This window comes from Akebia trifoliata, chromosome 5 (genome assembly GCF_017979445.1).
Source record: "Akebia trifoliata isolate Shusen 1 chromosome 5, ASM1797944v1, whole genome shotgun sequence".
In the NCBI taxonomy this organism is placed as follows: Eukaryota; Viridiplantae; Streptophyta; class Magnoliopsida; order Ranunculales; family Lardizabalaceae; genus Akebia; species Akebia trifoliata.
In genome coordinates this window covers 33145975-33431268 of record NC_141379.1, presented here as the reverse complement: position 1 = coordinate 33431268, position 285294 = coordinate 33145975, and the positions used below count along the sequence as shown (strand labels likewise).

Genomic DNA, 285294 nt, shown 5'->3' with positions numbered 1-285294 from the left:
TAGGAAGTGTGCCGTAGGATGCTTGGCAATAGTTAATCATCCTGTTCAAGATCATGGTCTGTTTGTGACTTGGAATTTTGTTGGCTTGTTCATATGCAATTCTAGTTCACCACTGACAAACATGGATAAGTGTAGAAGGTGATACCTGCGACTGGCATTGTCTAGGATCAAGCTAGGACATCAGAGTGTCCCAAATATCCATCGTCTCCTTTCCTTATCTAATAAAGGGGATAGTATTATTTTCAAGACAGTTCTGTGGAAATATTAGAGCCAATATACATTATCTGTCTCCACCAATTGTCTTCCCCATCCCCTCCTCAAGTTCATTTATCAAGCCCATGACAGTGAATCCAGTAATCTATATGTTGTCAATTTAACAGTACCCGTATTGTTCATGCTTTTGAAAAAGAGAACCAGTAGACTGATACTGATGAAAATAAAGTTTGGCACTCATGACCTTGCTCCACTAGCCGAAATTTAGTTGCCATAAAACATAGAGGTGCTGGGACGGTGACAGAAACAGATACTGGGGCATTTTAGGTCTGGTGAACATAATTTTAAGAAATGAGAATCGGATAACTTTAGGGTCTGATCTTCATTAACCTTTTAGAAAAGTAAATTACTTGCAGTTTGGAATGCTGATCATAAGTAGTTAACATGAGTAAGATTATAACAACTTCACTGAACAAATATTCTTAAGGAACTACTTCTCAAGCACAAAATGAAACCATTTGGTTGTAATGCTCTTTCAGTAGTCTTTGTTTTTAACATATTGAATTTAGTATGGTAAACTTTTAGAAGCATGCTATTGAAACTCTCATTTCTGTTTATGTTTTAAGGTTGCTGATGAATTCATGAATTCTATACGTGGAAAGAAGCCTGAAAACTTCAAGGTCATTGTTTCTTCTCACAACTATCATAGTACTCCATCTGTTGAGGATATTGGCGATCTAGTGGCTAGAATACAAGGTACTGGAGCTGACATAGTGAAGATAGCAACAACTGCCTTGGAAACTACAGATGTGGCGCGTATGTTTCAAATAACTGTGCATTCGCAAGTAAGCAATGTACTCTTCTTCTTCTTCTAGTGACCTTAGAAGTTTCTTTGTTCTGTAATATTCTGTCCATTGTCATATATATGTAATTATCTTATGAAAATATGATCATGCAGAAACCACTATTTAGGAGATAATGTTTTGTAAAGTAATATTTAGGAATGTGCCAAAGCTAGCCTGACAATTAAAACAATCCTTGTTTTTCTATTGTTCTGCCAAGCAAGTGAGATTAATAGTCAGTAAGTAATAGGTGAAGGCAAGTTTTGAACCCATTCTTGGTATCAGCACTCCCAGACTTTAAACCAACTTAGCAAGCTGGCACCTTCATTAAGTGCAATATTTGTGTTTGCCGTGACCTCCTCAAAATCAAATGGAAAATTAAGTAGCAAGGGATTGATTTCATACGTTAATGTTAACTTCTAAGGCTAGTTGAACAATTAGAGTTAGTGTCCCAAGTCTTCTCATGTTTAATATATTGCATTTGCCTTGAAAAGAGTTTTGAGTGTTAAGAACTTAATCAGTTGGTTTATGGATTTCACCTTAAGTCATTTCTTATGGAAAACCATGAAATTAAGGGGTGATATACCTTACATACTAGGATGTGTATTGAGGTGTGTGAAGGCTGCAATACGTATCCGACATGGAAAATATCGTAAAACTTGTGTCATTGTTACACAGAAATGGTTGATATGGCATACTGGAGAAAGTTGCTTTTAGCTTATGATATTTGTATAAATTCCACAACAACAAGAACAACAAAGCCTTATCCCAATGATTTGGGGTCAGCTAAATTCCGTTACACTAGCTTTTTCTTCCCAAATTCATTTTTTGCATTTTTTAGAATGGGGTTAGTACAATGTTTTAGCAACCGAACATTTTTGTATTTTTTTAATGGTTTCTTCAGTCCCTCATTTATTAAACATTTTAAGTAGAAAGTAAAAAAATCATTGTGATTCCTGGCCTTGCTTGGTACTCTACAAGCCACCACAAACTGTAAAATTTTGCGGTTGTAATGGTTGTTTTGTGGTGCAAACCTTTACAAGTGCTTGGTGGAAACCCTGGAAAATCATGCAAATATTTATTAGTGATTCCCAATGGAAAAAAAAAAAAAATGCATTTTTTAACAAAAGACCTTATAGGAGAGGGGGAGAGAAATGGAAGGAGGGAGGGACAGGGCGAGAGGCAGAGAGGGAGAGCAAGATATGAGGGGGGAGTTCTTAAGAGTTTTTCTGGGGCACATAAATATTTGCTGATAATTGGGGGGGTTGTGTGTGTGTGTGTTGGGGGGGGGGGGGGGGGGGGGGGCAACCAAGCACCGCAAAAGCCCAATCTGCTGTAACCATTTGCTTTACAGCCATTTGCGGCAAATTTTTGGTGTACCAAGCTGAGCCGTATTGTTTTCAAGATTATTTGTATAACCAGGACCTTTTGACATAACTCATATATCATTGCATCCACTTAAAGCTCTTTTGCAGTCTGCAGATGACGCATTGTTTGAAATTTCAGGTTCCAGTAATAGGATTGGTTATGACCGAGAGGGGTCTGATTTCTCGGGTACTTTGCCCTAAATTTGGTGGATATCTCACTTTTGGCACACTTGAAGCAGGAATAGTGTCAGCACCTGGGCAACCAACAATCGAAGATTTGTTTAATTTATACAATATCAGACAGATAGGGCCTGATACAAAAGTATTAGGACTTATTGGGAAGCCTGTGGGTCACAGCAAAGGACCCCTTTTGTACAACAGAGCATTTAAGTTGGTTGGTTTTAATGGAATTTATGTGCCTCTTTTGGTGGATGATGTTGCAAAGTTTTTGAACACCTACGCTTCCCCAGATTTTGCTGGATTCAGGTTCAATCTTCACTTGAAAGGCTTAAATTTATTGTAAATTATATTGAAGAATTTCTCTTGCAAATTTTTTATGTAGTTTTTATAATGAGTCTAAACATGGACTTGCTTTGGTTCTATGCTAGCTAGGTGTCTTTTTGGTGCGATGTTGATTAAAGTGATGAAGTATTCTTTGTGATAACCTTAGTTCTATTCATTCTTGGCTGTGGTTTATCAAAGCTGTCTGTTTGTTTTATATGTATTCCCATAAGATATATCTTGTGATATTTATTCTAGGCTACAATGATTTCTGATCATTTGTAACTATATATATTTTGTAAAAGCTAGAATTCCTTCCCATGAGCAATGAAATGACGTGCTTCAATTTGACATGCAGTTGCACTATTCCTCACAAGGAAGCTGCACTTAAATGCTGTGATGAGGTTGATCCGATTGCCAAGGTTCTCGATTATCCCTTCACTTTGTTCACTTGAAGTATTTCCATTCAAGTAGTTGAGCTATGATTTGAAAGCTACGAGTAGATTTTTTCTTGAAGAGTTTGTGCTCCTTTTCTTTTCTCATTTCTGATTTATTTTTCTTGATCAAATCCTTGCAGTCCATAGGGGCTGTTAATCTCATTATTAGAAGACCAAGTGATGGAAAGCTAATTGGTTACAATACCGACTATGTTGGCGCAATTACAGCTATTGAAGATGGACTAAGAGGTTTTTCACTTGTCTTGGGAGCTGTGCATAATTTGTTCAGAGTTTGTTGCTTAAAGGTGTTTGGGGTCCAATCTTTTCTTTTACAGGTTCTCATAATACATATGATTCAACTGGTTCGCCTATAGCGGGTAAACTGTTTGTAGTCATTGGAGCAGGTGGTGCTGGTAAAGCACTTGCTTATGGTGCAAAGGCAAAGGGAGCAAGAGTCGTAATAGCCAATCGCACTTACGGTGAGATTCAATTTTGTGTTGCATCTTCTCACATTCTATTTCACAACAGGATTCGTTTAGGCAACCTCAACTCTTTGGGATAAGGCCTCGATGATGTTGATGATTGACTTTCTGGTCTGATGACATTGAGTTGATGATGGACTATGGAGTTTGTCATTGATCTTCTCAAACATTGAAACACCATTAGTTCCAGCTTAGCTTTAAAAGTTTGGTATCCACCTCAATTTACGTGTAAAGGCTTCGACTTGTAAACAACTTTTGATGGTGTTAGAAGTTTCAGAATGGTTTTTTTTTTGTTTTGTTTGAGAGGATGATCTCCTTACCATAGAGATCATTCTCACAAAAAGTAAGCCTACTCCAAAACTTCTAACCCATATAAGACAAATGATTGTCAACTGGATTGTGAAATAAGGATTGTCTCCTGATCCCAACCCATATATGGGTTTCTTTCCGTGAGTCTACTGATAAGAAATATTTTAGAAATAATACACTCCTTGTGCCCCTCCCACCCTACAAAAAATAGAAAATCTTCTAGTACAATCCTTTTTTACAAAGATCATTTTCCTCTCTAACTCCATTTCACATCCCAAATTAAAAAAACATGGACATTTGCCATCTTTATTGTTTCCATCTTTCCAAACCCAAGGCACATAAAATTGAATAAAAATGTGTATTGCAAACACAACCCTGACTGATGAAATGTGAAATCCAACGGCCAGGATTTATCTTGGGGATACATGATGTATCCTTAAGATACATGATGTATCCTTAAGATACATGTTTTTATCATAACCTTTAGATTTCATGTTTTAAAAGGTAAGGATTGCATGTTCGTTTATGAGTAAATTTTTCACGAGTCTACGGATCCAGAACATATATTCCTTCAATCGGCATGGTAGCATGTCGGATTTTCTGACATCCATGTTTTAAGTTACAGGACATTTTAGATTGTTAGAAGAGAGGCTCTAAGTACAAATATTGTCAGTTTTGTTTTGTTTGTTAGAAAATTTTAGATTTGGATGATGATTTCTGCCTGTTCTTATTCAAAGATCGAGCTAGAGAACTCGCTGATTTAATTGGAGGAGATGCAATATCTCTTGCTGAACTAGAGGGTTTCCACCCAGAAGATGGGATGATCCTTGCAAATACAACATCTATCGGGATGCAACCAAAGGTTGAGGAGACACCAGTGCCTAAGGTTCGCCTCCCCATTCTACATGTGTCTTACTCCTTGGATTCTGAATTATTGTATGTGTAGAAACTAGTGTGGTGGTTTAGCTTTGTTTGCAATTTTCACTCTGTATAGCTTATAAAATTTTTACCATTAATTATAGAAAACGAAATGGGTCTGTTTGTGCAGCATGCTTTGCAAGCTTATGCCCTGGTTTTTGATGCTGTATATACACCAAAAATAACCAGACTCTTGCATGAAGCAAAAGAGTGTGGAGCGACTATTGTTACTGGTCTAGAGATGTTCATTGGACAGGCATATGAACAGTTTGAAAAGTTCACAGGATTGCCAGGTAAGAAACACAATTACCATTTTAAGTTTAACAAATTCTTTGAATTATCTCTATTTCACCCGAGTCTTATTCTTTCTTTTGGTTTTGTACTGTTATCTGAGTGCAGCACCCAAGGAACTTTTCATGGAAATCATGTCAAAATACTAAGGGTTTTGTTCAGGGTAGTCACTTCTCGCTGATTCCCTATCTGCAAGCAATTGTAGTTGATTTAAACTGATTTGAAACATCTCGAAACTACAGATCCCTGATGTTGTATTCTTCAGTATATTTTTTTAATATTTTTAAATTGAACAATTTTTTTCTTTGAACAAATGTATCAGGAAATCAATTTCTTACTAGAATGATTAAGATGGGAGAAAGATTTGATATCACACTTCACATGTTCATTGTCTTTTCAAATTCAAAATTATTGACTTATGTGTCAATTCATTTGGTGTCGAGAAGCCAAGTATGGCTGCTCACATACTTAGGCCATCGGATGTTTGCCCAACCACATGATTTCCACTGCACACTAAATTCAACCCTGGGGGAGATCTGGGCCATTCTCTCCATCCCAAATGTTGTTGGCACGAGAGAAGGTGATGCTTGACAGTTCTTAATGAGTCCGACTTTGAAGCGGGCAAGCCGCTTCAAAATTTTGAAGGAACCCTCCTCATTACAAGACATGTGGTGTTCTGAATTTATTTGATGCTCCTACATTTCCTCCAAAATTTGGAATACCTCCTTGGTATCGTAATGCAATGGGGAGGGTTTCTTCAAAGTTTTTTTCCGTTCATGATTAGTGCCTCTAAATTGCGTATTTGATACATTTCCATTAGGCTAAGGTGGTATCCAATGGTTTGAGTTGAGATGGTAATATACAGGTTAGATATAAATGTGTCCCAGAAATATAGTAATGTTGTGCAGAAGTGTAACAAGAGAAAACAAATAATGGACACACAAAGAACAAAGATTTATGTAGTTCGGCAAATTGCCTATGTCTATGGAGGAGAGGGAGAAAAATCCACTATCAACTATAAATATTACACATGTTCTGTCACTGCCACAGAACAAAAACACACAGAACCCATACCTGAGCCCACTCCACTCCGCTTAAGAAAAGGTCCCTTTTGATGCTGGTTTGCCTCTCGAAATCCAAGCCCAATAAGAATACTAGACCACTCACAAATTGGTGATAAACCAGGAGAGAGTGACAGTCACTTACAGCCTAAGATTGAGGTAGTTTGTACAGTTAACAATTTTTTTAATATTTCGTTATACACGAATTTCCCGAATAATACAATAATCGATTGCAATTCAACTCCCTGAAAAGATGTGATTTTTTTTTTATTTTTTTAACATTTTAAATTTGTTCAATTAAACAAAAACAAAGTTGTGTAAAGATGGCTAAAACCTCTAGTTCTATCTTCTTTTTAATTTTCTTAAATTACCAATGCCAATACATATGGATATTGCTCTTAAATTAAATGTCTGACCATTTTCAACATTTCTTAAGAAGCTACAACTTGGATTTTCCTTGTCAAATTGAACTCAATTGAGATGAGTTATGATCCTAATTATTGAAGATAAGAAGTATCATTGTCTCGGATGAGTCAATTCGTTTTGGATGGGATAAATCATTTAACTCAATTCACAATTATTTATTCATATATATATGACAATAAGTATAATTTTTTTTATTAAAAATAAGATAGGTTTTAAATAATTTATTCACATAAAAATAATTATCTAAGTGAAAAAAAAAAATCGGCCAAGTTTTATTGGCTTGACCAAGACTTTTAAAATATCGTCCTTTGTCTCGTGAGATGGTGTGAAGCCTGAGATGCGGGGTAAATCCCTCCCATTAGCGAACGAGAACAAGATTTGAATATGCTTGCAATAACAAAAGACATGACTTTAAACAGTATTAAATACAAGAACATGAACAAGATTTGAACCTGCTTGCAGTAACAAAAGACATGACTTTAAACAGGATTAAAATTGAAGAACATGATTCATTTAACCGACACCAAAACTAAGTGACGGGGCTTCGAAGATCAGATAAAACCCATCAGATATCACAGCGAGGTAAAGTTGGTTTTCCAACCTGTTTTAACCAATATACCAAAAATTAAAATAAAAAAAAACAATTCAAAAGCTCAGTCTCTGTTCCCTTATAAATAGTTGATGAAAGAAAGATCCAACTTATCAAACATAAATAACTGAAAAACTAATGGGTTTTCAGATAAAAAATGTTCTTGCCAACAAATCTGACTAAAACATAAATTCTTGAACTATGAAGAAACCCACACAAGAGCTTCTATATTTTCATCCCTCTCACCAACAAGAACAAACACTAGATGTCATAATAAATAATAAAAAGGAAAAAAAAAAAAAAAAAACAGAAGAAGAAGAAGAAGAAACAAAGGTGAATATTTTCTTCCTTCAAGAACACACCTACAAAGAGACCAGCTCTGATTTTCAGGAATTTCGAAGAACTGAGGCTGGACCCATACTCCCTTCGACGAAGATTCTTCTTGTCCTCGGCCTTGTGTTCTTCATTGTGAATGCATGTATTGTAGACACCTTCTCGAAAATTTGTTCCACAAGTAGATAGAGAATCAAACTCTTTCAACTCCAATTTTCGCTTAATTTCATTACTATAATATACTCTATCTGATGAAAATGGTAGCCTCGGACCTGGTTGATTTGACCAAGGTACCACTTGATATAATTTCCATTTCTCATCTCCAAGAACAAGTCAATGCAGCATCAGCAGAGTCCAAAAAATAGAAATGTTGAGTGTGTGACTCGAATTCTAATTGACTAAGTATGAAAGGTTCACGGTGCGACATTTTGTGGTGAAATAAAATAATGGGAAATTTTTGGGCCCGATCTCGTAACCCACCACTGAGCCCATTGGGGGTGCAGGGGCTTTGCCCCCGCGGTATGGACCTATTATGTTTTAGGGTTTCCCTTTTTTATGTATTGTTCGGCCGAATCCTGTATGTGCATTATTCAGTTTTGACATAGTGGATTTTCTTTTCTCTGCCCGTGGTTTTTCCGAAAGGTTTTCCACGTAAATCTGAGTGTTCTTACTTTTCCTTCTTCCATTGTCGATTTGTTTGTCTCTATTCTTTTACAAAATCCCATTGTTAAATGTTGCACAAGTTACGGTCTTTATCTGGTTTTGGGCATATGGTATTTTGTGTTTAGTCCATTCGTTAGCTCCTCGTCGAATCACATTCAATTCCAATGTGGTGTTATTGCCATGGTTAACGACACAAACAATGCAGTCTTGACACATAGTAGAAGATGAGAATACTGCAGCATAGTTCGATAGTGTCGAATGGGGGAACTCTGGGAGATCTATTTTTGCATGGGAGAAGGGACAGAAGAAGAACGTAATTGATCAGTCTCGGTACATAAGAAGCCATCCATCAAGTGAAGCAATGCATGTTGCGTTATCCAATTCCAGGATATGGATTGTGTTGAATTGTCCGAGGATAGATCATATAAGTGACAGTTTGGTTTGCTATCATAGAGTAGAAACCATGGAACTTGTTTAGTTTTGGGTTGAGCTGAAGATGTAAAAGACGATAAACGCCAATCTTTGCAAGTGCTAGGAAAAGCAAGAAACTCTATTATAGATAAACGCTTGGCAATCAAATCCAGAAGCTTGGGCTGAAGTTCTGACCAAGGTCTCGTCGCAATGTTGGTGCTTGAACCATGTATAAAAAAAAAATTTAGAAGTATTGGTGCTTGAACTATTTCCCCTTCTTTATTCTAGCCTTTTGCTGCCAAGAAAAGAAAAAAGCATGGATTAAGTTTGTGAGAACGGATACAAAGTCATTTAAATTTAGAGAGGACATTCCTTTAGACATAATTGAATGGAGGAACAAGTTCATTCGGATAACCCCAAATTTTCTTGACAAGGTTTTAATGATGATGAGCATGGAAAGATAGCACTATAAGGTTTCCAACATTTAGGGGAAGCCTTTGGCAGCCCTCCCATAAAAAGCATTTTCCAAGAGTCAAAAATATGTTTGTTGGGTACATGGCTTTTTGAATCTCAGAAAAACAAGAAATCAAAAATAGGCTAGAAGCTGAAGCTGTCCAAATACACTTTCGTGGGAAGCAAGACGAAAGTATGGATTTCACGATTGTCAGGAGAGCTAGTGATGGGAAGCTGATTGGCTATAATACAGATTGTGAGGTTTCTATTACCGCCATTGAGGATGCATTAAGATGTTTGATGATTTACTCAACAATTTCTCCAATTCTCTTCGCTTTTGAAAAAAAGAAGTAGAAGAGAAAATACCCTTTAATTTTCTCTAGTTGACCTTGCGAGTACTGAATTTCTTGAAAATGATGAAAAACATCACTAATTCTGCTAATTCTCTAGTGTTTTTTAATCATAATCTAATACTTTTATAATGAATTAATGACGATTCTTTGAAATCAACTTCAGTAATTAATGATCCCAAAATGTGGACCAAGTTGTTCAATCTTTTAACATTTGTTAGAACTGTGAATTTACAGCAAACGAATGCATCGATTTTTTTATTGATTTTATTTGATGATACAGAATTCCAAAATTGGAATTATAAAATTATTCAATGATAATAAATTCCAAAATTGGAAAAAAATTATAATTTGTAGAGTTCATTTGGATCAAGTTGATGTAAATGAAATTATAACTCCCAAGTGTATTTTTGTCGACACCACACAACATGAGTAAAGGAATGGGATCGGTGTCGAATATGGCTCAGCCTTACCCAAATATTGTACACTTTCCGAATCCAAATCTGTTGACACCAAATGGATTGGCTACGATGTGTGTGTGTTTTATTTTTATTATGAGACACTGCCGTTTGATTGTACCACCCCATCAAAAAAATAAAACAAAATTGTAGCTTGGAGTCTAATGGAGTTCTTAATGGGTGAGACAAAAAAGGTACGAAAAGTCTAGTCTAGTTATCGATGTAGCGACAATGAGTGTTAGGAGCTGTTGAATTTTAACAATGCCTTTGAATCATCATCCTCATCATCGTCATCAAAGATAATTGGTTGGGACATTCTGATATTTCTAATCTTATAAAAACAGTTTACAAGTTTGAACAATCATGGACAATCCATTTTCATAATTGATTCGAACACCACATTTGATATTATTTGAAGATTCAAATAATCCCGTTTCTCATCTTCATGTGTCCCCTTCAGTACTTCACCTAGTCCCCGTGTGGCCGAAATCTCTAGTATGTTGGCAGGGGTGGAGCTAGTGAGGAGGTTGTTGTGGGGGCAGCTGCCCCTGCATAATTTTTTTGGGATGTTTTAAATATCCTTTAATTTGAGATATTCGTTGTATTTTCAACTAAGTACATGCCCCATTTGCCCCCACTCCTTCACCTCCCTCCAATTTTTGCCCTTCCCCTTTTCAATTTTTCGAAGATGACATTGCCTCCTGACTTGGTCTTTCTCATAAGACTAATTGTAAATATGACTTAAATATTATTTTCTTCAACTTCTAATAAAAAACCTCTGAATTTCTTCCCAAAATCATTCATCTTCAAGTTCTTCAATTGTACCATTAATTACAGTTTGCCCCCATTACAAGAAAATCCTGGCTCCACCCTTGTATGTTGGTATATTCGACAATTAAATTTTTTTTTTTTAAGGAGTTGTTCTAAACTGAATTCTTTACACTGCATTCAAAGCATTTTTATTATTATTGATGACTCGATTTCTTTTTTATATTTATAAACAAATTTAAATCCCAAACGCTATAATATGAAATCCAATTATTAAGATAAAATACACATATGAAATATGCATCATGTATTCATGTGTTCCAAACATAAATTTCTAGGAAAATGCTGGAATGACACAAATGGAGACACAAATATGACAAAAATGATGGGATGGAGTGCAGATAACCATAGATGTTTTTTACATATATGTGAAAAAGCATCTACGATAACATTCACGACACCACATCATTTTATCACCTTTGTGTCTCCATTTGTGTCAACCCAGCATGACTCAAATTTCTACCATAGATTAGGTAATTGGAATCCTTCACGAGTCAACCGATCCCAATCCAACTATATATTTAACTCCGTTAATTACCCAGCATGACTCAAATTTCTACCATTGCTTTCGTAATTGGAATTCTTCACGAGTCAACCGATCCCGATCCAAATACATATTTAACTCCCTTAATTAATCATTATAACTTTAAGTTGGAATCTTGTGGTCCCCATCTTATCGTATCTACGTTTCCTATTTAGATTAGATAAATTCTGCTGATCTTCATTGGGTCTCATTGTTCCTGTCTGACCCACTTCTTATCCACTAGTGACGTCACCCAGCTTTTCTCTCAAACATTAATTGGGAGAAATGAGGAGAAATTCGAGACTTGTTCGAATCTTGTTCCAACGAAATTCTACCTTTTAGTTGGCTTCTTCGGATCTTGTTCCAATGAGTAGGAATTCGACTCTGATTTGTGCTCCATTAATGGGGAAATCTGTGGATCAGATGTTGATTGGGATGAATAAGGCTAATGCAAGTGGTGCTGATCTTGTTGAAATCAGAGTGGATTATTTAGAGAATTTCAATCCTCGTCAGGATCTTGAAATACTTATCAAAGAGTGTTTGTTGCCGACTCTCATTACTTACAGGTATAACCAACGTTCAGTGTTTGTAACTTGATTGAACTCTGTTTTTGGGAGATACAAGTGGTTGTTGTAAGTAGACTTCCATTGCAAGTTTTGTTTTTTTGTTTTTTTTGTTTTTTTTTGTTTTTTTTTTAATGTCACAGAATGGGCAATCTAGGCCAAATTTTATCAATCTTATAGGCATATAGATTGGGTGGTTCCTAAATCAGTCAAATTTCTCCTTCAAAGCAGGATTATGGGTCTATAGTGTGTCTGGTGCAAACTGTCTGGAGAATTTAGATGGGTTATGAAGTTTCCATTTTTAGTTGGGTGTAAGAAATCAATATTCTCTCTTGTATTGTTCATTGAAAAGAGAGGAATATATATATATATATATAGCACAGAGATCAATTTTGAATCCTAAATTAAAGCCTATACACTGTCATTGCCTAATTTACATTGCTATGTAAATGGAAATCCAAACAATAAAAGTTAAATCTGCATAATTCAAGGAGATCATAGATTTTATGCATTGACTGTCTTTACAATCCATTAACACTCCCCCTCAAGTTTGGAATGTATGTTGATAATTCCTAACTTGCCAAGTAAAGTTGAGAATTGTGAAGAACTCACTGGCTTTGTAAAAATGTCGGCTGGCTGATGTGATGTGGATATGTGAGCTGTTTTGATCGTTCATTCTTGAATCTTTTCTCGTATGAGATGACAATCAATTTCTATGTGTTTTGTTCGCTCATGGAAAACTGGATTTGAAGCAATGTGGAGTGCTGCTTGATTGTCACAATATTGGTTGGCAAGATGTGAATGCTTGATGCCCAAATCTTGTAGAATGTACTTCAACCAAGTAATCTCACAACAAGTTGCAGTCATGAATTGATATTCAGCCTCTGCACTGGATTGCGATACCGTAGTTTGCTTCTTGGTTTTCTAGGAAATTAATGATTTGCCAAGAAATATGCAGTATCCATTAATAGATCATCGAGTATCACGACACCTAGCCCAATTTGCATCGCAAATAGCATTTAGTTTGATTGAACTGCTGTAGGAAGAAAAATTCCTTGGCTTGGCGTGTGTTTAACATAACACAAGACACGATGAGTTGCTTCTAAATGTGGAACTCATGGCTTGTCCATAAATTGGCTTAGAATGTGGACTGCATACACTGAGTCAGGCCGTGTGATGGTCAAGTAAATTAGCCGCCCAACAAGTCTTCGATATGAAGAAGGATTACTAATATAGTCACCATCAAACTTATTGAAAGACAAGTTTTGTTCCATGTGAAAGGAGGCTGGTTTTGCACCAAGGTATCCAGCATCCTCAAGAATTTCAAGAGCATACTTCCGTTGTGAAAGAGCAATGCCCTTGTTGGATCGAGCAACCTTTATGCCTAAGAAGTATTTTAATTGTCCAAGATCCTTCAATTTAAATTGATCCTTTAAAAATTACTTAGTGTCTTCAATATCTTGTAGGTTATTTCCTGCCAAAATGACATCATCTACATAAACAAGAAGATCAGTGAATTTACCGCCTTGGGATCAGACGAATAATGAATAATCAACTTTGGATTGTTGATAGCCGATTTGAGAGCTGTTGAAAGTTTGATAAACCATTGACACGAAGGTTGTTTGAGATCGTATAATGATTTGTGAAGTTTGCAAACTCGTGTCTCCCCCTTTCGTCTAAAACCAGGGGGTAAAAACATGTAGACATCTTCATCAAGGTCTCCATGTAAGAAAACATTGTTGACATCGAGTTGGTGAAGGTGCCAATGCTGAGTTGATGTCACAACAAGACGGAAACGAACAGTCACAAGCTTGGCAACTGGAGCAAAAGTCTCATGGTAATCTAATCCTTCTATTTGACTGTATCCTTTTGCTACCAATCGGGCTTTATAACGTTCAACAGTACCATCGGGTTTGAATTTGATCTTGTATACCCATCTGCATCCAACCGGTTTCTTCCCAGGAGGTAATGGTTGAAGAGACCATGTTCCATTAGCCTTGAGAGCAGCAAGCTCTTGTTGCATGGCAAGGTGCTATTTAAGGTCACAGATTGCCTATTCAAAAGATCATGGTTTTGTTTCGATTGAAATAAAAATGGTAAAGGCATGGTGTTTGGTTGATAATTTATCATAAGAAAGCACATCAGATAATGGGTGAGTGATACCTGTATGTCCAGTCAACGCCGAGTTAGATGTTGAAACATTCCTTGAAGGGCAATGAGGGTGACAAAGGGGATGATATTGGGGAATTTGGGGCAACAAAGGGAGTTGGAGAGTTAGGTTCCGGTGAAAATGGTTCGGTGTTGGAGTTGGAAGGAGAAGGTGAATTTGAGATGTCATCATCATAGGCCCTCAAGCCTACGGGTCCCCGCTATTCGGCAATTCCAACGACCAATCATTGGTAGGTTGTTCGATTGGCAGGCATTAGTACCTTGATTGGGAAAGGAAGAGGGTTGAACAGTTGCTTCTGCTAGCAGTAACTAGAGGGAAAAGGAAAAATGCTCTCATGAAAGGAAACATCACGTGAAACAAAGATTTTACCGGTTGAGAGATCATAAACTCGATATCTCTTTTAACCGTATGGGTACCCAAAGAAGAGACAGTGTGTGGCTCTGGCATCAAATTTTGTGGGGCAATGGTATGTGGATGCGAAACATAAGCACCCAAAGACTCGTAAATGATCATAGGTGGGTTTGTGAAAAAGCAGCTCAAAAGGTGTTTTGCCCTTAAGTACTAGTGTAGGAATTCGGTTGATGAGATAGGTGGCACCTAAGATGGCATCCCCCAAAATTGCTTAGGAAGATTAGCTTGAAATAATAAGGCCCATGCCACATTGAGAAAGTGATGGTGTTTTCATTTGACCACTCCATTTTGTTGTGGGTGGAGACACAACTGGTTTGATGAATGATTCCCTTATCTGAATAAAATTTTGTCATTGCGAATTCAGAACCATTATCACTACAAAGAATTGTAACTTTTAAAGAAATTTGTGTTTCATCCAAATTGATGAATGTGGTGATGTATTTTTGGGTGTTTGATTTATGATGCATCCATGTACATCAAATATGACCATCGACAATAGTGAGAAAGTATCGTGCCCCATTGATTGGAGGAATATGGTACCCTCCCCAGATATCAACATGAATTAATTCAAATGGTGCATGAGTATTAATAGAACTTAATGGAAATTGAAAACGAATTTGTTTAGCCAATGGGCAAATTAAACAATCGTCAATATCACAAAAAATCATGTCTTTGACAAAATGAGAAATCGAACGAAGATTCTTATTTGAAGGATGACCAAGGTGTTGATGACAAAGTCTCGAGGAATGACAGACTGCTGCAGTTTTCTTCGAAGTATCAAGGTAGTAAAGTCCACCTCGTTCAGTTCCCATCTCAATCATCTTCCCCAATCGTTGGTCCTGAAGCCTACAAACATCATTAGTAAATATAGCAAGACGGTGGGAACTTCGAACAAGTTTGCTAATAGAAATCAGGTTTAATCTAAAGGTTGGAACACATAGCACATCATGCAATGCAAAATCATCAAAATGGATGTTGCCTATATGTGTGATGGCAGCCACTGCTCCATTGGGAAGGTGCACGGTTCGGTTGGTAACTTGAGAGTTTGTAGTCAACAAGTCAGGGTAGCAAATCATGTGATATGTGACTCCTGTGTCAAGTATCTAACACATTCCTTCACCAAAAATAGAGGCACAAAAGGTTATACCCGAGAGATCACTCATAGCGGATGCACTACCAACATGATTAGCCATGGAATTAGGCTTATTGTTGTTGAGAAGTGTCATTAGATTCTGGTATTGTTCTGTTGTGAGGGTGAAGGAAGTGGGAGGTGCTGTTGTATTTGCATCAGCATGATTGACCTTAGGGGCAAAGTTCTTGTACTCTTGTTGATGAGGTTTACCACCAGTGGAGTTCATATTTTGCAACTTACGGCACACGTCAATGGTGTGACCTTTCCAGCCGCAATAATCACACTTAAGATGTACTCGGCAAGTCTTTGAGGTGTGCCCAAATTTGTCACAAATTTCACATTTCAAATGAGGATTTTTTGGTGTGAAATTTTTCCTAGAATTCCGTGAGTTGTTCCTTACGGCAAAAGCTGTAATGTCAAACATGGGTGCACTTCCCTTTGATACTGCTCGTTTCATACTGGAGAATAAGAGAATGAACTTTGTTAACTGTGGGAAATAAATCCATGAGTAGAATTTGTCCCCGAACCACAACATAGGCTTCATTAAGGCCCATGAGAAACTTCATAGTCTTTTGACTTTGTTGGAATTGCAGAACCTCTTTCACAGTGCCACAAGTGCAAGTTGGAATAGAACATAGTATGTCTCATTCACCTCAAAGGCCCTTCAGCTTGGTGTAATAAGCACCAATGGTCATGTTGTCATGTTTACAATCATGGATTGTTTCTTCAACATGAAAGAGATGGACACTATTGATGCGTGAAAAACGCTGCTTCAGGTCAGTCCAAATTTCATGAGCAGCCTCATTGTATATTACACTTGCTCCGATATCATGTGAGATTGAATTGAGAAGCCATGATTTCACGAGATTGTTGCAACGCGTCCATTGTTGGAGTTTAGTGGTGGATGTAGTTGGTGGTTTTTAAATGGTGCCATTGATGAAGCCTTCTTTGTTTTTGATGCTGAGGGCCATGAGCATGGCATGGCTCCAGGTGCTGTAGTTTTCTTCATTCAATAGTTGAGTGACAAGCACAACTCCAGGTTGATCGAAGTGGTGAAGGTAAAAAGGATCGTTCGGATTGTCATATTTGTCAGCCTCAGGCTTGGTTTGCTTTTCTGCCATAGATATTGGCTACAAGAAGAAAGGGAAAACTAAGGTTGTCAAGAGCATTACTGCTCTGATACCATGTAAGAAATCAATATTCTCTCTTGTATTGTTCATTGAAAAGAGAGGAATATAAATATAGTACAAAGATCAATTTTGAATCCTAAATTAAAGCCTATACACCATCATTGCTTAATTTACATTGCTATGTAAATGGAAATCCAAACAATAAAAGTTAAATGTGCATAATTCAAGGAGATCACTGATTTTATGCATTGACTATCTTTACATTCCTTAGTAGTCTTTACATTCCTTAATAGAGTCTGTGATTTTGGACGAAACTTAGAGGGTTAGATCTTTTGACCTCCTCTTAATTGCACTATGTTCTTCCTTTATTATTGAAATTTAAACTTACCCAAGAAAAAGAGAGAGAGAGAGAGAGAGAGAGAGAATGGGCAAGTTGGAGATGGGTGACAATTATTCAGTGGGGTTTAATTTGGGAAAGTTTTGAAGTTTTTGGATTTCTTCCCAAAAACTGATCCACTTCAGCTTCCTAAAAACCCTATCTTTTTCTTGAGATATCAAGGTTGAAGAAGATATAATTTTGAAGTTGAAGGAGTGGGGGTGATTAATCAGCAAATCACCAATTAATTTGTTGGTTCTCCGATTTAATTGGTTGGTTCTTTATTAGAAGAACCTTTTCGAATTTTTGGAAAATTCACCAATTTTTGTGATTGTGGGGGATAATAAGACCGCAATCACATGTCAGAATGTTTTGTAGATATTCGATGGCAAATTTTTTTGGAAATGCCTCAAACTCAGTTAAAGTTAGACTCTGGATCTTGAGCCATGAAAAAGTTTCTTGAAGATAGAGGGAGCTTTCCACTAGTCCAAATTTTGAGGTGTGTAAAGCTTTTTACTATCGAGCATGACTTTAGTTGTCTTCTTCCAATGTTGGTCGAATAGTTGGTTGCTCGAACTATTTAAATCTAATTAGACAAGCGCAATCATCCTCATCCCACTCGGCTTCATTACTGAGGAAAAGTGATGGAAGGGTTATTGATGAAATAGAGTAAGAATATAGGCTCCACGGCTAGTTGGTTTCTCCAATTTCCATAAAAGGTGATTTCATTAACGTGATAAGGGAATTTGCAAGAGGAAAATGGTCTTGATTGCAAACAAATGTGTTGGAAAGATGGCAAGGTCTAGAGAAGTTGAGGGTTAAGTAAGGTGGACTTGGAGAAAGCTTGTGATTATGTTAATTGTTAACTCTTAGCAGTACATGGTAATTGGAATTGTCTTGATTATGGATTGGCTAATAGGATGAAGGAGGTCATACAATTATCTTTCTATTATAAACTGCTTTTGCTAGGGGTGGCAAATATTAGACAGAGTTTTGATTGCTAATTGACATGTTGGAAAGATGTCAATGCTAGAGAAACTGAGGTGTTATGTAAAGTGGACTTGGTATAGTGATGTTAATTGAAACTTTTTTTTGCAGTACATGATGAAGAGAATTGGCTTTGATCAAAAGTGTTGCTCTAAGGGTCGTTGAAGCTTGGGGTTTAGACAATTTAGAGACATGAATGTAGTTTTTTTTGGTTAATTATGGAGGTTTGGGGTTGAATCCAATGCCATTTGGAGAGAGGTCATTTTCTCCAAGTATTGGTTTTAGAATGTAGGGTTAGAAAGGAATATCCCATTTATTACATATAGTATGGGTGTTTGGAGGGTTGGATGAATGTGTCAAATGTCTCTAACCAATTTTGAAAGGGTATTTCCTACTAGGTTGGCAAAGGGGAGAACTTGTGGTGTGAAGAAGAGCTGTTGCTTAGGACCTTACCTTTCATGTTGACTAATTCTTGGGAGAAAAACACTTGAGTGAAGAACTAGTGCAAATTGGAAATGGCCATTACTCATGGGATCTTCACTTCTTAGAAGTTTCAAGTTTCAACAGTTTGGAATTGGAGGACCTATGCATACTTTTGGGAATGATTCAAGATAGGGGTTGACCTTGGACGAAGGAAGATAAGAGAATATGGAATGTAGCTTTTGTGGCACCTCCTTGGTTAGTTTTTCCTACCAAGTTGTATAAGGAATTTTTAAGTCCTTCCAAGGTGTGTGGAAGGTTACGCTTCCCTCCAATGTTTCCGTTTCATTTGTATAGTGGTCTTGGGGAAAAACTCTCTCGATTGACATTCTCATTGGCAAAAGAAGATAATTACAAATGTTTGCAATGGAGTTCTTAGTTTTGCTTTCTGTAACATGACAAAATAACTCTATTTCGGTCAGTTCGTGCATGCTATTTTAATATTTCTATATATAGTTTCCCACTGCAGATTTCACAAATCATATCCTAAAAATATATTTATTATTTACATTTGAGATATCCCATGTCTTTCTTGCTATGCTATTCATGAATTAGGTATATAGGGGAATCCATAGTTCTTCTGCTCACAATGAGTCACTTTATGCAATTTCCTCTTGCTTCTGTAAACACTTAGCTTTCCAAATCCTTTTATCGGATCTTCTAACTTTTATGTATTTTCTCAGACCGAAATGGGAAGGTGGTCAGTATGAAGGGGATGAAAACAGGAGACTAGATGCACTTCGATTAGCCATGGAATTGGGAGCTGACTATATTGATGTCGAGCTTCAGGTAGCTTTCTCATGAACATACTGGTGTTAAGTTGTTCAGGTTGCTTTCTCATGAACATACTTATGATCACGTGAGTTGGGATGTTTTGGAGTATATATCGAAAATGATGGGTTTTGGCTCTAAGTGAATTGGGTGGATTTTAAAGTGCGTAACATCGATTTCTTTTTCTATCTCAGTAAATGGTAGTCTGGTGGGGTATTTCAGGAGCTATAGGGGTTTGAGATAGGGTGAGCCGTTATCCCCATTTTTATTTCTTATAGTGACAAAAGCCCTAGGGAATCTGTTTAGGAGGGGAGTTGAGATAGGGAGGTTATCTGGTTTTAGAGTAAACTATAATGACCCTTTGATTTCGCACCTGCAATTCGTGGATGACACTTTAGTATTCTTGGATCATTTTAGAGAACAAGTGAGAGCTCTTCGGGTCTTATTATGCTGCTTTGAAGTAATTTCAGGCTTACATGTTTATTTACAGAAAAGCAAGTTGTTTAGGGTAGGCGAAGTGTCGAACCTTCCAGCCTTAGCAGTTATTTTGAGGTGTTGTAGTGATATTCTCCCTTCATCCTATTTGGGTTTACCCTTTGGGGCTTCTTATTGCAGTAAAAACATCTAGGAGGGAGTTATCGAGAAGTTAGAAAAGAAGTTGAACACTTGGAAAGCGAAATATGTCTCCAAAGGAGGTAAGGTCACGTTGATTAAAAGTACTTTAACAAGTATACCGATCTACTTCCTTTCCCTGTTCTCGTTACCAAAATCGGTAGAGGTCAAGAACGAAAAACTCATAAATTTTTTTTTGTGTGGAATGACAATAATGGTGGTAGAAAATATCATTTGGTGAATTGGAAGATGGTTTGCACTCCAAAGAAGAATGGAGGCTTGGGGATTAGAGGGCTTAGATTAACTAATAAGGCTCTCCTAGGCAAGTGGCTTTGGAGATTCGAGGAAGAAAGAAACAACCTGTGGAGGAGGGTGATTTGTGCTAAATATGGAGAAAAGAGGTTTGATTGGTAAAGTGGTGAGATTAAAGGATTTTACAGGTGTAGTGTGTGGAAAGGTATTCTGAAGGGTGTTGATAGGTATGATAGGGAGATTAGATTCAAAGTTGGGTTGGAGGACAAGGTTAGATTTTGGGAGGATATTTGGTGCGGTACTTCGTCTCTGGCTACTCAATTTCCATCCTTGTATGCTTGTTCATTGAAAAAGTACAACTCTGTGGGACAGTGTTGATTCGGGACAGTAATACGGATTCTTGGGATCTGGGTTTCACAAGAAACTTCAATGACTGAGAGTTAACTGACATCGCATCTCTCCTAGATCTTCTTAATTCACTTCAATTCAGAGAGAATGATTCAAAGCCAAGGACAAGAGGATTTTGTTAAATCCTTTTATAATTGTTTGCTTCTGTAGTGTGAGGTATCTTTCTCACCGTCCATTATTTGGTCCGCTCTTATATCACCCAAGGTTTCCTTTTTCTTGTGGCTTGCCTCTTTGGATAGAATCCTAACCTTGGACAATATGATCTCTTGGGGGTGGATCACCCCAAACTTTTTTACTTGTGCTCGAAGAATGGGGAATTTGCCAACCACATTCTTATTCATTGTCCCTCCTCACGTGGTATTTGGATGTTCTTTTTATCTCGTTTCTAGGAGGTTTAGGTTTTCCCTCTTTCTCTTTTCGCACTTTTGGAGGGTTAGAGATTCAATATCTTCTCTTCTAGAAAGAGGTATCTTTGGACTATCCTTCCTTCAACTATTGCATGGGATCTCTGGAAAGAACGCAACAACAGAGTGTTCCAGAGTAGGAGAGCTCATCTCATACGGTGATTTTGGAGATTTTGGGGTTACGCTTCTTTTAGTCAAATATGAGTAAGGACTTCGAGGGCATGTGCTTCCAAGATTTTGTTTTCAATTGGGATACCATTTGTGACTCGTAGCCCCTCTTCAGGCGTGTAACTTTATTTTTCTTTGTTCTTTCTTTTGTTTTTGGTTTTTTGCTTTCTTTGTTTTTGGCATATTCGTGTTTTTTTGTCTTGCTGTTTGGGGGCTATCTCCGCCCCTTTTCTCCTTTCTTTTCAAAGGAGAATTTTATATTTATCCCCAAAAAAAAGTAGTTCAAGTCTTGATAGTATAGGTAATTTGCTTCAATGCCATTAGGCCTCTGCTATTGAAGAATTATCTTAAGAAGTGTGCCGTAGGATGCTTGGCAATAGTTAATCATCCTGTTCAAGATCATGGTCTGTTAGTGACTTGGAATTTTGTTGGCTTGTTCATATGCAATTCTAGTTCACCACTGACAAACATGGATAAGTGTAGCAGGTGATACCTGCGACTGGCATTGTCTAGGATCAAGCTAGGACATCAGAGTATCCCAAATATCCATCGTTTCCATTCCTTATCTAATAAAGGGGATAGTATTATTTTCAAGACAGTTCTGTGGAAATGTTAGAGCCAATATACATTATCTGTCTCCACCAATTGTCTTCCCCTTCCCCTCCTCAAGTTCATTTATCAAGCCCATGACAGTGAATCCAGTAATCTATATGTTGTCAATTTAACAGTACCCGTATTGTTCATGCTTTTGAAAAAGAGAACCAGTAGACTGATACTAATGAAAATAAAGTTTGGCACTCATGACCTTGCTTCACTAGCCGAAATTTAGTTGCCATAAAACATAAAGGTGCTGGGACGGTGACAGAAACAGATACTGGGGCATTTTAGGTCTGGTGAGCATAATTTTAAGAAATGAGAATTGGATAACTTTAGGGTCTGATCTTCATTAACCTTCTAGAAAAGTAAATTACTTGCAGTTTGGAATGCTGATCATAAGTAGTAAGAGTATAACAACTTCACTGAAGAAATATTCTTAAGGAACTACTTCTCAAGCACAAAATGAAACCATTTGTTGTAATGCTCTTTCAGTAGTCTTTGTTTTTAACATATTGAATTTAGTATGGTAAACTCTTAGAAGCATGCTATTGAAACTCTCATTTCTGTTTATGTTTTAAGGTTGCTAATGAATTCATGAATTCTATAAGTGGAAAGAAGCCTGAAAACTTCAAGGTCATTGTTTCTTCTCACAACTATCATAGTACTCCATCTGTTGAGGATATTCGCGATCTAGCGGCTAGAATACAAGGTACTGGAGCCGACATAGTGAAGATAGAGACAACTGCCTTGGATACTACAGATGTGGCGCGAATGTTTCAAATAACTGTGCATTCACAAGTAAGCAATGTGTTCTTCTTCTTCTTCTTTTTCTAGTGACCTTAGAAGTTTCTTTCTTCTGTAATATTCTGTCCATTGTCATATATATGTAATTGTCTTATGAAAATATGATCACACAGAAACCACTATTTATGAGATAATGTTTTGTAAAGTAATATTTAGGAATGTGCCAAAGCTAGCCTGACAATTAAAACAATCCTTGTTTTTCTTTTGCTCCGCCAAGCAAGTGAGATTAATGGTCAGTAAGTAATACGTGAAGGCAAGTTTTGAACCCATTCTTGGTATCAGCACTCACAGATTTTAATCAACTTAGCAAGCTGGCACCTTCATTAAGTACAATATGTGTGTTTGTCGTGACCTCCTCAAAATCAAATGGAAAATTAAGTAGCAAGGGATTGGTTTCATACATTAATGTTAACTTCTAAGGTTAGTTGAACAATTAGAGTTAGTGTCCCAAATCTTCTCATGTATAATATATTGTATTTGCTTTGAAAAGAGTTTTGAGTGTTAAGAACTTGATCAGTTGGTTTATGGATTACACCTTAAGTCATTTCTTATGGAAAACCATGAAATTAAGGAGTGATATACCTTACATACTAGGATGTGTATTGAGGTGTGTGAAGGCTGCAATACGTGTCCGACATGGAAAATATCATAAAACTTGTGTCCTTGTTACACAGAAATGGTTTATATGGCATACTGGAGAAAGTTGCTTGTAGCTTATGATATTTGTATAAATTCTACAACAACAACAAAGCCTTATCCCAACAAACATTTTTTGCATTTTTTTAATGGGTTTAGTACAATGTTTTAGCAACAGAACATTTTTGTATTTTTTTAATGGTTTCTTCAGTCTCTCATTTATTAAACACTTTAAGTAGAAAGTTAAAAATCATTGTGATTCCTGGCCTTGCTTGGTACTCTACGAGCCACCACAAACTGTAAAATTTTGCCTTCATAATGGTTGTTTTGTGGTGCAAACCTTTACAAGTGCTTGGTGGAAACCCTGGAAAATCATGCAAATGTTTATTAGTGATTCCGAATGGAAAAGAAAATTGCATTTTTTAACAAAAGACCTTATAGGAGAGGGGGAGAGAAATGGAAGGAGGGAGGGACAAGGCGAGAGGCAGAGAGGGAGAGCAAGATATGAGGGGGGAGACCTTAAGAGTTTTTCTGGGGCACATAAATATTTGCAGATAATTGGGGGGGTGCAACCAAGCACCGCAAAAGCCCAATCTGCTGTAACCATTTGCTTTACAGCCATTTGCAGCAAATTTTTGGTGTACCAAGCTGAGCCGTATTGTTTTCAAGATTATTTGTATAACCAGGACCTTTTGACATAACTCATATATCATTGCATCCCCTTAAAGCTCTTTTGCAGTCTGCAGATAACACATTATTTGAAATTTCAGGTTCCAGTAATAGGATTGGTTATGACCGAGAGGGGTCTGATTTCTCGGGTACTTTGCCCTAAATTTGGTGGATATCTCACTTTTGGCACACTTGAAGCAGGAATAGTGTCAGCACCTGGGCAACCAACAATCGAAGATTTGTTTAATTATACAATATCAGACAGATAGGGCCTGATACAAAAGTATTAGGACTTATTGGGAAGCCTGTGGGTCACAGCAAAGGACCCCTTTTGTACAACAGAGCATTTAAGTTGGTTGGTTTTAATGGAATTTATGTGCCTCTTTTGGTGGATGATGTTGCAAAGTTTTTGAACACCTATGCCTCCCCAGATTTTGCTGGATTCAGGTTCAATCTTCACTTGAATGGCTTAAATTTATTGTAAATTATATTGAAGAATTTCTCTTGCAAATTTTTTATGTAGTTTTTATAATGAGTCTAAACATGGACTTGCTTTGGTTCTCTGCTAGCTAGGTGTCTTTTTGGTGCGATGTTGATTAAAGTGATGAAGTATTCTTTGTGATAACCTTAGTTCTATTCATTCTTGGCTGTGGTTTATCAAAGCTGTCTGTTTGTTTTATATGTATTCCCATAAGATTTATCTTGTGATATTTATTCTAGGCTACAATGATTTCTGATCATTTGTAACTATATATATTTTGTAAAAGCTAGAATTCCTTCCCATGAGCAATGAAATGACGTGCTTCAATTTGACATGCAGTTGCACTATTCCTCACAAGGAAGCTGCACTTAAATGCTGTGATGAGGTTGATCCGATTGCAAAGGTTCTCGATTATCCCTTCACTTTGTTCACTTGAAGTATTTCCATTCAAGTAGTTGAGCTATGATTTGAAAGCTACAAGTAGATTTTTTCTTGAAGAGTTTATGCTGCTTTTCTATTCTCATTTCTGATTTATTTTTCTTGATCAAATCCTTGCAGTCCATAGGGGCTGTTAATCTCATTATTAGAAGACCAAGTGATGGAAAGCTAATTGGTTACAATACCGACTATGTTGGCGCAATTACAGCTATTGAAGATGGACTAAGAGGTTTTTCACTTGTCTTGGGAGCTGTGCATAATTTGTTCAGAGTTTGTTGCTTAAAGGTGTTTGGGATCCAATCTTTTCTTTTACAGGTTCTCATAATACATATGATTCAACTGGTTCGCCTATAGCGGGTAAACTGTTTGTAGTCATTGGAGCAGGTGGTGCTGGTAAAGCACTTGCTTATGGTGCAAAGGCAAAGGGAGCAAGAGTCGTAATAGCCAATCGCACTTACGGTGAGATTCAATTTTGTGTTGCATCTTCTCACATTCTATTTCACCACAGGATTCGTTTAGGTAACCTCAACTCTTTGGGATAAGGCCTTGATGATGTTGATGATTGACTTTCTGGTCTGATGACATTGAGTTGATGATGGACTATGGAGTTTGTCATTGATCTTCTCAAACATTGAAACACCATTAGTTCCAGCTTAGCTTTAAAAGTTTGGTATCCACCTCAATTTACATATAAAGACTTCGACTTGTAAACAACTTTTGATGGGGTTAGAAGTTTCAGAATGGTTTTTTTTGTTTTGTTTGAGAGGATGATCTCCTTACCATAGAGATCATTCTCACAAAAAGTAAGCCTACTCCAAGACTTCTAACCCATATAAGACAAATGATTGTCAACTGGATTGTGAAATAAGGATTGTCTCCTGATCCCAACCCATATATGGGTTTCTTTCCATGAGTCTACTGATAAGAAATATTTTAGAAATAATACACTCCTTGTGCCCATCCCACCCCACAAAAAATAGAAAATCTTCTGGTACAATCCTTTTTTACAAAGATCATTTTCCTCTCTAACTCCATTTCACATCCCAAATTAAAAAAACATGGACATTTGCCATCTTTCCAAACCCAAGGCACATAAAATTGAATAAAAATGTGTATTGTAAACACAATCCTGACTGATGATCCCAACGGCCAGGATTTATCTTGGGGATACATGATGTATCCTTAAGATACGTATTTTTATCAAAACCTTTAGATTTCATGTTTTAAAAGGTAAGGATTGCATGTTCGTTTATGAGTTAATTTTTCATGAGTCTACGGATCCAAAACATATATTTCTTCAATCAGCATGGTAGCATGTCGGATTTTCAGTGACATCCGTGTTTTAAGTTACGAATATTGTCAGTTTTGTTTTGTTTGTTAGAAAATTTTAGATTTGGATGATGATTTCTGCCTGTTCTGATTCAAAGATCGAGCTAGAGAACTCGCTGATTTAATTGGAGGAGATGCAATATCTCTTGCTGAACTAGAGGGTTTCCACCCAGAAGATGGGATGATCCTTGCAAATACAACATCTATCGGGATGCAACCAAAGGTTGAGGAGACACCAGTGCCTAAGGTTCGCCCTCCCCATTCTACATGTGTCCTACTCCTTGGATTCTGAATTATTGTATGTGTAGAAACTAGTGTGGTGGTTTAGCTTTGTTTGTAATTTTCACTCTGTATAGCTTATAAAATTTTTACCATTAAGTATAGAAAACGAAATGGGTCTGTTTGTGCAGCATGCTTTGCAAGCTTATGCCCTGGTTTTTGATGCTGTATATACACCAAAAATAACCAGACTCTTGCATGAAGCAAAAGAGTGTGGAGCGACTATTGTTACTGGTCTAGAGATGTTCATTGGACAGGCATATGAACAGTTTGAAAAGTTCACAGGATTGCCAGGTAAGAAACACAATTACCATTTTAAGTTTAACAAACTCTTTGAATTATCACTATTTCACCCCATTCTTATTCTTTCTTTTGGTTTTGTACCGTTATCTGAGTGCAGCACCCAAGGAACTTTTCATGGAAATCATGTCAAAATACTAAGTTTTTTGTTCAGGGTAATCACTTCTCGCTGATTCCATATGTGCAAGGAATTGTAGTTTATTTAAACTGATTTGAAATGTCTCGAAACTACAGATTCCTGATGTTGTATTCTTCAGTATATTATTATTATTATTATTTTGAACAAATTTTTTTCTTTGAACAAATGTATCAGGAAATCAATTTCTTACTAGAATGATTAAGATGGGAGAAAGATTTTATATCACACTTCACATGTTCATTGTCTTTTCAAATTCAAAATTATTGACTTATGTGTCAATTCATTTGGTGTCGAGAAGCCAAGTATGGCTGCTCACATACTTAGGCCATGGGATGTTTGCACAACCACATGATTTCCACTGCACACTAAATTCAACCCTGGGGGAGATCTGGGCCATTCTCTCCATCCCAAATGTTGTTGGCACGAGAGAAGGTGATGCTTGACAGTTCTTAATGAGTCCGACTTCGAAGCGGGCAAGCCGCTTCAAAATTTTGAAGGAACCCTCCTCATTACAAGACATGTGGTGTTCTGAATTTATTTGATGCTCCTACATTTCCTCCAAAATTTGGAATACCTCCTTGGTATTGTAATGCAATGGGGAGGGTGTCTTCAATGTTTTTTTTCCATTCATGATTAGTGCATCTAAATTGCGTATTTGATACATTTCCATTAGGCTAACGTGGTATCCAATGGTTTGAGTTGAGATGGTAATATGCAGGTTAGATATGAATGTGTCCCAGAAATATAGTAATGTTGTGCAGAAGTGTAACAAGAGAAAACAAATAATGGACACACAAGGAACAAAGATTTATGTAGTTCGGCAAATTTGCCTATGTCTATGGAGGAGAGGGGGAAAAATCCACTATCAACTATAAAAATATTACACACGTTCTGTCCCCTCAGTGCCACAGACCAAAAACATACAGAACCCATACCTGAGCCCACTCCACTCCGCTTAAGAAAAGGTCCCTTTTGATGCTGGTTTGCCTCTTGAAATCCAAGCCCAATAAGAATACTAGACCACTCACAACAAGTAATGGTCTTAATTGGTGATAAACCAGGAGAGAGTGACAGTCACTTACAGCCTAAGATTGAGGTAGTTTGCACAGTTGACAAATTTTTCAATAATTCATCATACACGAATTTCCCGAATAATACAATAATCGATTGCAATTCAACTCCCTGAAAAGAAGTGATTTTTTTTATTTTTTTTTGACATTTTAAATTTGTTCAATTAAACAAAAACAAAGTTGTGTAAAGATGGCTAAAATCTCGAGTTCTATCCTCTTTTTAATTTTCTTAAATTACCAATGCCAATACATATGGATATTGCTCTTAAATTAAATGTCTGATCATTTTCAACATTTCTTAAGAAGCTACAACTTGGATTTCCCTCGTCAAATTGAACTCAATTGAGGTGACTTATGATCCTAATTATTGAAGATAAGAAGTCTCATTGTCTTGGATGAGTCAATTCGTTTTGGATGAGATAAATCATTTAACTCGATTCACAATTATTTATTCATATATATATGACAATAATTATAATTTTTTTAATTATAAAATAAGACAGGTTATAAATAATTTATTCATAGAAAAATAATTATTTAAATGAAAAAAATAAAATCGGCCAAGTTTTATTGGCTCGACCTAGACCTTTAAAATATCGTCCTTTGTCTCGTGAGATGGTGTGAAGCCTGAGACGTGGGTAAATCCCTCTCATTAGTGAACGAGAACAAGATTTGAACACGCTTGCAATAACACAAGACATGACTTTAAACAGTATTAAATAGAAGAACATGAACAAGATTTGAACCTGCTTGCAATAACAAAAGACATGACTTTAAACAGGATTAAAATTGAAGAACATGATTCATTTAACTGACACCAAAACTAAGTGATGGGGCTTCGTAGATCAGATAAAACCCATCAGATATCACAGCAAGGAAAAGTTGGTTTTCCAACCTGTTTTAACCAATTACCAAAAAAAAAAAAAAACAATTCAAAAGACTGTTCCCTTATAAATAGTTGATGAAAGAAAGATCCAACTTACCAAAGATAAATAACTGAAAAACTAATGAATTTTCAAATAAAAAATGTTCTTGCCAACAAATCTGACTAAAACATAAATTCTTGAACTATGAAGAAAACCACATAAGAGCCTCTATATATTCATCCTTTTCACCTACAAGAACAAAACACTAGATGTTATAAAAAATAATAAAAATGAAAAACAAACAAAACAAAAAAGGAAGAAGAAACAAAGGTGAATATTTTCTTCCTTCAAGAACACACCTTCAAAGAGACCAGCTCTGATTTTCAGGAATCTCGAAGAACCGAGGCTGGACCCATACTCCCTTCCTTCGACGAAGTTTCTTCTTGTCCTCGGCCTTGTGTTCTTCATTGTGAATGCATATATTGTAGGCACCTTCTCGAAAACTTGTTCCACAAGTAGATAGAGAATCAAACTCTTTCAACTCCAATTTTCGCTTAATTTTATTACTATAATAAACGCTATCTGATGAAAATGGTAGCCTCTGACCTGATTGATTTGTCCAAGGTACCACTTGATATAATTTCCATCTAGCATCTCCAAGAACAAAAGTCAAAGCAGCATCAGCAGAGTCCAAAAAATAGAAAATCCCATTGTTAAATGTTGCACAAGTTATGGTCTTTATCCGGTTTTGGGCATATGGCATTTTGTGTTTAGTCCATTCGTTAGCTCCACGACGAATCACATTTAATTCCAATGTGGTGTTATTGCCATGGTTAACAACACAAACAATGCAGTCTTGACACATAGGAGAAGATGAGAATACTGCAGCATGGTTCGATAGTGTCGAATGGGGGAACTCCGGGAGGTCTATTTTTGCACGGGAGAAGGGACAGAAGAAGAACATTGATCGGTCTCGGTACATAAGAAGCCACCCATCAAGTGAAGCAATGCATGTTGCGTTATCCAATTCCGGGATATGGATTGTGTATGAATTGTCCGAGGATAGATCATGTAAGTGACAGTTTGGTTTGCTATCATAGAGTAGAAACCATGGAACTTGTTTAGTTTTGGGCTGAGCTGAAGATGTAGAAGATGATAAACGCCAGTCCTTGCAAGTGCTACGAAAAGCAAGAAGCTCTATTATAGATAAACGCTTGGCGATCAAATCCAGAAGCTCAGGGGGAAGTTCCGACCAAGGTCTCAGCACAATGTTGGTGCTTGAACTATTTTTTAATTTTTTTTTAGAAGTATTGGTGCTTGAACTATTTCCCCTTTTTTGTGCTAGTCTTTTGCTGCCAAGAAAAGAAAAAAACATGGATTAAGTTCGTGAGAACGGATACAAAGTCATTTAAATTTATAGAGGACATTCCTTTAGACATAATTGAATGGAGGAACAAGTTCATTCGGACAACCCCGAATTTTTTTGACAAGATTTTAATGATGATGAGCATGGAAAGATAGCACCATAAGGTTTCCAAAATTTAGGGTAAGCCTTAGGCAGCCCTCCCATAAAAAGCATTTTCCAAGAGTCAAAAATATGTTTGTTGGGTACATGGCTTTCTGAATCCCACAAAAACAAGAAATCAAAAATAATCTAGAAGCTGAAGCTGTCCAAATACACTTTTGTGGGAAGCAAGACGAACAAAAATGTCGGGCTGTTTTGGTATGCTCTTTAGTTAATGAAAATATAACTGCTTTTGGACACCAAAAAGCACTTCATGGAACATCATCGATTAAGCGAGACTGCGTAGTAAAAGACATAAGAATAAAAGTGTAAGCTTGACGTAGCTCTTGGATAGAGGGGATCTCATGGCCATAGAACCACGCCTCCCCATACTCCCAAAAGGGAGGGGAGGAAGAAGGGGCTCAAACAATCGAGAGTCTGACCGACCAAGTGTTGACCAGCATAAGGGTAAGCAAGTATCGAAGCGTGAAATCCAGCCATTTGCTTTAGTAAGCGAGCTAAGGAACGAAGCTGTTATATACAAATTTAGTAGCACGTGTAAAGCAAATAACAAGTTACAAACATTTGACTGTATTCTGTAAGGTGTTCCTCAACAAAGAAACATTAGTTGATACCTCAATGTAGGCAGGGCCTTGGCCCATCAAAGGTATCAACTATTGGGTGCGGCCATGTAGTAGTAAGAGATAAGAGGAAGAAGTCTCTTGAGTTTTATTGGAACTAGGGTGGGTGGTCGGCAGGCCCGAGGCTCTAAGGACCCTCAACCTAACCGGAAAACTAGATTCTAAAATCTCTTTCCTTTCGTGGAGCATTATCACCAAACAATTGATATCACAATTGTACTTTTTTATAGAAGTGATTCCATATGAGCAATTTACTTCGAAGCAGAGCTTCCCCAAATAGGATCCTACTAAACTAATGAAACTTTGGTCATTGTAGAATCTTAATCAAATTAGTCTCTATGAGAGAGATAAGCCAACAATTATGCATCACAAGCAACAAGTGAAATATTTTGGAAAATCTTCAATCATTTTAATTTGTTTGAAATGGGCCTAATCATAATTGAAATTCCAAAGACTCTCAATAATCAAGAATTGACAACCATGAGAATGAGCTAATACCAAGAAACTCACAAAAACACACGTTTCTTGAATTATTCAGCATCATCAATGCCCTATCCTAAAATTTTGGGTTCGATTGATCGAATCTTTATTTTATGTTAATTAAAGTATCTTCATATCTACTCTCAATACCTCACAATCGATAATACTTTTTTTATTTTTTTTGCTAAAATAGCCAAGTGGACACTCTAAAGGAAATTGTAGACAAATCAATTAAATATCTATGATCGTGATGTCCCCTTGACTATGAACCCACCAGAAGACGAAAAATACAAAGTGATCCAAAAAAATATATTAAAAAAAAAAAAAAACGTTACTTCAACTAGTATCGATAGATGTTTCTGCAATAGTTGGTAATCATGGTTTCATTGATCTTGATCTATATATATGTAAGAGAAAGAGATAGAGAGACAAACATCAACACAAAAGCAACAAAACGAAACAAAAAAACAATCCAACAATGCAGAAAAATAATAATAATAATAATAAAATTGGAAGAACTTACCTGCGTCGAAGCGGTGGAGACATATTCATTATTATTTATTTTTATAGAATATTGAAAATAATAAAGAAAGTATTTGAGGTTCAGTAGGTGAGAAGGAGAAGGAGAAGGAGAAGAAGGAAGAAGAGATTCAGAGCGATGGTTTCGTCTATTAAGGTTTCCAATAAGAGGGTTTTTGAGTCAGATTTTGTTTTCTTTTTTCTTTTATATTCTTTTTTATTTCGTAAAGATTTTTAATTAGGAAAACGGCTAATGAGATGTGGGACCCACCATCCGTACGTTCTAGAACTTAAAAAGATTCCCTGTAAGTCGTCAGATTATGATCTGGGACGTCATAGGTTGATCATCATACTAGAGTCCTGATGATAATATGACTCAACCAATGGCATACTCAATCATGACACCTTGATGTGGGCAGACCGTAGATGTGTACCCCTCGAGATACACTTTTTTTATGGGGGAGTGCACTCGTGTATCCAATACGCACACATCTAAGGTTCCCAAACTTGTCATGCTAGGGAGTCGATTGAATATGCCACCTAGCAAGTCATATTACCATGACTCATCAAAGTAACGTGTCAATGGATTTTCAAGTTCTATGATGCCCCCCACCCCACGTGGCATACTCAATCGACACTCGTGATGTGAAATGTGCAAGAACAATAGATCTATACTCCTCGAGATACACAATTATACATTCCCATAAAAGTGCAGTTGTGACATGTCGTGTTAGGGGGGTGTCGATTGAATATGTAACTGTTGCAGAAACATCCCTTGAGGAATTACAATTTTTTTTTTCATACCTATGATATAATGAGTAATTGTTAGGTTAATTTTGATTCTAACATTCGAAGGTTTTACATAAGAGTCGTGCCAGAGTGATTGGACATGACATTGCGTTAGACACAAAATTAACATGGAGGTGCATACAAAATCATATATGCTTTTCACTCATATCTCAAGAAAAAGCATCTATGGTTCTATGTACGACTTTGAATATCTAAACTAATGTCGTACACAATCATTTCAACATTTTTCTTAATATAATTTTAAGTATATTGACATTTGTTCTATACTAACATCCTACAACACTGTGTTGATGTGACGGTGTGTATAGAATCATATAAGCCTCTCACTCATATCTTGAGAAAAATATCTATGGTTCTATACACACTACCATATCAGCACAATGTTGACTGTAACATCATATAAAGTTAGTTTAGCATTTTTTTTAATATATATTTATGTACAATTATTGGTACAAGTGGATTCGAGTTGAAAATGACTAGTTGACACCTAACATAATTTAGAAGAGGTGTCTTATTTCCAAAATCAAAGTTTGAAGAAAAGCTTTACAAAATAATTTTTTTATTTTAGACAAAGATATTTAGGTCATTTTATCCAAAATAATCTTAGGGGGAAAGATGATGGATTTTGGAATAAATAAATAAATAAATATTCCAAAAGAATGAAAGTTTTTTATGAGGGCAATTAACTCATTTTCCATTAGTATATTAGAGGAGAGCGTGGTCAAGGGACGTATCTTCAATTTGAAAACATAAGGGTAACTCAACTAATACCAAAAGGTGGAGGGTATGACTATTATATTCCCGCCTCAAGGCACGATACTTCACACGTGTCAGCGCACGCATTTGCAAATTGCAACCGAATCCTCTGTTTCTTACTTATTTTCCCTCCAAAATCTCAAATTCAACCACACCCCTTTCGACCTCTAAGCCCTAATTTTCTCTCTCTGAAAAAACATTCTTTCTTTCTTTTATAAAATTTCCTCTTTTTCACCACAAATTTGAGTTTTTTCTTTGTTTGGATTGGGATTTCATTCGAAGAAGAAGAGATATGAGATGGGTCGTGTTGAAGATGACGAAACCAACACCAGAAAAGGTAGTAATTCTGATTCAATCATCAAAAGTGGTAGTAGCGACAGCGACACTCAGAACTTCAACCCTAATTCTCCTTCGGAACTCGAAGATATGAACCTCGAAGAGTTCCAAAGCACAATCCCATTTACAGATACATTTCCAATTGAAAACGAAACTCAAGAATTAAAAGATATGGAATGCGACGAGAATGCAGGAACCCAGGTTTTATTGTTTGATGAGTATGAGAATCAAGTTTTTAGGGACAGTGATGGCGAAGGGACGGATCGAACGGAAGTGTTGAGTGATGCCGATGGGGTGGAATCTGTCAATAAGTCTGAAAGAGGGCTTGGAGATGAACCCATTGGCGAAACCTGCGGTTCAGGTTAGTTGTGAGTATCTACTTTGTGAATTTTATTAAAAATTGTGTTTGAATGGTGAAATGTGATTCATTTTGTTGACTTCAAGTAGTTAGAATAGGGATGATGAGGTATATTATATTATACCCTTTTATGCTTATCTTAAAGGGTTGTTTGGTTGCAAAGATTTACTCATTTTTTAATGGACTTATGCATTGTGATTTTTCTTAAAAGCATGTTTAAATGACGAAATATGAATCATTTTGTTGACACCAAGTTTTTGGGATAAGGATGATGAGGTATTGCAACACAGATCATGAGTGTTTGTGCTTCGTTTTGGTTAGTTTAAAGATATTATAAGTATTTGCACACTTTTAAGCCTAAATTAAGGGCTGTCACGAAGATCGGTAACTTTTGAATGGACTTATTGGAAGTTTAATTATAAACCATTTTTATGAAATATAATTACTCCCTTGTTACAATCCAATTATACGCTTGGAATGAGACTTGACCCGTTTAAGTTTTGTTATGGAAAAAATTTAAAATTAAAAAGAGATTCCAAACCGGATGAAACGTTGGCTTTTCCTCCTTTTCCACACATCTATTTTCAACTTTCAAGTGTACTACTATTATCATGGTTCTGTTCAATGTTTTGAAAGACGTTTGAGGCTTAGGCCTCATGGTGCACCACAAGGTGTGGCTCATTAAAAACGTCCTAAGGAACAAGGAATATAGACTGAAGTGAATATGTCATACAAAGAGGCACACAAAAGGTGTATGCCTAATTCAGCAACCTGTCACCGATCGGGTCTTAATGGGTTTGGTAAGAAACTACTAAATGGAACCAATAGCTTTTATTTTTCAAGGGTGCATTTTGAGACACATATTGGGGGCAACGCGTGTGACTTACTTGAAAAATATATGTGGTGGCTACCCTAGTTTTTCTATTTTTGTTATAAATCATTTATACGTTTAAAACTTTCATGCATGCTAAGCTTATGCCTCGTGCCTCGAGAGACTTATGTCTTGAGGCATTGGCCAACCAAGCGCCTCACTTCACGCCTTGGCTTATGGAAATATTGGTTTGTTTTTCTTGGAATGCTCTGTCAAGACATCTTGATTTTGTTTTTCTTGGAACCTCTCTGCATGCAACACTTGTCCCTGAACTAACCGAACAAATGTATCAACCTTTCGATGTGGCCCTCTCAAATTAAAGTCAGGCTCCATGGGTGTGATGTGTTGATTTTACTGACTGACGTGTACTTTGAGAGCGAGACTTTGAACTTATGATTATTATAGTTTTTTTTTATATATATAAATAATAAAGTGTTGTTATTTCCTCCTATTTTCTTTTAAGGATTCATGTTTCTACTGCGTTGCCACTAAGGCAAGGTGTCGCAGAGCCAAATCCGGGTACATATTCGTATCTGTTCACATGGTTTAGAATACACACTTCTTTCTGCCAATCCCAGCATAGTTAGTGTCTTTGGAAGTATTTGCACCAATGCATTGTTTGGTCCTGTGGGCATTAATAGACGTTGTCTTGTTGACTCAGGATCTATACGCCGGGGCTTTACGTCAGTTCGCAGAATTACTGCTAAGGGCACTAAGACTGACTTCAGTTATGTTCCAAGTAATAGTCAATCCGGCAAAGATCAAGTTCATGAGGATAACAAAAGGGTTGGGGTAAGAGATCCAGTTTCAACTGGGACGAAAGTATGGGAAGATGATCAGGAGCATAATACCATGAACTACAATGGGTGGATGCATGATTTTAGGGATGAAACTAGATGCAGGAGTGGTACTTCAACTGCTAGAAAGCTTTTTACTGACGATATACCTGGTAATAAAAATGGATCGAAAAATGGCAATGACGGTATTAATGGGGTGAAAGATTTTCCAGAGTCGCCGACTTGCAATCATGAATTTAGAGGGTTAAGATATTTGGGGTCGCAGGAACCTGGAGAGTTCTCACAAGCCGATGCATTGAACGTTGTGGATAGGTTTATTTCAGTTAATGATATGGAACTATCTCAAGAAGCCGGCCCTGTGAAAACCGTTAAAGGGAAGTCAACTCATGTCTCAACTGCAAAGAGGCCTCAAAGTTTGGTTCAGATGGCTAAACTAAGAAGCATAGGTGGAAAGTCAGAGATCTTTGATTGGGTTGACAGCCAGGAGGACGAGGGAGGGGGCGATTTCTTCAGTAAGAGGAAAGAGGTGTTATTTGGAAGCAATGGCCATGGGAGGGTATCTTTTACTCAACCCCCAAAGCCAAGGCAGCGTAACTTCAGAAAGGGCAAATGTTTGGTTGATAAGTTTGGAAAGGAGAAAGAAGGCATAAATGTCCATCAGAAAATAATGAGTTTAACTCATTCAGATTCAAAATTAATGTCATACAATGTGAAAGATGATGGGAAGATACAAAAAATATCTGAATCAAAAACTAGAAAGAATTTATTTGAGGAGTTGGATGAACAAATGAATCCAGAAGTAATCTGTACTAGCAAGGAATCACTGGAAATATACGATGTTGGAATTGATACTCAAATGGCCGCTGAAGCCATGGAAGCCTTACTCAGTTGTTCTCCTGACAACCACATTGCGCCCGAAGGGTGTACCAAACGTGTCACAAAGAAGAAAGCTCAATCAAAACACATTTCTACTCCAAAGAGGGTTTCTTCCGGTTCAGGCAGCATTTCGAGATTATCCAAGAGAAGTAAGGTAATTGATACCAAATTAATTAGAGAAACTCGAGCTAGATCTCTAAAACACTCTAAGAACCCAAAATTGAAGGAGTCAGGGCCAAATTCAGCAATAAAAACAAGAGTAAAGAAGGGAACCTCAAAGACTGAAAACTCAGGCAGAAGATCCTCTAAATCTTTCAAGGAGAAGGCATTGAGTGCAATTGACAAGGCCCACATCAAAGAGGTGGATTATAAGTCTTTCACACCTGTTGCCCTTCGTACTAGGCGGTCATTAGCAGTAAACCCATTGCAAAGGTCTGTGGAGATCCTTGGGGAAAAGAGAAGACGGAGCAGTGGCTTAGGTGTTGATGCACCCGAACAATTGACTGTTAGAAGTAAAAACTTTAAAGTAGTTTCCGACCAAATTGATGATGTTAAACTTAATAAGCCAAGTCAACAAGAGCCAACAGATCTTGGTGGAACACATGATGAGATAGCTACAACCAGTAATGATAAAAGACGGGTGCGGTGCTATCCCAGGGAGAGAACATGTAGAACTCGGTCAGATTACTTAAATGATGCTTCTAGCTTTGATGCTCCATCCATAGTAGTTGATGGGGAAGAAGTGAATGTGTCATCCATTACTAGGCCGAAGAGGACAAAAGTAGATGCTAGAAGTACTGCTGTTAACTTGGATTTTAAGAGGAAAACACGATCGTCTATGAACCCTCGTCCTTCATCTTCTTTAGAAAACAAATCTAAGAGAAGCTTTACAATGCATGTTGTGGTTGAACCTGGTTCAACTAAGACCTCGACTCCCTCTGGCAAGGAATGTGATGCAAATTCTTCATCATCTGCTGAAAGTTCAGAGGGAAATGCCAAGTTAGAAGAATCACCAAGAGTGAACGCTAAACCATCTGGTTCAGCTTGTGTTACACCCATTAATTGTTCCACACCTATAAGTGTAGCATCACCTGTTTGTGTCGGTAATGACTACCACAAACAACTTTTCGATAAAAGGCCATCAGGATCATCCCTCAGGAGAGAGCTTATTAGACTAGACGCCACTCCAACAGTTCCTACTTCTCCATTGAAGGAATTGAGGAAAAAGAGAGATATGGCTAATGCTCGAGTCTTGTTCAGCCGTCACTTGGATGATGATATAATTAAGCAGCAGAAAAAGGTAGGGTTTTCCATGTATCTTTTTTTTGAGAGATTCTATTGCAACACCAACTTCTGCTAATGCCCCAATTCATATGGAAACCACCAAAGACTTAGCACATATCTTGGTGTGTCATTAGTAAAAATTGGTGTGACAATTTATTTTTTTATTTTTCTGTTTTGTTGTTGATATGAGCAGAGATATATTGGCATGTGCCTGTTGGTTTCTACTTTACAGATTTTAGCACGGCTAGGAGCTTCTGTTGCATGCTCTTCTTCAGAAGCAACACACTTTGTAACAGATAAGTTTGTACGCACTAGGAATATGTTAGAAGCAATTGCTTTTGGTAAACCTGTGGTGACGCATTTGTGGCTTAAGAGTTGTGGACAAGCGAGTTGTTTTATCGATGAGAAAAATTACATATTGAGAGATTCGAAGAAGGAAAAGGAGATTGGCTTCAGCATGCCCATTTCTTTGGCACGTTCATGCCAAAGTCCACTTTTACAGGTGGTTGAAAATCTTGCATGTTTAGAAGAATGCATTTATCAGTTTTTCCAAGTTGGCAGTGATTCATGCTGCATCATTAATTGTTATAGTATCTTGATGTCTTTTTAAACCCATTTGCAGGGTAAAAGAGTCTTCATCACCCCAAATGTAAAACCTGGTAAAGAAGTAATTGTAAGCTTGGTGAAGGCAGTTCAAGGCCAGGTATATATTTTCACAATTTTTTCATGATGTAGCTATAAGAATTTCCTTGTAGCGATGTAGCATAATTTTGAAAACTTGTCTGATTTCATCTTTGCATGGAAAGAAGTTGTATCTTCATGACAGTTGCATACATCTTAACGTAACCAAGAAGTCCAGAACCATTGTAATTGGGCTTAACATGGTTTCTTTAGAGAAAATTGTTTAATTTGGAGTAGGTCTCGTCAGAGATTGGACTTGTAATGAAATTTGTGTAAGGAGTTAAAGCTGTTAGAATAGTAGAGTTCAGCTAGGGTCAACGTAGTGTTGGACACATCTGACACATGTACTTCACCCTTTTGGAAGATATAACTGGGTCTACCATGTGTTCTTAAAGTAAAAATTCGACACCCCTTTGGAATTTAAAATGTTCAACGATTGTATCAAATGCCACGTGGCATTCTCTTTTTGGGATTAATGACCATGTGAATGTTCAGCGTTTTTAATCATTATATTCGTACCAAAAATCAGCATTATTTGTAGTCATTATATTTGATCAATTTTTTAATCATTTTCATATAGCAGAATTTGTTTTTTCATCGTTTTTCCCCTAGTGTTTCTAATGTTCCAAGACAAATAGGAGCATTATGAGACAAATAATCCAAATGGGATTTTCAACTTGTTTTGTTTCTTCCATGCCTAACTCCAAGATGTCTCGGCTGAGATGAATCGAAACAAATTTAAAATTTGAACCACACCAACTACTATTATATCTAAAATTGTTACATATATTTCATACCACGCTTACTAATGCTTTTCAGATGGATTGATATCCCATTAATTTCCTGTATCCATGGTTACAAAAATGCTTCTCAGGCGGTGGAGAGAATAGGGAGATCTGTAACAAAGGACGATAAAGTTCCAGATGATCTGTTGGTTCTTTCTTGTGAAGAAGATTATGCAATCTGTGTGCCTCTCCTTGAGAAAGGTGAAGCTTTCCCTTCTATTCTACTTTCTTTAAACCATTCACTCAAGTGCTCAGAAAGTTGAAGGCTTTGTGGTGCAACTTAAATTTGCAGGGGCAATAGTTTACAGTTCAGAGCTTATACTTAATGGGATAGTTATTCAGAAGCTGGAGTATGACAGGTCAGTACTACTACATTGACAAGTATGGTTTAATGTTTTGTTCTGTCTCGGAAAATTTCGTCCAAGACAGGAAAAAGAAAATGGACCTGAAACATTGAATGTGTCGAACTTGCATGCTTTCTCAAACACAATTTTTTTTTTAATTTCCTCAACAGACACTCTCTCTTCACTGATCATGTCAAGAGGACTCGCTCCACGATATGGCTGAGAAAAGATGGAGATCAGTTTCATCCTGTAATCAAGAGTAAATAATCAATCTTTTTTTCCCCTTTTAGTTCTTTTTCTTTTGATGATCAGGTGTCAGGTTAGTCATCATGGTTTCTCAGTAATTTACCTTATGTTAATTTTATTGGGTTTCTGCTTGATCCATGTATAGAATGCATCTTGTAGTGTTTAATTATATTCTCTCTCTCTATCTCTCTTTTCTTTTTTTTTCCTTTAATGTTCTTTGTAGCTTTGGAGTTACATGCCCTGTTATCTCTACTTTTATTTCATTAGAGACACTGGGAACTCTAGGGTACATTGATGTTGGACATTGAGTGTTCAACAAACAAACTGATGGAATGTGAAGAAAGACTATCGATACAAATTTCCTGATGATCAATCTGTGGTGATAATCCCTAGGGAAGATGTTCCTTCTCAGGCGTGCATTTGATAAATGGTCTCCAATAACATTTGGCTCTTGAATTTTTCATCCTTGCAACGTAAATAATGGGTACAACAACAAATTGTAATGGAATTCTACAGGGATTCGCATAGATTTCTTTGGATGGATTTTTGTGGCCACCAAGTAGAAAGCCTATACTAGAGTTCATGGATATAATTGGGCCCAACCGGCTAATATATTTTACATGTAAAGTTAGATGTTAAAAAATAAAGATATTTAAAAAAAAAAAAAATTATTATCTTCATCTGTGGCCATTTTTTTTTTTTTTTTTCCAATAAAGATGAAAAGCAATATCAAATAATTTTGAAAAGAGCATGAATTTAATTTTTAATAAAATCAAAAAATCAACTCAGCTTGACCCAAACCTGTTTGTCAGTTTGAGTAACATTGATGTATTGCTGACGTGATCATAGATGCTTTTCACTCGTATCTTGATGAAAAGAATCGATGATTTTGAACATACATCCATGTCAGCAATGTGAGGATCAATGTACATTTTAATGTTACTGCAGTATTTTCCTTTATAGATGGCTGGATTAGAACCCAACCAGCTAACCAAGCCTCGCTAGAACCACCCACCAATGGCCTATTCATGGAGATGAATAGATGGAGTGAAAGGCCTAGAGAGACAAGATAAACAAAAATGATGTTGAAGTGACCTCAAGTCGCAATTCATGATGTGAAAGTGGATATGAACCAGATGCTTTCTCACTTCCTATCCACTTTTACATTGCGATATGAGGTTTTAGCTTGAGGTCACTGAGCGTGACTTAGCAAGTAAGGGTGTGTTAGTTTTAACATTCAACTTCAGATGTGTTGTTTGCAAGTCACAACTCTCTTCAATGATGAACTAAGCTCTCTCTCTCTCTCTCTCTCTCTTCTCTACATCTCTCCAAGTAGGGTGTCAATCGAAATTCGAATTTGGATTTTTTTTTAAAATTCGAATTTAGTTTGGATACAGATTCGTATGTTGGTACATCTGATCCGATAAAAATCGATTCGAAAGAAAATAACTATTATAATAAATTAATAATGTGACATCATATGTTCACACACAATCCTGACCGTATATATGTGAGATGGACGATTGAAATGAAAGACATATCCAGAGTATGTATTACTGTCGTTATTTCTCCCATATACCCGATCAGATTGAATGTGACCATATCTATATGAGTGAACTACATTTACTAACGCCACACCAACAATGTCCAATTCTTTGTAATTTATATGGAATTGGTGTGGCATTAGTGGTGTGGCAAAAGCATCTCTCTTAAACACAGTCGGGTTCTTCAACCTTGTCTCCTCTCTTCACCCTGATCTCTCCCCTTAGGGTTTACAAACCAGTGGAGGCCTCGCAACGACGACCTCAGGCAGCGGCGCTCTTCGATGGCGATAATCTCCCCGAATTAGTTCGGGTAAGTGTCATCTCTCTCTCAAGCCAAAAACCCTTGATATTTTTACTGAGAACACAGGTTGAAGATGAATGGGTTTAAGGAAAAAAACAAAGGTTTCTTGACATGGGTTGAAGATGAATGAGTTTGATAAAATATAAAAAAAAGGCGGTTTTCTAAGATTGAAGATGAGTTTTTTTTTTGGGTTTGAGGAAAAGAAAAAAGAAACAGGGTTCGAAATCCGATTATTAAAAGGGCTTTCTGGGGTTGAAGAGGAGGGATTTTTGGGTTTGAGAAAAAAAAAAAAAAAAAAAGAGGCTTCGAATACCAATTCGAAATTTGATATTGAATATCCCTTGGATTCTCTAAGTCAAGATCATTAGATGGGTGGTTTACTAGTTATTATAGATAATAATCCTTGTAATTTTAGAACAAATATTAAGAGTATAACGTGGCGTGCGTGGCACATCAATAGGCCTGAATATAGAAAATTAAAATTCTGATTGTGGTGTGTGGAGTTGGGCATAAGACCTTTGTATGTGAACCTATAAAGAAGCAAATGTATTAAACATCCAGATGTAGAGAGAGCATTCGACAGCTAATGGAGAGAATTTGATCTCATTGAACAAATGTTTATCTGATTATGATTGTGATATTGAGTTTAGTTGAGTCTTGTTGGTTTCGATGTGTTCTTTCACCAATATGTTTCCAACACAATAACATAGTGTGACCTTTGTCTGCTGGATAGATTTTTTTTATTTATTTAAAATCTATGAAGTAGAGCATTGATGTTCGAGATGACCATTAAGAGTACAAAGAGAACACTAAGGCCCCGTTTGATTCAGCTGCCTGAATCTGCTGTCAGCTTCTGCTGTCAGAATCTGCTGTCAGAATCTGCTGTCAGAAGCTGAAACACTGAAAAACTTGTTTGTTACAGCTTCGTAATAGTGCTGTGCTGTTAACCAGAATCTGATAATTATTGTTTGATACAGCTTCTAGAATCTGCTGTTTAGGGTAAAATGACCAGAATACCCTTAAGGTTGATAGAACACTCAAAATGCATAAAAAATTATCAGAATACCTTTATAAATATATAATTACATTATATATATATATATATAATAAATTTATATTAAAAATTTTATAAAAATATTTATTTTAATTTTAAAAAGTTTATAATTCTATAGAAATTTCGACAGCATCTCCTCTTAAAAATGGACATATAAAATTTTTCTGATAAACAAAATACCTGCATAATACGCAATCCAACCAATAACAAAAATGGAAATAGGAAATGACAACTTAGTAGAAAGAAACACAAATTTTAAGTGCTCTGGAAGACCTCCGACTAATAACAAAACGCATGACTACCCCTCCATCCTTAAGTATCCTTATTGCATCACTTGCAAACCACGGGGATGTGTAATAAACCGTAAAAATGCAATGTGCAGATTTTTTTTATATATTTATTTATTAATTTAAATGAAATCTAGAACTCAAAAGCTTGTCCCCAAGTAAATCTCATAAACAGCCAATAGACAAAGCTTGTTTAATGTGGTAATGTGTACAAATTTTCTAACTCACATTAACACAAGATAAGAACACAAGCACTTATGCATTGTCAATCATTCTTAATTAGGGAAAGCATACCATTCATGCATAAAAGCACCTTCCGAACCAGATACTTCAATTTGAAGCATTGGCCAAGGAGATAAATATGTCAACTCACCCGCCTCATATGAAAATCTTATATATAAAGTCAAATAAGTCTTAACACAGGCCAACTTTTAGTCACATGTCATCCACCCAGTCAAAGTTCCCATGGGAGAGTCAGGGTAACACTCAGGTTAAATAATCTTTTGAGATCTCAAAATTGGAAGAAAAAAATTTATAGGACTACAATTTTGATAACAGGTCAACATTATAATGCATCACTTATATGGACACATTGCAATTTTCAAACACAAATCGAAGCACCCTGAAGTAACAGAGGCAAAAATGAACAAAACACAATAGAATATTCAATATTTTTCTAAAATATCAGATCAAAAGTTAACTATGTCATCTAAATTTGCTGAAAAAGATAAAACAGAGAGATCCAGAGTCCAAGAGTCGAATTCAAGATCAAAAATTTGAAAGAAATCGATAAACTACTAGTTCATGGATCAAAATAACTCAAATGAAATTAATATGAAACTAACCAAGAGATTTAATCGAATTTCAACTGAAAAAAACTACTAAAGTTGATGTAAAACAAGATTAAAGTCTTAAACATATCAAAATAAAAAACTCTACCAAGATCCAGAAACTAAAATGGAAAATTGGAGAAGTAGAAATGATTAGAGTACCTTTGGAATACAATCCTCGAAGAGAAAACATGTGTTTTTTGTCCTTGATTTTAACGATTTCGTTGGTCACCAATTCTCTCCATCTTCTTTAATAGCAATCGTAGTTGACACTCGACGCATTTGATTTTAACGATTTCGTTGGGAACGACATAAAAAGTTAAAGAACACAACTAATAAAAATAATATGCTATGTGATCACCCTTTACTATGCCTTGACACTAAGCAAAAGAGAGACAAAATCTTCCTTGAATAAAAGCAACACAAGCAGCCCCCCTTACAAGCATACCTCGTATCTTACTTGCCCGTGTATCCACAAAGTTGTGTTAAAAAAAATTTGTTTCTTTTATTCAAAACAACAGCGCTACCTAGAATTTGGATTGAACCCAAACCCAAATTTTACTCTATCAAAGAAAATCTAAAATGATCTTCACTATGAACATAATTATTCCCAAACAAAGAACACGATTGATTAAAAAAAAATTGTTTATTTTATTTAAAACACCAGAACCACCTAGAATTTGAATTGAACCAACCCAAATTTTACTCCATCAAATAAAATTCAACACAAATTTAACAAAACCTTCACTACGAACAGAATTATTGTCAAACAAAGAACATGATTGATATATTTATTTTTATTTTTAAAAAACCAACTACAGCTACAACAATATTGTATTAGAACAATTGTGACTTCAAACATCAACACCACCAAGAATCTAGAATGAACCCAAAAACCCAAATTCTACTCTATCACAGAAAATTCAGCAAGACCCTCACCATGAATCGAAATTATAAAATTGAAACCCAATTCTTTCCAACCCAATTTAGCATCATCTGCCGAATCTTGATAAAATTCTGAAATCGTGATAAAAAACAACCAAATCCATGAATCTGACAAAGAAAACAAATCAAAATCTGAAGAAAAACTTACTAAAACTATTTTCAACAAGATCATTGAAACTGTGACCATCGCAGTTGTAGGTGAACCCGAAATCATGGAAGAATGGAGGTATGAAAATTATCAAAGCTTGAAATCTTACCTATTCGCAAAGAAGTTGAAGCTCATCTTCCATCAAATACTGACCTTCTTAAACCTTTGAAATCCACAGATCCAGATCCATGGCACGCGAGAGAGAGAGATAAGAAAGGATTGAGGTGAGAAAGATTTAGTTCATGAGATGGAAAGATATATATATAGAGAGAGAGATGGATGAACTCAAGTGGAGATGAGAGAGAGATAATGGGATATGGTGCAGAACATAGAAAGATGGAGAGAAGAAGAGAGGGAGACGAGAGATGAATTTCCAAGCACAATAGAGACGAACAGCTGTGCGCAGCTGTGTGCGATTTGTGTTGATAGAGAAGAGAAGAGAGAGCGGAGAGAGAGAGAGAGAGAGAGAGAGAGAGAGATCTGTGAGGGAGAGAGAGAGAGGGGTGCGAGAGAGAGTTCTGTTCTGTCGATGGAGAGAATAGAGACGAAGAGGCAGGGGTAAAACGGACATTTCAATCGAACCGTTTTTCGGTGTTTAGCTTCACCCGCAAACGCGAAAAAAAAAGCGGGTTTTAAAGGCTTCTCGTATTTGCGTTTAAAAACGCAGTTTTTAGACGCAGCTTCTTGTAACAAACGGGGATTTTAGACCGAACCGCAGATTTTCAGCGCAAACGCACTGAAATCTGCGTTTGGAATCGGAAACAAACACCACCTAAGCGTCTGTTAGTTTCAAATTCCAACTTCTGCTTTAGGATTCTGTGTCTAGGAGAAGCAGAAGCTCAAAGTCTAGGAAGATGCGTCTAGGAGAATCTTGTTGTTATTAAAGTTAGGAAAAAAGTAGTACTAGAGAGAGGTCGAATTGATTTTGTTGTTTAATCGATGAGTTAAGAAGAATGAGGGGTGAAATTGTCATTTTACCCCCCGGTGTTGGTTTCTTACAGTGGCTCTCATGCAGAAGCAGCCTAAGCAAGGCTTCTCAAAAATGCAGTTTTGGGCTTTCTGCAAAAGCTGTTGAAGTAGAAGCTGTTACCAACAAACGTGATTTTCCAGCTTTTTCAGCTCAAAGCCCAAAAAGCCGCCGGAAAAAATCATAACAAACAGACCCTAAATTAACCATTTGGCTTACATATTGAATACCATTTAAATAACAAGTTTTCAAGAAATACACCCTTAAAGTCTTTGAATAGCTTGCTTCGAAAGAAAAAAATTCTGAGAGGAGATTATTATTCACCTTTACTGCACGCAATACTTCAAATGATTCCTTTCGCACTCTTCTAATTCTTTTTTTTTTTTTCTCACTTCTATAGTATTTTCAAGTGAGTAGTTATACGATTGACCAGAGTACCGTATCATTTTGGAAAGTGTTGGAGTGTGGAAATGTTCAAGCGTGTATTTGGCGATGTATGGAACATAGGGGCTACTGTGAACAGAAGAGACAAGAGTAAGCCAGTTTTATATGCATTGGCACGCGAGTTCCACAACGGACAGGTATTCTATATCAGCTCCTACAAGCTTATGACTTCTTTCTCAATATAGTTTGACCACTGACCACTGTGTAGTTTACTTCTTACGAGTAGGTAGCGACCGTTCCTATGTGTCCATGTTCACAGAATAGGAGATGTAGAAAACCCTCTGCATTTGAATTGCATTAGCTATTCCTCTGTGTAAGGATTTCCAAGGCCTACATATTATGTTATATCACATATAATTTAGGATTAAAAGAGGAAATCGCTTGAAATATCAGTAAAAGCTTGATCTGTTGAATTATATATGCTTCTGGTTGGATGGATAAACTGGACTTGAACCCACGACCTCAACGTTGCTTTGCAATGTGTCAAACCAACTGAGCTATGGGTCTAAGCCTGTTGAGTAACGACATACTTGAGCTTGTATTGCCCAATACTCCTTGGGCAAAGAATGTGACCATGTATAAGATCGTGGTATGTTATTGTATTCCTCTTTAGTTGATTTGGTGGACCATTTTCCCCAGAATAAAACGGTTCATGACTAAAATGCAATCTTTTGCATTCTTTTGACGAGGGGTGTTAAACAATACAAGCTCTGGTATGGTATTGTAGTTCTCTTAAATTGAATGAGGGGACCCATGACTAAAGTGCATTCTTTTGGGTGGCCAAAAATATGTCAAGCGTCCTTGAGAAATATGCTTTTGTTGAAGGGATCGATGACCCATGTCCCAGTGATGGCCAGCTTACTACTTGATAATGTATTCTTATGCATTTTACCGAAAAAAAGGGTTAGGTATTTTTGCTTAATTTGAAGGAGACTTTGACAGGTTCATTTTGCGCCAAGAAGCTTCTTCGGCGTGGAGGATTTTCTTGATGATGACAATAGCCGTCCGTACACTTACAAGAAGGAGAAGAAGTCAAAGAACCCACACAAACACATATCATTCAAGCAACGCACCATAGCATACATGGAACCATTTACGCTCGACGTGTTCTTCTCCAAGCGATTTGTTTCAGCATCACTTACACATAGGGTGACATTTAAGCAGGTAGCAGTCGCAGGCACCAACTCTAAAGACATTAAGGCTGCTCTCAAGTCTCGATCAGATATACCCGCTTGCTTGGCTATTGGTCGGATCTTAGCTGACAGAGCAAGAGAAGCTGACGTGTACACCGCTTCTTATACCCCAAGGGACCGTGACAAGTTTGAAGGGAAGATTAGAGCAGTAGTTCAGTCCCTTATAGATAATGGGATCGATATTAAACTTTATCTTAATTGAATTTTAGAAGAGAAAAAGGTGATCTGTTGTGAGCCTTTCTGTACCTTATTCTTGTTTAATTTTGTGATGATCAATGACATTTCGCTGACTAATTTGCGTTCTTTGTTGTCAAAGATTTAATTTTGGAATTTATGAATTTCCTGTCCTTATGTAAGGAACGCTGTGGTGGCAGCGGCATTGATGTTCCCCTTCATTTAATGTTTTAATCGAAAATCATCTCAATCATGTAATCTTAGTTGTGCACTTTGATCAGTGGGATCGACTTGGCAAATCCATTAAAGGAATTATTTTTTTTCCAGATTCAATTATCAATAGGATCAACTTGGCTAGTGCTGATTAAGGTTTGAACCTGTTGAACCCTATAAAAATAAGATGAAAGATTAACATCTTTGGAGTTATTTTTTGTTTTGTTTATGCTTCAGTTGCATTTTCTATTTTCTTCATCACTAGTTCTTTTCTTTCTTTTTTTTCTTATTTTAGCAACATAACTAAAATACTTGAAAATAAATTTAACTTTGAAAAGGCAATTTTCTAATACATGTAAAAAAAAGTATTGAATTAATTTTAGTTTTAGATAACTTTTATAACATTTAGTATTAAGAAAAAACTATAAAAAGAATATTTTATTTTAATTTTATAATAATCCAGTTGTCCAAAATTTGAATATAAAGTATTTTTTTTTCTTGTTAAAATAAAAAAATTACGGTATCTTATATTATTAACGTTAAGGATTAAAACTGGAAATTTGTTTATATGGATTTAAAACTTGAAAATCAGTCATGAAGTGACAACCATATTTTTTTTTTCTTCCTTTTTTTTTAAATATTAATCATACATATTATTCATTTAAAATTTTAGTACATAAGAGCCTTAAAACACCTTAAGCCCCGCCTTAGCATCCAAAAACAGTGTTGCCACAAAAATCAAAATTCAATATTTCTCAAACAGATCAAAGTATATATAATTCATAAAAAGCAGGTGATTATGCATCATTAGAAAAGGATGATATCAATAAAGGCCAAAAAAGTAGAATGGTAAATATTCCCCAAAAACCTACATGGATGGCACAATCATGGATCGATCGGATAGATTTAGCCAAAATATCCGACATGGCAACAAGTGAATGGTGCACCCAACATAGAACAACACAGAATTTTTGTTTTGAGTTTTCCTAGTAAAATAAAAGGCTAAGAAGATGAAAAACAAGAGAATTACATACTACTTTGATCATACTAATGATTGGGCTCGGAACCTTGACTATAATTAAATCCATCCTGTGTTGTACCGGTAGAAGATGGAGTAGAAGTTCCACCTGGAGTTGACCTCTGCAAACCTGAAGCGGCATTAGCGTTGTAATTATCAAAGACCCCACTTGGTGGTGCTGATGGATTGCCTTGATACATATTTGGTGTCACCATGGATGGAGCACCGTTAGAAGTAGGGGTTGATGAGCCTCCAGGGGGTGTTGTGAAGGGATTATTCATAGTAGGCGGCCTCGGCAAACCGTTAACTTGCATAGGTAAGGAAGGTGCTCCAGGTGGACCGACCATTGATTGCATCATTGGAGCAGACCCATAACCTGCCAAAGCCAACACAAACACATCGTAAATCATAAACCATCCAAGAATCTAAGCTGGATATCAAACCAACCGAGTTATCATAAGATATCAATTTATTGTGAATGGTCCAAACGTATGTTGCAATCGCAATCCGTATAAGTTGGTTCTTGACCTAGAGGACCTATTTTATGGGACCCATTGAATGTGTGTGCCAAGCTTGCACCAGTTCCCCCATCCACACAAAGTTCCTCAAAACATATAACCCCCTATTTTTAGTACAAGCAATACATCATGGAGGAAGCTGACACAAAATTAGAGCTCTGGAAAGTTGCTTTAGTGTCAAGGAACTTTAAAGTAGAACCAAAACCGAATACGTGGAGTGCAACTTTGATCATGAAAACCATGGAGAGAAACATCTACCGAAAATTGATAATCATAAAATTCCCTGGAGTGACCATTTTCACTACGTCATTTCTGTAATACATAAGGGTGGAGAGATTGAAGAGGATGTTATCCATCGAATTAGAGTTGGGTTGATAAAGTGGAGGTGTGCTTCTGGAGTGGTGTGTGACGTATTCCGATCAAATTTAAAGGAACACTCCATATAACGACAATAGACCAACTAATGCTTTACAGATTCGAAATTGAACGATTAAAAAGCAACATATTAATAGATTGGGTGTTGTACACAAGCATGTTGAATTATAAGTGAATGCATACATGAAAAAGTAACAATTTTGAATGCCATAGTCTAATTCTTGTACCAAAACTAGCTTCCAACGTTGAGAATGCCCATATTATAATTGTTATAGAGTTTTCCAAGTGAAGTCACACTCGCACTAGTTTCAATGTGAAGTAATGAGAGAGGTAGGATCCAATGTCAAAATGGTTTTCAAACTCGGCATCTTGTCTCTTTCCCCAATGTTGAGAGTGCCCATATTATAATTGTTATAGAGTTTTCCAAGACAAGTCACACTCGCACAAGTTTCAATGTGAAGTAATGAGAGATGTCGGATCCACTGTCGACATGGTTTTCAAACTTGGCATCTTGTCTCTTACCCCCCACCACCACCAAGACCGAGTTGACTTATCCACGCCCGTGTTTTGAACGAGTCAAACAATTAAAAGAATTGTAAATCTTCCCAGTTACCTGGGACACCAACAATAGGCCGAGGCAGTACTGGGGGCCTGATCCCCGGGTGTGAGGTTCCTGGCATTGGCATACCAGGTGTCGGTAGAACAGGAAGACGGGGCCTTGGGGCATTCGGAAAAGAAGCAAGATGTTGGTTGTAAGCTCCACCAACTTGTTGGAATGCTGCAGTCTGCCCAAGATGCTCCTTGATTCTCTGATCAATCAAACTTTGGGTTTGTTGCTCCTCAAATTGCTGATAATAGGTACGTACATTTGCCTGAAGTGACATTCCAAACATCCAAACAATACAGTAAAAAAGGGGTCTAAGTAAACCTAATAAACCTTACAGCTACATGATACATGTAGTTTAAACGTAATACCTTGTGTTTGTAACCAGCATTGTGCTGCTTTCTAACAGAAGGCTGAAAATAAAGAAAGAGAGAGTTAGAACTAAGAAAAATTCATAGTTTGGATCAAATAGATATCCAAACGTGATTGTACTTAACCAATCTTTAAAGGACAAGTTGGTTATGAATATTATATTTGCATTATGACATCAATATAACAAATTAGGGTCCCGTTCAGCAACAAACATTTTGGCAAAACATTTTCCAAAACATGGGTTAGAGGTTTTGGAATGGGCTGATTTTTGGTGAGGATGATCTCTACGGTGAGGAGATCATCCTCACCAAAAATCAGCCCATTCCAAAACTTCTAGCCCCAGTTTACAAGTTGAAAAATCGTGGACCGCCCATTTTTTGTAAACCATTTTTGATGGGGTTAGAAGTTTTGGAATGAGCTGATTTTTGGTGATGATGATCTTCTCACCGTAGAGATCATCCTTACCAAAAATCAGCCCATTCCAAAACCTCTAACCCATGTTTTGAAAAATGTTTTGCCAAAATGTTCGTTGCTGAACATTTCCCAACAAATTATGCATATCAAATCAATAAAAATTCAATGAACAAGCTGTTGTTTGAAAGAAATTACAAGCAACAGTTTTGTTCTTATTCTACCCCAAAGTTAGAAGCTAAATTGGACTAAGATGCCATAATGCCTAGAAGACACCATTTCACATCTTCCATGACCCAATGGTGGAGATAACTATAGGACATGTATCAACAACAGCAGCAAAAAGGATGATAATGATAACCACAACATTACATATCGATAATTGGTTGACCCATTGTAACATATATGATCCTTTTGTACGGATCATGCCTAAAGAATTATAATATAGGATGGCAATAATGCCAGCTGTGATTTATGGAGGGTCTTAGAATTTATATCTCTTATTTCACCCTTCTTTATGACATTTTCATCAGAACACCCCCCCCCCTCCTGGTAGGTCACCTTAACCTCCTAGGTTTTTCTTGTTTGCAATTGCTTGCTTTTGTGAATAAAATTCCTCATATCTATCAAAAAAAGTCACCAAATGTGCACCTCTTCTTAAAAATAATATTTGTAAGATACAAAATCATATGGCATGGCAAACTGAAGTATGGTGACCCCTATCTCATTTCTTCTCACAACCCTCATCTTTGATGCATTTTGGAATAATTAGTTATATTTCTTAATGTAAGGGGGGGTAATAAATAGTAAGGAAGTGTGGGGATTTAAATGTAATTAATGAATATTTTTTTGATAAGAAAGTGAGAACGGTTCATACTAAACCCTAATCACATTTTCTCCCATAACTTCTTTCTAGTCTTCTACTTCTTCTCTTGTCAATCAATTTCTAGGGTTTCTTACTATTAGAATTATGCATCTCTTATATCCTTTATTTTGTTCTCCTACGTGCCCATTAAACCCCATATCCTATCTTCATCTAAAACATCAAATTATAATCCATCCTCAACAAAATTGCCTCTCAATGCTCTCATCTAATCCTACTCGGAACTAATCTCTCCGTACTTATAAAAAAAGTTGTTACATCTTTATCTACAACTAGATCATTTATATTATTTTTTTGTCTCCTATGACAGGATTTATCTCATATATATTTTATCCATTGTAGCTCTCCTTCTCATAGTACTCGCCAACTCTCTCTACTTCTCTTTCAAAATCTCTGCATCAATTTCACTCAATTCCATAGCATGAATAAGAACTTTTTCAGAACTCTGTTACCATCCTGTGATAATTATACTTTCGGACCCTCTAAACATCAAAAACAAACTTTCCACTCTCATCTGTAATTCCTTCATGTATCAACGATAATTGAACAATTCAGGTTTACTGCTACTAACATGCACATAACAAATTGATTCTATCCATCATCATCAACAACAACAAAACTATAAACAAGTAATTCTAAAATTACCGAACAAATCATCTGATAAAATTAAAAAAATAAACAACAAATATACATTAAATTCGGTGACTTACAGAATCGTGAGTCAAGTAAGTGTCACAGTAGTCACAATAGTACCTGAAAATGGGGGAAAACAACAACAAATAAATAAAAATATCAAATCTTTAAACTGATTCTCAGCATCGATAAAGAAATAAATGATCGATAGAAACAAAATGGCGTACCGAGGCATGATGTAAATCCAGAACCAACGGCTTAGATCTCAAAACCCTAAAACGATTCAAAACCCTAAGAAATGTTAAAGAGGGTGAACAAGATTGCTTTAATGGGGGAAAAAAACTAAAAGACAGAAACAATGAATGAATGAAGGAAACAAATATGATCTAAATTTTGAAACGAAAAGATTAATCACCCCGAATAAGCCTCTAAATATGCGCACTTACAGAGATTTTCCTGAAGATCGATGAGATGGAAGTTGGATTTGATTCGAACAGATAAAAAAAACCCTAGATTGAAGTTTAACTGTAAAAGAGACTTCTCTGAGAAAAAACCCTAACATACACGAGAGAGAGAGAGAGAGAGAGAGAGTGAGGCAAGGAGCAGAGTCTCCAATTATTTCTTAGGTAATTTAGACATACCCCTCCGAGGTTTTATGTATATTTAGATAACCCCATATTTTCTAACTTATGACTTACCCCTTTACCGTTGTCTTCTTTAAGAGACAAAATACTAAAATGACTTAAATATCCTCATCTTCAACCTCTTATCAAAAACCCTCTAAGACTCTATCTACCTCAGCTCACAACCTTCGAGATTCCATCTCCTTCGACTTTCAAATCTAAAAAACGACACATTATTTCAAATACCATGGATTAAAGGAGAGAAAAAATAAGGAATTTTGGCTAAAGGCATAGTATCAAAAAAATTGGTTAAAAACATATTTTGTAACTCTAATAATTATAATAATAATAATAATAAGAGTCATGATAATATGATGCTCCCTTCTACAAACACCCCCATCACATAACTATAGATCATTTACCTCGGGATACACAGAACCATAGATTTTTTTCTTGTGTATCCCAAGGCATTTGACCTATGCTTCTGTGATTGGAGTGTTTGTTTAGAGGAGGGTCATATTATCACGGTTATAATAATAAAAAATCATTTTTTTTAAAACATGTTTTTACATTTAAAACACTTTTTTTTATCTTTTAATCATGTTTTAAACACGTTTTTTCATATATACTAATAACAATACTACTCCATTTGTTTATAAGCATAAAGTTGATTTTATAATCCTATGATTATTTGTAATTTAGTCTTAAGTGTTGTTTAATGTGAGTTTTGATGATAATGTTTAATGTTATGGTTTTTAAATTTTTTAACATCATAAAATATATAATTGTAAATATTATTAAGCATAGATATTCAATATTATTATTTTTACTCATAAATATGTTGGAAATTTACAATATATATACCATATTTGTTATAATTTTAATATATATTTTTATATTTATATTTATAATTTTTCCCATTTTTTTGTGTTTTTTTTTTTTCAGAGCTTTTCTTTGTTGTTTTAAACTTGTATTCTTACTTAGCAACCATGATTAGAGATAGGTTTTGATGGATCAAGGAATAATTGAGTAGGTAAAACAAAATATGTTATCACATGTATTTAGTAATTCAGATCATTTTTGTAGTTATTGAAATCTATATTTAAAATTATAAAATTTCTTTTTTATTATTTTATAATAAAAAAAAACATTTTAATTGTTAAAATTACTAGAAGGGAAGAATTATAACATATTAAACGACAACTGGTAGGTGGCGTATGCAAGCACACCTCGATCAAAAGGGCTTATTTGTAATTTAAAATATTGCTTAAAGGGTTTTCGAAGATTACATAGTAAAAATTGATACTTTTATAAATTTGAAAACTAAGCAACATGATTGTATAATCTTAAGTTGCAATTTTCTTGATTTTTAACAAAAATGACTCTGATTACATTAAATTTAAATATAAAAATGGGGACATGGCCGCTCAAATTTTGACGTCAAACCACTACTACACCAACTACTCTCAGTATAGGGTTTTGTTAACGTGTGCGCTAAGGGTACATTTTAAGAAGACCCCTCAATATTAGAGGTGACAATGGGTCAGGTTGGGTCGTGTTTGCGTCATGTTGAGGTAAGGGTATTATGAAAATTTATTTTTTAAAAAACGACTCATTTAATAATCCTGTTAAAAAATTAAACTCAACCCATTTATAAATAGGTATACTTGACCCAACTCATATATAACATTATAGCAATTCTAATCTTTATCGGATGTCATAAGATGATGTGATTAGAAAACTTCCCTACTAACTTCGGAAAGTATTTTTTTTCTTTTTTCATTATTATTATTTACTAAACTTAATGTATTTCATTATCACATAGACATGCTAGCCTTATTTAGTAAAATATTAAATCTTACTAATGGTCATTTTGCCTATATGGACCACCATATTAGGAATCAAACACTACGTACCTCTAGATTTCAGTGGAAAAATAGATAAAGAAAAATATAAATAACTTAGTAAGAATCATATTTTTTTTTTTCAAACTAAAAGCTCAACCATTAATTATTTGAAAATATCTAAAAAACACCCTTTCTATTATATTGAATTTGAAGAAAAAAAAAATATTATGAAAAGTTCTAAGAAATTCTAACAAAAAATGAGTAATTTAAAAAATTATTAAATAATTGTTGATAAATTTAAAACTACACCTTAAAGAAAGAATAACTAAACATGTCAAAATAGGTTGACACCCTAACTTGAACCCGACCTATTTATAATATTATTAGACGGGTTGACACCATTCCGATCCAAACCCACTAATTTTGTGTCGTGTTCACGAGTTGTGTTAAGATTGCCACCCCTACTCATTATAGCAATGACAATATAAAATTGAGTTGTGCTAATCTAACTCCCCTACATGACATACTAAAATACCCTCTTGACATGGCATGTGCTAAAATCATAGATTTTATGCATCGGGATACACATCTACACATCTCCATAAATATATGATGTTGTGTATCTCGAAAAGTAAAAATATATTGTTCTAGCACATGCATTGTCAAGAGAGTATTTTGAGTATGCCATGTGGGGGAGTCAGAAAATCGTCACTTTATAAAATTAGATTATCTACGCACAATTTTTTTATTATATAAATTAAAGTATATGTAAATCCTATTTTTTTTTATACGTGTGCATTTGCACACACCACCTAGTACGTAGTCTTCACATCTTTTAATTTTATAATATAATGCTACCTCCATTCATTAACGTCTCCATTTACAATCACTAAGGTCACTTTGGCATCACTCGCTACATACACTTTAACGTGCACAAAAGCACCCACACATTGTCAATTTTATTTAATAGTATATGAGAGTCTAAGAAATTATCCAAGGAATATATTCGTAATTATATTTTATCCAAAATATCCTTGGATCAACTCTAAGGCAAATACTTATAATAATTATGCATTTTATTTATCATAGAGAGTCATTTTACCTATTCAAGGGGATTTGTACTCCAATCGTACTAGTCAAAATGACTCTTCACAAGTTTAACTATAGTAAAATATTTCATAATTATCATCGTTTTTTTATCGTAGATAGAGAGAGAAGTATTAATTTAATTTGAATTTGGTGCATGTGCACGTATTACTCCTTTGACACACTTAGACTTTAGTCATAAAATAATAATTCTATAACAAATCAATGATACGACTAGTCAGGTGGCGTACTCAATCGACTCCTTGAGGAAATGTAGACGAGTTAGGATATACAATTCCCTCGGGACACATTTTTTTTAAAAATTCTCCATTAATTTCTCTGACGAAGATGCACGCTGACTTACGAAATTTCCATATTGAAAGTAAAACTTTCCCATCACGGTAGAATGTTTCCGTATCCAGATGGATGAGCTGGCAGTGTTATCTTCGTGTGCTACACATTTATAGAATGGAAAATGCTGTAATGACATAAGGCATTGACTGCGATTCTCACAATTCTGACGTGTGATGTGTACATAATCATAGATGTATTTCCTCGCGATACTAATAAAAATCATCTACGGTTATGTATACATCTCCACTTCAGATTTTTTAGATCACAGTAGATCCTGTTCGCCCAACACGACTCAGTTCTATGCGCACACGTCATCGCAATGATGTAAGAAGTCTGCTTAGCATTTTCTTTGTTGATGGTTTTCTAACGTGGCGTGAACGCAAATGGAATGGAAAATAAAGGATAATCAATCCATAGGAAAATGTTGGAAGGTGACACATCTACGATATGTGGCGTGCACATAATCGTACATGCTTTTACTCGTATCTAGGGGAAAAACATCTACAGTTAGGTGTGCGCCACCACATCATTATGTCACCTTTGTGTCTAATCAATATTCAAGACCGTTGGATTGACATTGTTATTCAGATTTGGAAGTCGATCTCGAATACAGAGGTCGAAGCCCGAAAGGAACGATATACCATCCATGAAAACCAGTGCCAACAAACTATGTAACTACCACCTACAGCTTTCCACAAACCTTTCCACGTGTCCATATATATATATATCCTCCTCTGCTCTGCATGCCAAAGAGAGACTGTTACAAGTTACAACAGACTGATCAGCAGAAACCGCTGCGTTTATCGATCCAACTCAATAAAACGTTTCCGTTCGTTTCGTTGTCTCTCGCACACACACACACACAACAGAAGAGAGAGAGGACAGACAGAGAGAAATGGGAGGATGTTTATCGGATACGAGAGGGGGACAACAGGCTATAGGTGAGGCCGAGCCGAGGGCGCACACCATGGGCGAAGGTGTTGATGGAGGAGGACATAACGATGCAGTCGACTTCTTCTTCAGATCTCGAGGATTTCATTCCCTTTTCACCCAACTGGAGGTATTAGTATATATATATATGTGTGTGTGTGTGTGTGTGAGCGCAATCGCAATCGCATCTTATTTTAAAAAAAACTCACAAAACCCTAATAAAAGCCATTTTCCATTCCCATATTCTCCGTACTGTAAATTTTTTAATTCGAATCTGTGTCTTTTGTTGTCGTTTGAGTTTTTGTGGCTCTGATTAAATGTGTATTTGTAATTGTATTCCGAAGGGTACTGTTTGGGGAAAAGTGGATTTTTGTTTGGAAATAAACTGTTAGGGTTTACGTTGGATGGTCCTCGGGATTCGACCACAAGTAGCATGGAACTTCCCAAACGCAGTTTACAAAGCCCTCCTTTTGAATAAACATTTTTTAACTAATGTGAGGGTTTGGAGTAAATTTTGGATGGGTGGATGGATGGGTTTGACTGGAGAAATTGTGCATACACGCATATCTACGTCCAAGGCTGCTATAAGAAAAAATATTGGCTAGTTTTAATGACAATTCTTCCTTGATTAGTAAAAAAAAAAAAGATGAACACGTATCATGATATGGTAGATGGTACATTGCCTTCTCTGATTGGTTCATGTGGTGTTGAATACAACTTAATGGGAGGACCCATATGTGGAGGGTCTCCATAGTGCAAATATTGTATTGATTGATTGATTGATTGATTTATTGATCGCTTAGTCTAAATTAAGTTTAATGTGGTTTTTTTAGAAGTATAAATTTATTAATTAAAAAAAAAAAAAGCAAAGATAATGGGAGACTGAGATAGCCCCTCTACAAGAAGACTAACAAAAGAATGGGTAAAAAACACGAAAAGGACAACACACTCCCCACCCATGGAAAACCAGCCCCCACCTTGACCATTCATTATAAAGAGAATCCCACTTGAACACAAAGTCCTAAAAAAATAAAATTCTCTCAATGTCCTTACATATCTTATTCCACAAGAATAACAAGTCCAAAATGTCTAGAATCACTTCTTTCAAAGGGTTATCAAAACCTTGAAATACCCTTATGTTTCTCTCTTTCCATAACCCTCAACACACAACAAAAGAAATGATTGCCCACAAGTATTTTTTCTTGTTGGAGAAATTGTTAAGAGACCATACAAGGAAAAGGGCTAAAACTGCTTTAGAAAATAGACTCAATATCGGGAAGAGAAATAAGAAATGACTCCAGACTCTGAAAGAAAATGGACAATGAATTATAATGTGGTTCCCCTATTCACAATCTTTTTTTACAAAGAAAACAAATGTTTGGATGAGGAATTTCACGCTTAATAAGGTTATCGAAGGTTAAAAGTCTCTCAAGAGAAGTAGATCAACTGAAGAATGCTACCTTGGATGGAATCAAAAAGACCAAATTGCACTCTCGGAGAAGACAAAGCCGTAGGAAGACAATAACAAATTGTGAAAATATCCAATAATGATATCTATCAAAAAAAGGAAAAATATCCAACTATGATCCTTTTATCCTTACTCGTGCTTCACTCTGTTTATTCATCCTCGGTATCCACCAGATTAAGAGAATTGAGAAGACCTAAAAGAGATCACACCTTATTGATTTCTCAGTTGTTGAAATTTCTCATAAAGCCCAAGTCCCAGGATATCTCATGCCCAATAAGAATCAAACAATCTTGCAATGTTGTATTCTTCTTCAAAGAAGTTGTGTAAAGAGAAGGATATTACAATAAAAAAAGTTGAATTTTTACACCAATTGCCCTCCCAAAACCTCACTTTTTATCGCTTTTCCCCACCTTGAACTTGATTCCCCTACTGAGTTACTCTAAAAATCCCTTTCCACACACTGCAACCGTAGGTGGATCTAGCTTCTCCACTTTCCCACCCCAACTTCTTCTCATCATACTTAGTTTTGATTACCCTTCTCCACAAACTCCCACGTTCCTCCCCAAATCGCCATAACCACTTTTCCAAGAGTGTCTTGTTTATTCTCTTCAAACGTCTAATCCTCATGCCCCCATTCTGCTTTGGAGAGCAGATAATTTCCCACTTTACCAAATGGAACTTCATTTTCCCATCCTTATCATTCCACAAGAAATCCCTAAAAATTTTTGTTCTTTGCAACTTTAGGATGGAAAATAAATAGAGTAAGGAGATTGAGATACTAGCTAGACTGCTCTTGATCCAAATTAACTTCTCCCATTTAGAAAGTTATCTTCCTACCTTTGGACGGGTACTGATCCAAAACTTTATTGCAACCCTCATAAATCAAATCTCGAGAATTGTTTTCCTAAATAAAGTGATGATAGACACTAATTTCCTCGATCTAATCACAATGAAAGGTTATTTTCATCGGAATTTCTTTGACAGGAATGCTATTCATCATGGGTATTTTGTGGTTATTGCTCACTACAAGTATTGTTCATTGGTGGGGGTTTTCATCACACATACTATTCATATATTGTACATGGTAATATTTTCATTCAAATATAAGGATTAATCTGGTGATCAAGGTTTGGAAACAAGTGTAAAGGGGTTTGGTTCGATCAACTCAGAAGGTGTCATTCTTCTCCTTTATATATATATATTTGTTCAGATCTACAATAGTAGATCATTTAGGTATCCTTGAGTTGAGGCTAACCAGAAGGTAGTTGCATTGATGGGAAGCAGACCAAATGAAGCAAAATTACATATATATATATATATATATATTTGTTCAGATCTACAATAGTAGATCATTTAGGTATCCTTGAGTTGAGGCTAACCAGAAGGTAGTTGCATTGATGGGAAGCAGACCAAATGAAGCGAAATTACATAAAACAAGATTAACGTATTTTTATAATATGGTGGTATCAACTTGGTATCGACACTTTTACATTTGTTCCTTTGTTGTCGGGAATTGAGATTGTATTTGTAGTTTTGTACCTCATGGTTGCACCATTGTTGGTGACTCTCCTTACCTGATTTCTCTTCTTTTTGATTTTATGGGCTATTTGGAAACATTAACGACATTTTTTTAACAACAAGGATGATAATGTGGATAGAGTCGAGTTGGAAGTTAGGCCCTTCTATATAAGAGGTTTCACATTCTTCAAGACTAAATAGGTATTTGTTTTGATGTTTTTTTTATATTGGAGATTGTTTCTCTAACTCATTTTCAAGGCGGTGATGGGGGAGAGGGGGTGCGCCTAAGGTGGTTAAGACTAAGAGTGCAACTTGGTTCGGGTTGGTTCGGTTTAGAGCAAAATCAGAATCGAACTGACCAAGATCGGTTCCATTATATGAGAACCAGAACCGAATCGAATTAGTCTAGAACCGAACCAACCCAAACCAACCTTAATTCGGTTTGGTTTGGTTCATTTCCATGGGTTGCCAAGAGATTCCCTCATTTCTGATCGAAGAGCAGAAATGACCTCATCTCTCCCATCGTTAGTTTGTTTTGCAGCTTAAGAGAGAGAGATGAACCGGTCGCAGCGTAAATCACAGTCGTAGGTCGCAAGACGCAGTCGCAAGTTGTAGGACGCAGCCGTAGGTTGCAGAGACAAGAGAGAGGAAGAGAGTTAGGTTTTGTAAAAAATTAAAAATATTTTATTTTAAAACTAAAAATCAAATATAAATTTAATATTTTATTTTAAATTAATGTTGGTTCAGTTTTCGGTTTGGTTTGATTTTTTATATTGCTTGAACCGAGAACCGAACCGAATTCATTGGTTCTTTATTTTTTAAACTTGAAACCGAACCAATACCAGTCTAAACTGAACCAAACCAATCAAAATTTCACAGTTTGGTTCGGTTATCGGTTTGTACCGAATTAAGTTGCACCCCTAGTTAAGACCTTAAATTTAACGCATTCCAACATCTAGGCCTTTAGGCAGATTGGTTTAAGTACCTAACATTTGGTATTAGAGCCGATCCCACATCTCAAGTTCGAGTCACCAAAAAGGCTACTTGGGAGGGCTATAGTAAAAAAAAACCGTGAAAAGCCCCTAGAGTTGTCCTAGCTAGAGTGATAGTTGTTGTTCACGTCAACTGCAACTGGTAGTGATTTATTATGTGTCTAAAGTAGTTAAGGGATTAAATTTCGCATTTCAACAGGTCTAGGCCTTTTGGCATTTAGGTTTAGGTACCTTAGGGGGTCCTATTGTTGTGTGGTTTTTTGTGGGCTGCTTTCAACGAGCTCTTGTGAGATCCTCTTTCAAGTTTCTCTCTCTTGTATTGCTTGGTTATGCTAACCTTTGCAATAAAATTATGTCAGCTTCTTTCACATTAGCCTAATAACACTAGAGAAAATTAAACAGCTAGAACATGTAGTAATGCATGTAAATTATTGGGGGGAGGGGGGGGGGGGATGATGATTCCATGCCACAACCATTATACTAGAATCGTGATTGTAGTAAATATTGATGATTTCAAAATCATAGTAAATCGACAATATAAGTATGCTTGGAAATTTCCGAGGAGTTGTTGATTGTTCCTCCTTCATTAGGTTTATTTCTCCTTCAATTTTTTTCACCATCCCCTTGCCATCTTTTGATTCATTGGGAGTCCATTATGGTTGAGTTTTGTACCACATTTTGACCATGAATATCTCTGCTTGTTTCAAATTTTTGCCACCATCAACAAGTCTTCGCAAGGGGATTTGGTGTTTGTCTGATTTACGTTATGTAGTTTGTGGGTCCACCCCTTAGGTAGATACATAAGTTCACTTTAAATATTTTGAAGGAACATATCAGTGGCTTAAGATCAACACTAGAATGGATCGTTTCGTATGTATTTGTATTTCTATCTTAAGCATAATTTTGGGAATCACATTTAGTTTTTGTGGTAGGGAGTGTGTCTTCTCCTCTCACCCTCTTTGATGCTAGTAGATCTACCTTTGGTGTTGTCCCTTAATCTTGTTCGTTTGCAACAATAATGTATTCACTTGCAAACATGTATTGCAGTTATCGCTATCTGCTTTCAAGTTGCGTGACATGGATATCCTTTCAAAGGTACGCTTTTCCATCTGCATGATTTTTTCCTGTTAGTTGATATAAGTTCCATTATTTTCAATTAATGTTTTATTTGCGTTTGTGTGTTCCTTTTTTTTCATTGCATCAATATTTTTGTTGCTTAATTTGCTTTTTCTTTATTTGGAAGCCTGGAAGGACATATTAGCAAAAGTTTATAGACTCATCAACTCAATCTACATACATAAATATATATCTATATATATATATATATTGGTTTTCTTCTTGCTCTTTTAGAATTCAAATTGCAAGTTCCTTTTAACTGGGGTCCTAATTTGCCTTTGTTGAACAAGAACCAATTATTGATTTGACTTTCCCTAGGTTTATCACCTATTGAGGCTACTTGCACATTTTCTCGATTGCGTTCATTTGTTTATTTTTGTCCAAGTCTTTCCACTCATTCATCTCACCATCCTTAACTCTGCTGTGCTCAATCAATGTGGATGTTGTTTCTTGATTGCCCGACATTCATCTCCATAAAGCATAGAGGGTCCTAATAGATTCTTTGCTTACAAAGAAAAAGCTCGTTTATACCCTTGAACATTACAAATGTAATCCCTCACAATGTCATTAGAGAAAGCATGATCAACTGAGAGACTTTTGTAAAAAAGCTCATTTATACCCTTGAACTTTACAAATATAATCCCTCACAATGTCATTAGAGGAAGCATGATCAATTAAAAGACTTTGTAAAAAACTATAAACTAGAAGAACTTGGAAAGATATGAATTGCTAAAAAATAAGCAAAAAATGTGATGATTAGGCCCAAGGCACACAATGATCTATGCAATAAATTGTCAACTGGAGAGGGTTGACAAGATACTTACAAGCTTCCATGAGAGACAATACTAAATATTTGTATAATGTAAGATGCAAGGCATACCAAAAAATTATAGTGAAAAATGAAGGAAGTAGTGAAAGTTCAAGGAGTTGTTTTCAAAAATTATTAAATGAAGACTACACAAAGAATCATAGGACTATAGGTACTTGGTAGACCAAAGAACACATTCTTTCATAGAATTATGGTATCAAAGGTGAAGATAACTTTAGTAAAGACAGATAACCTTTGGTATCATATGATAGTCCAATTAGATGTGTAGAAATGCATGGGAAATGTTGGATTGTTTTGGCTTACTAGGCATTCAATAATATTTTAAAGACTAATAAAATGTTGGATGAGTGGAAAATTGTATTGTTAAATGTATATACAGAACAAACAAAACATACAAAGTCATTCCAACTATTGGGCATAAAATTTTGCACTACACAATGGGAAAGAGATGGGGCCAACTATGCGCTATCCTTGGATAGATCTTTTAATGCATTTGAAATAATCATTCTATAATAATATCAAGTAAAACAATATTTTGAGGTAAAATTTCTCTTGACAAGTAACAAAATGCGCAATAGGAAGAACCCATGGTTTTGAGGAGTCTTTGCCCTAGCAACATGTGCATGGTGCGCGTCTCTTCCCCAGTATATACATATGAGCATATACATATATGGAATTGAACTGGGCAATTTTTACCCCGTTAACCTTTTTTTTTTAAAAATTAAAAAAATTTGGGCAATTTTTTTTACTTTGATGAGTATCGTCGGGTAGTTTTATCTATCAGTTGGTCCTTTTGGAGTTTCACATTATTGGTACTCCTATTATGTCAATAATCAGATGATTTGTAGCTTGGATTTCACATCTTATTGATGCTCTTCACTTTGTTGTAGAGCGATCCTATGGCAGTAGTGTATGCAAAGAAAAGAGATGGAACACTTGAGGAAATTGGTCGCACAGAAGTAATAATGAATTCATTGGATCCTGTTTGGATTAGGAAAGTTTCTATTACTTATCAGTTCGAGATTGTTCAACCCTTGGTGTAAGTTCATTTATATGTCAATATTGTTCTGACCATGTTTTCTTTTCAACTTCATCCTTTTTTGGTAATTTATTTGTTCATCTTGTGTTTCAGGTTTCGTGTGTTTGATGTTGACACTAAATATCATAATCTGCCTGTGAAGGTATCTTATATTTTGTGTCTGCTTTTTTTTTAAAATAGCATTTTGCTTTTAGACTATTAAAATTTAAAATTTTCTTAAACTTTAGAGATATTGCAAACACATTTAAGATCTCTAAGCAATGGTGTCTAATAGTGTGAATACGTGATTTACTTAGATGTTAATTTTGTCATTTTGAGCAAAAAATAAAAATAACACATTACTAGAGACAACACTTTGATCTTTTATTTTCTTGGAACACACTTGTATGACGTGCACAGTGGCGGGACTGGACTGTAGTGTTATCTGCTCAACATCTATGCTTCTCTTGATTTTGAATTTTATCTCTGAAGACTGTGATGTGCATTTTTTATTGCCATCACGATTCATTACTAATGTTGAAATTTTCCAGATGGGAGACGTATCACATATACCATGTGATTTTTACAAAAACAGTCATCAAAGCCTTATCCCAAAATTTGGCGTTGAGTGAACAAATCATTACTAAAATGATTACTTGAATTAGTCAAAAGACTGGATTTTGTTTTACTTGGATTGGTTTATAATTTATAGTCAGTTTTATTTATTTATTTATTTTTTATTATTATTATTTTGAAAGGGGGGGGGGGGGGGGGTGGAAGGGGCTCTTGTTTAAATTTCTATCTACATATGACCCCATGGGTTTGGTGAATATGGAAATTTTTGCAGTCCGAGCAGTGTGCAGACATTGTCACCAATCTAGATTTAGCAAAATTATTTCCTTCAAGATCAATCACAGATATTGCATATGGATAAATCTAAACTCATTTGATTCTTATTCTTTCAGACGCTGAAGTTAAATGAGCAAGATTTCCTTGGAGAGGCTAGTTGTGTTCTGTCAGAGGTAATTGCTTTGGTATTACTGGGATATAAGTGATGACATTGCATGTAATTGATGCTACAAAACTGCTGTTTTTGTGATGAAATCTATGCCCACAAAAATTATCTTGTGATTTGTGACTACATCCAAACAATTATATATGCATTTGTATCTTTGTACACGGGCATGCAAATTATGTAATTTACCTATAGTCATCTCATTTTGAATTGTTTGGAGATTATCATGCTCACAATATTGTATTTCTTTCTTCATTGCAGATAGTGACTAAACATGGTCAGAGTATGACACTAAGTATTCAAGGAAGAAATAGGCATGGTGGCCTGAAAAATTTAGGGAAATTGACCATCCATGCCGAGGAAACAAATGCTTCAAGGCAAGCTTTTGTGATGACATTCCGCTGTTCTCACTTGGAAAACAAGGATCTCTTTTCTAAAAGTGTATGCATTTTTAACGCGATGTCCTATATGAGATTTATATATATATTACTCATGTATATATAGGTCTCAAAATCAATTTTTGTTTTCTTTTTGTAGGACCCTTTCTTAAGAATATCTAGAATTGTTGAGAATGGAGGTTCTGTCCCAATTTGTAAGACTGAAGTGGTGAATAACAACATCAATCCGACTTGGAAACCAGTATGCCTGACTACACAGCAAATTGGTAGCAAGGCAAGTTTGTTACTTTTTTTATTTTGCGATTCTTTACGTGTCTGGATAGCATGTTAAATAGCGAACAGAATATGCGACACGTCTCTGTACTTTGTAATGTTAAGTAACTTCCAATGTAACTTGATATGGATGCTTGAAGGTTTCAACACCATGAATCCTACTATCCTGTTGTTTCGACTATAATGTAGATAATAAAATAGTGCCTTGTGTTCTATGCTTATATTATTTGCTTCCTGACAAATTTTTGTTTGATGCAGGACAATCCCTTAGTTATAGAGTGTTTTGATTTCAATAGCAACGGCAAGCATGAACTTATAGGGTAACCAATTAATGCTTGGGCTACATTACTTAGCTTTCTGATGTTATCAGTTGTTTTATTCCTGGTTATATAACCTTTCATCCATTTAATCCAACAGAAAACTTCAGATCTCAGTGGCAGAATTGGAAAGACTTCACAAGGAAAAAATTGGAGAAAAGTTACACATGCCATCTTCTGCTCAGAAGGACCATATGAAGGTATTTTTTTTTTAACAACTTATTGAGTGAAGTTGTTGTGTCACACTGCTTATGTTACAACATTTTCTCTACAGACGCTTAAGGGTCAACTTTTCGTGGATGGGTTTGTTGAGAAAACACTATATAGTTTTTTGGACTATATCTCTAGTGGATTTGAACTCAATTTTATGGTTGCTGTTGATTTCACAGGTATATAGCTTCCATGCTCTACAAATACAGATTTTCTTTCTATTACTTCTCCTATCGTAGTTAAACTTGTATTGTTTACTCTCTTTATCCAGCCTCAAATGGAAATCCTCGACTCCCAGATTCTTTGCATTATATTGATCCTTCAGGCCGATTGAATGCATACCAACAGGTGTGGACATTTAAGTCAATTAGACCATAATTAGAGTGTACAGAAAGCACATTTATTTTGGTAAAACACAGGGTTCTGGATCCTACCATTTGTTGTAGAGAGCTCTCCTTATGGAAAATTGACTAAGTAATCAGATAATTCAACTTTCCTAGATATATTGATGTATTTACTTGTTAATAGATTTTGTCTTCATTATATGAGACGTGAGTTGATTATCATTAAAACTACTTATATGTGTATAATGTTGGGCATTTTATGAAAATCATGACTGATGCAATTATATTTCATAATTCTTAATTATCTTACTTCCCTACAGGCTATATTGGAGGTTGGAGAGGTCTTACAATTTTATGATTCTGACAAACGCTTTCCTGCATGGGGTTTTGGAGGAAAAACAATGGATGGTGTGCTATCTCATTGTTTTAACTTGAATGGAAGTCCTGGCGAGTCCGAGGCAAGAAGAGTTGAATCTTGTCATTCTAGATTTTCTCTAGAGTAATAAATGTTCATTCAAGTTCTATTTTTGGGCCACGCCCATACAAGAGATTTATATTAATTTTTGTTATATATTGGACTAGTGTTCTATTAATCATTTGTTTTCCTTTACAGGTTGATGGTGTAAATGGCATCATGACTGCCTATTCAAGCGCTCTGCATAATGTTGCTCTTGCAGGGCCCACCTTATTTGGACAAGTGATCAACAAAGCTGCACAAATTGCTAGCCAATCACTCTCAAATATCCAGAGAAAGTACTTTGTATTGCTGATCATCACGGTAAGAGGGGGGGGGGGGGGGGGGGGGGCTGTTATCTGTCTTTGTTGGCCCTTATTTCTTTCTTAAAGTAATAAAAAAAAATATCCATCTCCTTTTCTAGGACGGAGTACTTACAGATCTTCAAGAAACTATAAATGCTTTGGTGAGGGCGTCTGATCTACCCTTATCGATTCTTATAGTTGGAGTAGGAGGGGCTGATTTCAAACAGATGGAGGTAATTGCATTACCCTTATTGAACCTTGTCGCAACACTCGATATTTGAGATCACGGAGCAACAAAACTTTGATGGTTTTATCGTTTAGATTTATTGGTCTAGTTATATGGTTTGGGCAGATCCTAGATGCTGATAATGGAAAGCGGTTAGAGAGCTCCACAGGACGGGTAGCTACCCGTGACATTGTACAGTTTGTTCCAATGCGGGAAGTGCATGGTAAGTTTAGTGGTTCCAAGCTTCCAATGTCATGGTTTCCTCTTTATCATCACTTCTTCGTTCATGAATGCACTTTAGCTGGTTTTGTTTGTTACATTGGATCAAGTTTTTCTAAAAAAATAATTTCTGGGAAAATGCTCAGATGGTATTTCCTCGAAAATTGTTTGCCAGTGTTTGATTGCACCTAGGAAAATGTCTAAAAGAGGAGGGTTTTTGGACCTTGGGAGTGGGTGTACTGTGAAAAAATAACATTAGTGTTTCCCTTTCTTGACAAAGAAAGCATTTCTGTAGGGTCAGGTTGGAAAGAGTAATGATTTTTGAAAATTTCCACTTGGTATGGACGCAGCTGACATGGCAAGGGCACAGAACCATAGATCTTTTTCTTCGGGATACACAAGGAAAACGATCAACGGTTCTATGCCCTTGCTATGTCAGCCAAGTACAGACCAAGTGAAAATTTTCAAGTCAGAAAATCATTAGTGGGTTAGAAACTATTTTCCCACCAAGACGGGAATTTTTTTTTCTTTAGTGAAAACAATTTTCCTGTGAAATGCGCAATCATACACCTGCAAAACTAATTAGCCTGGGAAAACCATTTTCCAAAATCGCATTCATGCAAAGCTCCTTGGTATTTATTGGATTATTTTCAAATGACTGAAACCATTTTATCATGAACAGGTGGTCAGATATCTGTCGTTCAAGCTCTCTTGGAAGAGCTGCCCACGCAATTTTTGACGTACGTGCGGAGTAGGGATATCAAGCCACAGTTTGTTAACGAAGCACAAACTTCTGCAGGAGATTTCCCACCCAAAAGCTTCGAAGCTCATTAAAGAATTGCAATTTCATAATTTGCAAGGCGTTTTTTCTCTAAATTTTGAGGAATGGCTCTAACAATTTGGATTCGGTTCAATCAACATGTCTTTTGGCAATTTGGCTAATACCCAGAAACATAAAACATTTTGGATATTTCATTGCTGAAATTTCATACTGACAATTTTTTTTTGTATAGTCTAATGGAGACTTGTACAGCTGACTACATTCTAAAATGTTATTATGACCCTGAAAATTTTGTCACCTTTGGTGTTTCTTGTCAGTTCAAAGCTGTTAGAGATGGTGCTCAAGGTTTTATACAACGGCGGTTTTACGATTTGGGGTTAGCTAAATGAATTCTATTCAACCTTTTTATAATATATGTCAATTGATGAAATTCAATGTATCCGACCAAATAAAACCAAACCAAGGTGATTGGGAAACAAAGTGAAATAAAATACAAGGTAATGATTTGCAATGTTATTATACGTCCTCATCTTTTTAAAAATCCAAATGTGTATAAGCTCTTTTTCTTGGAATAAACGAAAAAGAGGGTGTGGTTAATAAAAAACAGAATGGTTATTTACACCTCAGACATATTATTTTATGAGATATTTACGAAAATATGCACACGGTACACTGTTCGGTTTTACACGTCTACAAACTCGTAAGTTAAAAGTGATGAACTTACGCATTCGGAGATATTAAACGTAATACGAACTTAATAGTTTGTAGGCGTGTAAAAAGGGAATAGTGTACCGTGTGCATATGTTTTCATAAATAAAATGAACAGTATACCAAGACTGTAATTATTCAGTGCACAATTTGGAGATTCACCCTTATTTTATTATATCGTTTTGTGTGTTATAAGAAAGTGTGTGTGGCAATAGAAACTAAATTTAGTAGTTTTCAAAGACTGTTTAGCCACCTCAGCCTCCATGTGGCAAGTTCTAGTCAAGACAACCAGTAGGAATTTGCCATGTGTCAGGAAGGTAGTTGGATTTTATTATTTTTCTTTTTTTGTAGTGGAAGATTTTAATAGAGTCGTCGTGTTGGAGTAACATTGAAATGTATTTGACGAAAGCATCTATGTTTCGTACGGACACACATCCATGTCAAAAATGTCCCCCACGACATATATTTTAAGGAAAATGTTGGAATAACACAAATGGAGACACAAAGATGACAAAAATGATGTGGTGGCACGCACATAATCGTAGAGGGTTTTTACTCATATCTCACAGGAAAGCATTTACAATAATGTACACGACACCACGCGTTTTTATCACTCTTGTGTCTCTCTTTCTGTGACCCAAGCACAACTCATATTTTAATGTTACTTCAGCATTATCCATATTAATATTCACAAGAGTTGTGCTATACATTGTACATGCATTATCCATATTGGTGATAATTATATCCCCACTAATACCTACAAGATTAGTTAGCAGTAGCTTAAGGTGGATTTAAAAACTTTTTATTATTATTATTATTATCATCACCATCATCACCCCGAGTTCTACTCGGCCCACATGAGAAGTAGAGATCATCCTCACAAAAAACGATTGAAGGGTTTTGTTTATCGAGAATATGCAACCAATAGTCCCTTAGTAATTAATATGGATCATTTAAGTTTTAATTAATAAAATATTTTTAAAAAAATCTGGAGATTTTGATTTTCTTGAAAATAAAAAATAAAAAAAAGTCAACAAATAAGGACAACTAAAATGATTAATAATGATCTAGCTTTTTTTTAAAAGGTTGCTATCTCCTCTGAGCTGTTCCTCAAGATTCCAAAATTGATTGATTTTGTTTGAAAAGTCATTTTTTTGATTGACTTGGATTGGTAGGAATTAGGGAAGGAAACTTGGTGGGAAAACAACTTGAAATTCAAATAGCTGTAGGTAGGTGAGAGTGATCCCTTGATTTAAAAGTTTAGGTACAACCAACTCCCAACTTGACTTTTTAAGTAGATCTTCTCAAACAAGATGACTTAGTTTTGAGGGGATGTTGATCTCTTTTAATTAATTAATTAATTAATTTATATATATATTTTTAATTTATATTTCTTTGACTTGGTATTGTTTTTGACCAAAGAATCATGATGGTCCACAATAATCAATTAAATAGTAGACATTTTCTTTCTAAATATGGCCTCACCAATTTTCTATTTAAGCTTCAAGTGTTTCTAATTAATTGATTTTAGGTTGATTTTAGACATATTAAGTGAAGATTTGAGATACACCACCATGTCCCCATCTTTCCAAATGGATGACATGCCCCCTTGACTTCGTTCTTCTCTAATGGAGTAATGTATGCTAAATGACCTAAATGCCCACGTCTTCGTCCTATAGTGAGAGAAAAAATCCTTGAATTTTTTCTTAAAACAGTCATTTTATCGTCTTGTCGGTGGTAAATTGCTTTTAATTTATTCAATCTTATTTTAATCTCGATCAACCTAAATTATGGATATAAAATTTTTAACATTTTACACCCAAAATTTCGTTATTTTCTACTTTCTCAATAGTCCTATGCCTTGAGGTTTGAAGGTTGAATTAGATAGAATTGTAAGATTGAAGATGACTAATTTTGAAGAAAAATGTTTTTTTTTTTTTTTTTAAGTTGAAGATAAGGGGATTTAGGTCATTCTTTATTAGTCAAACGCAGAAGTCTAAATTCAAGGGAGCATGTCATCAATTAGGAAACTTAAGGGTATCTCAAATATTTTTCAATAATAGACCAAATATGAATACTTGCACACCAAGTCTTCTCTCCCCATTAGAAGTGAAAACTTTCTTTTACACGCAATGACTTTCTTTTAAGAGCCTGTCTACATTAAACTTCTATTATTTATCTAATTATATTTAAATAATCTCTTAACTTAATCACAACCACAACTGCTACAAAATGTTGTAAATTTGCAGAAATTTCAAGGCAAAAACTTTAGAAAGGTTTGAAATCTGTTGCGACCGTATCAAATAAGTCTAAAGTTGACAAAAATTTTTAATAATACTAAATTAACTAAAAAAAAGATATTCAAATATATTCAACTAATGTGGAATGTACATGGAAAAAAATCTATGGTTCTACACACATTCCACATTAATTGAGTGGGTTTGAGTTTTTTTTTTTTTTTTGAGTCAATTTAGTCCGTCTCGAATTTTTTTAATCAAAATAAGGAACAAATGTGCATCAAACTTAGTTTCTTGATGGGTAAGCAAGACTTGAGTCTAAGCCCAAATGTACATCAAACTTGATGAAATGCTAAGGCATTGAACATTTTCATCCCTTTAAGAGACTTAAAAAAAAGAGAATTTAATACTTGAATCCATTAAGAGATGCTTCAATTGATTTTATTTTACGTTATTATAATCAATTTTTAGAGTTACTATTGCCTCACCAAATTTTGATAACACCACACCAACTCTGTGCAAGGTGAGGCATTAGGAAAAGTTGGTGTGGCAATAGCAGCTCTCTTATTTTTAAATCTTGACATCAAGTCTCCCGACAAGCAAATATTGTTTTATAACATTTGTTCTCTTGTTTCATTAGGGCTGATTTTTTTCAACGCCTGAACTGTCAAATAACAACAATTAACAAAGGATTTTGTAAACTTGTGCCCTAACGGCACACGTTAAAGTACATTAATTACACCTAAGAAATTGAATTTTGTATCAAAATTGCCCCAAAAAAATATTTTTTTACCAAAATACACCCCCCCATGCTTATTCCCAAAATGTATTTATTGCATTAATTTTACAAAAGCCATTGTTGTGTCAATCAGGACACACATCATGCATCAATTAGCGGTTGTTGCTAGGGGTGTCAATGGTTACCCATTTAATCGAAATGGAATCAGAACCGAAAATCTCGATTCTAATTTTCCTTTTATTGGAACTAATTAGAATCGGGTCTAAAATAGAATCAAACCAATAGAAATCGGAATCGTTAGGTTCTATCCAATGGGTACCCATGGGCATCCAGAATCCATTTATTTTATCATTTCTTTCCATACTATAGATGAGTTAAGATATTTTTTATTTCAGAACAAATGCATGTTATATAAAATGATCCAATTTTTCATATAAATTATCGATTAGAGCTTAAAATGAGTTACTCTTCTAAAATTTAAGTACTTTTAACTAAGATAAATTTTTAATTTTGAAAAAAGTCATTAATTTGTATCTTTAGTACAACAAATTATAATTAAGTTAATAATTTTGTTGACAATATGTTAATTTTTTGAAAGGGTTTTTTTTTTTTTTTTTAAAAATTTATTATTATTTTTTTTATATATATAATGATTTGAAATACTTTTTTTCCCATTCAATTCTTGAGAATCAGAACCGATGGGTACCTGTGATTTTTGGCAAACCTGGATCCGATAAGAATCAGAATCGAACTAAATATAATGGTTATAGTTCTAAGTTCCTTAGGAACCGAACCAGTATCAACCCATTAATACCCCTTGTTGTTGTGGCACATAACGAGAAATGTCCGTCTTTCTATAGGCATGGCTTGCATGGAGGGATCACTACATGGGCACACTTAAGACACCTAACTCAAAATACAACACAAAATGGAATGATCTTAATAGTCAATTTATTCCCAAATTAATGTTGGAATTGGAATCAAGTTTCCCTTCCATGTATGGTGAAGTTCCACTAAAATACATTATGATAATCCAGTCAGTTTATAATCTGACAAAATAACGAGGTTATTAGAGAGAATCACAATTGTTGTTCCATCTATTTATTGACTTCTCAGCGTCCTATGTCATTTGCCCGCCCAATTGCAGTACCGACGTCCTTGATTGGTTAAGATTGCATATGTTTATGTCGCATGTTTCGTCAATTATGTTGATTATGATAGATATGCTCTTGGTTGTTGCATATGGGTCTTTTTGACATTATGCTCTTTATTTACTTGTCCTAAAATGTGTCTCCTTGCCATGTTTTTTTTGGTAATCGACACGCTAACTCCATTTCAATCTTAATTATGTGATGGAGATAGTGCTCTCTCAATGAGTCAAAAGCGGGATCCTTCCAACACATTTTTCCTTGGCAAGGACTGCCTCATCCTTTGGATTCACGAGCAATCCTACTTCAGACATATGTGTGGGCACATGTACCTAGTCTTACTATTACTTTCAATAGCTCATTCGATTTGGATTTAAACTTTAAGCTGTAAACTCCTGACCTTGTTGTCGGTGACCTACGAAAATATTTTGATGATCAAATGGATTAAAAATTTAATTCAGTTTAAACATGGAATATAAAAAAAAATTGTATAACTTTACCTTCAAATGATTCTCCATTCATAAGTTTTAAGTACCTTAATATATCTTGAATTGTTGAGTCGATAACATACTAACAAGAGTTGATAGTTGGTCAAATGAAACATGTTCATCTCTTACCGAGTCTACCAATCCATACTTACGTGATGTGGAAAAGTTTTATCGTGGAAGTATGCATACCTTGTTTAAGTTACCCACTTCGACAAACTAACCATTTCATCAATCAACCTTGTTTGTCAGATTGACATGGTTGTTAGGCCAAGTTAATCATCTTGTCAATGCGTATTGTCGAAAATACTAATAGGACACCATCTGTCATCACATTTTTTGTTTCAACCTTGTTTTGATCTTGGAATTCGAGTAATTCTAAATTGCTTATGTTGATGGGGGCAATGTGTCATGGACATAGCTAGGTTGAACCTTGCAATCCCCTCTCATGATAAGCTACGACAGTTTGTACTCATGATTTAGATGTCGATTGTTGTGTTGACAAAATAATACTACAAACTCTCTAGAGTTCATGACCTAGATCATATTTAAAGCAAAAAAAATAATTTATTTTTTTTACATGTTTCAATGCTTTAAATATTAATAATATCAAACTCTCAAATTTCAAATTCAAATTTAATGGTGTAAATAGTGTAAGAGAATAAATCCTTTTTTCCCTCTTCTTCATTACTTTTTTTTGTTTCTTTAAATAAAAATCCTACATTTCTTTGTGTTTCTACAAACCTCCCTGATTGAAAAACTCATGTTTCACGATTTCAATTATCATTTTATTTAAAATCTCTTCAATGATACATTTTCGATTTAAGCCACACAATCCTTGTATGTTTTTGGTAGAGATCACAACAGATCTAATCTAATGTGTCATTAGCTCCAACAAACTCAAAATGAGCGGGATGCGACACTGATGGACATCACAGACAAACGATGGCAACCATCAAACTCGATCGGTTGTTTGCGGCATTCCATCTTCAATATTTTTTTGGTGAGATCAAGAATAATTATTCAATTAAACCAATTAGATACCCTTTCTTCATAAGACCATGCAATAGCGAGAGGATAGCATGATACATGAGATAAATTGTATCATATCAATGTATCTCATCTCAAAAAGAAGATAGTGTCGAAGCATAATATATGTAGTAATATCAATTAGGATATTCTACATTAAGAAGTTTTAATAAATTACAATATAGGTCACGATCCGTGTACACATATATCTACAACATATTTTGTCCTATGTGAGCTAAAAGTTTCGGATTGAGTTGATTTTTGGTGAGGATAATCTTTATATATATCATTCTCACAAAAAATCAGTTAATTCTAAAACTTATAACCTCATATTTATGAGTTAAAGAATTGTGAATCGTCTATTTTTTATAAATCACTTTGACGAAGTTAAAAATTTCAGATTGAACTGATTTTTGGTGAGGATGATCTCCTTGTCATAGAGATCATCCTCATAAAAAATCAGCTCAATCATAAACTTTTAATCCACATAAGACAAAATAAGTTGTAGATGTATGAGTAGATATATGTGTACACGGATCCTGATCCTTAAAATATTTGTGATGGTTCATGTAATATTCATCCAAGAATTCTCAATAAATTTTAAAATTCTACAAAAAATTATTTTTTTTAAATTATTCAAGAAAATCATCCTCACCAAAAATCAACTTTATCACAAATTTTTAGCCCACATAAGATAAAATAAGTTGTGGATATATAAATAGATACATGTGTACACAGATTCTGATCCTTAAAATATTTGTGATGGTTCATGTAATATTCATCCAAGAATTCTCAATAGATTTTAAAATTCTAAAAAAAAATTATTTTTTAAATTACATTTTTCAAAATTTTGTGAGTTAATCCCTACGCCATCCAATGGGGGTGCGGTGGTCGTGTATAATGTTAATTGTTACATCGAGGCTTTCGTCCCTCATTTAAATTACTTGGCAGTAACTAAAAATCATCCAATAATGAGGTACATTTCTATCGTACGAGTGCAATGTACAGCTGGATCATAGAGGATTGGCGGGACAGTCTGGCGTACTTACTTTTATACCTTGTTTTGCCCATAAAACCACAAAATTACCATTTTAGCTGAACAATTACAGTCTTACCCTATTCAGAAACCATTTTCTGATTAAATATTTTCTAATATATCTTATTTCATTAAAAAATTATATATATATAGGGGGGCGTTCAATGGCAAACTTTTTGGCAAAACATTTTTCAAAACATGAGTTAGAGGTTTTGGAATGGGCTGATTTTTGGTGAGGATGATCTCTACGGTGGGGAGATCATCCTCACAAAAAATCAGCCCATTCCAAAACTTCTAACCCATGTTTACAAGCTGAAAAAGCATGGACTGTTCATTTTTTGTAAACTGTTTTTGATGGGATTAGAAGTTTTTGAATGGGTTGATTTTTGGTGAGGATGATCTCCTCACCGTAGAGATCATCCTCACCAAAAATCAGCCCATTCCAAAACCTATAACCTATGTTTTGAAAAATGTTTTGCCAAAAAGTTTGCTAAAAAGTTTGCCCTTGAACACTACCCATATATATATATGGGAAATGTTCAGCACCCTAAGTTTTACCACACACTTTAACAAACGTTTTTTGTCCTACATGGGTTAGAAGTTTTGGAATGGGCTGATTTTTGGTGAGGATGATCTCTATGATTAGAAGATCATCCTCCCCAAAAATCAGCCTATTCTGAAATGTTTAGCCCCATGTTTACACGTTGAAAAATCGTGGACCATCCATTTTTTGTAAATCATTTTTTATGGGGTTAGAAGTTTTGGAATGAGCTGATTTTTGGTAAGGATGATCTCCTCACCATAGAGATCATCCTCACCAAAAATCAGCCCATTCCGAAACTTCTAAACCATGTAGGACAAAACGCATTTGTTAAAGTGTGTGGTAAAACTTAGGGTGCCGAACGGGACCCATATATATATATATATATAATATATATATATATATAGGATAACGTTCAATGGCCAACAGTTTGGCAAACACATTTTTCAAAACATGGGTTAGAGGTCTTGGAATAGGCTGATTTTTGGTGAGGATGATCTCTACGGTGAGGAGATCATCATTACCAAAAATCAGCCCATTCCAAAACTTCTAACCCCATCAAAAATGATTTATAAAAAATGAACGGTTCACGATTTTTCAACTTGTAAACTGGGGCTAGAAGTTTTGAAATAAGCTGATTTTTGGTGAGGATGATCTCCTCACCGTAGAGATCATCCTCACCAAAAATCAGCCCATTCCAAGACCTCTAACCCATGTTTTGAAAAAGTGTTTGCCAAAATATTTGCCAAACTGTTGGCCATTGAACGGGACCCATATATATATATATAGGGAAATGTTCAGCACCCTAAGTTTTACCACACACTTTAACAAACGTTTTTTGTCCTACATGGGTTAGAAGTTTTGGAATGCGCTGATTTTTGGTGAGAATGATCTCTATGATTAGAAGATCATCCTCCCCAAAAATCAGCCCATTCCGAAATGTTTAGCCCCATGTTTACAAGTTGAAAAATCGTGGACCGTCCATTTTTTGTAAATCATTTTTGATGGGGTTAGAAGTTTTGGAATGAGCTGATTTTTGGTGAGGATGATCTCCTCACCATAGAGATCATCCTCACCAAAAATCAGCCCATTCTGAAACTTCTAACCCATGTAGGACAAAATGCGTTTGTTAAAATGTGTGGTAAAATTTAGGGTGCCAAACGGGACCCATATATATATGTATATTTTAAATTTAAATATATGTAATCAATTATTATAAATCGAGTTGAATGGGTTGTATAGTCCGAAATGAGTTGTCTTGTCTTAGATAACTCGATCTCGTCCATGGACGAGATGAGATGTCAAACCGAGTTTTGAAACCATAAGTAAAAGTGATTCGACACGTTTGGGTGGTCATAAATGCCTCTATTTTTATATTTAAATTTAGTATAGTCAGGGTTATTTCAATAAAAAGTTAAGAAAATTTCAATTCAATCACGTTGCTTAATTTATAAAATTATAAATGTATATTTTGTTATATAATCTTAAAAACCTTTAATCAATCTTTTAAATTATAAATAAGTCCTTTTGATAAATGTGATCACCTTTTTATAATTAGGAAAAAAAAGAATTTTTCCTATCGTATTAAACACTAATTCTAAAATTAAAAGATTTTGAATGAGTGTAATTACATTTTTTTTTCGTCATCCCACCTTACCCTCAACAAGCAGCCAAGGAGAAAGAGAGAAAAGAAGAACAAAGAGGTGAGTAGAGATGACAAAATAGGGTTGGCAATAGGGTTAAGATATAACAGGTGTCAGTTAGCTTAGTTGGTAAAGTATTTAGATTTGAAATCTCGCCAATGCCAAGTTACTAAACTCATTAAAGGATGCTTATCGATAACAAAAAAATATAGAGTCAAGATATCAGCATCCAATTAATTTTATATTCAAATATTCGTATCCAATTTTTATTTTTTTTAAGGATATCCTAGTCTAACTCGTACATAAAATTCAAAAATATCCAAGTTGGATACATAGAGGTTCATTGTGACAATGAAGAACCCTTATGTCATTGTGAATTTATCGTTCTAAATCTAGATAAATATATATTCGAGTTGGATAAGATGGGTTTGCGCATCCTACCTTAAAAAAATTTCAAAAAATTAATTACGAGTAATTTTATCCAACTTATTTGGGTAAACAAGAAATACATGAACCCAGATAATTCAAATGAGATGGGTTGAGTAAGCTCATATCATCCAATTCGGCCCAAAAATTTAAAAAAAAGGCAGAAAAAATTGTGACGATTTGATGTGTTATATAATGGCTATTTCATTAGTTAGGTCTTGTCAAAGAATCAAATAAGTATTATTTTTTATTTAATTTGAAGAAAAAATTTTATTAACTAAATGCAACGGTTTTGATTGGCTGAAATAAATAGTACTAATGTCTAGTCTATTTTAAAATAAATCTTCCATTAAATAAACAATGGTGACATTACGTTATCATTCATAGAAATAAATAACATTATTTTAAAATGCACTTAAAAGCTGAAGATGTTCAGTAAATAAGTGCCTTATTTTTTAGGTTTTGTTGACGTGTGACGTAAAGATGCATTAAATGTACGTTGGAAATAAGCATTTGAGGGTATTTTAGGTAGAAAAAAATTGTTCCAGGACATTTTCGGTGGTAGAAGACTTTTTGAAGTGTATCTAACGAAACTCTTAATGTATGTATGCCTAGCGGCACATGTTAACAAGACCCTAATTTTGTTTGGGGGTGTTGTTAGCGCTTGCCCTAAAGTGCAATAAATACACTTTAGAAATTGGAATCCGAAGGTATTTTGATAAAAAATAATTTTTTAAAAGTATTTTTTTTATTAAAAAATCAATTTCGATGTGTATTTATTGCACTTTAAAGCATGCCCTAACAAAATCATTTTATTTGAGTTTTATAGATTTTTTTTTAATTATAAAAAATATTGAAAATAATTATTTTACTTTTATGTATATCATAAAATATTAAAGATATGATGTTTTAAGAGTGATAAAAATTTTAATATAATAATTTAACATTTAAATGAAACATTTTATTATTGGTGGATTTTTTTTGACATTGTTGTAGATCGAACTTGTAGATTTAGAATATACAATAATGAATTTCCAAAAAGAACAAAAACTAATTTTGAAACAGAGTCAAGAGAGATGTAATTAAATATAGATATATTTGAGTTGATTTATGCTAGAATGACCTAAAGATTGTACCTCATATCGCACATCCTATCATGAAATTGTGTAAGAACCACAAATATTTTTGACTCGTATCTCGATAAAAATATTTATGGTTCCTACATACTCTCAAGTCAAGATGTGCACTATGAGGTACAATCATGAGGTCACTTCAACATTATTCATTAGTCTTTTGTTACTATGTACAATAATAAAGTGAATTACGATACATAATATCATATTTTAAGAATATTAGGTTAGATTTATTTAAAATTAAGATTATATTAGATGAGATACTTTTCTCAAGCTTTCTTGTTACAATTTCCTATATAAACCCTATTAAGGTTAAATATAATTTACTTCAAGAATCTATAAATTCATCATTTCAACAAGACGACAAGGCGTGATTTACAAGATTTTTAATTATTTATCCCAAATGAAATACAACCAATAACATAAATGACACGATTTCTTATAATATAAAGACACTCTTTGGGGAAAGAAAAAAAAAAGTGGCCTATTCATGATTGTAATGTTATAAAAATTTCCTTTTTTTCCTTATTTGTTTTTAAAAAAAGTACTTGTGTTATAGATAATTACTATGGCATGATATAATGTTTAGTAAAGTAAAATAAGTGAATAATGATGAATGCGCTCGAAATACCACATAACCGCACATCTTTTTCTTGTGTATCCTAATGAAAAAGATCTATGGTTCTGTGCCTTTGTCACGTTAGCGGCGTACTCAATCGTGTGCATTCATCACGACTCAAAAAAATTTCCTAAAGGCTTCTCAGACATAGAAACCTAATTTTAATAAATAAATCACAATTTTAAACAAATACTTCAAATTAAATGCATTTTTTTTCCCGCTTAAGATGGCGTTTTCATAAATTTCAATAGTTTTGTCCCAAAAAGTGTTAGTAGATAATTTCAGTAATCTATTGCAATGTTTAGTGGGACAAATGATAATCTCAAAAGTCAAAATATTACGACAATTAGAGACTTGTTTAGAAAGATATTGGTTTGTTTTCCTCGATATAGATATCAATAGACTTGACCAACTTTTAATTGGACATATAATCTAGTTATGCCTTACTCGTTTAATAATCAGTTTATACATTCGCTCCATATCTATTTGGTTGGAAAAGGGAGAGAGAAGTAAATACGTTAGGCTAGACTCCTAGACAAACTTGCAACCCAACCCCAAACTTGACCCTTCCTAATAAACAAGTTTAGTTGGCCCATGCCAACAAGACTAGACTTTTTTTTTTTTTTTTTCCGATCCAAGCCTTGTCCATTGTTGGTTAGGCTTGACCAATTTCAATGAATCTTTACCCTCTCAATCACTAAGCGAGCGATTAGATGTTTGATAAGAATAATTTTCAAGAAAAATTGAGTGAATGGAAATTCATTTGTTACTTCATGTTCAAAGTTCAAAATAATAATACATAACTAATGAGTGTTTGGCATAGTGGCCAAGGCCTTTGTCAAAAAAAGGAGCAGTTTTGAGTTCAATTCCCTTCATTGGCCACTCATAGGGATTTATCCCATCTTGCCTATTATGTGTGGTTGGTGGGGCATTGCATGTATTCATGGGATTTGTGTGAGATATGGTATTATAGGAGGCCAGTTTCCTTGTCTTTGTTAGTTGAGCCTATGAGTCAGGATCCTTGTTAGTAATTTGGAATAAGGCAAAAATTTGATTCGTGAAAAATTTGAGTCTTATTCGATTTTAGATTGCAAAAATTTGGTTTAAAATTTGACAAAAAATTCGATAAATGAAAAAATTTGCGACATATGCTTCATACGTGTATTATCCATTTCATTTCAAAAATTAGAAAATAAAAAATTTGGCCATATGATAGTGATGGTGATGATGAAATTGGTGATGTTAATGTTGATGCGGAAGGTGACGGTGGTTATAATGAGGACATTGAGGTTATGATTCCATTGATTTTTAAAAGAAGACCATAGTCAAAGGACAAATCATCAATTTGAAAAATTAAGATGTAATCTCAAATAAATGTAGAGGGACATGTCATTATTTTTCAAAAGATAAAAGGGACATTTGTCACGTAAAAATGTGGATTACTCCAAAATTTTGAAGCGTGATTGCTTTAAAGTCGACTTGTGTTACATGTCACAACTTACAAGTTCACACTTTGCAACATACAACAAGTTATAGTAGTATTTATTTTCTATCGAGTTTTATAAAAATTTGTAAAAAAAAAAAGGTGTTTTATTCTTTTCAAACTTAAAATCCGTAAATTATTCAGAATAGTTCAATATTCAGGAGTATAATACTTCATTGAAAAAAACAAAAAAATTGTGAATTTTACAAGAATTAAATGGGAGATCGCTAACAAGGGTCCGGATATCATTGTCATAAAAAAAAAAAAAAAGAACATATTTCATTTGTCAAATTTAGTATATAGTACGAAAAAAATATATCAATTATCATTTTGATCACATTTTCTAAATTATCAATGTGTGTTAACTCATAATTTACATTGAACAGGTGCCAACAAGCTTAGTTAGTAAAATCTTTGGGTGATGATACTAGAGACTTAGGTTCAAGTTCCGTTAACATCGAATTAGTGAACTCATTACAAATAACATTAATATTTTAAACACAATAAAATTTAAAAAGTAAATATGTAGGTAAAATAACTTCATTTATTATTTTTAATACTTTAATGTTATCCCCCCATTTTTAATTTTTTAAAAGAATATTTTATAATGTTATATGTAAAAAAGTATTTATAATAGTCATTTTGAACGATTTTAAGGGAATTTAAATTATTTGTTTTATCTCAAACAAATCTACAAGTTGAAAGTTTCAATAATTCATGGATCTGGTAAATAATAAATACACCTGGGGATTAAGCATCTAGGGGTATTTTGGTAAAATCTTTAAGAGTATTTTCGGTACAAAATTCAACTTGCCATGTGTAATTAATGCACTTAACGTTTGCCCTTAGGGCACACGTTAACAAGACCCGTAAATTATTAACCTGTTTCGCATAATCGCATCCACACGCGAAACACAGGCTCGTCAATCCACGTCATTCAATTAGTGACAAAAAGTAGCATAAACGACAAATTTCTCTACCTGTTCATCTGCAACCCTTGTTAATAAATCCAAGTTTCGGCTCTCGATTGATGGCCCAGATTCTCCTCTACGTGTTGCTCGCTATGGCCCACATAGCGATTAATTAAGACAGACCCCTGTGAACTCTAACGAATATTTGAGAAACCCTCCAACATTTCAAAATGATGAAATGCTCTACTTTAGGTAGATGTGACAGGTCCGAGAATTTCATATTTTTTTCTTTGGGATATACAATTACATATATATTATGAGACGTACAATTGTGAATCTCAAAGAAAAAATCTACTATTCTTGTAAGGTACACGTCAATTATATTTTTGAGTTACCTGATCAAGTTGAGATACACAATCATTAAATCTTTGATTATTTAATGAATAATGATTCTTTGACGTTGTTAATGTGACATATACTAGAATCATAGATTCTTTTCATCGAGATTCACAAGTGCATATATTTATGGGGATATACAATTATGAATTCTAAGAAAAAAAATCTATTATTCTAACCCATACCACATCAGAGGGTGTGTCAGAAAATCACGACTCTTATTTTATAGAATAATGATTTTTTGACTCTCCTTTTGACATATGACGTGGTATGAGCTAAAATTGTATATCTTTTCCTTGGGATGTGCAATTGTGGATCTTGAGGAAAATCTATGATTTTAATCCATGCCACGTCATGGAGCATAGGTCAGAGGGATGGGTAAAAAATCAAGACTTTTTCTTATATTAGTGTTTTACATAAATAAGTCTACAGTCAAAGGATATGTCGTTGGTATGAAAATATAAAAGGCTCTCAAATATAAATCGGAACTTGGAGGGGTATCGCCCAGAAAATATTATGGCGCGCGATCTGTCTGGATTCTGGAAAGGAGCATCTCCACACGTAGGAAGTGGAGCCCATGTGAGAAGGCTGGCATCCACTTAGATATTTTCTTTAAATCTTACACTATCTAGTAATTTACTTCAAACTTTAAATGCCACGTCAACAATTCTGGCGGCACAATAATAGGGGTATTTAAGTCATTTCACATTATTAATTTCTATAATCTGAAGCGCCCTTTATTAGATTGTCTTTCTTGTTCGGGTACTTGGTAGGTACTATAGGTAGAGAACCATTCAACGTTTAGTCTACTAAGGTCATTTTTGTAAATATAATTAGAATCAGGGAAGATTTATAAAGATTAAATTAATATAATATCTAGAAAGACTCAACCTTGCCCCTCTTCGAACAGCTTGCATTTTCCCCCAAAACAAACAAAGTTTTTAACGAGCGAAGAAGAAGACTCAAAGATCAAACAAAGTTGCAGAGCTCGAATCGAAGAGAGATTCGGATTTAATGGAGGAAACCCTAAAATCCAGTGGAGAAGGCGTAAAGCTCTTTGTTGGTCAGGTTCCGAAGCACATGACCGAAACAGAGCTTCTCTCCATGTTCAAAGAGGTAGCTTTGGTCGAAGAAGTCAACATCATCAAAGATAAAACCACTCGAACTTCAAGAGGTTTTGAAAATTCAATTGAGAAGTCAGACTCTTCTATTTCTTTCTGCATTTCTTTTTTTATTTTATTTTTTGTTTCTGCTGAATCGTGTGTTTGTGATCTGAAAGGTTTTCTGGATCTATTTGCAGATTTTATGGTCGAGAAGGTTTAATTAGCTGTTTAAAACCCTAAATTTCTTGTTTGTAGGATGTTGCTTTCTGATCTGTCCGTCCAGGCAAGAAGCAGATAAAGCAGTCAATGCTTGTCACAATAAGCGAACACTTCCCGGGGTGAGTTTGAGCTTGATCTCTCTTAATGGATTGTGTGATTTTAAGTTCTTGTGTGCGTTTGATTGAATCTTGAAGTTTGATGTCATCACTTGGGAGTTCTGAGCCTGGAATGTGATTTCTTCGGTGCAAAAACATGTTTTTTTTATTAATGTTCAGATGAGAAATTTGAGTTCCAGTTGCGCAATCCAATTGAATTATGCTTGAATATCACTTCCAACAATTCCACCTTGTTAATACGACGTTAATTGCATGATTTGATTATTTTAAGATGAGCAAGACCTGAGATTTGTTTGAGGGAGTAAGTTGGTGAATCATCGGCCGGTGATTTAGTCACATTGGTGCTATATATAATGATTATTGGTAAAGGTGTGTAGCTGTGGTGGTCTTCCAAGTTTTGACATTGTAGGAGTAAAGATTTGCACTAATTCTAGTGACCAATTTAGCAAACTAGAGGCAAATCAATGAAACTGACAAGTTAAGAGGGGACCGGCTAAGCTTGCGTTAGTATACTAGGCAAAATGTGAAAAATAGAGAGCTTGAAACTTATTTCTTAGTTCAAAATGAATGTGCGCCACTTTACGTCAGCTCCTTTCCACAAAACCTGTGAATTGAAAGTGACTTCATTAAAGGAAGCTTGACATTAAACAAAGTAGTCCAAAAGTCTGTCAGTTATAGTAAATTATTGATCTTTAACTCTGATTCTGGATTTCTATGCTCAATCTCTAACTCTCCCTTCTTTGATATTGTATCTAAAATTCTAGCAAGCAATGGCTTGATGCCATCGAACAGTTTTGTCCACAAATAAGTTGAAAAGAAAATAGATTTTGATACAATAACTATCTTGGAAATTGCACCTTGTATTCTATATTTGTGTACATTCACATATTTTTTGGGATATGGCTTTAATGTTCATGATGACGTATGCTTATTTTTTTTATATTAGGAGTGGAATATGTTCGGTGCCTTTATGGCATGATTGCTGGCATTGCTCACCATATACTTCTTGTTTTTCTTGCTGTGTTTTTGTGGAATTTCATGAAGAGTTTAATAGGATTTCTGTGCCAGTCATTAAATGGTGTCATGAGGATATTGAGATGGATGAGTGTCTAGACTAGAAAAGGAAGAAGAAGAGATGAGCGCATTTGAGGGAAACTAGGAATAATTAAATAACCAAATTGGAGAGAAAATAAATACAAGTAGATTGACATGGTTTGGGCATGTGTAACAAAGGTCAGTTATTCTGTTATTGCACCAATGACAAAGAGTATTTTGGTGCAATTTGAAGGCTCACAAAAAGGTGTGTGGGAGGGAAAAATCGATGTGAATGGAAGTAGTAAGAAAAGATCTGATGATATATTTCTTGGCTAAGGACATTACTTAATGTAGAGTCAAATGGAAAAAAGAGGGTTCATGGAGCCAATCACAATATCTATAATAAGGCATATACGATGATGGTGATGATATGTTTTTGGTTGGCATATTTGCAGTTAGTATTTAATTTTGGGATAAGGTTTTGATGATGATGATGATATCTTTGTAGTTACATTTGGCATTCTTGTACTTTTGATTGGTAATACACAACAAAGGAAAAAAAAAAAAAAGTCTTTCGGTTCTTCAGATCATGAGATATTGAAATGCTTCCATTTGTGCTTCATGCTTTTGATTGGTGCAACTTTAGTCATTCTGCTCTCTGATTAAGGTGCTATCTGCTCTTTCTGTTTAATTCAGGCATCCAGTCCATTGCAAGTGAAGTATGCAGATGGCGAGTTGGAAAGGCTAGGTATGAGATTGTTCACTGTTTAATTCATGTAATTCAGCCTTACAATAATTCCTGTAGGGGTGTCAGGCCCCATTCTGTGTATTGTATGCTGGTGTTTTCAGTGGCTCCCAAAACTGTTAGGAATAGCTATATCTGTTATTATTCATTTTTTTCTCTTTACGTTGATAAAGAGGTTTGACTATCTGTAATGGACTTGTCTCCAGAGCACAAACTTTTTGTTGGTATGCTTCCAAAGAATGTTTCTGATGCTGAAGTTTCTGCTCTATTTTCTCAATATGGAACCATCAAAGATTTGCAGATACTGAGAGGTTCTCAGCAGACAAGCAAAGGTATTACTGTGAAAAGCATAAACAGGATTTCACATTTAGAAATTTATGATTGTCCTTTTGATGCTATTTACCATGCAGGCTGTGCCTTTTTGAAGTATGAGACGAAAGAACAAGCTCTTGCAGCCTTAGAGGCCATCAATGGGAAGTATAAAATGGAGGTTCGTGTTTATTTATGAGTTCTGTGGCCAGATGATTTCTTGGTTTAGAAACCTGTTGGGGGCTTTTAAATGTCTCTCTCAGCATTCCTTCTTGATTTCTCTTCAAGTGTTTTTCACATTATTGATGTAATACAAGGTGCAGTATAAATTGCATGCATTATCTTGAAAGATCTATCAGAATTTCTTCAATAACTATTTTAGAGGAAGTGGGATACTATAAATACAACAACAATAAAATATTTATTTTTTAATTATCAGTAAGAATCATCATCAACCAATAAAATATTCTGTGGGCTTACATTGAATGGTTGTTTGGCCTGTTTTGTGTCTTTGGCAATTCAAATACTGTCTTATTGGACCGTCAGTATTCTTGATGTGTTTCGAGGTTGATGTACAGTAAATGTGCGATTAACGTCTCTTGGATGGTCACCCAACAGGAAGAAGATTAAATGGTTTGAATTTGTTTAAGGAGAATTTGGAAATTTATTCATAAATACGCCTTTAATTTCAAAAAATTAATTGGTGTGTCTAGGCCGCATGGTTCATGGTTTGCATATTTATGTCTATATAGCAAAAATATGTAATTGATTAACCAATATTGTAACTAAGGATGCTAATGGACGTATATATGAAAGGATGTGGATCTTTTGGCCTTTACGTTATTCCCATTACTGTTAAGTTTTCTCATCTCTATTTATTTGAATTTCTATTCTGCATGTTTTTTGGGAAGTATTTTTGTCTAGAATGGAATTTTGTGTTGGTCTCCAGTCACATACAACTCTTGAATTCTTGGTGAAGTACATTAAAGCAGCTGCATCATGAGAGAAGGTCAAACCATGCAAGTGTTCATATTAGCAGCGCATAAATTCCAGTATCCCAGCACCTTCGCCCTTTTCTATGAAATCTTATTTTGTATAATAAACTGATTTGTGGATTATTGAAGACTATGAAGCACATATTATCAGTTACTCTAATATGTTTGACTACTTTCAATGATACTATGGGTGAGTTAATACTGGGATTTACAATTCTGTGGCCACAAATTTATTCTCTTGTAGGGTTCAAGTGTCCCTTTAGTTGTCAAGTGGGCAGATACAGAAAAGGAAAGGCAAGCTCGGAGAGCTCAGAAAGCTCAGTCCCAGGCTTCTAGTGTGCCAAATGCTGATTCAGGACAGCAGCCTTCGTTATTTGGGGCCTTGCCGATGGGTTACATTCCGCCATATAATGGATTTGGCTATCAGGTTTGATTTCTTATTTTTTTTCTCCTTCGATTATTATTTTTAAGTAATGCATAGTAAATTCCATCTGTCAACTTATTCTTTTACTGTCACCATGGTTATGATGCAAAAGGTTTTATTTTTGTCTATTGTGGCCATATATAGCTTACGGAGATATAAGGGGTTCAATCAAGAAGGGTGTCCAAAAGAATATATGCCAACATAAACGGGAATGATTTCCTCAGCTGAGGTTGAGGAAAAATTTTCATAGCTTCTTGGAATAGAGCTTGGTCATCCTGTCAATTCATTTAGAAAACTTAAAATGACAAGTTTCTTACTTTCTTGATCCTCCTGTTCTTCCCAAAAAGGAGTCTCTCGCTCTCTCTCTACATATATATAAACCTTATTCTAAAGCTGAGAAGGACAAAGCAACTCTGAAAGAGTAGAATTTAACTGAAAAGTGATAATTGAAAATTGAAGATCAACTGTTGTAAAGATCCCTTGCCCCATATATCCCCATTAACGTGAGCAATGATGGTACTGTTGCAACCAAATGTTAATTCTATAACTGCAACCTAGTGTTAATCGGATAATCAAATCAAGAGGCAAGGGGATCGAAAAAATTTCTATGTTTTCCTTCTATGTATGTACAAGTGTGAGGAGCTAAAACATATTGGAGGACCCCTCGAGAATAATTGATAAAATAATTAGAAAAGATGACCAGACTCAAACTTCCGTGATTCTAGAAGTTCATATGATACCATTTTGAAGCAAAGCGCATGGTTGTTTTAGAGATTATTGGGATGAGATGCTTTGTGTTTCACAGTGTCTATGCCTCCATTTAAGGAGAGCAAGTGCAATCTGTTTAAGGTCCTATATTATGTTTATACTTGTTAAATAGTTCTACTCTTGTATGGTTAGTACTTGACTAACATGAGACTCATGAGCAGAAATGTTAAAACCAGAGGGGGGGGGGGGGGGGGAGCTGTAAAGGGGGAGGATTTGGGGCTGTGTCTCAGTCCTATGTAACTATATTGTTAGAATTTCTTTGTAATTTATTAAACATACACCAATTTGGTTTTGGTCAAATGACTGAAATCTGGCTGAGAAGACATTTTTAGTTGAGTGCATTGAATACAATCAATCTGGTTATCACATTGGTCTATGTAGCTTAACGAAGTTGGAGCTCTGGGTATCATTCTTGTCTTGCTAGGCTCCCGGAACTTACGGACTCATGCAGTACCCACTGCCACCAATGCAGAATCAACCTGGCTACCATAACATGATTCCACAAGTCAACCGAGGAAATGCATTGCGTGGAATAACTCCCGATCTTGCACCTGGTATGGGACCTAGAAATTTTGCTACAATGCATTCTGCCAGTTACATGGGCTCTACATATCCTGCTGTACCAGGTCTTCAGTATCCTATGGCCTATCCTGGTGGAATGATGAGTCATGGAGCAATGAATAGTTCCCATGGTTCAGTTCCACCTACAATTGTGAATAGTAACTCAACAACATCTTCAAGCATCACTACAAGTTCTGGGGCTCAGGCTGAAGGTTAGTGAAAAAATTCCATCTCTCATTCTTTTGGGTACTTTAAGGGACCATCTTCGTGCTTGTTGCACTAATACCTGTTTTATATCTGCTGTTGATGTTAGGTCCTCCGGGCGCTAACTTATTTATTTATCACATACCTCAAGAATTCGGTGATGAAGAGCTTGCAAATGCTTTTCAACAATTTGGCAGGGTCTTGAGTGCTAAGGTCTTTGTTGATAAGGCAACTGGTGTAAGCAAATGTTTTGGTAAGCGCATTATCCATTCTCTCCTTTGTATCTGATATAACAATATAACAACTTGTGTTCTCTATCTCAAAGTCTCCTATTTACAGGTTTTGTCAGTTATGACTCACCAGCAGCAGCCCAATCTGCAATTAATATGATGAATGGGTGCCCGTTAGGTGGTAAGAAGTTGAAGGTACAGCTTAAGAGAGACAACAAACAGAACAAACCTTATTGAAATTCAAGGTAAGTTATGAAATGAAGCAGAATTCTCTACCATACGTGGTCGCAATCAACCTTGGTTTGGGAGTTACTGCAGTATCAGCCAGATTGTGGTGTGGATGGAAGAATAACTAATGGTTATATATGCTACACCATCGATCCTGTGTTAAGGGGGGACACTGGTAGTTGTCTTGTGGGTTTGAAATCCCTGAAACTTGTTACCATTGGTGCATTATGCACTAGTATAATTTGTAATTTATGTACCATGGAAGTTCATTTAAACATTAATTATTAATTTATTGATTTTTCCTTGAGAGCATCTCTTGGTGTAGACCACTGGGGCGATAGGATGCATTGGCTTGTTTGTTTAATGTTGTTTGAAAATTGTGATTTTTGTTTGGAAAGTATGACTACCTTGAGCGCTACGTATTTGAAAGTCTGTTTTTCTTCTGCGTGTTGTGTGAACTCAAAGTTATCTCTTATCATTGTTCTTCCCTCTTCTTCCTTGACGTAAGCATTTGTTCCTCAAGTCTATGTGATGTTTCTGTGAAGTTGTTGGAGGTGTTGAGTGGCCGCTACAGGCTGTCCTGTTCAAGAAATGTCCATGTATGGGTGTTTATAAGTCCCAAGTTATTTGAAGTGCTTTGTTCATCGTGTAGTTTCTGTTGAAGACACGTTTTGGTGTGCAGTGACACTTCAGGTATTGTGCATGTTTGATGTCTAGTCATATATATATGTTTTTTTTTGGGAGTGGGGAGGTTTTGTATTTTGTTTCTTGTTTTGGTAGCTTAATCATGCCCCAAGATTCAGCATGACCACTCAGGTTGTGCATGAATACAGGAGAATGTTCTGCAAATGAAAATTTTGCCAATCTCATTCTTGTCTGATGTTTCGTAGTTCATGGACCTTACTTCTTTTGGATTCCACTTAACCAGATTTTGACATATTGGTTTATTTTTAAAATCTATACCCTGAATTCTGACCACCTCTTTCTGTTATCCATTGCAGAAAGGGATCCCTCCATTTTAAACCCCTGGATTCTAACATAGAGATCCCTCAACGTACCATGAATGCTGGCGTGTTGCGAAGAATGTGTTGATCGAATTGAGTCCAAATTGATAATGAAAATGACAGCCTGGACTTAGGAATACTGTGGATTGTGAAGTTTTGGGACCAGAAAAGCATGTGCAAGTTAGAATCAGGTAACATTCATTTCATTTAAAATTGTTATCTAATATTGGTTAATATCGCATTTTCTATAACGTTGATGGAGATATAAAGACACGCCTGTCTGATTATATGGTTCAAGATTAGAGTTGACAGGATCCATGTTGCTTATCCAATATTGGCTTAAGGTACAAATGATTATCATATTTTTTATGTTTTAATTCTTCTACACTTATTTTTATAGGCTTTAGTAAAAAATCAAGGCTGAGCATCTAAAAAACGGAGCATGTGCCAAGGGCTTTATTCTTTTTTTTTTCTTTCCTTTCTTGGATGTCCCTTGTACTGGAACAGGTTTGCAGATTCCCACTCGAGAAAGAGAAATTGGCTTGCAGCGCTTGAGTTGGAGAACCTTTTATATAGATAACTCTGAAGTATGGTTTACAATAGCATATCGATTGAATGTTTCGGTTAATGAAAAAACCGATACGGTGTTGGCCGATACATTCGATACAAACTGATACATACCTGATATATTCCCGAAACATTCAATGTTTCGTATCGATCTTGGACGATACCGATATATTGACCGATACATTCCGATATTTTAAACCATGCTCGTAGTGGATAAAGTTCAATGAAGATTTGATGGAAAAGAAACTATAGTTGCTAGGCGGCAAATAAAGCCTTGATGTAGACCTACCAGACTGGCAGATGAATCAGAGAAGTGTCTTGTATTGGCAAGTCTTAGAGAATAATTAGTATAACTCTTGAGCATGAGGACCTGATGGTAGGGAAGGCAAAATTATTTTTTCCTTGTTTTAATTTTAATTTTTGCTCTTTTTGGTGGATGTTTAATGCAATATGTTGATGACGGTGGCAACTGGCTTGGTGATTTGACACGTGTCATGAGGCTGCTTCCAAATGGCAATATGGGTTACTATGTCGCGAAGATGTCAGATGTGTTCAAATGTGGAACTCAAGTGAGAAAACTACAATACTTGTGCTTATATTTTTAATCTTACCTAAGAATCAAATCTCTCTCCTTTTGTAGGCTTTGCATTTACAGGTCTTGGATTCTGCGCAGAGAACAAATAAGGCAAAGCTAGACAAATAAGGTAAAGCTAGAAAACGGGCTCGGAAAGAAAAAAGTGGATAGGGTATTTAAGGTGTCAGAGGGTGATTGAAGATGTTGAAGTTCACTCATAACTGATCCAATCTTTTTCGAGTCTGAGTTTAATGCGAGTACCTCCCATAAGAAGCTGAGTGGAGATCAAAATGTCAATAAAGGTGTCAGGTCTTGTGGAATATATAGAAGGATCTTTTGTTGGACCTATACTCGACTTGATTGGTAACTTCTAGTCGTTAGATTTGATAATTTGCCATTGATGATTTCTAATCACTGATTTGATCATTTTTTTTGTCACTCAAATCTAACATTTACATGTCTGTTATCTTTCTTTTAGATTTATATGCCTGACAAGCAATGGATTGAATATTGTGGAGGCAAGTTGGGCAATTAAGTGTCAAGAAGTCATTTTCAGCGTGAGAATGTCAACATTTGTGTTTAAGAACACTGTAACTTTGCCTTTAATGACGCTGTCTCTGCTCGCTTGGCATAACTTTCTGCATGCGAGCTTGCACAAACTAATTCTCAGATCTTTTTCTGATCTGGCTGTAATTATTTGTATGTTTTTGGGTTTTGTAATTCTCAATCATTTTCTAATCTAGCTGTAATTATTTCATTTGTACGCTTTTTTGGTTTTGTAATCAAGAATATAACTTGCCACGTACAGGTTGCTACATCGAATGCTCTCTGGTTAAGCCATGGGTTCCTTGAGAAATTCTTCTCTCTTCCAGGAAGACTTTACTGAGAGAACGAAAAATTACCTAAATACCCTCGTCTTCAACATCTAATCAAAAGCCTTCTGACTTTTTCTCCTAAAATTATAATCTTCAAAAATCTTCAATCTCAATCCAACTCAAGACTTCATCTTCATTACATACTGGGAAGCTATTGCCAAAAGAACCTTGATTTCTTATCCCAGAATCCATCTTCTCTTACTCACTAGAATCCATCATCTCTATCATTTGGTAGACCAAGGACAATGTGGGTATGTCAAAATTACTTGAAATTAAATGGCTATTTTTGGTATGTGGCTCCACAAAGGGTCAGTTTTTAGAATGGACGTCTTCAGTGAAGATTCGATCTTCATTGCATTAGTGGGACCCACAACCTTCACTAAAGAGAACCGAGCCGACATAGGTTGATTCCATTGCATTAGTAGGACCTGCAACCTTCACGAAAGAGAACCGAATGATTCCAAACCGACATAGGTTGAGTCCACTAAATAAGAATCAAAATCGAATCAAATTCCATTGAAACCAAATCAATTCAAACTGAATCAAATCGGTTTGCCAATATTTTATAAATTGTCAGCAACATTTTTTAATGAAAAAACAAATATATTATAAACATAAAATTTCATATAATAAATTTTTTGATAAGCCCATACAATAAATCACTAATCTATACATAAAAAGTCATTAGTTTATCGATAAAAAAATTATTAATCTATGTCTTAATTCTTAAAATAATTCATAATATATATAGCATGAGGGTCCGGTTTTCGGCTTTATTCAATTATTTATAAGTTTGATCTGAGAATTAAGTTAAATTGATTGGTTCTCCATTTTCATAATTCAGAATTGAAGTGCAATTTATTCCAAACCGAACTAAATCATCTCAAAATTACCGGTTTGATTTGATTCTTGGTTTGAACCGGATCAAGTTGCACTCCTACTGTGAGATGCTGAGTTTTGTGGGCCCCATTTGACCAAATTTATCTTGTTGCTTTGAACAACTGGCAGAAAGGATATGGGCTACTAATGACAAATGCCTAACTTGTAGATGTTCGGTGGGTCCCACGTAGCAAATGTTTACTACTTCAGTTACGTCACCATTGCCCACAATTGTAAAAGGAATGAGGTGTCATGGGTCATGGAAAATTTTCTAAGGTCTCAATAAGAGTTCTCTATCTTCTTTGTATTGGACAAAAGTTTTATATTAGTCTTCATTGGTATATTTTCGTGTAAAAAGACAAGATCCATTATCTTTACTATTATAATGAGGGAAGGCCGAGTATAAGTGGGACACCAAAATTTGATTGGCCATAAATATCCTCACTTTTATATATAAATTTAATATAATCAAGATTATTTTGATAAAAAAATTAAGAAAATTACAATCAAAGATTATCTAATTCTAACCACGTTACTTAGTTTTCAAAATTATAAAAATATCATTTTTAACTTTGTAATCTTTAAAAAAGATTCAATCAATATTTTAAATTATAAATAAATCTTTTTTGTTATGCTAAGTAAGCAAGGGATTAGTGGTTAATGAAGGGTGAAAGTGGCGTCAACAAAGTTTGAACCTAGGTTATGGGATCAAATCTCCTCAAACCTTTACTACTTAGTTAAGTGGCACTTTCATGTGCGTTTGCACATGTGACCTTCTAGTGTTATTTTAAGCGTAATATCAAACCATAAATTATTATTTTTAGAACAATTTATTTTACATGTATAGTTTTGCTTATCATGGGTATCCCCACCCTTCGAGTGAGATTGATCCCACGGTCACATGCATCACCCCCTTGGAAAGTCTTACATGCAATTGGTTGAGTCGAGGGTTAACTAAACCCTAGAGGGTGGCTCCAAGGAATTCATTACTTTGTGGGATTTCAATCACTTGACTTACCCTTCTTGAGGAGCTTATCAAGGCTTGTCTTGCTACTAGGCCAACCTCTTGGGGTTAATTTATTATATTATTTAGAGTTGTGATTTTAACGCATCGGCTTGCTATGGTTTTGTTCACTTGCAATTGCCACATCAGTCGTGTACAGATTGCGTACATTTTAGCGTGTCGTTTTTATCATTAGTCTATTATTTAAGAAGATGAAATAGTTATAGAAAAAAAAAAATACTAAAGTGACTTGAAGTAACACTTGAAGTAACAATTGAATGTGTGAAAAATCATAGATTTTCTTTAAAACATGATAAAACAATGTGCTAAACAGTAAGCGGTCTGTATGTAGCTGACGTGGCAAGGGTATAAAATCATAGATCTTTTTTGTTGGGATACACAAGGAAAAGATCTACGATTCCCTGTACTTACCATGTCAATATAGACCGCATACTATTTAATGCGTCACTTTATCATTAGTTTTTTTTCTCAACTTACGAGTATTAAACATTCAAGGAATATAAATAGTTCTCTATACACTTGAGTGCTACTTCAAGTCACTTCAGCAACTCTCAATAGTTATATATATGTAAAAATTCTTTGCAAATGGTGATTTTTTCTTTTAAAAAAAACTCACAATATGTAAAAAACAACGAAGTAGTAAAGAGAACAAAACATATATGTAAATTTTTTTTGAGTTTATGTGGTTCGATAGTGTGTCTATGTCCATGGATCAAAATCAATCTTCTTCACTAAAAAGGAGAATGATACAAGAAAAAATCCAAGATTTTTATACAAAACTCATGCCTTGAAACCCTTGTTCATCCGTCTCCTTTTCTCTTTCAAATCATAGAATAAGAAAACCTTTAAGTTTTTCTAGTACTAAAGATCTCTATTTATAAAATTGACAGTTACTAAAACATGTACATTTTCCCCAAAAAAGAAACCGCCAAAATAGATAAAACCCCTTAAGGAAATATTCCATAATTCCCTTTTAGATACCCATAAAATAGAATACAAGACATTTACTTAACAATCTTGACCTCGGCTTGAATTCTATCACCTTGGAGAAAAATCGCATGTTTCCCAAACAACGAACTTTGCATCATCTAGCCTGTAATGTAACTCCACCTCAAATTTGAATCAATCCGACTCAGTCACATGTCTGTTAATAATCAATGACCTTTTTGAATCACTAGCTACACATACTATTTAATCATCTTTGTCTACCCTGACTCAAGCACACACAAATGCATATGTATAGTTGCTCTGAGCCATCTGCCTAGTTAGCTTCAAAGAGGGACCTTGACCCATCCTCTCAAATCGTAGGAAACACCTCCCGATCATCTGTCATATTCTTTGGTTTATCGGACTTTCCTTTCAACCCCTCAGCCAGACCTTGTTGAATAAGGACATCATTTACCATTCTTTGCCACATATTAAACTACCATTCCCAATAGAATCTCTTGACCTTAAACTTCGTGTTCAAACTTTTCATAGTCATCTGTACAAATTTGCCGGCTTTGGTACCAATTTGTAAAATATAATGAAGCACTAAAGAGAATAAAACACACATGAAAAAAAATAGAGTTTGCATAATTCGGCAATGTGCCTACGTCCATGATCAAAACAAATATTTTCTCTATGAAATCAAAGGAGAACAATACAAGAAAAACACCCAAGGTTTTAGATCAAAACCCAAGCCCTAGAATCCTTATACACTACTCTCTCTTTCTCTCTCAAATCGTAGAAGACGAAAATTCTTAAATTTTTACAATCCTAAAGATCTTTATTTATAAAATTAGGAGTTATTAAAACGTGATGATTTCTCAAAAAAATAGAAAAAAGTCTTTAAAAAAATATTTCTTAATTTTATTTTAGTGTTCTTAAAAAAAAAAAAAAAAAAAATCCAAAAAATAGAATACAAGACACTTACTCTAACACAATTAAAAATTTAAAATTGACTAGCTTTTGACAGTCACGGAAGATTTAAGGAATTGACCGAGTCAAATGCGATTTGGCATGATCTTTGAAAACCATGTTTTAAAACTTCTTTAAAAAAATCAATATTTCTTCTAGAAGAGGGACAAGTGTCAATACAATCCCCTCACACAGAGCTGATATATTGGACAAGACAATCCCATTAATCATTCATTCTTCTATACAAAAGAAATATTTTTTATTTAAAAAAATAAAAACTCTTCAAATCCATAGGGTTTTAAGATGAAAGTGTAGTCTCAAAGAAAGAAGCACAACAAATAGAAGGATTCTCAACTTTGAAAAAGTGATGGTGGATCGAATGGCTGTTGTTGATGTATCTTCTTACTTCCTCGTCGAGTCAACTGGCGATTCAGAGACCGATTTAAGTCCCGATGATTCGGTTGGTAGTACTAACATTGCTCTAGCTGATGACGACGCCGAGTCATGTAATTGTGACTCGAGTCATGATGTTGTTGATCAAGAGTGGGCCTGCAAGGAGATGGTGGGCCCACCAGATGTTGCTGTGGAATCCATGCAAACGGAGGAAAAAGAGGATGTAACGGCCGTTAAAGTTGATGATGCAGAGGTGATGAGTGAGGAAGAGAAGAACAGAATCTTTTGGGAGAATTGCTTGACATTAGAGGTTAGTGAGTCAAATTAGGAAAAATAAAAATAAAAATATAGAAATTTTAATTTTTTAGAGATTTATATTGTAATATAAAAGCAAGTTATTTCTTTGTGGATTTCTGTTGCTCTTGATTTTCTGGGTAGATGGGTTTACAATGAGTTAGAGTGAAGAAAGTGAGTTGGAAAGCTAGTTGAAAAGTTAAAACGGTTACTACTCAGCTCAGGTGACTAACTAGATGGAAGGGTAACACCAGTTTCAAACGACATTTGAGGCTTTCTATTAAATAAACGGTTGTGATGGGACAGTACTCCTAAAGATTCCCAATAAAAAATGTATAATTAATTTATATTTTGTACTAATTGGTCGATAGATTTCAACAAATCTCAAGATTTTTTACATAGAGCAACTCCAACGGGTGTCTCTATTTTGGTATATTCTCTCATTTTAGAGATGATTCTCTCCTCTTAACCTAAACGGACTCTGGTTCTCAACCTCTAAATCACTATTCACGTCTCTAATTCACTAAGTTACATAATAAAAATCAATAAACTAATATTTGAATTTAAATATTTAAATAAAAAATTAAAAAATAATATTTAAAAATAAATAAAGGACACAAATTATATTTAAAACATATTTTTATTGAAAAAGAATAGCATTTATGTAAAATGATGGGAACACAATTGATATTTGTACAAGATGAATAGTGAAATAGAGATCATCTCTATTTTTTTGTTTCGTCTCAAATTCTAGAGATGTGAATGGTGATTTAGAGGGTGTGTCAGAAATTAAGAGACTGTTCGGAGATCTTTATCTCTAAATATAGAGATATAGGGACCGGTTGGAGTTGCTCTTAATGACCCCTCAACTTGATGAACATTAAACTCAAATCTTCGAGATTGACGATTTAAATCATTTAGATTAACCACTAAAATTGTCAATCTTGACAATTTGAATCATTGAGCTCATTGATCCACGTTAAAATGTCAAGATCATGATCTTGATGGTTGTAAAAGTTTGATCTTGATCAAAGTTAAGCTCTTGATGATTTGAATTTTCAATCTTGATAATTTAAATAATCGATCAAAATGGTTGGGGGCATTGAAACGCTGCGGTGCATTTAGAAAGAAATACCTCCATCAGGTTCATTAAGTAATTTTCCCAAATCTATTGCTATTGCGTATCATATATTTCTTGCCTTCCAATATGAAACTAATATTTAAGGGCAAATTCTTTTTCAATATAGACTCCACCATCATTGTAGCATGAAGTATGCTCTCGTTAAGCATGAGTGCAGATTTATATATACATCATCGGGAGAATCATCCCAAGGTATGTTTTATCGAGATACGCATAAATCGTAACCTTCAGATTTTGTATTTAAATGGTGGAAATAATATATTTTTAGAAGATCCATTTTCCATGAGTCATCAATTTTGTGACACGTTTTCCTACCATATATATATATATAAAGTTATTAAAGAGAAAGTTTCGATAAGGTGTAAAAGTTGTCAAAAATCTTTTGACTTTAAGTATTGTATTTTTATTGCATCTAAATTCTAAATATAATTAATTGTTAATGATATTTATATAAACCCTATCATTGTGGTAAGGTGCTTGTATGGTCAAGAGTTAGATTCCCCTATTTTGGTAGAGAGAGTTAGAGATGTCCAGGGTGGAGCTAGTAAGGAGCTGGTGGGGCAATTGCCCCCACAGTACTTTGAGATATCCCTATTTTTTCAACTAATTACATACCCCATTTGTCCTCACTCCCTCACCTCTCTCACCATTTGCTCCCACAGCCTGATCTCCCTCCAATTTTTGCCCCCACACTCTCGTCTCCTTCCATTCAAGTTCTTCAACTATACAACTAATCATAGTTTGCCCCCACTACAAGAAAATCTTGGCTCTGCCCCCTGGAGATGTCAATCTTATTTCGAATTATTTATTCATGGCATGTCAGATCGGAGATAAACGAGAATTGAGGCCGGTTTTCAATGCTTTTCCCTTACATATCTCCTTCTTGGCTCGGCCCCAGTAAGTTTTTCGTAGATTTTTAATTGGCCTTCTTTTAGTTTTCAATTTCTTTTTTAAATGATATCTCCTTGGAATATTGCAGGTCTTGGATTATACGCAGAGAACAAATGAGGCAAAGCTAGAAAACAGGTACGAAAAAAAAAATCTATGGCTATCTACACACTACTATGTCGGTGCAATGTTGCATGTAGTATCTTAGGATGTCACTTTAAAATAGTTCTTTTAAAATTTTATCATTTTGAATGAGTTTGTCGATTTTCAATTAAATACGTTGATAGTAACAAGAGGAGTCAAATTATATGATCTGAAAATCTATTTCAACGTGAAAGATTTAGTATTTGTTAGAAACATTATCTATAAAATTTTAATTTCCTTTAAAGAATTCCTTCCCACTATTATTTATTTTGTGGTAGAAAGATAATGACGGTGACAACAATATCAAAGATAGATGTGAACACCCCCAAAATTGCATAACCAAAGAGATGGAGAAAGAGCCAAAATTATAAAAAGAGACAAATTCCAAAACCAAATACCGAACTCAATGTTGAATTTCAAACACCCCCATGTGGCGCAACTACGGCCTTTCCTCGTTGATCTTATGCTGACTTTATGGCCCCGCCTCGCAGGACCGGCAGAAAGGATAAGGCCTCCATAAACCTAGTTTGGTGGGTCCCACGCAGCTAATAATGTTTACAACGTTAGTTACAAAAAGGAATGTGGTATCATGGAAAACTTTCTACGTATTGGACAAATGTTTTTTGTTAAGTTACATTGGTATGTTTTTGTGGAGTTGGGATAATCTGACTCTCCCACGTGGAATATTCAAAATACTCTCTTGATGTGGCATGTGCTAGAACCATAAATTTTATGCCTTGGGATACATAATTGGACATCCTCATAAATCTGTGCAATTGTGTATCTCGATGAAAGAAAATCTATTGTTTTGGTACTTCCCATGTTAGGAGAGTATTTTGAATATGTCACGTGAGGGGGTGAGATTATCATTATTCGTTTTTGTGTAAGAAGATAACACACGTTATTTTTATTATTATAAAGAGAGAGGAGTAGAAGTGATTCTACACCAAAATTTGAGTGACCATAAATTTAATATAACTAGGGTCATTTTGATAAAAAAAAATTAAAAAAATTACAACCAAGGACCATCTAACCACATTGTTACAAATAAGCTCTTTAGATACATATGCGGTTGCACCTTTTTTTGTTAAACAAGTAAGGGATTAGTAATTAATGGAGGGTGAAAGTAGATTCAATGGAGGTTTGCAACTAGTTCATGGGATCAACCCTCCTCAAGCCTTTATCAGTTAGTTAAGTGGTACCTTTATATGCGCTTCCTCATGCAACCTTCTAGTATTATCATAAGCGTAATATCAAACATAAAATTATTTTTTAGAACAAGTTATTATATATATATATATATTTATACTAATCATGGGTATCCCCATACTTCAGGTGAGACTAATTCCACAGTCACACGTACCACCCTCTCGAAAAGTCCTAAGTGCAATTGGTTGTGTCATGGGTCAATCAGATCCTTCATGTGCGCTTCCTCATGCAGCCTTCTAGTATTACCTTAGGCATAATATCAAACATAAAATTATTTTTTAGAACAAGTTATTATATATATATATGCAGCCTTCTAGTATTACCTTAGGCATGATATCAAACATAAAATTATTTTTTAGAACAAGTTATTATATATATATAATAACTTGTTCTAAAAAATAATTTTATATATACTTATTGTGTGCGTATCCCCATACTTCGGGTGAGACTAATTCCACAGTCATACGCACCACCCTCTCGAAAAGTCCTAAGTGCGATTGGTTGTGTCATCGGTCAATCAGACCTTGTAAGGTAACCCTTTGGAATTAATTTCTTTGTGGGATTTCGAATACTTGACCTACCCTTTTTGAGGAGCTTAACAAGCCTCTGCTCGCCAATAGGCCAATCCCTCGAGATTAATTTATTATATTATTTAAGAAGATGAAATATTATAAAAAATGCTAAAGTGACTTTAAATTACTCTTGAAGTAACTGTTGAGTGTGTAAAATATCATCGATTTTTTTTCTCAAGTTACAAGTATTAATCATTCAAGGACAATAGATAGTTCTTTGCACACTCAGGGTGCTACTTCAAGTCAGGTTAACAAGGCTCAATAGTTATATATGTAAAAATTCTGTGCAAATATTGATTTTGTTTTGGGCAAATGAAAATTTTTATTCCACTTTGTGACTAACGATTTCTCTTCTGCTTTGAAAACGTATCCCTAGAAAATCTACGTGGTCTCTAGGAAACTCGTATTTTTCCCTTTAATCTCAGTCCTTCAAATAAAACCTTGACACAAACCTTTGTTGGAGAGTTAGTTGTTCTTATTTCTAAGGTCTAATTCATCAAAATCACTATTAGTTCGGCTCCTAACCTAACTAATGCTTCTACGTGGTGCATTTAGAAGCATTAGTCAAGTTAACCCCTCTAAATTATGATATTCCATTTGTTTCGAGATTAGAACTTTTGTACTGGCTGCTATTAATATGAATATTAGGGTCTATAATTTCTCTTATTTTCTTCCTACTTATATCTTTTATTAATTATTCTACAGACTCTATTAGTCCTTGGATTAAAATATGGAGATAATAGTCTCCACTCTCAACCTATAATCGAGGGTCCCATCAAACAGACAGTCGAGATGTTTCGGATATCTAAGTATAATGTATTTAAGGGAAAAAAAAATTGTACTAATTTTTCAAATGTAAAAATCTCCCTAAGAATTGATTTTTAAAAGTTTGATATGGCTTAATACTGTCCTTGGGATTATCAATTAGAGTTGTGATAATGGCACTCCCCCATGTGGCAACTGGCAACTCAATTGAATCTGTATTCCTCGGGATACACAATTATCTTTTTTCATTGGAAAATGTTGAAATGACAAAAAGAATTTACTGCGATTCTCACAAGTTTGACGTGGGATGTGCACATAATCGTAGATGTGTTTCCTCGCGATATGAGTAAAAATCATCTATGGTTATATATGCATGTCCACGTCAGAATTGTGAGAATCACAGTAAATCCTGTGTCACCCCAGCACGACTCTTTCTCATTAAAAGTGCAGTTCTATATCCCAACAGTCACTCGAGGGGAGTCGATTGAGTGTGGCCCGTGGGTAGTCATTTTATCATGATTCTATCAATTAAAATGTGGGTTCCAACTAATGTCATGGAATTTCACGTGTTGTAAGCATGTTGGTGGGTCGTTTATTCACATCCGCCCAACTTGACCCATAGGAACACCATCAAATCCATGTGAAAATCGGAAACACTAATGCTGAGTTGACAAAGGGTATTTACTGCGATTCTAGCAATTCTGATGTGGGATGTGCACATAACCGTAGATGTGTTTTCTTGCGATAATATAAAAATCATTTACGATTATGTACACATCTCTACGTCAGAATTGTGAGAATCGCAGTACATCCTATTTCAAGTGATTAGTCATGTGGTGCTTTAGATTGGACTCGAATTAGACGTCCATTGGGTTGACTCAACTCACCATAATCTTTTTTTTGGAAAAAATTATTATAAAAAAAGGTTAAATATTTTAATATTTACAACAAAAAATTATCTAAAAGTAATTAAGTCACTGGATGGTCCAGCCTTTTAGTAACTCCGCTGAACTGTCTAGCATTTTAAATAGAGGATAAATTGATGTAGTGTTAAAAAAGCTATTAAAATGCTGAACGATCCAACGCTTTAATCATTCAAAAGGCATTTTGGAAAACCAATGTATTTTTAACACATTAAAACATTGGACAATCGTGCGAGTTATTAAAACGCTGGACTATCCAACGACTTAATTTGTTTTTGAAAAATTTTGAAAAAAAATATATTCTTTTTTATGTTGTTATAAATATTAAAAGATTTAACCTTCTTTTAATAATTTTCCATTTATTTTTAATGGGTAACTCAATATAGCTTGATTTGGCTTAATTAAGTAAATGGTGATTAGGCGTGCACCCAACCTTTTTGGTATAACAAAATATGGCTTGGACCCAGATCAGATCTGAATGCGTTTATGTTCAAATTCAGTATTTAGTTTTTTTTTTTATATTGAATCAATTTGGGATCGCTATCCAATTCGGATCTTACTATTAAAATTAGTATTCCAATCATTTTTTGTTTATTCAAACGGATCTGACCCTATTTGATATTTACTTAACAATCTCTATCTTTGACATGACTTCTATCATCTTGGAGAAAAATTGCACGTGTCTCACACCACAAATTTTGCATTACCCTTATACACCCCTCTCCCTTTCTCTCTCAAATCATAGAAGAAGAAAATTTTTAAATTTTTATAGTCCTATCATATTTTATTTATAAAATTGAGAGTTACTAAAACGTGTTGATCGCCCAAAAAATAAAATACAGAACATTAGGACATTAATTTTACATAATTTATTTTTTCCAAAAAATTTGTTTGGCAGGCTTTTTAACAGTCAAAGAAGATTTCTTGAATTGACCAAGTCAAATCGGCCTTGGCATGATCTTTAAAAACCATGTTTTTAAACTTTAGAAAAACAACTCAAAATTTCTCTAGAAGAAGGATACGTGCCAAATGAAAACGACCATCAACATCATCCTGTTCGTCACATGAACTGAAGTGTCGGACAAGACAGTCCCATCACTTCTTTATCAGTCTTCTTTAAAAAAATATTTTTGATCATTTAAAATATAAACAATAAAAATCTCTTCATGAGTTCACTTATAAAGGGTTTTAAGATAAACGTGCAGTCTCAAAGAAAGTGACGATGGATCCGATGGATGTCGTTGATGTATCTTCTTTCTTCCTCGTTGAGTCAACTGGCGATTCAGAGACCGATTTAATTGACGATGATTCGGTTGGTCGTACTTAACATTGCTCTAGCTGATGACGATGCCCGAGTCATGTAATTATAACTCGAGTCATGATGTTAATTATGTTGATGATCAAGATGATCATAACAATGTTGTTGATCAAGAGTGGACCTGCAAGAAGATAGTGGGCCCACCAGATGTTGCAATGGAATCCATGCAAAAAGAGGAAAAAGAAGATGTAACGGACGTTAAGGTTGGTGATGAAAATCAGATCATTGATAAAATTTGTGAAGGTGGATTCAATTGACCTACACTTTTTTTATCATATTTTAAATATTTTGATTTAATAGTTTATTTTAGATAATTCCATCTAGAAAATTATTTTTAAACTGTTTGTTAAAATTTGATTAGAATTAAAGTAAAAGATTTCTGGATTAACGTTGTCTTTGTGGTTCGACCTTTACTTGATAAGATTCTTTCTTTTATTATTATTTTATCATCATCTACAACTCGAACAAGAGTTGACTCAATGATTACTATAGTGGGCCAAGTTATTGACTTGCTGGAGGTGATTCGTGACTCTTTGGATTGACTCAACGATGGTTATAGGTACATGGTGTTCGATTCCTATAAAATAGGAATAGTGTCTATGTGACATGTTTTTTTTATTGGAGAATAAATACATTGGGCTGCCTTCAATATAATATAAAAAACTGAACTAGAGATCGAGTCGGCTTGACTTGACTAAGCCCTATTTAGTGGAGGAAGGGGGGGCTACTTCATCGCTAGTGTAGCTGCAATAGATCTCGACTCAATAAACAAAGGCAACCAAAACCAATTATAGGCATGGCAGCACTCCAACCATATCCAACTAGAATCTTTTGCTCTAAAATAAGTGAGATTAGATGTCCAAACAACATAACTAACCAAATATGTATTAATATATCATCTTGTTGTAGATCTAAATGTATTTATCTTAATAAGCAAACTCCACCATCTATAAGAGAATTAAACACCATGTATTTCTATATCTATAAATATCGTTATAGTTACTAAGGGAAGCGACCCACCACATAAGTTGGCAGGTGAAAACCAGCTAGGTCCAAGGGGTTACATTGTTCAATGACATATTATAACCATCATGGTCATCATCATTTAAATGGAATCTTTATCACAAAAATTTAGTGGATGAACAAATACTATACTTTCATTCAATTTTTTGTTTGAATAAAATATTAGATTCGATGAATTATACACTATGTGAAAATTGAAAAATTTTACAAAAAAATTCGACAGGCTAAAGATAGAGATCCAGGAATGTATATATTGACAATGTTATTTACAAGTTACAAGAGACAAACGAGTCTAAATATTATAAGTTGAGCGTAGAATAATATTTTAGGTTAGGCTACATATTAATGAAACTAGTTGATCAACTTAAAGATTAGGAACTGGGAATTGATTTAGATTTGTATTGAAATGAACTTGAAATTGAAATAAGATTAGAATTTTATAAATATATCACTCTATTTTAATTTGGATATAAAAGAAAATGTGATTGCGCGGATTCATTGTAAAGTCAGCAGTAACAAGTACTCATCATGCCATTGCAGGAGACTTGCAACCAAACACCACTTAAACCAGATTTCTTCGTCTAGTTGGTTTAGTGGCATCAAAGCTTCCAGCCAATAACATAGTTGTCAATTAGAAAACTATGGGACATGGGTCTGTCTATATGCTTAAAAAATGTGTTTAAAGGAATTGACCATAAGGTAAAATTTAGATAACATAAGCGAAGTTCAAAGATGTCAGGATGTATTTAATAATCTACATATAAAAATTAATTTTGAATATGAAACCATTAGAAAGACAGATATCTATGAAAAACATAAAATAATGTTTCCAAACAATGTTAAAATAACATTTCCAAACAATGTTTTAATAAGCAATCAATGAATGGATCGAAAACTAGTCAAATTAGACTGGTTAATTAATTAATTTAAAAAAAAAAACTATAATGTGATTTAAATAGTAGGATTTGATTATTAATTAAGAATACCCAAAAATCATGTCTTGAAATGAAAATATTTCAAAATATAGTGTTTTAAAATTATTCAATAAAATTGATAGTTCAATCGATAGAGTATATTGAATCAAACTAGAAGCATTAGCCGTTTTGATAATCCTGTACAAACCAATGGTTCTTATAAGATTTCAATTCTATTTGAAACAAAAAGCTTTATTATAAAATTTGGTCGCACCCAATTTTGAACAACACAAAATAGAAAATTCCATTATCAATGAATACAAAAAAATAGAATATTATAAATGGTGAAATGAGAATTTCATTGTATAATAAACAAAGTTATGGGGTTTGGGCGTTAGATTTTCATGAAAATTTTAATGGAGCTTTCCATCATTATCCAGGTTGCTTCTTCAAATTCTATATTAGCCTTTAATTTTAGTTGTGGTCGGCAAGTTTGGTTAGGGCGAACCCAACCAACCTGTTTTATTAACTTTTTTTATAAGAAAAGAATACACGCAAAAGTGTAAAACTATTTGCGTGTCAAACATTGTTAAAGCCAACTTTGGATTTATAGTTTTCTCAAGATTACTAAATATTGATTTTTTATTTTTTTTCCCTCAAAATAACTAACAATATTATAAGAGCTCCATTCCTGTACTTCGGGAGTTGTATTGCAACCTACTTAACTTGCATTCCCCTTCTTTGGCTGACACATGGCACACCCATAACACTTAAACAGCCGTGTTCCCAATGCGATTCAACGTTTTTTCAAGTCAACTCAATCAAGTTTCTGAGTAAAAGGGGTTTGCTTATCGAGTTTCAACACTGAGTCAACTCAAAATTCAATAAATCAAGTCGAGTTGGTTCACTCGAGCTTCTGAGTCTAACATACTTAAAATATACATTAAAGTACTAAACTCTTACGAAAACTGCTCTCAATAACTAAAAATCACCAGTCAAGATGATCTTTTAATTAGAAGATGGACCGAAACACGAATGGGTCAATGGGTTAAAACACTTGGCGTGCGAAGGATAATCAGAACTGCCGACCCTACTCCCATTATTATAAGCTAAGTCAACATCTCTCTCTCTCTCTCTTGAATGTGTGAGATTTCAAGGTGGGGTGTCTTATATATAAAAATGTTACTTACCTGAATTTCAGCAATAATCAAATCAAGTTTACGCGGGAACAAACGTCATTAGAGTTGTATAAAAGGGAGAACAAGCATTGGAACCATGCAGTCTTGGAGAGAGTGAAGTAGTAAGTTGTTGAAGATGGGAACTATCTTCCATCTGATCTTGTTGGTTTGTTTAGTAGTGTTTGGAGTTATGGGTGCTTGTCATGGAGGTGAGTTGAGGAAGAATTTCTACGAGGAAAGCTGTCCTCTTGCGGAGGATATTGTGAGGAGCATCACCTGGAAGCATGTCGTTAGTAATTCTGCATTGCCTGCAAAGTTACTAAGAATGCATTTTCATGATTGCTTCGTTCGGGTAATCAAATGCTTCATCTAAGTCAAAACCTTAACCATGTTTACGTTCATGCTAGCTAGTTCCATTCATGTATATTTATAAATTATTATTTCATTAAGTTTTCTCCCTAGTTTATATGCTATATTTTCATTGCCTCCTTAAAGTTATAAATGTTAGTATTTCACATAATCCCTGGTGACTAATCGCACCAAGCCTAACGTGGGTAGTTTTACAAATGGGTGAATTACCATTTCATGAGCCAAAAATGAGTTATTTATGATTCCGGCTAACTATTCATTTTAGTTTCCAAAACATGAATAATCACGTTTTCGTTAAAAAAAATTCAGAACATAACAAATTCGAAGGTTTTTAAAGTGACTATTCTAATCACTTCAAATTTGTAAAATTGTCACTTTAAACTTGTTAAATAGTCACTTTAAAAATCTCTAAATTCGTTATTGTTCACATTTTGATAATTAAAATGAAGAGTGGGTCATAATCGTAAATTTGTCAAAAGTTGATCATTTTTTTCATAAATATTCCTTTATAAATTGATGATGCCCTCAATACATACGGATTCTTGTGATTGGTCGAACTGAAATTTGTGAAATCCCAGATTAACTTTTTCATGAGTAATTTTTTTTATAAAAATTATAAATAAGGTAGACTCTCCTCTTTATTCATATGCCATGTCGAGAAGTGACTGATTTGACAGTTACCCATGTACGGGTTTCTCCCATGAATAAGAATATACTTCCTCAAAAAAATAAAAATAAAAAATTAATAATAATAATAATAGCACTTTAATACCCTCATTAACTTCATACTGTGCATGGAACCATTTTTTTTTCCTTGTGTATATATAAAAAAAAAAAAAAAAAGCTATAATTTCATGCACACTACCACGTCAATGTGTATATTTGAGTGTCTTTTTTAATCAGTTTAGTAGTACTCTTTTCTGAATGATAGAGTGCACTTGTTAAAGAATCTCCGATGCTTAAGTTAGAATTTTATAAATTAAATATTAAAAAAATAAAAATAAAAATTTTATTCTCTTTTTTTTTTCTCTTTTTTATAATTTCTCATTAAATTTATCCAATTATCATTTTCCTGTGATTTTCATATTGATTAGGATAACTTAGGAAAGGCCTATGTATTGCCCCTATGGGAATCATGCATGTAAATCCCAATATGTTGCCCCAAAATCAAGTTTACTTCGACATAGTCCAAGTACTCATGCTGGAGATCTCGATGTTACACGTGTTACTATTTTGATTAATTAATGCAAATTTACCCCTTCACATGTCTTTAACACATGGATGGCTCAATAAGGGGCTCCACCAATGGTTACAAATTCTGATTCTAAGAGCTAATTTGGTTGAATATTGATTTATTTCAGGGTTGTGATGCATCATTGTTATTGAACTCAACTTCAAATAATACAGCTGAAAAGGATGCACCTCCAAACCTAACAATAGCAGGTTTTGATGTTATAGAAGAGATAAAGACACAGCTGGAGCAGACCTGCCCTGGAGTAGTTTCTTGCGCAGATATCATTACTTTGGCTGCAAGAGACTCCGTTTCTTTCCATGTAAGTTTAATTGTGAATGACAAAGAGGGTGTTTGGTTGCATAATTGACAAAAAAGAAAAAAAAGAGTTATCAAGGCTCAACTCTTCGCTTACTATCACAACCACACTTAAAATTATCGGGTCGACTCAGAGACTGTCAAAGTCAGTTTAGAATCTTGGTTGAGTTATATATGTGTTATATGTTTTTTTGTTTTGTTTTTTTTGTTTTGGAAAAGACAATAAATAAAATATAATATTAAAATGTCAAAATATTTATTTGTTCTGTCCAAATTGATCCGGCAGAGACAATCATGAGGCTCTTTCCTTTGCACACTATGTTACTTTTTGATAGTTTTAATAGACAAATATGATTATAAGTAAATTGTTTGAAATTCATTAATATATCTACCAAATGTTGTGCTCTTTTGCACATTTTGAAAATTGGATTTTGCGCGAAAAATGACCTTAGAAAAAATTATTTTTTTATCAAAATACCCTCAAATGTTTATTTTCAAAGCATATTTAATAGACTTTAACGTGTGCCCTTGGGGCGCATGTTAACAAAACCCAAGGTAAATTATGATACAATATATTATTATAAATATTAAAAGATATGTGTATTTTTAGTTTGAATATATTAATTTGATCACCCTCTATGGTTACAATAGCAAGAGTATTTATTTTAATAACAAATATTTAAACTGCATGAAGAAGTCAAATTTCTACAGCACTTGATGCATTTCCAAGTCTACTTGGCGAGAATCCAAGTTGATTCAACGAGTTGGTTTTAGAACAAAGTCAACTCAAAATCTAATCTAGTTGATTCGACTGAGTTTTAAAACATACTTGATGGTCTTCGTATACTTGCAGTTCAATAAATCTATGTGGGAAGTGGTAACGGGTAGAAGAGACGGCAACATCTCACGCTCCTCAGAGGCCCTCGCCAACATACTTTCACCTTTCTCTAACTTCACCACTCTTAAGCAAAATTTCTCTAACAAAGGCCTCACTGTTCACGATCTAGTTGTTTTATCAAGTACATTTCTCTTAAAATCAATAACTTTGGTCTTGCAGCTTCTACTATAGCGCATGGTTTTAAAATTCAATTTCGTGTCTCGTCTCATCCATGCTAAATATTGAGTCGTCTCGGATGAGTTTTCGGATACGCTTGAGACGTCTCGTTTAAAAATGAAAAAAATAAATAAAAAAATGAACATGGGGTGTTAAATCTCATCTGAAAAACTGACTTGTTTGTCCGTCTCATCCATGCCTGATACTAAGACAACTCGGACGATACATCTCGATCTCAGACGAGTTTTGAAACCATGCTAACACTATAGTGCCACATGTTTCACACAAAATACTCTCACATGTACAAAATTACAAAGAATCGTGATTTTCTGGCACCCCTTCTCACATACACTCCCTGACATGGCATGCGCTAGAACCATTGATTTTTCCTCAGGATACACAATTGTACAGCCCTATAAATATGTGCAGTTGTGTATGCCGAGGAAATTGAGGATGCCCTCAATATATGCCATCATGCGATTAGATCATTCAAATTCTATGAAATCCGAAATTGATTTTTTGCACAAAATTTTTCTCAAAAAACAGTTATGATTTTTAAATTATTGTTCAACATATTTTTAAAATATTTATCAAAAAGGGTAGACGTCCATTTTAGTATTTATTTATTTTTACCAAACCAGGTACCCTTATTACTGAATTTATCTTAGAGTCGTGATAATATGACTCCACCACGTGGCATACTCAATCGACTCCCTGACGTGACAAATTTGGGAACCGTAGATTTGTACGTCTCAGGATACACAATTACACTTCCCCATAAAACATTGTATCACGAGGGAACTGTGTCTCCCAAGGCATACAGATTTACAGTTCCCGAGCTTGTTATGTTAGGGAGTCGATTGAGTATGCCATGTGGAGGAGTCATATTATCACAACTCTTTATCTTAATACACTAATTCTGAAGAATGCACACGGTGTTGGTACGCGGTTGGGTACGTAGCTGGCTTGGCAAGGGCACAAAACCGCACATCTTTTTCTTGTGCATGCCGATGAAAAAGAGCTATGGTTCTGTGCCTTGCCACATCAACCGCGTACCCAACTGTCTAGGGCCAGTTCACTAAATAAACCTAGTAATGCCATGTATGATAGTCCAGCCCAAAACGTGGCCCATTAAGACTCTGTACCCTTTTTACAGGTGCACATACAATAGGAGTGGGGCATTGCAATCTCTTCAGCAACAGACTCTACAACTTCACTGGCAAAGGAGATTCCGATCCTTCCCTCAACTCAACCTATGCAGCTTTCTTAAGAACCAAATGCCAAAGCCTTTCAGACAACACCACCACAGTAGAGATGGACCCTCAAAGCTCTCTATGTTTCGACAATAATTATTTTGTAAACTTGAAGCAACAAAAGGGTCTCTTCCAATCTGATGCTGCCCTTCTAACCACTAAGAGCTCGAACAACATCGTTGATGAGATGCTTGTATTAGAGAATTTTTTCACTGAGTTCGGACAATCCATAAAAAGAATGGGTGCAATCGGGGTCCTCACGGGAAATTCTGGAGAGATTAGGAGGAAATGCAGTGTTGTGAACTCTTTTTAGATACCTATGATCTATCCAGTTTTAGCTATGGAAGTGTTGATGAATTTCTTTCTTTTAGTGTGAGAGTTGTTTGATTTATATGAAATAGTGATTTTCGTTGTTTTGTTTGTATGGATTGATTAATGCTTGAATTTGTTAGAAGATGGAATAGTTCAAGTACAATTCAGATTTCTATAGAAAACATTGGTTCAAAATTGTGGGTACCTTTTAAATCCACCTATCAAAACAAAAAACAGGGAAAAATATATATTTCTAAATTGGTATTAATATGCATGCAGATATTCAAACTAGTAAGATGAGATTTCCATATTTACCTGGTTCATTCGCTTAGAATTCAGGTTCATGACTCATTGCTCTAGAACAAACTCAATTTGTAAGGGTAGAAGGAAGATGTAATTCATTTCTCAAATCACTTTGATTTCCTTTTGTGCTTGCTTGATTTAAGTCTTGGTTTGGGATTGTCGGAACCTGATAACCCCTCAGAGCTGCAGTTTATTTGGAATATTAACTTGAAGATGATGACATTAGAATCCACTTTGATTCAAAGAGCATTGATGAATGTGTAGAGAGATGAATGGGTGGTGGTTATCGGGATTGAGAGAAATGGAGAGAAGAGAAAGGAAAGAAAGATGAGTTTTTTTTTTCTCTTCAAAAGTCGAGAGAAAGCCTTTTAAGATATTTTATAATTTCAACTCTGCCGCTAAATTTTTTTAAAAATATTTTAAAATTCTAAAATCATCCCAATTTTTCTCCTGTCAAATCAAATATGGTGGAGAGAAACTGTTTTCGTCTCTCCACTTCGCTCAATCCAAACTTTGTGTTGAAAAATGAAGCTGTCTACAAGTTGGTTTCGAAACTACAAGCTGCTTTCTCGATGTCTGACTTCCAGCAAAAATAAAAAGTAGAAATGATTTTCATTTAACTTCTATTTTAATTAAACCTAATCATAAGTTAATTTTATAAAATAATCCATTTCTTAAAAGCTCGAATTAAACGCTCTTAACTTTTTCTACATTTTAAGTAACTTAAAACTGATTGCCTTTGGTCAATTTCTATTTAATCCAGAGAAGTCTGTATCAATTTATAAAATATTGATATTAATAATATTTGTTTGTTCAAATATTGATATCAAAAAAAAAAAAAAATGCGTGTAATATTTGTGTGCTATTAATAATATTAACCAACGTAATTTTCATCAATAATAAATTAAAGATAATTTTCTAGCATAGATATAGAATTTGACCAGAAAAAAATAACTTATTTTTAGATTAATTCAAAATTATAAAAACTATTCGTTATTATTAAATATAATAAAATTATATAAGCCTTCAAATTTCACCATTAGCCTGGTGTAATTAGAATTTTAACCAGCAACCCCCTAGAAATATATTCTTCAAAATTTTGAATAAACAACCTAAAGAAAAGAAAAAAGATAAGATACCTAGCCAGCAAAATTAAAGGTAGAAGAGAAATATTGGAGAAGAAGAAGAATATAAGAGGAAGAAGTGTAAAACTAGAGAGATAAATCATATTAGTAGGCTAGTTAGGGTGAGTGTAAAAGAGAATGATTAGAAAGAGAGAAATAACATGAATTACCTGTTAAAGTATTGGAAAATGTAAGGAAAAAAATAAAGGAAATGCTTGGTTCAATGTTTAAATAAAGAAATCTAAAGGTCGTTAAAAAGAAAGATTTGACAAATTATAAGATTTTATAGACATTGTTTAATTGGAATTAGGGGTCATATCTTCTATGCCCTAAAATACAAAATTTAATGACAACTTTTCGACTCTACCATTATAGCATGAAGTGTACCCACCATATGTAGGAAAATGTAAAGAAAAAAATAATTATTAATGATGATTGCTTGGTTCTAATTATGCTAAAAAATTGTTATTAAGGAGAAAGATTTGTTAACTAGTATAAACTAATTAAAAACTTTTCTGGCATCTAAATATAACAAGTCTTTCATGATATGTTTTTCTAGATAAAACTCTACCATTGTAGCATGGTCCATGTATGGTAGATATAGAGATCGATTTCATTCATTCATGAATTGTTTTTCGTCTTTTTATTTTTTGTACTGATTGTTTGTTGAGTTTGGTGATATAAAATCACTATTATTTTGTTTTTTAAGGTTGATGGACTTTTCCACTTATATGGGGTATTTTGGTGTTTTACTTTCATTAGCATATAAGAAACAAAAGGGGGCCCTGGATGATTGTTATTATCTAAAAAAGGGGGTTTCTCTTTTTTAAATGATTGTTAATGTTCATAAAAATGGATTTTCTCTTTGGTAGTGAGTATGAGAAAGCATTGAGTCTTTACATGTGTATTCTTCTTTTCTTGAAAAACTTAGAAGTTCACTATTTTTAAGGGTGGTCATTATGTTGTTGTTGTTGGTTTGTGACAATAGGACTGAGATCTAGATTTTTTGTTAGGTTCTTACTAAAGTTGGGTGTAAAGATTAAGTGGATTTCACTAGAGTGTTGGAGGTAAGTATAGACTTTCATCATTGTAATTTGTTCCTTAATTAATGGATTTCTACTTGTCAACTTGCCCGTGGATGTAGTCCTATTATAGGTGAATCAGTTGAATCTTACGTGGTGGTTGTATTTATTTTCTTTACTCTCTTTATTGTTACTTTCATTTGCTTTGCAACACATTCTTGGGATTTGGTTATTAGAATTAATTCATTTGTTGTTAAAAAGGATTAATTTCAATAATTGAATTTTCTTATATGTCTTGGGATCTAGCTACAACATTGTTGTTCAAGGTGTTTTATCTATGTCTTATAATAACACAAAGCTAAATTTGTTATCCAATAGATACCCGAAAATGGTATAAAATAAAGATTGATTGAGGCTTGTGTTGAACACAATATTCTTAAAACAATTTTGTTCCCGCAATTTAGTGCGTGCCCACGGATCAATGAACAATTGTCTTCCAGGATACAACAATTACACATGCAGAGGCATCACTTCAATCTACACGTCTAGTGAGCTGAACATTAAGTTTGTACTCTCAAAAAATACATATAAGAAATTAGAATACAAACAAGTTAAAACAATAATGTATATATTAACAATGTTATTTACAAGTTACAAAAGACGAACGACCAGTAATACACATAAAGATGGATGTATTTTTTGTTTCTAATGTAATTGTGGATCTTAACGATTTTCACTTTGAAAACAAACTACATTCTCAAAATGAGTGGGACGATAAAGTATCTAAATATTATAAGTTGAGCATAGAATAATATTTTAGGTTAGGCTACATAATAATGAAGCTAGCTAGTTGATCAACTTAAAGATTAGGAACTGGGAATTGATTTAGATTTGTATTGAAATGAACTTGAAATTGAAATAAGATTAGAATTTTATAAATATCACTCTATTTTAATTTGGATATAAAAGAAGATGTGATTGTGCGGATTCATTGCAAAGTCAGCTGTAACAAGTACTTATCATGCCATTGCACGAGACTTGCAACCAAACACCACTTGAACCAGATTTCTTCATCTAGTTGGTTTAGTGGCATCAAGGCTTCCAGCCAATAACATAGTTGTCAATTAGAAAACTATGGGACATGGGTCAGTCTATATGCTTAAAAAATGTGTTTAAAGGAACTGACCATAAGGTAAAATTTAGATAACATAAGCAAAGTTCACAGATGTCAGGATGTATTTAATAATCTACATATAAAATGAAATTTGAATATAAAACCATTAGAAAGATAGATATCTATGAAAAACGTAAAATAATACCTTTTTTTATTATTATTTAACCCATCACTTTGAAAATTTTAGGTTAAAATAACATTTCCAAACAATGTTTTAATAAGCAATCAATGAATTGGTAAAAAAATAGTCAAATTAGTTGGACACTAGTTCAATCTGGTTAATTAATTTAAATAATAATATAAAAAATTAATGTGATTTAAATATTAGGATTTGATTATTAATTAAGAATACCCAAAAATCATGCCTTGAAATGAAAATATTTCAAAATATAGTGTTTTAAGACTATTCAATAAAATCGATAGTTCAATTGATAGAATATATTGAATCAAACTAGAAGCATTAGCCGATTTGATAATCTTGTACAAACTAATGGTTCTTATAAGATTTCAATTCTATTTGAAACGAAAAGCTTTATTATAAAATTTGGTCGCACCCAATTTTGAGCAAAAAAAATAGAAAATTCGATTATCAATAAAATAAAATAAAATAATTAGAATTATAAATGATTTTTTAGACCAATGGTTTAAATCCTTCTTGAGCTCATGGGCCCCTGTGCACATGCGTGGGTTTATTTAAGTCTCTATCTCATATTCATTAAGTGATATGAGAAGTTCTATACTAGATAAATTTCTTATTCCTATCCGATGTAGGACTAAAGAGTTTCACTAGTAAATTTAATAATTCTATAAACCACATACAACAAATCATGACTAATAGGAGTTGTTTAAAGTCGATTTTTCATTCATCCAAAAGGAATTTTTGACAACTAAATAAATAAAATTATTTTCTTCAATAAGGTGAATAAGTTTTCAAGTGGTCCTGCCTCAAATAAAATATGAGACCTACTTAAATCGTAGCTCAAATAGACCCACTCAATCACAAACTTTGGAAAATTTACAGATTTTTTCCAACAAAATTTAGAGAGAAGAAAAGTCAAAGAAAGTCTTCTCTTGAAACGAAAACTCCTTCCAACTAATCAAATTCATGTTGGGAGAAAAGAAACACTGCACATAGTCTTTTAAAAGTCACAAAATTTCTGGATTAGATCAAGAATACAAATCTAAGTATAGTTGAATTCGTTATGTGGAATGGTTAAAGTAACCAAACACCTCCGATAGGTTTATTCTTCTGGGATGTGAAGAGGGAGACTATCTTCCTTTAGTAACATTTTCAATCGCATAAATGACACCAAAGTGAAACTTCAACCCATGTGGAGTTTGGTTTATGGGAAGAGAGAGACTATCTTCCTTTAGTAACATTTTCAATCGCATAAATAACACCAAAGTTAAAACTTCAACCCATGTGGTGTTTGGTTTATTCTTCTGGGACGAGAAGAGGGAGACTATCTTCCTTTAGTAACATTTTCAATCGCATAAATGACACCTAAGTCAAACTTCAACCCATGTGGTGTGCAGCTCTATATTATTCCTCTAAATCTTTAATAATTCTCCAAAAACGCAATTTGCTCGCACTTGCATGCATCTGTGTATGAATCAAGTTCAATTCGATTAATTTTTAAATATTTTGACAAGTAATTGTTCTAATTTTTTTCATGTGATCATGAACTTTAGACAACATCATTGTGACATCAATGTTGATGGAGATACCATGACTGATATCTGACGAATTAACCTAGTGCAGAGTTGACTCAGCTTGACCGTGTATTAAAGGATCAATGATTAGTACAGTGGGCGAAGTTATTGACTGGCCGGAGGTGATTGGTGACTCTTTGGATTGACTCGACATAGTCATTGATAGGTTATAGGTACATGGTGTTCGATTCCTATAAAATAGGAACCCTGTCTACGTGACATGTTTTTTATTGGAGAATAAATACATTGGGCTGCCTGCAATATAATATAAAAAGCTAAACTAGAGATCGAGTCGGCGTTACTTGACTATGCCCTGTTTAATGGAGGAAGGGGGGGCTACTTCATCGATAGTGTAGCCGCACTGGATCTTGACTCAATAAACAAAGGCAACCAAAACCAATTATAGGCATGGAAGCATTCCAACCATATCCAACTAGAATTTTTTGCTCTAAAATAAGTGAGATTAGATATCCAAACAACATAACTAACCAAATATGTATTAATATATCATCTTGTTGTACATCTAAATGTTTTTATCTTAATAAGCAGACTCCACCATCAATAAGAGAATTAAACACTATGTATCTACATATCTATAAATATAGTTACTAAGGGAAGCGACCCACCATATAAGTTGGCAGGTGAAAACCAGCTAGGTCCAAGGAGGTACAGTGTTCAATGACATATCATAACCATCATGGTCATTATCATTTAAATGGAATCTTTATCACAAAAATTTAGTGGATGAACAAATACTATAATTTCATTCAGTTTTTTGTTTTAATAAAATATTAGATTCGATGAATTATAACACAATGTGAAAACTGAAAAATTGTACAGGAAAATTCGATGGACTAAAGATAGAGATCCAGGAATGTATATATTGACAGTGTAATTTTTCAAGTTACAAGAGATGAACGACTAGTAATACATGTAAAGATGGATGTTTTTTTCGTTTCTAATGTAATTGTGGATCTTAATGATTTCGACTTTGAAGGCAAACTACATTCTCAAAATGAGTCTAAATATTATAAGTTGAGCATAAAATAATATTTTAGGTTAGGCTACATAATAGTGAAGCTAGCTAGTTGATTAACTGAAAGATTAGGAACTGGGAATTGATTTAGATTTGTATTGAAATGATGTTGAAATTGAAATAAGATTAGAATTTTATAAATATCACTCAATTTTAATTTGGATATAAAAGAAAATGTGATTGTGCGGATTCATTGCAAAGTCAACTGTAACAAGTACTTACCATGCCATTGCAGGAGACTTGCAACCAAACACCACTTAAACCAGATTTCTTCGTCTAGTTGGTTTAGTGGCATCAAAGCGTCCAGCCAATAACATAGTTGTCAATTAGAAAACTATGGGACATGGGTCAGTCTATATGCTTAAAAAATGTGTTTAAAGGAACTGACCATAAGGTAAAATTTAGATAACATAGGCAAAGTTCAAAGATGTCAATGCATTTAATAATCTACATATAAAAATGAAATTTGAATATAAAACCATTAGAAAGACAGGTATCTATGAACAACATAAAATAATACTTTTAAAAAAAAAATTTACCCATCACTTTGAAAATTTTATGTTAAAATAACATTTCCAAACAATGTTTTAATAAGCAATCAATGAATGGACCGAAAATTAGTTAAATTAGTTGGACACTAGTTCAATCTGGTTAATTTTAAAAAATCTAATGTGATTTAAATATTAGGATTTGATTATTAATTAAGAATACCCAAAAATCATGTCTTCAAAATATAGTGTTTTAAAATTATTCAATAAAATCAATAGATTTTTTTTGAAAGGTGGGCAGGGTTAAGACAAACCCAGACCAGCATAAGAAGGGGTTCAAGGGGTTTGAACCTAAGACCTTAGGAATAACTTCGACAAGGTCTTATCATTGAGTTAAGTGGTCCTTCTTAATAAAATTGATATTGAACCAATTGAGAGAATATATTGAATCAAACTAGGAGCATTAGCTGATTTGATAATCCTGTACAAACCAATGGTTCTTATAAGATTTCAATTCTATTTGAAATGAAAAGCTTCATTATAAAATTAGGTGGCACCCAATTTTGAGCAACACAAAATAGAAAAATCGATTATCAATAAATAAAAAATAATTAGAATTATAAATGGTGAACTGAGAATTTCATTGTATAATAAATAAAGTTATGGGGTTTGGACGTTAGATTTTCATGAAAATTTTAGTGGAGCTTTCCATCATTATCCAGGTTGATTCTTCAAATTCTGTTTTGGTTAGCGCGAACCCAAACAACCTGTTTTATTAACATTTTTTTATAAGAAAAGAGTAGACGCAAAAGTGCAAAACTATTTGCGTGCCAAACATTGTTAAACCAAACTTTTGATTTATAGTTTTCTCAAAATTACTAAATATTGATTTTTTATTTTTTATTCCTCAAAATAACTAACAATATTATAAGAGCTCCATTCCTGTACTTCCGGGAGTTGAATTGCAAGCTACTTAACTTACATTCACCTTCTTTGGCTGACACATGGCACACCCATAACACTTAAACAGCTGTGTTTCCATTGCGATTCAACGTTTTTTCAAGTCAACTCAATGAAGTTTCTGAGTAGTATCAACACTGAGTCAACTCAAAATTAAATAAATCAAGTCGAAGATGAGAACTATCTTCCATCTGATCTTGTTGGTTTACGCGGGAACAAATGTCACTAGAGTTGTATAAAAGGGAGAACTAGCATTGGAACCATGCAGTCTTGGAGAGAGAGAGTGAAGTAGTAGGTTGTCGAAGATTAGAACTATCTTCCATTTGATCTTGTTGGATTGTTTAGTAGTGTTTGGAGTTATGGGTGTTTGTCATGGAGGTGAGTTGAGGAAGAATTTCTACGAGGAAAGCTGTCCTCTTGCGGAGGATATTGTGAGGAGCATCACCTGGAAGCATGTCGTTAGTAATTCTGCATTGCCTGCAAAGTTACTAAGAATGCATTTTCATGATTGCTTCGTTCGGGTAATCAAATGCTTCATCTAAAGCAAAACCTTAACCATGTTTACGTTCATGCTACCTGGTTTCATTTATGTATATTTATAAATTATTATTTCTTTAAGTTTTCTCCCTAGTTTATATGGTATATTTTCATTGCCTCCTTAAAGTTATAAATGTTAGTATTTCACATGACCCCTGGTGACTAATCGCACCAAGCCTAACGTGGGTAGTATATAAATGGGTGAATTGTCATTTCGTGAGCTGAAAATCAGTTATTTAGGATTCCAACTGATTGTTCATTTTAGTTTCCAAAACATGAATCATCATGCTTTCGTTAGAAAAAATTCAGAATGTAACGAATTCGAAGGTTTTTAAAGTGACTATTCTAATCACTTCAAACATGTGAAATTGTCACTTTAAACATGTTAAATAATCACTTTAAAAATCTCTGAATTCGTTATCGTTTCACATTTTAATAATTAAAATGAACAGTGGGTCATAATCATAAATTCTTCAAAAGTTGATCACTTTTTTCATAAATAAATTCTTTTTAAATTGATGATGCCTTCAATACACACGGGTTCTTATGACTGGTTGAATTGAAATTTTGTGAAATCTAAGATTAACTTTTTCATGAGTAATTTTTTTTTATTAAAAAAAATAAGTAAGGTAGACTCTCCTCCTTCATATGCCACATGGAGAAGTGACTGAATTGACAATTTTACCCATGTATAGGTTTCTCCCATGAATAAGACTATACTTACTCAAAAAAAAAAAAAAATAATAATAATAATAACAGTTAAATACACTCATTAACCTCATAGTGTGCACGGAACCATTTTTTTTTTCCTTGTGTATATAGAAAAAAGTTATAATTCCATGCACACTACCACGTCAGTGAGTATATTTGAGTGTCTTTTTTAATTAGTTTAGCATTACTCTTTTCTGAAATGATAGAGTGCACTTCTTAAAGAATCTCTGATGTTCAAGTAAAATTTTTATCAATGAAGTATTAAAAAAATAAAAATAAAAATTTTGGTCTCCTTTTTGTTTTCTCTTTTTAATAATTTATAATTATATTTATCCAATTATCATTTTCCTGTGATTTTCATATTGATTAGGATAAGTTAGGAAAGGCCCATGTATTGCCCCTATGGGAATCATGCATGTCAATCTCAATATGTTGACCCAAAATCGAGTTTACTTCGACCTAGTCCTAATCCTCATGCTGAAGATCTCGATGTTGCACGTGTCACTATTTTGATTAATTAATGCAAATTTTCCCGTTCACATGTCTTAAACACATGGGTGGTTCACGAAGGGACTCCACCTATGGTTACAAATTCTGATTCTAAGAGCAAATTTGGTTGAATATTGATTTATTTCAGGGTTGTGATGCATCATTGTTATTGAACTCAACTAAAAATAATACAGCTGAAAAGGATGCAACTCCAAACCTAACAGAAGCAGGTTTTGATGTTATAGAAGAGATAAAGACACAGCTGGAGCAGACCTGCCCTGGAGTAGTGTCTTGTGCAGATATCATTACTTTGGCTGCAAGAGACTCTGTTTCTTTCCAAGTAAGTTTAAGTGTGAATGACAAAGAGGGTGTTTGGTTGCAATAATTCACACACACACACACACACACACAAAAAGAGTTATCAAGGCTCAACTCTTAGCTTACTATCACAACCACACTTAAACGTATTGGGTCGACTCAGAGACTGTCAAAATCAGATTAGAAACGTGGTTGAGTTATGTGTTACATGTTTTTTTTTTCCCCGAAAAGACAATAAATGAAATATAATATTAAAATGTCAAAATATTTATTTGTTCAGTCCAAATTGATCGAGCAGAGACAATCATGAGGCTCTTTCCTTTGCACACTATGTTACTTTTCGAGAGTCGAGAGTTTTAATAGATAAAAATGATTATAAATAAATTGTTTGAAATTCATTAATATATCAATCGTTGCGTTCCTGCACATTTTGAAAATTGGATTTTGTATTGAAAATGACCTTGAAAAAATTATTTTTTAACAAAATACTTTCAGATTCCAATTTTCAAAGTGTATTTAATAGACTTTAACATGTGCCCTTAGGGCACATGTTAACAAAACCCAAGTTAAACTATGGTACACTAAATTATTATAAATATTAAAAGATATGAGTATGTTTAGTTTGAATATATTAATTTGATCACCCTCCATGGTTACAATGGCAAGAGTATTTGTTTTAAGGAAAATGTTGGAATGACACAAACAGAGACACAAAGGTGACAAAAATGATGTGGTGACGCGCATATAACCATAGATGCTTTTAACTTGTATCTCGCGAAAAAGCAGCTATGATAATGCATGTGCGTGACACCACATCATTTTGTCACCTTTGTGTCTCCGTTTGTGTCACCCCAACACGACTCTTATTTTAATAACAAATATTTAAACTCCATGAATAAACCAAATTTTTGACAGCACTTGATGCATTTCCATGTCTAGTTGGCGAGAATCCAAGTTGATTCGCGAGTTGGTTTTAGAACAAAGTGATCAACTCAAAATCTAATCTAGTTGACTCGACTGAGTTTTAAAACATACTTGATGATCTTCCCATATTTGCAGTTCAAGAAACCTATGTGGGAAGTAGAAACTGGTTGAAGAGACGGCAAAATCTCACGCCGCTCAGAGGTCCACACCAACATACCTTCACCTGACTCTAACTTCACCAATCTTACGAAAAATTTCTCTAACAAAGACCTCACTGTTCACGATCTTGTTGTTTTATCAAGTAAATTTATCTTAAAATCGATAACTTTGGTCTTGCAGCCTCTACTATAGCGCATGGTATTAAAACTCGGGCTCGCGTCTTGTCTCGTCTAGTTCATGGCAGAAACCAAGTTGTCTCGACAAGCTTTCCGATACATTTGAGACATCTCATTTAAAAATGAAAAAAAAAAAAAAATGAATGTTGGGTTTTAAATCTCGTCTAAAAAATTGACTTGTTTGTCCGTCTCATCCATGCTTGACACTGAGACAACTCGGGCGATACGTCTCGATCTCGTACAAATTTTGAAACCACGCGAATGTTATAGCGCCACATGTTCCACACAAAATACTCTCACATGTACAAAATTACAAAGAATCGTGATTTTCTGACTCCCCTTCTCACATATGTTCCCTGACATGGCATGTGCAGAACCATAGATTTTTTCTAGGGATACACAATTGTACATCCCTATAAATAAGTGAAGTTGTGTATCCCGAGGAAATTGAGGATGCCCTCAATACATTCTCCATCATGCACTAAGATCATTCAAATTCTATGAAATCTGAAATTGATTTTTTGCACAAAAGATTTCTCAAAAAACAGGTATGATTTTAAAATTCTTTTTCAACATATTTTTAAAATATTTATCCAAAAGGGTAGACGTCCATTTTAGTATTTATTTATTTTTACCAAACCAGGTACCCTTATTACTGAATTTATCTTAAGAGTAGTGATAATATGACTCCTCCATGTGGCATACTCAATCGACTCTCTGACGTGACAAGTTCAGGAATCGTAGATCTGTACGTCTCGGTATATACAATTACACTTCCCCATAATAATAAAAAGTGTTTCGCAAGGGAACTATGTATCCCGAGGCATACAGATCTACAGTTCCCGAACTTGTTACGTCAGGGAGTCAATTGAGTATGCCATGTGGAGGAGTCATATTATCATGACTCTTTATCTTAATACACTAATTTTGAAGAATGATGATGAATTCATACGGTGTTGGTACACGGTTGGGTACGCACCTGATGTGGCAAGGGTACAAAACCGCACATCTTTTTCTTGTGCATCCCAATGAAAAAAGATCTATGGTTTTGTGCCTTGCCACATCAGCCATGTTCCCAACCGCCTAGGGACACTTCACTAAATAAAACTAGTAATACCATGTACGATAGTCCAGCCCAAAACCTGGCCCATTAAGATCCTCTACTCTTTTTACAGGTGCACATACAATAGGAGTGGGGCATTGCAATCTCTTCAGCAAAAAACTAGGAGGTTCCGATCCTTCTCTCAACCGAACCTATGCAGCTTTCTTAAGAACCAAATGCCAAAGCCTGTCAGACAACACCACCACAGTAGAGATGGACCCTCAAAGCTCTCTATGTTTCGACAATAATTATTTTGTAAACTTGAAGCAACATAAGGGTCTCTTCCAATCTGATGCTACCCTTCTAACCACTAAGGGCTCAAGCAACATCGTCGATGAGATGCTTGTATTAGAGAATTTTTTCACTGAGTTCGGACAATCCATAAAAAGAATGGGTGCAATCGGAGTCCTCACAGGAAATTCTGGAGAGATTAGGAGGAAATGCAGTGTTGTGAACTCTTTCTAGATACCTATGAAAAAAAATCGTACTAGTTTCAACTATAGATCATACTTGATATGACATAAAATATGAAGTTTACAATAAAAGTGTTTTGAATGACTTTACTAAACATTTTGCAAGTGTTTTAAGTGACAAAGAAAATGAAAGGCATAAATAACTTTTTTACTAAAACATTACTATTTTTCGAAGAGTTGTGCCAGCGTGACTACGCAGAACACTGCATAAAATACTGCACTGACCTGAAGATGTACATAAAACCATAGATTGGGGTGTCCACAGTTCCATGCACACCTCCACGTTAACACTGTTTTGTGTAGTCTCTTCAGCATTTTCTGTTTTTGAGTTAGGGTCCATAGCGGTGTTATATATATTCCTATAGAATGGGAATAGTGTCTACATGACAAGGCTGGATTGGTATTTAAAAACATCAAGCTCTTAAACAAGTCGTTCATATATGGCACGCAGCTCTATGTGTTTTACATTTCAACCAAAATGTGTCACGTAGACATCGTATGTTGTTATACGAACAAAACACCATTTTAGATCACAATTCTTATTTAATTTTTACTAAATTAAAATCATAATGCTTTCAAAGACTTACATTGTAATAATAGTTCACTTTATACCTATGAGGGACATCAATAACTTCAAAGTAACCATATTTATTAGGGGTGCACATGGTTCAGATTGATTCGGATTTTGGTAAAATTGGAATCGAACCAAACATGATAGGTTCTACAAATTTGGGACCGAACCAATCCAATTACCCTATAGAACCAAACCAATCCAAACCAAACTTGGTTCGGATTGATTCGGATCGGTTCTCGATTCTCATACTTTCAAAATAGAAAAAACAAGTATTTTTTCTTTCAAAAAAAGAATCATTTGGATCAGATCATAAATAATGCCTATTTTTAAAATGAAAATGATTTTATGATTAAATTCTGACTGAAATTTGTATAAATTGAAAATTAGAGAAAATTCAATGAGACTAAAAAAAATTACAATTTTAAAATTGGTATTTTGGATGGATTAGTGAGAAAACTAATCCATAAATAGTAGATTGACGAATCCAAACCTAGATTCGTATAGTACATTTCATCTAACAAACACGGCATAAAGATTCTTGTAAAAAAATAAGAAATCAAACTCTTTGAAAAAAAAATTTCATAAATGGGTTGATTCATTTGAGAGTTGAGAGAGAGCTTTGTGTACATTTTTTATGAGTTTTTGTTAGAAAAAAATAAAGGAGATAAAGTTGAAAACTTTGATGAGTTACCTCTTCGTAACATATATATATATATATATATATTATAATAGATACTTCGGATTAGTTTGGTTTTCGGATTGGTTCGGTTTTATTATACTTTTAATTCGGAACCGAACCAAATCAATCGGATTTTTTTATATACAATCCGTACCCGAACCAAACCATGCTCAATCCAAACCAATCCAATCCAAAAGGCTTCGGATTGGTTCAGTTATCGGATTTACCCAATCCAATGTGCACCCCTAATATTTATATGAAAAAACACAATGGTGAATCTCACTTCTTTTATCTCATACATAAAAAGAGGTTGAGATTTAATCTCTCTACGAATCTTAATGAAAACTTTTAATTTTATTGTCTTTTGTTTTCTCTTCCTTTTGAAGAATACATTTTTAACTTTATTGCATTTCATTTTCTATCTCTTTTTAAGAATGTCCTTCTAACTTTATATAGTATATTTATAAGAATAACTTTTCAACTTTATTGTTTTTTTTCATCTACCCCTTCCTTAAAACACCTATCAAACTTTATTATATTTTCTCTTCTTCTCACTTTTTTTATAATACCCCTACAATTATATATATTTTTTCCTTTTACCCCCAACCCCAAAGAGGATGCCTTTGTAGTAGGCACGGTCAAACTCTAGTTCTTTAATGAAAGAGAACTAAAACAATATCGATAATTAAAATAAAATAAGAGTCAAATTGGTTTGATTGACTTGGTAAGATTTCAAATTTTAAAAAAAGTCGTTGGGCCTAAATAGATTACAAAGGAAATATTTTTATAAAAAAAATTGTTTTGATGAATTAAGATTTCCAAAACTCTTAGAGCACCTAACAAATCTTCAAGGCGAGTGCAATCCCTCCCTCCACACGCACATGATAAATTTTGGGATAAATCCTTGAGAATGGCCCCTAAGGTGGGATTCGAACTCAAAACCTCCCATTTTACACCATCATCATATCTTCCACTATAGAAAATATGAGTTACTCTTAAAAGCAATGTTTTGGGGTCCGATTGGAATTCTTAATGAAAACGATTTGACTTATAAATTATGTGAGAATTTCTTTATTGATAATAAATGATGGTAATTTAAGAGAAAATTATATGAGAATTTCACCAAAACGTTGAGGTGTATATCTAATTCTAAATCACCCAAAAATATATTTAGATCATTATTACTTATTAAAAGCTAATGTCATGTATCCGGATGCGATTTAGTTAGGTAGAACCACTGATGCAAAGCGTCTCTAATCATTATTAGATGAGTCGTGCTGGGGTGACACTAACGGAGAGATTCGCGGAAAAAAAATCTACGGTTATGGGCGCGCCACCACATCATTTTTTTCACCTTTGTGTCTCTGTTTTTGTCATTCCAGTATTTTCCTTATTAGATTTGGGAATTTTGATGACGTGACCGCGTTACAAGGGGACGTCTCCGAAACGAAAACCCACTACGAGTGATCCTAGAAGTCGTCAAAGTCTGCTAATAAATCCTCCTTCAGTTCTCATCAAATCTAAAGTTCTTATTTCTTATTCTCCTCTGAATTTAGCGAAACTTCTGACAAATTTAGAGACGAATTTCGCAAAGATGATGATCAGAATTCGTAGCAGAGATGGCCTAGAGCGAGTATCCGTCGATAACCCCCATATCACAGTTTCTGACCTTAAAAACCTAATAGAGAACCAGCTGAGAGTCCCCATATCTAACCAAACCCTATCGACGAACCAGAATTTGCTTCTCGCCAAAACCCTAGAAGACTTGAATCAGTTCACAGACATGTCGAACCCCAAAACCCTAATTTCATCTCTTGGAATTTTACATGGTTCGATTATATATCTGACTTACGAGGGTGAGCGATCAATTGCTGGACCGATGGTTAGCCCAGCTGGATCGTTTGGTCGGAAGATGACCATGGATGATCTAATTGCGAAACAGATGAGGGTTTCAAGGCAGGAGAATCCACATTGTGAATCGGTTTCGTTCGATCGAGATGCTGCGAATGCGTTCCAGCATTACGTGAATGAATCGCTTGCTTTTGCAATTAAGCGTGGTGGGATTATGTACGGAACGGTATCGGAGGATGGAAAGGTTGAGGTGGATTTCATCTATGAGCCTCCACAACAAGGGACAGAAGAGAATTTGATTCTGCTAAGGGATCCTGAAGAGGAAAATCTCGTCAATGCGATTGCATTAGGGTTAGGGATGAGGAAAGTAGGGTTTATATTCACACAGACGATTGGTCAAAATAAGAAGGATTATACAATGTCGAATTCGGAGATTCTTCAAGCAGCCGAGCTTCATGGGGAGAGTGAGCTTGAGGAGTGGGTTACAGCCGTGGTTAAGTTGGAAGTTAATGAAGATGGGGGCGCTGATGTGCACTTCGAGGCTTTTCAGATGAGTGATACGTGTGTTAAATTGTTAAAGGAAGATTGGTTTGAGAGGGAGTGTGGGGCAGAAGTTGATCCAAAGCTGTCTCGGATGAAGAAGGATGTTGTTGTTGGGGTGAAGGATACTAAGGAAGTCGACAATGATTTCTTCTTGGTTGTAGTTAAGATCTTGGATCACCAGGTGAGTTTAATGTTGTTGATTCTAACTGAGATCATATCTGAAATGTGACATCATGACCTTTAAAATGGGTTTTCAATGTAAACACCAAGTGATCTTGTAGGCGCGCCTAGGCGCTGAAGGAAAAAAAGAAAAAAAAAACAAATTTATACTTCTAAAAGTAGAAAAAATATGGAAATTTTTATTACATAATCTTGCATATTTCTGTTGCAATTAGAAGCTAAGAAACGATGCAATAATGACAAGTTGGACTCAATTACCTTGTATGATATAGATGTCTGACAAAAAATATAAAAATGGAAATAGTTCATAAGGATTATGATTTGACTGGCCTCTACTGGTGGAGCTAATGAGCAACAATCACAAAATACTAGATCATGTCACACAAAGAGTAGACGATTATACAATTTGGTAGCTGAAGATGAACCAATTTGAATCATTGTTTGATTTAACTACTGGTAGACAGGTGGGCCTAAGGTTGGCAATGCATAGGAGGAAGTTGATCGATTTATTAACTATGATGATTAATTTGGTGGATGCTATGAAGTCTGATTTTTGTTGATTTGGTAGTTTAATTTTGTATAAACAGTTGTGGGCTTCTATTGAACTATCATGCGTGGAACTATGCCATTAAAATATTTTGAATTTTGTGTATGTTTTGGCATTATGGCCGATATTTTCTTTTTCCACACAGTTCGGTAGATATTTCTTTCTTTTTATTTGACTTATTTTTTACAAAATAGTATAATTGAATATAAAAATTCCTGCGTAGGCATTGCTTATCTAAAGGACCACTCCTTACAAGGCTTTTGACTACACGGGTTTTGATTCTAAATTATGTTGCAGTTCATGCAACTAGGAAACATGTTATTGTAATTTATAAATATATATGCTTCATAATTGGATCATTTCTTAATATTAGCTTGGTCATACTTGCTGCTTGACAATATAAGGAAGACCATTGCTTACCCCCAAAAGGAGGAGGGGGGAGGAAAACTTAGAGAAGACTATTTACTAACAAGCATACTAGAGATATTGAGCTTGAGACTGAACCAAAGAGGCACATGGATGAGCTGAAGAGTTTTAGGGGTTAGTCGATAGAAATGGATCTTTAGATTGTGCTTGTATAAAGTCAATGTAACAAGGGCACAAGCACATTTTTTGATGCTTGACATGGGTACAAGGTGTCTGACATGATGCCTTTGAGAAGCACAAAATGGGAATGCGCACATATAAATGTATTACGAAGAGATTTGATGCAAGTACCCCCATCTGACCTAAATACATTTTTTCTCACTTATATTTGTGCTTCTTCTCCAAATTTGACTGATGATGAGGAATTTTTTATTATATTTGTTATTTCTTATATGAACTTTTCTTTTGATCGGTATTCTTACGTAAACTTTGCTGATGACAAAGAGATCTGATGCAAGTACCCCCATCTGACCTGAATACATTTTTTCTCACTTATATTTATGCTTCTTCTCCAAATTTGACTGATGATGAGGAATTTTTTATTATATTTGCTATTTCTTATATGAACTTTTCTTTTGATCGGTATTCTGATGTAAACTTTGCTGATGATGCAGGGGCCACTTTCATCAACCTTTCCCATTGAGAACAGGATTACACCAGTGACAATGAGGGCACTGAAGAGTCACTTTGACAGGTCGAAGAGCCTTCCATTCGTAAAGCGGATTTCAGATTTTCACTTGATGCTCTTACTGGCCAGGTATTTAGATCCCAATGCCGATGTTCCTGCATTAGCGGAGTGTGTGAGGCTGCAGACTACAGTCCCAGAAGGTTATCAACTCCTAATCGAGTCCTTGGCCAGTGCTTCTTGATACTGCATGCCTTCTTGCCTAACATCGTGCCGTTGAAGTTGGATGTATGTTTTTGGAGATTTGTTATTTAAGTTAAACCTAAGGGTAGCACTTTGGTGGGATATTTAATGCCAGTATATTATGAAAATATGTGCAGTATGATTATACTCTCAATTGATATGTTGGATTAAAACAACTAGAATCGGATTCTTCAAGGTTGTGCCTCTCTGCCTCAGCCTTGGATTGACCATGATCGAAAGTTTTTTATTATTATATATGAATCATGGATTGTTGTTCTTTTGCATTTGTTTTAACATTTTGAATTCACTTTGTTCTTTGTTATAACTATTCATTTGACTCCATGAAATTGGAATTGGTTAAGCTATTATGCGTCATTGAGTGGGGAGATTGGTCCTCACTAGCAATTTCTGCAAATCATGCATGATTTGCAATTTAAACGGACATCTCCATCTCACCTGATTTTGTTTTGCACTTTGGATCATGATGCAGCAGAGGTAGTCGGCTCGGTTTAGTGCAACCAAAGGAGGAGCCCGACTTTGAAATTTTAGTAGAACCCTCTTCTCAACATGACACGTGGCTTTTTGTATTTATTTCACACCCTTCTTATTAATTAATATTTGGGATACCTCGTTGGATCCACCACACCGGGCTGGCCACTTCACCCAACCCCAGCCCCCAAGGAGAATGCATCTAGGGCGAAAAATAAATTGATTTGATGTCGTCCTTCAATTCTGAATATCAAAACCAATATATCCTCCATAATGCAGTATTTAGTACATACATTCACCCATACCATCATAAGGAAAGAAGGGTGTGTATTGTTGATTCAAATTTCCTATTAAATGTTATTTTAAATTATAAAATTACATTTTGAATGGATGCATTTAGTGCTTTTAAATCAATTAATTTTATAATAACAAAATATTATTTTTATTATTCAACATTATCTTGGAAAGTAATGATATATAGATTGGCGAAGTAAAAAAAATGTGAAGGTTACATAGTGCTACAAAAAAGGGAGGGTAGGGGAAGAGACCAACCTAAAAAACTACGACCCAAGCTAAACTTGACTTCACATTGAAATCTGAAAAATCCCAACCTAGGGTAGAAAATATGCAGCCAAGCCAGAACCATGGTCGTGCTGGGTCCATCTAAGTTGCAAACCTGATTGGTGATCTTAAAGAACAGAAGATCTCTTATGCCAAAACATAAGAGATCTCTTATGCACCATCCATGTTTATTACTATACAGCAATTTGAAGTATGAACTGTTTAACAACTACATAAATACTGAAGTAGCCAACAAAATCTTAAACAAGTAAACTAGCTGAGAAATCTATCACATGGGAACAAAGAGTTTTCTCTCAAAGATCAATGAGGGTTCTCACTTCATCTTTGCCTCTGTAAAAAGAACATGACGATTCACACGAGGGTCATACTTTCGAAACTCAAGCTTCTCTGTCATCTTACGTGGGTTCTTCCGTTTCACATAAAAGAATCCAGTCCCCGCAGCAGAGACAAGCCTGATGAATATTGAACCACCCTTTGCCTTACCCATCCCTTTTCAGAAACCACAAAAAAATCCAATCAAATCTGCAAAAAAAAAACCAAATGCTTCATAAGAAGAAAAAATATATTCGCTCTGGTTTAGACGAACTCAACATTTAGAAAATGGAAAGTTCATAACCATGGTTTAGAAGGGGCAGGCATTGACAGCTTAAATGTAGGAGAGTGCAACCATTGTTTTACCATGCTCAAAATGTTTCAAAGACCAGCCCCACAAAGTAAAAGTACATTGGAAAAATATGCTTCACGAATAAGGAACGCTTGCATCGTGACAGGATGATGGAAAGCACCTTAGCAACAAAAAAAAAATGGATGATCGTAACAAAGACACGGATATGTGTGTCATTGTCTGACACAGCTACAACGTGTTTGATAGACTGACCCCAAAAACCCAATATGCCACATTTCATATAGCATATTCCATATATGAAAGTGATTTTTTGGAATGCTTTGGTTCATGAATAATGATGAATGCACAGAGTTTTTTGTACGCGGCTGATGTGTCAAGGGGACAGAACTGCAGGTCTTTTTCCTGTGCATCCCGAAGAAAAAGATCTATGGTTTTGTGCCCTTGCCACATCAGCAGCATACTAAAAACCGCGTGCATTCATCACAACTCTTAGTTCATATAGGTATGCCTGACACATGGATACGACCTGGTGACTGATACTTCAAATTCTTAGAGTCGTCAAGTCTGCGAGTTTTAATACCACAGACCTGGGATCAAGAACCTCACCTGACTTGTATAGAGAAAAAAAAAACGAATGTTAAGAAGTCTTTCTCCAAACCTGTATCCTGATTGCACTGTTTGGCGTGTCTACTGAACCTTGAATCAAATACTGATTTGGGCAAGTAGATTTGTATCTACCATTTGCTGTCACATTTTTTGACACTAAATACGACTTGGATAATTTACTCACAAAGGTGAATCATATCAGAAATCCACAAAGCAGAACCAACAGTGACGAGTAGCACCTCACTCCATCCAAAATTTTAAACCTTGGAGAGTTCAGATGGACCGTCCCTCAGGTTCTGTTGAGGAGGTCTTCCAGGCCAAAAATGAAACTAATCAAGACTCACTAGAAGGATCCAATTTAGAAATTTCTTTGATTGTTCCCTTATTCTGTAAGTCCAAAAAGTAAGTGATTGAGGCTCGTCAAAACCTAATCATTCAGAAATTCTGAGTTGACCTCTGACCTAGAGAAAGGAAGAGAGGAGCTGCTTTTCATCTTCCCACATTGACGCGAGTATCTCTGATGAAATGGAATTAAAACCTTAATAAAAATGGACAAAAACGATATAGACCTCTCTTGGTCCAATAAGATTCATATCTAAGGTAGAATCATCAAAATGTTTTGCCTTCTCGACAAAAAATTCCCCATAACCTATTTTATCATAATCTGTTGTGTTAAGCCAAAAAAAGAAAATAGCTTTTTTAAAAAATTACTCGTACAACCATAACACGATAAAATGGTATAAGCAATCTTTACCTATTATCACAAAACAGAATAATAGAGAGAGATGGTGTGGTACTTGCTATTTTTTCTCCTCTTTTAAACATTGATTAGCAATCATTTAGATTTATTTAGTTTTATTTTTATATTGCTATAGCAGTCGCAAATACTTTATTTATTACTACTAGCACTAGTGGAACCGACTAATATAGTTGTTTTATGTAACCCAATTAGTACCTATTTCTTATTTTAATCAATATCCATTTAACATTCCTCTCTATTACTTGCAGAATACCTCAAGCAATGACACCACTCGGGCATTACATGCTTCACAAATACCACCCATAGTAATCTAATATATAAAGGAATCACATAAAACACAATTGTTTTTCTAACTAAAATACAAGAAAATTCACAATACCTCTCACACAGATCAGTGTAAATTACTATATGCATATTGTTTTAAAGTTATTCACTAAAAGTCCAGTAACCCAAGATTCTTCAATCAACTCCTTTAAATCCTAAATTCTTGTTCAAATTCTACTTCAATTGAACCTTGGTTGTCCAACGCCAATTCTTGGTATCAGAGCAAGTGTTCGAACCTCGGGAGAACTTGTGGATTCAAAGTAGTTATTCTTATGGAGTCAAACCCACTCAATCACAACGAAAGGAATTCACGTTCAAATACAATAAAGGGTTGGAATTTTATGGAGCAAAGGTTCGGGAAAAAAACCTCGTGAATGCCATGATGGTGACAATATGTTCGATGATTTCCAAAAAGAGTACCTCTATGGCTAAGGTTAGAATATTGTGATAGCAAGAACCTCACAGTTCTCACACATAAAACACATGGAGCGTATCAGTTGAACCTCACCATTCAAAGTGGTGTAATAGAGATGGAACACCAGGCTCCTGCTCAATATAAGGGTAGACCTAAGAACAAAATTCACCAAAACTGTTGATTTGCACAATCAAAGTTTTAAGGTCTTTGTGGGGTACCCCCATGATGTTCTAGTGCAGATTACAACATGTAAAGCAATCAAAAAACCAATAACGTTGCTAATATGCGTTTTAATGCAGACAAGAAAGCAAAGCTACAACACCAAATACCACGAAGCGATGAGTAAAACTCTTCGTAGGTTTCATATGAAGAATTATTGGCAAATGGGTCCTTTTTCAACATTAAAAAAATCTAAGAAAATATTAAATTGTAAACTTATTGGAACCCAGATAGCACTAAAAGTCACAAATTCAAAGAGATATGAATGCTCATGCAATTAGCAAAATACAGGTGAAAATTGTGGTACAATTGTTCATAGACGTGGAACTTCCTTCTCATTTTGGCTTACTTTTTTGGAGAATTTTTGCTCACATTTAATCAGTATAAATTTAGATTTATAAGTTGAGAACATATGTTGGCTGCACATAGGTTAGCCAAAAAAAAAAACCTCATCTGAAATAGAATGATGGAACAAAAGAACACTGAAAAAAAAAAAAAAGATCGAATCTCACTTACCTCTTGTTCTCGTGGCGGCCGTTAGAGATGGAACTAAACCCAAAATCCCTTCGAGTGGGAGAGAGGGGGAGGGAAAAGGAAATGGGTAATTATAAAAGCACCCCACGAATTAATAGGGGCAGCCCACACATAGCCAGATTTTTTGTCTTATAAGAGTTAAAAGTTCTGAAGGACCTGAATTTTGGTGAGGACATGGTTTAAAATCTCTTTTTTTTTTTTTTTTTTTTTTTTGTATCGTTTCGATTTTTCCAAAATTTTTGAAACGGTACTGAAACTTTATCGAAAAATTTCAAGACAAACAAGACATTTCAAAATATTAATATTAATATATAAAGAAGTCTTTTAGAAAAAACCTTAAGCCAATGCGGCATTTCATTCTTTAAAAAGATAGGAGCATCTCAAATATTTTAAAAATATGAAGGAGAAAGTGGATAAATCATCCAAACTTTAAGACAAGCCCAATGGTTCTCAAAATAAGAAGTCAGAGTTGATTTCCTTAAAATACAAAATCAAATAACTTATTCCATTTTGTTAACTTCAATTTTCAGAGAGAGAAAGGGGAGAAGAAGAAAGATTTGACTAACCTAAACTCCGATGGCATATGTTTGTGTCATGCCGACTATCTAGGTGCTTTTTGCTCTCTCTCTCTCTTTCTTTGTAAAGATGATCAAGATATCACTCTTTTAAGAAAAATCAAATGAAACTTGTAATGTTTCAATTCTATACTCATGTCATCTCGGAATGTTGAAATTCTGAAATGAAACAAAATTTTAAACAATGGGTGAGGATGACCTTTGTGACGAGGAGATTATCCTCCCCAAAAATCATTTCATTCCAAAACTTTTAACCCATAAAATAAAATAAAAATGAATGATTCACAATTCTTGAACTTATTTCAATGTGGTTAGAAGTGTCAGAATGGGCTATTTTTGTTAGGGAGGATCTCCTCATCATAAAGATCATGACACCAAAAATCAACTCATTCTGGAACTTTTAACCCATACAAGATAAAATAATTCGATTACGATGTGGGTTGCCCTTATTAATTCATGGGGTGATTTTATAATTACCCTAGCAAAAATGTATAACATAGTTTTTAGAACCAAGTATCTTGTCTCGATATCGGACAAGTCAAATTGTTTACATGGTTTTATTTAGAGTCGTGCTAAAGTAACATTGAAATGTACATCGATTTTGACATTTCGATGTGGTGGTGCACACAAAACCATAGATGATTTTCATCGAGATTCTGACATTTTGATGTGGCGGTGCACACATAACCATAGATGTTATTCCCTCGTATCTCGATGAAAATCATCTATGGTTATGTGTGCACCACCACATCAGAATGTACAATCGATGTACATTATAATGTTATTTCAGCATTATCCTCAATAATCTCACATTGGACATCTCCAAAATCTCAAGGAGGTCAGACCCAAATTCTAACATTCTTTTCCCACTCAATTTCTCCATAATAAATTCCTCTCTAACCTCTATTTGTTGAATTTTCCTTTAAATCCCCCCTTTCATCTAACAAAGTTGTGGGGTATCTTTTTAGAAAATCTCCCACCTTGTCTAGAGTAGTTTCTTGAGGGTGATCCATCGATTTCCCAAGGTACATCCTAACACCCAAGTCAGTCAATAATTTGACAAAGTAATACTATATATATTTTTTAAAAGTATGTACCTCAATTCTTTGTGGAGCTCTTATAATTGAATATTAGACTAATTTGATTATTGTGTGCGAACTACTATGATAGAATAGTGAATTACCATGTTGGGTTCGAATGGATTAATTTAGATTTGGGGATGAGTGCATAGTTTTAAAAATTGCTTAAGATCGAGATAATCAATCACCTAAGTCATCTCCATATCATTCATGAACAAAACGAGATAGTATAATCAGATTGTATTTTTTCTTCTTATTTATGATTCAAAGATCTCCAAAAACTTCAAAATCATCTAAAGATATTGAATCATCTTGGTATTGTTTGTGAATGAGACATGATGCAAAAGTAGGATTTAAAATTATGGACGGGAATGAAATTTAGGTTTATCATTTTAGTCCGGATAGAGGAATGAGGTGTTTTGATGATAGTTGTGGACTGTTAATTGCATCCCAACTTGTACTAATTACACCTGATTTCTTAAATTATTTATCAGACCATAATTAAAAATTCAAACACATCATTCAAACATTACAAAAGCTTGGTTTAACTTATTATCTCAACGTTACAAAGCAGTGTAATACATTCAAACAACTCTACCAGTTGCTTACAATTAAGATTAGACACATATAAAATCCTAAATCTAATAAATAGAAATCTAAATAAAAATGGGAAAATTACCGTTTTGTGTATTGAACACGATGAAGTTTCGAGTCCGGTACATTATTCATTTTTATTCTCAAAACATGTTTTCGAGCGAGTTCATTATCATTATTAGGTATTATAATTTAAAGTGACAATCTCACTAATAAAAAGTGACAAATTCGTTGATAATTACCAACAATCTCATCGTTAAAAACACAAGGATATTTGTCTGTAAATTTATTAGTGAGATCATAATTTTTTGATCAGTGAGATCATCACTTTAAAATAAAAAATATCTATTCTTTAAATTTACCAACGAGTTCGTCACTTTCTTAGTAGCAAGGTCGTCATTTTAAATTAAAATACTTAACTAGCAAACTCATTCGAAAACATATTTTGGGAATTAAATAAACAATGTCTCGGAATTAAAATTTTTGCAAAAGTTGCACACGTTTAAGGAAAAATCACTTAAAAAAGAAAAAAAGAAAAAGAGAGAGTTTCTATTGGCATTGAGGGTTTTACTTATTCTTAGTCATTGACTTATATATGTGAGCAAATTACTGCTTCGTTTGTTGAATATGACAAAATTTTGAGTTTGATACACTGTTCATTTTTAATTCCCAAAATGTGATTTTACTAGCGAGTTTGTTACTTTCTTACCAAAAAATTTCCTAGCGAACTTGCTCAAAAAACATGTTTTCAGAATTAAAATGAACAGTGCACTCGAATTGGAATTTTTGCAAAAGTTGTTTTGGGAAATATCTATGGGAAATGTTCAACACCCTACACTTTACCTTATGTTTTACCAAACGTGTTTTGTCCTACATGGGTTAGAAGTTTTGGAATGGGCTGATTTTTGGTGAGGATGATCTCTACGATTAGAAGATCCTCCTCACAAAAAATCAGCCCATTCCGAAATTTCTAGTCTCATGTTTACAAGTTGAAAAATTGTGGACCATCCATTTTTTTGTAAATCATTTTTTATGGGATTAGAAGTTTTGGAATGGGTTGATTTTTGGTGAGAAGATCTCCTCACCATATAGATCGTCCTCACAAAAAATCAGCCCATTCCGAAATTTCTAGTCTCATGTTTACAAGTTGAAAAATTGTGGACCATCCATTTTTTTGTAAATCATTTTTTATGGGATTAGAAGTTTTGGAATGGGTTGATTTTTGGTGAGAAGATCTCCTCACCATATAGATCGTCCTCACAAAAAATCAGCATATTCCAAAACTTCTAACCCATGTAGGACAAAACATGCTTGGTAAAGTGTAGGGTAAAGCGTTGGGTGGTGAACGGGACCAATATCTATATATTTGTTACTTTATTTGGCATGTTACAAGAAAAAGTGGTGTGCCAACATAAGTTCTCAAATTGAAACCACACTCCCAAGTCCCACCTACGGCACGGATGACCCACATTAATGAGCTCAATCGGACCTAACTAGATCTAGAACTTGGTCCGGGTCGGATTTGACCCGCCGGCATAGAGAGTACAAAGGTCGCAGATGTCAGAAATCAGATTCCTCTTAGATCTAACATTGGCCCCTTCTGCTTAGAAACCCTAACCCTAAAATATCGATTTTACTCTCAGAGACCATCGAATTGAAGATGGAGAGCAGTGTTGGTACAGTAAAGGATCCGATCCCTACTTCTTCCGTACTCATGGTGTCCTCAAAGCACATCGCAACGAAATGCAGAGGAGAAAACATGGCCTTCATCAATTGCAAGAAGAACGATTCCAACCCGGAGAAATGCCTCGATAAGGGCCAGGAGGTAACACGTTGTGCGTTGAGCCTGTAAGGATCCTTAATCTCCTCCTCTTAGTTATTTGAAAATTTGATTTTTTTTGTTCTAAACCTAGATTGTTTAAGAAGAAAATCTCAAGCATAGTTTTTTGGGGAAATTAGGTTCTTTCCCTTTTTCTTTTTTGATTCTCTTTCTAGGTTGAAATTAGAGAGATAAAGATCTATAAATAGATGTCTCAACAGGGTTGATGATTATGCACATTTTGGATGGATATTGGATTTTAATGTGATTGTTTTGATTAGAATAATATAATTTAGCTTTCATTTCTGAGAAACATTAGTTTGCTAAAGTGCAGATGAAATCATATTAGTTAGTCTAGGCTTGGAGATTATTCCAAAATAATGTGTATTTTGGAATTCTTCATCTTTATCATATATATATACATTAAAAGGGGGAAACTGCACGGGCATCCTTTTTGGGTTAAAGGGTAAAAGACGAAAGATAGTAAAGTTGGGTGTGTGCTGGGGAGGGGGAGGGGGAGGCAGTATAGTGGGGTTGTGTGAACCCCACTTATTTGTCTCAATCTTTATGTCCCACAAAACTGTAGTGATGAGGTGCTAAAGAGGAAATATAGTATAATTAAAGGGACATAATTGAAAAAGGAGGGGAGGGGGAAGAGAAAAGATAATAAAATTGAAAGGGGTGAAAAAGAAATGTAATAAAGTGAGGTAGTGTGGAGCTCACTTCATTGTAGCTGGTGTGGGACGCTTATTCACCGCAAAATTGTAGCAGACTGTAGTAGAGTGGGACCCACAATTGTGTTTGGTTGTGTAGATGTTGGGGTTGGCAACATGAATACTATGCATCATTCCTCTTTATCACGACCATATCTTCTGGAATTGATTTGCTTAAGATGTATGCTTTTTAATTATACAAAGGAGTTGTCTTTAGTGAGAAGTTGACGGCTATCAGAGAAGATAATATTTGAACTTTTTTCTTGATAGTAGAGATGAAGGGCCATTATTCGGCCCATGTGTCCACTATAAATGTCACGTGACAAAATTTTCACGAATCCATGCATTTGGATCCCATTTCTAAGCTTACCCACTTAAATTCCTAACTTAGCCCAATCCAATTCCAAGCCCAATTCCTTACCTCTCTAGGTCCATTATCAATCTAAGTCGAAATCCAATCATATATTCAAACCAATAATCTTACTTCATTGACCTAAATCAAAGTCTACTCCGTTGACCCAAGTCAAGATCTAAAAAATCCTTAACCACTTACAAAATTCAAATATTCTCCACTTATTTCATATTTTCTTCACTATCTATAAAAATATTTTAAACATCCTTCATTAACCACATATTTTCTCCAATATCCATTAAAATATTCCAAACATTCTCCACTAACCACATACTTTCATTAAACAAATCCAAATATTCTCATCACATGCTACCATGTCTCTATTCCATCAAGATTACACGTCACTTATTCATCCACCCTCCCAAAATCCTAAAACATTTTCTTTATTTACCATATGAAATTTAAAAATCTAAAATAAATAAAATAAATTGTCATTTTCTTTTGTTTTTAGGGTTGGACTTTTCACCTCCAAAATATCATCCTAAAATCCTATAGACCCTCTCCCATAACACAATTTGTGCTCTCATGTCCCCATTTCAAATCCCTCTCAACCTTAAATCCCTACACAAATTCCTCTTCAAACTCTAACCCTCAACACTTAAAAATCAAGATCATAATTCAATCGAGATGGGGGGTTGAAAGCATGAGTAGTGTTATGAGAGAAATTTTATAGATTTTTAGAATGATATGTTGGGTGTAGAATGGTCCAACCTGTTCGTCGTAGAATGATACTTCTTTGTTGATGTAAATGAGAAAAAATAATTTTTACCTTCTTGGTTTGGCAAAGGGTCGATCCACAAGGAAACGAGGTTCAAAATAAAATGAAAATTAACAAGAAAAACAATTAAGTTTCGAAGTCGATTTTTTGAATTATGAGCTTCAAATTTAAATTGCAAAAAATAAATGTAGTAAATAAGTAAGCGAGTAAAGAATCTAGGAGATTGAATTCACCATGAGACAAGTTAGTAATTAGCTTTGCTTTAATTTTATGTTCTTTGATTACTTAGATGAAGACCGAGTCACCGATTCTTAATCTGGAAGATAGGTTTTTAAGTTTGATTGTCCAAAAGTCCAATGATCCGATAGTCCAAGGTCTCATTCCCCTATGATGTGATAATTTTCAATGATTGTTTATTACTTCAAGCATTGATCATAATGGGATTTAACCCAATGATGATGGATCACAACACATAATAAAAGATAAAGAAAATAACATTTAGAGAAATTAAGTACCAAGATTTTTACGAAGTGAGACCTATTAATCTGTAAGGATTAATTGTTTTGACCATAAATTAAACACTTCATTATTACTAATTTGCTCACAGTTTCCTCAATTCCCTGGACGGGAAGAGTCTAGTCGATCATTGCAAATTCAACATGGAAAAATTAAAAGAACAGAGAGATAGAGTTGGAGAAAATGAATTTCGATTAATCTTGAACTTGCATTACGTCGTTGAGAATCTCCCTTCTTACAATAATCAAAACTAAACTAAATTACAAAGAGAAAATAAAGAGAAAAAGATGGGGGGAGAGAGAGAAATGAAAAAATCAAGGTGCCATGGTGTAACTCTAAAGTGTGGAGTTGGGGTGGTATTTATAGGATTTAGGAGGGGCCATTTGGTGGGAGACAAAGAGGTGATGGGGAGTTTTTCCATGACTTTGGTCAAATGGAGTTGAAGTTGGGTAAGACTTGATTTTGGCCTTTAGATTTAACTTTGGGATTTAGGGTCCATTTGAATGCAATTAATAAAGAGGCCCAAAGGCTTTACAACTTAATTGAGAGAAGTCCAAAAACCTAAACTTGGGTTGTACAAGGTCCTTTGACTTTGGTCTTCTGACTTTGACCATAGCTTTTCACTCGTAAAATCCTTGAATTCTTCGCTTTCTTTCGTATCATCCCTTCTCTTTCTAATTATGGTTCTGTCAAAATTAACACGCATCATCAAATGTATCATAAAATTAAGGATTTAACGATATTTACGGTAATTATGCACATCATGTTTCTACTTATTTGATGTAATTCTCGGGATTTAATTGGAAAGTCTGTTAACTAGCCAATTATTAGGGACTTGAAAGATATATTTTTCAGTCCTGATCACAACCCTAAAAGGAAAAGAAAAGGATGAGAGATTTATTTTGTTTCTTTTTAGATTTTTCAATTCATGAAGGTAAAAAAGGAAAATGTTTTAAGATTTTGGGAGGGTGGATGAATGAGCGACATGTGTAATCTTGATGGAATAGAGACATGATAGCATATGATGGGGAGAATATTTGAATTTTTTTAATGAAAACATATGGTTAGTGGAGGATGTTTGAAATATTTTAATGGATAGTGAAAAAAATGTGGTTAGTAAAGGATGTTTGGAATATTTATAGTGGAAAAAATATGTGGTTAGTGGAGAATGTTTGTAAGAGTTTAATGGATAGTAGAGAAAGCACAAGGACATGGAATGAGTGGAGAATATTTAAATTTTGAATGTAGTTAGGGATTTTTTAGATCTTGACTTGAGTTAATAGAGTAGACTATGACTTGGGTATGTGGTTGAATTTCGACTTAGATTGATAATAGGCTTAGAAAGATTCAGGATTGGGCTTAAATTAAGAATTTAAGTGAGTCCGAAAGGGTGGATGAGCTTAGAAATGAGATGCAAATGTATGGACTCATGAAAAATTGGCCACGTCGCATTTATTTTGGACCCATGGGCTAAATAATGACTTTTAGACATTTTTTTTGAGCAAAACAATGTATTTTTTAGTATTTGGGTTGTGGGCTTTTTGTCTATATTGGAATACACTTTTTATGGGTCTTTCTTGAGTGGGCTCGTACAAAATTGGGGTGTCTAATGAGGGTGAATAGTAATAGCAATGAAGTGGGCCCTAAAAAACTTTAGCTAGATGGGATGTTTATTCTCACAACATTGTAGCTGGATGGGAAGTTTATCCTCCCACAAAACTGTAGCAACTGTGGGCCCTACAGTTGTATTTTATTATATAGATTTAAATAATAAAACACAACTGTGGATCCCATCGTTGATACAGTTTTGTGGGGAATAAACGTCCCATTCAACTACAATGGAGTGAGGTCTGCATTAATTCACCTTATTACCTTTCTTCTTCTCCTGTTTCAACTTTATTGTCTTTACTCTCTCTCCCCCCCTCTTCTTTTCAATAATATCCATTCAATTATATTATCATTCATCTTTTTACCCCCTTTTTCAATAATACTCTTTTACTTTACTATATTTCTTCTTTAACCCCAAAGTGGCGTGGGCAAACTTTAGTGTGTATATATATATATGTATGTATATATATATAGGGATGCCTTCGATAGACAACGTTAGGGAGACAAAATGCGACCTAATGATCCCAACCATTAGATTGTGTTTGATCTAACACATGATCTAATCGTAGATTACTTAAAGTTATCGTTGTTTTACAACGCCCTCCCTCAACTCATCTTTATCTCGTTTGACCTCCCTCTTTCCATATAAAACGTAAAACAAAACAAAAATTGAGCCTCTTTTCATCTACTTCTTTACTTTATCTCAAAATAAAACCTAAATCCTAAAAATCTTTCTTCTCTCTCTGAATTCCCAAGCTCGAGAGAGATCAGAGAGTTCAGTAAGAGAAAAAGGAGTTATGGTTTGGGTTCTCTTTGGTTTTGAGAAAATGAGAGGAAGAAGAGGGGAGCTCCATTTTTTTTTGTTTTAAGTAGATACTTAAAGAGGTATCTCGTTGTAAATAGAGAAATCTATAGAGGGGCATTGTAAAAAACATGTAAATTATTTAGTTTAATGCAAAATTAGATCCTAGCACTCTATCTAACAACTGACATTATTAGGTCGCATTCTCTCTAACGTTGTTTGTCTAGCGTGTCCATATATATATATATATATAAAGAGAGAGAGAGAGAGAGAGAGAGAGAGGCCCTTTTTTAGTACTAGGTTTTATTCCCACTTGTAGGGACCACATGGAGATCATGTTGGACATTCTAAACGCATAATGAGTTCTCTAAAGTATGGACATTATCCTCACAAAAATTCAATCCATTTCAAATTTTCTAACCTCCTGAAAAGGTTGACTTTATTGAAAATTTTGGATTATCTAGTTAAATTATTGCTTTTAGTCAACGTTTCATATGGTTAATAATATTGGAATAGAATTTTTTTAGGTGATGATCATCATGGAGAAGACAATCCATTGTACAGTTGGATTGTCCAACATGATGTCCATGTGACCCTTGCAAAAGTGTAAGAATTAGGTGTAAAAAATGAGTATGATTTAACTAGACTTATATATGGGGAATGGTGGTGTTCACTGCAATATTAGATATTAGCGATCTCCAAAATCAGGTTTTTCTATAAATATCTATAAAAAATTATCATATTTGTTTTCTAGTAGTAAAAAAGCAATGTCATCATTGTCATTGTCTGATGGAAAAAAATCAAATTTAAATATTAATTATAAAAAAGATAACAATTTTTATAAATTTATCAAAAGGAACCTATTTCGACGGTTTAAGTATCGAATTTTTTTATTTTATTTTTTTAATCAAATTTTTGACATTTTAAGTGTCAGATTTTTTTAAGTTATTATTTTAATCAATGTCAAAATGATCCTTTTGACATTAGATCAGAATATATTTTATATAATGTCAGAAGGATCCTTCTGACATTTAATTTAAAAAAAAATAGTCAATTGTATAAAAAGATTCATCTTAATCTGATGTCAAAAGGCTGCTTCTGACATTATATTCATGCCATTGTCTTCAAGTGTACGTAGTTCTATGTACAAAGAGATCCTTTTTGAGAAATATTGATCTTTTTATTGTATTTGAGGTGTCCATATGAATCTTTTTTATATAATTGGTTGTTTTTTCAATTAAATGTCAGAAGGATCCTTCTGACATTGTATAAAATACATTTTGATCTAATGTCAGAAAGATCTTTTTGACATTGATTAAAAAAATAATTTAAAAAAAATTCGGCATTTAAATTGTCGAAATAGATTCCTTTTGATAAATTTACAAAAATTGATTTTTTTTAATAATTAATATTTAAATTTGATTTTTTATATAATTATCCCTTATATGTATAATAAAATCTCAAACAAATTACAATGATGCGATTAAACAATGATTTTAATGTCATTGTTTTTTGCTACTGGAATACAAAATATGTAACTTTTTAGGGGTTTTTATGGAAAACATGGTTTTGGAGGTTGCTAACGTCTAATGTTTGCATTTTTTTACAAGTAGAATCATTTTATTGAAGGAAAAAAGGTCGGTTGAGATAATTGGCCAAAGTACAAGAGTCAACACCTGATGCTTGCATGGGGGGAAATTATAAAAAAAAAAGAAAATTTAAAAATTAATAAAAAATTATTTTTTAATAATTGTCAAAACCAACCTAAATCGACACTTAAAGTGTTGATTTTATTTTTTTATTAAAAAAAATCGGTACGTTTAGTGTTGAATTTTATTTATTTTTAAAATAAAAAATAAAAATCAAATTTTGACAGTTGAAGTGTCGAAATTTTTTTGTTCTTTTCCTGCAAATTCCCCCCCCCCCTTTTTTTCTTCTCTTCTATGATTTTCTCCTTTTTTTCTTCTTCTCTCCTCCTCCACCTCCACCTCCACCATTGTCGAAATTTCAAGAGGTAAGATTTACACATACATGTTAAAAAATAAATAAATCAAGAACTAGATCTTGATTGATTTAGATTAAGATCTTGATACATATTTAAAAAATAAAAATAAAAAAGATGATGAAGATCTTTTTGATTTTTTTAAAAATATGTATCAAGATCTAGTTCTTGATTTTTTAAAAACATGTATGAATCTTGCCTCTTGAAGTTTTGTCGTCGGAGAAGGAAAAAGGAGAAGAGAAGAAAAGAAGAATCGGCACTTCAAGTGTTGAAATTTGGTTTTTTATTTTATATTTAAAAATAAAATAAAATTCAGCATTTAAAGTACATATTTAGGTTGGTTTTGGCAATTATAAAAAAAAATTTATTTATTTTTATTAATTTTTAAAACAAGTTTTTTTTTTTTTACAATTTTCCTTATATATGGAGAGTTAATTTTTTGGGAGAAAACATTTTCACCAATCTCTCTCTGCCTAATGTAGACACTGCCTTGTGTTTTGATGTTGGAGTTAGAACATCGAGCACATATATCCTTGGAAACTAGTCTCATTTAAGTATCTAATTGATTGGATACCCTTACAAAATATTGATACTTATGATTCGTTATTTCAATTTCACTGCCAACATCATTGGTATCCTGTAAACTCTTCTACATAAAAGTACATAGTTGATTCAAATACTTGATTGATTGGCTTTGCTCTAGTATTAGTGGACTTCATAAATTAAGAAGAAAAGTTATGTACGAAATTTTTGTGGTTGGACAACCGAAATCTTGAGACATCCAAAAAAGAGTGATGATTGATCAACAAGGAAAAAAAGAGAACTAGAGGATGAGTTCTGAAGTACATGTCCGATGCTCTTAGAAGGCAAAGATGATGAAGTAAGTCAACCATATATGTCAGAATCTTAAACCACATAGGATCCTAACATCCAATGCTTTATGGGGATGTTTGCATCCTCCATAACTTTGATTTTTTCGAAATACCTTTGAAGTGTTCATTTTTGTCTTTTAGTGCAAAAGGTAAGGGTAATTTACCTTGTACAATGACTTTTTTTTTTGTAAGGATTAAAAAATTTAATGGTATTTTTGTAAAAGTATTTATTGCATAAATGTTATAAATTCTTTTACAAAAATGGTATTGAGTTTTTTACATTTACAAAAATATCATTGCACAAGTACTAAAATACCCTGACCTTTTTCACTAAAAGACAAAATAATCAAAAGTATTATCGGAAAAGAAAAATTGTAAAGGATGCTAGTGTCTCAATGAAACATTAGACGCTAGCATTCTCCTTGTGGACCATCCATGTCACAATTGATTTGAACGCATTGTTGGATAAGGTTAGAAATTTTAAAAACGGAGAGGTCAATCACAGTTTTATAAGATGATTGAAGTTGTGGACATTTCAAATATTTATGTGATGTGACTAGGTGATTTTTGTAATATCAAGCAACACGGTTACCCCTACTAGAAAAAGAGTTTAAATTTGGGACATGTAAAATAATTGTTATTATTACATACTAAGATAATGGAATGGTGCAATGATTTTTATAGTTTGACCATCTGCGTTTCAAGTACAAGGGAATGGTGGATGTCTTTATGACTAATTTAGACAATGAAACGCGTTTTGATTGGATGCCCTTACGAATTATTAGTACTCGTGATTTGTAATGTCGCTTTCATTGTTAGCTTCATTGCTTTCACGCAAACTTTGCTAAATGGAAATACAGAATCAATTCAAGTATTGAATCATTGGCTTTGTTTTGGAGATAGGGATGTCATAAAAATAGACTAACTTTTTTCCATATCCATATCAATTTTAGACCATAGAGAAGTTTGTGGAGCTTTGGTAGTTACTGGGGGATCTCAAGATATCTATAAAAGGGTGATGATTGGTCAATAACGGAAAAAGAGAACTAGAGGATGAGCATTGAAGTATATATCTGATGTGCTTGGAGGCAAGGATGATAAAAAAGTAAGTCGACCGCATAGGTCAATATCTCATACGGTCATACCATGATATAAGTGCATGCACGAGGAAAAAAGAAAGAAAGAGATGCCAACGTCCAATGCAAGCATGGGATGCTGGCAACCTCCAATAATTTGATTTTTCAGTAAAAATCTGCAAAAGTTTACCCTTCAAATCTTAGATCTCTAAAATTTGAATGTCGATCTTGAAGATTCAAGTTCAAATGTCGAGATTGACAGTTTACAATCTTTGATCTCTAATATCAATAATTTGCATTTTCGATCTGGACAATCTGAATCATCAATCTCGCCAATTTAAAAAGGGGGGGGGGGGGGGTGAATGTTCACTAAATGGACCATCAAGTTAACTTGGGAAAATCACGAGGGATTTAGACAGAAATCCCCCCATAGCGTACCAGAGTAGGAAAACCAAATCACAACTATAAAATTGTGAAAGAAGAATTGACATAAAATTGGGACCTTTGCAGTAGGAAATCAAGGTAATATTACCTCTTTACAAACATGACACTTTACTTCCAGAGGTGTGGCCTTAAGGCCTTGGAATATCATCATAGAAGTTGTAGAACAGGCACAACCTTTGCAGAACAGATGACCACAACTCAAAGCATAAGGATTAAAAACTTTATCTTGTGCATCATTAAAGGGTTAAAGATTTCATAAGGACTTGTGCATTACTAAAGATCAGTTTGACATTCAAACACCAAATGGACATAGTTCTAATCTGTCTCTTACTTTACCATATTTCTTATGCTTTTTAAATAGACATTTGCAGCATATGGTTCTAATTACAAAGGTTGTGGAGAGCCAACCTTAATATATTCAAACACCAAAGTGTTACACTATGAGTCCTTGGCTGCATTTTTGTTCAGAATTTTGAAGTTCACATTAAACAAATTAGACTATAACTCTATTAAGTGAGCCAGTTATTCTACCTATAAATGAGGGTATAACTGTCATCCTTAAACCAGTCATTTTCCAAAGATATTGTTGTTTCTCTTGAACCTTTTTTCAGAATTAAATAGTCCAAGACTGAGTATGCAGTGTGTAAATTTAGTGTTGACATCCGTGAAAAAAGAATGTCTCATAAAAATTGTTGGTATAGAAATACCCTGAAACGACAATTTTCGTTGCATTTGTTTTATTTTATGTAGGGATGGAGAGGTTGAGGAAATCGCTACTCATAAAATTGAGATGGATAGTTGAAGTGGAAGATTCCTTCTGAAGTGTTATGTGATTGACGTGTATCAATCACATTGTTATAGCGAAAATTTTATAATGCAAGGTTAGCTATGTTTTATGGAGCTGAATGTTGGGTAGTCAAGAAGCATCATACCATTGAATTGAGTGTGTAGCATAAATTAGGATGTTGTGATGGATGAGTGGAAATATTAGGAAAGGTAAATTTAGAAATGAAAGCATTCAAGAAAATGTTGTGAGTAGCTCCAACAAGCGATGGTTTGGGCATGTTCAACAATGATCGATTGCTGCCCTTATTAAAAAGAACATAGAAGTTAAAGGTTCGAGAACATTGAGAGGAAGGACTAAAAGAACGTTCATTGAGATGGTGACAGTGGATATGAACACACTTTCAATAATAGATGATGTGACTCTAGATAAAATTGAACAGAGGACATGACTCGTTTTGCTGGTCCCTAATCGTTGGGATAAAACTTCGATGATGTGTGTGTGTGTGGACATTAGCATCTTTCACAACTTTGATTTTTTGTAAATGCCCTTAAAATACATTTAATATTGTCTTTTAGTGCAAAAATAGTATGGGTATTTTATATCATTGTATAATAATTTCTTTTATTAAAATTGATATTGTAATTTATACTTATGCAACAAATGCATTTTTATTAAAGTTTTTATTGCACTCATTACACAAGTATTTGTTGCAATGACATTTTCATAAAAGTATTTATAATACAATAGTCAAAACACCCTTACGTTTTGCATTAAAAGAGAAAAAAATATATATTTTTAATGAGATTTTCAGAAAATCAAAGTTGTGGATGATGCTAACGTCCTCGTGAAGCTTTGAACATTTCCATATATATATATGGGGGCGGTTCGTGGGACGTCTTAGAAACAGGTTGAGAAACCGATACGTGTCAGTCGTTCGATTTGGGGGAAACAACGGCCTGGATCGCGGGAGACATCAAGTGCGGGACAGCTAACAACGAAATTTGTTTCTTTTAAAACATTTGAGGTATTTCCAAATACCTCCCTCTTTAAATAAAAAAAAGGAAATAAACCCTCTTTCATTTTCTTCTCTACTGAAATCACACAGAGAATAAACGATTCGAGCTCTCACAAGACTCTCCTTTTCTCTCTCGATCGATGGTTTCAAAGTCTCTCTCTCTCGATCTCTTTCTCTTGATCATCAAAATAAGATCTATTTCAAGCACATCTTGGATTGGTAGTGGAATATAGTTGGGCAAAGTCAAGATTGTTCTCCATTCTACTTCATGGGCCATGCCTAATTGCATACTTATTAAGGTGTTTTGGTTTGATTGAAGTTGAGATACTCTGGTTCTAAGTCTTTCTCTTCTGAATCAGATTGATTCATACCTGATAGATGCTGATATAAGTTCTTTTAAAATTAACTATTTGTTCCAAATATGTCTGTGATTGAGCTAATAGCTTTATGAACAAATGGAATCTTAGATCAAATTGGAAAAATAAAATATTGGAGATGATAAGTTCAGCTTATCCATCCTTATCAAATTGATTCTTAAACCTGTATGAAGCTTATTATTATTTTTTCAATGGATCTCTCATGGCTTTGGTAAATATTTGAGATACCTTTTTTTCAAACTGATTGCATACTCACCTGGTCACAATTTCTTTGATAGATAAATAAAAAATGACTTGCATATCTTCATAGTTTCTCTCGAATCGTTTGAGAAAGAGAGAGAGACTTTGAAGCCGTCGATCGATCGAGAGAGAGAGAGTCTTATGAGAGCTCTAATCGTCTATTCTCTATGTGTGATTTCAGTAGAGAAGAGAATGAGAGAGAGTTGGATTCGTGTGAGACAGTGAGAGAGAATAAGAGAGTTTATTTCCTTTTTAAAAAAAGAAAAAAGGAGGGAGGTATTTGGAAATACCTCAAATGTTTTAAAAGAAATGAGTTTCGTTGTTAGCTGTCTCGCACTTGACGTCTCCCACGATTCAGGTCGTTGTTTTCCCTAAATTGAACGACTGACGCGCATTGGTTTCTCAGCCAGTTTTTGAGATGTCCCACGAACTGCCCCCTATATATATATATAAGAATGCTAACATCCAAGGTTTCACGGGTGTCAATGGATGCCCATTTAACCAAATGGGTATTCCTTTTTATTGGACCGATTAAAATTGGGTCCAAAAAATCAAACTAATTGAGAACTAGAACCAATAGAAATCGAAATTGAGAAAATATAATGGGTATCAATTCTAGTTCCGTCATGCTCTTAGTAGTAACTAACCCATTAACACACCTAGAGGAGGATGTTACTACAATCTTGGGTTTTTCAAAAATTTCCTTTAAATTAAATTTTATAAATATCACAAAGAATTTAGTTTTTTTTTCCTTTTGAAAATTCCATTAGAAAGTATTTATTATTGTCTTTTAGTCCAAAAGACAAATTTTGTTGTAATTATCCAATGGCAATTTAGTAATATCATTCTAAGAAATGCTATTTATGTCAGGGTCATTGTATAATGATAACAAAACCTTTCTTTGTTGGACTAAAACATAAAACAATAAGTGCTTTGTAAGGAAATTTTTTGGAAAAATAATTTTACATTAAATGCTTTGTGATATTTACAAAATTGTTGTTGGATATTTACAACCAAACCTACTATTTTGGATTAAAAGACAATATTAGAGCATTGTTAAGGTATATTTGTAAAAATCCAAGGTTGTGGAGGATACTAATCTCCCCATGAAGCTTTGGACATTAACATTCCCCATGTATATATGCATGCTAACATTTAAATATTCATTGTGGCATTAGCATCCTCTACAACCATGTTTCTTCTATAGATTATTGTTTTGTAAAATGTTATTGAACAATGACAATAAAACCCTTGTTTTTTTTGTTCTAAAAGATAATAAAAATAATATTTGAATCATATTTATAGAAGAAACATGTTTGTGAAGGATGTTAACATCTCATTGAAGCCTTCGATTTTATTATATTAGAGAGAGAAAGTAGTGGCAAGTGTCCTTTGGCTCCCCAATGATTTTTTTTACATGGACTTCTGACATCTTGAGGAAAGCCTAGATAGTTATCTAAAAATATGAGAGGATGCGCCTGCTTCAATCCTTGTGTTGTTTTTTTACCTTTCAAACTCCCCGATATTTTTTCTACATGGACTTCTGACATGGTTTCCATATATCCCAAGGAAAGTCTAGATAGTTAGCTGACAACAGGTAATGATGCACCCGCGTCAATCCTTGTACTGTTTTCAAATTTCCATAAGGTAATATAGCTCGTAAGATGTACTTCAGACTCGATCAAGTTCACATTTCCCACTGTTAGCATCCCTCTTTCATGGTATTTAGGCACTAGAGTTGTCGCACAATCTTCTTTAACTTTGTAGATAACCTTTTGAGAACAGCTGCAACATAACTTGTGTTCTTGCCATAAGTATTATCTTCGATTCCTTTGTTGCAGGCTGAAAAGTCTTCACCTGAGGTGCACAAAAGAGATGGATGCTTACGCAGGTTGTATGTATTACCACACAAATGAGTTTGACTTATGCCGCAAAGAACAAGAAGAATTTGAGAAAGCATGCCCATGGAACGAGTAGACGAGTAGGTTGCTTGTAATATCTTTCCTTTTTGAGGGATTCAAATTCTTCTTGAGAAATATTTGTCCGCTCGACTAGTTTCATCGCTGCCCTTGGTATAAAAGCTTCAATGGCTGTTGTATTAGTTGTTGTTTCTCCCTTTTCGTAATCTGCTGTCTTAAATTGTCTGCACTGACATACTTGGCATGACTGAGTGACTTGTATGTAGTTAAAATCAAAATGTGGATTTTTTTAAATTTCTCAAATACAAATAAAATTATTATCATTATGGTATAGCAGGATTGTGGTATTTCTGTGTTGGCAGGGTCAAGGTTTCCAAGAGGTTCTAACTTGAAAGCTTGTATTGACACACCCGTTTTTTTTATCACACATCAATGATGACCAACTAAGGCAGTGTTTGTTTGCACTATTTTTCAGCACTTATTGCTGAAAAAATTTAAATTCAGCACTTTTTGTCAAAATAACATGCTTGTTTGCTCTATATTTTCAGCGCTTATTGTTGAAAATAAGTGAAAAAAATTCAGCACTATTTTGATGCTGAAAAAAAGTGCTGAAGCGATAAACACTTCGCTTTTTTTAACACGGACAAGTATGTCCTTCATTTTTTTGAGCATGGACAAGTATGCCATTATTCTTAAAAGGATATTATCTCTTATATCCCATGAATAAGTGTATAAGCACCCCACAAATTAATAAACTCATACCATGGCTAAATTATTTTGTCTAATATTGGTTAAAAGTTTTGGAATGAGTTGATTTTTGGTGAAGATGATCTCTTCATTAGAATATAAGCACCCAACAAATTAATAAATCCACATCATGGCTAAATTATGTTGTCTTATATGGGTTAAAAGTTTTAGAATAAGTTGATTTTTCATGAGGATGATCTCTATAATGAGGAGATCATCCTCATCAAAAATTAGCACATCCTGAAATTTCTAACCTTATCAAAATAAGTTCAAGAATCGTAAATCGTCCTTTTTTTTTTTTTTTTGAAAATTATTTTTGACGAGTTAGAAGTTTCAAAATGGACTGATTTTTGGTGAGGATGATCTCTAGATCATATAGATCATCTTCACTAAAAATTTGTTCATTCCAAAAACTTTAACCCATATAAAACAAAAAAAATTGGCTATGGTGTGGGTTGCTCTTATTAATTCATAGGGTGCTTTTATAATTACACATCATTTATTTTCATAAAAAATTATTCATTCAAAAATAAGTTCTTTTAATGTTGATTTTAAATTTTGGTGACTTGTATGACATTATTATTTTTAATTAAATAGAAATTATTATTTATAACTTGAAGATTTGAGTATTATTTATTATTTAAAAATGAATTGTATTTTAATTTTATAATAAATAATATATTTTATTGTGTTTGATAAAAAAATAGGCATTTGAAACATGCAAATAATGTATTATATGATTGTAATGGTAACAAAGACAATTTATTAGCTTCAGCAATGTGTAACAAACATGATTCAACATCTAAACAAACAACTTTTTCAGCACTTAAATTCAACGCTTATAAGTTTCAGTGTTTAATGCTATTCAACACTTATTTCTTTCAGTTTAACAAACAACACCTAACTTTATTGTGAAAGTCTAGGCGTGGTGATGCCATAAACCTAGGTTTGCTTTTATTATATATATATCTATATATATATATATATATATATATATATAATATATATATATATATATATCTATATATATATCTATATATTATATATATATATATATATATATATATAAATTAAGTTTTTTGACTAAGCATCTAAGTTTTAAATCAATTTAAATGCTTCGACGTGTATGAAACTGATCTTTGCGGTAAGGCTTTGTTGTTCGTTCTCGTATGAGACAAGATTAGATACCTGTTTTAAAACTATGTTAGAAACCCTTTCTTGTCCTTGAGTACTCCATCGTTATTTCTGTTCTGATCTGATATAAATATGCTTGTTTTTCTTCTCTTTTTGTTGCTTAGTGGGGATCATTACTTAACTATGCATTTGGTGTTTGTCTTAATGTTGTACCTTGGATTTAGAGAAATATAAATTTTTTTTATGACATAGACCAATGGATCCTATAGACCAAGATTGTACCCACTAACATCAATCTACACTAGATATATCAATGGCTTCTTGACCACATCTTGAGATCTCTGATCTCAAGATTTTAGTTCCGATTGGGAAGACTTTTCTCTTGCTCATTGACTTTGAAGACCATTTTGTTGTCCGATGACATCTCTTTGATAAGATGAGTTGGTGAGGCCCACGAAATGTCGTATATTTTCTTCCAAAATGGTTTGAGAAAGAATGAGGATGACCCACCACTTTTTTTTTCACACAATATTCAATTGATCATCAACCATGTAAATGTTGGTAAACATATGTTCTTTTGGATTTTGAGGAGAAGAACCCTAATTAATCCTTAATTGGTGGGCCACTTGTAATAAAGATGAAATAGTACACTCCTTTTTAGGTATAGAATGGTTTGGATGAGCGCTAATCCAATCCTAAAGAAGAAGCGGATTGTATCTTAGACCAGATCTAATCCTCATCAGGCTTATGTCAGATAAGCCCAAGTGTAACTAAGGGCTTGGGTAACGAGTGTTAAGTGTAATGGCCAAGGCCTCCTTAAAATATAATTTTTGAAAGTGGATTCTCTGTAGCACATTTTAAACGGTTGAGAGAGAGAGAGAGAGAGAGGTTTTTTTTATGTTAGTTTAAATCAACATCTCAGCCTCTTGTGATCATTACTTAGGTCTATTTAAAAAAAAAAATCAAAAAAATTAGTTTTTTCTATTTTTTATTGAGATAATGGTTTTAAAACTCGTCCGAGACTAAGATGTATCATCCGAGTTAACTCGGTATCGGAGGTGAACGAGATCAACTCACAGTCACTTTTTTTTTATCGGGATTTAATACCTCAAATTCAATTTTTTGATTTTTGAATGAGAAGTCTCAAACATATTGGAATTTTGTCAGAGACTTGTCGATCTCAGGCCTAGATGAGACGCGAAACTGAGTTTTAAAACGATGATTGAGATCCATGTCTTTAAAAATGAACGGCATTTTATGTTTGATAACTAATGTGGTGCTTTTCCAACCGTTTAAAATGTGCTATAGGATTGCTGCAATAACCATGTGTTAAAGGGGATCCGCTTCCATAGTTTTCCTAGAATTTATGCATGATTGGTGGGCCACCTTTTACAGTGCAATCTTGTTTTTGAGGTTGGTAATATAACAACCATAACTAATAATTGTTGACAAACAGCATCACTTGGTTTTGATTTACGTGGAAAGATTAAATGATCAACTGACTTTTTTAGAGATACGAGAGATTTTGAATAGACGGTATTGATCAACTCTCATTCTTACCCATTTAAGTATAAGCAGAATAGTTACAATGAGACGAGAATACAGAATCAAAACTCTAATTTTATATTACAACCACACGATTCACACGTGATGTACCTACAGACACCAAAGCAGTTTGGATAAGGCGCTTTTGGTGGGAACCTTCCAGCTTTCATCCAACTCACTAAACATTGAAAGAAACAATCATAAACGATTATTTAGGATTAAATGCTGGAGATAAAACAAAAGTGAGCATGTTTTGGACCAATGTCTCGGGCCCACTGACCCATAAAATATTTGATGGACTCACACCAACTTGTGAATATTATACACCAAATTCTGCCTAATTAACGATTTTTAAAATCAAATGGGTTGATATCACCTTGATGATGACTTTTGGTGTGTGGGTCCACCAAGGGTGCATTAAAAGGAGGTGAAAAAGAGTGTCACATGGCAATTTTTGGAGTGGGATCATTGGAAATTAAATGACTCCGAGTTCACCAAATCATTCTCCCTTTGGATTTTGGGTAAGATTTACTCATAATCCAAAGCTTTTTTGTCTTGTGGAAACGGTTTTTACAAGGACACGTGGACCCTTTATCCATAAACAGGAAAATAGGAAGAAGAAAATTGGAGAGCTGCTATTGACACCCAACTTTTATTAATTACACCCAATTAAAATAAAATGGTGTCCCATTCTTATAACAATGCAAGGTGTTTACATGAGACATTTTTATTGGAGGTCAAACACATTGGGCTGTGTGCACGACAGGGTTAAGAGCTATAAGTGTTTTAAAATCCAATAAAATCATGCCACGCATACATCTTTCCTTTATTATAGGAATGGGGCATTGGATCCTAATTCAAATAAAAAATGTCAATGATGGAGAATAAGCAAAGTCTCACCCTTTCTCTTTGAGATTTCTATTCATTTGATTTAAGATTTTATATAGGCTAATCCTAATTGTAGATGTTGAAGTTATTTCAAGAGTTTTTTATTTTTTTTTATTTTTTGGGGTGGGGGTGCTTTAATCTTTAATTAGAGTGAAATAAATAATTTAAGAAATTGGGATGTAATAAGTAAAATTTGAGGTGCAGGAATACAAAATTCTAAAAATACAAAAAGGGATTATTATATAGACAGCTTCATCCTCTTCATTTGAGGAGAGAGAAAACAGTTTGGTTTTGGTTGGGAGAGGTGAATGTGGTGGTGTTGCAGAAGAGCTTTTTCTTTCTTTCTTTTACAAGTTTGAAAGAGAAAAGAGGCTCTGCTGCTAGTTATTGCTCGAAATCATTTTTCAAATTTCAACCGTTGGATTCAAATTCAACCTCTCATTGATTGGTTTAAAGAAAATAGTTCCAATGATTGGATTGTGGATTGCTGCAATGCTTCAGTTATCAGAGCTTTTTGTGAGCTCTTTGGTTCATTTGCTATATGGGTTTTATATATTTAGCACAGCTGTGGCATCAGATCTCTCACTAGCTCTAAATGAATGTTTTAGACCCAATATGAATGTTGAGGTTAGAGAAGATGAGCCTAAAATACCAAAAACATTTGATGGATTGCCTCCAATTGTGTTGGTTCATGGGATCTTCGGATTCGGCAAGGGGGTATGTTTTGAATTTTATATAATGGGTTCTCATCTGTTTTTTCCTTTGGAATGCATTTTTCGGTTCTTTGGATTGATATTTTCTTCCACATTGTTAATTGGACTCTTGGGTGTTCTTGTTTTTGAATCTTTAGGTAATGAGTTCTCATCTGTTTTTGGTTTGGACCCCCCTTTTTGGGTCTTTGGATCGATATCTTTCGGCATTGTTAATAAAGTTTTGAATTTTTTAGGAAATGGGTTCTCAATCTCATCTCTTTTTAGTTCAGAATACTTTTTCTGGGCCTTTGGATCGATATCTATTGTTAATGGAGTCTAGGGTGTTCTTGTTTTTAATCTTTAGGAAATGAGTTATCTGTTTTTTATTTGGATCCACCTTTTTCGGTCTTCGGATCGATATCTTCCTTATCATTCTTAATGAAGTTTTGGGTATTCTTATTTTTTTGAATTTTATGAAAGAGTTCTCATCTGTTCTTGGATTGATTTTTTGGGCCTCCGGATTGATTTATTCTTTGTCTTTGTTATTGTAGTTTTGGGTCTTGTCTTGTTTGTAGAGGTTGTTAATGGAGTTGTGTTTGTTCTTGTTTTGGATCCACCTTTTTGGGTCTTCGGATCAATATCTTCCTTATCATTCTTAATGAAGTTTTGGGTATTCTTATTTTTTTGAACTTTATGAAAGAGTTCTCATCTGTTCTTGGATTGATTTTTTGGGCCTCCGGATCGATTTATTCTTTGTCCTTGTTATTGGAGTTTTGGGTCTTGTCTTGTTTGTAGAGGTTGTTAATGGAGTTGTGTTTGTTCTTGTCTTGAATTTTATGAAAGGGTTCTTATCTGTTATTGGATTGCTTTTTCGGGGTCTTCGGATCGATTGATTGTTTGTCCTCATTAATGAAGTTTTGGGCATTGCAGAGATTGGGTTGCTTGTCATATTTCGCTGGAGCAGAGAAGAAGGATGAACGTGTTCTTGTTCCTGATTTGGGATCCTTAACTAGCATACATGATAGGTGGGTACTTGAACCTATCAAACAATAATTAAGGTTCATCCTAGGCCTATCTCCTCCTTTTTCTGTTTCTTTTTATTCTACATTTGTCGCAAACGTTAATGAATTATAGGTTTTCAGGGCTCGCGAATTGTTTTATTATCTGAAAGGCGGGCAAGTTGATTATGGAGAAGAACATAGCAAGGCTTGTGGGCATTCACAATTCGGAAGGATTTACGATCAAGGTTGGAAGATCAAACCTTTATGTCCATCTTTTTTTAAGTAATTGAATTACGATTTTTTGGAAATATGGTTAATTTTATTTTCATGATTTTTGTTGATCTGATTGGAATTCAGGGAACTACCCTGAATGGGATGAAGATCATCCTATCCACTTTGTAGGACATTCGGCTGGAGCTCAGGTGGTTCGTGTGTTGCAGCAAATGCTAGCGGACAAGGTTAGTCGTTTTAAATATCAAAATCACCCTAAAGAGAACCAATTCTTAATATTTATATTTCGATCAATTTCAGGCTTTCAAGGGGTATGATTGCACTTCTGAGAACTGGGTATTGAGCATAACGGCGTTATCTGGAGCGTTCAATGGGACCACTAGAACCTACTTAGATGGGATTCTGTGAGTTACTGAGCTTTGTTTGTCATTTATTTTCTATCTCCAAAAATCTCTAAACTTCAATTTGTTTCAGACCCGAAGATGGAAGATCTATGAAGCCTATTTGTCTACTTCAGTTGTGCCGCTTAGGGGTCATAATTTACGATTGGATTGATATTCAATGGCTAAAGAACTACTACAATTTTGGGTTTGACCACTTCAACATGTCGTACAAGAAAATGGGCATTTCGGGTCTGGTGGATTGTCTCTTGGGGAACTCTGGTCCATTTGTTTCAGGTGATTGGATCCTACCAGACCTTACGATTCAAGGGTCCATGAGAATCAACCACCATGTCAACACGTTTCCTAACACGTTCTACTTCAGCTACGCCACTAAGCGGACGAGAAAGATCATGGGGGCGACGATTCCTTCAAGCATACTTAAGATCCACCCCATGCTTTTCATTAGAGTCTTACAAATGAGCCAATGGCGCCATCCTCATGAGGTCCCTCTTCCTTGTAAAGGATACAGGTGAGTGTTGGCTATATCGAAGCTTTGAGATCAAGATTTTCGTCTAAAGGTCTTCTTCAATGTTTACTAACTGGTTTCATTCCTCTTTGTAAAATATGTGTAGGGATGAGGATTGGCAAGCCAATGACGGTGCGGTCAATACTATATCCATGACCCATCCTCGTATACCAGTTGAACATGCTAGCCGTTTTGTTGAAAATGACTCTGAATGCCAACCTTTGCAACCGGGCATCTGGTTTGTCCTCCTTCCTACCCTCATCACAAGAATCTGACTTTGAAGCCGCCAGACCGTTTTAACATGAAACGTAGCTTTTTGTATTTATTTCACGTCCCTACTAAAATAAGTGTTTTGCTGAGTGCAGGTATTACAAGATTTTGGAAGCTGATCACATTCTTTTCATTGTGAATCGGGAGAGAGCAGGAGTACAGTTTGATCTGATATATGACAGTATTTTCGAGCGTTGTAGAAAACATGTATTTAGAGCCAGACCACCAACATTACCCAACCAAACCCACCAATAGTTTGATATCCCTTGTACACTAAGAAAGAGAAACAATACTTTAGATATTGGCCTTCATGTAAGCGTGATTTTGTCTTTTGCTTTCCTTCGATCCAAAATTGGTATATTCATTTTGGAGGCTTAATGACAACAGTGAAAGAAGAAATGTTAGAAAGAAAAAAAAAAGTCTACTTCTTTGATGTGGGGTGTTGCATTGCAATGCATACTGTATGCCAAGAACAGTTTTTTACCATTTTTATCTCGAAAGAAGCCACAAAGAGAATATCTTTCTTGGATCAAAGACCCATCTGTGTTTAGATTCAAAACAACTCATCAAGTTCAACGAGAAACATGGAGGACGTTGAAAGAAGCAAATCACAACTCATAAGCAGTTTATAGATTCAAAAGCACATTACTGGGTTTGGATTTTCTGTCGCCCAGGAAAAGTTTTGGAGTGTATGCATGAAACGACACAGACCATTTGAATTATTGTGAAAATTTTCCAAAGAATAGCTCAAGTGACCTCAAGATTGAACTTCACATTGCACATCCTGACATGAAAGTATATAGGAACCGATCTTTTAATCGAGATACGAGTGAAAAAGCATCTATGGTTCCTATACACTTTCACGTCAGGATGTGCGATATGAGGTACAATCTTGATAGCACTCCAGCACGACTCTTTTCCAAATGAGGCAGAGATGAAAAAACAATATCAACCTTGATCAAGGACAAGGATTAGCAGTCAAGAAACTTCAAACCAAGGTGCCCCCTCTCCCACCATCTACTATCAATCCTGCTTTTTTGGTGTCTCTCAAACAATCTTTCATCTTCGGGCCCACGCCTAACTATCCAATAAATAAAATTCACTTTCTGGACCATTGCTTCCATATCACGAAAACACAATTAATCTATGATCCTTAGGATCATTTGAACAAATCTGGTTCTGATCAAGTATATTGCCATGCATTAATGATATCCAATTATTACCCAAAAACAATGATTTATATGAGTTTCAATGATTTGAAACTATCATTCATTAGTACAAAATCAAAACTCATGCATCCCTTTCATCAATTGAAGGATCCCCTGCGTCCTATGTGATTCTTACAAGATTGAGACGAAGACGTACATCCAAGAAACAGCCTGTCAATCCGAACCAATCCAATCAATTGGTGAGCGCTTAAATGGGCAGATAGAAAAGACCACACCAATGGGCGATAATGGGAAAAGGTTTCCAAATTTGCATGACCTTCCCCTTTCATCTAGCAATAAAAAATTGAACAGATCTGCCAAACAAGCTGCTTCTACTGATATCATACATCACTGAAATCTGGCGAGCCAAAGAGCCATTGGTAGCATTCTCAATCTGCCTTGCTGCCTAAAAATGATGGTCTTGTAGATGGTGGAAACACAATCTCGTGAAGATTATTAAAGAGTCCTCTATCGTAAATATTATCCTTGCCAACGTTCTCTGCATCTTCTAATGGGGACCTCCGAAAGAAGGCCCTCCATTTGCTCTGAGGTGGCTTCCTTTCTCCAGTCATCCCACTGATACTTGCCTTGAGGGCTGCAGTGCTCGCCTTTACTTCATTTAGTTTCCTCTTCCAGCTTATGTAGTCTTTCCACTTAAAAGTCTGGTAGTTCGCAAAAAAAACCCAGAGAGGTGTGAGACTGAGTTTTTGGGAAGTGTTTGGTAATGAGCTGGATAATCAAGATTACCTCGTTGGTGGTAGTGTTTGTAAGACAGAGATTGGTGTGATACACAAAGAAGCCCGCCAACAACAAAGAAACCACGGCTAGGAACACCATTAGAAGTATTTGTGTGTTATAGGAACCCAACAACCACTGGATCACACTCAGAACATTTAGTTAAAGGGTGAAAGGCAACATGATAGCCCAAAAATAAAGCAGAGTGATCAGTAAAAATATGTTGAAAAGTCCATATATAAATTTTTGTGTTGGTGGTTTAAGATTGTTGTGGGTTATGGCCATCAAATTATATGTGGAAGGTACCGTTCCAAGCTATATTTCCACATAAAGATTCAAGTACAAATAACACAGGAAAACCAAATATTAAGCTATTTTTCCTCACCTGTATAACATGGGGGGCTAAACTGAAGAACGAATTTTCTATGCCATAATAAACTGCAGGGAATAATATAGGTAAAGTACACTGAGCATCTCAGTCACCAACCAAGATATGTGAAGGTATATAAGATTACCTGTCAGAATGTATGTAACTTTTAACTCTTTCAATCGACTAGCAAGAATCAACCCAAGGGCGACCGTTCCATACAAGCAAAGAAGGAAATGCCTGTAGATGAGATGTCCAATCAATAAGGACTACATTTGTTGCATAAGTGAATACAAACACAATAGGCAACACACTTGATCCACCTAACAAAAATTTCGGTGTTTGAAACAAAATGTAAAATCAGATGAAATCTCACCAAAGTAGGAAAGCCATGAAATACCGGGTATTCCTTTCCCCTATGCAATTATTCTGCCACAAAGATGTGCAAGTTAGAAAATTAGATGTAGATCAAACTTGTCTAATGATAACTTAAACCAAAACTACATTTTTATTGGTGCAGTGCACTTAATTATAAACTTAAATGAGAATATAAAAAGAGACATAGGATCAAGCTATAAAATGCAAGAAAAACAGCAAAATACTCCACCAAAACTTTAAATCGAAACAAATATAAAGAAATAAACCAACCATCCATCCACAATGGTGGTCAAATCGAGCAACACAACGATCACAAATGCTGCAGTGCTTGGACCTAGCAGGTCTAAGACAAAGTACAATTGCCATTAGAAAACACTTTAAAGATAATTACTGAAAGGAATGCCCTAACTACCAAAGCAATAACACATACTTTGGAATCTTGCAAGTCGAACACTGTTTCTGCTTATAAATGATATCATCATAAGGATAAGCGGCAAGGTATTGGTTAACATTCTCAGCTTTCACAGTTCCTGGATCAGAAAAGCTAGTCAATAGAAAGAGCAAAACGCCCACACCGACTGCCAACAAGCTTGTGTACCTGCAATAATATATTAGTCTCATTGATCATCATAACTTCTCAAAAAAAAAAAAAAAAAATCATCCTGATTGTGTAAGAGAGAGAGAGAGAGAATGAAAGTTTGCTTCATATGGTACCTGTGAACTTCAGAGATATAATAGCCAGGAATATAGCTGAAGGACGACTTTACAATTAAATAATATGTCCCCCCAATTATTGCCAGATAAATAATCTGCAACACAAGGAAACAAAATCAACAATTATTCAAACTTCAAATGTTAATGAACCACACAGACGTATCATTATTAGTTAAGCAACTTTGTCAACTATGAGACAACATCATTGAGGGAGGATTTCATAATGAAAAAGTATATGGAAGAACCACATATATGGATTACATACACGGGCCTGCCAACTCAGCAATCTGGATATGTCAATGGGCCACAACCCTGTACTGCATCACCAATTCATTGGTCGTAACTTGGGTTCCAGGGGAGGGACCACAGACCGCTAGACCCTAATGCCGCCAATATGGGGAACCCTGCCAGGTGCAATGAAGGAGCCCATGGAGAGTGCCATAAAGGCCAAGGGGGTCCCTTTAGTGAGGGGGGTTCGAAGAGAAAAAAAGGGTAGTAAATAACAGAAAGAACATCAAGGCCTTATCCACCACTTACATCTAGCATTTTGAAAAAGAAAGAAAAACTAAGAAACTAATTTCCTACCTTTCAATTATTGCAAATTAATTTCCTACATTTCAAGATAATGAATGACAAAGACAAAGTGGATAAATGAAAACAATTCGAACAAAAAAAAGGTCTAAAATACATTGTAAGGCATATGCATCAAATATGATGTAAGCTGCATCATCTTTACCTATAGAAAATATGATGTAAGCTGCTGGACGGGTGTGCATCACAGTAATTTGACTAGTTTCTATGAAAATGAAGAACATTGACGATTTTTAAGTAACTAAACCAATATGTCAAAAGGCCTAGACCTGTTGGAACATGTCAAATTTAAGCCCTTAGTCACTTGGGCACATAACAAACCACCATGCTCCGCAGCCAACGTCCACGGCAGCTTCCACTCTGGGTGGGGCATTTCTCTGGGCTTTTCTTAGGGTTTATTTTTTTCTTTTTCCAATAACTTATTCCATGACTTAAACTTGAGATGTGTGTTTGGCTCTAATACTAAATGTTAGGAACCTAAATCTAATAGGGATAAGGTGTATGCATTATAATAATGTGAATGAGATAAACAAGATCAATGCTATGATATATCTCATAACATATCTTGAATATCTTAGATTTGCATCAGTTAGGATCAATGACGTATATTATATTGGATTGATTGATTATCCTTCTATATTCATGAATATCTTGAATCTATATAAACCCAATGAGACATGTAATCATCATCCAAGATTTTCAATTAAATTAGTTCTCCACAAAATCAACATGCCCAAAGGCCTAGACCTGTTCGAAAGCGTCAAATGTAAGCCCTTAACCACTTAGACACGTAACACAGACACCCAATTTTAGCCCAGCTTCTAAGGTCATCAAAACGTGTTTGTGAGTGTCAAACCTAACATTCCAACTAACCAGACCAATTTCAGGAACAAAATCCAAACCCTGGAAATGGAAAATCTAACTAAACAAAAAAGGGGGTTTACAAGAAAAGTAAATTACAATGTCAAGAATCAATTTTGATTCCAAACCATTATTTACATAGAAGGTAAAAATACCTAAATTAACTTAAAAACAAAATCTAAATTCGAAGAAACCAAATTCGATTAACTAAAAGAAAAGAAATTACTCAGAAACCTGCAAGATAGGGTTGGGTCGATCACAGCAGTAATACTCTACGGAGAGAATCGAATCTCTAGCTCGAGAACCACATACAAACATCACAAATCTCCTGCAAAAATAATTAAAAAAAAAAAAAAAAGAAATTAAACGAATGATGAGAGAGAGAAGAAGAAGAAGATTAGGGCGAAGTAGGGGATCATAGAGCGTAGTACACGAAATAATCGTAGGCACCGATGGTGAGGAAGTAATGAATGCGTTCGATGAAAGTCCCCTCAAAGATTGGCCATTGGCCACATAGGAACGAAACGATGACTAACAGAGTGATGAAGCCATGACACACCAGTAACCACTGTACCTCCATTTCTTTACTGTGAGAGAGAGAGAACTGCAGTGGTCAACAGGAAACCGAGGTTGTTTCTTGGAGTCTCCTCCTTAGGACGACACAATCTTTTTCCAATAATTGAAAAGTGTGCAGAGAGGACCTTTCTTATGGAGTTTAACCTTACATTTAGGACTACTGCAGTAAATGTACCATACCTATAAATAAATAAATAAATTTTGTTAACGTGCGCGCTAAGGGCACGCGTTAGAGCACAATAAATACACTTTGGAAATTGAAACACAAGGGTATTTCGGTAAAAAAAATAATAAACTTTTTAAAGCATTTTAACAACAAAATTCAATTTTCAAAGCGTATTTATTGGACTTTAACCTGTGCCCTTAAATAAAGAGTCGTGATAATATGATGACTCCTACACCCCATCATAAAATTATAGATCATTTGCCTCGAGATACATAAGAAAATGATTTATGATTCTTCGTATCCTGATGCAAATGATTTACGATTTTATGATGAGAGTGTAAGGGACATATGACGTGGGGGGAGGGGGGTTCAGAAAATCATTATTCCTAAATAAATAAATCAAACTTCTATTGACACCAACTTTTACTAAGAGCATCTTTAGATGTGTGTTAAATGCGAATTCTTTGACAATTTCATATGACTTGGGGGTGTTCTTAGCAAAAGTTGGACTGAACAAAATCTAGGAGGGGAATTTTGTCATACACCTTGTGAAATTGGATATATCAAGTTTACTCTTGCAAAATGCAAGAATAGATTTATCCTTATAGGCGGTCAATGTTCATTTTGTTTATAAGTTAGATGGTAAAATTTTGAGTCAATAATTTAAGTTTTTTAAAAGTATTTTAAGTCAAAATTTCACCTTAATTGATCAATAAAATGAACTTGAGTTTCACTCAATGGTAAATCCAATTTTTCATCTTCTACTAGGTAAACCTGATATCTCCCATTTTACTAGAGGTATTAGTGATTTTTTGACTCCCCCTCTACTCTCCTATTGTGGTATGTGTATAGATTCATAAAAAACAATTTCCTTAAGATACACAACTACACATATTTATAGAGATGTACAGTTGTATATCCCGAGGAAATATATGACTTAATGCAAATGCCACATCAAGAGAGTGGAGTGGGAGTATGTCGGAGGGAGAGTCAGTTTATCATTATTCTTACTAAAATTCCTTAAATAAAAGTAGGCTTGTCAATGGATTGTGATCAAATTTGAAAACCAATTTATTATGATTCAATAACCATGGGGTCATCAAACCCTAAGGGATTGGTTCAATGGCAATTTCGGATCAATAAGCAATTAATGTCCATGGCCGTGAGTTCGGTACTTAGTATAAGCATTAATTCCTAAGGGGCCACCCGTAAAGGCACACCCTCACTTACCTAATGTGTGATGTGCGGACATTGCATGTGTCCCAAGACTAGCACTTGGACTTGTGTATGCTTTTCATCAAGATACAAGTGAGAAGCATCTAATGTTTTGTGTGCACTCCACGTCAATAACATGTGAAATGGTATCAATTTTAATGTCATTCCAACATGATTCTTTGAACATATACACTAATTATGAAAAGTCGTGCTAGAGTAACTTCAAGATTGGATCGTATCTCACACATCTTGGTGTGAAAATGAGTAGGAACCATATATGTTTTTTCTCTTGTATCACGATGAGGATTTGGGTTCCCATAGACTTTGACGTTAGGGTGTGTGATATGAGGCCCAATCTTAAGGTCACTTCAGTATTATTCAAATATAAAATTTATATATATTAAAAAATTGATTTAAACGATCTGACTCATCTAATTGATATGAATCGGACTAGTCAACTCGACATTTGGGGCGAGACACAACATCCTCATCAAACTTAATCAAGGAAGGCCAAACACCATCTGTGCTTTGTTAGGTGAGGAATACAGTTGCGTGGCACAAATTACACCGGTGGACTTCAAGTGCCACATCATCTTCATCAAGATCACGTACTCCCGATAGTTGGAATGTTATTCGTTGACAGTTTTCTTATACGCCACATGGCACACTTCTTAAAAACATAGTTCGAGCTAAGTGTTTTAATAAGAATAATGTTTTCTGACCCCCTCCCGTACTCTCTTGACATGGCATGTGTATGCAGCCATAATTTTAATTTTTTCTCGAGATACACAATTGCAAATATTATGTATATGTATACTTATGTATCCAAAGAAAACTTATGATTCTATGCACATTTTACATCGAGATATGTTAGGGAGAGTCAGATTATCACGACTCTTTTCATAATACTCTCGTGAAGAGGCCTCTGAATTCCAATTAACGATCCTATTGAAGGGGATTTTTTTTAAAATAGTTCATAAGTTTTTAACAATATCTAAATAGTTTATTTAATAAATTTTTTCTTTCTTAATGGTCCCTTAACTCCTATCTTATAATATTTTTGAAATACCCAATTACCCTTTTGAGTTCGGTGATAATTATTGATAAACTTGATGGTTTTAAGTCATATTTAATTATTATTGAGTTCGACAATATTTTTATGAAAATAAAAAAAATCATTGAATTTAATAATAAAAAATGTTGAACTAAATAATAAAAAGTAATGAACTCGACGTTGTGAATGAGATTCAATTTTTTTTTTTTAAATTCTATATTGGTAAATCTTCTTGAAATACCTAAAATGCATAAATTATAAAATAAAAATTACAATGTAATCATAAAAAATTTTAGAATCTCAACTTCATTCTTCTTATTTTTTTTATATATAAATCATCAAAATAAAAAGAAATTCATCTAAATGTTCAAAATTAAGAATATATCATTCTTATATCATCATTTTCCATAAAACATTATTGAAAATGATTGTCATCAGAAAACTTAACTATGTGAAAAATATTAAAAAATGGTAATTTGGGTATTTCAAAAAATATTTTAACATGAGTTGAGGTATAAGGATGATTAAGAAAGAGAAAGTGTACTATTTAGATTCCGCCCAAAACTTAGGCACTGTTTAGAAATAAACCACCCCTCCGAGGTCCTTTAGGTAAATTTTCCTAAATATTAAGACATGTGTCGAGCAATAAGGACACAGGAGTTGGTTTGCAACCCAACATCTGAGAGTACATAATATAAACTCGTGTATTTCAACACCGCCAACGACGGACGGTTGCTTAATCTAGCGATGACTCTTCAGTTGTGTCTGTAAGAGAGAGAGAGAGAGTGAGGGATTCGATCTCGGCAAATCTTGAAACCCTAGTTTGTATCGGAGGTCTGATCCTGGAATCTTCGTTCAATTTGTTTTTTATTCTTTTTCATCATCTCGAATATGTAATTCTGTTTGATTGTCTTCTTCTTTTTAGAATTTCGTCTTTCTTGGTTAAAGATAGTTCATTTGCTTGATTCGATCACGTATGGTTGATTATTTCTGTAACACACGCCTCAATCCTGTAATTCTTTAGATTTCTAGCTTAATATGCTCAAATTTGGGATCAAAATGGTCCCTAATTTACAGAAATTATGTTTCTTTGGATTGAATTTGAAAGAAAAATTGGACCTTTTTTGAACCGATATGTAGTATTTAATTTTCTTTGGTTGTCTTTCCTGTTTATAGTATATCTTCTGTTTTAGTTAAAGATAGTTCACTCTCACTTGATTCGATCACGTATGGTTGATTTTTTCTGTAACACTCATCTTTTTGCCTTGTAATTCTTTAGATTTGCGGCTTAATATGCAGAAGTTATGTTTTTTTATGATCGAAAAAATTCCTAATTTGTACAAATTATGTTTTTTGGATTGAATTTCTAGTGTTCAAGGACTCAAAACGAGTTAAAAGAAAAATTGGACCTGTTTCGAACCGTTATGTAATTGTTGGTGGTATTTGTTCAACAGATACGCCGATTTGATCTGTAATGGTTTTAAATCAAGAGTGAGGTTGTGACGGATGAAATGGGTTATTCGATGAGTAGATTTGAAATAGATTCTGATCTTTGCGACGGTGGGGAGATTTTGGATGGTACTTCTCTTCGTCAGAAGCCAAGAGAACCATTTTCATTCCTCGACGATGACATTGCTCATCTCACCAAGCTTAGATCGGAACCCAATGAGCTTTTAAGTCGGGTTGTACCTGGTAGGCGGGATTTGCCCGTCTCCACATTTAAAATGTTGGCCGGACGAGAAAGTAACTACTCCGGGAGGGGCAGGTTCTCTTCGGCAGATTGTTGTCATGTTCTCAGTAGATATTTGCCTGTCAATGGTCCGTGGAGAGTGGGCAAGATGGACAGCCGAGCTTATGTATCCCAGTTTTCTGATGATGGTTCTCTTTTTATTGCTGGGTTTCAGGTACTGCATTTACTTCCTCCAAGCTAAGAGTGATTTTGTGATACATTGAGGAAAAAAAATAGATGACTTGTTTATGTGAAAATTTTATTTTGCTTATGTTAAGACCTACAAAAGTGATTGCTATTTGTTCTTTTTAAATAGGGAAGCCACATTAGAATATACAACGTGGATGATGGGTGGAAAGTTCAAAAGGACATTCTGGCCAAAAGCTTGCAATGGACAGTTACTGATACAGCTCTGTCCCCTGATCAACGCCATCTTGTAAGTTCACGTCACTTGTTCAAAGAAATTACTTATCATGAAATTTTCCTTCCTGATATGCTTGTTTTGGTCACACAAGAGTATATATTACAAAGAACTGGGAATAATGATGTGGGGAAAAAATGTGTGTAGAGGATTTCAAGCATTTTTTTTTTTTTTTTGCCTTATTATAATGCACTTTCAATAATGTTGGATAAACGTTTTAATATAATTTTATGATGGTGTTGTCACTGAATACCTATTATAGGACCAGCATGGTTGGGTGAAAGTTTTTCCTAATACTAAATGATATTGTCCACCAGTTATTATGTATGTTGGATTTTATTTCTTTTGAAAGATATTACCGTATGTCAGACTTGCACTATGTTGTGCATTAAGATAAGCAATGTGACATTTGATAACCCCAACATTGCAAAGCTGGGTCACTATACCAACTGTGCCCACAGATCTTTCTTGCATTATTCTTAGAGAGGTAAACAACCGTGCTGTTTGAAAAGTGCATGGTTTATAGTTTTCCTGCATTTTTGAGTATGTTAAAGATTTCCATTTGAAAATGCTAATGGGCAGAAAAAGATCTGGAGAGAGACAACATAAAAAAAGGTCCTTTTGTTGCTTGCTTCAACCTATTCAGGGGCGGAGCTGGGATTTTGCCTCCGTGGGGGCAACTTAGGAGTGGAATTTTTTGTGTGGGGGCAAATAAGAGTATTTTTTTTTATGGGGGTAATAGTGACGGATTTTTTATCCGCCTCTGTGCAATAGCTCACTATCTCTTGGAGACTTTGAAAATTCTGTGGGGGAAAATGCCCCCATTGCCCCCACTGTAAATCCGCTCCTGAAACTATTAGTAAGATGGTGAGCAATAACTACATGCGTGCCCTTGTACGAGAAAATGAACAAATAAATGGGGACAACTTGTGTACCCAGATAAGCTGCCTGAAATTTGTTCATCTACTTTGCTCCCTTAAATCCATATTAGTTGGCATCACCTTTTCTGGTTAAAGTACATAATTCCTAGCACAATTTTCTTAGTTGCTTGCTTCTCCAAAATGGTCTTCAGAAGATGCAAGCTAGTTAGTCATCATATTATTCTAAGCAGATGCAGTTAATTTTTTAATTGTTGGTATTCCAAGGGAATATGAGGTTTTTGGGTGTCAAAGAGTTTGTGGGGATTAGAATTCTGAACTTCAAATGCTTGTAGCCCACTTCTCGACTTTGGGTGTTGTGGCTGAATTCAAGTAGGTTTCACACTGTGCCTCCACTTGTCACCTATGTTTGAATGTAAAAAAGAAGATTTCAGAATGAGCTTCGTCCCCTGATTTTCTTCAAGTGGTAGGAAGGTGGCTAATAGTTCCGCATCTAAGGATTTCTTTGACATCTGGGGCATCATACCTGCTCATATTCCTTGCAAAGTGGTACTGCCACAACTTGGAGAATGTAAACCTTAGCACCAATGGCTTTATCACGTGTAATGTCGCTGGTCTTGGTGAGCTTTTCCTTGGACCAACGTTCTTCTTGGTTTCAACTATGCTATATATCTTACTGCCGTCCTTAATCATGAGTTAGAAGCTATTGATGAAGGTTTGAAGTTTGCTCTCTGGAGAGATGATTCAAAATGCAGCTATTGATTCAGATTTCTTTCTGTTCAGTTGAATCTTGATCAATCAAATGTGCCTTGGTCATATAGATGAATCCTGAGATAGATTGCTGCCTCAATTGTGAAGTTATCCTCATCTCACCCTTAGGGAAACCATCGGGTTGAGAAATGATTAACTATATATTTTGGTGACACTCATGCTTCATTCCTTCTATGTATTCTGTCATCTTGTTATGAGACGTGGGTATTGTTTGTCCGTGAATTATCTACAGGTTTACATGTTATTTTGTTTCATTAGGGGTTAAGGTTATCAAACAAAGTATGTTACAATTTCTGATACATCTGTTCATGTCAACCTCTATAAAATGTATCACACTAGTGTTTTCTTTTCTTTCATGATGGGGAATTTTTTCTTTTCTCTTTTAAATACTACTCTATGTTGATTAAATTAATTTGATGTTGGACTGGTAAGATAAATAATTTTCCATTGGTTTGCATTATGTTTTTCAACTAGATGATGCCAATGAACAAATTTCTCACGTCTATTTTTTTATTTAAAATGCAGGTTTATGCCAGTATGTCACCTATCGTCCATATTGTTAATGTTGGATCTTCTGCAACACAGTCACTTGCAAACATTACTGTATGTTATCAAAGTTACTATTATCCAAGTTTGGGTGTTTTTTTATTGATCGTGAAAGTTACACAGAGAAAACCATCATTGGATAAAATTTGTCTTGTAGATCTTCAATACAAGAAACTGACCAATTGTAGTCTGTCAGAACACAGAGGTACATATGGGAGTGGAATACATCTTGGAGGGGAGTTGAGAACAGCCATTTGGAAAATCTTACCTGGGGGCTTTGTAGGCCAAGAAACGAACTGAGAGGATGATCATCCTAGGGTTGAATTTCTTCTAGGCCATTTGCATATTGATCATCCAAACAAAATTAATGGATTTGGATGGTTTTATCTGAGTTAGATTGATTTTTTGGCCTCAGTGGTCTAGTTGTGACTCATGAATGTTTGTTCTCATCCACCTGGAATTTATGCCGTATGCATATCTGTGTCTCTGTTAGACTGTCCTAATTCAAAGCCCTTATTTAGTTCGCTGTACAAAGCCCTTCATCTGAAAAACTTCCACTGCAGACTTCTGAAAATTTTGTCTTTTCCAAATACAAGTATTGCTTTTCATTCACAGCCCATTTGTTATGCAGGAGATTCACGAAGGTTTGGATTTCTCTAGTGGTGATGATGGGGAATACTCTTTTGGAGTATTTTCTTTGAAATACTCAACTGATGGGCGAGAACTTGTTGCTGGAAGTAGCGATAAGTCAATATACGTTTACGATCTCGAAGCAAATAAGCTGACACTACGAATTTCTGCACACAAGGTATTACAGTTAAATTTTCCTGTTTTACTCTTGATTCGTTGTACCTAGTTGTTGGGATGAATTTTACAGTCTTACTTTTAAATATGCCTTCTCTTTTCTTGTAAATGATGAGTTTGCACATTTATTTACCTCGGAAAGAAATGTGTGTATTTTAAATTTCTTGGTCCTGCAGAGCCAATCTACCAGCTTGATTATAAATTTTTAGTGGCACACTTGCACATTTTATATAATTACAATGAACTAGTCCTCCACTCTTCGAGCATCATCGAGAATGGCTAGTAGTTCTTACTTTGTTAGATTTGGATCAATGATAAAGTCAAGAAAGTTGCCTATATTGCAAAACCAGTTATGAATAATGTTAATATTCAGATTGCTAGCTAACTACAATTGAAATTTAGCCATGTATTCATGAAAATAATTTTCCCTTCTTGCATATGTTGGCTTCCACAGCGGATTGCATACTGAAATGTATCTGATTGAGAATTTTCTGCTTCCTGTCTTGAGAATTGGAGCTGCAAGCCCTTTTATATGCAAGTCCATGGCTGCATAATCTAAGCTTATGAGCAAAGAAAATTTTCTCATTACTGTAGGATAAAGTATCATCAAAAGAGTGTTCTTATATACTAACTGTTTGTGGCAACTAGATATAACCATGTTTGCTAATCCAAAGCATGATTCCATATTGGTCCGTACCGGATGATACCTTCTTTTTTTCTTTCTCATAAGCAACTCCAATCGAACCTTGTGTATCAACTTTAGAGCATAATTGGTCCATATGGATTATGGACTAATTGTTTTTTTAAAACTTCAATAGTCGAAATACCGACGTTCAGATCCCCCTCAAAAGAACCTAACAAATGAGAGAAGGTTAACAAATTTTATGGGCTGCATTAATGAGATTTGTATACAAAAGGTCATCTATTTGTTTTTCCCGTTGCTCTTTATTTTGATTGAATTACTCATTATGCTTTTCTGTACACATTCTGACTCACACTTCATCTGCACTTGATGACTGATGAGTTTATCCTTCGGGTGCACCTGTGGTATTTGAGAAGTGGAAAATTGGAAATATAACACGTGAGATTATCGTGGTTCAAATCTATGTATTCTATCCCTTTATTTACTTGTACATGCAAGTTCTTTGTTAGTGCAACGTTATTTGATATGGTTGCTTAACACTAATGGGTTTTTTTTTCACTTTTCTTCAGATAAATTGTTGTTTCGATGATTGGGAATGCATTTTTTAAGTAGTGGTTACCTCTTGGAACTGACATACTGAAATCTAAATTTTATATCCCTTGCAGTCTGATGTTAACACAGTATGCTTTGCTGATGAAACTGGTCATCTCATATATTCTGGGAGTGATGATAATCTTTGTAAGGTAAACTTTTTTACTATACTTCTCACCCTAATGGATTTAGGTCCTTTATATGAATTTTGTTATGTCTTTTTTATTGTTTGATCGTAAAGTTCTTTTTCAAATGATACTTAATTTTTGGGCAAGTCCTCAATTAATTTAGGTCGATGATTCTTGCATTTATTTTTCTTGAAAGGGATGTTTGTTTCATTAGCCACCATATGCCTTCTCAAGAGAATCACTGAAGAGTAACTGAGTGGAGTGGAGGAATCCAGTCTGCCGACAGCACATTTTTTTTTCTATCATATTACAGGAATTTAGAAATTACAAGAACAAAGGAAGTGCTCCTTAAGGAGTAACTTGTTTGTTTCAAGAGGGGTATTATATTCAGCATAATAAGATTTTGCTGACCATCCAATATAGATTTTTCTGCAAATTATAAATAATTGAGTTCATACATTCTTGCTTTTACCCATGTTTTTTACTTTTCGTATCCAGAATAAATTCTACATTTCCATTTCTTTGCTAATTTTACAAGTTAAGTTTTCTTTTGAATTCTTGACGAATGAAGTTCATGAGGCACATTCTGTGGATACAATCCTTTTTTCCCTTGCGTTCTTTGTCATCATCGTCATTGTTTACAATACCTGATCCCAATATTTGGGTTTGGCGTCATGGATCCTGTTCTATCATTCAATCCATTTGGATCCATTTTTTTTTGTTAGAATGTTCATCTTCTGATCTTTTCACCTCAATCTACATTCTTTTGGGCTTGCTCTCATCCATTTAAACCCTGCAACTGGCACCAGAAGGAAGGTTACTGGAAACTTCCTCTAAGAAAATATGACACCCATGCGAACTTAAATAGTCGTGAAGTCTCGTGATTATTTGAGTTAAGCTTCATTAAATTATGGTCAGTTTCACCTTTAGGATAATGCCAATAAAATGCCCTTATCATGAGCAATCTGAGTTGAAATGCCTTTGGTATTGCATAATGAAGCCCTTGAAACTGGAAGCCATATTATAGTAATTGTAAAAAATTTTGGCCTTTGCTTTTATTCTCCAAGAACTATTAGATAATTTATGTAGTACCTTCAGGTGTGGGACAGGCGTTGCTTTGCCAAAGGACGACCAGCTGGGGTCCTGATGGGACATCTAGAAGGCATTACATTTCTTGATAGTCGTGGGGATGGTCGCTATTTAATTTCGAATGGTAAAGATCAGACCCTCAAACTTTGGGACATCCGAAGAATGTCAGCTAATGCTACTTGGTATGTGTTTTGTTCTCTCTCTCATATTGATAAAAATACAAGCCTAATTTTATAATACTTCAACCTTTCATAGTTTAATGTAAATAGCACTTTACATCTGTTGTGTTATTCTTACAAGAGCATAACTACTAAGGCTTATGATTCTTGGTAGTTGAAACTTACTGGGCCTCTTTCTCTCTCTCTCTCTCTCTCTCTCAAGAAGTCTTCATCCATAACCTCATGTTTCTTTAGTCTAAGTTTCCCATGGGTTTACCCTCCTTGAAACCCTAACCCCTCTAAAACCAAAATAAAATCCTCTATAGAAACCCAATTAATTTCCAAAAGAGATTCTCAAATCCTGGATGGAGATTTCCATGCCCCCTCCCCCTTCCTAAAACCTTGACTGTCAAAAACTGTAAATGTAATAGTGAATTCATTGATTGGGGCGAAGAGTGTTTGTCACTAATCATGGCCCTCACTGCAAGAGCCTTATCCCAACTATTTGGTGTCAACAACACAAATCTTGTGTTATTAAATTCCATCTAGACTCATATTTCTGTTAACTAATGTCCCTTCAAATCTTTTGTCAGTACTCAAATCCACATTTTCTGTGTTCCCTTCTCCTGTACAAACCCTTCAACTTGCATTTTCTTTTTCCTGGGTGCAATTGTTGGTCTTTATTACATGATCACACCATCTCATCACTCTCCCTCGTTTATCACCTGTTGGGGCTACTTATGAATTCTCTTGGATGTTTATATTTACCATTCACTCACCAATCTCAACATTCTCATCTCAGCTGTGCTCAATCTATGATTTTTTTTTCTTTTTCTGATTAATATTCTATGAACATTTTTGTTCTTTGATTATCCAACATTTTGGTCCATAATGCATTGATGATCTTGTTATACAATTTTGAATCAGGTTTAGAGTAACATATTATAGCATATTTTTAGAGAACATATTATATTGCATTTTACTTGAAAATAACATCCAAACAAGCTCTTTCTTTTGTTGCATAAATCATTTTCAACTGAGCACGAAATTTGGGGTCCCTATAACTAGGGCTCTAAGTCAAATATTTGGTGTGATCTCAATCCACATGGGAAGTGCTTTACAGACTGATGCTATGCGGTTAGAAAACAACAGATACCAAAATAATCTGCCAAAAGTAGTATAAAACCTCACTGAAATTATCGAGTATCTTGAAGAATTATTATCATTATTTCTTATTTTTACATCAATTGTCATTGTTACAATACCTTGAGTAAGCTGTGCATCTGTATTTGCGTCCATAAATACAAGCATATTTGCTCCCTCCATCCAGGTCTGAATCTGTAAGACAAACCATTTATAGACTATAATGTTATTAGATCCATGATAGGTGGACATCATGGTTTGTATATATAAATCTGTGTACACATGTACATGCACATGATGCACTACATGTATCACATTAATAAAAACAATTATCCTAGTATATAACTCAACTTTATTTATATTTACTTGTTGATTTGGAATCAGTAAGATTATGAAAAGGCTGAACCAATTAATTGGGTCTGGTTTTGCAGAAGCATGGCTTCTTGTTTCTAAGGTCAACATATTTGTATGGATTAATTACAATCTAAACAGTTCTCACTATTAATTTAGCTTTCTTCCTTTATGCAGCAATCAAAAGTTGAGAAAATATGAGTGGGATTACAGATGGATGAACTACCCAGATGAGGCAAGAGATGACAAACATCCATGTGATCAGTCATTAGCTACATACAGAGGCCATTCGGTCCTGCGTACTCTCATCCGCTGTTACTTCTCCCCGGCCTATAGGTAGCCCACTTACGATAGCTTCTGTTTCATACCTGTAAATTCCTGAACACTTTATATCAATTAAAGTCTGGACATGTCAGCCCAGTGAAGGTGATCTGGTGGATATCATTTCACAATGCCATGGTGAGTCATGCATGACTCACCAAAGTACACCAGATTTTGGTCTGTCTGAGTCAGCCTCCAGTATTGAATTTTTTTAGAGTCTTGGCCTCTACAAGATTTTTTTTCCTGCCAATTTGAGAGTATTGATACTGGTTTCATAACTTTCTAATAAAACGTCATGACTCTTAATTCTTGTTGCAGCACTGGTCAGAAGTACATTTACAGTGGATCTAATGATGGCTGCGTTTATATTTATGACTTGGTATGCACTCCAATTCATCACTCTTTTTTGTCATCCAGATTGTCATTTTTCCAGACATTATTTTATAGCCAAAGTACTTGCATTTGCATAATTTTTTCTCTTCTTCTATGGGGGATGGCTCGAAAAGGAGCTCGCTCCTAATTGGCTATGCTTTACACCTGGTAGACGTCAAGGATCGGGACTCTCCATTCAATGTCTTATATGTCCAAGAAAGGACATATGCTTAGACAAAGTACACGCAATCAGGTGATCCTAATAAGTTGGATGGTTATGATCCTCCAATCAAGTCAACCTTGTGAAAAAAAAAAAAACGTAACAGCAAAGAAGAAAAAAATCACACAAACCACAAGGATTTATGTAGTTTGGCAATGTGCCTACATCCATGGATCAGATCAAGAACAATCACTATTTCCTTTCAAGTTTTACAGCCCTATAGATATCTATTTATAAAATCGGGAGTTGCTAAAACGTGTCTATCTCCCCCAAAATTGAAAATTCTTGAGAAAATATTACATAATTGTCTTTTTAGTAACCCTAAAAATTTGGTCCGGGGGCTCCTCCTCTTTCACCCCCCCCCCCTGGTTAGGGTACCACCAATAGAGTACAAGACATTTACACAACAAACCTTTGGTCATAAGATCTAAATTTGATGAATCAAATTTGGGTCCCAATCTGCCTTCCGGATGTGCCGTGTGAAGATGAGGAATTTGGAGAGCTTCCCTTCCTTTCTTGCTCAAACTATCTCGAATTCACCATAACTTGACAATTCCTTTTAGGTAAGTGGAATCCAAGTGGCAAGACTTGAGCATCACGAATCCGCTGTGAGAGATTGTAGCTGGCACCCCTTCTACCCAATGCTCGTCAGCTCCTCATGGGATGGGGTCATTGCCAGATGGGAATTGCCTCGCAATGGGTCAACACCAGCTCCATTACGCAAGAGGAAGAGCCGGAGAAGAATCAGGATTGCATATGGTTCAGAGGACTACATGTGAGTTCTCTTTCCTATGAAATAATATTTTAATTATGTATTGTTTGTACCATTGTTCAAGTTACAAAGTAAGTGTGAAATATGAAACTGTAATTTTTCTTTTATAATTAGTATATATGTACTAGGATTGTACAGAGACAGTTGGAAGACCTACCTATGTCAAAATGGAAGATACAGATATTTGATGGTAATCTATGCTTCCATAGTATTGCACATGAGCGTTCTTATTTTGCGGCCCGGTTGGACCTTCGAAGGTTTTTAAACCATCCTTCTCTCCTTCTTAGGCTGATTTCGAGGAATCCTTTTGCTTCCTTACCCAAATCAAATGTTTCTTCCTAAGCTTGCTTAAGAAGTCTATCATGAAAACGAAGTCTATCATGAAAACGAAATATGGTCAGGTCCTATGTCTAGAAATGTTTTAAAATATGTGACTTTGAAAATTTCTTTTCAAGAAGAGATTTTGGTGTTTCTTTAATAATGTTTTTTAACAACAATAGAAGGAAGGTAATTTACAGAAAAATCCAATTATATTTTGAACTCTCTTTAAACGAATGTAAATGGGTTCAACCAAGTTGAATCAGAGTCTGAAAGGTTGGTTTAAATTCGAAGGCCCTAATTCTGAAAGGAGATTACAAACAAAAAGATGCAACACTTAACGCATCATCATTAAACATATGAACAACTGAGAGAAGCCAAAGTACAATACAGGCAAAACATCATAAAAACTGTAATCTTATACATTCTCAAACTATAATGTATAACTGACATGGCATGACATTGCATCACACATTGCTGGCACAGATTTTTCAATTGTATCTCGATGAAAAAATTAGAATAATGTTGAATAAACGCGGTCTTGGTACATGGATGATGCGGCAAGGGCACAGAACTGCACATCTTCTTCTGGTGCATCCTGATGAAAATGATCTATGGTTCTATATCCTTTCCATGTCAGCCGCATACCATGACCGAGTGCATTCATCACGACTCAAAAAATTATGGCTTGGTGTGCAACTCCATGACAGCACATTGTCTAACGCAGTGTCCTGCACAGTCACTTGAGCATTTTCTCAAGTAAAAATATACAACAAATGAAAGAAAGCGAGAATTACCCTAGACTAAGATAATTAGTCAAAGGTTGGTAGCAGTGGTACCTCTATTCTCTAGACGTGATACATGATGTGTTGATCTGTCTTCCTGGATGAGATAATGGTCCAGTTAGTTGAAGTAATTTTGATAAATCTCAATTACTTCAGATAAATTACATTTTGATAGGTAACCACATCAGTACAGACAACGAAGAAAAACAACCTTATGATCAAGGAATTTAAAATCAAATCCCTTAATAAATAAGAAATATAAAAAAAGTAGAAACCCATACATAAAGTTGGAAGTCTTGAAGATAAACTATTTAACTAGCAAAGAACACACAATGACAAATGAATAACCCATTAAGGTGAAGTATAAAAGAGAAGCCTTTTTGACAACCATAGCTGTTAATTCCTTCCATTGTCAATCATGGTTTCTTTCATAAAAGTAAACAAGAGCATGAAAGAGGCCAATCAATCTAGAAAGTAGAAATCCATTATAAATAGCTTTCCCTACACTCCCTGACATTGAGATGGCACGCATGTGGGCATGAATGATACTTCCCAATAAAAAGTAAAAAAGAAGAAGAAGAAGAAGAAGAAACAGGGGTAGATGGATGGACTTATGGTCCCCTCTCTTTTAGCTTTCCCAACATCATCCAGCCCATGCAATTGCTTGTATAGTTGCGTGTGATGGTTAATGGTCCCCTTCATCAACAAGAACATTAATACAATTGGGGGTAACCATGACTTTCATTTATTGGATCTCATCTACAAATCTACTTAGTCAATTACCAATCACATCAAAGTATCTAACCACCCTAATCTGTTGACTTGTTTCAGATGTTTGTGGCATTTTTTTTTTCTTTTTCTTGCACTGAAACATCCTGAATAATTGGGCTTAGACCCATTAGCTTTCTTTGGTTTGACAATTGCATAACAACTTTGAGGTCGGGGGTTCAAGTCCGGCTTACCCATAAAATAAAAAAAGAGACATGCTGGATTGAACTCAAGATGGAATCTCATATCACACTTTTTGACGTGAAAGTGAATAGGAACCATAAATGCTTTTTCACTCGTATCTCGATTGAAAATCATTCATGGTTCCCATACACTTTCACATCACAACAAGTGTGACATGAGATTCCAGCCTGAGGTCACTTCAGCATTATTCAAACAAAAAAAAAAAACTCTTGAATAATTTAATAAAGAATCGTGCTGGAGTGACCTTAGCGGGGGGGGGGGGGGGGGGGGGGGAACGTCAATGTGTCTCCCATTGAGGTCACTCCAGTATTAATCTTTAATAAAACTTAGCTTGGGATAGAGAGGAACGGAGGAATTTGATTCGTTTAATTGACTCCAAGTCTATGGAACATGATTTTGCTCTTATATCCAAAATGCCTAAAAAGAGAGGAAACGTTGTCATGATTATTGAAGTTGTATCTCAAAGATTTTATCAGGTTGGCCCCTCGAATTGTGTTCCTACATTCAATTCTACCCAAAATTAAAACTTGATGAAAATATCAGAATTATTAAATCAACAAACCCTTAAAAGTAATGTAAGTTTTAGGTAAAATATCACAAAATGTATGTCAAATTCAACCTAGTAATATTAAACAACACAACTATATTAATTGATAGACATACATTCTTATTCACAACTAATTTCTTCATGCTAGGGATATGTGTTGCTTGAATAGGACATTCATGATGGAGTCATAAATTTTGGGTTGTCTTCTGAGACGAGCGATCGACCACTTCTACGTTCGATCCCAAGGGACAGGGACTTGTTTTTTTTTTTTTTTCCTCCATAATTTACATTTTAAAAATTATAACATTTAAAAAATATTCAGACAAAAATAATGTCCTAATCAAGAAAAAGTGAAGAAAAACTAACATAAGCCCCTTTCATAAAATACCCTAACTGATAGACAATAATCCCTAAATGATAGTAGAATAATGAGTCAATAATAGAAAAGAAACAATGTTGAAAAAAAAAACAAAAATTGGTCAAAAGAGATTTTCCCCATCCATCAACTAATTTAACAGTTAAAATCACAAAATAAATAAAAATAAAAATAAAAAAGAATAAAAACCTTAACAACAGAAACTTAAAACACAAAAATTTCTTCCCATTCTACCCTTAGTATATACAAATTATTCCCCTTTTATCCCCTCCACTCCATACACTGCTCCGTAGGTCTAGTCTTCTGCTTCCCTGAATTAAGCGGGCAGGGTGTCTGCAGTGGCGGTACCATACAATTATACTGCAAACACAACGAACTACTTGAAGGAATCGCAGCCGTTGGATTAATCTGGATACCGGTCAGATAATTATGTTGTAGATACAATATCTCTATGCCCGCAGTCAACAATCCATCAACGAAACTGCCCGGAACCTGTCCGGTAAACCTGTTATTATTTAGGTATAAATTTTGTACGGATGAGAACATCGTCGAGATCTGTCCAGAAAGCCTGTTGTAGCTAAGATCAACGGTTGAGATTTTAACCTGATCTAACGGTCGAACCGGTCCAGAAAACAAGTTCCTCTGTAACTGAAGGTTCGTGATCGGGAAAGAAAATACATTTTCAGGAATGGTTCCTGTGAACCGGTTCATGCTGAGGTCGAGGTAGTTCAAGCGGTTTAAACGGCTCAATAGACGATCCACTGGTCCGGTTAGACCGTTGGACGACAAAGAAAGGTATTGAAGGGAAGGAGGGAGAGATGAAGGAGAGAGAACACCAGAGAGATCGTTGTGTTTGAGGTCAAGACGAAATAGAGATTGAGAGAAGAACGGAGGAATCGAACCAGAGAGAGCATTGTGACAGAGTATGAGATTCGAAAGCGAAGGAAGATTTCCAATTGATCGAGGAATCGAGCCAGAGAGTTGATTGTAGCTGAGATCTAGGGTTTGAAGTCTTCGAAGCTCCCCGAAAGAATCTGGAATCGAACCAGAGACGAAGTTCTTGCCAATGGCGAGGAATCGAAGGTTCTTCAATTGAGACAGGGTTTGAGGCAGAGAACCGATGATCCGACCTGGAACAATAGAGAGCTCAGCGAGTGATGAAAGCTTACCGATTGAAGGATCGAGACGACCAGAAAGACCAGGAGAACCAGCTTTTGGATCGCCGAGGTTTAAAGCGATCACCTTGTCTGCATCGCAGAAAACGCCATTGAAATTGCAGGGATCAGAGGTGAAATCCCATGAGGAGAAGAAATTAGAACCTGGCATGTCTTCTAGGGATTTTCGGATCGATTGCAGAGCTAAGAAATCGAGTGGGTCTAGAATTGAAGATGTATATAAGCTACTGCATAAGAAAACTAACAGATAGATTACAGAGATGAAAGATTTCTCCATCTCTTGATAGATAAGAAGAAAGCTTAGGGTTTTAATGGGAATGTGAAATGAGCCTTTCAGCAACTTTTCTGTGACTAATTCTTGCAGATTTTTCGTGGGGAAGGCGTGAAAGCTTTAACTGCGAAGCAGAGGAGAGAGAGAGAGAGAGAGATGTCTTGGGAGATAAGTTTCGCTTTCTTCGCTGTTCTTCTTCTCTCTCTAAGTTCTTTGATGGCTTCTCAGAGAAGGCGCAATCACTACTACCGCAACTACATACTCAGTCTCTACTAGTCAGGAAACAAAAAAAACTTTTTTTCTTTTTTTAATAAAATAAATTTATTTTTTTGCGATTAGGTTCGGAGGAGTAACGGTTGTCCGAGCCTAGGTGGTAAGTCGAGGCTGAGGTTTAGTTGACAGCTCATCATATTTGGTGGCGGTGAGGAACACGTGAATGTGATCCCAGGAGAGGAGGCAACACATTAACTGGAGAGGACAAGGTAGGAAGTGCCAGATCAGCAAAATGCCACGTAATATATTGGTAAATGTGCCATAAAAGCAGCCGGTTACGTAGCATTCGTTTTCAATAGGTTGCTGACAGCTGTCGGTCTCCGTATCGCTCACGGTAGGAAACGATACAGCGACTCGGTGAACACGTCATCCACGGCTGAATTTGTCGTTTTCGTGATCAAAAAGCTTGATTAAAACTAAAACTTACAGATTCGTTAACAAGTGCTCCGAGGGCCCAGGCACTCGTGATTAAGGTCATTAAATAGTAATACAACTTGAAATTTTATTTTTCTACGAAAATTTATATAAAAAAAATAGATTTAAGAAAAAACATTCTATCATAAGAAATCAAAGGAATCAATAATACATCAAATTTAATGACTAAAATCCACCAATAAAATTGAATGTTATATAATCTACCAAACGATCCACTTATAGTTATCACGTCCAAAAAATATTTCTTAGATGTCAAGATTTTTTTATTTAAGAATACAATAAATTTATAATTAATGTTCATTGAGAAATTCTAAACCATAAGTGTGAAAAGATTCGAACTCGTGACTTATACGAACTGGTGTTTTGATATCATGTTAACCAATCAACTACTTTAAAAGATTGATTTGGTGGAGAAGGAAAGAATTATGAATATAAGAAGTGTAGATACATGATTTTCGTCATTACGACGGTCACATCTACTAAAGATTAGAGTCGTCACCATTCATGTTGTAAGTGGGTGTGAATGGTCACCCGATGTATATTTTTCGAAAAAATGACATTTTGACATTTTAGTGACTCGCGATGGATAAGAACTAATCAAACCTAGGGATCGGGACAAACGGCTCTGTTGGAGAAAAGGGAAGGTGTTAGGCACCCTTTTCTCCCCGTCAAGTGGCGATAACCTCAAAGAACTCGATCATTTTGATTTAAAATAAATAATAATAATAATAATAATGTGCCACGTGTCGTGTATTTGTACCCTATGTAGGGATTCGCTTTTGGCTTGATCATAGGGTTATCCCATTGATGAGGATGATCCTTATAGATCCTTACCCTTAAGGTCCATTCACCCTAAGTTCGTTTAAAACAAAATGAAGAGAAAAGAGGGATAATAGAAGAGGAAGGAAGAGAGTGTAGAAAGATGGAGGGGGTGTACTTTGAACCCACCTTGTATCTTCGATCTCCTTTTCTTCTTCTTCTTAAAGTCTCTTGAATCCTTAGTGATTTAGGAAGATGTAATTATTTTTGTAAAGGATTAGTGTGAGATTGGAGAAGAAATGAGGAGAGAAGATAGATTTTTTATTTTTTTTAGTAAGACTTGGTAAAAAGAATTGATAACCCTTTTTGGAAGGAGGGGAGGGGTATTTATAGGTGTTTGGAGGATGTTTAGGGGTATAATGGGGTGAAGAGTTGGGAAAATAGATAATGGCATGGATTTTAGAAGTGAAGGGTATGAAATTTAGAGTGTAAGTGAGGGTAGTTGTGTAATGAGGGAAATGTGTTGTATTTTAACCCAAATGGTTTGGATCTTACTCAAATCCATTTGGGTAGAGTGTTTGGTGGGGTGAAATGAGTGATGGTTGATGGGGGGAATGAGGATGTAAGATGATTATTTAGAGAATGAGTGTTAGGTTGGTTGAAGAGGTGATGTGTGTAGAGTTAGGATAATGGGTTATGTAAGAGATTGGTAGATTGATTTTTGGGAGGATTAAGGGGATGAAGACATATGGCAATCATGATGAGAGGGTGAGGTGATGAGATTGGTTGATTGGTTGATAGTGGTTGTTTGATTAGAGAGAAGGGTATGGGTTAGTTAGTTGATAATGAGAGAGTATAGGTTGAGGTGATTTTATTGGAGTGTTTTAAGGAAGGTGATAGGTAAAGATATGAGTTGTGATGTGGGTGATTGATGATATTAGATAATGATGATAGGTTAGGGGGTGTAGGGTATGGGTTGTGATATGAATGGTTGTTGATGTTAGAGAATGGAGATAGGTTAGGTTAGGGTAGGGTATGAGTTGAGGTGATTTTGGAGGGAAGTGATGTGGGTTAGATGAATTATTTAGAGAATGGTGATGGGGGTAGGTGATTTGATGAGGGAAGTAAAAGGGGATGATGACATGTGTCACTTTTTGATGTTGGGAGGGTGATTGGTTGATGTGGGTAATGATTAATAGGTTAAGGTTGTGAGCTGGATAATGATTTGGATAATATCTTGTGGGTTTTTAATGTATTGGGCTTGGTTTGAGTTATTTTGGTTTGGGTAGGGTTTGTTTTTGGGTTGGATTTTTGAGGGTGGGTTCACTTTAGGGTTTAGATGATATGGGATCGTTTTTAGATTGAGGGTAAGGTGAGAAATTAATTTAGGAAAAAAGTAAAGGTTTGTGGGCCTCGAATGGGTTTAGGGTATTTGCCGGTTTGGAAGTGGAGCGGTAGGAGGTAGGGTAGGTATCCCAAGTCTCATATTTTTAATTTTTTTGAGATTTTTGCAATCATTGATTTGATAAAAAATGCCACGTGTTGACAAATTAGGCTTTTTAGGCCCGTTGGAGAATTTTATCTTGGATGCAAGCGTGGAGCGGTGAAGGTTAGGATAGCGTAGGATGAGTCTGGTCCCTTAGACCAGTGGGTGATCTTAGAGGCCTCGATTCAATCAAAACTGTTATTTTTTAGTGTTTTGGGCCTTAGAGGCCCGTTGACCTATTTTGTTGGAAAACTGATATTTTGCATGGAACGAGGCATGCCGAGCCTTTTGGTGAGTCAACTAATTTGTTGAGAGGTTTTAGGTGCTTTGATTTGATAGAAATGTCACATTTTAACGATTCGGGCCTTAAAGCCCATTGGCCAAGTTTATTGAAAAGCTAATTATTTTTGGGCCCTTTCAAGTGAGGGCCCGTTCAAATTGGGGTGTCTACAAGAGGGTCATGAGACCTACTTTTTTTTTTTATAGCTAATCGACTATGACTAATCTTAGGGAGGACTACCACAGCAATCCACCGCCATGGTCCCCCAGTCAAATCATGAGAAAACCCAAAAAGAGAATCAAACCCGTGACGTGCGCCTAACCCACACTTCACGTGCTCGCCCTTACCACTTAGGCAACCCATGGGTGGGTGGTCATGAGGCTTACTTCGGGTATGATTCACGTAGAGTGGAGGAAAATATATACTCAACAATGTTTGAATAAAGTAAGAATAATTCAAAAATCTATCCGATTTAACAAATCTATTCCTTAACTTAAATAATAAGAGAATGAAAGGCTGCTTTACGTTTGATGCTCTTTACCATCCCAACAAGGATGACTATGTTATCTTTCGATCTTAAATCATTATCACGATTATTTGTCTTGATATATTTGTTTGTCTTACCTACCACCTAAATCGTTCTAAGTGTCAAATCATTAAATTCAAATGAAAGAATTTAGTAATTAATTTGTTTTCCCGAAACACATAAGAAAAGAGTATCTTAATTTATTCATATGATACATAATTTACTTAAATAGTTACACTGATAGAGTACTTTGAAGATTCAACCTACCATTTATGTTAGCATTGATTCTATGTTACCTATATAATTAATTTGGACAATCTATCTATCTCATTAAAAATGAAGAAAAATTATTTATAGGACCTTGACGGAGGGACTTCTTTCTAAATAATCCTTTAGTTTTGGGTGATCTCTTAATAGTTCATGTTGTAAAATTTTCTTTTCTTAATAGTTCTTGGACCTCATATCCCAAATTTCTTATGATTGAATGCCTTAGTAGTTCAAACTCATTGTTTTCATCTAAAATAATTGGATTTTTAACATTTCAATCAAGTTTCAAAGATTTCATTCAGTCGGAAAGGATTTAAGAAGGAAGAAGTCATTTTAAAGGATTTTTTTTTTCTTTCAAACATTTTGAACAAGTATGTAAAAAGCTAAGATTTTTTTTTCCACTTATTTCTTAGTTTTGGATGGAAAATCTATCAAGAATGGTTCTTTTGAGTTGAAATCATCTAAACAAGTCATTATCTCAAGTTTTTAGTTAATCATCATTGGGGAAAACGATGCTTAAAAAGTGGTGGTTAGTTTCTAAAATACCAACTCTCACTTAGCTGAAAAAATGCTGCCATTATGTCTCTCATCATCATCTTGCCTTCAAACAGCAGACATGAAATTAATCTTTTCATGTATTTTAATTGAAAAAACTTGAAAATTGAAAATGGGTGGATTTTACCAATGGTGAACTCAACAATAAATAGTGGTGAGTTCAACAATAAAAATTGTGAACTTGACACTAAATAAAATAGTGCCAAGTTTGACAATAAATAAAAAGTTGTGAACTTAATAGTAAATAAAAAGCGGTGAATTTGCCAATAATGAAGGACTATTAAAAAATAAAAATTTTAGTAAATCTCCTATCAAGCTATCGAGCAAAACTGAGGGATTATTTAGAAATAAATTCCTTAAGCAGGGTCCTTTAAGTAATTTTTCCTAATCAAAGTTTTGCTCCTTCTATTGGGGGAGGGATATAGAATGATTTGTTAATAAATATTTATATTTGAATAGGAAGTATTTTTATCGTTACTTTTGTAAGTTGAAATAATAGATACCACAATCATAAAATCTCAATATTCCTCATCTCTATTAGAATCTTTGGGTTATACTTGATGTTCAAAGCTTTTAATATAGAATCGTGGTAATCTGACTACCCCACGTGGTAAACTCAATCGACTACCCTTACGTGACAAGTTTGGGAATCATAGATCTGTGCTCCACGGGATACACAGCTACACTTCCCTATAAAAAAGTATTGTATTTTGAGGGAACAATGTTTCCCGAGGAGCACAGATCTACAGTTCCCCAACTTGTCATGTCAGATAGTCAATTGAGTTTGTCACGTGGGGTAGTCAGATTATCATGACTCTTTAATATATAATAGATTCATGATAAAATGACTCGCCAGGCGGCATACTCAATTGACTCATTAACGTGACAAGTTCAGGAACTATAGATATGTAAGTCTTGAGATACATGATAGCACTTCCCCATAAAAAAAGTGTATTTGGAGGGAACCATGAATCCCAAGGCAGAAAGATCTACGGTTTCCAAACTTGTCCATGTCAGTGAGTCAATTGAGTATGCCACCAGACGAGTCATTTTATCAGGCCTTTATATTATATATACCTTCAAGCGGTAGATCACTGTTCATACATGCAAGGATACAATCCCATACAAATAAAACATTTTCACTCTCAATTTCACTCATACAAGGAAGAAACTGGGATAACAAGTACAGAGCATTCATGGTTGAATTCTGCTAGAAGCCATGAACTTGGGCAACCGGTTCTGCTTTTTTATTTTATTTTATTATCTTACATCGATAAAATTCCATGAAGTTGAAATAAAGCTACTTCCAAGCTTCATTTGGATAATTCTTTCGGTGCTCTTTACATGAAAGGCCAGGTTAGGCAGCCAACATTAGGGAGTCAACACGATTGTCCTATGTGACTTAAAAGTTTCGGATTAGGCTGATTTTTTGTGATTGTGAGGAATTCTCTATGGTGAGAAGATTATCCTCACAAAAAATCAGCCCAATTTAAAACTTGTTGATTTTTTACCAAAAACTTGTAGATCACTTTTGATGGTTTTAGAAGTTTCAGATTAGGATTTTTTTTGTGAGGATGTTCTTCTCACCATAGAAATCATTCTCACAAAAAATCAGTTCAAATCTGAAACTTTTAAGCCATATAGGACAACGTTGGCAGCTGAACGGCACCCTTAGATGAGTACATCTAGTAATTAATCATCAAATCAGAAATTCGATTATATTTTCTTCATATCGCCAGCACAAATTAATTTTAATTTATGTGGACAGCAGTGTTTAATAAGTACTTTTATTGACACTGTTCTTACGCCACATAAGCTATGTCGATTCCACCATACTTCATCCAACCCTCTGAGCCTATAAGGCTACATCATCACGACCCATTACACCCATATAAGTTTTCAACTTCTCAGGCTTAGACATTAGAGCAGCCATTGAGAATGGCTGATCAGAACTAAGGGGAGTATCCATTTTCAATTGAACTGTTCAAGTTCACCTCCCGAGTTCCTCAAGTTCATCCCTTGTTAATAATTCCATACATAATGCAGAACAATAAAATATATCCTAATTCAGAGTTCAACTTCAGAAAATATATCCTTGTAGCGGTAGAAATGAAGCATTTGTTGAGTATCACCCCCATCGAAACCTTATCCCAAAGATTTGGTGTCAATTAAAAGTATTTGTTGAGTAAATATGGATAAAAGAAGAAAAAAAATATTTCTAACATGTCTAGGAACGTGTAGAGAAATCTGATGGTTGCAAACTAGTAATCTCCCATCAGTTTAATTTCTCATGTGAGCCCATGCAGCCCTGTATCGCAAAGACGATAACTATTTACCCCTTTAATGTCAAAACTTCCTCATTTATTACAGGTCAAGGTGTGAAGAAAATGCCTTGAACCAATGTTTGAGTACCAGGCCCTACGGTGCTGAAATGCCTCATGTCGCACTCCCAGAAAAAGCTCGAACGACTTTCAACAAAAGGGTTCAAAAACCAAAACCAATACATGTGGGTGCAGTCCATATTTTTAATTTGTTTACATTATTTCTTGAAAGAAATTGCAAAATAATATTAATGAAAGCATTCAATCTATGAAAATATTTTAATAAAATACAACTACAAGCTTGCCCATATGTTAAACAAAGATCAAAACCAAATGGTTGGTGATGGAATCTTGATTTCTCTTCAAGTTTTCATCATCTATCTAATAAAAAAGAAAAGATACTCTGTACCAAACCCCCCTCATGTCTTTGGCCATACTTGTACATCAACAGCTGAACACATCCCTGCCATGGATGATGCAAGGAAGGATGATAAAAAAAATGGACAAATTCCCAAACCCCTCCAATGAAATTGTTGTCTAGTTTACATCCTCAATTATAGTAATGCATTGGCTAGCTATAACACGTTGAGGTCGGTCCCCCAAAACTCAACCCCACCGCAATGGGCGGGGAGGTCTTAAATTAAAGAAGTCAGTCTTAGTGTCTAGAGCACTTATGAAAGATAAAATAATTAATCTAATTATATAATCAACTGAAGTAGATCATATCGATGTTGACGAATCTCATTCTATATTGTAGATGTAGCCCACCAACTCATATTGATCATAAAGGACACAACCTCGAGATTAGATTGACTTAGGTCGTAATCTAAATAAACTCAGAGTGCTAATAAAGAATGACGCTGATACTAGGCTCCATATTCAATCCCTATAACGAAAAATAGGGACAACCAAACCAAGAAACAAAAAAAACACAAATGACACAGAGAATACAAAGATTTTTACTTGGTTCCCTCTAGATTGAGGTACGTCCATGGATCACACCGATTCTAATACATATATATATCCCTAGGAAAATCTAAGTAGGGTTTTACATAATACCAGTGAAAATACAAAAATACCCTTGGAAAATTCTTATTGACCGGTACTATCAGGCTCCACAAACCACAACAATCTCTCCTGTTTGATGTTTGTTGATGTGAACAATCTAACAATGAACCATAAATAAAAATTCTAATGATTTGGATGAACAAGTGATTCCATCAATTGCTTGATATGTGCTGATGCAAGGTTAATCATATAATTAAGAGCAAAGATTAATTCACATTCTCTCATACACAAACTACTTATCTCATACAACCTCAAGATCAACATTTAAGAGAGCCTTTAAGAAATGAAGTAGCTTACATGATCATCAACTACAAAAACCATTAAAAGCTTCTCTCTCTCTCTCTCTCTCTCTCTCTCTCCTCTCAGCATCACTAGCCTGTTCTCCCCATTTTTAGTCCCTTGTTTTGATATGTAGTAGATGACTTGCTACAACAACAACATCTACTACAATTCACTCCATTATTGGAATTGACCCACCAGCAGCTATAATCTGTTGCTCCAACTACAATTAAAATAGGAGAAAAAAAAAAAGATTTGAGAAAAAAAAAGAAAGATTGAGAGTCTTATATACAAAATGGGTTTTTTTTCAAGAAACAACTTAATCTACTTACCCTGAATAGATATTCAAGCTTGTTCTTCACAAGTGAGAACTCATGTTTTATTTGTTGCAGACATCTTAGACACCTAAACCATAGTTTCTCTTTGATTAGAATAACAAGATATTTTATGATTCCAATCTTAATTTTCAGATTAAGATTAATATGGTGAATAAATAGAAGAAATCAATTAGCCAAACTCACCCTTCGTTGTTCTGTTCTTCGCAGAAGTTGCGAAAGGCAATGCAGACATTTTTAACTCTTTGTGCACCTATGCTGATACCCAAACACAAACCCATTTTACTAATCAAATACTAATGATAGAAATACCAAAAAAGAAAAAATTATTTCTTTTTTATCTTAATATTTTTGGGTTTTCATCTCAGATCTAGATTAGTTTTAGTCCAATTTTCAGAATTTTTGGAGTGTTAGATCAGGTATTTTTTTGAGGGTCTTATATATAGTCAACAAAAATAAGAAAAAATTCAATAAAATTACCTGGAGCTACTACCCTTCAACTGGTGAACATGGGCATCCACTTTTTTGAAATCTACACTTTGTTGATCTCTATACAAGAAAAATAAATAAAGAGAAGTAAAACAGTTGGGTATCTTTTCTTCAAGTTTATCTTCAATTTTTTTAAAATAAAATTAAAAAACCCAAACATAAAAATCCAAGAAAAAGAGAAGAAACAAAAGAGAGAAAAAAGAAAAAGAAAAGAGGGAGCTTGAATACTTACAGAGCTCTGGTCAACTCATTTAAAAGTTTCTCAGAATCTTCAAAGAAGAGAGACACAACTTCAAATACAAATTCTGGGTTGCTCTCATCTTGCAGTTGTTGAAGTTGGGTAAACTGGTCATCCAGAAAATTCTTCTCACCCCCACCATCACCATCACCATCACCAACACCAACCAACCCATCATCAAAACCAACCCCAACAAACAAAAAAGCAATAAAAATAGATCCAAATAAAAAACGCATAACAGAAAAACCATGAAGTTTTTTTTTTTGAAACTAACCTCACGAAACAGAGAAGCTGTGTAATCGACTAAACGATTCTGCAACTGACCCACGTCCATGCTTCTGCTTAGTTTCTCTCTCTCTCTCTCTTTATTTGCAAAGAATACTATGCAACAGAGCTTGGGTTCTTGATTTATAGATCCTATCACAAAATGGGTAATTAAAGAAAGAAAAGCTGAGAAATTAAATACTTTGAAAGGGATTTGATGATTTTAATGTTCTGAGAACAAATCTAGAAATCGAAATTTGTCTGCTTGTGGGTAGTCTATATTTCTACACCTATAAAGTCATTTTTTTCTCTCTTTCTCTCTCTAGATTTGTACTCTGTTCCCCTCCCTCACAGGTTAACAGTTCACACCCCTCTTTTCTCTTTTTCTCTTTTCTCTCTTCCTCTTCTACTCCATTTATTTAAAAAGGCCCCCCACCCACGTTCGTATTCGATGGCATCGGTATCTATCCATTAACTTTCTCTCTTTTTTCCTCAGTAATTAATTCTCTCTCTCTCTCTCTCTCTCTCTCTCTCTCAGCCCCACTTTTGGTTATTTTATTTTCCTCTGTTTTACAGATCGTGACATAAATTAACTAAAAATCATGACACCTCCCAAAGAAATCTTTTATTTCAAGAGTAAGTCTAAGTATTACTAACTTAGTAAGTTTTTGAATCTTACTATGGGTCATTGAGCTCAGATTGTGGCATCCAAAAGCATGATTCGATGCCACATATATGTAGAGGACAAAATTCTATGAATTTTACAAATAAAAATTTATCAAATATTATTTTTTATCGTAAATTTTAATTTTAAATTTGCAAATTTGATAGAAATCAGTAGCCCTCCATAATGGTTAGTAAGGAAAGTGTTTCTCTCATTATACTGGTGGTGAATCAGTTTTCCTTTAACTAATGCTCGGGGTGATATTAGATTTGCAGCTATTTCACATTTCTGACGTGGAGGTGTGTGCACGTATCCGTAGATATATTTTCTCGTGATACGAGTTAAAAGATTCTACGGTTTTGTGCGTATTTTCCCGTCACCAATGTGAAATCGCAGATATCGTAACGTCATCCCAGCACGTTGGTTTAGTATTCTCTTTTCACATGTCATGGTCGGCCATTAAAAAATTTGGGTGATTTAGACGTAACCCTATGTAGTTTGGAGCATATTTGATAGACCCCATTTATATTTTCAAACTTATTATTTGCCCCCTTGATTTTGATCTATTTTATCCATCACCTTCAAGTAAAATATTTTACCTCAATCTTCAATTACAATATTTTATCTATTTTTAACCTTCAAGTATCTAGGATTTTTGGAGAAGCAGAGTTGAAGAACTTGAATATGACATATTTTGAGGACAAAAAAATGAAAGATTTTTTGCTAGATATTGCAGATGAGGGCATTTTAGATCATTTTTATAAGTCCATAAGGAAAGACCAAGGTTGATGAGCATATGTCGTTAATCTAAATCCATTGTGAGTATCTCCAATATCAACCAAAACATGAAGGGATATTATAGTCTTTTCCAATCTCAATTCATGATTGAGGCTCCCCATCAAACGAACCATTAAGGGATAAAACAAAATTTTCAATGATCAATATTTATCATTTGAGGTAGGTGCAAGTTAGCTTAGTTGGCAAAACTTTCTAGTTGATGACACCAAAGACCTAAGTTCATCTCCCGTCGTAATTGAGTTATCGTCTGTCAACTCTGTTTCAAAAGACTCATCAAGATCAAACAACTTTTTTTTGTTCATAGAATCGATTACGCAAAAAACACTAATCTTCAATATGCTCGCTAACGCACTCAAGATCTACTTTACAAGCTCCAGGAGGAATGACTTTACAGGAGCACACAACCACTATGACCTGTGGGTCTTCGACGAGTTCCATGAAACTCACAGAGAAGGGAACCGCCTTCGCAAACATTATCCTCCTTGAGTTGCTGAACTCATTAAAAATAGGTTTATCGATAATAAAATAATAAATAAATAAAAAGTTACTTTTTAAGAATTAGTATAATCTTATCTAGAGATACATTTTCATGATAATCCACAACATCTCAACCAGGTATTTGATGGTGGGCCTCAACCAAATATTAAAATGATGGATCCAAAATTAGAATAATATTTTAGAATCTAAATAGGCAATGGTTGCGTAGGATTTCATATTTTAGGCTCCCAAAGCATATGATGCATAACTTTAGAAATATTCTAAGGACTCTTTTGGAACATAAGAACAAAGATAAGATAGGGGAGATAAGGTGAATATGTATTTTCTTTTGACATGGTTCTCAACATCTTTTATAGAGATTTGTTAGTTATTGAACACACTTCTAGTATCATTGGGATTTAGAAGGTCTCATCTATTATGTGCTAAATGTGGTACCCACCTAAACATCTCTTAAAACACCAACAACTATTGTGTTTGTTTTGTTAAAAATACAAGGAAAAAAAATTTATTCTCCTACAAACTAGGCATCCTTTCATCTATATATACAACTCAGTTCCATGTCCGTCAGTTCGTTTCCACAACTCTAGATACTTGTCAATCTTTAAATTGTTCTGATTCTTAATGGTTCGATTTCAAAGAAAAAATGAAAAAATTACTTAAAGGACCTTAGTGGAGGGATTTTTTTTCTAAATAGTCCCTAAGTTTTTTATGGTCTTTCTTTTTTTAACATTCCTTGGAACTCATCTCCAGCATTTCTCATGATTGAATGTCCTAGTCGTTTGAATTTATCGTTTTTATCCAAAAAATTAGATTTAAAAAGATTTGAAAAATATTTAAAAAGAATGAAAAAGTCATTTTCAAGGGCTTTTTCACTTGTTTTTCCTTAGTACTTGGATGAAAATCGATAAACAATAGTTCTTTTGGATAGAAATCATCTAGACAAGTCGTTATCTCAAAGTTTTTAGTTGATCTTTCTATGTATTTTACTTGAAAAAATTTGAAAATTTAAAATGGATGGATTTTACCAGTGTTGAGTTCATTACTTTTTATTTTAAATGTGATGAACTCAACAATAAATAAAAAAGTGGTGAGTTCGTCAATAATGAAGGTCCATTAAGAAATAAAAAATTTACTAAATGTCCTATCAAGTTATTGTGCAAAACTTAGAGATGATTTAGAAATAAATCCCTCCACCAACGTCCTTTAAGTAATTCTCCCAAGAAAAAAGACAAGTGATTCTAACTTTAATCTTAGAAGTGTATTAGTTAATTGAATACCCATTGACATCTTTATGAATACAGACACTTGTCCTTATCAAACAAATGGTTACAACTATGAATATTAGGTCTAAGATTAATGATAAAGCAACACGCTAAATAATATGTGGTTTGTACATCGTTGACGTGGCAAGTGTACAGAGCTATAGATCCTTTTCCTACATATCCCGAAGAAAAAGATCTATAATCTTGTGCACTTGCCACATCATCCACATACTATTTAGTGTGTTGCTTTATCACAACTCTAGGTCTAATCCTCAAACACTAAGGTGCCTTAGTATGTAAGCCAAGATCTATCTCCTCACTACCTACTCCCTCTTTTTTTTTTTTCCTTTTATCTCTTGTTCCATTTCACATCTTTGATTCTTATCTTGAGAATCTTATCAAAGCACGCCGATATAGTTGTTATTGTTGTTTTTTCTTTGTTTGTTGGTTGGTTTTAAGTAACTCAAGGAGACAATTAGAAAGGACGACTATGACCTGTGTGGCCTTTGTTTTGGCTTTTTCTTCGAGTCTTTGATGGTCAAAGTGGGGGTGTAACTTATATGGTAAAATTATTCCTTCTCTTTTGTTATTGGGTGACGTTTTTATCAATCAAAATTTTATTTTAGTGGATATGTGAGGTCTACATGTCAAAAGGTAAGGTTATCGAGGAATAGAGGGATCTAATCAACTATTTGCATTCCCTTTCTTCTAGAAAATGATTTTGATCAATGGTGGAATTTCTGTTGGTTGATGATGGGTTCTTAGAATTTTGTACGCACTAATGATTTTATGACTTGAAAATTTTCACTCGATCTGTACTCAACTGACATGGCAAAGACACAAAATCGTTTATCGTTTTTCTTGTGTATCCTGAAGAAAAAGATTTATGATTCTATGCTCTTGCCATGTCAATTTTCACTCGGTTATTACTCGACTGATGTGGTACGGGCACAAAATTGCTTATCGTTTTCGTTGTGTATCCTGAAGAAAAAGATTTATGGTTCTATGCCCTTACCATGTCAGCCACGTACACACCAAGTGAAAATTTTTGAGTCAAAAAAATCACGACTCTTTTGTATGCTTATACTTCTTGGATGGCCATGAAACCCATGTGGTCAACATCTAAGCTTTCCTAAATATCAGGGATGACAACATGCATTATATTTTTTCATTCAATACTATCTAGAGTGATATGAATTGGGATGACCAACAACATCGTCATTATTGATCGGGATCAAATGAATAAGACTTGTGATAATTTAACGCCTCCCCTCTAACATATGCATCCATCACAGAATCGTAAATCATTTCCTCGGGATACACAAGAAAAAGATTTATGGTTTTATGCATCCTAAGGCAAATGATCTACAGTTCTGGATGAGGACGTATGTCGGAGGGGGGGCATCAGAAAATCATTATTCATTGGATAAATCAACATTTGCCTCCATCCAATCTTATCTAAAGTTGCGTCTTTTGTTAATTTAAGTATATATTTTCTTATCTGTTTCCACCTTGGTAATCAAGTACGGGTTCGACAATTATTTGATGGAAGTTAGCTCTATTTAGCCATTCAACGCTATCTAGAGTGATGTGAATTCAGACGACCAAACATCCTCACCATCATTAAAGTTTTATTTCAAAAATTCGGGATCAACTAAACAAATCATCATATGCTTCCATCTAATCTTGTCTAAAGTCGTGTCTTTTATTAATTTAAGTATACGTGTTCATATTTGCTTTCACCATGGTAATCAAGTACGGATCCGACAACTAATTGTTGGGAGTGGATTCAATTTAATTTGGATAAATATGAAATAGGTATTTTAGAAACACCCCTTATAAAATTGGTGATATTAGATTTTCCCCCTTGAAAAATGTAAGATTAGGCTTGCCCCCCTTAACCTTAAGTCAATGTTGCGTTTTCTTGATGATTTAATGATGAATTTTTTTCCTTCAAAATGCTTTTTAAATACTTAATTATTAAATCAAAATTTTGAAAAATATAAAATTTTCACTATTAAATCATCAAGAAAAAACAAAGTTGACTTACTGTCAAAGGGGGTAAATTTACTATCACCAATTTTATAGCAGGTGTTTCTAAAATACTCATATGAAAAAGGTTTTACAAAAAATATCAAAAAAAATTTTTTGGAGGGGGAGGGGGGGATTATATAAATGATAGTTTTGGATAAATTGATGAATTATTAACTTAACAAATTGCAAGTTAATTTGTTAATTTAATTGACTGATCCCTTATTTGGGGGGATTATATAAATGATACTTTTGGATAAATTGACGAATTATTAACTTAACAAATTACGGGTTAGTTTGTTAATTTAATTGACTGATCCCTTATTTGGGGATGTCTTCCGAAAAAAATGCAACGAATTTTTTGACTGTGGCCTCCGCTACTTCAATACATGTTTTGTCTTTCTCTTGTAGAATCTTCAACTTTTACTGTCCTTCTATTAATATCCAATAAAATAATTAATTTTAGGTCATCTACCAATAAAGGAATAATCTTCCATTGTTTTTATTAGATAGGCGGACTAAAATGATTTGTATTGCACTCTAATATATTTATTTTTATGGGTAAATTATCATTTTGTGAGCTAAATATGATAAAATTCTAATTTTGATAACTAGTAATTTTAATTCCCAAAATATGAAGTCTGAGATCGCAAGTTTTTCAAGTGACGATCTCGCAAGTTTAAAGTCACAATCTTATTGGTTCATATAGTGAGGATCTCGTAAAAAGTAGTGAACTTACGAGATTGTCACTTGAAAATTTTGCGATCTCGCTGTTCACATTTTTGGGAATTAAAATTAATAATGAAGTGGAATCAGAATTTCGTCAAAAATTGATTACATTGTTGAAAATTTCTCCTTTTTTTATATTATTTATTATTATTGGAATCCAATGATCAAGGAGTGGAAATTAGATGACTAAGGTATTGATGAACTAATTTCCTTTATTCATGGTTAAACCCTTTTAATACAACAAAAATAAAACAAAACAAAATACTAGACCCTCTAAGTATCATCATTAACAAAGTCTTTTCTCAAAATTTTGAGGCACTAAACCTTTTGATCCATCTCTATATAACACCATTTTCTACACCATAGTAATCTAATCTCATGCCATCACTGCTAAAGCCCTATTTACATGACCCGTTGTGAATAAGGCAGTTCGAGCCCTAACGTCCATGGTCCAACACTTCGGTCAAGACCTAGGTTACCTAATTTGCTATTAGGCTAGCAAACTAAGAATCAGTTTGAATCGAACTAGTATGTGGTACGATTCGCTCATGGTTCATGAAGTGCAATGAACCACAAAAACTTCATCATTTTATGTTAAATTTTTACACTCCTCTACATTTGATACTATTTGAGATATGCCCTAAATTTTCAAATTGATAACATGCTTCTGATGAAAAATGACCAAATACCCTCATCTTCAATATTTAAAAAAACAAAAAATTATTATTTTTCTTTTCAAAATTTACCATCTTCAATGTCCTTTTTTTTTTTTTTTGTAACCGAAGTATCCCATCAACACTCTCAAGTAAGCGTGACAGACTAATCTCCCTTGGGGGCCCCGCATGACCAACCCCATACGAGTTTTAAGGGACGAACCCAAACCCATAAGTGCCACACAAGTGGGGGAAGGGGATTCGAAGACAAACCTGGGGAGCACACCCAGTCTTACCATCAAGCCCAACCCCTTGGTAATGTCCTTTTTTTAACCCTACTCATCACTCCAGCCTTCAAATACCCTCATCTCTATCTACCCTTACAAAAGGGATTCATTCTTGATTGACGAGCCACGAACCCAAATTCAAACTTAATGAACCCACGAATCAAATAACATAGGTCAAGACCATTTGACCTCAACTTTGTGCCACATTTTGGACGAACCCTGTATCAGCGAATGGGTGAATATTATTTAGAAATACTCATGGGTTTCACCAATGTTCGAAGCATTATAATCACTTAGAAGTTGAAGGACTTAAAAGGACGTCCTCCTCTGTATTGCTCCTCGTGCAAATGGCATCAATGTAGGGTCTATTCGTTAGATGTTAAAAGTGTACTTAAAATACATTGAATTGGTGATTGTGGATATGATTCTAAAGGAATTTACCAACTCATGAAAGAGATATCTCTAAATTACTGTGACAGGACACATTCCAAAATATATATCAAAATTTCATAGATACCCCTGATTTTTTTTAATTTATTTTAAATATCAAGTGAATTAATGAAATTTATCATTTCAAAGTCCCTTATTTTTAACCATTTAAAAAATAATTTATTGATAAAAAATACTTTTTTTTTTTTTTACTGACTTTGTTAGAGCAACTCCAACGCAAATAGGCTAGGCATAATTGGTAGACATTTTATTATTAAAAGATATTTTGTTTATTCAAAGGATTTGCACTCCAATAATACTAGCTAAAATGACTATCCACAAATTCATTTACAGTAAAATGACTCTCAACTGTCATCGTTTTTATTGTCAATAAGTACAGAGAGAGAGAGAGAGAATCTCACGCTCTTCTTTTACCTCTTCTTCTGTCTCCAAAATATTCTAAATGGCTCTGCAAAATGCGTTGGAGTTTCTTCTTGAGGCTCTGACTTTGCAAAGCGACAGTTGGGAAGGGATGCTTAGCCCATGCCCGAGTGTCGTGGAGTTGCTCTAAATGTTTTGGACTTTGGAAATGTGTTGTGCCGGTAAATTAGATGATTTCATTGCATGATTTGGTAAGACACCTATAATTCTACCTTTTAGAATCATTTGCCTTGAAACAATCCCATTCCATCATCTACCTGTTGGGATGGGCCTCTGATTAGGAAAAAAAAATCTAAGCCCGGCCTATGATTGGGCTTGGTCCACATGTATTCAAGCCCAATTACCAGCAAGACCAAAAAATTTTTATTAACTTTTATGAATTTTGTTAATTGAGCCCCTCCAGCTAAAACACTGGGATAAAACCTAATATACTTGATTTGTCAGTTCGCTTTCAAGTTCGTCATTTTCAATTAACTACTCTAGAATAAGCCTGACTCGTAAGGGTAGACAAATAATTCATTTTTTCGTTCACTTAGGTTCAATAAACCATGATTTATATCCTCAGATAACTGATCAAAGTGGATCGGATTTGGAGTCTGATCCAACCCATTTGAGAGCTCTAAATAGTAAACACGACCATCATTTACATAGTCACAAAATTCTCTGTTTTTTTAAATATTCATAAAATTGGCTGAATAAGAAGTCAGTCGATTAAGTCAACAAATTAATTGGTAATTTATCGATTAAACACGAATAAAATAACATTTTTTTACTTTCCAACCTCAAAATTTTATCTTCAAATTTCAATAACAAGATATGATTTTTAAAGAGGTGGAAGATGATGGATCCTGGGAAGACATCCAAGAACATTATTTGCATAATCCCCAAAATTTTCTTGAATCTTTTATGAATTTTTCGAGTTGATTCAAATTAACCAAACTGAACACCCATCAAATAATTGTTGAATCCATAGGTGCCAATTAGCTTAGGCAGTGTTTATTTGCGCTATTTTTCGGCACTTATTGATGAAAAAAATTAAATTCCGCACTTTTTGTCAAAATAGTGCGTTTGTTACTCTATATTTTCAGCGCTTATTGTTGAAAATAAGTGAAAAAAATTCAGCACTATTTTGATGTTGAAAAAAAGTGCTAAAGGCGGTAAGCACTTCGTTTTTTTCGACACGGACAAGTATATCCTTCGATTTTTTGAGCATAGACAAGCATACCCTTATTCTTAAAAGGATATTATCTCTTACATCACATGGATAAGTATATAAGCACCCCACAAATTAATAAACCCACACCATGACTAAATTATTTTGTCTTATATGGGTTAAAATTTTTGGAATGAGTTGATTTTTGGTGAGGATGATCTCCTCATTAGTATATAAGCACCCCACAATTAATACACCCACACCATGACTAAATTATTTTGTCTTATATGAGTTAAAAGTTTTCGAATAAGTTGATTTTTGATAAGAATGTTTCTACAATGAGGAGATCATCCTCATCAAAAATCAGCACATCCTGAAACTTCTAACTCTATCAAAACAAGTTCAAGAACCGTAAATCGTCCCTTAACAAAAAAAACTATTTTTGACGAGTTAAAAGTTTCAAAATGGACTGATTTTGGTGAGGATGATCTCTAGACCATAGATACCATCCTCACTAAAAATTTGCTCATTCCAAAAACTTTAACCCATATAAAATTAAAAAAATTGGCTATGGTGTGGGTTGCCCTTATTAATTCATAGGGTGCTTTTATAATTACACATCCTTCATTTCCGTCGAAAATTATTCATCAAAAATTAAGTTCTTTTAATGTTGATTTCAAATTTTGGTGACTTGTATGACATTATTATTTTTAATTTGAAATTTATGGGTTTTTATAAATAGAAATTATTATTTATAAATTGAATATTTGAGTATTATTTAAAAATGAATTGTATTTTAATTTTATAAGAAATAATATATTTTATTATGTTTGATAAGAAATATGCATTCGAAACATGCAAACAATATATAATATGATTGTAAGGGTAACAAAGACAATTTACCAACTTCAGCAATGTATAACAAACATGATTCAGCATTTAAACAGACAACTTTTTTAATACTTAAATTCAGCACTTATAAATTTCAGTACTTAATGTTATTCAACACTTATTTATTTCAGTTTGACAAACAACACCTTAGTTGGTAAAGTCTTTTGGTGATGGTAACAAAGACCTTGGTTCAAATCCTGCCAGCACCGAGTTACTAACCTCATTAAAAATAGGGTTACCAATCAAATAATAATAATAATAATTGCCAAATCCAAACTTGATTACTGTGATCATTACTTGACCAGTTCTGATGGGGGAACCTGACATCCACTCAAGCCCAACCCATATCTTATTGGGCTTTTCAATCCACTTACGTCATAATGAGTTGGGCTTGTGCATAATAAAAATAAATCCCAACCCATATCTTATTGGGCTTTTCAATCCAGCTCATTGGCTTGAATCATGGCGGTTCTCTCATCTTTTAGAAAAAAAATGTTTATTACGCACTTAAAATGCATTTTCCACCCTCATCTAAAAGTCCACCTTGTTGGGTTCATTTTCCCATCCAATACCATGGGTGAGAAAATGAAACCCAATACATGAAATCTAAATCTCTCTCTCTCTCTTTCTTCCTTATTCGCATTTTCCCATGATACATACAAGTTAAGAATGGGGACGACAATATGTTACAACACTTGTTTACTAATGCCTCAAATTTCTAACATTTTACAAGATCCAAAATGGCATCCGACAATGTTGTAACAAGCATTGAAAAAATGGATGTCATTCAGACAATGTTGTAAAAAAGAAATTGTAACAAGTAGTGTTCGATTCGGTAACCTAACAAATTGATTTTTGGATGAATTATGTGCCAATTTGATAGTAGATGAAAATATATATAAACTATATTATACATTTCGTTTAAATATATTATTTATATTAATTTTTGAATTTGATCCAAGTTTTATTGGATTGTATTTGGATTCAAATATTGTGATTCAATAAAAACCCAATTCCATAAGGCATTCAATAAGTATAGGATCGGGTTGGTCCCAGAACGACCTTGATCCGATCCATTGTTCGTGAACGAAGAAGGTTAACTGCCCAAGCCCAATACTCACCCTTTACTTTGAAGAAAATCCCTCCTGTGCAGTGAAGAGATTTGGAGGTACGCTCCAGGAAGCCCTTCTTTTTTATTTCTTCTCCAGCATTTAAGGCAAGAATTAAGAATTGCCACGTGTAAATGTGAAACGTGGCCGTTTTCAATAGGGTAGTCGAACCTAAGCAATGTGGCCTAGCAACACAAAATTGTTTATGATAATATTTTACTGAAGTGACAAAACTACCCTCCTTTCTCTGAACAAAATGACCATCTTGCCCTTCGCTTCTCTTTGGTGAATCTCTATTGCTTTTGTTTTTTTTTTTTTACACCCATCGACCAACGTGAACTGGTCTCTCTATCTCTCTCCCTCTCCCTCTCAGGTAAGAAATTTCAATCTGTTTCTCTTCTACTAATTTAGATCTCTCTGGTTTATGTTTATGTTCATTGGATCTTAGTCTCTGATTCTCATTCTGCTTCTTCTAGCGAAGAAATTTAGAGAAAAATTGACTCCAATGGCTGCTGGAAGAGCGATTAATCAGTTATTAAAGAGGAAATTTCAATCCCAATATACTGTAAGAATGTTCTCTTTATCTCGTTTAAAAAAAAAAAAAAAACCTTTCTAGGGCATCATCTGGATTGATCTCACTTAGCTTATATGCTTCTCATTGAAATAATTGGATATTTGGATTATATGTGTTCGTCAAAACCTAGAAATTCTTTGTCATAGAAAAATTACCCTTTTTTTAAATTAAAAAAACGATTTTTGGGAATCGGGATTTGGAAAAATCATGGTTCCTTATAAGAAAAATCACGATTTGATAATGCTGAATTCTTTAGAAAGAAAAAGTCCCCTTTTTTTTTTTTTTTTTTTAAATTTTGGAAAAATCATGATTTGATAGTGTTGGTCAAGCTAAGGAAGGGTTCGTTGTCTAAGTTTATCTGCCTTTATTCGCTTGTTATGCAGGATTCTAGAAACCAGTTATAGCTCATCTCATTTGTATCTTTTGTTCTGAATCTCTTGGGAGAAATAAGGTTCAATAGAAAATGCTCCAAATTGAAGTTGTTTTGTTTTCTGTAAATTACTTTGTGTTGTTTAGAAATTGTAAAGTTTGAAGGCCCATAAGAGTTGGTTAATAAGTGATTCTATCTGTCAAGGTTTATAATGTGAGAATGGTTGTCTTTCAAATTAGTGAAAATTTCATCCTAGTTCAATCCAGTACAATTGTGGAAGGGGATTGTTATGTTATCGTTCATAACTCGTGCCTGAACCTTTGTGCTTCCATAATCGGGTTTTGTATGGATATGCTTGCGGATTGTATGTAGCTTGGTTAAAGGCATAGTTATAGCCGGGTTAAGTTGGTTTAGTTTCAAGTGACTAAGTCGTCAGGTTTATTTCATTTAGTGATCTAGGACACGTGTTTCATCATTGTTTGCTAAGAGTGGTTGTACTGTAATTTGCAGGCTCCTCCTGCATTGTCATCCCTTATTTCAAAGCAGGATCAAGATGGGTTTGGATCTTTTGGCCTGAAGTCCCTAAGAGCATTGGCACTCCTTGGGGCAGGTGTTTCTGGTCTTCTGAGTTTTGCAACAATAGCATCTGCTGATGAGGCAGAACATGGCTTGGAATGTCCAAACTATCCTTGGCCACACGAAGGCATTCTTAGTTCCTATGACCATGGATCGTGAGTGAATGGTTTTTTTTTTCTTGTCTTAACTTATGGAAATTAATTTAAAACAATTGTTTCTTATGAAATATATGAAATGCTGAGGTCTTTCGGCATGGAAGTATTTCGTAAGAAAAAACAATTTCCTTGCTTAGTAAGATTTAAGCCTTACTAAGGGCTGTTTTGCTAAAATGGATTACCACATTCAAAATCCAACACCACAGCCCTATAGATTTCTTGGAAAAACTCAGATCCCAAAAGACAAAAAGAATAAAAAAATAAATTATATTGGGCTTCATCCAAGGTTTTGAAAATGGAATACTACTGGGCTTCCACGTTTAAAATAATTTTCAATGGTGAAAAATAACATTTTTTTGAATTTTTTTTTTCAAAGTTCATAGAATTTTGTCCTCTATAACCGTGTGGCATTGGATCATGTTTTTGGGTGCCACAAGGTGGGGTCAACGACAACTCTTTCTAAGTAAGTAAGAGTTGAAATCTTACTAAGTTAGTAAGGTTAGTCGGACTCATTTCGTAATGGTATAAATTTATATGTTTGTAGATGTTAAAATGTTGTTATTGCTTAACACTTTCTGAGTTCAAAATATTCATGAGCAGGATTCGTCGTGGTCATCAAGTTTACCAGCAAGTATGTGCATCTTGCCACTCAATGTCTCTAATTTCATATCGTGATCTTGTCGGTGTGGCATACACTGAAGAGGAGACAAAGGCTATGGCTGCTGAGATCGAGGTGGTTGATGGGCCAAACGATGAGGGTGAGATGTTTACTCGCCCTGGTAAGCTAAGTGATCGTTTTCCGCAGCCATATGCAAACGAACAAGCAGCAAGGTTTGCAAATGGTGGGGCATATCCTCCAGACCTTAGCCTCATAACCAAGGTAATTGAATATTTTGAATTTTGATTACTTTTGGCAAATGGACCGGGTTTTGGCAGTAGTGTACTAATGTCCAACTCTTTGTGTTTTCAGGCTCGTCACAATGGTCAGAACTATGTTTTTTCTCTTCTAACCGGTTACCGTGATCCTCCTGCTGGTGTTTCGGTAATTTTCTTACCTCCCTTATTTAGTATGGTACCTAAGGGAATTTTGGTACTTATTGCTCGAACCTGAAGTTATGTAAATCATTTGAAACTTCCTTGGTATCACAAAGTCCAAATGCTAGATGTCTCCATGTTTCAACATTTCGTGTCATTTTGGAATATTTCGACATCACAATCTGGTTTCAGCTGAGACTGGAACAAAGTATTGACCTCTCAATGTTTCGGTCCTGAACGACATGATATTTTAAACCTTGGATGTCTCGTCTCAGTGTTTGTCATATATTCATGTTCACTAATCAGTACAGATATGTTGCTCAGTGGCATTGTGGGAATCTAATTAGATATTCAATTTTTTTGTGTGAAATATATTCTGATTTTGTTCTTCTCTATGGAGCTGATGTTGAGCAATCAACAAACAACATGTTCATAGATTAAGCATAGCATGAGTCAAGATTCTGAGATGGGTGACTGAAAAGACCAAGAATGATAAATTAGAAATGACTGCGTTTGCGAAAAAGTAGTAGTCCCAACTCCCAATAAATGATTAAATTTACCTTTATATTGATTTTTAACTCAGTAACTTTGATGCTTCATAACAAAATAACTTGAAACTTATGTTGAACTTTATATATTACAATTTCACGGGAATATTTTATCAATACTCCTAATATTTACAGTAACTTTATTTAACTTGTAACTTTGATATTTAGCCATAAATCAAATCTGTAACTTTTATATGAACTTTATACAAAGTTACTAATAAGTTATATTGCAACTTTATGGCTTATTTTAGTACACGCTCATATCACTTTATTTAAACTTTTACCTTTGTTATTAAGTTACCAATGGGGTTTTAAATAACCTAACTAGTCCTCTTCTTTTATAGTTAATTTTCCCTGAAATTTCCTGATAAAACCTAAGAAAAATTTAAAATCTCTTGAAGATTCTTTTGCTGAAAGATCTCTATGAACAAGACCATCATTGCCATACCAGTACATGCTTTCAGCTTTTATCCAAATAGAAAAAGGTACCGAGGAAGAATTTTTGTTTCAACAACTATTTTGTGTTATTTCTCTAGGATCCAACATTTGAAAGGAGCCTTGCACCCTCCCCACCCCCCGGGTGGTTTCATTAGGTCCTCCCAGCTGAGAGTAAATATGGTATCTGGTGCCTGCTGAATTCAGTTTCCAGGTTCCATTGAATTTTGTATATCACAGTATCATTTCCTGTGATCATAGCATCATACAGATCTTCTATGCTCATCCTCTTTTCTCCTTCTTGTACATTTTCTTCCTTTGTATTACAGTTCAGTCATTTATCAGTATCGGTTTCTCACTACTCTTAAACTTGTTTGGCTTTTACATGGTTGTAACATTTTATTGAGCTTATTCACCTTTTCTTACATAGAGGAAGGCCGTATGATCTGTCTCTTTTTCCTACTGTACCAGGGGTTTTCTTACACACGGCACAAACAGCCTTGAATCTGGAGCATCCAAATGCTCCATCATCCCTTGGATTGCTCACTGATTGAAAATCCACAATGTTCCAATGGTTATAACCATCTGATCAACGGAATATTAGCCACTGAATTGGACTGTTTTGCCCCCTGTCCAGAAATTTATATGAAGGTTCTTGTCTGAATGGTTATGATCTTTCCAGTGGCATGATGGTTTTTATGCTGTGATATGCATATTTTTTCAATGAGATAGTTAGTGTTCCTTCAAATTGTACACATGAACTTTGGCTGGTAGTAATTGAATGTTTGGTGGAACATTTGGACCGTTTAGATTGTTGACCATTCATGCCTCACCTAAGGAATCTCCAAGACCAAACACGAACAGTTGGTCCAGGAAACCTGGCTCTTTTGCATAAATCATACATGACTAGGCCACTAGTCCTATCCCATATCCTGATACAATCTTTAGGAACTGTATAAAGAATCCAGAGTCTTCTTTTTCATCTTTTACTTTTTGCTCAATTTGTTCAATCAAAGCAAACTTCCTGAACTTTGGCATTGAGAGTTGTCCATGGCATGCTCATCCTTGTTGCACTTATCATCACCTCTGTTGAAATCAACTGTGATGTACCTTGGCCAGTAACACTTTGTTACATTGCCTGAATCTTCCATTTTGTTTTACAATATGCATCATTAAAACATTTTAAAGCTTCTGTTGTACAATAGAAAGACAAGTCTTTTTTTTTTTTCCGGTTCTCTTAAGTAAAAACAATGAAGTCACTTGTAATCAGATACATTAGGCAGTTTTTGAGAACCATTTGAATCAAGTCATCTTTATACAGCCCTCGGTTTCATATGTTTGTCACTTTCATTGAGACCATCTTTGTTTGTCATGTCAGCTTTTCAGCATGTCTTTTCCCTGTTTGTCCCTTTATTGATCGTTCTATACTTAACTCTTGGATCTTTTTCTTTTAGTCAGTATACCTTGTTTCACATCTTCCCCTAGATCTTCTAGATTTTCTTCATTAGATTTTATTTGGTCGGTTTTCCTTCTTGTTCTCTCTTCCCACTCTTAACTTCTAAGAATTTGAACTTTGGACAATACAGGACAGAAAGTTGCTGACTGCAAAATGGTACTCATATAGAAAGGGTCTTGAGTACCCTGAGACTTCTACTGTGATGGTTGGTATTCTTTTTGCATTTGCAAGCAACAAGGAAATGCAGAAAAAGAAGTTACAAAACTAGGGAAGATGACTATGAAGAAAGTATGTCAATTAATGCTCTTTTCGCTAATGGCTCTGCACTCGATGCGTGACAGATAAATTAAGAATGTAAACTCTAGTCAAGTCCCTTATGTGGTTGCCTACTTGGCAAATTCTATACCGAGTTGCAAATTTTGGAGTAGATCTTACCAAGCCATTAGCAGTCCCAAACTCTTTCAATACAAGAGACCAATCTACTATCAAATTCTACATTGCTTGCCTATCTAAGGAAAGAAAATCCACACTGAGTTGCAAATTTCGTGAATAGATGTCTCAATTCTTCAGAAGTTATACGATTGCTACACTCCCCAACAAAAATTGAAAGGGTGCAATTCTCAACGAATCTCCCTCCCTTGGACCAAAAGGTCCACTCATTCATCTCAGGAAGTTTTCAACCACATTTCTTAGGAAGGACCAAAGATTAAGCTCTCTTGCTTTAACAATTTAATCTATGTGTAAATAGATGGTTCAGGCTTTCCTTGTTTTCCTTAAAAAGGCTTCCCATCTACGTGGGATATGCTTTCACCAGACCTTCATCTCCTGTCTTTCCCTGCCTAAGTCCTCTTAATGACTAATGGTAGGGGCTAATTAGGAACCTTCCTTAGGATCCCACCTCCACAAGCATTGGCTCTCCCTTCTGCTGGTACAAAATGCCTTATTCTAAGTGCTTAAAGCCTAATGCCTCATAACCAACCAAATACCTTCTGAAATTGGGGCTAGGGTCATAACTTTGACTGGCAATCCGTCCGAAGCCCTAGTGCTTGAAACATGGCTCAGAAAGGCTCTATAAGCTTAGTTGTAGGAGCATTCTTTCTTAAATTTCACTCTCGGTCCTGTTTGCATTTACAGTTTTCTCTCACTTAGACTTCCTAAAATAATTCAGCTAAAAGGGTTTGCAACATTCGCATCCTCACTCCTGCACAAATTAGCTCATTTTTGGAATTTTAGTTAATATACTAGTTAAGTTAGCTTGGTGTTTTGTCTCACTGAGTGCAAATATGATATTGGGTCAGCCAATCCCTTAAACCATTGTCTGTTGAGATGGTTTGTGTTAACAACCATTTACCCCAAAAGACTGGTCTGACGGGGAAGGCACAACTATTAATATAAGAGAGTCACGGGTCGAACTAGGGCACAATATGTGAGCACGTGACACCCGAGAGTGGAGGCGGATAACACGACACTCAACACTCCCCTCTCACCCATAAGGGTGGAAAATTCCCTCGAGGAGACTCGAACCCGTGACCTATACGAACCTAGCGCTCTGATACCATGTTAAATTTGGGGGTCCAACTCCAAACCAATTGGCTATGATTGGAGATGCCCAGGAACTTATAAGGAGAGAGACAGGGTAATGAGTATCCAATGTGAGACTAAACTCAACAGTTTCGTCTTGTGCTACAAAATGAGAAGTGATCTTCACATTGAATGTTAATAATTCATCTTTTGTCACTATGGCAATAGATTTTTTGCCATCCTCAGAATGTCTATGAGTTTACTTTCACTTTCGAATTGAGATGTCTGGTTCCCGCTCAGTAGATGGTCTTATTCGTCCATTTCATTAATTAACCATTTCAGAAATTCTTAAATTGGCATTGCAGATTCGAGAAGGGCTGCATTATAATCCTTACTTCCCTGGTGGAGCAATAGCTATGCCCAAAATGCTTATTGATGGTGCCATTGAGTATGAAGATGGTACCTCTGCCACAGAAGCTCAGGTATTTCTTCCCAATCCTTCCATTGCAATATTTGTTTGATAAAAATCTTATCAAATGATCCAAGCCTGCATGAAAATTTCATTTATCAAAACCTGAAAGCTCATTTCTTTTCGTAATTTTGGTGCAGATGGGGAAAGATGTCGTGACATTTTTGTCGTGGGCAGCAGAACCGGAAATGGAAGAAAGAAAACTGGTAAATAGGCATACTTAATCTCTCCATTGGTTGACATTTTAAATAAAAGTTTCTGTTTCTTACTTCACGAGCATTTAAATACAGATGGGATTCAAATGGATATTTGTACTGTCCCTTGCACTCCTTCAAGCTGCTTATTACCGACGCATGAAGTGGTCTGTTCTGAAGTCTCGCAAATTGGTCCTTGACGTTGTCAACTGATCTCCTCTGCTTTTTTTTTTTTTTCCCCCCCGTTAATTTTGAATGCATTTTCGAAGGACTTGAAATGGCAATAATGAATGTAGATGATCTACGATTGCTACAATCCATGTTCAAATGGCCTTAAGTGGACAATGGCGGACAGAGACTTGAGTCGCCATTTTGACAATTTTTTTAAAGGGAGAAATAATCTCTCTTAGTAACAATGGTACATTATTTTCCTTGAATATTTATATTCTGGATTGAAGTTTGTCTTATCTTTCAGATTCTGAGATGGGCTGCCTCCTTATATATCTTAATTTGGCACAAATGATTGAAAAGTTTCTGATTTTATGTACAATTGTACATTTTCGTTGGTTCTGACTATCTGATTACATGGCAGAGATCTGGCTTGCTATGATCCAATTTTCCTGATTGTTGAATTGAGGACTCCTATTGATGGTCAATACTGTTTTGGAAAGAACACTCGAGTCAAATTGAGGACTCCTGGTCAAAACTGTTTTGGAAGGAACACTTGAGTCCAGTTGAAGACTCGACACTTTAGTCTAGTTGAAGACTTGAAGCTTTTAGAAAACAGTAATTTGGATGACTTGTGCCTTCGGACTGATGACATACCCCTTGACATAGGTATCCAATGAGAGAGTAATAGAAAAACCAAATTATCAAGAGGGGTGCCAATTTTATTTATTACACCTCAATTTTTTACTTATTACACTGCAATATCTTGAATTATCAGTCACACCCCAATTAAAGATTAAACACGCTATTCAAACATTATAACACTCCCTTTCAAACAATTTCGTGATTAGGCTTTAAAAAAAAAAACAAGGGTTCTATTGACACTCCAACTTTTCCTTATTCTCAAATGTTTAATTATGGGTGAATCTTCATTTCGTGTGCTGAATACAATGAATTTATTTTAATTTTCAAAATATGCATTCGTCATTTTTATAACCTACGAACTCATGAGTTGATCATTTTTAATATCTAAGAATTCGTAGATATAGCAGCGAAGTCATTGATTAAAAAATGAATTCACTCGAAATGCATGTTTTGGGAATTAAAATGAACAATGCACCGAAATCGGAATTTGGACATAAGTTGAGCATGTTTAGGGAAAAATCCCTTAAATTATTTTCTTCATTTTTCAATTGCGGTGTAATAAGTAAAAGTTGGAGTGCCAACAGCAGCTCTCATTATCACTTACACAGAACGTCTCTGCTAGAAGTGCAGTGTTCCCTAATCAGTTTAAATTCAATTACTTTGGATTTAGATTGAGAATTTGGATTCCAATAAAGATCTGATCAGATATCTTATAGGATCGGTTTAAGATCAACCATGCTTCAATATCGGATAGATAGGCAGGTAACATGTGAAAAAGTACTTCATTATATTACATATTTTGTTTAAATATTTGAATTTATTTAGATTTTGTATAAATTGGGTTTGGCCCAATTTGGATCCGATCAGATTTCTTATCGAATCAGCTTCAGATTATCAGATTTGCACAAAATGGATCCTGATCCGACCTGGACCTGATCCATTAGCAGTCCTTATCTGTGCATGAATCCTGATAGTCACATCAAGCTTTGTTCTACGAAATATGGGCTTTATTTTCCGGGGCGGGCTCAGTGGTTAGTTGCGTTTCTAAATTTTGCTTCTGTGCGCACAACAGAGTCACTGAAAATGTTTTTTAGTCAACCAAACAACGCCACCTAACCTAATCTCCAACTAAACCGACTCAACGGTCAAGACTTCAATGGTAAAATGATCAGTTATTCTCCCAAGCTACAGACAAAAATCAAATCTTTGAAAAAAAAAAAAAGAAAAACAGATACTCAACAATGTCATTAAAAATCAAATTTGATTTCTCTAAATCAAATTTCTCACAATTTCATTAAAAAACCCTAACTCCTTTACCTCTCCAATGTCCCTCTCTCTGTTCTTCTTCTTCTTCTTCTACTGCGGATTAGGGTTGGGGTTATCTAATTCTTCTTCTAATCTCGTTAATGGCCACCAAATCCCTAACAGAAGACTTGCTGATTCTCCATGTCCAATGAACTTTGAAGTTCTTCGCAAATTCGTCCAAGGTACGAAACGCTCTGAAAGATTCGAGTGTCGATACATTCTTCAAGGACTTCGTCTCGTTCAATCCGAATACCTCAAGAGAAGTGGGTTATTTCTTCCTCCTTTAAATTCTTCTGAGACTTGTTGGACTTCTTATCAAACCCTAGTAAATGAATTTGTCTCTAATTTCGATATCAGAACCAAATGTGGGTTTCAAACTAACTGGATTTCAGAGGGATGTATGAACATCGCGTCTCGATCACAATTTGAAACTCTTATTCCACAGGATTCGATGCAAGGCGTGCGGCAATCTTGTAACCAATCGCTGGAGAACAATTCTCCATGTGCGTCCTGCACGACGAGCTTATCGCTCCTCCAAGCTTCGTTTCTTCCCGGTCCGGAAATCGGGAACGTAACGCTTTGTAGTGCGTATCCGTTTATTTATGCCGCAGCTTTGGTCAATCAGCTCGGTCCAACGGACCATGGGACTGCTAAGTGTTTGTTCTCGCTCGATGTTTCTTCGAAGGGAAATAAGAAACGAACAACTGTGATTTGTGGGGTTGTGATAGGTTGTGGTGTAGGTTTGTTGGGGGCAATTGGAGGGTTGTGGTTTTTGTTGAGAAGGCGTAGTAAACGGAGGAAGAGGAATAAGTTGGTTAGAATTGAGATGAATTCTTTTTCGGGGTTGGATTCGATGAGTGCGAGCACAACGTTGATTAAGTTTGCGTTCGATGAAATCAAACTAGCTACGAGGAATTTCTCTAGGGATAACATAATTGGGAGGGGAGGATATGGGAATGTTTATAGAGGGCTTTTATCGGATGAGACTGAGGTTGCAATGAAGAGGTTCAAGAATTGTTCTGCGGCCGGGGATGCAAATTTCACACATGAGGTTGAAGTTATTGCAAGTGTTAGGCATGTAAACCTGGTTGCTTTGAGAGGTTATTGTACTGCAACTACTACTTTCGAAGGACACCAAAGGATAATTGTGTGTGATTTGATGCGTAATGGAAGCCTTCACGATCATCTCTTTGGGTCGATGGAGAAGAAATTGAGTTGGCCAATTCGTCAGAAGATTGCCCATGGGACGGCTAGAGGATTGGCTTATTTGCATTATGGAGCCCAGCCGACTATTATTCATAGAGATATCAAGGCTAGTAATATTCTTTTGGATGAGAACTTTGAACCCAAGGTGGCCGATTTTGGCCTCGCAAAGTTTGCACCAGAGGGGATGACTCATTTAAGCACTAGGGTTGCCGGGACCCTTGGATATGTTGCCCCTGAATATGCTTTGTACGGGCAGTTGACGGAAAGAAGTGATGTTTACAGCTTTGGGGTTGTGCTTCTTGAACTTTTGACTGGAAAAAAAGCACTTGTTGCCACTAATGAAGGCCAGGCTACCCTCGTGACCGATTGGGCTTGGTCGTTGGTGAAAAAAGGGAGAACAATGGATGTTATCGAACGAGGCATGTCTGAGTTGGGTCCACCAGAAGTCATGGAGAAGTATGTTATGGTTGCTCTTCTTTCTTCTCATCCACAATTATATGCTAGGCCGACTATGGATCAGATTGTGAAGATATTGGAAACTGACTTGCCTGTGCCCTCAATTCCTGAAAGACCCATTCCTATTGTAGCGGAGATTGATGACATTGAGAGATCAGTGAGCAGTAGTGGCTCAGGTTATCTTTCTAGTTGTGCTGGTTATCAGACATTTGCCTATGAGAGTGATCGTCCTACAAGTTCTCACCAGAAGGAGGAGGAGTAATCTTTACGTTCTGATATCTTTTATATTTAAAAAGATGGGAAAATTGGATGGTCTAATATGAAGTGATCATCCCCAAGTCTTAACCTGCGGTGGCTTCCACATTGAGTATGCTCACCTCTTCCCATTTATTGGTTTAGATTTTCCGGTTTCTGAAATTGGAATCATGACTTCCTTTTGTACAAAAACACACGATTATTCTTTTTGAATTTAAACGAAATGGTGCATGTATTATAGATTACTTTATAGTTCAATTCAAGGCCTTTTTTATTTTATTTTTTGTGATTAAATAATTTCTTCAGAATCTTGATGACTATCAGAATTGTAAGTGATGGTCTATCTCCTCTATCACTAATACCATCTTCAAAGGTATGAGAGGATTGAATAGAAGTAGAAGTAGAACTATATCCCCTTTTGCATTTCTCCTCACTAAAACATAGTGGCTCAGCCATTAAAGATGAAACTGGCAATACCTCCAAAGTAAGGATCACTTGCATGGCATATATGTATATTGAGTTATTTAGCCATGATGCCATGTTATGTAGGTTTGATCTGTTAAAAGATTATATAAGTAGAAACATTTACCAAGTAATGTTTACATTGTCTTCATGCGATTGATTTGTTATCATTCTGTTCAAGAATTTGCAATTACTATTGAAGGTGGACAATTATTTTTTATTATGGTAAACCAGGAAGTCATGGTCTGGTTATTAGGTGGCACATATTGAGGTGCTTTGTTCCATTGATCATTTTATCTCATGTGCTTTGATTCTTTGGTCTCGCTATCACTTTATAGGATCTCTCTACACTATTCTCCAAATCATCTTCACCTAGAAACCGTAATTTACTAATAAAAGACTACTTAATAATTTGCCATAAATACGAAACTACTATTTCGTAAGAGAACTTTGTTTGGCCCATTTCTTCGCTTGTAAGTACATCAATAAAGAGGTCGGTGCCTAAAAAGGCAATGCATGATGTAGGCCCATTTTTTTCACACTCAAAATCGATATGTTGCTAACATTGGTCATTGGGTTCTTTGTAGGTTGACAAACAGTCTGGATAAATTTTTCCTTTCCCCCTGTTTTTCCTCTACAAGGCAAAGATTGCAGAATGTTAAGGGTTCTGTAAAGTCGTTATGCCGTCCATGCAATTGAACCTTCGCCCCCTTCTACTCCCACAATACAATCTTTCACCCCAACTCGTTTCTTCCCAGCAAGCATAGATCCCCTCCTACAGTGCCTCATCCCAGCATGGCTTCAAGTGTTGGAGAACCTCTACATCCTTTAATAGTTTCTCATACATACAATGGTTACCTTCCAAAGCTGCCTCTACTACCCTCCAAGGTTTATCCCTCCAGACCTCTTCTTAACAGGCCTTACTGAAGAAACAGAACTTCTCACAAGTGATACAACGAGATAGGCTACAGTGTGGTAAACTGTTCAATAATTTCATGTTCAATCTGTAGCAAAACTTCAAGAGAATTTCCGCCCAACAACTTGAGTTGTTCGCTGTGGGTTATATGGGTATGGATTTTCTTCCTTTGAGTTGTACCCCTATTAACATCTACACCACTAATATATGTAGCAATGACTAGAACACTAGTATTCGTATCTGACACGTTGTACCCCACAAACCCGATAGTTCAATATATGTATCCATACGTTATATTCCAAATGTTGAGCATGTTAGCATACCAAATGTATGTGTTTCGGACAGATTTGAGGATACAACACACTATTCGACATGGAAAATTCTTTGAAATGGCGCTTTGTTGGTCTGTAGCTTCTAATTACCTGATTTATGGGAATCTTCCTACCAGCTATTTAACCTGGGCAGATGAATGGTCTTTTCTAGAGGGATTCACGGAATATTGTTTGAGTGCAACCTTTTATTTTTTTGGAAGGTCAACAGGGTTAAGGCAGACCCAGACCAGCTACAACCTTAAGAAAGGAAAACCCCTACGATCCTTATCAATGATAGAACTGAGGTTACAAGAGAGAACTCCACTATCTATTTCAGAACATTCCATAGAGTCTTGGGAGGATGTAAGATAATCCGCCGCTTGGTTAACTTCCCTGAAAACATGGTTGAAGGTGTACCTATGGAAACTAGGAATGAACCTTCTAATGGAAAAGACTATAAGTGTATAACACTCCATGGAGTACTCCATTGGTCGTTAAGAATATTGACAGTCATTAATGAGTCTGCTTGAACCCGAATGTTGAGGTTACTTTTTGTGATACATAACTTGAGCCCTTTAAGGATAGCTTGTATTTCATGATAAATGATTAAGACTGGGTTCACCCGGTGTGCAATAGCAATAATTACCATTCCTACATAGTCTCGAATGATAGCTCCAAGACCACCTCGAGTGTCTGAGAATGAGTCATCAGTGTTGAGTGCCCACGTGCCAATGTCTGACTTTGGCCAGGAGCAATAAACTCTCCTAGGCTGAGAGAAGGTCGTATTAAATTCCCAAACTTGAAGAAAGTGTTGATTATAGTCAATATCCTCGATCTCTTTCAATGAATCTTCAAATTTTAATCGAATTTCTTCTTGAATCATAGAGACAATAGTGTTGTGGTTATTAAATTTGTTTTGAAATATCCTGTTGCATCTCTCTCTTCACAAGTGATAGATGAAAGCATAGAAAACGACTTTTTTGATATCTTGAATAATTGAGTTGAGTGTGTACAAGTGTGAGAGTAAGAGTGTTAGAGAGGGCATAGCATCTCCATAGTGTTGTTATTTTGACTCCTATTGTTTTGTTTTTTGTTTTTTTTCTCCATAATCACTACTTTATATTATAAATCAATAAAATATTCTTAAAATGAAGGTTTACACCGAGGCAGATCACGACTTGTAGGAGCCAAATGCCATGCCCATATGGCCCACGCTGTTATGACACCCATCTTAGGCACCACGACAATGTGTACAACCTATGAAATGTGAAGTGCACATTCACGTGATTGTTTTGTAGCTCGATGACACTACTCATAATTTTGAGGACATTTCTTCTACTTAATAATGTGAGGGCTAAAATGCAATATTGAGGTGAAATTTTTAATTTAATAAAATCAACTAAAAGCCACTATTGTTTCTAGTAAAACTATAGAAAAACATTTCCCTTACTGACTTAGTAGGATTTTAACTCTTACTTAAGGTCATTTTGCCCAAATGGATTACCACATTGGCAATCTAACACTACATCCTCTAGATTTTGAGGAAAAACTCAGATCCCCCCACCCCTCGGGAAAACAAAATTAAATTTTTTTTTTTATTTATTCATCCGAGGTTTTTGAAATAGGAGAGCTATTGAACTTCTACGGAATTCTCAAATTTAAAATTAAAATTTAATATTGATTTTTTTTCTTTTAAAATTCATAAAATTTTATCCTCTACAATCCTGTGGCGACTGATGTTTGTGGATGCCATAGGTGAGCTCAACAACCCTTAGTAAGAGTTGAGATCTTACAAGTTAGTAAAGGGTTGTTGAAGGACCCTCCTTGCATCATGACATGTGGTGTTTTCGAAAGATACCTTAAATGCTTTTGAAAAATTAAGGACTTCAAGTAAACTAAAAAAAAAAGTAACGTGTCATGATGTAAAGAGGGTTTCATAAAATTTTTGAAGCCGTCTAGCTGCTTCAAAGTTTGACTCTTGTAAAGAGTACAAAAAGACAAATTCTAGATGAGCCGTGATAAACGGACACCTCCTCTGACTTATGCCCCCGTCACAAGACCGTAGATCATTTGCCTTGGGTATATAAGAAAAGATTTATGATTATGCATATCTCAAAGGCAAATGATCTACAGTTTTGTGATCTCGGGGGTGTCAGGAAATCATTATTCATTCTAAGAACTGATTCCTCTCAAACATGGATGCATCTAAGGAAAATTGAATGATAACTTGATGTGGTTGATTGACGCAGTTGATGTGGCATGTGCACAGAATTATTGATTTTTTTCCATTGAATATCCCGACGAAAAAGATCTATGGTTCCATGCACTGCCACATCACGTCAGTTTATCACGACTCAATTTGTATATCTCTTTCAACAGTCGATTGATTGGCGACAGTTGGTGCTGGACCCTAGAAAACATCCCACAGACACTTTCACGATTAACTTAGCAAAGAAAAAAAATCATCCACCATCAAACAAAACCTCGAGATTAGTAAGGTTTTTTTTTTAATCCTTAAATTAGTCAGGCTAGTCTCACTCAAAATAACGGTACAGTAAGAATCCACGTCAACGGGACACCTGACTGGGTCCCTACTCATAACTCATAAGGGACTACAATTCCAACAGAAATGTGCCACGTAGACCAGTGCTATTTTTGAGATCCGCGGAAACCAACATTTCTATTGAACCCCACGTTGCACCCACCCTCTTCCTTCACATGTTTGTTTTTCATTTGTCAAAACTAACCTTCTCTCCTCCTGACTAAGGCTGTGTGACTTGGATTTCTCCCACACGTTTGTAAAGAGTGAAACTAGCCTCACTATCCTTGTAAAATTTCACATCTTACTAAGGATCTTTCACTACAGCACCCTCTGGATTTCATGGTAAAAAACACCTGAATTTAAAATTAAAATTCAATTGTGAAAAATAATCTTTTTTTTTGTTATATATTTTTTCAAAATACTTAGAATTTCCTCTCCTATAAGTCTGGCATCTGATCATGTTTTTTTTTATTTCACAAGGGGATGCCGTAACTTTCCTTGCTAAGTTAGTAAGAAAAGTGTTTGTTTGTTTTTTTTTTTTTTTTTTTAATATAAAAAAGTAACGCTAGTTTGACTAGGTAAGATTTTAAATTTAACTAAAGATAGTTAGGACCAAGATATGGTCTAACATATTTGCAATCAACCACCACACCCTCTAGATTTCATTAAAAAACCCATATTATATTTAAAAGAAATTGTTTTTGAACTTGATACAAAGTATTTAAAATGTACACTCAACGAACTCTTAAATTAAAACTTTAAATTCAACATTAATAACTAATTTTGTTTTTTCTTCAAAGTTCTTAGAATAATGTTCTCTTGATGCCCTTAATAGTAAGGAAAGTGTTTTTCTTAATAAAGTCCCAAAAATTAAAGACTAAATTATGTTAAACAATTATGCAAAATAGTACGATAAATAAATAATTGATAGATCAGAAGAGTACAATATGATTAAGATTTAACTATTGAGAGGATATGTATTTGTTTTAAAGTAATTTTCATAAATTTATTTTGGATATTCTTATTAGAGTAAAACTAATCTTACTAATTTATTAAGATTTCCAATTCTTAGTAAGGGTCCTTGAGTTTCCCTTGCGTTAAAAACATGATCCAACGTTATAGGGTTGAATAGGACAAAATTCTATGAGCACCCAAAAAAAAAAAAAGAAGAAAACTTTAAGTTTAATAGGACTTTTTCCATGAAATGTAGAGGGCTGTGGCCTGTGTAATTGGATTGGCACATTTAGTAAGATTTAAAATCTTACTAAATTAGTAATTTAAGTGTGTTTTTATTTTTATTATGGAAACTATCTTGATAAACATGAGAGAAGAGAGGATTTTTTTTATTAAAAAAAAAACTCACGAACACCTGTTTTAGTGGAAAAAAATAAGAAACGTGAGGGTATTTTAGGATTAAAAAGAAAACAAACGTGTGAGGGAAAGAGAGAGAAAGAGGAGGGTGTAACGTGGATCAATAAAATTGTGGGGGGTTTTCGTGGTCTCCAACTCTCCATAGCGCGGATGTTCAAACTCGGGCTCTCTGGATCACGACTCCAATACATAATACTCTCTCCATCATTGAGTAGGTTTTGGTGGTAGCCCACTTCACAGCTCAGTGACAGCTTCATGACTCCTCACACGTTCTCTCTCTCTCTCTCTCTCTCTCTGTCTCTTATATAAAACAAAGTACAAGTCCATGTGAATATTGAAGAAGAATACTGTGAGAGAGAGAGAGAGAGAGAGAGAGAGAGAGAGAGAGAGATGGATATCCAGCAAGACGTAGAGAACGGTAATGGTCTTCAAAGTGTAGAAGAAATATCAGAGCCTCTCATCTCACATCATAAGGTATCAGATCACAAACGATCTGAGGTCCAAAGCTGCAATGGTAGTGGTTCAATTTGGATGGTTCTCCTCTCCACCTTCGTCTCTGTTTGCGGCTCTTTCGAATTCGGATCTTGCGTAAGTTTTTTTTTCTCATACATAGAGTCCCAATCGCTGGGTTCACCGAGTCTGACTCACTGAGTCAATTTGAATAGGTTGTCAATCATTGATCTTTAGTAAGGCTTCGTTTGGAAAATGGAATTTTGAGCCTTACTAATTAGTAACAGTGTTGGGAATTATCATTTGAGAGTTTTTTTGTTAGATTGATAATATATATTTTAGCAATAATTCAAGGGGTATTTTAGTCATTAATTGAAATGATGACGGTATTCTATTCAAGAAAAACACATGTACGACATTAAGTTTCGTCATATTCCAACAAATGCTGAAGTTGGAAATGGGTTTAAGACATTTCTTGTATCCACTCCCTAGTTCTATGAAAATGGCTTCTTGATTCTATTAGGAAACATTAATTGGAATCTAATTAAAAGCACGAGAGGCTCTCGAAACACATTAAAAAATCTCTAATGCTATCTAAAGGCTTTAAGATTGAATCAGGGTTAGGTAAGGTGTCTCGTTCCAATAGAATAAGAGTCTACATGATACATTATAATGTAAAACACACCGGACTCCTAATCAGGCTTTTTTCCACATGACATGCAGTCTGATGTGTTTTATCTCCAATAATTAATACGGTAGACACCTTCTAAGAAACATTTGGTCCCGTTCTGTGGAACAATTATTGTGTCAAGTATGCATGATTCCACAATGTGATTTTCAAATCTTAAAGTACAACTCCAATGGTCCCATAATTTTTTTTTTTTTTAAATGTTAAATGAACACGATTGTGTTTAGTGGGTTGGATCTGCACAACTAGCCAATCAAAATGGTTTAAGTTTTCCATTTTATTTCATTTGATACATAGAGGTGTCTAGATCAACTCTCTATGAAGTAACCCAACCGAGTCAACCATCTACTTCACTCATGAATTAAAACTTTCAAGTCACTTATATTATTTTTGTTTTGAAATTAATATTGATATATTTTGAGTTGCAGATTGGTTATTCTGCACCAACGCAGTTGGGGATCACTAACGATCTTGGTCTGTCCTTATCTCAGGTTTGTTCATGGCTACTTTCACTGATCTTCTTATTTATTTATTGAGATTTATATTATTTACCTAATCACATTATAACTCAAAGATTCTCTTAATAATTATTTGATTAAAAGAATTAACGAAAACCTTTGATTATTCTATTCTCATCGATTTTGAAGATAAAATTGTTAGAGAAAAAAAAAGTAATTAATCAAATCATGCACAAAACAAATGGGGTCTTGTCACCAAGGTTGAACACAAAGGGTTTATACCAAATATATATATATATATATATATATATATATATATATAGGGTCCCTTTCAATGGCTAACTTTTTGGCAAAACATTTTTCAAAACATGAGTTAGAAATTTTGGAATGGACTGATTTTTGGTGAGGATGATCTCTACGGTGAGGAGATTATCATCACCACCAAAAATCAGCCCATTCCAAAACTTCTAATCCCATAAAAAATAGTTTACAAAAAATGGACGGTCCACGATTTTTCAACTTGTAAACATGGGTTAGAAGTTTTGGAATGGGCTGATTTTTGGTGAGGATGATCTCCTCACCGTAGAGATCATCCTCACCAAAAATCAACCCATTCCAAAACTTCTAACTCATGTTTTGAAAAATGTTTTGCCAAAAAGTTAGCCATTGAACGCTACCCATATATATATATATTTTCGATAAAGGTTATTTTCATAATTTTATATTTTAGTAATATTCTCCAAAATCTGGAGGATGATATCTAAATTCTTACTTTTTGAAGGGGTTTTGAGATAATTTGCCGCCCATGTGAGAAGATCCGACCAAACAAGCAAGTATGCTCCTTTAGTTTGCTTAATAATATATAATAATAATAACATATAAAAAGAGCTTACACCCATATTGATATGGTTTGACATATCGCAAAAAATAATGATGAATGCCCGATTGGTACACGGATGACATGGTAAGAGCATAGAACTTAGATCTTTTTCTTGTGTATTCCGAAGAAAAAGATTTATCGTTATGTGCTCTTGCCATGACAGCCGCGTAACAAAAATCGCATGCATCCAATCCGTCATGACTCTATTGCAAAGCAACTTAGAGGTTGTGAGTCGAAGTTCAGCTTACCCATTAAAAAAATCTTATAAAAAAAGTTAGGGTTCACACACACGCAAGCTTTCTATAGAAAATATGCCTTGCATTCCTCGCCTCAATTTTTTATTTTTTATAAATGCAAGGTTAAAATATTCCTTGCTTTCCTGTCCACAATATCTTAATGAACATGAGTCATACCATCGTCATCTACATGGATTTAAATTAATTTAAAATGACATTCTTTGGATATCTTATACATTAGAGCCACATCGAAATGTTTTACTGCATTTTATTGATTGGATTTATTAGCATGTGCACCATGTTTTTGGGCAAAGACCATACCAACCATGCTCAAGGTTGTAATTGGAACGAAGGACTATTTAACTATATGGACTATTTTTTATTTTATTTTTGCTTGTCATGGGTATCCTCACCCTTCGGATAAAACTAATCTCACGGTCACACACGCTGCCCCCTCAGAAAGTCCTGTGTAATTGGTTGAGTCGAACGTCAACTGGACCCTTAAGGGTGGCTCTAAGGAATTCATTGCTTCATGAGGGTTTCACACACTTGACTTACCCTTCCTGAGGAGCTCATCAAGGCGCGGCTTGCCACTAGGCCAACCCCTTGGGGTTTAGCTATATGGACTACGCGTCCCTCAAAATATGATTGTCGACATTTTTTCACCATTGGTCAATGCATATTAAACTTGGGATGAAGTTCAATAACCATCCATTTTTTAAGCATTTGACATGGTGAAAAAAAATGAATTCTTATATTTTTTGATCTATTCTAAACCACGTACCTTCCTTAAATGGTTGAGGTATCATTTGGGTTGTGCCTTCTTTTTATGAATTTAATGGTGAAATTTTGATTTTTTTTTTTATTTAAAAAATTCCCTTTCAAACTTAAATTATTAAATCAAATTTTGAATAAAGTAAAATTTTCAATATTAATTCATCTGAAAATAAGCACAAGTCTTGCATTTTGCACCAAGGTAAACCTAATATCACCAATTTAATTGGGTGTTTTACTAAATTACCCTTTTCTTTTCCATATCACTAAGTACATTAAATGTTCAAGTTCCATATAGATCAATATTCCAAGGGAATCCCTATGAAATATTTTCCAACCGTGTCGATAATAAAATAAATGTAACAAAAATAATGGCTGCGAATTATTTCTTATCATCAATTTTAACCATTCCTATGCTTTGTGTGTTTGCCATTCTAAAATTGTACTCCATATATTTAATCTTGGTTCTACTAATTCTAAATCCCTTGGATTTCATATATAACATACATACATACGGGGGCAGAGCCAGGATTTTCTTGTAGTGGGGGCAAACTATGATTAATTGTATGGTTGAAGAACTTGAATGGAGGGAGGTGAGGGTGTGGGGGTAAATGGGGAGAGAGCTGAGAGAATGGAGACAAATGGGGCGTGTAATTAGTTGAAAATATAGGGGTGTCTCAAAGTTCTGTGGAGGCAATTACTAGCTCCGCCACTGCATACATAAATGTTTATAACTAATCCTCCTTATTCATTTTAACGACTTTGCAGTACTCGGTATTTGGATCAATAGCAACTATTGGTGCCATGATTGGTGCAGTAACCAGTGGTCGAATCGCTGACCTAATTGGTCGAAAGGGGGTAAGTAAACCGCGATGGCCTAATAAGATAAAATGGGTATGAACATTAGCTGAATTCAATCCAAGTAGCCCCTTTAACTAACTTTGTTGCTTAATGAAACAGGCTATGAGGGTGTCATCCATTGTCTGCATTGCAGGTTGGCTTGCGGTCTACTTCGCCGAGGTTTGCGTGTCATCTCCATTCTCAATTTTATGTGCTTCAGTTCCATTTCATAAACTTACAAGAATAAACCATATATCTTTGACTCTTATTGTAGGGAGTTGTGTTGCTTGACATCGGAAGAGTGTGCACCGGATATGGAATGGGCGTCCTTTCTTATGTGGTACACGACTCTTTACATTATTAACATACTGTTATCTTCCAAGACTACATTAGTTATAAAGCTTGGTAAGTAATTAACAGGTACCTGTGTTCATAGCTGAAATTGCACCGAAGAATCTTAGAGGAGGGCTCGCGACACTAAATCAGGTAAAAGTGATACTTGACACAACATTCAGTTACTATTAGTTTAAATAAATAAAAAAATGGGTCTTTAATTGAAGTGTGTACTTGCTCTTGTTCTGCAGCTCATGATAATTTCTGGAGTATCATTCACTTTCATTTTAGGAACAGTTGTTACATGGAGAACACTAGCACTAATTGGTAATCTTTTGAGCATTTCAGTTATGATTTCTAATAAAATTACTGTTAGACAACAAGATGAATTAAACAAGGGAGAAAAAAAAGAGAGAATATTATGAAAAGTGTTTGACGGATGACTTGCATTTCTTGCAGGAATTATCCCATGTTTTGTTCTTCTTCTGGGTCTCTTTCTTATTCCTGAGTCTCCTAGATGGCTGGTACGCTATTAAAGGCTCTTACAATAGTATAATAAACAAAAATTTATTATGTAAAAGATCAATGTATTCTTGTTCTTTTCACTAAAAGACAAAATAGGAAGGGGTATTATTGAAAAATGAATGTAGTGGAGAATACTAACGTCCCCATTAGGTCTTGGACGTTAGTATTCTTCATATATATATATATATGGAAACAAAAAAGAGGATCACATGAATGACATTTAGATGTATCGGTGTTGCAGGCGAAGGTAGGCCTCCATAAAGATTTCGAAGTTGCATTACGGAAGCTTCGTGGGAAGGATGCCAACATTTTCGAGGAAGCCTCCGAAATCCAAGTTAGTTCCATGTTCTATTCGATTCTAAAGCTTTGTAAGGTAGACTTAACAAGGCTAATTTTTTTTTCTTTTTCGACAGGACAACATAGAAACTCTTCAACAACTTCCCAAAGCAAAATTACTTGATTTGTTTGAGAGAAGATATCTTCTTTCTATTATTGTGAGTGTGATCGACAGCTATAAAATTAGTTTAGTAGATATTATACAATAATGTTCTACGAAGTTCGGTTAATCCTTTGTAAATTACCCATCCTTACATGATTGTTAATATTTGATGATCAGGTTGGAGTTGGATTGATGGTGTTTCAACAATTCGGCGGAATCAATGGAATTGCATTTTATGTGAGCTACATTTTTGAATCTGCAGGTAACGATGCTTTTACTTAAGATCATTCTTTCTTGAAATTTATCAACAAAAAATTGAACTTCATGTCATTGTATTTATAATCTCTCAGGATTTCCTTCCAATATCGGAACTGTAATCTACGCTTGTATTCAGGTTTCAACTCCCTCCGTAACTTTGAAATTAAAATATTTTTCTTTCATCCAAAGTTTCTTAGTAAAATTATGTTTTCTTCAGGTCCCAATAACAGGGTTGGGTGCAATCTTAATGGATAGAGCTGGAAGAAGACCACTTTTATTTGTAAGCTCTAGAATTTATAAATCATTGGGTTTTAAAAGGCAAGATTTCACAAAATACCTTATGAATGTAACATTTTATTTATGCAATTTCAGGTTTCTGCATCAGGGTTGCTTGTAGGTTGTCTTTTAGTTGGAACTTCTTTCTTCATGAAGGTAAGATTTTCCAAACTTTCTTCTTATATAACTATTATTTCACTGTGTTTCTATAAATTTTATGAGTTGAGAGATCTTTTGTGAACCAGGCCCATGAATTGTCACTCGAATGGGTTCCTATACTTGCTCTTACTGGCATATTGGTAAGCAAAAATTAATAGTATGGCATATTGGGTTTCACTTGCATAATTTAATTGTTTTAGAACTCATGTCATGCCTTTTTCTTGAAATCAGACATACATAGCTTCCTTCTCAATGGGAATGGGAGCTGTTCCTTGGGTTATAATGTCTGAGGTAAGTTGAAATTTGTAAAACTTGTTATTCCAATTGAATGAAAAGTATGCAATTATGAATCTTAATTTAAAAGTGTTTTTGTTGCAGATATTCCCCATAAATATTAAGGGAACTGCGGGAAGCTTGGTGACTTTGGTGAACTGGTTCGGATCATGGGTAGTTTCTTTTGCTTTCAACTTTCTCATGAGCTGGAGCTCTTATGGTAAGTAAAACATTATATGAGTCTAAGCAAAGCTAGAACATGAAATTTGAAATGGTTGTTGGCTTAAGAACCCAAATCTTAGTAAAACCATGGAAGTGCTTAGTTTGGATTGCCATAATTAGACTATAGAAATTACTTTTCAAAATCTAGAATCTTGTTTGACTACATTTTCTAGGAACTGATTTCATAATCCCGAATTAGATTCTCATTTGGCTGACACTGTTTCTACAATTATGACACAAAATAATATATGTAAGCAAAAAAGTGTCGCTTTAGCTAAAGACACAAAAATCAGATTGCCAAAACCACCATAAAAGGGTCCTACGTTGTTTCCGACAATAGTCGAATTTTGTTTCTGATTATGGAGGATCGATTTTGTAAGCCATATGTAAAATAAGATTCTAGAATCAGATTACAGTAGACTTCTCTAATGCATACTTTGTGTGTGGTTTTCAGGAACATTTATACTCTTTGCTGCGGTTAATGCACTTGCTATCTTGTTTGTGGCCAAAATAGTACCCGAAACCAAGGGACGGACTCTTGAAGAAATTCAAGCATCCATGAACACCTCAGAGAAGAAAACTGAATCTAAGTAACTAATTATTTGTTTGATATGTTGTTTGCAATTTGATGATTCAACTTCTATTCTTTTTCGTTTCCAATTTTTATTTCTGTTTAGAGATCAAATGCAAGAAGCAAACAAGAATAAGATTGATGATAGAAGTGTTCAATTCAACTCAATTTTCAAAAATAAAAAACGAATTCATTGATGTTCATGGCTCCATTCTTTTGTCATAATTACAGCTAACAATAATAACGTGCAAGTAAACAGTGGCAAGATTTAAGAGTTCGTGATAACTTACAATGAATAAACCTGAGGAGTTGGTTCAATGGCAATTTCGAATCCAATAAGCGGTAAGAGTCTGTAGGTTGTGTTCGATACCCAGTATGAGCAACGGCTCCTCGAGGTCACCTGCAAGGGTGCACCCTCACTTACCTGGTGTGTGTGATGTGTGGGCGTAGCACGTTCCTAGGGGAAAGACTTATATGCCTTGGTCCAGGCCCTGGCTCACCCAGTCCCACCAGTCGGACTGTAAGTTCAGATACCCCGATTAACAAAAATAAAAATTAAGGACTCTAAAAAATAGACATTTTTTTAACTGTTGAATTTGACTTTTAAATTTGAGAATTCACTGGTTGTCCATCTTCAAAGTCTTTGATTAGCCATAGAAATAAAAAATAAATTTTAATCTAATGTTAGACCAAAAACTCAGCAAGACTGAGTTACATTTGGTCCAACACGATAGTCCATGTCCATGTGACCCAAATGAGAACATGAATCCAATTTGTACATGAGTACGACTTTGAAGCGGTCAAGCCATTTCAAAATTTTGGAGCAACCCGAGTCGTGCTGGAGTGACCTCAAGAGTACCTCATATCGCACTTTCCTAAGGTGGAAGTGTGTAGGAACCTTTGATGCTTTTCATCGAGATGGTTCTTACTCACTTCCACGTCAGGAAAGTGCGATATGAGGTACAATCTTGAGGTCACTTCAGGATTATTCTATTCGAGATACTTCCTTGTGTAGTCAGTAGTGTAATCAAACTAATGACATACCACCCCTTGACCTCAGTCTTCTCATATAGACATAATTTTTTTTTTTTTTTTTGTTGTTGTCTAAATACCCTCATCTTCATCACTACACCATAGTCATCTTCATCTTCGTCGTTGTCATCATCATCATCATCAACATGATTAGTTTTGAAAAAAAATCAAAGATCTTTTTGTCATTTTTTATTAGTCCATAAGAAAAGACTGAGGCCGGGGCATGGTACAAATTTGAAAACATAAAGAGCATAAAAAAATGATTAGATCATGACAGCTACAATTTTTTTTTTTTTCGGGTTACATGAGTCAAGGACCACTTATCTTTATCAATTGCATTACATGGACCAAAGGACCACTTATCTTTATGGACAGTACGACCATGTGAAACCCCCAAAAACATTATTGGGTGTCGTATGAATCAAAGGACCACTTATCTAATTATATTTTATTGTATAATTAGATTTTAAACTTAGGAGATGAGGGACAAAATGATAATAATTGAAATACCCTGATTTTCAACCTCTCTCTAAAATTCCTTGTTTTCTTAAACTTGTCCTCTTCAACCCCTTTGGTAACTGAGATCACTTCACTTCCACTTTGCTCGATTTGGTTAATTATTTAATTCTAACTTACAAATCAATGAGAATAAAATAAACTTTTGTCATAGATGATGTGGGGGGAAATTCTCAATTATGGACACGTGGCTCGAATGAAGCTCGGATGGCCTGATATGTGGGCCCGGTTGACTAAAATCCTCAGATGCACAGATGTTCAGCTCGGACTTGTACCACCAGTCCATTAAGTAGCACGGATGACATGCTCGGTGGATATCAGGCGTCAGTATAGGTCGACAGGACGAATCTGACAGATGTGCTATTGACTGACAGCCCTGACAATCCATACCATGTCAGATCAACTTTGATTATGTCAGGATTGACAGAGCAGTTGCAGCTGATGAGTCAGAGAGTGAGCTAACTGCCATTAGTAAGCCACCTGCCATGGGTCATTTCAACGGATGGCACAGAAAACGATCAAGTTCAATGCTTATAAAAGGAAGAGGACTATGGGTAAAAGAGGTGGGCATTCTTCTTCTCTCTAAAACTAAATTAACATTGATCAACTTATCTAACTTGATCGTCGGAGTGGGCTGATTTGCAGGTCCGCCCGAACTAGGAGAGAGGAAAAGTATAGAGCTAATTTCAGCATCTACAGATGACTTTGTCAAATTAATAAGGGCTTGGTTTGGCACTAACATCTCAATTGATATACTCTATTACACCATTTTCTATTCTATATATCTTTACTATGGGTCTTGTTAAGGTGTGCCCAAGGACACATGTTAAATGCAATAAATACACTTTGGAAGTTGAATTTCCTATAATAAAAAAATATCCTCAAAAGATTATGTTTTACCAAAAATACCTTTGTGTATTTAATGTAGTTTAACGTGTGCCCTTGGGGCATGAACCCGACTTTGAAGTAGGCAACCCGCTTCAAATTTTGAAGGAACCCTCCTCGTTACAAGACACGTGATGTTTTGAATTTATTTAATACTCCTACATTTTCATCAAAATTTGAAACACCTCCTTGAAAATGCCTTGTGCAATCCAATGGAGAGGTTTCCTTCAAAATTTGGAATTAGCTGCATGCTTCAAAGTTTTTCCTCAGGGCACATGTTAACAAAATCCCTTTACTATTGTTATAATGAGGGATTTTGTACACGTTAAAGTGCAATAAATACACTTTGGAAGTTGGAATCAAAGGGTATTTCAATAAAAATAAATAAAGGACATGTTTGGTACAAAATTCAATTTTCAAAGTGTATTTATTGCACTTTAACATGTGCCATTAGGGCACATGTTAACAAGACCCTATAATTCGAGAAGACGGAGTACAAGTGGTTTGACACCAAAATTTGAGTGGTCATAAATGCCCTCACTTTTATATATAAATTTAAAGTGATTTTGACATACCTCTCTATATTTTGATAAATACTAGAGAAACTCCTCCACATTTCCTAATTGATGATATAGATCCCTTGATTGTTGTCGTTAATGAGGAACTAACACCAGATCACATTTGGGAAAATAAGTACTTGTCGAAAGATTGAAATACCCTTAAATTTAATATAATTAGGGTTGCAACCCTTGCTTGTGAAAATTACAAAAAATCCTTTGTTACTAAGGTTTTTAATGATTCGGACTACTAATTTTCACAACTTAAGAGTTCAGGTATCATTTCTTTTGAATTGGGAGTTTACCCTCTCACTTAACCAAAAAGTTGAAATACCCTTCAACCTTCCCAGGTTTATCTTGGAAGTTATTACCTAGACCTAAAATCTAGTACGTAGTAGATGGTATGAATAATTTTACACAAAATTTCTTATTGAAGCTTACTTCATCATTTTTATATGCAATTTCCTTCTCCATGAAATTTTGGTTGCGGGTATTTTGCTATCTTTTTCATTTTTACACTTTTAAGCAACTAGTATATTATTTGTCCCTTCATTTTTACACGATTAATAATAACAAAACGTTATTATTAAGTAAAGAAATTCAATTTTTATATAACGAAACTTTTGGTATTAGCTCCAACCTCCATACTTTACATCCATTTGTCTCATCTTCCTCATAGTAAAAAATATACATAAAAAAAAGTAAATAAGGTTACAATCACATGATTCCTCAACATATCATGACAATTTACACATGACACCTGTAAACACCCAAATTTGACCGAGCCCTCGATGCAAAATGCCCCAAAAATCGTAAAATTGGAATGGGCTCCGAGGCCCAAACCTACAAAAATCCAATGAATTTGCTGAGATAGTAGATGGCATGCTCCTTCCGTCCTGATTTATCGTGTTGCCCTAGTACACACCCATTGACGTTTCTTGCATTGAGATATACATCAGTAAGGGTCGCCTTGACATAGGAGAAACCAAGACTGACAGATTGAGCAAATATTTTTTTATTTTGTCGAAAGCTTCTTGACAGTCATCGTTTCATACTTTTGGCATATCTTTTCTGAGTAACATAAATACGGGCGCAAATAGGCGTAAGTTATGCGATGAATTTACTGATATACTCTTTCTTGAGTAACAGATCTAGATTCCCCTCTCAAGTTTGCTAACGACTATTCGTGGCTCGGCAACTCAAGTTAAGTCGCGAGATCGGCCACTCTACACTTCGAGTACTCTTTTTTTTTTCGAATATCCGACTTGGACTCCCCTCTCGATTCTTCCAACGATTAATAAGACTTGAGGTCCGGATCAAGTTACCAGATCATTGGTGCTGCCACAGTCATTATGATGCCTTAAAACATTCCCTGATCTGAAAGGACTTTTGGTGGGACGAAGTGTTGGCTAAGGTTAGGTGTAGTGAAAAGGTACAAAAAGAGGTTAAGGTCTGAGTTTATATGAAGTGGGCTAGACATGGGGTTCGTAACTCCGTGTTGATGCCAGCTCCGTGCTGTTGTAATTTCTTTTCAAAATGTTTTTCCGACTCCATGTCGATGCCAGCTTCGTGCTGATGTAATTTCTTTTCAAAATGTTTTACCGACTCCGTGTCGATGCTAGCTCCGTGCTGAAAATCCTCCAAAGTGGAGGGATGTTTCAAAAGAGTTGAAAAACCCATGTCCACAACACCTTTATAAAATTTGATATCATTCGATAATGCGCTACGTTATAAATAAATTACGCTACGGAACAAAAACTATTTATTTTGTTACAAAGGCATTTTTCCATTGTTCAATTACATCTTTTTCTTTGTTTGAAATTTTCTTCTTTTTCATGTCTATATTTTCAATTTTTTTCTGAAACCTCTTCTTCATCTAAAATCTTCTTCTTCTCTATTTGAAATCTTTTTTATTTTTTTCACTTATTCTAATGAAAGCTACAACGAAAATGATGATGAGGTGAGATATATGAAATAGTGTAATAATTACACATGTAAAGGAAACTATTTCACATCTAAAAAGATATGTGACAACTTAGCATGATACAATGATATACACACGATGCCTTTATACAGTTTGATATCATTCGATAATGTGATGTGCTACAAATAAATTACACTACATTACAAAGGTAATATACTTCATTACAAAGGCACTTTTTCATTTTTCAATTACATTTTTTTCTCTATTTGAAATCTTCTTCTTCTTCTTCATATCTGTGTTTTCAATCTTCTTTTGAAATCTCTTCTCTATTTAAAATCTTATTCATCATCTTCTTTGACTATTACGATGAAAGCATCAATGAAAATGATAGAGGTGAGAAAAATATATTATATTTTGAAAACGTGTAATAATTACACTTGCAAAGGACAATAGTGACATGTTTAACGTCAGATAAGGTAAATAACAATATGGGTGGTGTTCGGAGGCCCTAAAAAGACCCAAACATTGTGCCAAACAATTTTTCAATGTATCGGTTAGAAGTTTCGGAATGAGGTATTTTTTGCGATAATGATCTCTATGATGAGGAGATCATGTTCACCAAAAATCAACCCATCCCAAAATTTCTAATCCCATCAAAAGTAGTTTACAAAAATCAGACGTTCAACGATTCTTCAACTTGTAAATGAGGGTTAGAAGTCTCGGAATGAGCTAATTTTTGGTAAGGATGATCTCTTCATAGAAATCATCTTCACAAAAAATCAACTTGTTCTGGAACTTCTAACCCCTATTTTGAAAAATGTTTGGCACAATGGAACACCTCCTTATATATATATGGGAACGGATCAAGGGACATATGTAAAAACAATGTACCGTTAATAAATTTTCAAAATATAGGTTAGAAGTTTCGATTTGAGCTGATTTTTTGTGAGGGTGATCTCTATGATGGGAAGATCATCCGCAAAAAAAAAAAAAAAAAAAAGTCCAATCTGAAACTTCTAACCTTATTAAAAGTGGTTTAGAATGTGGACCGTTGATTTTTTTTACCAATTCTTGTTAATAATTTGTAAATCACTTTTGATGGATTTAAAAGTTTCATATTGAGCTGATTTTTTGTGAGGATGATCTTCTCATTATAATAACCATCCTTCCTAAAAAATTAGTTTAATCCAAAACCTCTAACCCATATTTTGAAAAATCATTACATATGTCCCATGAACCACCCCCTATGTCTATATTTTATTGCTGTGACAACTTTCAATATCAAACTCCTAATTTATAAGATTTGAGGCCTTAACTCTTAACTTGGGGCTTGAATCACTAAAAACCCATTTTTTTGCTATTAAATCTATAAAAAGCCTTACTATCTAATCTATAAGAATCTTTTAATTAATAATTTAAATTACATATAAACCTTTTTGAAACATGTGCATTTGCTCACCCACCTGTGAAGTAAAAGAATAAAAAAAAGATTATTTGGTAATTATTGTTATAATCGTTATAACGGCAAAAAAGATCAGCCGTTAATGTCAAAGTCAAGATCGTCAGACGTAACTCAAATGATTTGTCTCGTAAGAAAAGACACGCAACTGTAACTAACACCGTTAGTCAGATAAAGCCTAAAGCCCTAAAAAATTACCAATTTCCGTTAGATTGGGTGAAAAGTGAAGATAAAGAAGGATTATGGATGACCCATTCCAAGTCTGCCACTTGTCAACGTTGAATACACACGGTCTTCCCCTTCTGTCTCTCTCCATAAACTCGAACGAACCTTCCCAGAAATTACAGATCAAAAAAAAAAGAAAGATTACTCTTCGAGGAGGAAGGAGAAGGGTTGACGAAACCCAACCAAGCCCCTCTTTTTCCCTCTCTTACTCTCTACACGCGTTTTGATTTCTCCCTTTAAATTTCCCCCAAAATTTGTAGATTTTATAATCATAATTCGCCCTTAAATTTCCCCAAAAATCTGTAGATTTTATTATCATAATTAGCCATGGGAACAGAGATCTTACGCCCTCAAGATTATTTGATCGAACGGTTGAGAGTCGTCCCTTCAGTCATGCCTCGTCGGAATTCTAACGCTAGATCTAACAGGAAACCGATCATTAGGCCTCAACAAAAGAAACGAGTCGCTCAATCAGAACCGTTGGTTTCGAAGAAATCAACGGTGGATCAATCGAGATCTTCAAAGAACAATATCGTTATGGGACGAGTGACGATCTTAAAGCGTGGAGAATATCTTGATTTCAAGATAAAAGATGAAACTTTGATGAAGAAAAGTGTTTCTTCTAATGGAGAATCAGAGCCAGAAATAGTTCTGAAGCAGATCCAAATTAGGGATGAGAAATCCATCAGATCCGACGATGTTTACGCCGGATCAGCTTTCTTTATGTCTCCATCTCCAAGATCTCTGCCATTACCGACTTTTTCAAAGAAGAAAGAAGGTTTGGCGATTGTTGACGACTCAGCAACGAAGGATCTGAGACGTCTACTACGTCTTGATTAAACAGCTACAGATCTAGGTATCAATAGATCTGAAATTATATTATCGGTTTCGTCGATCTTGTCTTCTAGATCTTTAGATTTGATCTTTCTGATTTTTTAAAAATGGAAAGGAGATCTAAAATTTGGGGGCGAATCAAAGACCGAAAATGTTATTCTATAGGGGGGTAAATATGTATTATTAAGGAAATTTGGGGGTTTCTGTAATTTGTAATTTTTAAAGTCGTAGTGTTGGATTGGTGATTTATTAAACGTGAATCTTCTCTTCTTCTCTTCTTCTCTTCTTCTCTTAGGGATTGAAAATCTTCATCTTCTGTCATATAAGAGAAAAAATAGGGATAATTAGTCCTCATTTGTTGCCTTGTAGTAGTGAGTGTAATTGTAATTTCTGTAAACAAAGCTGATGAATAAGTTGTAGAAAATATCTTGTTTAGAAACTTCTTGAAACGGTGCATCTTTTCTCTCTCTCTCTCTCTCTCTCTCTCTGTCTCTCTTTCTCTCTCTCACTCTCTCTATATATATATATATATATATATATATATATATATATATATAGGGAAATGTTCAACACCCTAAGTTTTACCACACATTTTAACAAACGTTTTTTGTCCTACATGGGTTAGAAGTTTTGGAATGAGCTGATTTTTGGTGAGGATGATCTCTATGATTAGAAGATCATCCTCCCCAAAAATCAGCCCATTCCGAAATGTTTAGCCCCATGTTTACACGTTGAAAAATCGTGGACCGTCCATTTTTTGTAAATCAATTTTGATGGGATTAGAAGTTTTGGAATGAGCTGATTTTTGGTGAGGATGATCTCCTCACCATAGAGATCATCCTCACCAAAAATCAGCTCATTCCGAAACTTCTAACCCATGTAAGACAAAACGCGTTTGTTAAAGTGTGTGGTAAAACTAAGGGTGGCGAACGGGACCCATATATATATATATATATATATCTAGGGTCCCTTTCAGCAACAAACATTTTGGCAAACATTTTGGCAAAACATTTTTCAAAACATGGGAAGGGTTATAATCAGTTGAAGGTTGCATCTATGTGAAGGGTTTATTTGTAATTTAAAATTAAGAAATATTTAGGAAAAATTGATCAATCCACTATTCATTTTAATTACCTAAACGTGAATGAATTCGGAGGTTTTTAAATCCAATTAGTCACTTTAAAAATGCAAAATAGTCATTTTAAAACCGTCTAATTCATTATCGTTTTGAAATTTTTTTTAATGAAAATGTGACCGGTCACACTTTGGAATTAAAATGAATTGATAGTTGGAATTGTAAATAACTCATTTTCAGCTCACGAAATGGTAATTCACCTTAAAATTAATTAAATGATGATTTTGAAAATTATGTAGTTAAAAAGATATTTTTGTAATTTGCAAACTAACCAACTTGATATAGGGACATGAGATTGTAATTTTCTTGATTTTTTTAAATTAAAATAACTTTGATTATATTAAGTTAAAGAGTAGTGCTGGAGTGACCTCATTTCGCACTTCTCTAATGTGGAGATATGCACAAAACCATAGATGTTTTTCACTTGTATCTCGGTGAAATGAAAAGCATCTATGGTTCCTAAACAATTTGACATTCGATATGAGCTCACTTCTGTATTAAGGTGGGGGCATTTATTGGTCTTGTTAATGTGTTTAGGGCATGTTAAAGTGCAATGACTACACCTTGGAAATTTAATTATAGTACCGTCATGCTTATTTCCAAGGTGTGTTGGTCTTGAATTTCAAAAATGCCCTCATTTTTACATTTTAATTTAATATAATCAAGATAACATTGGAAAAAATCAAGAAAATTACAATCCCACATCCCTAGAACCTAGGGCTGCAACTTGGGCAAGCTAATCCAAACTCAACCCGATTGATGGGCGAGCCTGGGTTGGGTTGAATGGAAAGTGAGTTGAGCCCAAGCGAGGAAATCTCAACCCAAATTGAATTCGGGTTGACTCAGGTTGAGGTTTTAATATATATATATATATATATATTATATATATATATATATATATATATATATATATATATATATATATATATATTATATATATATATATATATATATATTTGTTTTCTCTTCTTAAATATATCTCTAAAATAATGAAAAAAAAATTATAATATGAAAATTAATGGATTTGGAGGTTGTATGCAAATTTATTTATAGGTTGTTTTATTTTTTTATAAATTATATTTATTTTTTAAGATATAAAATAAAATTTATTAGTAGATTAAAATGAAATTAGATTTGTTCATTGAGTCCAACCCCATCCAAAATTATCTAATTTAGATTAATCCAAATTCAACCTGATTAAGAAGCTCAATCTCGAGTTGAGCTTAGGTTAATAAATTCTAGCCTGATGGTCAGGTTGAGGGTTCTACAAACTTGGGTTGGGCTTGAGTTGAACCTCCAACCCATCCAGGTTGCAATTCTAATAAAACCTTCATGATTAACTTTTAAAATTATAAAAAATACTCTTTTTAATATGTAATCTTCAAAGTCACCCTTTGATTAATATTTAAAATTACAAATAATCCTTTGAGAGACATGTGGATTTGAGTGATTTTCTACTCACAGCCCAACAATCATTTGACATGTGGCAAAAGTGACATTAACAATATAGAAAATTTCTCCCTGCCTGCAAATTACGATCACAATCTAACTCCGCAGCCTCCTAAATTTCATGAAAACACTCATTCAAATAAGAAATTTAAAAAATTAATAATAATAAATTCGAACTTGATCAAAGATGTTGACGGCGATCTATCACTCAAATTTAAAATTCAAATTCAACTATGAAAAATAATCCTTCTTTTTAAAATTCATAGAATTTCATCCTTGACAACTCCGTGGCATCGGATCATGTTTTGAATGCCACAAAATGATATGTTCAGGAAATTTCGTTTTTCCAACATGGGCAAGAGAGAAATTTTCTTATGTAATTTACACCACATGTCAAACGGCTGTTAGACTGTGAGAAAAAAAATACTCATGTGTGTTTGCACGTGCCAATTTCTAGTAAATTAATTTTGACTTGGCACATGCAATTAGTAAAACTTAAATACTTTTTATCTTATCGACATGTACTCGCTGGGTGGGTATTTGTAAGATTGGTTTTGATTCCAAGGGTCTCATATCCAAAATTAGAATTAATAAGATTCGAAACAATCTTTTATTTAGGTTTCGATTGTGGGTACATGTGGGACAATTGAAATTGACCCATTGACCAGTAGCTCAAATCCGAACCATGGAACCCCCCAAACTCAATTAGATCCACACAAGATCGTTAAATTTTATTGGTGATTCTTAACAGTCAAATCCAATGATCAGAATTCATTTTTGTAATGTTTAATTTAATTAATGGCTAAAAATTATCAATGAGCTTATTTTTTTTCCGTAGAATACCAAGGAAAAAGGTCAAATGTTTATATGATCAGTTGACCTAAAATAATAATTCACGTAATAATTAAAAAATCGATATGATTTGTTTAGTTGATCCCAAATCTATGGGGTTTGATGTTAATGATGATGGTCTTTATAACTTCATCTTCTTTTGCTTGTGTGAATGTCATCAAGTGTGCTAAAGTAGAGGATGCTTGTTTTTCATTTAAGATAGAAATTTCAAAGAGCACTAGGAGTAGTGGGTCGGGTTCTAATTGGGGGAAATTTTTTTGTTGCTGGAGAATTTAACACAATGTGAAAAAAGTCCAAATTTGACGGACAAAGAGGTTGAATTGGTGTCGAATTTTTTATTGTCAAATTTTTATTTTTGACGGATCGAAACTGTCAAATTAATGAAGGATGAGAGAAATTCGACAACTCTAAACTGTCAAATCTGGGAATATCAAGAATTTTGATGGTCCTAGACTATCAAAATTCAATTTCTAAAATTCATGGGCCTTGGCCCGTCAATTTTTTTTGTCAAATTTTCCTATTTTCACGTAGTGTAAATTTATATCGATTGTCGCATTTGCTTGACTAAAGTTTACTATCTCTCACATTTATTTTCTTTTTAAAAGGTAATAGGTAGGAAAAATAATCTATAGTTTAATTATGTGTTTGTCCTTTTGCCTAGGTCAAGGAATATTCTTAGTTGCAACCAAAGGTTTAATATATCCAGGAATGTCTATGACAAGTTTTTGTTTTAATGATAGTAGTCAATGGTCAAAACATACACGGTTTATACACGACTGATATGGCAAGGGCACATAATCATAGATCTTTTTCTTTGAGATACACAAGGAAAAATATCATCGATTTTGTGTCCTTGTTAGCCGTCATCATTTATCATTAGTCTTGTCAATATAATATAACATTTTGTTTTGAAAAACTCAACCAGAACTTTCTAATTGTACCATTTTAATAATAGTATAAAAAATACGAATAGGTTGACATAGATGCAATCAAGGATTAGAAATACTAGATGAGTTTAAGGCAAAGACATGAAAGATAAAATCTTGTCATTATTATTATTATTATTTTTTTTATGATGGGGGTTTCGTACCTTGCAACAATGCAACTGACCTTTTAAAATACCATATCTCACCCAAATTTCTTGGGTACATGCAATATCTCACAAGCAACATATATTAGATAAATAGGGATAAATCCCAATGGTTGGATGACTAACAAGGGAACTTGAACTTAAGATATTTTCTTTTTGGAAGGATGCAAAACCCCATCATTTTATTGAAATTATTATTAATTTGATCGTCAAAATGTAATTGTAAGAATCTTAAAATCCAACAATATCAAATGGAGTTTGCCAATTAGTGGAGATCAAATATCATAGATGGAAGTCAAGTCAGTTTTGAGACCAACAGATATATTTTGTTATAAGAAAAGGGGTAAATTTTAGGAAATTAATAGAATTATTAAATGACTTAGAAAAATTCAAAAATAATATCATAATCGTATCTTACATTAAGATTTGGGTGTTTGTGTGTTGGATCAATTCTTAAGTATTTTATTTAAAACGTGTTTACCTCACATACCCAAAGTCCCAAACACCATAAAAATCAAATTCTAAGAAATATGAAAACGACTTCCTACCAAGTAGAAGCACTAGATTATTACCTAACTCCTAATCACCCACCATTCTCACCTGAGACACCCTTTCAGATAAACTGTTTGAAAAAAAATATATAAATACCATAAATCATCAATTAATCAACCATATTTTTTTATCCATAGCTACTATATGGGTATCAATGGATCGGATCAAATCAGACTCAAAATCCAATCTGATAACTATTGTTCCAAATCGAGAATTTGGATTCTTGTAAGTTAATTACGAATTAATCCGATACTTTATTGGATCAATTGGTTTTGGATTAATCTTAGGAAACAAAAATATTGATTTTTTCGGATCGTATTGAAGCAAGTTATATCATATCGGATCAGGTCCGTATCTGACTTGTATTTGGGTTAATATATTCCTTATTGGATCAATACCAATTTCGAACTAATCTGATCCAAACCCAATCCGTTGGCTCTCCTGTTAGTTATAACAATCAGTGGGCCAAGCATAGAGTACCACGTGGTGGGAAAGGAGACCAGGAGTTATATTGCAAACTCACTCCCCATAAGGACATGATCATCACTCATACATCTATAATTCTTGGTTTAATTTCTTTCTTCCCAACACTCATATCTATTCTCTTCTACGCTTCAAAGTTCAAAACATCTCTCTCTCTCTCTCTCTCTCTCTCTCTCTCTCTCTCTCTCTCACATGGCTGACTCATCGGCATCTGACCCACAACCCCAAACTACACCAACCACCGGAACCAGCCGGGGTGCCGTGGACAAAACTCTAGGAACAACAGCAAACCTGATAAAACTTCTACCTGGTGGAACCGTTCTTGCCTTCCAAACTCTCTCCCCCACCTTCACCAACTATGGAACTTGTCATATTTCAAACAAGTACCTCACTGTCATTCTAATTATATTCTGCACCCTCTCATGTTTCTTCTTTACTTTCACCGATACCTTTACAAGCAACGATGGCAAACTTTACTTCGGTATCGCGACTTATAAAGGACTTTACGTGTTGAATTCTGATTGTAGTGATGTTGAAGAAAGTAACATTAGATCAATGGACTTGAGTAAGTATAGAATACGTGGTGTAGACCTTGTTCATGCTTTCTTCACTTGTTTGGTTTTTCTTTCTTTAGCTTTTAGTGACTCTGATGTACAAATGTGTTTCTTTAGCCGTCGTGGAATTAATTCTAATGAGTTGTTGGTTAATTTACCAGTTGGTGTTGGGTTTTTGTCTAGTATTGTATTTGTAATCTTTCCTACTTCTCGTAAGAGTATCGGACACTCGGATACGGCTGATTCGACAAGTTGAAGGGTGTTTTAGAATTAATATATTGGATTATTGTTACTTCATAATCTAATTCAAAGTTTTTTTTTTTTTTTTTTCTTTTTTCTTTTTAGACATACTTCGGTACGATTTCATCAATATTAGAGATACCCCATCTTCAATATCAAGTTTGAGGTTTTTTAATTTTTCAAATTTCGAATTCACCACTAGATAAATCTTCAAGAAATACATGAAACGCGCGCGCGTGGACACACACACACACACATATACATGGGGGGAGGGTTCATGGGACATATGTAAAATACAATAGTTTTTCAAAATATGGGTTAGATTTTTTGGATTGAGCTGATTTTTTGCGAGGATGGTCACTATGATGAGAAGACCATTCTCACAAAAAAATCAGTTCAATTTGAAACTTCTAAATCCATCAAAAGTGATTTACAAATTATTGGCAAAAAATCGACGATTCACATTCTAAATCACTTTTAATGGGGTTAGAAATTTCAGATTTGACTGATATTTTTTTTCCCGGATGATCTTCCTATCATAGAGATCATCCTCACAAAAAATCAACTCAATCCGAAACTTCTGACCCATATTTTGAAAATTTATTAATGTTACATTGTTTTTACATATGTTTTTTCATATGTCCCTTGATATATATATAAGGTTTCGTTAACCTGTGCCCAAAGAGCACCCGTTAAGGTGCAATAAACACATTTTGAAAATTGGAATGTAGTAAAATATATATATATATATATATATATATATATATATATATTTTAAGGGCAGTTTTGATATAAAATCCAATTTTCAAAGTATATTTATTGCACTTTAACGTGTGCCCGAGGACACATGTTAATAACACCCTTTATAATAATAAAGGAATGGACACTCAAGCCAAAATGTTATGATTAAATCTTCAAAATCATCATGTTATTCATTGTTACAAATCGTTGGAATAAAATTGAAAGTTACATATAATCTTTAAAATTAAGCTTATGTTGTTCTTCTCATTAGTCATTTATAATCACAAATCTTTAGAATATATAACAATCACGGTGAAAAACTCAGGTACGATTAAAGAGGTGAGAAAGGGTATTTTGGATACTTTGAAAACTTTTCTTGCGATGAGGGTGTATTTAGAAAGATAATGATTACTAACTTTACCGCCAAAAATTAGAGAGGTATTTAGAAGGAAAACCGTCCATCAACTGATTTTCCCCATTTTCTATAAATGGGCTGGCAGCCCAATGAGACAAGTGTCCTTCAAATTTTCGAATGGTTATGGGCTTTGTATAATACTTTGACCTTGACATCTTAGCTTGAATGCATGTGTGGGGGTGAAATTAGTAAAAAAGAGAATTCTCTTAAACCATAAATGTTGTAGATGAATTTCAATTTTTGTACCCCCACACAACTATTATATAAAGTTCTCCATCTATCAAAAGTATGCTCTCTCTTATCTCTCAAAAAATAAATTCTTCCATTTCTCTCTACTATGGAGCACTAATTATTTTCTCTGATTTGATTAGTTTAGTGATACTAAGATCAAAGGGCACAAGGGGAGTTCTTAGTTTCATTAAAGATTCAACAAACAATTTTCAAGGTAAGTAATTTTTATTTATTATTTTATCTTCATTTGATGGGTTAACTATGAAATAATTCAAATTCATGAGAAATAGTGTTGAAAATTAGAAGTTTAGAGTAATTAAAATATTGGTTAAATATCACAAGTCTTTAATAGAAATTGTAGTAGAACATGGTCGCTGTATCATCTTCTAGTCGCATTTTTTGTTAATTAAACTCGATGTTTCTTGGCTTTAGATTGCTTATCTTTCCAAGGTCAATGCTTTTCATCATGGAGTCGGAGCTAAGAGCACCCTTTTGATTTTTCTAAGAAAAGGTCTAAAGATCGTTTCATGAGCATGTCCGTTTTTGAACGATTATAACTTCCGTTCTCGTCGACAAAATTTGCTATTTCTTGATTTATTCATGTTTAAATATCTGAGATCTATAATTCTCATCAAGGTGTCAGGATCTGAAACCTTTAGAATTTTTCTATAAAAAATTCTGCTAGTACACATGAATCTTGACTACATCTTGAGCCTTGTTAGCAATTCGGAATATGGCAAAAATTCAATTTTTGAAAAATTCGAGTTCCATTCAATTTTGGATTTCAAAATTTTGGTCAAAAATTCGGCCAAAAATAAGTTTATTGCTAATTTCTCCATGAATTTTTTTTTAGAATAATGTTGAAGTGACCTCACATCGCACACCCTGATGTGAAAGTCTATCAAAACCATGATACTTTTCTCGAGATACGAGTACAAAAGAATATATGATTCCTATCCACTGTGCGATATAAGGTCCAATCTTGAGGTTACTGCAGCACGACTCATTTTATTATATCCAATTTTCTCCGCTAAGAGTCAAATTGCAGGGAATTCATACATTTCATACGAATTCTTGAGAAAATGTATCTCATGGAAAAGTGAATGAGAAAATGTATACATTTCAACCTGATTTAGAAGCTCAATCTCGAGTTGAGCTTAGGTTACTAAGTTCTAACCCGATGGTCGGGTTGAGGGTTCTACAAATTTGGATTGAGCTTGAGTTGACCTTCCAACCCGTCGAAGTTGCAATTTTAATAAAACCTTGATGGTTAACTTTCAAAATTATAAAAAATACCCTTTTTAATATGTAATCTTCAAAACCACCATTTGATTAATATTTAAAATTACAAATAATCCTTTGAGAGACATGTGGATTTGAGTGATTTTCTACTCACAGCCCAACAATCATTTGACATGTGGCAAAAGTGACGTTAGCAATATATAAAATGTCTCCCCTGCCCGCAAATTATGTTCACAATCTAACTCTGCAGCCTTTTAAATTTCGTGAAAACACTCATTCAAATAAGAAATTAAAAAAATAATAATAATAAATTCGAACTTGATCAAAGATGTTGACTGCGATCTATCACTTAAATTTAAAATTAAAATTAAAATTCAATTGTGAAAAATAATCTTTCTTTTTAAAGTTCATAGAATTTCATCCTTGACAACCCCGGGGCATTCGCATCATGTTTTTGAATGCCACAAAATGATCCAATCGGAAAATTTCCTTTTTCCAACTTGGGCAAGAGAAATTTTCTCTCATTTCTTATGTCATTTACACCAAATGTCAAACGGCTACACATGTGGGTTTACACATGCCAACTTCTAGTACATTAATTTTGACTTGGCACCATGGTTTTTAAACTCATCCGAGATCGAGACGTATCGTTCGAGTTAACTCGATATCAGAGCTGAACGAGACCAACTCACAAAGTCATTATTTGACCGAATTTTACGTCTCACGTTTAATTTTTTGAGTTATCTCACGAGATGTCTCAAACATATCGGAAAACTCGTTCGAGACAACTCGGTATCAGAGCTTAACGAGACGAGACACGATACCAAGTTTAAAAACCATGCTTGGCACATGCATTGGATGTGACTCCCAATAAATAAGTACAATTAGTAAAAACTAAATACTTTTTATCTTATCGACATGTACTCAATGGGTGGGTATTTGGAAGATTGGTTTTGATTCCAAGGGTCTTGTATCTAAAATTAGAATCGAAAAGATTCGAAACGATGTTTTATTTAGGTTTCAATTGTGGGAACATGTGGGACTGAATTGACCTGTAGCTCAAATCCGAACCATGTAACCCACGAAACTCAATTAGATCCACACAAGATCATTAAATTTTATTGGTGATTCTTAACAGTTGAGAGATTACTAAAATAACAGTCAAATCCAATGACTAGAATTCATTCTTATAATGTTTAATTTAATTAATGGCTAAAAATTATCAATGAGCTTATTTTTTTTCCGTAGAATACCAAGAAAAAAGGTCAAATGTTTATATGATCAGTTGACATAAAATAATAATTCATGTAATAATTAAAAAATCGATATGATTTGTTTAGTTGATCCCAAATCTAACGGGTTTGATGTTAATGATGATGGTCTTTATAACTTCATCATCTTTTGCTTGTGTGAATGTCATCAAGTGTGCTAAAGTAGAGGGTCACTATGTGAAAATTTTCAAAATTCGACAGTCCAAAACCGTCGAATTATGGGACAATTCGACAGTCTTGACCGTCGAATTGGTCAGTCGAATTTTGCCTTGTCGAAAAAATAATCGGCGGTTAAAAATCATAGAATTTAAGGATATAGCGACGGTCGCCGACCGTCGCTATAGAGGAAAACCCAGCAACAGGTATATGTACTTATAGCGACAACGGCTATTGACCGTCGCTATAGGGTATTCTTTTTACAAAAAAATTTTAGGTCCCCAACTAGAACTCGCCCAATTTGGATGTGCATCAAATTTGTCAAGTTCATTTGGATTGGGCTTACTGCTACTTGATTGGGCTTATAAAAGTGATTCCATAGAAGTACTTCTGTTGAAAGTAGAGCTATGCCAATGAAACCTAAATAATTACTAAACCCGGCTTAGTTATGTTTTAGCTTATTTGAAGTAATTGGGTCTGACATTCACAAGGTTTAACATAAGCTTCTTGTCTACACAACTGAGAAAATGTAACACATAGTACAAGCATAACCAAAGTGCAATTCTCAAAGTCAATTTTCCCATGTCTAGTATCGCTTAGCCCAATACATATAGTTAAGCAAATTGAGAAAAGTAAGAACACAGAGAAGTGTGTAAAACAGGTCCAATCGGTTGTGATTCAAATCGTTTCCACCCAACCACTCAGGCCCAAACCATCGACTCGCTGCATTAGTGATCGAGACCAGTACAGAGCTAAGGAAGTACCCCGTGGAAGTTGAACACCACGACAATGAGGTACACATGCTCCTCATTCTATCAAGAGCCTCGGAGTAGAAAAAGTCCAGCATTCCCCCAAGTGTAAGCATGTCTGACACAACAAGTAGAAAGTATTGCCACACCAAGACAGATAGCGTAATGTGATTCTTTGCAGCCCCACGCTTCTTAACTTCCACTACTGCAGCAATGGCCATTGATCCAGATGCCAGAGCAAGTCCCAAGCCTATATGTCGGAGAGGTTGGAACAGTTACTCTTCCCCGAGGGCTTCTTGGCAAACACAGATGCCAAATGCTCATATAGGGGGATAGAGAGAAGCATGATTATGAGTGGAATAACCACCAGTGATGGAGTTGGTACTTCGAAATTAGGAGAAAGCTTTCTGTTCATGGTCACTCCTTGATGCGCCATGAAGGTTTGTAGTTGGGCCAAACAGCAGTTCATCATTATTGTTTTGTGGTAGAGGGACAAAGAAAACCATTCCTCAACTCACCTATTGTAATTGGCAACCAATTATATCTAGCCATGTATCTCTTTGTTTCTTAACTGATTGCTTGAGAAGTCCTTGAGGAGCTTTGTCATTATGCCATCACAGTAAGGTAACATCTTCACCACATTGTCCAAGAGGTTCATCTATGAAACATAAACAAACATTGATCATCAATGGAGAATTCTTACTCATAATTTGATTCTAAAATTCGATGATGTTAGTTTGACTCGGATTATCAAAGTGATTCTCCAATAAGCAGAAAATGAAATCGGCCAAAATCAGAAGCAATGCAGGGCCCATTCTAACTATTAATGTTTCAAATGAAAAGAATTTGCATAAATTCTTACCACTTCATAAATTCAAGGCTGGTTTGCATTGTCCGAGAGTACGTGTTTTAAAACCAGCTGCACAATAGACAAAATAATATTCCCATGTCTTGATGAACTTCTCATCGAATCCCAATGCAAGTATTTTACTGGAATCCAAGAAGTAACACAATATCAGAATCTAAGGATAAACAGAGATTTTTATGAGATGACATGCTATATTTGAATCTAAAAAGAATATGGAAATTTCTTTATGTGTAGACCTCACGACCTCAAATTAAACTATTTGTATTCGTTGTACCTCTGTTTTGCCATGAAATTATTCCTCCAATACCTCAGTGTTTGGTAGTAATGTATTCCTATATTTTCCAGATGCTCCACACTGCATTAACGATACTTTCACATAATGTTGAATTTCCAAAATAAAATAAAAATAAAAATAGAAAAGAAGATGATATAAATGTAATAATAATGATGATCCTTTAAATTTTTACCAAAGTCTAGATGCAGCAGCCATAGAGGATGTTAGTCTACTCAATGACGAAAGGCACCCACCAGGGAAAATGTATTCTTTTATAAAATCTGAGCTTTGCCTGTATTCATCAAAAAGTAACACCTCTAATTTCAACCAATCACAAAACACATTCAGGCCTCAATCCTACATATGGCAATTTGATTTGCCTCCAGTGACTAGTAGTAGCTCGAGGAGAACATAATGAACCTCTTTGTTTTTTAACTTAGTACTGTTCCAATGCCCACTTTTGAGGCATCAAAATGAACCTCGAATGATAAGTTGAAGTCGGGCAATGTAAGGATAGGTGCTGAAATTAATTTCAGTTTGATCTCTTGAAAACTTTCCTCCGCATCCTTGCTCCAAATGAATTTTCCCACCTTCATGCAATCTATGATTGGTGCCATAATCGTACTTAAGTATGGAATATGTCAAAATCCTGCCAATTAGTAAGTTTTTTACAGTAGAAAGAAAAATCAAAAAACAAGTTTTTTTGGAACGCTGGAAGCATCTATGGTTCTATGCACACCAACGTGTGAAACGCTGTCAATTTCAATGTTTACTCTAGCACGACTCATTCCCCAATTCCCAGCCAATTTTCCATGTTAATTATGTAAAAATAAACTGACACTTCTGCCAAGATTCTCTCCAAATATAGAACTTACTGTAAGAGCCCCAACAAAGCAATTATTCATCAATAACAGAAGATAAGGAACACCTCCAATTCCAATATTAAGAAACCCAATGGCTTTTACAGAACCATAAAACCTGCTTGACAAATGAGATCATGGTGTCTAAGGTTACAAGATCTTACAGAAACATGGAGCATCCAATTTTTTTTTCTGGAGGAAATCAGGCGTTATAGCGATAAAGAGACCATAAGAACACCAGTGAGCTAAAAATCAAGCCTAGCTATACATCCTGTCCACAGAAAGAGGTTGGGCCCAAATGGGGGGGTTTCCAGACAACACAGTACAATGTACTGTTTCAACTGTATATGTGCTAAAAGTTTGGTGACATAAGGGATACATGATCTCCTTACTTCAAATAAGGTACAAATATATATATATATAACAACTAGTTCATTAGTTTCAAAAGCAATGTATTAACCACCAACAAAGCAACGAATTCTCCACTTTTAAAAGTAGTGAATTCTCCATTAAATATATCTTTATGAAACACCTAAAATGCATATGCATTTGTGTTTGGATTGAAAATACACTCAAATGGAGGAACCAAATTTTTGGGATGAGCTTTAATGATAATGATAAGAACAGGAGTTCTATTTCAGCTATAATGCTAGAGAGGCATAACGCCTCTCCCTCATCTGGTGTATGAGGTTGATGTGATCCGAGACCTTAGCCTCCATAAATTGGTAAGAATCTAATTCCCTTCTTTCATGTGTACCCTAACCCTGCTTGCAACATCAAAAGCTCCTAAAGTTGAGATCTAATACATCCATCACCCTCTCAAATCCTCTTCAAGCAGTCCCATATAGACAGCCACCTGGTTTCCTTATTTATTATCCCTTCAAAATAGCCCATCTCATCACACATTCATCCATTCGGAGTATTGTGACCTGACCCCAACCAAAACCTATTCATACACAATTTCTACCATACTAAACAGTACATTTAATGATAAACAGAACCTCTAGGAAATCCTGTCACATTCAGCAACTCTAGCCTCTACTCATTAACAATCACATAGGGGTTGTGGCGTGTGCACGAGTGCATCACATACGTATTGTCAACTCACTTGCTACCTATCACACGTGCAACTTTCATGACAAAGTATTAGATTTAATTTGCTCATTCACTATTACAAAATCTCTTAAAGTATCTTTACTATGGATTCTATACAGAACTGTGATAATAAGAAAAATATCATATATGATAATATGAAAAGCAATATGATATATGCAGTGACTTTCCTTTTGTGAATCAGAAGAAAAAAAAAAAGTAAAAAATATTGGAGATTGATAGACAAATTAAGTTTTGACATGGAATGTTATCAAACCTCATTCGAAAAATTTGTCACTCCATCAGTCGAAAACATAAAAAGATTCTTAGATAAACATCAACAGCCAGATCTACATAAATAATTCAAAATCCCAAAGAAGACTGGTTAATTTCAGTATTTGAATAACCAATTCTCATATTTTAGATCTACAAATTCACAGTTTCTTAAACAGATCAAAATTAAATCTCAAAGAACCAAATGAATAAAAGAATGAAAGAAAGAAAGAAAGAAAAGAGCCCTCACAGATTCAGATAACAAAGAACCCTGATTCTCTCTAGTACTTACTTCTTGGAAGGCGCAGATGACGACGAGATCCAGAGGATTTGAGCTTCAGTTCTTCGATTTGAGCTTAAATCGAAGAAGACGATCAGTAATTTTCTGAATCAATCAATCGAATAGGTGAGAGAAGATCCAATACAGAGAGATGAGAGATCGAGAGACATAGAGATCGAGAGATCGAGAGAGTTACAGAGAGAGGAGAGATCAGAAATCTAGAGACTTACAGAGATCGAGAGATCGAGAGGGAGACGAGAGACTTACAGAAATCGAGACAGAGAGAGGGAGACGAGAGACTTACAGAGATCGAGAGATCGAGACAAAGAGAGGGAGACGAGAGAGACTTATAGACGAGAGAAACTCAAATGAGAGAGGGAGACGAGAGACATACGCAGACGAGAGAAACTCCAAAGTTCGTTAATTGAGACGATGGGCCGTTAGAACGAGGGAAAAGAATTCGGTGGGCTAAGTCTGTCGAATTATTTATTGGGCCTAAACATGGGCTGTGGATAGACGAAATATAAACGAGGGATTAGGGCCGCCGAATTTAACGCTACAGTGACGCCGAAATTTTACTGTTTTGACGTAGTGGGTGCTTGTTTTTCATTTAAGATAGAAATTTCAAAGAGCACTAGGTATAGTGGGTCGGGTTCTAATTGGGGGGAAATTGTTTTGCTGTTGGAGAACTTAACACAATGTGAAAAAAGCTCAAATTTGACGGACACAAATATTGAATTGGTATCGAATTTTTTCTTGTCAAATTTTTATTTTTGACAGGTTGAAACTGTCAAATTAATGAAGAATAAGAGAAATTCGACAACTTTAAAATGTCAAATGTGGGAATATCAAGAATTTCGATGGTCTTAGACTGTCAAAATTTAGTTTCTAGAATCTGCGGGTCTTGGCCCGTCAATTTTTTTGTCAAAATTTTTAATTTTCACGTAATGTAAACTTATATTGATTGCCCCATTTGCTTGACTAAAGTTTACTGTCTCACAGATTTATTTATTTTTTAAAAGGTAATAAGTAAGAAAAAATAATCTATAGCTTAATTATGTGTTTGTCTTTTTGCCTGGGACAAGGAAGATTGGTAGTTGCAACTAAAGGTTTGACGTATACAACAACGTCAATAACAAGTTTTTGTTTTAATGATCGTAGTCAATGGTCAAAATATACATGATTTGTACACGACTGACATGGCAAGAGTACACGACTGACATGGCAAGAGCACATAATCATAGATCTTTTTCTTTGAGATACATATGGAAAAAAGATCATCGGTTCTGTGCCCTTGCCATGTTAGCCGCGATCATGTATCATTAATCTTGTCAATATATTATAACATTTTGTTTTGAAAAACTCAACTAGAACTTTATAATTGTACCATTTTAATAATAGTACAAAAAATACGAACAGGTTGACACACGATGCAATCAAGGATTAGAAATATTAGATGAATTTAAGGCAAAGACATGAAAGATAAAATCTCATCATTATTATTTTTTTTCAATTTTTTAATGATGGGGGTTTCGTACCTTGTGACGACGCAACTGACCTTTTAAAACACCATATCTCACTCAAATTCCATGGGTACATGCAATATCTCACAAGCGACATATATCAAGTAAGTAGAGATAAATCCTAGTGGTTGAATGACCAACAAGAGAGTTTGAACTCAAGACATCTTTTTTTTGGAGGGATGCAAAACCCCATCATTTTGTTGAAATCGAACAACATCAAATGAAATTTGCCAACTAGTGGAGATCATACATCATAGACGGAAGTCAAGTCACTTTCGAGACCAACAGATATATTTTGTTATAAGAAAAGGGGTAAATTTTTTGAAGTTAATAGACTTCTTAAATGACTTTGAAAAATTCAAAAATAATATCATAATCATATCTTACATTAAGATTTGGGTGTTTGTTTGTTGGATCAACTCTTAAGTATTTTATTTAAAACGTGTTTACCTCACAAACCTAAAGTCCCAAACACCATAAATATCAAATTCTAAGAAATATGAAAACGACTTCCTACCAAGTAGAAGCAGAGCTAGACTATTATCTAACTCCTAATCACCCACCATTTTCAACTGAGACACCCTTTCAGATTAATTGTTGAAAAAAATATACTATAAATCATCAATCAATCAATCATATATATTTTTTTATCTGTTGCTATTATATGGGTATCAATGGATCGGATCAAATCAGACTCAAAATCCAATCTGATAACTACTGTTCCAAATAAAGAATTTGGATTCTTATAAGTTAAGAATTAATCCAATACTTTATTGGATCAATTGGCCTGTTTTGGATTAACATTAGGAAACAAAAATATTGAATTTTTTGGATCGTATTGAAGCAAGTTATATCATATCGGATCGGGTTCGCATCTGGCTCGGATTTGGGTTAGTATATTCCTTATTGGATCGATACCAATTTCGAACTAATCGGATCCAAACCCAATCCGTTGGCTCTCCTATCAGTTATAACAACCAGTTATATTGCAAACTCACTCCCCATAAGGACATGATCATCACTCATACATCTCTAATTCTTGGTTTCTTTCTTCCCAACACTCATATCTATTCTCTTCTACGCTTCAAAGTTCAAAAAAATCTCTCTCTCTCTCTCTCTCTCTCTCTCTCACATGGCTGACTCATCGGCATCTGACCCACAACCCCAAACTACGCCAACCACCGGAACCAGCCAGGGTGCCGTGGACAAAACTCTAGGAACAACAGCAAACCTGATAAAACTTCTACCTGGTGGAACCGTTCTTGCCTTCCAAACTCTCTCCCCCACCTTCACCAACTATGGAACTTGTCATATTTCAAACAAGTACCTCACTGTCATCCTAATTATATTCTGCACCCTCTCATGTTTCTTCTTTACTTTCACCGATACCTTTACAAGCAACGATGGCAAACTTTACTTCGGTATCGCGACTTATAAAGGACTTTACGTGTTGAATTCTGATTGTAGTGATGTTGAAGAAAGTAACATTAGATCAATGGACTTGAGTAAGTATAGAATACGTGGTGTAGACTTTGTTCATGCTTTCTTCACTTGTTTGGTTTTTCTTTCTTTAGCTTTTAGTGACTCTGATGTACAAATGTGTTTCTTTAGCCGTCGTGGAATTAATTTTAATGAGTTGCTGGTTAATTTACCAGTTGGTGTTGGGTTTTTGTCTAGTATTGTATTTGTAATCTTTCCTACTTCTCGTAAGAGTATCGGACACTCGGATATGTCTGATTCGACGCGTTGAAGGGTCTTTTAGAATCAATATATTGGATTATTGTTACTTCATAATATAATTCAAACCTTTTTTTTTTTTTCCTTTTTAGACATACTCCATTATGATTTCATCAATATTAGAGATAGCCCATCTTCAATCTCAAGTTTGAGGTTTTTTAAATTTTTCAAATTTCAAGTTCACCGCTAGATAGATCTTCAAGAAATACATGAAATGCGCGTGCTCGTGGGCGCCCTATATATATAGGGTTTTGTTAAGCTGTGCCCAAAGGGCACACATTAAGGTGCAACAGGCACATTTTGAAAATTGGAATCTAGTATATATATATATATTCAAGGGCCATATGAGAAAACATATGAAAAAACTTTCGTTTTTCAAAATAAGAGTTAAATGTTTTGGATTGAGCTTATTTTTGCAAGGACGGTCACTATGATGAAAAGATCATCCTCACAAAAAATCAGCTCAATCAGAAACTTCTAAATCCATCAAAAGTGATTTACAAATTAGTGATAAAAATTGGTAAAAAATCGACGGTCCACATTCTAAATCACTTTTAATGGGGTTAGAAGTTTCAGATTGGGCTGATTTTTTTTTTTTTTTTAGGTGATCTTCCCATCATAGAGATCATCCTCACAAAAAATCAGCTCAATCCAAAATTTCTAACCCATATTTTAAAATTTTATTAAAAACGAAAGTTTTTACATATGTTTTCTCATATGGCACTTGAACTTGACCCATATATATATATATATTTTAAAGGTATTTTCGATATAAAATCCAATTTCCAAAGTGTATTTATTGCACTTTAACGTGTGCCAAGGACACAGTTAATAACAGCCTGTATAATAATAACAGAATAGACACTCAAGCCAAAATGTTATGGTTAAATCTTCAAAATCATTCTGTTATTCATTTTTACAAATTGTTGGAATAAATTGAAAGTTACATCTACTCTTTAAAATTAAGCTTATGTTGTTCTTCATTAGTCATTTATGACACAACAATCGGACCAGAAGTCCAGAACCATCTATAATTCTGATAAATTTGATGAGTTAAATAACTATGGACTAATGATAAAATGGCGCGGTATAAAACGTATGCGGTCTGTATGCAGTTGACGTGGCAAGTGCACAGAACCGTAGATCTTCTTCTTGTGTGTCCCAAAGAAAAAGATCTATGGTTCTGTGCTTGCCAGTTCAACCGCGTATGTTTTAGTGCATCAATTTATCACGACTCATAACAATGTGAATATCATTAATGGACTTCGGCCAAATCTAGAAGCCGGCTTAAGGTTGCCCATCATAGGCCTGGCCAGAGAGACTAGTTGCTTGGTCATTACGAACTCGAGTAAACTTCGGTCCAAACCTTTGATAATAGTTGGGACCTAGAAAAAAGAAGTGAAAATGGGTCATACTGGATAAAACTTTAAATCAACTATTAAAGAATAAGATGCATCGTATTAAGATGCATGAGATACATTATATCATTGCCAATATATCACATCACAAATAAAAGGTGTAACGGAGGATAATATATTTAGAATAGACCAATCAGGATATTGTGATGAGATACACTGGTAATGATACAGTGTATCTCATGCACTTTAATACAATGCATCTTAATATCAACATATCGATTAAATGATTCAAAACGCTTTCATCCAAATACGCATGCCTTAGCTAGAAATATTTCCCTACATAGATGTATGAATTCCTTTTAATTTTCTTCTCGCTCTTTTAGAATCTTTCTGCTGTATAAAATTTGCCTCTTATGACAAGAAGAACTTCAACTCTTTCTAGTTTCTATAAAAAACTTAACTAAAACAAGATACATTGCAAATTCTTCCATTAATTTCTATATACACACATATAATTAATGATTTACATACAAGGTATTTGGGGAGAAGACTCCATAGTTCTTCCCCAACCATCAAGAAAAATAGTAGGAAATCAAAAGAAAAGTTAAGAATGAAAATTAAACAAAATATCTTGTCACGCTTGCCTATTTGTTCTCCATATACCCTTTGATGAAGAAGGATTCGTTATCTTCACTACATTCTGTTCTGGTTGCAGCCTAACTGCGATTGTTTGAGCTTTGTTATTGTCTTTTATAATATCAACCTTCACAATGTGGTGATCAGAAGTGCCTTTAGATGAAATGACCGAGTACGACCCAGGCACGAACTTGTATGGCAAGTCTTGTGAGGCCATTATGTAATCAACCCGTGTTCCATACTTGCACGTCCCCTGCACACCTGCCATAAAATTCACATTCAATCTAAAAACGTAGAATGGAATTTAGTTTCATTAATTGGATTTAATTAGTTTTCGGAGGGACTTACTCTGGCCTTTGGTGATCATGACTACCGATTCACATTCCCCATTGAAGTTCTTAGCGTCTGCGTACTCCTTTCCCTTCAAGAACTTCATTACATCAACCTTTGGTTTCGGTTTTCCTATCTCCTCATAGTACTGGAATGTAGTCATCCATTTAGAAAACAAGAAGGATTGAATCTATTGAAAAAAAAAATCTTTCTAATGATTCATAACTTCTACCTCTATAATTTCCGTCCATCTCTCGGCCGAGTAATCTGTTTCATCCAGAGAATTGAGTCCTCCAGCTAAGAGATGGGGTTTGTTGTTCGATTGGATAATCGCATTTACTTGCTTCATCCTCCAGTTCTCATCTAGATGATCAAGGTGGGTGCAGTGGAAGTTGATTTCTCCAGCCTCTGGAACGTCCACCGTGGTCTTTAACACATTTCTATAGCCAGTGTTACACACAAATGTTAATGTTATAAGACGTTTCATCCGTGAGTTGCAACATTTCATGTTATATATTCTTGACACATCTTTTAGTTACAGCTAACTACTCTAAAAACCGATCTGTTGGAGAGGGGGAGAACTATGAATATAAGAGGATCACGGAGCTTAAATGGGATATAACACACACCCGAGAGTGGAGGATAATACACACTCAAGACAACACTCCCCCTCACCCAATAAGGGTGGAAAGAATCGAACCCATGACTTATATGAACCTAACGCTGTGATACCATGTTAACGAACCAACTACTCCAGAAGACCGATCTGTTTAAGAGGGGGAGAACTATGAATTTAGGAGGGTCACAGGGCTTAAAAGGGGTAGGACACACCTGAGAGTGGAGGAAAATATACACTCAACAATTATCAGTTTCAAACATAAACATTGAGTTATAAGTAATAGCCACAACTGCCAAACAGCTACGAATTTGAAGTTGTTTTAGATTAAGTGTTCATGATGAAGTAAGTGTCCAATATCAGAAATGACCTTCAATAGTTGTTTGTCAAACAATTATTCTTATAGAGGAGAGGGGGGCATCAGCGATTTTGATTCGAGGATGGTTGAAGGGCAAGGACTAATGGAAATTTCGAGTTGAATTTGTATATTAAACTGAGGGAAAAGGATGTGTACCTGAAGTCCATGTCATTGAAGATCTTCTGAACTTCTGACCTCTTAATTGGCCACTTTGACAGAACAGCGTTCCCATACTCCGGTGCCCAGCTCTCAGCAAACACATATTGCATCCCCAAGGCACCCGCCAAATCGGATAATGGTTTCATCTCTTTCTCTTCCTCTGCCTTCACATCTTGCAAAGCCAAGATATCGGCATCCACCTCTCTCAAGACTTCCACAACTGTTCTATTGCTTCTAAAGCTCTCACTGTCTCTACTAACGTAATTAGTAGGGAAGCTAAGGCTAGACCTTATAGGAGCTTTGCCTTTCTGAATTCTACTTAAGTGTCGATTTTGCTTTAATGAAATCTCGTTGTCTGGGAGATTGATTGATACCCTTAGGTTCGATTTTGCAATCTTTTGTTGCTTAGAGTAATGGTCAGGATAATTTATGGAATAGGGGTGCAGGGTAGACTGTTTTAGTATACTCTTGGGACGATCATTGATAGACTTTTCTCGAATATCAATCTCCATAGCGCCCCTCACCTTCAAATAATCTTTATCTCCATTATAAAAAATAACAGAATTTTGAGTCTTTGAAACTGCAGGAGCCATGGAGAACATGGCAGCATTGAACGTCGCGACACGAATTATTCTTTCCGATTTAGAAACATCAAGTTGGCCATTTAAATGGATGGATGATTTCTGGTTGGGAGATTCTTCATTAGTCCGAGCTTTCGGGTTCAAATTTCTAGACCTCCTGATTACAATTTTTGGCCTTAAACGCCTCCGTATCAACCACCATAGTTTCGAACAGTGGCCTCGGAGATTCCAATTGAGCACACTTGACATGGTTAAGAATTGAATATTTTAGAAAATTAATTGAACCTTTGTTGATTGCATAAGAAGAAGGAAGAGCAGAAACAACAATAATATGTTGCAATGGTGACATGAGTGATGAAAGTGAGATTAGCTTAATGTGATTTTAATTGGGGAGCAAAGGAAATAATCTTCTTAGAAATGTGTGGGGTTTTATTAGACAGGACAGGACAGCAAATATTTTTACTTTTTTTTTTGAATTTTTTATAAAAGATACCTCAAACCCACTAACCAACCCCAATCCATGCAACTACGATTCTTGATTGGATGCCACATCAGCCATTTACTAAAGAAACCCTAGTGGAGCCCAAAATACACAAGAAAGATGAGTTGGTGTGGGTCTCTCTTACTCTATCTAAAGCTAAAAATGTTTTGTGTGTGTGGAACCAACCTCTTTACTTTATGAAAAAGATTCCACCAAAACTATGATGGAGCAACACTACTAAAACCTTTCTGAAATGGATTTTAAAGAATATCTAAAAACCCATCTTTGACTTTGTTGAAATATAGAACAAAGACAAGGAGAGCATTAATGGTTTAATGGGTCAATTTACCTCTACCAACAAGGGTATTTTAGGACTTCAGGTAGGACCCTACCATCTCTTCAAGTTTGTCTAGTTAAATTCAAATTCAAAGGGTTGACAGATATAATTGGCTGATTTACCAAAACACACACTGAAAATTGTGAAATTTCCATTTTAGCATATTATTCATTTTAATTCCGAAAATGATAAATTATCATTTTTTTTTTAAAATTAATTTTTTATTAAATAGAAAAAAAACAGCTTAAATAACAAAAATACCTTTCTCAAAAAATATGTGTTGTTTAATAATACATAGTAAGGGGTATTTTAGTAATTTTAATTAATTTATTTTATTTGATAAAAAATTAATTCCAAAAATGATAATTCACCATTTTCAAAATTAAAATGAATAGTGGGTTGAAACGGGAATTTTACAAATTTTCTCTACCTTTTAGGTAATTTCTGTGAAAAGTATGTTGTACGGAAACGAGTATGAGTTTTGTAAAAATTACAACTCCAAATACAATCTTACTCAAAATCCTTACAAAAGCAGGTACATACCCATTTCTTAGACCAAATCTTTATTTATTTATTGGTAAGCTTGTTTTTAATGAGTTCAGTATCTAGGTGTTGTCCTCAGGATTTGAAGTTAAGTCTTTGGTATCATCACCAAAAGACTTTATATACCAACTAAGCTAACTGACACCTGCCATTTTTTTTAAACAATAATGTTGAAGTGACCTCAAGATTGACCTCATTTCACACTTTTCTGACATTGAAGTGTGTAGGAATCCCTCTTTATTTAATTATTAGTAAGTTTATTTCTCTACTACATACTCTCTTATGATATGGACATATAAATTGTCCATTGGAACTGCTACTACATTTTTTTTTTGGGGACATAAATTGTCTGAGGCTCAATCTATTAACATGATGTCATTGATTGCCCAATATTCAACTTTATAAAACATAGCTAGTCTTATTATAAAACTTATCTTATTAATTTGATTGGCATGCGTTGGTCACATAACACTCTAGAAGTGGACATCCACTTTCACCATCCAAAGTTGATTCTACAGACACATCATCTTCATCAATATCTCCATCCTTGTGTATAATAGCTGCGAGATAACCATAATTGTTTCAGAGTACTTTTAAACCGTTAAGTTTCATGAACATTCCTCTTCGAAGGTGTCAGTACTCCTCTTCCAATGCATCGCTTTCTTGCCATACATTTCCTAAGGTAAGACATTGCCTCTAACCCAATCTGTAATCTTCCCTGGTCTTCACTAATCTTCCATCACTGATCTTTCCTTGATCTAAGACATTTTTTTTGTACATTGGTTGTGCCAACTTGGTGATGCCACATACTCCAAGTAAGAATGGATCAGGTCTAGATTGATCCAAATATCCTCTCCGTTGATACGAGCTGTCTATGAAAATTGGCGGAGTTCTCAAGCTATTAACATCAAAAGAAAATGAAGAACGAGTGAAACAGAAACCACAAAAGATTCATGAAAAAGTCACATTCTAAAAGAGATACTTCAAATGAATGTTCATTTAAAAGGGTGCCACAACTCATGATTACGATATCTAAACCGAGTTTGGAAAAGTTGGAGACATTATAATCTAAGAGCGACCATAACGTACACAAACACGTCGCTGTATGGGACTTCTACAAGAAGGGCAGTCCTTCATCCCTTGCTTCTCATGAAGCTCATTGCATTGTGTGCAAACAACCTGATGGGCACAAGGGAGGAAAACCACGGACATCTCCTCATTCAGACACATCACGCACTCCCTTTCACGTTTCAGATCTCCAGTCCCCAACAAGTCCAAGAAATTTCCCACCATGTCGCGGATATGAGAGGCCTGGTGGGTTCCCTCATAGCCTCCATCAATACCCCACCGAAACGCTGCTATTTTTGAGTCCGTCTTCAGTCTAAGCTCACTGATCTCAGTCTCAAGCTTCCGAATATTGTCTTTAAATCTCTGCAGATCATTTTCTGCTTTCAGTCTGATCATGTCCTCCTTCGATTTTGCTAAAGCATCAATTTGTTCCCTTTCTTTTCTTATGGAGTTTGCCAGCATAAGAAGCTCTTCCTTCGCATTCTCTTCTTGTTTCAACTTATCCTGAAATTTTTCCTAATTTGATGAGAATGAACCAAGTAATGCAACCAGAAAGACCAATTCATTTAACGATATCGAAAGAGCGAGGCAAAAGAAAATCAAATTGTGCGATGGGTTTTGTTAATGTGTGCATTTGAGGGTATTTTTGGTAAGATATATATAGGGCAGTTTTGGTATGAAAATCAATTCCCAAAGTGTATTTAATGCACCTTAACGTGTGACGTTAGGGCATGTGTTAACAAAACCCTTGTGAGACAAACATGATCATTGAACGTAGGAAACAAGTGCAACTTACAAGAAAAATGGAGTAATAAACATTACCTCCAGCTGATCCTGGAAATCTTTAGCTTGCTCAACTTCCCGTTGCAACTGAGCCAGCTTTCGCTTTTCGGTGACGAGCTCCTCTTTAAACAACATCTTTTGCTTCTCCCACGAATGGAACTCCTTCAGATTTGTCTTCTCTCTTTTCGATACTTCTTGACAGCTGGCAGCTGACTCAGCAGCTCGTAACTTGGCCACCTCCATCTGCTGCCTCAGCCTAGAATTCTCCACTTGAAGCTTACGAACAGCAAAACTAGCATGTTCAACCTGGCCATTAGCCTTGCATAGTGCATTCTCCATTTCAGTCAGCTTCTTCATGGTGTTATCATCCAATGATTGTTTTTCAGTTTTTAGACGTAAAACCTCTTTTTTCTCTTGCTTCAGTGTCTTAAGCTCGGCCTTGTCTTTGCTCAGTCTACGAGCAGCTTGCATTACCTTTTGATTAGCCCATTCGGTCCACTCCTGAAGCTGGTTCTGCAGTTCCCGGACTCTGGGTGTCAACTTCAAAATCATCGCGTCCTTGTCATCCAGGACCCACGGTTCCAAGGTGTTATCATACGGAATCCCAGAAAATCTGTAATTCGAAGTGTCAAAATCAGAACTTGGGGGCTTTGGAGCAGTCTTGCTTTTTGAAGGCAGTGAAGTGTTGACAGTTTTCAGGTTAAATGCCAAAGGTGTAGTAGGGAGTCCAACATTATGATTTTCATCGGTTTGGGACATATCGACCCCCACTGCCTTGCTTGCCTTGAAGGAGGCACTCTTTGGGTCTACATCAGTAGAACCAAAGACAGACTTCTGTTTCTTATCCAAAATTAACCCACCAAAGTGACCAAGCTTCCCTAATTTTAAAGAGCTTTTAGAAGCATATGTTCGGTAGCTTTTCTCTACATGTAGTGACTTGTGTCGAAGGATAGATTCTCTCTTAGAAATACTAGAATGACCCTTTCTTCCACCCCCTGACTTCTCTTCTAGAGCAGAAGGCTGGTATGTATGACGATGCTCCCCTTTGGGAATTTGAATCACTTTCTCCGATGCTAGCCCTTGAAGTACAATCGGGTTTCTTGGATTCGGTAGATTCGGAATCCCTGAAATGGTAGGTGTTTCTGATTGAGAACTATGAGGCAAAGTGGATGAAGGATTTGTTTTACAAGGAATCGTAAGATTGGGCTCACAACCGTTAGCCTCATCATTACCAAAATTACTCAAGGGATCACCGTCCATCACACAAGCATGGGATACATTCATATCACATATGAGTAACCACCACATTGCGTCACCAATACTGAAAAAAGGCCTAACCTCCCTAAGCACACAAACCATCTCTGCCAATAAATACTTCTCCAACTGCTCTAAATTTTCAAAGAAATGCTCTCTCGAAGTATCACTCTCTTGCCCATTTTTCAGAAAGGCCAAGCTATTGTCCACAATATTCGATACAGTGTCTTTACACCCGTAACAAATCCCAGACCTCAAAACAGCCTTTGTTACAACCTTCTCACTATATCCACATGCACCTATCTTCTTAATTGCGCTCTTGAAAATTGTATCTAAATTGCTCAAAAGAAGTTCTTCAAGCTGGCTTTCATTAAGATCACTCCAATCGGCATCTTCGAATTCCTCTCCTTCTAGTTCCTCCTTATGACCAACAAGGTCTTTGTTAAGATTGCACAAGTCACAAACACCATGTTGATCGTGACTCCGGGTGTTTTGGAATTTCTCAGCCGAAAAATCAAAACTTGGGTATTCGATCTGGAGCTTGTTTGGATCACCTAGAGGTGGATCAGCCCGAAATTTTCTCTTATTCCGATTTCCTTTTTCTTGGATCGACACGGAAGAAGACACTTGAGTACCAACACTAGCACTACTATTGCTACCCATTGCAACCATTGCTGCCATTCTATACTTCACAAGAAAAATTCTTCAAAAATCTTCTCTCTATTCTTATATATGATACCCAAATGACGAATGGTTTGCAATCATCGACACAAACAAAACAAAAAATACAAGTTATGAACAAGCGTAGGCAATTAAACCATTTAAATTAATAATGGATTGAAATATGCAACATGAAGTTGAGGAAATTTGGGGGTACAAACTAAAAATAGTACCTTTGGGCATGGAAATTAAGGCAAAAACAGTTGATTTCCTGAAATCAAATATACCCAAATTGATCAAAAACAAAATTACCCATAAGAAATCAATAACAAGTGGATTAACAGGATACCCAGACAGATAAACGAGCTAAATTGTCAATGAAACGGAAGAAACCCCAAAATGAATCTAAAATCAACAAACCCAGATTGGAAAAAAAAGAAAAAAAGGATAAATTTATCGAAGATAAACAGGAAAAAGAAAAAGATGGAATAAATTCTACAAGATTTATTGGAATAAGATCCCCAAAAAATGAATCAGATTTCTCGTGAACTTCGATCGATCGAGACGTACCTACCCGGTATTTGCTATTGTCCAATCGATCGATGAAATTATGAAATCCAAATCATCAGAAAAAGTGGTGAAAATCGAAGGAATTATCTCTGCTCGAGCAATGCATGAAGGAACCCAACTGAAACGAACCTCTCTCGCTCAATATGAGCTGGGGAATTTCTTTAGGTGTTAATCAACTCATGTAACCATGGTTAACCAAACTATGCGGGAGTTAGCAAACTATGGTTAAGAAACCCATTTTTTGGGCCAATTTCATTTTGGAGTCTCTAGTTCTTTTGACATGATTGTATTAAATGATTGTATTATTTCCTTTTTAAAATCTCATTGTGATCTCTCAACTCTAAAGTTTCAACAAAATCCTTAAAAGAAAACAAAATGATTTACATAAATTACATTCAATTTTATATCTATTTACATACACATACACATACACATCATTAATATCATCAAAGTCTTTTCCCCTAACAAATACACACTAACGAACCGTGGGATTGGCTCAATGGAAATTTTAGACATATAAGTGGTTAATATTTGTAGGTCATGAATTTGATACTCAATATGAGCATTAATTTTTTAGGGGCCACCCACGAAGGCACATTCTCACTTACTTGATGCATGTGATGTGCAGGCATTGTATGCATGATATTAAAATTTGTTTTGACATCTTGTTTCATCCATGAACGAGACCAAGTTGTCTCGAATGAGTTTTCTGATAAATTTGAATCTTCTCGTTCAACGATGAGACAAATGAACCATGATTTTAAATCTAGTCCGATATGTTTGACTTGTCTATCCATCTGCAGATTTAAGTAGGGTGGATTGTAAATGTCATGTATATATATATATAGTGGGAAGTGTTCGAACCAATACATTTGAGACATTTGTATAAATATGTGTATCTATGCCGACATTTATATAAATATTTGTATAAATATGTTTATCATGAGGTTTGTGCATCGGGCTTGACTCACCAATATGCCTAATATGATCAAACTCAAATTTTGATCCTCTATTCTAAAAATAAGTCAATATATTAACTTTTTCTTTGAAGGAATGGACAAAAATTGAAATTGACATCAAGTTTTACCTACAAGCTATTAAGTGCGTTCAACACAACGAAGTGTTGCCTAGGACAATGGATTTCCTAGGTTTAGTTGTATATTAAAACTTATAATTGCCTCACGATATGCATTATATATATAGCATTAGGATTAGGGGACAACTATTTGTTACAATTTTTTTTTTTGCATTGCTCGAATGCCATCCATTTTACAAGATCCAATGGCATCTGATGGTTTTGTAAAATACAATGAAAAATAGATGATATCTAGTGGTGTTGTAAAAATCATTGTAACAAGTAGTTGTCCCATGGTCCTCATTATATAATATAAAAGTAATTGTAAGAAGATTGCTAGTTATGGACAACAAAAATAATTAATATTAATTAGCTCATATTATAGTTTGTTAAATTATAGAGTCGTGAGTTTCTGACTCGAAAATTTTCACTTTGTCTATACCCGACTAAGGTGGCAAGGGCACAGAACCGTATATCTTTTTCTTCGAGACACACACAAGGAAAATATTAATAATTAGGTGCCCTTACCAAGTAGGTCAAGTACAAATCGGATGAAAATTTTCAAGTAAGAAAATTCTATTTCTATGGCAAGAAGTGCAGGTGGTAGTTGATACAAGTGGTACCACCAAATAGAAAGGTTAGAAAAGTGTATAAGTATGTACCTTGTATTACTACAATTAATCACTAGTTTTCACAACATTTTGAGTGTCCTTGTATTTTTTATTATTTTATTATTTATTTTTTTTTTAATTTTTAATTTCTCCTTTTTAACTTTAATGATAATACCCATCAACCATTTAATAGGAATTTGAAAATTTAAGATTTGAGAAAAGGTCCAAACTTACTTCTTTGTGAGTGAAACGAGTTGTAAGGCCCAATTTAATTTCTAATATCCACTCAAATGCTCTTAGGTCGAGCTATAATATAAGTGTAAACTCACAATTTGTGGCACTAAAAGAGGCATTCTCAAGAAAGCCCCTTCGAAATGGCATATAATGTTGAAAATCAATAAAAGAAAATTTATCTAAAAATGACCATCTTCTACTTCTCTGAAATTCCTTTTCTTATTGTTCTTGTGTGAAGGTTGAAGATGATGAGTTTTAGAGAACTCCAATCGGATGCTTCAAATTGATATAATTTTCACTTTGAAGACTTCGAACCACTTTTGAATTTCAATCCATCTCATCTTCAACACACTATTCTTTCATCTAAAATTGACATTTATAGAGAAAAAAGAGACATAATAAGTATTTTGAATTTGATGAACAATGATAAAGATTGACCTTCAAATCTACTCTCTTTATATTTGAAAATATGAATAATGATATAGAAGAATTTTCTTCATTTTGAAGGACGGAAGGAGTTTGGTTTGGAGGCCTTCACGTCTCTAACATTCACCAAAATCCGAGGGGTTTACATCTAAATCTATTAAGAGTCCAACTAGCCTTACTATAATAGTGGGAAAAAAAAGGCCTTACTAACTCTCATCCACCATCAAAATGATCTCGAGATTCGTAACAAGTCATTTTGACGGTGGATAAGATTTAGTAGGCCTTGTAAGGAAAGTTTTCTCTTTTATTAAATGGGGCCCACATTGTCTCCTTAGCAGCTAATACGCGCTGAGAGAGAGAGAGAGTACCTCAGAACTTTGAAGCGGAGAAGCCGAGAAAATGGCGCAAGAGAGACAAGAGACCCCCAAAAACCTTGCGGTATAATTATTTTCTTCTCCTCTCTTTCTGAAATCTGTAACCAAACAGAATCATAATCTAAGATCATGTTTCTTTTAATCGATCGATTTTTTTTTACTCAAATTGTTATAAATAAAAAAACAATTTTCTCCAAGTTTTTCATCAAGAATCCCTAGATAACGATACATTCAAGATTGATTTCTCCATTAAATATAAAAATCTGATATGGGTTTTCTTTTTTCACCATTAATTTGATTTGGGTATCTTTTTTTTTTCTCCTTCTTTTAGAACCCACTATCCAAATTATATATTTTTTTTGTGTGCATATTTTCGTTTTTTTTTTTAGCATGAATTTTTTTGAAAAGTTTTTTTTGAAATTTATAAATATAAGTTTTTTTTTTAGCATGAATTTGAGTTTGGCGTTCCGTATTAGATTCAAAGAACGTTCAAAGTTGTGATTTTTCTCAGTTTTCATGAGTTTTGTTGTTTCAACTTTCATGAAATCCACATAGCTCACAGCTAATTTCAGTTATTTTATTCAATTTTTTAACTTTAATGCTTTTTTAAAGCCAAGAGATCTCTGGTTTCTAAAGAGATTTGGTAATCTTCATGGATCTTCAGTACTGCATTAATGCAGGAGTCAGTAGGGTTCTTATTTCCCCTTGTTTGAAACCATTTTTTTCTCTGATTAAATATTGCAATTGTGTATAGTAGGACATAATGAAGTCTATGAATTAAGATGATCATTTGTAAAGTTTTTTTCTTGTGTAGCCGATCAGCATTCCTAATGTTGTCAATATGTTTTAGTACCACTCAATTGATAATTTGTAGAAGAGTAGAGATCCTGCACAGTGTCCCATTTGTATGGATACAAACGGTGTCTACGTGGCATAATTTGATCAGAAAATAAACACATTGGGCTGCGTGAACGGTTTGATTTGGAGCCCTAGGTGTTTTAAACACCAACTAAATTGTGCCACGTAGGCACCTAACCTATTTTATAGGAATGGGACACCGTATTGGATGCCGAGTCTTTGTAGAAAGAGTAAATACAAGGGTTGGTATGTAGTCTCACATACATGCCATGCATGTCTTTCCCCTCAATTGGAATGAAATTGATTTGATGAGATTTGAATGTGTTCTATTGTTTGCTTTTCGTCTGTTTTTCTCTTTGAAATGGATGCCAAACCACGATGTACCTTCCTGTTAAATCCTTTTATAGCAGTCTCTATGTAACACCTCTTCTATATGGACAAATCACAAATCCATATAACTTGGGTCTGTTCTCGAAATTGTCTACACATCTTTTGAGAAAGGGATTAACTTATTTTTAGACCTTTTTGTTTGAACTTCTTAAGGAGAACATAGCAATTTGTAGTCCACCGATGATACTTTCCCTTGCTTCATCTCCCATTCCTTTAGAAATCTCTTTGGAGCTTTTTTCTAAGCTGATTTACCAAAGCATGCACTGAAAAGGCTGAATTCCCATTTAAGCATGCTATTCATTTTAATTGTGAAAATTATAAACTACCATTTTTCGGAATTAAAAGATTTTAGATGAAGTGGGGAAAAAACTTTCTGTTTGATAAAGTGGAATTTTTTTAACCATTTACTGAAATTAAAGCAATAAAAAACATTTACTGTTTTATAAAACAGGACATTTTTTCCCCCACTTCAACTAAAATGTTTTAATTCCAAAAATGGTAATTTACCATTTTCGGATGAGTAAGTGTGCTGATGAGGATTTCACGATATCCTTCTTCTTTTATTGGGAATTTCCCCTTTTTTCTATGCTTTGTTACTGATGTCAACATTTTTGTAAGACAAGATATCGTAAACTGCATAGGTAGAATGACTTTTTATGATAAATCAAATTTGATTTCATGATAATGCAGATAACTTGAAACAGAAAGGAGATGGTTGATTGGGTTTGTATTTCCATGATACATTTTGGATTCTTTTTCCTGTTCCTTCTTGCCTTTTGAGATTGTATGAGTTTTCAACAAGGAAACCCATATTGTCTAATTTAGCCCTTTTTACACTAATTTATGTTCCCTCCATTTTTTTTATATTTCTAGAATTTCAATTGTTAGTCACAAACACCAGAACATAACAAATTATTTTTTTGCTCGGTCACTATTTAAAATACGCTTGAAACATCTCGCCTTTGTTTCATCCATTCTCTGCATCCGAATCATGTTGCCTGTCATGAATGGATGTGTATTTTATTTAAGATTTGATTTTTTTTTTGTTATTTTTTTTTCTCAAACTCAACTTCAAGTTGGCTTTTTATGTTCACACTATTGTTACCACACAAAAGCGTACTTCCAATTACCGTTTACTTTCCTTGATTATCAGTGGGTGTAACTGCTTAAGTAAGTTGTTTACTATTTATAGAGAAACCAACTTGAATGCCCAAATATTTGTTTAACATGAACAATTTTACAATTTTTTTAATATTTCAATTTCACGTTCTCGGTGACAGAAATTCCAGGCACCCCAAAAATTTATTCATGTATATGCTGCACAGTGTGGCAAATGCTTCAAATGGAGGACAATCCCAACAGAAGAAGAATATGAGAACATTAGAAGTAATTTCATTGATGAACCATTTTTCTGCAACAAGAAACCTGATGTCTCATGTGAGGACCCCACTGATATGGAGTATAATGCTACCCGGACATGGGCTATCGACAAGCCAAACATCCCAAAGACCCCAGTTGGGTTCAAGAGAGTGTTGGTACTTAGAAAGGATTTCTCTAAGATGGATGCCTACTATATTTTGCCAACGGGGAAGAAAGTTAAAGCCCCTTCTCAAGTTGAGAAATTTCTAGAAGCAAATCCCGATTACAAAAATAATGGTGTGAACATGTCGGAGTTCACTTTTACGGTCCCAAAGATGATGGAGGACACAATTCCTAGAAATTTTGTGGAAGGGAAGAAATCTGCACGTATTAGTAAGAAAATGAAAATGTATGGTGATTAAGAATTTTAAGGAGAATTGTTTGATCCTTGTTTATTGGGTTATGCTGAAAATTTTCTCTGATCCATTGTGCAATCGAGTTTCTTGGCTACCATCCTGTTTTCTTAAACTTTTGGTTGGATTAGTCTAGATAGACAGCTTTATGTTAAACTCTGGCTTATTGAAATGTCTAGCAAATGTACTGTGAGTTATGGTTCTTTGATCGTTAGTCTTTGTTCTGCTGCAATAAAACATGCTCCCATTTGTTTTGTTTTTTCTGTTCTTTTGATCTTCGAACGGGAATATCTTCTTCATTTTCAATAATTTCCTTAACTTTGACATGGTGTTTTCCACACTCAATTTAAACCGAAATACACAATGGTGATGATGATAGCCCCAAATAGTTGGGAGATGGCACTTAGATGCCTTTAATCTTCGAAGTATAATCTCCATGTTTGTGTCTCTACACCATTTAAAGCAATATTGTTTTCTTTCCAAATACCCCAACATATTTTTTTTTTAAACGCGATTAAAAGCAGCTTAAAATGATGGGATGTTTGCTTAGCTAGAACTGGCTGGGCTAGTGAAGGTTCTCCATTGTTTGTTGATTGAGCACTGAGGCTGATTCGAAGTACTTAGAATAATTGGCTGCACTGAAGGTGAAGGTTTGCTACTGGCTTCACTAAAATTATATAGATGACTTCAGTGAAGGTTTGCTACTGGCTTCACTAAAATTATATAGATGACCTATACCTCGATACTGCTTGGACACTGTGCTGACATGGAGGAGCCAGTGAAACAATTATAATTATATATTCCAGTGATTTATGTAAAGGACTATAAAGATGGGGAACTAAAACAATGGACAGTCTAATGGTTTTAGAAAAACAAGTCCAACAGTAACTTTTGAAAATTTCTATTTATTTTGATGATAAACAATAAAGTAAAATTGTTTTTGGTAATTTTTTTATATTAATTGCTTAATATTTTTTTTTTATAGAAATATATATTTTGATATTTTAAACCTCAAAGAAGAATAATGCTGAAGTGACCTCAAGATTGAGTATCATATGGCACTTTCCTCACATGGAAGTGTGTACGAACCATAGATGCTTTTTGTCGATTGTAAAAAGCAATTTGACTCTAAAAAATAAAACAATAAAAAAAAAAATCTTGAGTGCAAAGAACCATAGATATTTTCCTTGTGTATCTCAAGGAAAAAATCTTTGATTCTATACCCATGCCACGTCAGTTGAGTGAATTTTGAATGTCTGCTTTTGAGTCAATTTATCACTAACTCTAAAAATAAAGAGTTCAACTGGCCTTACTAACGTTGTGAGGAGCTTACTAAGTCTCGTCCACCGTCAAAAAGACTAGAAGATTCCCCTCAAAGATTCATAAAACAAGTCGTTAAGATTCGTAATAAATCATCACGAGGTCTTTTTGAATGTGAATGAGGTTTAGTAAGGATCACATCACACATCTTGACGTGAAACTGGTTAGGAATCATAGATGTTTTTCACTCATATCTCGAGGGTCCTTTAACGTCAGGGTGTGCGATATGAGGTCCAAATCTTAAGGTTGCTGGAGCATTATTCCTTACTAAGGCCCTTGTCCTCTCATTCAGGAAAGTGTTAGTGAAAAATAAACAACAAGTCAACTCGGCCCACTCAATGTTTTAGGGCTCAGTAAACAGAGTCAAGTTCATTCTGCTTTATAAAGCACTAGGGAGACATAAAAAAAAAAAAAAACAGAGCTCTCTCTCTCTCTCTCTCTGTTTGTGTTTGAAAATGGGGAGCTCCAACGATAAATCTCCATCACCATCACCACCACCACCACCTGTTCACCAAAACGTTGCAGACGAAGAGGATGAGAACGTGAAGCAGCTCAATGAATGCTCTGTTCTCTACTTATCTTTGCAGGTAATTAAAATCGACAGTTTTGAATCTCTTTTTTTTTTTCTCTCTCTAAAACCCTAAAACCCATTTTTCAATTTCATCATTTTCAGTGATTTTAATACCATTTCGTAAAACCCTAAACCCAGAATCCAATCTTACCATTTCTTATGATATTCAAAATACCCATGGCCATGTTTTCAGGAATGCCTCGTTCAAACCAACAGAAACTGGAAATCTTGCCAACCAAGTATGTTTCTAGGTTTATTATGTTCATGAATCCAGTCTTTGCCCTTTCATATATTTCCAACACTCAATGCAATTTATATTTTACACAGATGTGACTTTTATTTTTATTTTTTATTGTATTTGATTTTGAACAGATGTTCAAGCTTTAAAGGAATGTAATGAGAGGAGGAACAAGGAAAAAGGGAACTAAGAATTTTGAAGAAAACAACAACAGTGGGCTCCCAACAAAACCACAAACTTTTTTACACTATCTCGTACATTTCATTTAGTTGTTTAGCTGGTATACTATGTGATGATCTATACTTTAGAACATGGGGAAAAAAAGAAGCTCTCTTTCACCAAATAAATAAAACAAGTGAATAGTTTTGAATAAGTAAAGTTTGGGTGCCAATAAAAGCTCTCTTTTATTTTTATTTTTAACTAGATTTCTATGCTTTTTGGATTTAGGATTTTATATTGAATCTAATCATAACTGTTAATAACTACTAAAATTGTTTGAACGAGACTTATAATATTTTGTATTGTTGAGATGATAATTTCTGTTAAAACCTTTGTAATGTTTGATGGGTGTGTTTTAATATTTTGTTGGGTTGTGATAAATAATATAAGAAATTAGGAGTGTAATAGGTAAAAGTTGGGGGTGCCAATAGCAGCTCTTGTTAGAAGTAAAAAAAAATTGGGGTGAATCTACGTTTCCAAGTTCGGTTCCCAAAGCATGCATGATTCATTTTTAAAACTTACGAATTCACTTGAAATGGCATGTTTTTGGGAACTAAAATGAACAGTGTAACAAAATCGGAATTTTGACATGTTCCACACACTCAGGGAAAAATCTCAAAAATATATTAGTGCCCAATGTGGGAATAGGCTCTTTTTTCCAATGGGTGATCAAACCCAATGTGTAATGGTGTTCGATCCATCTCTTATTTCGAGTATGATTGGCTTCTGCAGTGGTAGAACCTGGCTTGCCCTGATCATATTCTTCCATCGAGTCAGCTTATTTGATCTAACAAAATTGTTCTGCTCCAAAATCCATTGACCAAGAACAGTCCCCCAATCATCAAATTTGGCAAGTCTCATCACTCTACCCCAAACTCCCTCACCATCCAATCAGGCTCTTACTTTACGAATCTTCCGCTAAAAAGTACTTATGGATGAGACCCAAAATAAGTGCCACAATACTCCCTTGGATAAGTAGGTGCACACTGCAGATTACAAATCTCGAAAAGCATCCAATGGTGTCTGCATCTTGAAATTACAATCCTACCGTTTTGGTTACAAGACTCAGATTCCATATAGCGGCAAAAAAACACCCATGTTAAATCCATTATGAAATCACAATGATGAAGCCTTGACCCAACGGTTTCTTAGCCTTATATCAACTATAACCAATTATTTTAAGGAAAAAAAAACAAAGATGGTGAAGAAGATTGCCTCGAATCGTGCACATGATATGAACTCAAGACCATTGATAATCAACACCACAATATATTTCTGTACGGTACGATGCATGGCTCAACCTGTAGCAATTCATTCACTCATGGTTTATCCTAGTTCACATTTTAAACACAGGAGCAAAGTAAATCCACATGTCAGACACGGCATTGCTCGTACTAAAAGATACACATTTCATCTCCATGATCAACAAACCCATGTTATTTTGTTGAGGCAGCAAATGGGCATTTTCCCAAGGTATTCCACAGAATGTAATCTCCAGATGTCGCCTGTAGAAAAGCCAAACACAACAAGATCTTGGTCATGCAATTTGTAGAAAAGCCAAACCAAATTGATTTTCCATTAATTTATCACCTATTGGGTCTAATCTTATTTTTTCACAAATACTTACATTTGTACTTTCTTCATTAGTTTTTCAACTCATCAATCTTAACATCCTAATCTTTTATATGCTCAACCTATGACCATATTTCCTGATTGCCTATTGTTCAGCTCCACAAAGCATACCAGATCTTCTGTCTTCACAAATACAATTTAATTTTGATCTGATTGGAATGAGTGTTTAACATAGCACTCCAAAAGCATATCTCCACTTTAAACACACAATTCTAATTCTGTGGCCTCCTCAATTTCTCCTCCCTAATAAAACCAAGAAAGTGAAAATGGTGGCTTCACAGCATTTCCTAGCCACTAATTTTTATTTGCCCTTCCTTTCTGTGTGGAATTACTAAAGTTGCACTCCATACACCATGTTAGGTCCTAACTATTCTAAAGCTACCTTGGAGTCCAAGATAGCTCTCTAGTTGATTCCTCCAGTCTTATCAACTAGCACCATATCAAATGGCATATGCCAGGGGACCTACGCTTGAGTAGGGTGGTTAATTCATCTATAAGAGAGGAGAGGGGAAACAACATAATTTTGATATCCATTTATTAGTGGAAAACCTCAATTAATAATGTTCATAAAAGTAAGTCTCACTAAGTTTTTTTCTTTTATAGTAAAAAATTTATTAGAGAGAGAAAGAACTGATTCTCTTTTATATCCCCTCAAGGCCTTAACTTTTGCTATTACTAAAAACAGATAAAGATATAACTACCAGGTCTTATCCAACATCATATTCTCTCTTCTTGGTTCTTATTGGAGATGTTTAATTGTGTATTAAGGTATGTAATATTGCAATTTGAATTTATATACCTTAATATAAATATGGTTAATATTGAACAGTTTCTTTCCCCTTAGGGTTTTAACCTATGTTGTATAAATATGGGTAGGGGTGCCAGAATCCGATTTAGGTACCACTATGCAGACTCCAAAAACATCCAAAAATAGGACTAGTTGATTCTAACATTATATCTTGAATAATTCAGAAAAGAGCATTTGTGTCTGTATAATAATAAGGGTAATAATGAATTATATGATGGGAAAATAACATTATATCTCAGTAATATTAGTTTGGTGTACACTACGGGTTTTGAAAAGAGAGAACTCTAACAAGCCTTCAAAGGAAATAAGCTGATTAGTTCTAGAAGCTTCCCACTATTGAAGATGATCCTACCTGAGTTGAAAACTCCACTGGTGCTTTAACAGATGGATAAACCATGACCTGCATCACATAATTATTTTTTAGTAACATTTAAAAGAAAAGCTAATGAACAAACATATAATATGAGTTTCCATCATCATATAACAATCTATAGTTATTTAGGGGTTCTACATTTGCAATTCAAACTTTCTTTTTTTTGATAGGGGGTAGTAACTTATTCCACAAAATGCCAAATACAAATACTAGGATATTTAAAGTCAGGTCATTAAGGTTTAAAAATGGCATGAAGGGGTCTATATTGATGGAAAATTCCTATTCTATTTTATGCATCCAAAATCCAAATAATCAAAGAGAAATGATGATAATCCAATGGTTAGCTGTCACATAGGGAATGAACTAAGATTGATGGTGAGTATGAATCATTGAAGGCTTGTCAAAATGCGGCTGACAAATAGAGAAGAATGGTGACTGATGTGCAGAAATAGATAAAGGGGATTTTGAACTTCAAAAACCAAGATATTCCAGTTTCCAGAGCATTTGCCACACGTTCAACTAAAGCTTTTCCAGCAACATATCTGGAGGCTTCAAAATCACAAACAGAAAAAAGGATTCCCAACAAAGTTGAATGATTAATTTATATCGACCACAGAAGGAATTTTTTTAAGGTGGACGACTTACGGATTTGGGATCAATTGACATTCCTGAAAGTGTCCCCCCGGTGATCTTAAAAGATACCTGCAAACCTTGAGTTAGCAATCCCATACTTTAAATTGAAAAGGAAAATAGTGAAAAAACATTCAGGCAGACATGCATGAAACCAAGTAACAGTAGGACTCTATAATAAATTCTTCACGATATCGTGAATTTAAAAAGAAAAAGGAAACACCATTCATGTATTACATGCCAAAGCAACTTCATAATTTATGGGAATGTCAGTTGTCCTCAAGGTGATCTAAAAACATGAACCAGCTGAGATATTAAGATAACTGATTACAGTCCCCAAATTCTTATTTCTTCAATTCTTCCTTTGCTAATAAAGGTGAACAAAAACTTGCACAGCATAAGATTTATTCGAAATGAATGCGACGAGTGCCGATCAATAATTATCCAATAAACATTTGAAAGTGTTTTGCAATCAAGATATTATGGTCAGATTCATTCAATTATGGGTTGCTTAAATGACATTTCCTCATGAGATGATGGGCTTATTGATTGGTAATGGCAGGTACTTCCCTTGTAATGCCAACTAGTAGGAGGGAAAGATGAAGGAAGAGTTTATCAAATGTACAGTCATTGGAGATCTCAACAACCAAACATTAAGCAGCCAATAGTTACTTTGAACTAAGTACCTACAACCAAAACCCTATATTCCAATCAGGATTAAAGTTGCAGAGACCTGGGATCAAAACACCACCTTCACATTTAAATCAATCAAAAACAAAATGATTAAAGTCGATGATAGTGATGGCTTACAGGCCACTTCTACCTACATAAAAAAAATGTTGTCTGAATTAATTGTGTACATATAGTTAACTGAATTGAATGTGTTCCACATGGTTTGTGGCAATTACAGGCCTAGATATTCTAAGATTTTAAAAGCATAAAAAACAAATAGAATAATTTTACAATCCATTAAATACAAGTACACATTTCAGGTTCTTTTATATCAAATTTACTGTGCCAGTAAAAACCCGGCAATATCATAAAAGAAAGAAAGACCCTGGACAATTCAAGAACAAGACTGCTAAAAGTGGTTTCAAAAGCATAATTCATTTTCAGTATATATCCACATTAAAGATGATGCCAAATAACATTAAAAGCTTCAAGACCTTAGCAAGAAATAGATGCCACATGTCCAGCACATTGCAAAGAAATTCACAAAGTATAGCAAGTTGAACAAATCAAAAAGAGATCACATACTTTTGCATAATTGTACGCCTGCCAGCAAAATGGTTCTTCTAAATCAACCGACTGGAGGTCCTTGTTCATTTTTTCCATTAAAAACTCCTCTATGTTTACCATATTATTAGAACTTTCAGGTTCAATATCACTATCTTCTTCAGCTGTATCCAATGACCTAGACAAGGAGGGCAGTCTTTGAGTTGGTCTCGGTGCAAACTTAATTGTTCCAGGAAAAGTTGCTTCAATACTTTTCCCAGAAACACCACGCCCCCCTGTAATGATCTTCCATTCAACCGAGTGATCTGTTGTTGAAACAGTCCCGATAGAAGGATTTCCATCACAGGATACCACTCTTCTCCTAGGAAAGGGCATAGTTAAAGTGCAGAACTCCATAGTTAGGGGAGCTTTGTAACCTTCCATTAGACGCAACTTGAATAAAAATGCACCTTCATCTTCAGAGACCATTGAAAGCTGGTAAAAGCCCTTTATTGGAGGCCCAAGGCCACATAAAGCCTGATAACGCATTAACACAAAATTCCCAAGTGGGGGTGAAAACATCATGGCTTGCTTATCCACACCTTGCTCTGAAACTTGAGCACATGGATGAAATGACAAAACCTCTAGGTGAGCTGTGTTCAACCCAGTCAAAGGGAACGAAACATCGGGCAATCCTTCTAACTCTGCCCTACAGTTTACTTGACCTGAAATTGATATAACATCTGGAATTTCATCTCGATCATACATTGCAGCATAGACTGTTTCATGAATGGTGAACAATATTCGTTGCTTTCCTTTGTAGAGGTATGGTTTCCATGCCGGTTGCTTGAGGTCTGAAGGAGGCATATCAGATGAAGAAAACCCATTCACCTTAATAGCAGAAATATTGAAGTAGTTAAGGTCCAATGGTGTTCCTGCACATAAATAACAAGCAAATAAGAAAAACTAGACATTAGGTATATAATATTTAGAAAAAACATTTGAGATGAGAAATACCGTAACAGAAAGTACCAACCAAAGGGCATTGAGCTACTTATAAAAGTACGAAGAGCATCTTTGTCAGCAAGCCTTGAGCTGATCTTTGGAGTATCTGATGTAACAGCTCCCAGCGCAACAGCGCCTGAAGTGGTAGAAGCTGCAACAGGAGCAGCTACAGGTTTTGCCCTAGCAGAAATGCTTGATATTCCTATACTACCAGTTAAAGAATCCAACAATCCTCCAACCAAAGGAGATGCACTTACAACTACCTCAGGTTCTGCCAAATCCCCTGTGATAACATCACCAATTGCATGCGCTACCATAAATGCCCTATAAAATAAGGAAAAAAGAAAAAGAAAAGAAAAGGTAAGATACAAATATTAAGCATACATATGCGAAACAAAGAACAATCCAAATCTCATCAACCTGAACCATATATTCAATAAGGAAAAGTTTTTATTTTCCCTTTTTTGAAGGGTAAGCTGGAATTGAACCTATGACCTCAAAATTACTTTGCAATGTGTCAAACCAACCTAGCTATGGGTCTATGCCCATAAAGTTATCTTTATTTCCTTGCATTACTCAGGATGTAGGATGTTTGCAGTGAATGGAAGGTTGACAAAGAAAGACAAGGAAAAAGATTCATTATATCCGAATGAAGAACGCAACTTCATGAAAGAAAAATAAAAGTTTTACATCAAATATGAACTACACATGCAACCTACATAAAACAACAATGAAGACATTCCACGAAACTTACCTTACCCTGTGATGCATGGAAGATCAAACAGGAGGGAAGATAGACTTTCCTCTACTCCAATCGAATTTCCACAATCAGATCTTCTACACATCCTTTCATATGCCTTGAGATGATGAGGCTCAACCAAAGGCAATACAAGAATGCAAAAATGGCCTTTTATATGCAAAACCAATGGCCACAACAGGAAATTTTCTCCTTCTTCTTTATTAATATAAAGACTAATAATATGACGGGAAATTGGATCATCAACCCACGAGTCCGATCCTTCAGTTGATTGAGCAACACGTATGCCAAAACCACGGGCAGAACCCTCTCTGCAAAAACACATACAGAAAAAATGGTAATCATCATCAAATTATATGAAAAATTACTTCTAATTGTCCAAAAATGAGATACTTTAAGTTGGCATTCTTTCTTTTAGAATTAAAATTCCATGCATATTCACTCATTATTAATAAAGGACTAACTATTACAAGCAGGGACAGAGCTTGTGGGGGCAATTGCCCCCACAGAATTTTGAGATAGCCCGATATTTTCAACGGATACCGTACCCCATTTGACCCACTCCCACATTCCCCCCCCCCCCCCAATTTTTTGAAGATGACATTGACTCTTGAGAGTGGGCCTTCTCTCATAGGCTAATTGGAAATGACCTAAATATCCTATTTTTCAACTTCTAATCAAAAGCCTAAATAGTTTGCCCCCACTACAAGAAAATCCTCGCTCCGCCACTGATTACGAGTACTACTCAAAGAGATAAGGACTTCAAATTTCTGCAACATTAATGCCAATTTGGCGTATTGTTAAGGTTTGTATCAAAATGGCATCAGAGCCAGCATCACATCACCACTTCTTGGTTTGAGACACCGAAGGGGAATCCTGCCTACAGGGCTATCTGGGACCTGAGAAGGATACTGGTGTGAAAGCTACCATGAGGTGGGCCACCGCCACAGATATCTGATGCAGGGCCTAGTGGCGTTTTACAAACCCAAAGAGAAAAAGATTCAACTTTTTGCACCATTAACACCTAAGTGAGACTTTATGACATTGTTACTTATTAACCTTAACCCAAAGTTGTGTTTTTTTTATACTACAAACCTCTTCTTCCTCTCCACAAAAGCAGAAGAAAACTCAGAATCAGTTGGAAGCAAAGACAATATGTCGTATCCAAGGTTCTTCCCACTGGAGCTCTCATTATCTTTCTTGCAAGCCAAGCGCCACCGTTTCTCAACAACAGGAAACCTCCTGGTAAGAATCATAGATGCAGAAAATAAAAATAAAATTAAGTGGAATTAAAATCACAAAATTCAACAGACATCACCAACCGAAAACAAAAAGAGATCCAAATCAAAGAACTTAAAACCCTAACAGAAGAACAATCGATGGCGGAACTAGAAACCTTAGATCTATAACTGGAGATAGAACATCCGAACCCTAGAATTCTCATTTATTCATCAAGAACTAAGCAAAGGAGTGAGAAAGCAAACCCTAGAAATTGAGAGAGAGAGACAGAGAGAATTTCACCTGGAGAAGACAAGGGTGTCTTGGTTGTTGAGGATCCAGAGAGCCCTGATGCTGCAACCAGTCATGGTGTCCCCCAAATTGAGAGCTCTGGTGTGGTCGTAGTCCTCGTAAATAATGTTGAGAGCTGCTATTAGCACACCAACTTTTACTTATAACACATTCAAAAGGATTGGTGCGTTGTAAGTAACGCTTAGTGTGGCAATAAAATTTCTGATAGTGTTTCCTTGGGTTTTTTTTCCAAAGAATAATGATTTTCTGACACCACCTCTTACCTAGGCCCCATCACATAACCGAGATCATTTTTCTCGGGATACATAAAATCATAAAACTTTTATGTGTATCCCGAGGCAAATGACTTATGATTCAGTGAGATTGTCAATACTCTTTCCCAAAATGTGCGCAACTTAAGTCGCAATTCTGATATACATACATTATTCATTTTAATTCACAAAACATGCATTTTGAGTGAATTCGTCACTTTTTATAATCAATGAATTCACTAATATATTTATGAAATCGTAGATATTAAAAGTGATGAACTCACAAGTTCGAATGTTATAAAAATGACGAATGCATGTTTTGGGAATTAAAATGAATAATGTGCCAAACTTGTAATTCCATTACATTCAAAAGTATGAAATGAAGATTCACCCTTTCCTTTGTGCTTTTGATTGCTTTTTAGTGAATGGAACATGGATGCCAAAATCATGGTTTTGAAACTTAGTATTTCATTTCATCTCGTTCTCATCGAGTTGAGATAAATTATGGTTTTTGTTACCAAGAAAAGGAGGTTTAGTGTTTTAGGGTTCCAAACTTCCCTTTATCTATTCTTTCCTACGGTATTTACATATTGAAGTCCAAAGCTTTACCTCACACCTGGTGAAGCCTTCCAGTAACTACATTGATCACTTACATTTGTTGGCGATGCAAAACCTACCTGCAACAGTAGTTTGCCCGTGGTTCATTGCTAGTTTGATCGGTGTTCCTAACATTTAATGTCCTAATCTTGACAAGTTAGTACCACATTTAATGTCAACTTGATATTTTGATATATCGCTGCCTTTTCTTGATTTGTCGATAGACTTCGACATCATCGGTACATATGCTGTTCATCATGATCACCTAGGCAAAGCACCTGGCCACTTGAAGGCGGTTCTATAATGCCACATCAGCCACACTGTTGACAATCAAATCCCCAATCATAGATGAATATGTGGTAGAATTATGACATATAGTGAATTATAATCTAGCTTGAGAAGTTAAAAATCCAATGATGCAAAATTGAGAGAGATGAGCCGAAAAAGCTACTAACATGGTGGCTCGATGTTACACACACCATGAACTTATGATAATGCAATCTAGGATATTCTTACTCCCTATTTGTACTTTCGTTTGGAGCTATAAAAATAACATTTTGGACAATCATACCGTGGAGACATTCTCAACGTAAAGTTCATCATCACCAAAAATAAATACATTCTAATTTTACTAATCATATTAAAAATTGACAAACGTAGTCAAAAGGGCCCATCGTAAAATAAAAAATTATCGGGGCTAGATGCTTGGCTTCCCTTGCAAAATGTGGTAAATAAAACATGTCATAACCCACTCTTTTGGACCCATACTGATGGTAGATTCATATATAAGAAGCCAACCAAATTTATGATTTCTAGCCATTGAATTTACATGGAAGTTGAAATCAGATTCAATAAAATATGAGAAAGAAAATAAATTATCTTATATGTTATATTCCAACCCATTCTAAATATGTCCGATTCGTTCCTCAAAATCAGATTAGATCGAGATCAATCTGGGACCAATCCAAAAAGGATTGTACTTGAAACTGATTTTCAGATTAGAATCTTGTTGGATCATTGGGTCCTATTGGATTTGAATATGAGTGATATAGAATTGATCCAATAGATTATCGAATTGGATCCTTATCAAAACACAAATCTTCAATCTGGATCTAAAGTTATCGAATCAGATTTTGAATCTGATCTGATCGATTCACACCATATGCCTATATTCTAGAGATTGCACATGAGAATAATTTTTCCTTGAAAACAATAGAATTGTAGAAGTCATATTCTGTTAAAATTTAGTTTAATTTTTCCATTTTTCATATTCTGTACAAAGAAAATTTCCTTGGTACACATAATTAATCAGTTACATACTTTCATATAAAAAAAAAATTCTCTCGAGTGGTACTTTTTCTATTACATGAACGATTGATTTATGTTTTTCCCTTGAAGGTCTCTTCTCATCTCCGCCGTTCATTGGATATCACTCCTTTGAAGATGTCAAGTTCTTTAGCTTTAACTTTCTTCCAACTTAATAACCTTGTCCCCTGTACAAGTCTGTCGGAGATCTGATCCCAAACTGATTAGTCCTGCATGTGTGCATCACAAACACAGTTAGAACTTAGAACCAACTCATACTTAGATTCAGTTTCAAGTTGACTATATATAGGGAAAGGTGACATGGACCAAAGAGATCATATAGAGCCTAGACTGATCAGGTCCTCATGAGGTCCATGAAAAAAGCCCCAATTTGACGGACCAGAGGTCAAATTGGAGTGAAAATTTTCATTTTCAATTTTTTTTTGACGAGTCGAAACTGTCAAATTAATGAAAGATAGGAGAAATTTGACAGCTCTAAGCTGTCAAATTTGGGAACATCAAGAATTTCGACAGTCCTAAACTGTGAAAATTCAATTTCTAAAATTCGTGGGCCTTGGTTCATCAATTTTTTCTGTTTAATTTTATAGTTTTTACGTTTGTCATTCCATCCATGTGGACTGTCATGTTGGTCAAAAAGATACCTCAACCTACTAGATTTCATGGCTTGTATTAGGTTTGAAAAAAAATTAAAAAAAGAAGAAGATTTTTGCCAAATCTTGTCTTTCAATGAAAACTTAAATCCAATGATGAAAAAGTATCTTTTTATTGACTCAAAATCAATTCAATGGACATCTGAATCAAGTATAGTTATAAAACAATATTGAGAGAGAGAGAGAGAGAAAGAGAGAGAGAGAGAGAACCTGAGGGGTCAAGAAAACCTCAAATGTGCATGAAATGCCAGGACCAACGATCTGATAAGCGATATGTAATCACAACTAATAATATATCTCATACTTAAAATAATACTAGAGAAATAATATAGACAAGAGTGATCCATGTTCAAGAATAATGAAATTCTTGCACAGTTCATTATGTGCTACAATGGTTCTGTTTATATAGAAAAGTTGATCATGAAATTTTGCTAAATTTAAAGGATGTGTTGAAAGATTTGTAGTAAAAGCCAAAAGATCTTATAAGTTGTCAGATATCTCTTGTAATCATCATTTTTTAGTACATATTGCAGAAGAAATTATAGTGCGTAGCCAATAACAACATAACTTAAGAAACCCCCAATATTTATATTATGTGAAATCAAGATGATCGAACATTTACAAACATGACGAGTTGATGTCACATGTTGCATGAACTAATATAAATGAAGCCACATATAATTGATAAATATTTATTCCGTTTAGACCGATTAAAGGAAACCTTAATGTATAATGAGAGAATCAAATCTCACTATCGTAGATGATTACGTCGTAGAATCATGACACGTTAGTTACAAAGAAGCTTGAGGATCTAATGATGAAAGATCGAGAGAATTTGACTTAAAACGTAACATAATAGTGGCTTGATGTTTTGGCACACTCATGAGCTGCATGCATGTCGCGTGGATGAGCTTACGAAAAAGAAAGGTTAACGTCGCATCTAGTTGTAGTGTGGAAAACATAATATGTCATCAATTTGTTAAAAGTAACTTTACAATATGGTTATGGGCAAAGATGCACATCATTTTCGACATTCATTTGACATGAAACCAAAATTTGACAATTGATCGATTCATTAAAAAAAACAAAAATGGTACGGTCACAAAAGTTATCTCAAATGCTTTTCTGCGTCTAATGCCCCTTTTTTTTAAAATATGTGAATTCTGGTTGGCTCAAAATGTTGGGATATTTCGAAACATGTTAGAGTATAAAATATGATGCATTGTAATAAGGTATAATGTGATACACCAAGTCATTATCTAATAAGATTAGGATTAGAATGAATCTAATTAGATTAGATTTAGTTTGAAAAAGTTTTATCTAATTCTGATTATTTCCATATGTATCCTATATGAGGTTCATTGTAATCATCCAAGAATTCTCAATAAACTATTTCTTTCTAAATGAGGATATTAGAGAGTGAGATAAAACCTATCCAAAGTAAATTTAATCTAATCTAATCAGATTCATTCTTATCCTAATCTTAGTAGATAATGAATTGGTGTATTGTATTACACCTTATTACAATACATCATATTTCATACTCCAACAAGACCAAAAAAGTAATCAAATTTCTTTCTTGGATAAGCTTACGAAAAAGAAAAATTAACGTCGCAACTAGTTGTCGTGTGGAAGAGATAACATGTCATCAATTTGTTGAAAATAACTTTACAATATTATTATGGGCAAATATGCACGTCATTTTCGACATTCATTTACATCAACCCAAAATTTGACGATTGATTGATTCATTAAAAAAAAAAAAAAATGGTGCGGACACAAAAGTTATATCAAGTGCTCTTCTACGTCTAATGTCCCCCTTTTTTAAAATATGTGAATTCTGGTTAGCTCAAAAAGCTGAGATATTTCGAAACATGTTAGAGTATGAAATATGATGCATTGTAATAAGGTATATTGTGATACTCCAAGTCATTATCTAATAAGATTATGATTAGAATGAATCTGATTAGATTAGATTTAGTTTGAAATAGTTTTATCTAATTCTAATTATTTCCTTGTATACCTTATATGAGGTTCATTGTAACCATCTAAGAATTCTCAATAAACAATTTCTTTCTAAATGAGGATATTACAGAGTGAGATAGAATTTATCCAAACTAA

General features: G+C 34.8%; 27 protein-coding genes, 1 long non-coding RNA gene and 3 pseudogenes across 54 annotated transcripts in view; 21 read left to right on the top strand and 10 right to left on the bottom strand.

Moving 5' to 3' along the window:
- LOC147402384 (bifunctional 3-dehydroquinate dehydratase/shikimate dehydrogenase, chloroplastic-like) overlaps nt 1-5733 on the top strand; it is an 11146-nt gene extending 5413 nt beyond the window's left edge. The window contains exons 4-11 of one of the 2 annotated variants that reach the window (XM_086444018.1): nt 840-1058; nt 2562-2908; nt 3282-3345; nt 3501-3609; nt 3696-3839; nt 4889-5037; nt 5200-5362; nt 5469-5733. In XM_086444018.1, coding sequence (XP_086300144.1) covers nt 840-1058; nt 2562-2908; nt 3282-3345; nt 3501-3609; nt 3696-3839; nt 4889-5037; nt 5200-5362; nt 5469-5509 — 1236 coding nt within the window. In that variant the 3' untranslated portion in view covers nt 5510-5733. Of the gene's footprint in view, nt 1-839; nt 1068-2561; nt 2909-3281; nt 3346-3500; nt 3610-3695; nt 3840-4888; nt 5038-5199; nt 5363-5468 lie in introns of both variants that reach the window. The other variant, XM_086444017.1, reaches the window with a different exon arrangement.
- A 5952-nt stretch (nt 5734-11685) lies between these two features.
- Nucleotides 11686-27223, top strand: LOC147402383 (bifunctional 3-dehydroquinate dehydratase/shikimate dehydrogenase, chloroplastic-like). Its single transcript, XM_086444013.1, is given in 11 exon segments — nt 11686-12021; nt 19388-19493; nt 22496-22714; nt 24127-24268; nt 24271-24472; nt 24846-24909; nt 25065-25173; nt 25260-25403; nt 26372-26520; nt 26684-26846; nt 26953-27223. Coding segments are annotated over 11 exon segments (1539 nt in total). The 5' UTR covers nt 11686-11821; the 3' UTR covers nt 26994-27223.
- A 1585-nt stretch (nt 27224-28808) lies between these two features.
- Nucleotides 28809-32261, bottom strand: LOC147402382 (F-box protein At3g56470-like). 3 transcript variants are annotated; one of them, XM_086444015.1, is made up of 4 exons: nt 32076-32261; nt 29534-30279; nt 29287-29430; nt 28809-29176 (listed from the first exon to the last, which is right to left on the bottom strand). In XM_086444015.1, the coding sequence occupies exons 1-4, from the start codon at nt 32102-32104 to the stop codon at nt 29130-29132; spliced, it is 966 nt and encodes a 321-aa protein (XP_086300141.1). In that variant the 5' UTR covers nt 32105-32261; the 3' UTR covers nt 28809-29129. The 3 variants fall into 3 exon arrangements, with proteins under 3 accessions (XP_086300141.1, XP_086300142.1, XP_086300140.1); XM_086444016.1 differs by having other exon boundaries at nt 29287-29419; XM_086444014.1 differs by having other exon boundaries at nt 29287-30279.
- Nucleotides 32262-33748: 1487 nt separating this feature from the next.
- LOC147402381 (uncharacterized) lies at nt 33749-40918 on the top strand. 2 transcript variants are annotated; one of them, XM_086444009.1, is made up of 7 exons: nt 33749-34334; nt 35864-38175; nt 38392-38661; nt 38782-38862; nt 39715-39826; nt 39918-39984; nt 40140-40918. In XM_086444009.1, exons 1-7 carry the CDS (start codon nt 33935-33937, stop codon nt 40234-40236), a joined length of 3339 nt encoding a protein of 1112 aa, XP_086300135.1. In that variant the 5' UTR covers nt 33749-33934; the 3' UTR covers nt 40237-40918. The 2 variants fall into 2 exon arrangements, with proteins under 2 accessions (XP_086300135.1, XP_086300136.1); XM_086444010.1 differs by having other exon boundaries at nt 34315-34341.
- Nucleotides 40919-41847: 929 nt separating this feature from the next.
- Nucleotides 41848-48230, top strand: LOC147402380 (Ribosomal L18p/L5e family protein). The gene is made up of 3 exons (XM_086444012.1): nt 41848-42069; nt 46692-46872; nt 47678-48230. Exons 2-3 carry the CDS (start codon nt 46762-46764, stop codon nt 48128-48130), a joined length of 564 nt encoding a protein of 187 aa, XP_086300138.1. The 5' UTR covers nt 41848-42069; nt 46692-46761; the 3' UTR covers nt 48131-48230.
- Nucleotides 48231-49112: 882 nt separating this feature from the next.
- LOC147402379 (C2H2 and C2HC zinc fingers superfamily protein) lies at nt 49113-53732 on the bottom strand. 2 transcript variants are annotated; one of them, XM_086444007.1, is made up of 6 exons: nt 53576-53732; nt 53357-53402; nt 53207-53249; nt 51202-51243; nt 50840-51098; nt 49113-49709 (listed from the first exon to the last, which is right to left on the bottom strand). In XM_086444007.1, exons 2-6 carry the CDS (start codon nt 53362-53364, stop codon nt 49363-49365), a joined length of 699 nt encoding a protein of 232 aa, XP_086300133.1. In that variant the 5' UTR covers nt 53365-53402; nt 53576-53732; the 3' UTR covers nt 49113-49362. The 2 variants fall into 2 exon arrangements, with proteins under 2 accessions (XP_086300133.1, XP_086300134.1); XM_086444008.1 differs by having other exon boundaries at nt 53357-53420; nt 53576-53729.
- A 4178-nt stretch (nt 53733-57910) lies between these two features.
- Nucleotides 57911-69824, top strand: LOC147402378 (protein BONZAI 3-like). Its single transcript, XM_086444006.1, has 16 exons — nt 57911-58099; nt 62995-63042; nt 64783-64931; nt 65025-65073; nt 65876-65932; nt 66187-66366; nt 66463-66597; nt 66855-66916; nt 67014-67113; nt 67188-67302; nt 67395-67471; nt 67788-67925; nt 68081-68245; nt 68346-68459; nt 68579-68675; nt 69354-69824. Exons 1-16 carry the CDS (start codon nt 57935-57937, stop codon nt 69503-69505), a joined length of 1803 nt encoding a protein of 600 aa, XP_086300132.1. The 5' UTR covers nt 57911-57934; the 3' UTR covers nt 69506-69824.
- A 15050-nt stretch (nt 69825-84874) lies between these two features.
- On the top strand, nt 84875-93825 carry RBP-DR1 (RNA-binding protein-defense related 1). Of its 4 annotated transcripts, none has more exons than XR_015178881.1 (11): nt 84876-85160; nt 85345-85427; nt 87156-87207; nt 87411-87536; nt 87615-87694; nt 88753-88935; nt 90125-90473; nt 90575-90718; nt 90805-90940; nt 91925-93431; nt 93547-93825. XR_015178881.1 is itself a non-coding variant. In XM_086444005.1 (9 exons), exons 1-9 carry the CDS (start codon nt 85001-85003, stop codon nt 90930-90932), a joined length of 1257 nt encoding a protein of 418 aa, XP_086300131.1. In that variant the 5' UTR covers nt 84875-85000; the 3' UTR covers nt 90933-91235. The 4 variants fall into 4 exon arrangements, 2 of the variants coding, with proteins under 2 accessions (XP_086300131.1, XP_086300130.1); XR_015178882.1 differs by having other exon boundaries at nt 90805-91109; XM_086444005.1 differs by lacking the exons at nt 91925-93431; nt 93547-93825 and having other exon boundaries at nt 84875-85160; nt 90173-90473; nt 90805-91235.
- A 4171-nt stretch (nt 93826-97996) lies between these two features.
- LOC147402376 (uncharacterized) lies at nt 97997-105855 on the top strand. Of its 3 annotated transcripts, none has more exons than XM_086444002.1 (4): nt 97997-98448; nt 100397-100470; nt 100553-100599; nt 105280-105855. In XM_086444002.1, exons 1-3 carry the CDS (start codon nt 98113-98115, stop codon nt 100590-100592), a joined length of 450 nt encoding a protein of 149 aa, XP_086300128.1. In that variant the 5' UTR covers nt 97997-98112; the 3' UTR covers nt 100593-100599; nt 105280-105855. The 3 variants fall into 3 exon arrangements, with proteins under 3 accessions (XP_086300128.1, XP_086300127.1, XP_086300126.1); XM_086444001.1 differs by lacking the exon at nt 105280-105855 and adding an exon at nt 103092-104178; XM_086444000.1 differs by lacking the exon at nt 105280-105855 and having other exon boundaries at nt 100553-102089.
- A 2741-nt stretch (nt 105856-108596) lies between these two features.
- On the top strand, nt 108597-113150 carry LOC147402375 (peroxidase 3-like). The gene is made up of 4 exons (XM_086441632.1): nt 108597-108859; nt 110238-110429; nt 111279-111444; nt 112636-113150. The coding sequence occupies exons 1-4, from the start codon at nt 108644-108646 to the stop codon at nt 113043-113045; spliced, it is 984 nt and encodes a 327-aa protein (XP_086297758.1). The 5' UTR covers nt 108597-108643; the 3' UTR covers nt 113046-113150.
- Nucleotides 113151-119784: 6634 nt separating this feature from the next.
- On the top strand, nt 119785-126117 carry LOC147402374 (peroxidase 3-like; annotated as a pseudogene). The gene is made up of 5 exons (XR_015178958.1): nt 119785-119810; nt 121160-121385; nt 122750-122941; nt 123979-124144; nt 125354-126117. The product of XR_015178958.1 is annotated as a peroxidase 3-like (transcript).
- Nucleotides 126118-128427: 2310 nt separating this feature from the next.
- LOC147402373 (NPL4-like protein B) lies at nt 128428-131701 on the top strand. The gene is made up of 2 exons (XM_086443995.1): nt 128428-129581; nt 131168-131701. Exons 1-2 carry the CDS (start codon nt 128601-128603, stop codon nt 131420-131422), a joined length of 1236 nt encoding a protein of 411 aa, XP_086300121.1. The 5' UTR covers nt 128428-128600; the 3' UTR covers nt 131423-131701.
- Nucleotides 131702-132578: 877 nt separating this feature from the next.
- LOC147402372 (uncharacterized) lies at nt 132579-136656 on the bottom strand. 4 transcript variants are annotated; one of them, XM_086443998.1, is made up of 2 exons: nt 136542-136656; nt 132579-133014 (listed from the first exon to the last, which is right to left on the bottom strand). In XM_086443998.1, the coding sequence occupies exon 2, from the start codon at nt 132977-132979 to the stop codon at nt 132806-132808; it is 174 nt and encodes a 57-aa protein (XP_086300124.1). In that variant the 5' UTR covers nt 132980-133014; nt 136542-136656; the 3' UTR covers nt 132579-132805. The 4 variants fall into 4 exon arrangements, with proteins under 4 accessions (XP_086300124.1, XP_086300122.1, XP_086300125.1 ...); XM_086443996.1 differs by lacking the exon at nt 136542-136656 and adding an exon at nt 135958-136096; XM_086443999.1 differs by lacking the exon at nt 136542-136656 and adding an exon at nt 134185-134246.
- Nucleotides 136657-139744: 3088 nt separating this feature from the next.
- Nucleotides 139745-153890, top strand: LOC147402371 (NADH dehydrogenase [ubiquinone] 1 alpha subcomplex subunit 8-B-like). The gene is made up of 2 exons (XM_086443994.1): nt 139745-140071; nt 153466-153890. Exons 1-2 carry the CDS (start codon nt 139884-139886, stop codon nt 153599-153601), a joined length of 324 nt encoding a protein of 107 aa, XP_086300120.1. The 5' UTR covers nt 139745-139883; the 3' UTR covers nt 153602-153890.
- A 4219-nt stretch (nt 153891-158109) lies between these two features.
- Nucleotides 158110-161338, top strand: LOC147402370 (uncharacterized). The gene is made up of 8 exons (XM_086443992.1): nt 158110-158574; nt 159480-159574; nt 159692-159795; nt 159908-160008; nt 160082-160185; nt 160256-160693; nt 160797-160928; nt 161056-161338. The coding sequence occupies exons 1-8, from the start codon at nt 158326-158328 to the stop codon at nt 161213-161215; spliced, it is 1383 nt and encodes a 460-aa protein (XP_086300118.1). The 5' UTR covers nt 158110-158325; the 3' UTR covers nt 161216-161338.
- A 747-nt stretch (nt 161339-162085) lies between these two features.
- On the bottom strand, nt 162086-166550 carry LOC147402369 (DHHC-type zinc finger family protein). The gene is made up of 10 exons (XM_086443993.1): nt 166246-166550; nt 166049-166142; nt 164363-164457; nt 164079-164246; nt 163919-163991; nt 163647-163699; nt 163419-163510; nt 163289-163341; nt 162916-163041; nt 162086-162830 (listed from the first exon to the last, which is right to left on the bottom strand). The coding sequence occupies exons 1-10, from the start codon at nt 166392-166394 to the stop codon at nt 162558-162560; spliced, it is 1176 nt and encodes a 391-aa protein (XP_086300119.1). The 5' UTR covers nt 166395-166550; the 3' UTR covers nt 162086-162557.
- Nucleotides 166551-169501: 2951 nt separating this feature from the next.
- LOC147402368 (transducin family protein / WD-40 repeat family protein) lies at nt 169502-179956 on the top strand. 2 transcript variants are annotated; one of them, XM_086443989.1, is made up of 10 exons: nt 169502-169659; nt 170280-170729; nt 170871-170990; nt 173150-173227; nt 173802-173978; nt 175283-175360; nt 176435-176607; nt 178255-178413; nt 178717-178777; nt 179554-179956. In XM_086443989.1, the coding sequence occupies exons 2-10, from the start codon at nt 170337-170339 to the stop codon at nt 179767-179769; spliced, it is 1455 nt and encodes a 484-aa protein (XP_086300115.1). In that variant the 5' UTR covers nt 169502-169659; nt 170280-170336; the 3' UTR covers nt 179770-179956. The 2 variants fall into 2 exon arrangements, with proteins under 2 accessions (XP_086300115.1, XP_086300117.1); XM_086443991.1 differs by having other exon boundaries at nt 169536-169659; nt 170196-170729.
- A 2787-nt stretch (nt 179957-182743) lies between these two features.
- LOC147402367 (uncharacterized) lies at nt 182744-184490 on the bottom strand. Its single transcript, XM_086443988.1, has one exon. The coding sequence runs from the start codon at nt 184210-184212 to the stop codon at nt 183022-183024; it is 1191 nt and encodes a 396-aa protein (XP_086300114.1). The 5' UTR covers nt 184213-184490; the 3' UTR covers nt 182744-183021.
- Nucleotides 184491-192342: 7852 nt separating this feature from the next.
- LOC147402362 (histidine-containing phosphotransfer protein 1-like) lies at nt 192343-237000 on the bottom strand. Of its 3 annotated transcripts, none has more exons than XM_086443986.1 (7): nt 236981-237000; nt 193792-193864; nt 193512-193642; nt 193271-193339; nt 192977-193048; nt 192788-192860; nt 192343-192678 (listed from the first exon to the last, which is right to left on the bottom strand). In XM_086443986.1, the coding sequence occupies exons 2-7, from the start codon at nt 193849-193851 to the stop codon at nt 192628-192630; spliced, it is 456 nt and encodes a 151-aa protein (XP_086300112.1). In that variant the 5' UTR covers nt 193852-193864; nt 236981-237000; the 3' UTR covers nt 192343-192627. The 3 variants fall into 3 exon arrangements, with proteins under 3 accessions (XP_086300112.1, XP_086300113.1, XP_086300111.1); XM_086443987.1 differs by having other exon boundaries at nt 236987-237000; XM_086443985.1 differs by lacking the exon at nt 236981-237000 and having other exon boundaries at nt 193792-194164.
- Nucleotides 205033-212526, top strand: LOC147402366 (cytochrome c1-2, heme protein, mitochondrial). Its single transcript, XM_086443984.1, has 8 exons — nt 205033-205099; nt 205203-205291; nt 206181-206401; nt 207002-207281; nt 207372-207443; nt 211762-211878; nt 212006-212071; nt 212156-212526. Exons 2-8 carry the CDS (start codon nt 205232-205234, stop codon nt 212270-212272), a joined length of 933 nt encoding a protein of 310 aa, XP_086300110.1. The 5' UTR covers nt 205033-205099; nt 205203-205231; the 3' UTR covers nt 212273-212526.
- On the top strand, nt 213950-218399 carry RKF3 (receptor-like kinase in in flowers 3). Of its 3 annotated transcripts, XR_015178880.1 has the most exons (3): nt 214304-214440; nt 214623-216206; nt 217144-218399. XR_015178880.1 is itself a non-coding variant. In XM_086443980.1 (1 exon), the coding sequence occupies exon 1, from the start codon at nt 214197-214199 to the stop codon at nt 216099-216101; it is 1905 nt and encodes a 634-aa protein (XP_086300106.1). In that variant the 5' UTR covers nt 213950-214196; the 3' UTR covers nt 216102-216352. The 3 variants fall into 3 exon arrangements, 1 of the variants encoding a protein (XP_086300106.1); XR_015178879.1 differs by having other exon boundaries at nt 213951-216206; nt 217144-218398; XM_086443980.1 differs by lacking the exon at nt 217144-218399 and having other exon boundaries at nt 213950-216352.
- LOC147402364 (sugar transporter ERD6-like 7) lies at nt 221838-229241 on the top strand. The gene is made up of 18 exons (XM_086443982.1): nt 221838-222284; nt 223263-223325; nt 225951-226040; nt 226143-226202; nt 226297-226362; nt 226443-226508; nt 226607-226682; nt 226815-226879; nt 227122-227214; nt 227294-227374; nt 227497-227581; nt 227670-227713; nt 227795-227857; nt 227950-228009; nt 228099-228152; nt 228244-228303; nt 228391-228505; nt 228962-229241. Exons 1-18 carry the CDS (start codon nt 222087-222089, stop codon nt 229099-229101), a joined length of 1479 nt encoding a protein of 492 aa, XP_086300108.1. The 5' UTR covers nt 221838-222086; the 3' UTR covers nt 229102-229241.
- LOC147402363 (proline-rich nuclear receptor coactivator) lies at nt 235782-236949 on the top strand. Its single transcript, XM_086443983.1, has one exon. It carries the CDS (start codon nt 236004-236006, stop codon nt 236514-236516), a length of 513 nt encoding a protein of 170 aa, XP_086300109.1. The 5' UTR covers nt 235782-236003; the 3' UTR covers nt 236517-236949.
- A 5221-nt stretch (nt 237001-242221) lies between the features above and the next one.
- LOC147402361 (protein DMP2 pseudogene) lies at nt 242222-242881 on the top strand (annotated as a pseudogene).
- A 4532-nt stretch (nt 242882-247413) lies between these two features.
- Nucleotides 247414-251890, bottom strand: LOC147402360 (uncharacterized). Of its 2 annotated transcripts, none has more exons than XR_015178877.1 (6): nt 251548-251890; nt 251330-251422; nt 249006-251114; nt 248813-248893; nt 248533-248660; nt 247414-248328 (listed from the first exon to the last, which is right to left on the bottom strand). It is a non-coding gene; the product is annotated as an uncharacterized LOC147402360 (long non-coding RNA). The 2 variants fall into 2 exon arrangements; XR_015178878.1 differs by having other exon boundaries at nt 251622-251890.
- Nucleotides 251891-253972: 2082 nt separating this feature from the next.
- Nucleotides 253973-254590, top strand: LOC147402359 (protein DMP2 pseudogene; annotated as a pseudogene).
- A 1567-nt stretch (nt 254591-256157) lies between these two features.
- Nucleotides 256158-259019, bottom strand: LOC147402358 (DNAse I-like superfamily protein). The gene is made up of 4 exons (XM_086441631.1): nt 258032-259019; nt 257134-257341; nt 256920-257049; nt 256158-256832 (listed from the first exon to the last, which is right to left on the bottom strand). Exons 1-4 carry the CDS (start codon nt 258862-258864, stop codon nt 256570-256572), a joined length of 1434 nt encoding a protein of 477 aa, XP_086297757.1. The 5' UTR covers nt 258865-259019; the 3' UTR covers nt 256158-256569.
- A 1924-nt stretch (nt 259020-260943) lies between these two features.
- On the bottom strand, nt 260944-264474 carry LOC147402357 (putative E3 ubiquitin-protein ligase RF298). 5 transcript variants are annotated; one of them, XM_086443978.1, is made up of 4 exons: nt 264312-264474; nt 263975-264012; nt 261867-263806; nt 260944-261548 (listed from the first exon to the last, which is right to left on the bottom strand). In XM_086443978.1, exons 3-4 carry the CDS (start codon nt 263760-263762, stop codon nt 261045-261047), a joined length of 2400 nt encoding a protein of 799 aa, XP_086300104.1. In that variant the 5' UTR covers nt 263763-263806; nt 263975-264012; nt 264312-264474; the 3' UTR covers nt 260944-261044. The 5 variants fall into 5 exon arrangements, with proteins under 5 accessions (XP_086300104.1, XP_086300102.1, XP_086300105.1 ...); XM_086443976.1 differs by having other exon boundaries at nt 261867-263801; XM_086443979.1 differs by having other exon boundaries at nt 264316-264474.
- Nucleotides 264475-266979: 2505 nt separating this feature from the next.
- Nucleotides 266980-270310, top strand: LOC147402356 (methyl-CpG-binding domain-containing protein 4-like). The gene is made up of 2 exons (XM_086443974.1): nt 266980-267095; nt 269560-270310. The coding sequence occupies exons 1-2, from the start codon at nt 267057-267059 to the stop codon at nt 270058-270060; spliced, it is 540 nt and encodes a 179-aa protein (XP_086300100.1). The 5' UTR covers nt 266980-267056; the 3' UTR covers nt 270061-270310.
- A 1463-nt stretch (nt 270311-271773) lies between these two features.
- Nucleotides 271774-272861, top strand: LOC147402355 (Cox19-like CHCH family protein). Its single transcript, XM_086443973.1, has 3 exons — nt 271774-271958; nt 272136-272181; nt 272315-272861. The coding sequence occupies exons 1-3, from the start codon at nt 271827-271829 to the stop codon at nt 272368-272370; spliced, it is 234 nt and encodes a 77-aa protein (XP_086300099.1). The 5' UTR covers nt 271774-271826; the 3' UTR covers nt 272371-272861.
- Nucleotides 272862-273629: 768 nt separating this feature from the next.
- Nucleotides 273630-280466, bottom strand: LOC147402354 (clathrin adaptor complexes medium subunit family protein). Of its 3 annotated transcripts, XR_015178876.1 has the most exons (9): nt 280341-280466; nt 279915-280061; nt 278822-279130; nt 278094-278386; nt 277100-277992; nt 275858-275914; nt 275653-275761; nt 275192-275239; nt 273630-273904 (listed from the first exon to the last, which is right to left on the bottom strand). XR_015178876.1 is itself a non-coding variant. In XM_086443970.1 (8 exons), exons 1-8 carry the CDS (start codon nt 280403-280405, stop codon nt 273836-273838), a joined length of 1881 nt encoding a protein of 626 aa, XP_086300096.1. In that variant the 5' UTR covers nt 280406-280466; the 3' UTR covers nt 273630-273835. The 3 variants fall into 3 exon arrangements, 2 of the variants coding, with proteins under 2 accessions (XP_086300096.1, XP_086300098.1); XM_086443970.1 differs by lacking the exon at nt 275653-275761; XM_086443972.1 differs by lacking the exons at nt 273630-273904; nt 275192-275239 and having other exon boundaries at nt 275246-275761.
- Between the last annotated feature and the right edge of the window lie 4828 nt (nt 280467-285294).

Coding starts and splice junctions, on each gene's coding strand:
- LOC147402356 (XM_086443974.1), top strand. CDS start 267,057: ATGGCGCAAGAGAGACAAGAGACCCCCAAAAACCTTGCG. Junction 267,096..269,559: donor AGACCCCCAAAAACCTTGCG/GTATAATTATTT, acceptor TCTCGGTGACAG/AAATTCCAGGCACCCCAAAA.
- LOC147402371 (XM_086443994.1), top strand. CDS start 139,884: ATGGAGAGCAGTGTTGGTACAGTAAAGGATCCGATCCCTACTTCTTCC. Junction 140,072..153,465: donor ACACGTTGTGCGTTGAGCCT/GTAAGGATCCTT, acceptor CCTTTGTTGCAG/GCTGAAAAGTCTTCACCTGA.
- LOC147402379 (XM_086444007.1), bottom strand. Junction 51,099..51,201: donor ATGCTGGTTACAAACACAAG/GTATTACGTTTA, acceptor ATGTCACTTCAG/GCAAATGTACGTACCTATTA. Junction 49,710..50,839: donor GCCTATTGTTGGTGTCCCAG/GTAACTGGGAAG, acceptor TGGCTTTGGCAG/GTTATGGGTCTGCTCCAATG.
- LOC147402358 (XM_086441631.1), bottom strand. CDS start 258,864: ATGTCAAGTGTGCTCAATTGGAATCTCCGAGGCCACTGTTCGAAACTA. Junction 257,342..258,031: donor TTCAATGACATGGACTTCAG/GTACACATCCTT, acceptor CACTGGCTATAG/AAATGTGTTAAAGACCACGG. Junction 256,833..256,919: donor CATGATCACCAAAGGCCAGA/GTAAGTCCCTCC, acceptor ATTTTATGGCAG/GTGTGCAGGGGACGTGCAAG.
- LOC147402378 (XM_086444006.1), top strand. CDS start 57,935: ATGGGAGGATGTTTATCGGATACGAGAGGGGGACAACAGGCTATAGGT. Junction 67,926..68,080: donor GAAGTCCTGGCGAGTCCGAG/GCAAGAAGAGTT, acceptor TTTCCTTTACAG/GTTGATGGTGTAAATGGCAT. Junction 68,676..69,353: donor TCCAATGCGGGAAGTGCATG/GTAAGTTTAGTG, acceptor TATCATGAACAG/GTGGTCAGATATCTGTCGTT.
- LOC147402373 (XM_086443995.1), top strand. CDS start 128,601: ATGATGATCAGAATTCGTAGCAGAGATGGCCTAGAGCGAGTATCCGTC. Junction 129,582..131,167: donor TTAAGATCTTGGATCACCAG/GTGAGTTTAATG, acceptor CTGATGATGCAG/GGGCCACTTTCATCAACCTT.
- LOC147402354 (XM_086443970.1), bottom strand. CDS start 280,405: ATGACTGGTTGCAGCATCAGGGCTCTCTGGATCCTCAACAACCAAGAC. Junction 278,387..278,821: donor GATCTTCCATGCATCACAGG/GTAAGGTAAGTT, acceptor CTTATTTTATAG/GGCATTTATGGTAGCGCATG. Junction 275,240..275,857: donor TGTCAATTGATCCCAAATCC/GTAAGTCGTCCA, acceptor TATGTGATGCAG/GTCATGGTTTATCCATCTGT.
- LOC147402367 (XM_086443988.1), bottom strand. CDS start 184,212: ATGGAGAAATCTTTCATCTCTGTAATCTATCTGTTAGTTTTCTTATGC.
- LOC147402362 (XM_086443986.1), bottom strand. CDS start 193,851: ATGGACGTGGGTCAGTTGCAGAATCGTTTAGTCGATTACACAGCTTCT. Junction 193,643..193,791: donor CAGCTTCTCTGTTTCGTGAG/GTTAGTTTCAAA, acceptor GGGGGTGAGAAG/AATTTTCTGGATGACCAGTT. Junction 193,340..193,511: donor AATGAGTTGACCAGAGCTCT/GTAAGTATTCAA, acceptor TTTCTTGTATAG/AGATCAACAAAGTGTAGATT.
- LOC147402376 (XM_086444002.1), top strand. CDS start 98,113: ATGGTGGATCGAATGGCTGTTGTTGATGTATCTTCTTACTTCCTCGTC. Junction 98,449..100,396: donor AGAATTGCTTGACATTAGAG/GTTAGTGAGTCA, acceptor ATGGCATGTCAG/ATCGGAGATAAACGAGAATT. Junction 100,471..100,552: donor TCCTTCTTGGCTCGGCCCCA/GTAAGTTTTTCG, acceptor GGAATATTGCAG/GTCTTGGATTATACGCAGAG.
- LOC147402363 (XM_086443983.1), top strand. CDS start 236,004: ATGGGAACAGAGATCTTACGCCCTCAAGATTATTTGATCGAACGGTTG.
- LOC147402382 (XM_086444014.1), bottom strand. CDS start 32,104: ATGAATATGTCTCCACCGCTTCGACGCAG. Junction 30,280..32,075: donor TCTCCACCGCTTCGACGCAG/GTAAGTTCTTCC, acceptor TTTTCTTGGCAG/CAAAAGACTAGCACAAAAAA.
- LOC147402355 (XM_086443973.1), top strand. CDS start 271,827: ATGGGGAGCTCCAACGATAAATCTCCATCACCATCACCACCACCACCA. Junction 271,959..272,135: donor TTCTCTACTTATCTTTGCAG/GTAATTAAAATC, acceptor CCATGTTTTCAG/GAATGCCTCGTTCAAACCAA. Junction 272,182..272,314: donor CTGGAAATCTTGCCAACCAA/GTATGTTTCTAG, acceptor GATTTTGAACAG/ATGTTCAAGCTTTAAAGGAA.
- RBP-DR1 (XM_086444004.1), top strand. CDS start 85,001: ATGGAGGAAACCCTAAAATCCAGTGGAGAAGGCGTAAAGCTCTTTGTT. Junction 85,428..87,155: donor ATAAGCGAACACTTCCCGGG/GTGAGTTTGAGC, acceptor TGTTTAATTCAG/GCATCCAGTCCATTGCAAGT. Junction 88,936..90,124: donor ATAATGGATTTGGCTATCAG/GTTTGATTTCTT, acceptor TTGTCTTGCTAG/GCTCCCGGAACTTACGGACT.
- LOC147402381 (XM_086444009.1), top strand. CDS start 33,935: ATGGGTCGTGTTGAAGATGACGAAACCAACACCAGAAAAGGTAGTAAT. Junction 34,335..35,863: donor TGGCGAAACCTGCGGTTCAG/GTTAGTTGTGAG, acceptor TTGTTGACTCAG/GATCTATACGCCGGGGCTTT. Junction 38,662..38,781: donor GCCAAAGTCCACTTTTACAG/GTGGTTGAAAAT, acceptor ACCCATTTGCAG/GGTAAAAGAGTCTTCATCAC.
- LOC147402368 (XM_086443989.1), top strand. CDS start 170,337: ATGGGTTATTCGATGAGTAGATTTGAAATAGATTCTGATCTTTGCGAC. Junction 170,730..170,870: donor TTTTTATTGCTGGGTTTCAG/GTACTGCATTTA, acceptor CTTTTTAAATAG/GGAAGCCACATTAGAATATA. Junction 173,228..173,801: donor AGTCACTTGCAAACATTACT/GTATGTTATCAA, acceptor TTTGTTATGCAG/GAGATTCACGAAGGTTTGGA.
- LOC147402364 (XM_086443982.1), top strand. CDS start 222,087: ATGGATATCCAGCAAGACGTAGAGAACGGTAATGGTCTTCAAAGTGTA. Junction 223,326..225,950: donor TTGGTCTGTCCTTATCTCAG/GTTTGTTCATGG, acceptor ACGACTTTGCAG/TACTCGGTATTTGGATCAAT. Junction 227,858..227,949: donor GAAGAAGACCACTTTTATTT/GTAAGCTCTAGA, acceptor ATGCAATTTCAG/GTTTCTGCATCAGGGTTGCT.
- LOC147402380 (XM_086444012.1), top strand. CDS start 46,762: ATGTTCAAGCGTGTATTTGGCGATGTATGGAACATAGGGGCTACTGTG. Junction 46,873..47,677: donor GCGAGTTCCACAACGGACAG/GTATTCTATATC, acceptor AGACTTTGACAG/GTTCATTTTGCGCCAAGAAG.
- LOC147402357 (XM_086443978.1), bottom strand. CDS start 263,762: ATGGCAGCAATGGTTGCAATGGGTAGCAATAGTAGTGCTAGTGTTGGT. Junction 261,549..261,866: donor ATTTCCAGGATCAGCTGGAG/GTAATGTTTATT, acceptor GAAAAATTTCAG/GATAAGTTGAAACAAGAAGA.
- LOC147402375 (XM_086441632.1), top strand. CDS start 108,644: ATGGGAACTATCTTCCATCTGATCTTGTTGGTTTGTTTAGTAGTGTTT. Junction 108,860..110,237: donor TTCATGATTGCTTCGTTCGG/GTAATCAAATGC, acceptor GATTTATTTCAG/GGTTGTGATGCATCATTGTT. Junction 110,430..111,278: donor GAGACTCCGTTTCTTTCCAT/GTAAGTTTAATT, acceptor GTATACTTGCAG/TTCAATAAATCTATGTGGGA.
- LOC147402372 (XM_086443998.1), bottom strand. CDS start 132,979: ATGGGTAAGGCAAAGGGTGGTTCAATATTCATCAGGCTTGTCTCTGCT.
- LOC147402366 (XM_086443984.1), top strand. CDS start 205,232: ATGGCTGCTGGAAGAGCGATTAATCAGTTATTAAAGAGGAAATTTCAA. Junction 205,292..206,180: donor AATTTCAATCCCAATATACT/GTAAGAATGTTC, acceptor TGTAATTTGCAG/GCTCCTCCTGCATTGTCATC. Junction 207,444..211,761: donor ATCCTCCTGCTGGTGTTTCG/GTAATTTTCTTA, acceptor TTGGCATTGCAG/ATTCGAGAAGGGCTGCATTA.
- RKF3 (XM_086443980.1), top strand. CDS start 214,197: ATGTCCCTCTCTCTGTTCTTCTTCTTCTTCTTCTACTGCGGATTAGGG.
- LOC147402370 (XM_086443992.1), top strand. CDS start 158,326: ATGATTGGATTGTGGATTGCTGCAATGCTTCAGTTATCAGAGCTTTTT. Junction 158,575..159,479: donor TCTTCGGATTCGGCAAGGGG/GTATGTTTTGAA, acceptor TGGGCATTGCAG/AGATTGGGTTGCTTGTCATA. Junction 160,929..161,055: donor CCTTTGCAACCGGGCATCTG/GTTTGTCCTCCT, acceptor TGCTGAGTGCAG/GTATTACAAGATTTTGGAAG.
- LOC147402369 (XM_086443993.1), bottom strand. CDS start 166,394: ATGGAGGTACAGTGGTTACTGGTGTGTCATGGCTTCATCACTCTGTTA. Junction 164,247..164,362: donor TATATCTCTGAAGTTCACAG/GTACCATATGAA, acceptor ATATTATTGCAG/GTACACAAGCTTGTTGGCAG. Junction 163,042..163,288: donor TAGCCCCCCATGTTATACAG/GTGAGGAAAAAT, acceptor AGTGTGATCCAG/TGGTTGTTGGGTTCCTATAA.